The sequence below is a fragment of the Aythya marila genome (assembly GCF_965140915.1).
Source record: "Aythya marila genome assembly, chromosome: 1".
NCBI lineage: Eukaryota > Metazoa > Chordata > Aves > Anseriformes > Anatidae > Aythya > Aythya marila.
Genome location: NC_139042.1, coordinates 80,644,778 through 80,874,559, shown reverse-complemented (window position 1 = coordinate 80,874,559; position 229,782 = coordinate 80,644,778). Strand labels below are relative to the sequence as shown.

The following is a 229,782-nucleotide window of genomic DNA, read 5'->3' as shown; positions in this document are numbered from 1 at the left end:
AGCTTGCCCAATCCAAATTATGTGGTAAGAGACCAGCTCTGGCCCTCCAGCTGTACAGGTCCTAAAAGAGTAGGACCTTTTTCTTAATGCATTCCTGCAGAAATTACCCCTTAATGGCCATCAGAGAGGGAGATACCCACTCCCACCCTGCTCTCTGTCCCAGGGAGACCAACGTGGAGCACTCACTGGTGGGAGTTAAAGCCAGTAGCTGGGGCCAGCAGTTTCCCTGTTTGAGGCGTGAGGGACGCAGCCCAGTGGAGGCCCCAGGCAGCAGTGCGGTCTGAGAGCAGCCGTGGCTATGGCACGAGCCACGCAGTGCCTGTTTCAGGCATCCTTCAACAGACGTCGAGTCCTGGCTGGGAGCAAGCCTCACGCTGGAGCACAGAGGGAAAGCAGGGAGCCCACGCCGTGCTCCTGGCTCCTCAGCTTGCTTCCAGTTACCCTGCCGGACGCAGGGAGCGCGGCAGGAACGCGAGGAGCCAGCGAGCCAGGCCAGTCTTCTAGTGCAAAATCTGCATTTTTATTAAAGACATATTTTGGAAGGCCCATTCAAAAATACATTGTGCTCAGTAAAAATTAACCATTTCCATGCTGATAATTAAGGTTACCACAGGATTTTTTTTTTTCTCTTTTAGAATATTTACAGCAACGATAGAAATTGTACAGAAGTTAAGAATGGAATACATGCCCAAAAAAAATTTGGTAAGGTGTACCAACAACATGATACAAAGGGTTGTATACAAACACTTTACAAATGGTTTATTAACTTGCATGAAGTCATCCTTAAATATTCAACACATTTTAAAATCAATTTGTATTCCAGGATTAAAAGGATTAACACCACACCACGTTCCTTCCACAACAGAAAGCATGATAGATTTAAAAGTTTGTGCGCTTCAGATTTCTAATAAGTTGTTAAAAACATTGGGGAACCTTATCCATGAAATTGGGATATTTGAAAGCAACCTCCCCAGTCTGGTATTGTTCGAATAGTCTGTATTGGCAGATTGTGAAAGAAGATCCCATTTTTTGTGAAAAAAGATCCTATTTTTTTTTTCTTAACCTAGTTCTTCCTTCTTTCTCCCCAGTTAAATAAATTCAGAGTTCAAGATTTTCACAGTGGAGATCTAAGCAGTCCTGGAAGTCCTTGACAGATTAACCAGATTTAAAAATGCCTGCATAGAATTTCCAACAAATTATGGTTTCATGGAAAATTTTAGCTTATTGTTCCATATAAACCAAATGCATATAGATGTCACTCCTTTAGATTACACATATCCTTCAGTAGTATGAGTCTAAGATGTGCACTAGCCAAAAAAAAAAAAAAAAAAAAAAAGTAACAAGAAAAGGAAAGCTGAGACAGTTAGCTACACCTAGTTTTGCCTCACTAAACAGTTAAAAGCTCTGCCATTGGATTTACAAGTCAAGAGTTTACACCAAGAGGTTCATATGCTATAGGAAACTTGAATAACATCTTCCATCTTGCGCTATGAACATGCTTTAACTTTGCTAATGGAAAGCTCTACGGAAGCAGTTACTCCACGAAGCATTTATACGCCTGTACAGTTAAGATGCCACCTTGCATTTCTCGCAGTGGACCCAGAGAAGCAATGCCCTGTAAAACAGAGACCTGGTGGAACAGAAAGCCGGGCAGGCTGTGTGTTTTGGTGGGGGCACGATGAGGTACGGTATCTCACCCAGATGAAATGAAAAATAAAAATGAAGAAACTCCTGAGCAAGTCTAAGGATAGCTGTTTGAATAAAACAGCAAACAGGGTGGAGTAGTAGATAAGGCCTCTAACTCCCTGATAATCTGCACTAGAGAAAGAACAAAGAACAAGGCAACTGCAATATTCGAGAACCACAGGGGGAAGAGCAAGGGAAGACTGCAAAGCAGTGCAAAGGATGGCGTTAGGATTCTAGAAGGAGAGCTAAGATGGCTTGGAGGTTTTAGAAGTGTACCAGATGAAGGCCCATCAAAACTTTATTACTTGGTTGCTGACAGTACCTAGAGGAAGAATCTTTTTATACATCTGTTCAAAATTTGGAGTCAGTAATAAACTCGGAACAAACAAACCAAACCTCGACCACATTCTGCGACAGAGAGGAGGTAGATTGACTGGTAGAGAAGACAAGAGATGTGTAGAGTCACTCTTAGCCTTAGTCGTAAATTCCAAGTTCAGACCCTTGAGCCATGTTTTAAGAGACACATTTACCTGGCGACATATTTTGGGTTATATTCTAGAAGAGCCTGAGAAGCAATCTGACTGGCTCGAACAACAGCATTAAAGAATGGAGGGCTCGTCCTCTCACTTCATGTGCATCTTCCACTTGGTTTGGCAAAAAAGTCAACTTCTGCTCCAAACAGTTGACTGTATGCAATGATATTCCTGGTAACAAATAAGCATCCGAGCACAACTTGGAGCAAGTAAACTTCAAACCTCATCTATCCTGCCTCATGCAGTAGCTATTAAAACAGACTGCTGAGACAACAGGCTATCTACGACAGGTTTTCTCTTCAAATTAAGAGGATCTCCTGTAAAATTTGCGTTGCTTAACCATCATGAACTTTGCTTCACCATTGCAGAGTAAATCTTCAGTTTCATTGCAACACCTGAACCAAGCAATGTGTGCAAGTGTTCACTAGCCTGATGAGCCTGAAGCGATGATGCACTGGTGCTGTTTGACTCTGAGAAAGGAGCCGACATCTAGAACTTCCAAGCAGTGTTATATTGAAAGGGTTTACTCAAATTGCTCCCTTTTTAACAAAGGCCAGAAAGTTAAATGGCTTTTCTCCTCATGCACTACAAACCCAGCTAATGAATGGTTAGTATCATGACACCATTAGAGAGAACTGTTTGGGGAAAGGCACCTGTTCTTATACAGTGTCCTGACTTAAAGGTCATTTAAAGTGATTTAATAGGGCACTTCACCTTTCCAAGCATCTTCGGTGACACTCCTGTCCTATTCCAAGTGGTGGGCCTACGTACACGAACAGCCCAGATGTGTGACTGATGATAAAATCCCACTAATAAATGTATTGTTCATGCTAGCTGGAACGGAAAAAAGGAACATTCATTGCCACCCCACAATTTGCAGTATATTATATATGGCTATCCTTATAATACTCTGTGTGACTGAGATTCAAATACTCTCCCAGTCTCTGACAGTGTTCAGCATATACAGAATTAATTACATGTAGGTATTTCTGAAGCATGTCTCGCTACCAAATTAAGACAACAACAACAAAAGAATAAAAACCCCAAACGCTTCTAGCTCATGGCTCCCCTCGAAAGCGGCTGCTTTCTGTCTTAGCTAAATAGATGACAGCATTGCTTTCAGAGTTCCCTTCGCTACAAGGAATTACAGCACTGAGCTGTTACAAATACATAGCTTTTTCTGGGTGAACACAGTGGTCTACTCAGCTAAGTCAGAGAGGCTTTTGAAGAAAAAACAAAGGTTGGTACGTGGCTTTTTATACTATGACTATTGACCCTTTAGGAGACCCAGCTGCAATGAGCAGCCATGTCCAGAAGCAGGACACTGCTGCTTGGAGAATCACTGCAGCTCCGCTCCCCGAAACAAGTTAGTCCAGCAGAGAGAAAGGCGACAAGCCTGAAGATGATCTGAGGGTGTGTGTTAAGTCTGGAAGTTTGAGGCCTGCTTAAATACTGATCTAAGAGAGCAACTATCTGTACGTAGAGTGGGTGCGCTGAGGTGGGCCTGACCTGGCATCAAACATGAAAGCTTGGTGCAAGGCCCAAGCCCTGTGGGATGGGGAACTTTTTAGAAAGACTGGATCGAACCTGGGGCCGCTGACTTCCTGCCAAGAGCTCGTCCTGGTGCTCAGTGCTGGCGACCTCTCGGAGGAACGAGGGATCCTGGACTGCGGTAACAGAGCAAAACGCGTTAAATAGCCCTAAGGGACTGTTCTCTGTGGTCAGGTCTGTTAAAAAACCCCACGTGTTGTTTCAGGTTAATGCATTTTCATGGCAGTTAAAAGGACAGCTTAACCACATAGCTTCACACAGTTTCAATTAAGATGAGCTTAAGGTGCTTCTTTGTCGATTAACAAGAGCTCAAGAGCTATAGTAAAAACTTATCTACAGGTTTAGGCAGCTTGAGTTCTGCAAAATGACTAATCCATTTCTGAAACTTAGTTTCTTTACTTTTCACATCATTAATGATGCCATAATAAGGCAAAGCAGCTTGCCAAAGAATAAAATGCTGTTTAAATAAGATGCTTTATAGTAAGTAAATCTATAGAACATGTAGCACAAGACTCAAAGACCAGTGAAGAGGAAAGCTCACACTTAGAAAATTGTTTGCTCTGTAATTATCTTCTCCTTTATTGAGACAGCAAATCTCTGCCATATAATAAGACTCCTTTGGAAGCCTCAGCGAAATTACATTAGCAATATTTTAAATATTCGGAAGTTAGACCAGGTTAAAAATACACAATCTATCCCAGCACCAGCTGGCTGAGCTGCTGGAAGTTCTTTCTAACAGAAGGAAGAAAATACTACATACATTCAACACAATTTAGTATTCAACTTAAATCTGTTACTGTTTGTTGAAGTTGAGAAGAAAATGCAGTATGAAGTAGAAACAACTTTCTGTAAATATGGGCCACCAAATAAATACTTGAACATTCCTTAGGTCACTCTTGAAGCTTTGCTAACTACTTTAAATAGCTATATGTACAGTCAGAGATTACCCTGATTTAACTTAATGCATATTGAGGGAAACGAACAAACAAACAAAAATCTTGGGAAACATTTTTCCTTGCTAGAAACCAGAACAGCCATATACAGCCCAGTGGCATCATCTCCAGCAGGAAGCTCTTACTATCAAGATACAAATCTTGTAGAGGCAAAAGGAAATACATCCATAAAGTACAGAAGAGTCTAGTCTGAATGCTCACGCGGAGACATTCTGATAGTACTGCTTAGAGCCCCACTCCCAGGCAATGCTTTTGTGAGGATTTCAGTGGCATCAACCCATTTCAAAGCAGAGAATGGGAGTAGTCTAGTTGTGATGAACTGGTGAATCAAAGAGAGACTTTTAAAATATACTGATATTGATAGTAAGGACTAGTAAATTCACAATAACCTTCCTGGATGCCCACTGAACTTATCAAAAACTGAATATCCTTTCATGTCTACTGTATTTATATATGCTATATAAATACTCTATATGTTATAGCATATACAAATATACTATAAACCATATATATCTATAGAAAATTATATGCACATTTCTTGCAGGCAATTGACAAGGAATTTTCATTTTATAGTTTTTCAAATTCACCAGGCTTAATTTTTGCCCTGGACAAACCTGCTGTAACATCCTTTCATATTGTACTTGACAAAGATTTTCAAAGCGTTTGTGCCGAATGTGTTGTTGTTAGAGCTTTGGTATGATTCAAGAGGTACCGAACGTCACGTCCAGTTTGCATTGTTTTCAAAGTAGGAAGTTCAGCTCTTACTGTCTGGCTACTTCTGTTAACTGTATCTATGGCTAAGTCATCAATTTTACATTCAGGTTAATCTCTTCTCGGAACAAACAACATGTTTGCAGGTACAAGTGTCTTCTGACGACACCAAATAGAAAATGAACTATGCTGCAGCGTAATGAGGGAGCTGAATGAACGTGTTTGAAAAGGAAAGATTGTATTGTTCTGACACTACAGGCCTGACTCTCCTCTTATTGCAGAAAGTTTAGACTGGCATAACTCTTTTGACTCCTACTGACTCACCTTCCATGTATTTTACTGGTAGCAACAGAGGAATCAGGTTATATATTTGCTATACTTGACATTCACCAACGTAAAGGCAGTTTTAACAATGTTGTACAGGAGACTGGAACCCAAGATCTAGTATTTTGCTGAGACTGGTCACTGAACTGCGTATGGGAATATTGGGACAGTAAGGTCTAAGGAGAAATTAAGCTGCACGGCAACCTTCTCCCTCAATATCCAAATATCAGATTTGTAGTTTTAAATACATCCTGAAATATAAGAAAAAGTGCAAGAGTACTTTTAATTTAAATACAGTGTTTATCTTATTAGTTAATAGATTGCTAAAACAAGATGTAAAATACACATATGCATAAAAGCTTATACCATGATCTGCAGTGCCATGCTATGCATTAAGTGTCAAAGTTTGGCATTTCACTTGCAATTCATGCTATGTTTCTTTGGTTTTCACCCCTACAATTAAGTGGAAGAGCACCTGCTTTAGCTTGTAGTCATGGGGCACTTTATCTCTTTAGAGGAAAAAAAAAAAAAATGGTTCTGGGGCTCTAGTCTCTCGATGCAGATGCAGAAATCCTATGATTATTATTAGGAAATCTAAGGACACAGGGGAGAACATACCACATTTAGATTACTGTACAGTTCTGCAGTCTCTTACATTTAGCCAATACTTCCAACAAAATAGCCCATAATAAAGCTTGGAATTGAATGTTGTCTTTTGTTTGTTATCAGTAATTCCTATAATATTGGGCTCTCATAGCTGAGCAAGATTCATACTGTTACAGTCACATTTATATCCACATTCAACTTCCTTTTATTAGAAGTATAATACTGCACTTTATATCACAAATGTATAAAAATATGGCAGATAGTGTCATAACAATACTTTTCTTTTAAATGAGTATATTTAAAAAACAGACAGTTATTTTCCATTTATATATATATATTTATATATAGAATAAAATACTCCTGATGCAATATATAAATGTTACTGTTAGTTTTTTATAGAAACTACTGTAGCTGTTGCACTGCTTCACAATGTTTCAAACAGCTCAAAATAACTTTACATTATAACATAAAAGATATGATTATAACAGTACGATATTAGGTCATCATAAATAAATATTACAAATCCTATCAAATATGGAAGTTTAAAAAACAAATTTAAGACATACAATTTAACTTTAAACCCTTAACGGGGATACACTTTTATCACATAAACCCCACTGTGTTAACTAGGCAGCAAAAAATGTAGTAAGGGCATAGGTCTAGACATGAACGTTTTCACCCTTATAAGTGCCAATACATACCAGAAGTCTCCCAGCTTTCTGACAGAGAGGTGCTCTAAGCTGGAATGTAGATGAGAGAAAATGGCAATACCTTTTTCTCCCTGGACGGCACACTCTGCCTGTCGTCCGGTGACATTTCTGATGACCAGTAATTCGTAATTCGACTTGGTTTACTGTATAATCCCTGACTCTCGCTGTGGCGCCAAACAGCATAGCTCCACATGTACATATTGCACACCTTTATAAAGCTGAAAATACAGTCTTACCATCACCAGAAACCACCACCACTCCCCTACGCTGACCTCCGTGCGAGCTGGCCTACTGCCTGGAGTGCGATTACAAGGCTGTCTCTTTCAGGTCGTTCAGGTTTGGCATCCGTGACCGGTTTGTTCGGCTGTACGCGTGCCCGTTCTGCCCGCTCTTGGCGGGCGGCTGCTCGGCGTAGGGAGGCCCGTCGCTCGCGCTCCTGTTGACGGGGGAGACGTGCCAGGTGGGCTCCAGCTGGCTCGGGATCTGCAGCGTTGGCCTGCCCTTGGCCGGCGCCTCTTGCCGCGCGTTGCTGCTGCCGCTGCTGGAGCTTTGACTCATGGGGTGGATTCGCACCTCGGAGAAAGCGGCTTTGGCCGGCTGGCTTGGCAGGGGCTGGAAGCGAGGCTCGGCAGGGACAGGGTGGTTCGAGGAGGAGAGGTGTAATAGCTTGCGAAGAGATTTTAATGGCTGGCTCTAAAAGACACGGGGAAAGCACTTGACCTTCTGCTCTCGCTGCTATTGTATCGTATCAGACTTCCTATGACAAAACTGTCATATCCTAAATCGAACGTCCTGAACTTTGCAGGACTTCTTTACTTTTAGCATGTACTCATTTGGAGTATTTCCTTCCAAGCTATGACTACACACCTGAGAAAAATGCTTTCTCATTATCATTCAAATCCATCAGCTACCTGAAAAAACGGAATGGCTAGCTCAGAAAGAAAGCTTTTGTTCCCGTTTGTTATTTTAACCTCGTGTCCTATGAAAACAGAGGCACAGACAATTGCATTAGCTCTCCGTCTGTCAGCACTCCTGCTATTAACTTTAGAACCTCAAGCCACATTTTATGAGGTGCAGATATCAGAAATACGAAGTACCTAAAAATTTCCTGAATGTCAACTCAGGGTTAGAGAGAACCTTGAGTAATTATCTGCACTGAAATAAAGGCTGGCAGAGCTCAGCAGTTTGGTATTTTGTTTGCCTGCAGCGGCGTGGTAAGCAGCTCTTGTCCCTCACAGCTTCTTTAGCTGGTAAAGCACACCAAAGGAGAAGAGACACAAGGGGTTACTCAAATGAGTTGCAAGAGCTGGGGTAAGCCTGAGTACATAAATTGGTAGGATAACAGCTCCATTAAATTCCACAGCTCACAGAACAACTTGCTTCCTCAAGCACACCAGCTGCAATTTCAGTGTTTCAAAGTTTTCAACGTTGTAATGGCAAGAGCATGGCAGAGAAGCTGCCTCCCAACCCCTGTTCTAAAACCAACCCAGGCTGGTTTTAGAACTGGAGGACATAAAGCTGCATTCATGCAGTGCGATGCTCCACCAAGCCAGCCTGCAAAACCAGCAGCCTGTGCCAGCTGAGGCACAGCCACGCAGCAGCAGGCCCCCACTTGAGGGCACTGCCACGGTGCTGCAGTGCCTACTGCGGCTGTGCACTGAAATGTTGTTTATCTCCAAAACAAACACACAACCACCATCTCTAAAGGCTCAGCGGCTGACACAAGGACACACAGTCTCACCTCCTTTCCCTGTCACTCGTGTCTAGATTTTCAAAGAATTATGCAGTACCACAGGTACAGGAGTTTTTACATTCAGTGAGGAGGGAATGGGGAGGGTGGGAAATAACATCAAATGCAATTTTTCTATTTACCGGAGAAAAATCTGTCAAGATACCTTCGTGATGTTAAAATACAGGGAACTGATAATGCTACTTACATGAGGCTGGATTTCTGTCATCTTCTCAGGATGCCAATCCTTCTGCCTGCTGCTCTGGTGATTAGTAGAATGAATGGCTTTCTGTAATGCCAAGAGATCCTGACCATCAGTGCTAGGCATCTGCAACAAAACATTAAAAACTGGGCTATTAATGTATTTCTTAAGAATAGCTGTAAATCCTTTTCCCAAGTTAATTACACAACGCAAGTGAAGCCCAATACTGCAGCAGAATTGCAATATCCTTTCATTATTTTTCCCCATAGTAAGAGTAAGTGGCTGCGGAGGTCATGCAGAGTTGCTTTACCCTTAGCCCTTGAAGCATTCGCATGCTGTTAGTGTTATTTGCTGTAAGAGAGAGCAATTAAACAAGGCTTCCAAGAAAAATAAAATAATAATAATAATAAAAAACAACAACAACAACAAAATTGTTGAGTGTCATCTTCATTTAAAAAGCATTCCATACTGCAGTTAAGACCAAGGATCAGTTCTATAAATTTGTTCCTAATTGAAGCAGATCGAAATCATCTCTAAACTGACATCTGGCCGATTTTGCCATCACAAAGGAAGAGATTTTCTTTTCCTCATCTTTCTGCTCCTCCACAAATAACCCAAGCCAAATTAAAAAATAAAAAAAATTCAATGGCACTAAAAAACAAGATATAAATTCATCAAATTTTATGGCAGAATGACAATGTAAAGCTTACAGAGACTTTTATTTCAGGAATTTTAAGCAAAAAAGAACAATTAAATTTAATCTATTTTTAATGCAAGCTGCCTTTTATCATGAACAATCAGCACAAACAAAAATATGTTAGAAACATGAGTGTTTTTTTCAGAGAATGTGTCATTAATATCTAATTGAATTTATATATAAAGGAGCAGTTAGCACACAGAATGTATCTCCAATATAGCTATAAAACAAACCAGGTTAATTTTTTTTCCTGATTGAAACAGAATGAGAAAATTTAAACATTGGTAATTTCACAACTATTTTCTTCCTTTAGCCCTAGTCCCGGGGCTCATTCTCTCTGGAGCTGTGTACATTACATTTTCAGTATAACAAGTGGTCAAGAAACTTTTTTTTTTTTTTTTTTTTTTAAAAAAAGACATAATCTACTTCAATGGAACCACAAACTTTACTTAAATTTATTGAACTGGCCCAAGATACTTAACTGGCATGAAGAGAAAGTGATCCCATGAAAATAAAACACATGCTGCTGTAGTCAGTAAAATAAGTTTACTGGAGCGTTTTACAGAGCTACTGTACTTAAAAATTAATACCATGGGTAGAGTGACTACAGGAAGCTTTTTCAAAGAAGAACTATGCTTTAAATTATTCTTTGAATTAAAAAGAGGGAAGAGGGATTTCTTGATGCTTGGATTCTCCCCGTTGGTTGAGTTTGTCTGTAATATAAGATACAAAATCTAAATGCATAGTATATCAATTCAGGAGATCTGTCCTTACTATATTAACTCATAATTATATTTTTGTAGTTCCAACAATACATGGTATCAATCTGCTTCAGGAAAATATAATAGTGATTGAATGAAGAAAGTGTATGGAACAAATTCAAGAAACTCAATGCATATAGAGCATGGAAAAAGAGATCAGTATTCTTACAGAAAAAGAGATCACCTATTTTTATCTCCCATTAGGAATGTAGAGTACAAAGTCTTTTGAAAACTGCAGGTAGGTCTTGTTGACTTTACTGAGCTTTGGATCAAATCTTGTAATTTTGTTACTTATGATAATGATATAAAATGTTATGGCATTTCTTATTTTTATATAAATAAAATATCAAAGATACACTAGTAATAGCAGCAATCGGTTTTAGAGTGAGTAGCTGATAGTTACCTCTGGAAGAAAGAAAAGTATTTTATTTTTAGCTTTTAAAAAGAGCTAGGGCTCCAAGATGAATGATTTCAGTTCTGACAAAAATATGCCTTCAACAACTTCACGTACAACTGCAAGGGCACTGGCTGTTATATTTTTATTTCTGTAAGACAATCAAAGAGCATACCAATGGATGCACAAACAACAAAGAGAACTGTCAAGTATTAAAATTATGAACAAGATGATTTCTCCTCCTCTCAGGTGCAAACAAGCCCAAGACGCTTGCTGTGCCATTTGCCTACCAAAAGAAAACTTTATCCTGCAATGGTTGTATGACTAAATATAACGATGGGTGCACCACCAGAAGAGAAGGTTTTCAAACAAATTCCCTGCTTCTAGTTTCCATCCACGCTAACAAAAGACAAAGTCATTAATTAGCACCGCTTGCTTAGAAACTCTATGGTCAGAAGAACTTTCTGTTTGAAGTTCAGTAAATTAAAAAGGAATCAAAGCATCAGGAGGAGGAAGGGTCACTTGCAACTGTTTTTTCCAAAGTACATAATCTCTTCAGATCCGTAGCTTGCAATATGTGCCACAATCTGCAAAACTCAGGCTTCTCTGAAGATAGTGCACATTGACACTTTACACAGCCCTCATGGATACCAAAACGCTTAGTGACAGATTGCAGAAAAAAAACGTGATTCTAGCAATCCTCAAAACCTTTTGCTGCATTACTAAAAGATTCCAAAACAAGATAAAAAGGAGAACGGATAAAAACAGCTCTTCAAAAACAATATTGCAAAGAATTCCCATAGCAGACAGTAGTGATTGTTATCCCATAAAGAACTACACCTGGAGAACTCTAGAGAGAATAATCCTCTGCACGAGGAAGTATCAGAAACTGGTATCACTTCTGCACTACTGGAGATTTTGAGAATGACATTATTAAGAAGATATCTTTAGTGCCATTTAAGTCATCTTTTATGACTCTTAACGATGATCACCAGCAACACAAAACTTGCCAAATAACAGTGGATGTAAGTAGTAAGCAATGGATGTGGTATTATCACCCTCTTAACAATGTGTACAATTGTGTACTATTACATGCTTCTCAATACGACTGTTCTCTGGGTCTAGTTCGTTATTTGCTGCAGAAAGCTTTTATCAGGGTACATAGCTGGAATTACATACATCTAGGACTCTAAGAGTTTTAAGCCTCAGAAAAAAACTTGGACAGTCACAAGGTATATGTTAAGATTTTTGATATGAGTCCATTATCGCTGTAGTTGAAGAGCTATTACTGCAGTGCTGTTAAAAGCTTTTACTACTGAAGTCAAACTTGGAGCTAAATAATTTTCAGGTCATAAATTACATTCATGGAGGAAGATCCTCATGAACATCCCAATGTTCATTATGTAGACTTCCTCAACTAACAGACAAAGAAGAACAAAGAACAGTGTCTGAAGCAAACACTTGTACACGCACTGGTGTGCACAGTCTGTCCCTAGACACTGTTCTGTCAAACAACTGCAAGTAGAAACGAGAAGAGGTTTTTCAGTCTCTGGCTGAATGAAGTTGATGCCAGCAAGCTTGTAGATGAGGATGCAACAGTTTCATCACTATCGCATTTCAGAAATTTTATGCATCTCCTGTGAAAGACTAGGTGTAACTAGCCAATGCATTTTTCGTTATGCAAACACTCTCTCCCTCTCCTTAAGTATGAAAAGGAGTAAGGAGCACGTGTAAATCTGTCCTGGCTTGTAATCAGTGACGTTTTCAGTATCTACAGGGCAAGGTGCTTGTCAGTTGATATTTGGGAAAGTGCTGATTTTTGCATTGCAACACAACTCACCTCAGTCTCTAATTCCTTCACTTAGTTTAATTTGGAAGTAGTTGATACCTGATCTATCAGCTGGGCTTTTAATATGTTCCCTTCCACCATGTCTGAATGGCTGAAATCTGAAACAGTGCAAATATAACATCTTTTTTTGGAAAATGCATCACCGAAACCAATGGCTCCAGCGTGCTACCTAAACCAATTAGGCATGCTTACCCTTTCATGGACATTGTGATATCAAAAAATCCCAGAGTTTTAAACTAGATATTCAGTTAAGAACAGGTATCGAGGTGAACAAGTTCAGAAGGAGAGGTAGGAGCCACTGCCCTAAAACCTAGCTAGCAAGGAGACACGGTGCATTTTTGTGTGCTAGTTAACACACGCATGCACGTTCCATGCAGTTCAAAAAAAACTAAACAAACAACGAAAAAAAGCAGACAAACACTCCTCTCCCCCAATTTTCAATATATCAGCCCTCCAACAATACCCAGTCATGCCACCTCACTCTCTGACAGAAGGTATTTTGACTTAGTTACTCCCCTTTGCCCTGCAGTACTGTTAACTTCTTCTGAAGCCTATTTAACTATGATGAGTGAGCACAATTTACTCCATTCCAAGAACCTTCAAAACCATAACTGCCATTTCATTTACAGAAATATTACAACCTAGTTTTTCAATGGCACTGAGTTCTTAAACCCAAACCTGAAATGTGGGGAATTCAAGCAAGCTACTCTGAAAAGGAGAGCATACATTACTGTTGGAGATGATGATCCCACTACTAGATAAAACAGTTTGATTTTCAAATTCCAAGTCAAGACTGAAATTTATCTTTTTTTTTTTGTACACTGAGAACATCTGACATGACACCAAAATCAAAAAAGGAACTAATGTTATTAACAAATTAATAAAGTTACGTTTTAATGAAAAAAATATGTTAAAAAAAAAAAAAAGTTGGGTAGAATTCTTCATTTTACTAATGTAAGAATGAAGCACACTGGAAAGAACCAGTAACATAAAGAGACAAAGGTATATTTTTGACACTATTTTGCACATGAAATTTAGTAATATACTACTATACTAATAAAAAGCCCAGTGGCCTGGTTGAGAATTACAAGAGCACATTTTTACTAGCCATAATTTTAGATAAAGTACCTGCAGTTTTAAAATTTTGTTACAGATATGCAAATGTAATTTGAAGTATTTTACTGTTTCCAGAACTGTAAAACTTTTTGAAATATTAATATGCCACTGCCCTCTGATAAATAATTTTTCTCTCCTGAAAACTAGATGTAAATGTAGAAATACAGAAAAGATAGCAAAGGCATACACAATACAATAAAATACACCTCTTCCCCCAACAAAAAATAAAACATTGAGAATGGCTAAGGCACATCATCCTTATTCCAGTCACAGGATACAGCAAGAAGTTGGAAGCTGTCATCAAGACACTGCCATGAAAAAGTTCTTAAAGAATTCTCTTTTATAGCAGTTTGATTTCCTCCTAATGGGTATCTGAAATTATTCAAGCTCTGAGGACACACAATAATGCATTTGCTACTTTTTGAACAATATCAACATATGCTGCAAAAGGATTTGCTACAACATCTGCTTAAAACTTGCATATAAACTGGATGTTGAAGTATCTTAATGAAAACAGACACAGAAAGTGTATCTGACTGTCATATAGTGAAAACAGAAAAAGAACAAATAGATACATGCAGGTATGATCACAAATAATATAAAGTTACTGTACTAGTCTAGCATTTTAAAGTAGTATCATTCAAAACTGATAAACTTATTTTCTTTTAGAAATAACTGCATACTTACAGTTTGAGATTTCTTCTTTTTCTTTTTTATTGCCCTGAAAAACCCTTGCTTTTCTTTCTCCTTGAGCTGTTCAGAGTGACTGTTAAGATTTTCAGGACTTTTCCTAAACATGAGATAAGGTATTGTAAGACAGAGTTTATTTTGATATGATGCAAATTCTGTGTAATGGTGAGACCTTATGGCAAAGAATGAAAATTATTGATTGAAGCAAAAAGATTCTTAATGTTTAAACATTCATTGGTTCAATGGTTACTATACAAGTAACAGATAGTCTTATTAAATGGGATAGGAGGAACAAAGTGTTAGGGTAAAATGATTAGTCAAACCAGTGAGTTACTTAGGGAAAAGGTTAAAGCATGCATGTTTTTTTTTTAAGCCAGAATTTAATACTCAAACCAAAATATTCACACACAAGTTTTTTTTAGAAAAATGAAAATCGTATCTGAGAGGACATACAACTGGTGAGGAGGTACAAAAGCACTGGTCCAGTTTATCCATTGCTTGCCGGAGAGCCGGGAGTTGCAAAGTTCGCCAGACAGAACCAATTTCAATTGACACTCCTGACCTTTGCTGACATGGTTCCGAATTTATCATCAGGGAGGCTGGGGATCCATTTCAACTTAGAAACTTCAGTTAGTTTGTTATGCATGCGTGAGACAGTGCTGGCAAAAGAAGACGACCCAAAAGTGGAACAGTTGACTTCCCTGCAGACTGAATTTTATTTATTTCTCCCTCGTATCTTGTTTACAGCAGAATTAACTACAGCTGATAACCAACACGTTACTTTAAGTGTACACAGTAAACTAAGGATGTAAAGTACTGATAAAGAGCAAAAAGATGGCTTATGAAGGACACTGGTGAGACATAGCTGTATGCAGTTCTAGTGCCCTTTAAGCTATTTTGAAAATTGGTAGTGCTGATGGGAAGTTTCATGGAGATAAAAAGAATGGTCTACATTAAAAGAGTCAGAGATTTCCATCTCTCTACAATGTCAAAAACACAGCCAAGCCAATCCCAACAATTACAGCTTCCTTGATTGTGGCGTACAGGTACTTAACCAGGAAGAAATTACAGAAATTACAGACCTTTAAAGCAGAGGGCAAAGACATAACAAGTAGGTAGATGATTAGGCCAGAGAAGTCTTGTTAGAAATAGGGCACTGATTTTAACAATGAGAATCATTAACCACCAGAAGAAAGTCTGTAGTGAAGGAGTGGATTTGCCATCTTTGACATTTCAAATCAGGACTATGTACACTTCTGCCAGATGCACTGCTGGGCCTCAACCCCAGAGAATGGATGACAATTACTGGCAACTAATGTATGTGAAGTCATACTGGATGATCTAATTGCCCATTTTTAGCCTTAATTTGTATGAAAATAAAAAAGAAATTATTCTATTGTCTTGCTGGAAAGCCTGAGGGACAGCCACAGTTCCAAGGGCTCTGGATGGCAAAGAGAAGCAGCTTGGCTTGGAGCAACTGTAATGTAGCAACACTTTGCTGCCTGCTATAGTTATCTTTGGGTTCTAAATCTGGCTTAAAATGCTATGCTGTAAACTGGTGATTCAGCTGCTACTACATGCCAAGCTGACGTTTTTTTCCAAGCAAATGTGAAACACATTATCGAGGTGGGAATGACGACAGTTGTCCCCCTTATTAATGAGCATCTTCACTCTGAAATGGGGTTTGGTCAGTTCCTCCGTTTCTACCCAAAACCATCTCAAACTCAGAGTGCTACCTGGTTCTAACGAAATGCATGTAGTATTTAAACATTGTAACAAGGTATAATAATTGAGTAAAAGAAATGGGCTTGGAGGAAAGATTTATAGGCAGAGGGAATTTTCCTAAGTTAAATTTTTTCAACTTAAACCTAGAACCAGAAAACACATTCAGATGTTCAGTGATATAGACAATGTGAAAATTTGAAATCTGAAAGTAGATACAGGAAAAATCTCTAGTTTAGTATAACTATTAGATTCCTACCACATATTTTAAATATACGGGATTGCTAAAGATCCCTGCTTATGTCATGTCCCTGGATTTAGTACCATTGCATAACAGCAGTAAGTCTTGTATAATTCACTTAAAGCATCACAGCAGAGCCCAAAAGTAAACATTACTGACAGCTTTACATACTCCGTCAACTCACAGGAGCGACTTCACACAGACAAAACAACTACTGAGTTATTTACTGAATTATTTTTAGGAGTTTCATCTTCTGTAATTTGTTAGAAAGCTTGGAGAAAGGCGTGCACAACAAGTATCCTGCTTGCACCCTCAAAGTCATGTGAAAAGGGCTGAGAATCTCCCAAATCTTTTCCCAGAGAAGCTACTGCACATCCTCATCTGCAAACGAACCCCCAAAACATGGCCTTAGTGCAAATTACCAACCCAGAGACTGTGCTGCCCACTGAAGAACTAGGCTCAGATCCTAAGTGCCAGCACGGTTTGCCTGCACCATCCTTTAAAATTTGTCAGTGTCTTGCTCTGGCTTTTCTGCTCCAACACCTATTCTTCAACGGAGATGCTGTATTTTTGAAAAGTGAACTTACTCTTTAGAATAAAACTTGGGACAATTTTTGCATGCTTTTAGATAGATTCACTCAAGCGTAACTCTTTTCTTCAGCCCAGTGAACCTAGACAAGAAAACTGCTCCCCACAGCAGGTGAGTGGACAGGCCAGAAGTGAAATTCTGTTCTGTATCTTCCTCTTTGTAACTCCAGTGACCGGAAGAAAAAAATGCAAGGGGCTGAGAACTCTGCTCATTTCCAATTGCCGCCTACCCAAAAGCCAGTGGTTTCACATGGACGGGCTTATGTCATTAACTCGTATGAGTCATATTGCAGTACAGTTGTCTGAAAAAGCACTGACCTTGAAAAGCAACTGCTTCCAAACACATGCTCATTATGTGAAGAGAGCGAACATATATAGCATTATAGCAGGAAGTTTCAACACCAGGATTTTGCGCTGAGTAAAAATAGAGCAGAACATTTTGATCGCCGAGATGAAACACCGGGATATTTTAGGCATCCCGAAAGATGGTTTTCAGACAATGGACAGTACAGGAATAAGTGAGGATTATCAGAAAAAATCTGTATGGTATATCCACACGGTAATTCTTCCAATATAACGGCCAAGTCCTGGTGTTTTGCATAAAGCTTCAGCTTTTGAAAGCAGCAGTTACACCACAGCCTGCGTGTCTTTCACTAGGAAGCAAGACTAGCCCTAGAGAAGAACCCCCCACTGAGAGAACTCACCCTCAAGCAGAAACTAAAGGCAAAATTTCTTCTTCTCCATTATCCCTTTTATCCCTTTTTGTGCCTTTTGCTTGCTTAGGACACGTAATATAGATCATATTGGTTATTCTGGTCAGAGACATTTGGAAAAAGACACAGATACTAGAGAAATGCTTTGACTATCGCTAGCATTTATTGCCCCCGGGGAGGAAAGGTATCCAACTTCATGCAGGTACATCGATGTGTAGCAGCATGTATGGATGGAGGCAAAGAAACTGCTGTGCTTCAGCATTTACTTTAAAAAAAAAAAAAAAAGGGAAATAGGAAGTGTGTTGCACTCATGCTGCCACAGATGCATTCATACTGCACAAGGCTCCTTTTTCGGCAATTCCTTGTGCTCTTCAGTTACTCTTCAGTACCCCTAATTTCAGCAGGTAGCCTGGTTAGAAATCCTCTTTAGCTGCCACCATACTACTTACTCCCTTTACAGCACAGCTCACAATTACATAAGTCAGATTTTGGCCTAAAGGAGAAGTTACTGAAATATCTGAAGTTTTCTTCAAAATATTAACGAATATTTAAAAAGTCCAACCACCTTGGCAGTTATACAGTTACCATAAACAATGGCAAGAAAATGTCTGAAACCAGTGAAGAAACTCAAACACATGGTTTACCTAAGATAAAAATATCAGTCCTGCAAGCTTAGTAAAAACTTCTAGGTGTAATAGACTGGCACTGAAAGCTGAAAAAAACAAGAGATCAACTCAAAACATTGCTAAAAGCTGAAAACCTTCTTTCATGTGAAAAAGTTGGATTTATTAGCTGTAACGAAACCCATGTCTACCATCTTATATACAGAATACCACACAGCAGCCTCTATAACCACAAGATCACTTAAGGCTACGGCTTTACTAAAAAGAAGTATACATACTTGTATGTGTGTGTACATATATATACACCTCCCCTCCCCAGTATAATTCAATATTAGTAAATAACAAATATTTGGAACTAGTTGGCTTCATGACCTTGTACTTCCCTAGGCTTATTTCTTGGACTGAATATTGACAACTACAATTTTTGTAAGGATTCCTTGCAAGTAACATTTTATTTCATTACCAAATTTTAGTACAAAAAAAAAAAAAAAATCACTGATGACTGGTGAAGGGCTGGGGAAGAGGCACTCGCTGTTTACTAGAAGAGAGCCTACATGCATTGGCAGGGAGGCTCAGATGCAGCCATATAGATGAAAAAAGCAAACGTAGATGATAATGCATATGCAAGAGTCTTGGGTAGGAAACGTCAGAGGGAGAGCAATATCATTAGGAAGGTGAACATCTTCAGGCTATGCTGAGCAGATTCCTAAAGGCTCAACCAGTGCAACACACAGCTGATTTTTTAAGCTTGCGAAATACAAATTTGGAATATTGGTATTTTTAGAAAAAAATCTAAAAATCTGTAAATGAACTGGAGCGTACTTGCAATGCAGGAATGGATGGGATACAGACAACTGAACAAGCTTTCAACCACCTTGTTCAGATATTGGCAACCTTCTTGTTCCACGGACTTCAGTGTGACTGCATTGTCACGCTGCCATTGAAACAGCAAAATTAAAGCCAGTCAGGTCATGTTCATAGCATACTGTAACGTTTTGGAGTCCTAAAAACTAACAGCAGATAGATAAAACAGTAAGGGTGGTTTTTTGTTTGTTTGTTTGTTTTCTTGTTGTTTTGTTCTTGAGTTAGAGTGTGTGTGCTTATGTATTTATATATAAAATAATATTGTATGTTTTTCCCCTTATTTTTTCAGGGAGGTATAACATATACTAGCTGTTTGTCATAGAATTAATACGTTTTAATGGACATAAAAGGTCCAAACTTTCCAAAAGTCCCCACATATGTTGTAAGCAACCAACACAAGAAGCACCTCCAGCATGATGGAAGATGAAATGCTGCATATTGGAGTTTATTCCAAGGAGATACTGAGAACTGTAATAATGCAATTATTAGATATAGTAACTCAGGTCAGCATTTTGGTACACTGGCAGAACAAGGTTTACGTATCTTGCCTATTACCTACTAATTTTTCCCAGGTTGAGACAAAAGTTGAGAGAGAATAAAATTCTTGTATCTAAAGATGGAAAATTGAGCAAGTTCAAGGTCACTCGCAGGAAATTAAACTCAAAGATTTTCTAGAAAGATGAAAATTTGCCTTTTTCAAACCAAGTCATCTGAAGTTCTGAAATGATCTAGAAATTTAATAGTAAAACCTGGTAACAAAAGTTGAGTTCATAACATCTTTATTTTAAAGAGGCAGGACAGTGAGGACAGAGTGAAGAAATGCACACAAAGACAAGGGAACATTTGTGACAATTCAGTCTAGCAAACATTCACAAAATCTTTGACAGAAGAAAGGCAACACAGAGCAATAGTATGAGAGGAGCCATATTTTACAGTAGTGGCAAGTCCAGGTGGAATACATGTCACTCATAATTTGAGATGAATTGTCATGTACCAGTCATGTATGTCCATCAGACATCAAATATTTATTTCATCATAAAATTGATGATGTAAGCAGAATCACATTCCATCAGAGCTTTCAACATTTTCATAAGCATTTACACAACTTCTATACAGAAAAATAAGTAGAGGAACAGACTCTACATCACTCAGGAATATGCATTTATGGCACAGAACAATTTTGCAACAACATTAGACCATTGCCAGGACAACTTGCACAGAGTAACATGTAGAGCTGGGCAGGAAACATTTCAGGAAAATAGGGACTTGGAAAAGCAAAGAGAAAGAGGAACACATGCCAAAATAGCAGGTAATTTGATGTGGAGGGCACTGCCATTCTTTCCATTTTACAAGACAAAAAGCTTATTCTTCTGTGGGTTTTTCTCTCAAAGGAGCTGCTCCACTTAATGGAAATATTTGAGTATGGTAAGTGGAGCAAAGACTTAAATCTAACTGTCTCAAAGTTAATCTAGAGCCTTATTCAGTAGGCTATACTCAGCATCTCTTGTGGTCCTTTCATTATTTCAACAAGATGAAACAGCTTCCAGAGAATATATTGAGGGTAAAAACAGAGAATATGCTTCAAAATAACCTCTAACCTCTGGTTCAGGTCTTTCACTTATTAGATCTAAGATCTCTGTTCACATCTCTGGTTTAAATAACGAAGAACAAAAGCTGTGCACTTGAGTTCCTTGTACGAAAAAATATAATGCTGACCCCCAAATATCTGTTATTTTGCGTATCTCTCTGGTTTTGACTGTGAATTCCATCCTGGAGCTGAAGAATCTTTCCAATAAAAGGTGAGTAGATATTAGTCTGTTCCTTTGAAAAGTTTTGGTTTTGGTAATTTAGCATTGTAAGGAAAAATATACTTTGCCAAAAAATTCCCAACCAGCTCTAATAACATATACTATTATTTCAGTTCAGAATTAGAATAACATTACATATTCCTTTGTATTAACCACATTATAACAGGTAATATATTGCCAAATGATATATAAAGCAAAACGAGATTCCAGTTAGCTTCTGTTATATGCCAGATAAAAAGATTCAAATATGAAGGACAGGAAAAGATGTAAGAAGGTCCAACAGCGGAAACAAAGACCTTCTTTAGCCACAAATTACAACATAAGTACCACCTTTTTACATAACTGATGAGATTCCCAAAACTAGCATCCACTGAACTGATGTAGGTGGAGCTACTGAAGGACAGGAAGCAGACTCTAGTGTATCAGAGCAGGAGAGAAGTGTTCTGGAGTAAACATCTTCTGTTGCTGACTTGGGTATATAACCTGAACAAAAGCTGAAATAACTGGTTGTTTGTGTCCCACCCCTTTCTTTTTTAAGCAGGTAATTCATAGGTTGTTCATATGAAATTACATTACGTCAACAAACCACTGAAACAGTTCGTTAAATAGCATAGTTTCATCACTTTCAGAGAGCAGTGTTTCATATAGCGGTATGAAGTACAGTTGAACCATGAGAATGCACACAAGTCCATTCCTCCCAACAATTCTTTGAAACTTCATTTGCTTATTTTTATTCACTGTGCTTTATTGTGATCAAAGTAGAACATTAAGAGTACTTTAGAGCTGTACAGCTCTCACAGCAACAAAATTAAGATATTTCCCCTTTAAGTCCTGCAAAGCTACACGTATGTTGTCGTTCTACTAGTATAATTATAGTTAATTGTTCTATGTTCTATATGGAGTCATGCAATGTTTTTTAAAACCCTTTAAAATCACTATACACCACACCAAGATGTTGCTTCATCCGTTTTCCCATATAATATATTCAACTCCTTCTGTGGTATGTAAGCAAAGAGAGCAGCAGTCCCCATTGTAGGGTGAATATTATATTCTTCATAAATACAGTCATCTTTTATATATGGAAACATGCATTTTGATAACTTTTTACATTTTTCTGACAATTCATGCTTCTGGAATCCACAGATGAAGCTATGGGCTTGCTATATGCACACAAGCACTTCCTATCATCTTTAACCAAAGACTGATAGTAGAAAAAAGAATCAGGGAAGACCGAACAAAAGCGTACAATTTTTAAAGCAATCAATGTGATGGTGTGATGAAGTACTTCTTGTTGCCCAAAAGGGGACTGCAAACATGCAATGCTATGGCAATATAGTCAAAGGAAGCAATTAAGCATGTATAGATAATCAAAATTTTGAAAAAAAAAGAAGTTTTAGTGTTTTTTTTTCTTCTTTAAAATCCACACCCTTTTTTCCTGCCATTCTCTACACATCTGTATAAATAACAACTCACCAGGTATCAAAGGTGGTTTGTCTCTTTGAGTGGTTTGCCACCGTGCTGCTGTCTGCTGGTAATACAGAGGCTCTGTTTGACACATTGTTTTCTATGTATGTACTCTCTGGACGTGGAGATGGAACTGAACAGAGAAATAGCAAACACTGTATACTGAGCTCTGCCAAAATCACATCTTTTGAGTTGTCTGCTTCCTCTCTACCTCTTTTATAGAAACCAAAGAATGAAGAGACCAAAAAAAAAAAAAAAAAAAAAAAAAAGGAAAGTAGTTTGTGCTTTCATACAGCTTGGTAAGCTAATACTTGCAAGATAATATTGTAAAATGATGGCATCCTCAGAACTGGGGTAAGATGCTGTTGGGTATTGAGAACACCTCTATCTATAAGGGCCCACAAGTGCGACTGATAGTTAAGAATCGGAAACAGAATGTAAGGTTGGAATATTGTTATTACAGTAGCGAAATAATACAGTTTACGATTCATCTTCACTCAGGACTTAAAAAAAAATAAATAAGGCTAATACCCACCCTGAAAAAAATTACTGTGCTTTGATGTAACTAAGAGTAATGAATTACTCATTAAAAATAAAAGGATCAAAACCAGATACTGTATGTTTTCAAAAGAATCATACTGGATTTTCAAAATAGGTTCTACATACCTAAATACAGTATGTTATCAGAAGTATGAGTATCACCAGAAATATATGCACTGGATTAAAAATTCATCAGACACTAGCTGCAGCATTATTTCAGGATCACACTAGACTATCAATCAAAATTGAATTGGGAAGTTTTTTTCAAGCTTTAGTACAAAACCACATGCCAATAACATCTGTGTGAAGTCAATACTTAAGAACTGAATATATATGAATTTGCTTTTTCATGGCAACTTTTTCTTTCAACAGCTTTTACATATACTATTATTAATTTATTACTTGAATATAATTATTTCATTGTAAAAGTGGTATTAAGTCTTTGAACTAAAATCAAGTTGTTTCATAGATGTAGTTAAAGAGGAAGAAACCTCTAATTTATAATAAAGTACTGAATACAGCCCCAGACCTACAGTTTCATTAGCACATGAGTTATGCAAGGTCATTCTTCCTTGGTGCCTCTCTTTCACAGTGGCCAGTGTTTTAAGAGTGTTTTAAAGATTAATAAGAGCAATTCAGGATTAAGGATTCTTCAAGGATTCTCTGTTACACTGTAAAACTTTAAACTCAACAGCATTGCTCCAACACTTAAAATTTTAGTGCAATGTTAGAGCTTGCATATTGCAAAGGAACACCTGCGAGGGATGGCAGATTTGAACATGTCTAAATCAGGTCATCAGCCAACTGATCAACCTGAAGAGGATCAGAGGGAGATTGGTGACTCTACTTAAGGTTATTAGGTGACTCGTAATGGAATTTTAGCTGATTGTGACTTCTTAAGGTTCAGGGGAACCCCACAAGCTTCCTAGCACTTGTGGAACAGTAATTAGCTTATCATCCTTGTCCTTTTCAAAAGGATTACCCAGGTTTAGCCATGAGACATCTGCTCACAAATTACCATGTCTTCTGTACCATACTAAAACAGTATCTATTTGTGTATACATATATAAGCATATGCACACATATACGTGTGTATATATATATATATATATACCCATATATACACATATACACACGCACGTACATTCCTGGGATTATATTAGGATATTACTATATATATCCTGGGATATTACTTGTAGGAAACCCTGAACTTTAGTAAACATGGGCAAAAGATAAGAATATAGGGGTGTCACAAGTAAAAATGTTTTTAGATTTAGTATTAGTAAGAATTTAAAATAGGAAATGTTTAGAAACGTCAATAAACTATTTATCCGATAATTTTCATTTATTTTGTTTAACTTTCTCTAATAGATTATCTGCTGGTATATAAGGAACTATATAAAAAAGTTCCAATAAGAAATACTTTTTGCAAAAGTAGAATACAAATACAGTTACTACATACAACTTTACAGGTCAACCTAGTATCTGAAAATGTAGTAAAAACTCTTTTTTTGATTTTTTTTTTAGTTGTTCACATTAGTTCCCTGTACGCTTTTTCACTACCTCATTTATATTCCACGTTAAAATTCTTGTTTAAATTTTAAAGATGCACCATAAAATTACCTCTGTAAAAGCTGCCAACTCTTCTTGGAACAGGGTCATTATACAGAATTCTATTTTCCTTAGTAGATGCTCCATCTTCTGTGTGTGGATCATGATATGCTCCACCCTAAACAAAAGAACAGTCAACTATTTAAAATGAAAGACTATAAAGTGATTTGTAGTGGTTTTAACCAACATAGTCAGCAATAAACTCTCAACTTCACTACACACAATTTCCCTTTCATGTCATTAATAACTGCCAGCCTCAAATCACAGACCCCGTAATCAGTAATTATTTGTTTTAGCTGTTTGTTCATTTTTTCCAAAATGACAAAAATGGCATTAACAAATTTTGCCTCTTAATTGTAATTTTAAATACGTTAGCATGATGCGGACCTCAGATTTTCGCCGTGAATGAAATGCAGCTGTAACATCTCTGGAGGAATCTTTTACTGGAGGTCTTGTTAAATTTGTTTCTGATGGAATCTGGTCACTCTGCTAATGGCAAATTTTAAACAGTAAACAGGACATGCATGTAATTTGTGATTATTGCAACACCAAAGCACTATCTCTTATCAGCTGATATACAGTAGTACCTAGAGGTACCAACAGTCACAAAGTCTACTGTACACAAAATAAGAGGTAGTCCCAGAACTAAGAGATTTATAAACTGAATAGGTAAGTCAGACCTAACAGAAAGAGTTTCATCATTTCTAATTTAGACTGCTTTCCTGAAGAAAATGCTTCCTGGAAGGTACATTAATAAAAACTTAAGTACACCCTCAGCTACATTCATATGCATGGAATTTGCAACCAAATAGAACTTAACACGGTTCTTAAATGAACCAAATGCTGCAATTCTTTCTGCAGAAGGAACCAGATAAAATTCAATATTCTAAGACCCCACAGGAAACTGTACTGAGACCCCTGTATGAATTTAAATCTAGAACGAGAACGATGAGACCTTACAGAGACGACAAACCAGAATTAAAAACTGGAATTTCAATTCAGCGTGAGTGACCTGCAAAATCTATTTCGCTTTTCATTAATAAAGATCTGGTCTCACTGTCAAAAACAAAACAACCCTTGAAACTTTGTCAAGATGAGACGTGCAACTAAAGCAATGCTTTAAAATCAGAGATATTTTTTTTTTTTTTTAAATTTGCAAGAGGTTGATGCTTTTGATTAAGTTACTGCTTGTGTAAGATACCTCGTTTGGCAGCAGTTAAGTTATAAATATCAGGCAGTAAGAGCAACTTGGACTTGATTTCTTTTGCTTACCTCCTTTTGTGTAAATTTAGCTTAAAAATAAAAGAGCCCTTAAATTAACAGTGTTGTAACTTAGACTTGAAAAGAACCCAACCTAACATAGAATGCAAGTCTTTTTTTTCTTTTTTTTCCTTTTTAAAGGAAGATTTAAAACCTGGCAAACAAAGAATGCTTTTCTTTAAAATGACCTAGTGATGGCTAAAGAGAAACTAACAACAGGGAAGTGCAGAAACGTCACAAAATGTGAGCACAGAGATAGAGAACAGTAGTGGAGAGAACCAGAAGAACTGAATGGAAAAATTTAATAGGAAAATAACAGAGATTATTTGAGAGCATTTATATTATTCCTGAATTTTTAAGTTCACTAAGGCTGAAGGAAAAGAATTTTTTTCATTTGTAATACAGATTGTGGCAAAAAAAAAAAAAAAAGAATGACTTTTGTGTAAATTCCTTCATAAGGCATATGAATATTGTTAATTTAATTCTGATTTGTTATTCAAACTACTCAAATGAAAAAATATAGGTGTGAATTTACAGACTTGCCATACATTTCAGAAGAGTATTTTTCCTTTCAGACTTCTGCTGGTTGAAATACCGATTTAAAACAATGAATTAAAGGCTTCAGATTACAAACACTGACCATAAAATATAAAGGTGAATTCTTTACAAATGAGTAGGCATTGCAAAGTAAACCAAAATGAACAAAACCATAAGTATTAGGATGTACATTGATTTTTCTTATCAAAATAAAAGTTTGTCAACCAGCTGTCAAAAGACAAATAATGATCTGATAATATAAAATAAAATTAGTTATTTATCAATTTAATATCCACTACATAATTCAGAAAAAGATGCTGATACTCTGAAGAATACAAGGCAGCATGAGCTTTTATCAGAAAGTCAAATATTGGTTTTACTGCCCTCCTACAGTAATATCTTGAAGAATAAGAATTTAACTTATGTGTAACTTATAACTGAAATAGGAGAGAGAACAAAATGACTACACAAAGAAAAAATAAAATCTCATTTTGAAATGGAGCTGTAATCCTCTCTAAGTAGCTATTGTTCTTTAAATTAGATTGTATTTCTCCTATTCTCATGAGATTTTTCTTCTCTCCTTATAATGAATACACATAATCCTGAATGGAGAAGATGTGGTAAGTACAAAAATAATGTATTATAATTATGTTATAATTATTTAATGTGCTTTTAAATAAATAAATACTAAAAGAAGAAATGTTTTATGTTTTTTTTCTTACTGAAGAGCCACCCAGTACATGAAAACTTTTTATGTGCTGTGCTACTTGCAGACTACATGAAGTCCACTGTGCATATTTCTTACATAGTAGGCAGAGGTTTGTTTAGTCTCTTACAGTAAAGCATATTTCTAGACCTTCAATAATATTTGTAGGTCTCTGACTTCCTTCAATTTGTCGACAAATCTGAACAAGAATTTCTCTCCCTTGAAGTCACTTTATTACACAAATGTGTATTAAAAAACAAATAGTCGTTCTATGTACTTCTCTCCACACCATTTTGCTCCAATGTTGGATCAATGGTAATAGCAATTTAAGGATCTGGGGACAGTCATCTTGTGTAAGACGTTACATAATTCCTAAGTATTATGTAAGTAATACTAAGTAATTCCTAAGTATTATGTAAATCAACACGAGAACTGGCCCTTCCTCTACACTAATGAAATAACATAACATGGTAAGGTAACTATTGGCAGTAATCATTATATCGCTGCTAGGGAGTCAGTTTACTCCAATTTACTGGTGGCTTCTCCAACATCAAATACCCCAACTATTTATCATACTAATCAGGAGAAATACTGCAGGTTTTGATATCCCTCTGGTAGATTACGCCATTTCATCAATAATGTCTTGCTATTAAGCAAGTGAAAAAGCTCACTTCAAAAATTAAGATTAGAATTCACAACAGAAAGACATACAAGAAAAGCTAAATAAAAACAAAAATGTGAAGGTTAATTAAGCAAAAATAATACAATAAAAATGACAGAGAACGTAACAGACTATGAACTAATTAAATTTTAACTTCACAGTTTCTCTGTTCTCACATTTCAGTACCTTGAAAGAACAGTATTCACAGTCCAATTATTGTTTTTAACGTGGTCTCTCATTTTGCACTCCAAATATTTAACCTTCTTTAAAAAGAAAACCAACACCTAACATTCTTTGTCTTACAACACCACAAATGAATAACTAACTATGGAAACAAATAAATAGGAGAGAGAAAGCAGGACACTGTTCCCACACAAAATAAGACGAGGAAGGTAAGTCTTCCGTAACAGGTGATATTTTGAACTAACCCTATTAGTATCTTCTGTACAGTCTTCTCGTGAGGAGCCAACAGACCTTGTGAGTGACTTATGCTGCACCTGTGGAGATAACAGTTGCAGGCTGTTTGCTCTGGCTGCCATCCCTTGCCCTATGTTTAAGCCACCCTCTGAGCCCTTTGACCTCACTCTGTCCCGGCTCACATACATCGAGTGTCTATGAGGGCGCTGCTGTGAAGAAAAAGGGCTGGTATAACCTAGACCATAGGAAAAAGATTCATGTGGAGCAGACAGCGAGTGGGAATGGCTTCCATCCATGTGGTCTGGCAGTTTTAACTCCTCCATTGTTTTGGAGTGCCTGGTCGACGGTCTTCGGGTGTCCAGGGTACCCTCGCTGCGGTTATTCCTGGCGGATGGGCTGAGCAAAGTTCTGTTATCACCGTGTCGGGGAGCGGTCGGACTGGTGGGGGAGTTCAAGTCCATGCAGCTGGATGGAAAATAGCGACTGCTGTTCGGTTCTGCAGCCTGAGCCCTGGCCTCAGACAGGTTGCCCACGGATTTCGAGTCTGTCAGAACCCCATGGCTCTTTGACTTTGTCCGATACGAAGGACTCTTAGAAGACTGTGGAATAGTATCAATGTAGCTGTGGCGACTATGCTTATCACCGGGCTGCAGCGTCCCGGTTTTGCTTTGAGAAGTTTCCATAAACGAGTGCCGGTTCTGCTGAGATCTGGTGTTCGACTTCAGGTACTTTGTGCCTGGACCATCAGAACTTTTGGGGTCCACGTTAAAGTCAAATTCTGTTTTGGCCTTTGTTTCCTTTGGGCTAAGAAGATGTGGCATGTTGTTATTGGCTAGGTCTTTGTTACCCGATCCAGGCTGGTTGCTCGATTTCTTTGTATGCATTGGGCTGTGTGCAGCTCCAGAAAGGTTGCCATTTAAAAAGCTTTCATTTGCTGGAAGACCCTCTTCTCTTGGGCCGCCAACCCCTAGTGTCTGTATGTCCTTGCTGTTTGATCTGTGGTGTGACTGCAAAGCAGAACTTTTGCTGGCTTGATTTCTACATTAAAATGCATAAAGAAACGTTAATATACCAGACTACACATTCATACATTAATAACTTCAACAAAATCATAATCATTTCAGAAGGGAGCTGCCATTTAAAACTGTAACATTTATCTGCAGCAAAATGAACAACTGTGAAGTAGGCATCAGAAGCTCCACTACAGTAACAAATTTGCAAATGTTAGTACATTGTTGTTTTTTACTGGTTATATCCTAACAGACAAACACAGTTTTGGTTAAAGGATTTTGCTAACAAAGAAAAAAGAAAAGATATAAAATCCAATACACATCTGTGAGTAACGTGTGTGTAATCATTACTATAAGCAGTACATTATGAAAATCAGCTGTGTATCCACTGAAAATAAAGTCTTAAACAAATCTGGCATATCAGAGTTAAAGTGGAACAATCAAGCATGTCAGCACTGCCAAAAAGTCCTAGCCAATCAATGCTCCATAAAGTATGTCCGAGGTGGGTGAATGCAGCAGGAAGAACAGAGGATGTTGAACTGGTAAAGACATCCAGATGGATTGAGCCTCAGGTCTGTGCAGCCAAGCAAGCCCTGTAACACCAAACCCCAAACCTGGTCTACCACAGGAACCCTGACTTTTGCAGAATTCAGATTTTCAGAAAAAAAGAAAAACACAAAACCAAACCAAACCAACCAAACAAAAAACAGTTCTGCTTCTGGACCTACGATGGCCCTGCAAAACAGTGCAGCCATGACTGAGCAGTGCTGTGGCTAAGCTTGTTAGCTTTGATGGACCTAGGCTGGCTTAGAACTGAGGGAATGCATGAAGTTCAACAAGGCCAAGTGCCGGGTCCTGCACCTGGGGCGCAATAACCCCAAGCAGAGCTACAGGCTGGGAGAGGAATGGTTGGAGAGCTGCCAGGCAGAGAAGGACCTGGGAGTGATGGTGGATAGTCAGCTGAATATGAGCCAGCAGTGTGCTCAGGTGGCCAAGAAGGCCAACGGCATCCTGGCTTGTATCAGGAACAGTGTGACCAGCAGGGCTAGGGAGGTGATCGTCCCCCTGTACTCAGCTCTGGTGAGGCCGCACCTCGAGTACTGTGTTCAGTTTTGGGCCCCTCGCTACAAGAAGGACATCGAGGTGCTTGAGCGGGTGCAGAGAAGGGCGACGAAGCTGGTGAGGGGCCTGGAGAACAAGTCCTACGAGGAGCGGCTGAGGGAGCTGGGCTTGTTCAGCCTGGAGAAGAGGAGGCTCAGGGGCGACCTTATCGCTCTCTATAGGTACATTAAAGGAGGCTGTAGCGAGGTGGGGGTTGGTCTATTCTCCCAGTGATAGGACGAGGGGGAACGTGCTAAACTTGCACCAGGGGTGTTTTTGGTTGGATATTAGGAAGAACTTCTTTACTGAGAGAGTTGTGAGGCATTGGAATGGGCTGCCCAGGATACTGGTGGAGTCACCATCCCTGGAGGTCTTTAAAAGATGTTTAGATGTTGAACTTAGCGATATGGGTTAGTGGGGACTTGTTAGTGTTAGGTCAGAGGTTGGACTCGATGATCTTAAGGTCTCTTCCAACCTAGACAATTCTGAGATTCTGTGATTCTGTGAATGAACATATTTTTCTATCAACCCTATCATAACCTAACTCATGTATTACTGAGGGATAACAGGGATAAACTGAGAACTGACCGTACAGATGAGTTTGTACTTTTGTAGATCTTGTTAGTAATTATAACTGGATAAAATTAGATACACTTAAGATTTTTTTATTGCTACCCATTTTCAGTCATCTAATTATATACTCTATTACAGTTTCTAGAAATTTAGTAAATTTAATACCAGGCTATTTTATTTTTTTTAAGTTAGAAGTATATAGAGATTTAAAACTTAACAGTATACTTAACAGTATAAGGAACCTAGTAATTTTAAATCAAGCAGGTAGGTAAGCCTTCATATTACATGAAGTTGCCCATGGACCTACCTTTTCTTTTTTGATGCCACAGATCTAATGGTACAACTTCTATCCTGAATATGTACAAGAGCAGCTAAAGTTTTTTGGTATTTGTTTCAGAAAAAGTACAGGTTGTAAGCATCATTGTCCCAAATCTTAAAATGAGGAATATATATATACTTAATGTAACAGGAAGAACTAAAGAAAAACATGGCTAGGATTAAAAGCCACTGTAGCTCTGCATACTTCAGAGGGTGACCTTTAGGAAAGCTTTTGTTCAAAGAATACGGTGAGGTTCTTTGTACTGAAGTATTTCATCCACACATAAACCTGTCTTGTTAATGTATTAAAATCAAGTAGTTTCTCTCTCAAGCTACGTGGGTCCAACAAGGGAGTCACTGAGCAAATACACCCTGCTTTAAGTTGAATTAGACTAGACTGAATTCATAACTGCAATTGCAGACAAAATTCTGTTTATCCCCAATGTGGAGCATGATCAATGCAAACATATTTATTTTTGGTGAATTTTGAACTTCAAATATCATAACTGTGGACAGATTTCCACAGGTATAGAAAAGGCAGCATTCCAAATAGAAAAGCATTCCTTCGGAATTTCAGGACCACCTCCAAACCACAGAATCCCCACTGTTGTTCAGGAAGGAAGCTAACTTTTTTTAAGATGGATAATAAGCCGACTTATTTTACCATTGTCATGTCAGAAAAGGTTTTAATATGTTTTGTTGTTGTTTTCCAAGAAGCATTAAGCCCGATGCAAAATTTAACCAAAATATTCAGCTTGAATAGCTAGAATACAATAAAACTACGTCTACCTTCTTTATTCAGTGAAGCAACATGGAGCAGTAGATACATCACAGTGTGTCTGAACTGTCAAACAACTAGTTCTCTCAAAGATGATATTCCATATAAGCATGATAGCAACTTATTCACTGGCACAGAAAATATCAGTAATGAGGGTCACATAACTACATTTACCTGTTAGATAACGTGTTGCTGTCTACGTGGTAAGGTTTTCTCTTAGCTGACCGTGACGGTGAGCTTCCACAGCGATCCAAGAGTCTTTGTGTTTGAAATGACGGATGGTTCAAACATTGTTCTGTCAAGTATCTGTCTGCTGGATCTAACTTCAGTAAGTTCTTTGGAAAACAAATCCCAAAGTGTATGTGTTAATATCTACATTTGTATCAGCAAAATTGTAACAAAATGAAGAACACTGTGATAGTTTTTTAATCTCCAGAGTACCTGTGATTAGATGCAAATGCCAGAATATATTAATTAAATTAAAATACATATGATACAAAATGAACAGTTTCAAAAATATTATGCTCTGCTTAAAGGATGGAAGGCATTGGACTTGATTATTATTATGTATATATATGCTATATACATTCTACATGTGCATAATATATGTACATATGTACATAATGGATATACATAAGCATACTTATAAACTTCTACATTTGTGCTTAAAATGTTTAAGACAAAAATAGGTTAATGTAAAAGTATGTATGTTTTATCTATAAATGCCTACAGATTTTCAAAATACACTGATTTTAAGCATACTTTTCCGGATATGCTTTACAACATTGTTGTTTAGAATGAAAAATACTAAATTTACTAGTAATATAATGCTACAATGAGACAGGCTTTACAAACAGAACAAGCATATAGGAACCATCTTATAAAGAAAAACTCTTTTAAAGTAAGCATTTTTTAAAATATACAAATATAAGAATTCTGTTAGATCTGCTGTTTCTAAACAAAGAGACCTTCTGACATGTAGAGAACATTTAATCACAAAACCAAATAACATTTGGTTGATTATTTTGATAACTTTGAAAGGTTCCTTGCAGGAATAGGGCTATATGTCACATACCTTGGAATACTTGAACATGCGTGACTGTCAGCAAGGATAAAAGTTTGAATGGCTATTAAAAAGAACTGGTATTTTTTTTAGGTGCTATATAGGTTCACTAGAGAACAACAGTATGTGTATATGCAGAAGGATACATATACACGCACAAAATGCATATCTGTTCACTAATGGTAAAGTACTGATCACAGAAGATAGTCAGAGATGTAGCAATCCTGAGATGTTTATGGTTAGGATGCAAATAAAGGATCACGGACTTCAGCTTCTGTAGGGGATTCCTGGACAGAATAACCTGAAAAACGGCTATTAGAAGAAAAGCGTCTAGGAGAGCCACTTGATTTTCAAAGAAAACTTCCTGAGAGTGCAGGAACAAAGCATCTCATTGTGTGGAAGACCACAAAATTTCACACAAGGTCAGCTTGGCTAAATGGGGAGCTGCTTGAAGAACAAAAACGCAAAATAGGTATATATATAAGAAGTATAAGGCCAAGGACAGGATACAAAGGAGGAATACAAAAGCACTGTTTTAGCACAGAGGATGACATTAGGAATGCCAAAGTCTAGCTATAGATAAATCAAGTAAGAAACATCAAGTGGAATCTCTTGATTTTACAGGATCTCAGCAGCAAATGGAAGCTCAGAAAAGAAAAAAAAAGTCTGCTGATGGATGAGGGAGACAACTGAATGACAGATAATATGAAGAAGCACAAGATAATTCAACTTTTTTTGCCCAAGTCAGCATATGCAAAACCAGCTTCCAATTCCCAAACCTGTGCTTGCAGAACACCATGATTTGTGAAGGAGAGGGGAGGAGAGAAACAGCAAAGCAACAGCATCAAATGGATGACTCTTCATTCACCTAGTCCAGAAATGCTCTGTAAACAGATACATATGTCAGCTTTAGCTGACTTAAGTTGGAGTGTGGGTTATTCAGTAATCTAGCAATCAGACCTGAGGTCCCTGAGAATGCAGATAATGAGGAACACACCAACTGTGGACATGTGCCAGACTGCCCAATGTCTGGAGAAGAGACAGGCATACAGGAAAATATGTAGAGCATTTACAGCATGCAACTTAACCACAGTTTTCTTCTGTTCTCTTGTTGTAGCCTTTTGCTCATTCGTTAACAATGCTCCAGCTTCTGAACTAAGTACTGTGGGTTGAAAATGAAATAGCCCCTCTAGGACATGCCTGGCCTTTCTCACCTTGTGCAGAGAAATATGAAGAGGAAAGTTGAAAGGAATTTCTTAAATAATAATGGAATGGAATTCCTTGTAATTCTATGCTTCCTTAATATTCAATACTTCATTTTGCAACTTTTATCAAAAGAACACAAAAGACATTGGAATATAACATATAACAAATAGGATAAAATGAAAATAAAAGCAACCCCCAGCATGTGTAGCAACAGTCTGAAAAATCATCTTGAATTTGTTGTTCTGTGATATATGCTCCTAGAGCTTGAGTTACAGCTAATATGATGCCAGGAAAAAAAAGGTTTATGTGAACTAGAAAACAGAAAACTGATTCTACGCTTAATTTTTGTCACTATGGCTCGCCCTTTCACCTTACTGTGACTGAAATAATGGGAGGGTTGTACTGCAGCTTACCATTGTGAAGTTTTTGCAGTACAACAATGTGGGTATGTGCTGCGTACCCAGAAATATGGCAGAAATGTATAGCAGAATGTTTTACAATGTTTGGCCATTTTGAGGAAATCCAGCTTCCCCTGATAGCCAGCAAGAAACTGTATCCTAGTTGAGCCATGGGGAACTGAGTTGTTCCAAAACAGGACTGAAGAGCAACTTAACACACATGCTGTGAAGATGTGAGTGGTAGCAAGCAAATTAAGGCCTCAGACAGGTTAAAAAAAAAGTTTACCATGCATGAAGTTTATCTTTAACAACTGTCCATGTCCTCATGCTTATCCATTAACAAATGGATAACTCACAACAACTCAGGTAAGCCTAATCCTCTTTCACTGCGGATTTATCTAAATTTATTACAGGTTGAGAACTCACCCACCAGGATTACTAACATAACCTGTGAATCTGAATGGTTGTCACTGTGAATGCACATTGCCACAAATGATGGTGGTTCTTTTGTCTGGAGTATGTATTGCTTATCAAATCAATCAAATTTGAACAGACTCTCCTGGCATTTGCAGAAGATATTTTCCTGATTCCTAAGAAATATCAGGCCTTCCTATAAGCCATGGTGAGATCAAAATATCTCAAAAGGAAGTTCACAAGTATTTTTAAGATTTAAGCTAAAAATTCACTAACATATTTGCCTATATATTACAGACAGAAAATAAATACATTTGCCTACCTTCATAAGATCAAGCAATACACCACTTAAAATTCCCAAGTATCTTCTCTCTAAAGACTGTGGATGATTGACTGCAGGAAACTGTAAAAAGTAATACAGCATAAATATACTGAGAATGGAAACAAGGTATACATGAACACAATATTTGAAAAAAACCTCCTCAGTGAATAAAAACACGTAACTTAATGGAAATCATATGCATTGAAGAAGTTACAGGTTTCTGAAACGTTACAAAACATTAGGATGAAACAAATAAGTGCTAATGTACAATATGCATCTACTTAACCAAAGAAAGTGTTCTTGATTAGTAGGGCAGTCAAGGAACCATTCTGAAACAAGAAGTCATCAACTTAGATCTATAAATGTGCTCGTGGTACAATGACTGACATGAGGTGGGTGGTTTAAAATAGATTCAGAAATAACATAATTAATATCCCCCTCCCAAATAATTTAAAATAGTTTCGAGAAAAATTATTTTTGCACAAATAGAGTACTAATTAAATACCAAAGATTAAGAGACAATTCTGAAAATGCTTTTTAAGTGGAAAACATCACAAAACCAGAACAGCAACTATGCAGAAGTTTAAGGTTCAGGATTATTCCTGTGATCATGCAGCAGTAAGAACCGGCAACATCATGGGAAGTAGTACACACTGCTAGAGGGCATCTTTTGTCAGCTACAGTCTTGACAAAACCAGATGAAGGCAGTATTTGAAACTAGTCCTAACTGTCTGGAAAGAACAACACAGGCAGGAAAGATTCAAGGAAGAAAACAAAAACAAAAACACAGAATTGATTGACTATGTTTTTTGGTTGTTTGTTTGCCTTGTAAACAAGGCACTAGTCAAATGAAATAAAAACAATCTTTTCTTCTTTTTAATCAAATGGAAGAAAATCCACTCAATATTTGTGTGCTATAACATAATGTCAAGTACAATGAGTTGAAAAGAAACAGACACCAGAGATCCAATTCCAGACTATGGCATGCACTGAACTGACACCAAACAAATAGGTAAACTCCTTTCTGTGAAGTAACTTCCAATTTAAATGCTAAGCACATATATTCCAGTGTTTTCAGAATTAGAAATTAAAGCTGGATATCCAAGATAGGCATTAAAAAATCCTCCTGGATCCAACTTACTCTGAATTTTAGAGTAAACTGCACATTTGAATGCCAGAGAAGCCTCTGGAAAAATGAAACGAAACAAAACAACAGCCAGCCAGCTGATTGGCATTAATCACAGTTTATCCAAAACAACGCAGCTGAGATCCAGATACTTTGTTAGCAGTTCCCAGAGTTGTGGCATTTGCCTAATAGTATGCAAAAGTGCTTCAGTTGCAGCCTGGCTTGATCCCATCCACATCTTAACTGTGTGTTTTCTAAATAGCCCTCTTAAGTTAACGCATCAAAGCAAGAGTACTGACAACAGGGAACATGCGCTGGTCTTGTTTTCTGGCAATCACATACCTGATGCACAAAAAGCCATCACTGGATGTCCCAGTGTGCTCAAGCCATACATAAAATACACCCACATAAAATATTGAGTTATACTTAACACAGCTGAAAATAGAAGGTAACAACAAAATTCACGTCAGTGATTAAGACAGCAACAAAACAACCCAACAAATATGAAAATAAATGAACGTGTTTTCTATAGTATAAACACATATGCAAAATAAATGTTTGGTCTGTCAACAAGCAAGAAGTCTTAAAGACTTTCATATCTTCACTTTCACTTGTGCATTTTTTAACTCTCACATCTAGAGATTGTTACAGCTATATATATACATATACAGGTGCATACATTTACATGCATACCTCCCCTCAGAGTAAATGCTACCTCCAAATCTATGCTTTCAAGAGTAATCCAGCAGTACAACCCTCCCTTTCCAAAAAGGTATTTATATGGAAGCTGAATGGATTGCACACAAACTGCATGTGTGTAAGTGTTAGGTCGCTATGAATTGCAATCCACTGTTTGTACTGGCATTACTTTTCATAAATTTCATTATGTGAGCTTTGAAGGAAAATGAAAGAACATTATTTGAATGTGTTCCTAAATAGTCTCTGCATTTTTCATTTTACTTTGCTTGCTTTTAAAGTGGTTTCCTAATGATTAAGGATTTATTTAGTTATTTAAGTCCAAGGCTATGTTGATCTTAGATAGCACCCTAGATGGACCAAGCCTTTCATACTTCCACTACTGTTTACACAAAGCAAACAGATTTTCAGCAGACACTAACTTGTTTTAAGTAGAATATTCTTCTAAATAAACAGTCTTCATCTTTCTTAACAAGCTCTTCCTCAGTCTATCCAAGAGGATATTCTTGTCTTCATGTAGAATGACCATTCTAAATCAGATTTTACATCTGGAATGGTTAGGGAAACATGAAAACATGCCAAAGAAATGCAAAGCTGTAATATGCAATCGCTATTCACTGTGTTTGCTCAGATTCTCCAGCTTATTTATAATTAATCTGTAGAATAATATTAAAGCCCTACATTAGCATTCATGTTTCCATAAAGGCATGAACCTATTAGTACTTTCTGATCCTGTATTACCTTGGGTCTTCAACATACCGTGGATATTTGCTTTCTCAAAAGGACAGAAGAGAGATCACTAAGTACTCCCTAATCTTCAGGACTGACAAAAACTCTGTGTGTGCATGTGGAGGAAACAAGCAGGAAGGAAACATGAAGTATGCAAATGTGCATCTGTATAAATGCACATGTGTTGCTGTAATGTTTGAATTAGATTTTTTTTTTTTAAATTGTGTGCTACAATAGGGTAGTACTTACGGTAGAGATTCACAAAGCCTAGTGATAATCATATGGATAAACATTTCTACTTCAAGGGCTAGTTTCCAACTTGTGAACAGCCAGTGCCAAATCCAGCTTGTAAATAACAATTTTCATAATCACGGCACAACAATTTGCATGAGCACAGCGTATCTTGTCTGCTATGTAACAGAAAATTTTCCACCATTAAAAGCACTGCTATTCAAAAAAAAAAAATCTGTACTTTTAATGTTGTCTTATAGCATGGAATCATTTTTTCCCCATTAACAGATGGATATCATATTCCAAACCAACATTTTTTAGTATTTTTCATGTTTAAGCCATTTTACAGGCTTCACTTCAGTATTCTACAACTAGTTTCTATTACAAGGCATACGTCAGTGTTGTTATCAACAGTATGACTTCAGAGATGAGGATAAACAGGCAGCAACATGGCTGAGGCCGAGCAATAAACCATTGATCCAGGATGAGAACAGGGACTCGTGACTCTCAACCCTGTGCTAATTACATTACATTAGTCCATGCTGTCTTCTTGAATCGCTGTATTTTAAAGCTACAAAACAAAGATACTTCATTTGCATCCTAAGACACTGCAAAGCATTTATCCAAATAAGATTACACTAGACAGCTATAATATAATAAAAGAATATTTAAGATACAATTATTTATTTTGCTTACAGTTTTTAAAGCTTTCCTGATAAGGGGTATAATATTTTTTAAATAGAAAATCCTGTCCAGCCCGGCTCTAAACAGGATCAAATACATATAGGACCTTGCAAGAAATGCTTGTTCTTTAAAAACTTCTGACATAGGGCCTGCAAGCTTCATCAAAAATTCTTAGGAATTGGCTATCCTTCTAGCTAAAATAACTAACCTTACACCTTAAGCCAAATACTAATCTTCCTGTCATCAGCTAAGCCTAATTTATCGCAAACTTTAACACATTTTAAGACAGTTAGGTGCCCCTCTTTCCATTTCTCATTCACTGTTTTTTCTTTGACAGACTAAAACACAGATCTTCAGTCTTTAGCACAGATCAGGTCTCCTAAAACCTTAGTATGTGTCTTTATAGGATTTTATATTAACAATTTCATACCATTCATCGAGATCATAATTTCACCTAAGCAACATTCACTACTGGAAACAATGACGACAACAAACAAACAAAAAAAAACAAACAAAAACCCCACTGAATTTCAAGAAAAAGCAAGCACAACCACTGACCAGGTGCTATTAAAGGTAACTGAGCTATTTATCATATATTTCATCTGGGGTTTTGCCACATTGCGTGTTCCAACTTGAGCAGTTTCTCTATTCTATTGAGTCTTCGTCAATGCACAGCATTGGCAAGCCCCTGAAAGGGGAACAACAAGCTTTCTGACTCATGCAGCTTCTATCAAATCTCCAGAAATACAAGTAAAAAGGTAAAAAGCTCCCCTATCATCACAGCAGTATCCATGACCCAAATTTTGCCACCACAGTAGCCTTAAGAAAACAGTCACAATTTGTCCACATCCTGAACAGACAGCCGTGCCATTAAACTTCATAGTGCACAGCTTGCACAGCAATGCTAAGTTAGGTATCAATACTAACTTTCATGACAAAAAAAGCCAAATAAACACATTTTTATTTTTTTTTTAAATCAGCTTTTAATAGTAAAATTAACTTACTCGTCCAACTCAATAATGGTATAATTGGAATTTGACTTCGAATTATGAATGCCTCATGATCTAAATATCCTGTACTTGCACAGAAACACTTGAAGCAGATAACACTCTAAATGAAAAGAACCTTTACAGCAACAATGACAATAGTGTAAATACTGTGTGAGTAAATTATAAGAGGAAAAAAAAAGAACAAAGCTTTCTCTTACCCGCAAGCCATGGAAGCGTGGGTTGCTGTAGAAGAGCTTCATCTGTTCAGCTGGCAGTGGGCCTAGCACCTTCTGAATGGTGAAGAGCTGGTCAATCTCGCTTTCCCCAGGGAACAAGGGCTGTCCGTCACTCAGCTCGCCCAGGATGCAGCCCACAGACCACATATCCACAGCCTTTCCATATGGGGCTCTGTAAAGTTAAAGTACAATGTTTTTCACCCACCGGCACCATCCTCTCACTAAGCTGTTTTAGTTTATTTGGCTGTATTTTCCATGCCTTGCTTCCTTACAGCTCAGAAAAATAAACTTTAACATTAAAGAAGCCATCTCATATACCAAGTCCTCTGTTTCCGCACTGGATTGCTTGACATATTGACGTCAATAGACAGGACAGGAATTTTCAAGGACCCCCAGGGATTTGGTTACCTTTGTAAAAAAATAAAAAGCTTACGAGAATAATCTTTTTGACCAAGATGCTGTTACCAAAGTTAAACTAGCACGAACTTCCCTTTTATCCAGAGGTTAATGACCATACAGTATTTCTGCATTATAGAAATTGCCTTTTCTGTTGTGCTTAGCAGGTTGATAGACACACTGGATCTGGTCACTGCGAGGACAGAAACAATAAGCAATCTTTGTTTCAGCCTTCATACAGTCAAATTTTAACTAGAGAGAAAACAGAATGTCCCTGAAGCAATTTCTGAAACTACTCAACAGTTGAAAACCACAGATGAGGACAAAATGAAAGCATCACAAAATAAGTATTCCCTGAAGGAAGCACACAGGTGGGGCTTTGGAGAGAAATTCGGAGGGGCGATCTCTGTGTGCAGGCAACGTTGTGTGGTGGGTGGATGGCACCCACCTGTATTTTAAACAGCTACTGACAAAAGAAGCTAGGTCAGGAATGAAGAGGTGGAGGGAGCTTGCTGGAAACAAGGCTCAGTGGTGTGCATATTACACTGGAAAGGGCTGCAACAGCTTTTCTTGAGACTGCATACAGGGGTATTTAAGGGAAGAACAGGCAATAAGGATGCTATGGTCAGGAAAAATGATAGACTTAAGATACACAGGGCAGAAAATTGTAATACAGAAAATGGATGTTTGTATGAGGAGGAGAGGGTGAGGGACTATTGTAACCTGCAGACTGACGGCAACGAATGCTGAAGAAGCAGAATCCTTTTGGACAGTTTCTGATTCTCCCTCTACGGTTCTGCTCCTTGGTCAGCTTCTTTAGCAGCCCATCTCTATCACGCAACAGCTAATGCGTTACATGCTTTTGGCTTTTAGTGCTCCGAAGCACCTCATTTTCTGTATGCCCATGTTCTTGCTTGACAGATTTAAGCTGTTTTGTAAACACTCAACTTGTGCCAAGAATTTCTTCTGGATGTCAAGGTTTTGGGCAGAATGAGGGGGGGAATTCCTCTCAGGTCAAAAAAAAAGCATATAAAAAGAATAAACAAGAATAAAGACAGGAAGAAACACTAAACTGAAAACATACTTCATTGATTCTCTTCTTTCTGAAACTTGCAATCCGACGACTCAACCTCTGTTTCAGGACATTTTCAAGTTACAGCTGGCTTGCCTATTCCTGGAGTTGCAGCTGATAAATCCTATCCTAAATCTATTCCCTTTATTCCTTCCTTATGCTGATGGATAAAGGTATTTATGGAGAGCATACCCTTAGATTAAAGAAGAAAAGTCAGACTTTTCCCTGCTTGCAACCACTCATGATCAGTTACTTCACTTCATGGGGAGGGCACTTGATCAGAGGACGCTGTAACCCTTGAGATAGTTTAGTTAGGTTAAGGCAAGAGAGCTTTTCTAGCTGGACAGTAGCCTAGGTGAAATCACAGGCCCACTGAGATGCGCACTGCAGGAGTTGAAGGTAGCCAGGAAGGCTGAAATGGGACACCAACATTTCAAGAACTGTTTGCCTTTCTGAATCTGCCATGAGACACTGCAGTCCCCAGACAAACGGAATCGTCACAAATTCAAAGTTTGCCCCCATTGAAATAGACCACTGACAATGAAATGACCATGGACAAACTGAGGATCTGTTAGCAAACCAGTTTGTGAGCATGAGCATCTAACTAAAAAATCCTACCTTTTTATGACAGTAAAACAAGCTATTATTTATTTGCAACCCTTTAAAAGGCACGCTTCTGAGCAGCAAGATTTGAAGTTGGAAAAAGGTATGCTGCTGTTGTAGCCCAGGGCCTTGGAGAATGAGCTAGAGTTTCAACTGAGGAATGGGCTAAAACTCCTTTTAGACAGGGCCATTACCTTTCCATGCTAACACAAATACAGTAACCTGAATCACTGTTTAGGAAGTTTCCATTATTTGCTCCGTAGTCAAACAGAAAACACTAATTTCTTATGAAGAGGCAGAGTAAGACCAAACAATTTCATTTGGAAAGTCAGATTCAAGACTCATGTCAGATTCATGTTCTACTGACTGGCACAATCCATCTTCCAGAGCACAACAGGCGAGCAATGCAAGAATTAGGTGGCTGGAGAAATGAAATAACTCCTGTTACTTCTAATAGAAGTAGTTACTCCTGATAACTACTAATCAGGAGTACTGTAATGTACTGCTGCACAACTTAGACTCTCCAAAACATATTATCATCTAGAAATATGTTATGCTAAAATCCACTAGCTTTTAGCAATGTTTTGTCATCCAGGAGTACAGAGCCCTCCACTAACGGTTACCTGAGGCTCTTCAAAGTGAGCAGATTTTGGATGTTCTGTGAGTAACTAGGCAGCATTTTCTTTCCTCAGGAAATCTAAGTATTTGAACTTTATTACAAAAGAGAAACCTCTCTGGGACACATTAAAACTTGAAAAAAAAAAAGGTAAAATATAAATATTTAATAATGCTGGAAAGACTTTCCACTATTAGATGTTTATAAAGATTTGGTAAAATGGGAGGATGGATGATTGCGAAACAAGAACAGGATTGCCAAGAAAAAGACATCATGCTAAGCCAGAAAAACTTGGCATTAAAAACATACACCAGCAAAGTTGAAGTCATATGCACTGAATACACATACCATACACATACCCCCGTCCCCTTCCTCTACAAGCTAATCAAGTTTAGTCAATTACATGCAGACGTGATTCCTGATAAATTTCCTTGTTAATCAAATAGTTTTGAAAACTGCAGGTCATACTAATATCACGTCTGTCATGTTTTTCATGTCTTTCCTCTTAAACCTTAATTAAGATTATAGACAAAGTGTGAAACACTGTAAAACTGAAAAGGCCACGATTGATGCTTTCTTTCCAAGTTGTGAGAGTGTGTATGTTGTATGTATACACGTACACACTTTGCTGGAAGTTTAGTTACATCTGTCTTCTCCAAAATATGAAAACCTGAGCTTTGAGGTTTTTAACAGCAACTTTTACATACTATTCTGCATATAACAACACAACTGCATACCAATTTGATTAAGATTAGCACAGCTCTGGGAATACTGGTATGACTTTATTGAAAGAATATTTATTATCCAATGCTTTACACATTCAAGAAATGTCTGTTCTTTGGTTCAGTGCTAACTAAAGGTTCCAAGAAAGATCTGTTTCTCAGCAGCATGCAACGTTTTGGTTAAAGAATATAAGTGGCCAGTACTTTCTGTTTGCTCCTGTGGCTGCCAATTCCTTACTTCTAGAATATCCCTATATGTATATGTTATATATTCAGGAATTGCATTTTATCAGTGTTCATGCAGTATAGAAAAACACACTGTAAATTTGATAGCAATGGGAAGACCACAAGAAGTACATTTCCAACTACTTTTGCCCTTTTAGGTCCTGTGAATTTGTCCAAGCAATATTTGAAAATCTGTTAAACACTGTGAAGTAGTAAAATGTTAATTTTACAGATTAATAAAAGAGTGAAATTAAATTATAAGGCGACTCATGCAACTACTGCTTCCACAAACAACGTGAAACTAACTTCTCAATGCTTTAATAAAATGATTCATGTAGTCTGCTTCAACAAATTCTTCCCGACCAGTTGAAAAATCATAGAATCACAGAACATCCTGAGATGGAAGAGACCCACAAGGATCATCAAGTCCAACTCCTGGATTCCCACAGCATCACAGAAAAGAATTGATTTTTATCAAACTCTACGTCTGAGGGCATTGTCCAAACACTCCTTGAACTCTACCAGGCTCGGTGCCGTGACCAGTTCCACAGGGAGCCTGTCCCAGTGCCCGACCACCCTCTGGATGCGGACCCTTTCCCTAACCCCCATCCTGACCCTCCCCTGTCCCAGCTCCATGCCGTTCCCTCGGGTCCTGTCGCTGTCCCCAGAGAGCAGAGCTCAGCGCCTGCCCCTCCGCTCCCCTCCTGAGGGAGCTGCAGGCCGCCATGAGGCCTCCCCTCAGCCTGCTCTGCTCGGGGCTGAGCACACCAAGGGACCTCAGCCACTCCTCATATACCTTGCCTTCTAGACCCCCCACCATCTTTGTAGCCCTCCTTTGGACGCTCTCTGATAGTTTGATGTCCTTTTCATACTGTGGCAGACAGAAAAATCTTGACAAGACTGAGGGATGGTGTGGAAGACCTGAAATGCTGCCCCGTGCCCAGGGCAGATGCATCCTCTGCTGGGAGTTTCTGTGGACAGGGCAGCAGCCTGCGGGCCGTGCCCCAGCCGGATGAGCCCTGGGGTTGCCGTGGCTTCTGCGGGAGTGGGAAACGTGGAGGGGGAGCTCAGGGGAGCAGACGGCTGGGTGAGGATGGCTGGAAAGCCTCTGCGCTCATCCGCTGAGTCACGCCGCGGGTGGGAAGCCTTCACATCCAACACCAGTGTGACAACCAACTGACTTGAGCTGCTCTTCATGTTACCTTCCCCTCTAGACCCTTCACCATCTTTGTGTCCCTACTTTCAACACACTTTCATGGTTTTATGCCTTCCTTATGTTGTGGTGCCCAAAACTGCACACAGTACTTGAGGTGAGGTGAGGTGACACCCCGAGCACGTAGCACAGTGGGACAATCCCTTCCCTTGATGGGCTAGCAATGCTGTCCCTGATGCCCCCAGGGTATGGTTAGCCCTTCTGGCTGCCAGGGCACACTGTTGGCTCATATTCAACTTGCTGTCAACCAGAACCCCTGTCTCCCATCTCACAGGCCTGCTCCCCTGCCTCTCGTTTCCCAGTCTGTCCATACAGACAGGGTTGCCCTGTCACAGATGTAGACCAAAGCACTTGCTAATTAGATTCCATGTAGCTGGTGACTGCCCAGCCCTCTAGGCTGTCAAGATCTCTCTGAAAGCCTCTCTACTCTCAAGAGAGTGAACGGTTCCTCTCATTTTTGTGTAATCTGCAAACTTACTTAGTATGCATTTGAATCCTGAATGCAGATCATTTGCAAAAACATTCAAGAGGAATGTCTCTAAAATGAAGCCCTGCAGAACCCCACTAGTGACTGGCTGCCAGCCTAATGTAACCCTATTCACTACAACCCTTTGAGCCCAGCCTGTCAGCCAATTCTTCATACTGTATTATGTATTTTTCAAGCTGGACTTTTGTAAAGGATACTGCAAGCAGCAGTACAGAAAGCTTTGCTGAAATCCAAAAAGATTCCATCAACTGGTTTCCCTTGGTCAGCTAGGTGGGTGATCTTGTCATAAAAAGAAATTATGTTAAACAGGACCTTCCCCTCTGTGTTGGCTATGACCAATGACTACACTGTCTTTCAAGTGTTTTTCAAAAACTCCTAGAAAAATCTTCTCCATAATTTTACCAGGCACTGAAGGGAGACTGACAGGCCTATAATTACCAGGGTCTTCTTTCTCGCCCTTCTTGAAAACTGGGACAACATTTGCCAGCTTCTGGTCGACTGGGACCTCTCCAGATTCCCAAAACCACTGAAAAATAATTCAGAGAGGTCTCATGATGACATCAGCCAGCTCTCTGAGTACCCTGGGATGAATCCCATCAGGCCCTACAGACTTCTGTGCACCCAGCTGAAGCAACAAATCCTGCACAAGTTCGGAGTTGACTGGGAGTTTATTGTTCCTGCTGTCATGGTCCTCCAACTCAGGGCTCCAGGAGTCCCAGTGCCCATCACTGGTGTTAAAGACAGAGGAGAAGGTGGCATTAAATGTCTGCTTCGTCTACAGTCCTATTTGTGAGGTGACCATCCTCATCAAGTAACAGACCAGTGTTCTCTCTGGTCCTCCTTTTGTTGCTAATGTATTTTTAAAAAAGCCCTTTTTATTGTCCCCCACAGTCCTTGGCCAGCATCAACTTTAATTGAGCTCTGGCCATGACTTATGTCTCTACAACGGGAAATAACATCTTTGTAGTCCTCCCATGTCACCAGACCTTGCTTCCAGTGTCCATACATTTTCCTTTTCCACCTAAGCTCTAGAAGATGATCCCTGCTCATCCAGGCCAGCCCTCTGCTTTGCCTGTTTGATTTCGAAAACTTTCGAATTGCCCACTCTCGTGTTCTTAAGAGGTGGTACTTATAAAAAGTTAAGAAGCTAGTACTCTTCCTCTTACCATTTCAGCAGTGCTGGGAAAGAGCAACTGGGAATGAAAGCCAAACCATAGTTCTGACCTAAAGGATAAAGACAACTAGGAGTGTAACATGGTGAAAGCTGCACTGCCAATACTATACAATATCCAACATGAGGCTAACAAAATGAACACTTCAGAATACAGGACTACCATACAAACATCTTTCGAAGGGAATGTCAGGGGGAGGAGCATCTGAAGTAGGCTTGTGATAATTCAGCTTCATCTTTCAGTCAGTTAAATACCATTCAGTTCAAGACAGGGGAACGTGTCAATGATTCATGCCAACCTACTGGAAATGAACAAGCATAGATGACAATGTGGAAGTCTTTTGAAATCTTCCCTTTAAATCAACTACAGTTCTCCACTGGCAAATTTTACAAAAGGTGCTTGACAAAATGCAAAGTATCAGTCAAGATTTATCATGGTTGCTCTACAAACTGTACTTACCCAAGCAACAGTTCAGGTGAGCGGTACCATCTGGTAGCCACGTATTCTGTATAGTTAGCATTGCTTCCTTCAGATAGATTACGAGCAAAGCCTGTCAAAACAAGTGTAAAAGATTGTATTCAATTTTAAGTAAATATGCATATCCCCAATGACTCTGGAGGTAAGAGGTCACATCTATTTAAACAGAAATAAATTGTTTAGCACAGAATGTCTCCAGGGGCTGCTCACCACTGAAACACAACCTTTTATTGATACAACACTGAAAGTCAGAATGTCGGCTTTAATGACTACTTTACTTGTGTAATGTCCTCAGAAATCTATGGTGTTTTGCCATTATGTTTGGGACTTCACTATAACGGAACAGATTGGTAAAAGTTACAGTCAGTATGCCATGTATGTTATTGAGCGATTGCCACTAAATTTCACTGTGAAATACTGTTTGCAGAAGAGGATTCATAACAATAGAAACTTACCATATATGCAACAAGTAGACATGTTAGTCATTGATCTTAACTACTACAGTCTCACTGCATTCCATTTTCTCATGTGGTCAAGCAGCTATGTGTTATTCTTGGCAAAAAATGGGGCAATCTCTCCCAAACTACAAAAGGCAGGACTCTACCAAAGACCAGAAAAACGGCTTTATTTCTGCATTTAGGTCACTCCACAAGTGTCAGCTTCCCATCTGCTTTAGCATTGTACTGATAACAAGGCTCTCAGTGAATTAGGATCAGAAAGCAAGTCCAAATTAACTTCCTCCTCCACATCATTCTATTAAGAATCAAAAAACTGTCAACTTATTTTCAGTTGTATCAAAACTCAACTTCTGTCTTAACATATAACAATTAACAAGATCAACAGTGAGAAGAGTGCATATACTGAAAAATCCAGTAGTAAGTTGAATTTTGTTTTCGTTTTCCTCCATTTATAAGAAGTGAGCTGAGCAGCACAGTTACAACGTTACTAGATTCTTCATGTAGAAGTACTCTAGGGCAGCTGACAGCACTGTTTTTGGTAAAGTATCAAGCATCTTACTGTTTTTCCAACAATTAATAATAAGGTAAGAGGTCAGACAGATCTCAACAGCAAGTCTCTGCTGTTGAAATTGACTTCAAACTGGAACAAACTTTTGGGACTGAAATGCAGAACCAACGTTTTTTAAATGCTTCCTTACTGGGATGTAGCACTAAAACTTGGTCAAAAACTCACTTCAGTGAAACCACTAGGAGTCCTTCCATTACTGCATGAGCGATGAAAAAAGAATAAAAAGTACAAAGTTTTGCAGAGGTTAAAGCATAATTTCATTTTCAGAATCAATAAGTGCTACTTAAATGCAACAGTCATTTTTCTTTATTCCTGAGTTCTTATGCAGAAGCTGCCAAAAGTGATTTTCCCACACAACTATGCTTGTAAGGCTGTCATTTATTTATTGATTGATTTTTAGTATTCTGAAAGTGTATCTCACTTGGCAGCATTAGTGAAGGACTCCAGCCCCACCTGCTCCCCATGGGTACACTAATTTACTCCAAATTGGAGTAAAGGTTTGGGTACAGAGACTATTTTATTGGACTAGTGGCTTGAGAAAACAATAAATTTGTTTTTGACGTAGGTTACAGCTGTTAATTCTAAGATACCTCTCCCTTCAAGAGTTAGTAAATGGAAAGGACTGTACAATGATGAAAAGGTATTTCAAAGTCACCTCAAAATAAGAATAATTCTCATCCGTTCTCACAGTGCTGCTGAACATTACTGATGCTGCTAGAGAAAAAACTTCAAAGGATTTTTTTTTTTTTAATTACTTAAAACTAACTTAACTTTTGGGTAAATTTCTAAACATTGCTATATTTAGAACTGCTTAGGCAGCCCTCTTTCTGTTTCAAATTACATGGCCCATCTGATTAATCTGGTCAGTGAAAAATCTTTGATTTGTGCTTTTAAAAACGAGAAGGAAAATTACCAAGAGCCATCCTGAGGAAATGGGACAGCCAAAACTGGGAAGCCTCAGCCTGAATGATGGGAGAAAGATAAAAGGGCGACAGGATACAAATGATCACATCACAGCAGCCCATGTGGTAGTGTACAGCACCAGCCCACTAGCACCAGAGCATCAGCAAGTCAGTGGCATCTAGATATTGTCAGGCGTGTAAGAAACCACTTTATGGATGCACTACTGCTCTGACTGTATATCACCATGCTGAAAGATGATGGGCAGAATTGATAGTTCAAGAAAGCATAAAACCTTTCTAACAGGACAATTGCTACTTTCCTGTTGTGGCAGAGCTAGCTTACTGTCCCTACCTCCACACTGTGCTGAGGTATTGGGTACAATTTTTGACACAAAACATAAGAGAAGGTAATTAGGCAGAAGACTAGACCAAATTCTGAACAGCAAGAAGAAACAGATCAGAACATGAACATGGAAAGTGATTTGGGTGAGAGCAACTATGAAAGCAACAGAGCTTGTATCCCAATGCAAGGAAGGCAAACAACGAAAATAAAAATGAGATTTCAAGAAAGGACTTTAAACAACTCTGAGGAGAGGAGGGTAGATGTCAAGGTAAAAGGTGTGAGGGAAAAAGGAGTTCAGAAGACTGGCAGTTTCTTACAGAGAAATAAGGCACATTAAGTTAGACAATGTAAAGAATTCTAACATTAAAGGAATAGAATAATTCAGTTGGAAGGGACCTTCAAAGATTATCTAAGTCCAACCTCCTAATGACATGCAAGGACTTAAATAGGTGCCTAGGAACAGTAAGGAACATGAATTACTGAGATCTTCAAGAATAAGCTAAGCAAAACCTGTCAGGAATGACACAAACAGGCTTAATCATTTCTCTGAGTAGGTGGAAGAACTAGAGAATTTCTTGAGGTCTTTTCCAGCCCTGTTTCATGATTTCTGTGCTCATGTATCATACAGAAATTAAGCCATTTTTAAAACAAGTAATTCTGAAGCCCTGGTGTTGAAACAGCAAGCATACTAAACAGAATGCCTACCAATTTCTAACAAGTCAGATGCATCTGCTGTAATCGGCATTTTGTGCTGTTCTCTTTCCCATTTCCATTGGCAGAAATGACACCCACACAACATGTGTCCAGGCAAGCACCACATTCAACCCCATTTTTCCTGGTACGATATGTACAGAACATGGCACAAGGATTACGAAGAACTATCTTGTTATTTTTTATTATTATTTTTTCTAGTCAAATTGTTCTGTCCACTGGGCTATTCCCGAACACCCAATTACTGCAATGTCTGCATTGGGATTGATGCACAGACCTTTTACTTGCATTTGTTGCTGTCACATGAGGAATGTGGCACTGTATGTGACAAGTACTTGCGTTCCAAGAAATGAAGCTAGGTAGGCAGGTAACATATGTTAAATCATGTTAGAAGGCAAACTCTTACATCCCAATCTGTATGTGTGCAAGGAACATTCTTGTGGATAATATCTCTCTGACAGTAATAATCTTTGATTTTTACAGTAATAACTTAAGCTATTAACAGGAATGTCAATTAGCAACACGGCTAAAAATTAGAATCGATCCCAAATTTTAAGTATTGCTTAGAATTTGAAATGAAGTCCAAGACTATAAGCAAAATCCAGACTAATCCATGCGAACAACAACAACAGAAGTTCCTCCAATTTTCTTCCTTACGGCTCTGCTGAGCACCAGAAGGACTTTTGGGTTGCATTTCTTTTCCAACAGCAGGAGAATCTGCCTTGAGGGTATGACATGAGCAAGCCTATGGACAAGACAGATTGTCTCCACTGACAGAATTCACATTACCTCTATCTGGTGAGAAAACTGCTGTCCATAACATGATTGTACAGCTTGTTTGGCTTTCCATTTTTCTGCAGTGCGAAGCACAAAGGCTGCTGACACACATTCTGGTGCACAAGGACTGCTTAGCTGATGGCACGTGCCAGCTTGAGTGGCGAACCTCGCTCTCAGGAGGACAAAGATGCAGGAAGGAAGGGAGCACTACCATGGGATGCTCCTCCTCATGACACGATTTGTCCTGACTGGAGCACACACTAGTCAAGGGCAAGTGCTGTCTGTCGACTGGATGTGAAGCTCTGCAAGAGGCAGCAATTGTTTCCCCCAGACAACCAAAGCTGAAGCCACGGGGGCAACGGGCACGCCACCAGCCCCTGCCACCCGCCAGAGCACCGGCAACCCTGGGGGACTCGAAGGGCCTAAGCTGGCAGGAGAGGGCGGCTGCGTAGGGGCCGGCAGTAGGTCCCTGGCCAGAGAGAGGGCCAAGGCACCGCAGGCACCGCCAACAGCACCACTGTGTGCTGTCAGATGCCCTCAGTTCAAAGAACTCATGTGGACCAAATATTCTAAGGCTTTTCCTGGAACGCTTGCTGGTGCTGAATGCTTAGGCAAAAATACCCCTAGGATTGAAAGAAATAAGCAACGCTGCAAAAGACAAATGCCTTTTCTGTGTTCCTAAGAACCTACTGCAATTTATTATTTTTTTTTCAGTGGTTCCTCTTTTCATTCAAAATCGCAGAGGTTTGAAACGACAGCTTTCAAAGTGCTCTCATGAAAAGTGCCCTTGGGTAGCAGCAAGGAATTGAATTTTATTTCACCAAGCCAAACTGTAAGCTTTTTAGAGGGAACAATATTTTATTCTGTGTTTATGTAGCATTTAGAATAAAAATAGAGATTGTTGGAACAGTGTATATGCCACCCTGCTGTCTTCTGGGGATTACTCACATGGGCAAAGTTTGTCTTGTACTTGGGTGCTGATTCTTCAAAGACTTAAAGCTGACTATTGATAAGTCAGGAAATACGAAAGTTAACAGTACCAGTACCACTCTGACTCTATCCTTCAGCCATTAATCATATGTTGACACGATTCTTTGATTAATACAACTATAAAAATTGATCTGTAACTGTATACCTAACAGTCCATGAAAGCCAGTGGTTTAAAAAGTATGTAAGAATATATTTTGTCTTTAAAAAACAAGAACCATCTTTTCTTTTAATATGCAGGCCAGATAAATCTATAGTTTTGCTAGCCTTCTCATCAGTTTATCATCTGTGCTGTTCTTTCTTAAGTGCCAGTACCAGTGCTAGTAAAAACCCTATCAAATAAGGCAGAGACAAGTGCAGCATTTCCATTGATATGGCAACACGGTATTTCAAAGGAAGCGAATTAAGCCTATAGATTTTTCAAATTAAAGTAATTTCCACAAACCTCAGTAACGACCACTAAAAGGGTTTTAAACACTAAGGCAAGAAAATCCACTGCAAGAGATTTGCCTTGAAAAGGTAAAAAGAAATCCATCTATTGAACTTACCAAAGTCACACAACTTCAGAACATCATTGTGACTTATTAAGAGATTCTCTGGTTTGATATCTAGAGCATCAAATAACAAAGAAAAAAAAGACAGCTGTTAATTTCTCCTAGTTTTGAACTTTGCCAACAATATTATTCAATAATAATGTATTTCAAGATACTCTTGCAATCATAAACAACGCATTACAAGCTACAGCAATTCTATCTGTGAACAAGCTGAAATCATTTTCTGCCATGTGAAGTCTCTTAAAGTGTTTCCCTACAAAATATTGAAAGGTAAAAGCTGCTTACAGATATTCCTGGAGAGCAAAACAACATGTAGAATATTGCATATTGTAAAACAATACAAAAAATGTCATTGAATTACTCAATCACTAAGCTGTTGTTAATCACTAAGCTGTTGTGTCGTGCTCAACATTTTCAGTTACAATACCCTTCTTAAGCATTTCTTGCCGTTTCTTTAGAGAAAGTGTGTTCTCTGGTTTTAAGTCTGTCTCTTATTCCTATCTACATGTCATAGTATCTGTGTATGTTATACTTGTTCAAAGTGTATTTTACAAAATATTTCAGACTCTTGCCTACATTTTGATCTGTCTTGAATACAAGAAGTAAACTGCATGAGAACTGTAATTTATTGGAAACATTAATTAGAAAGAAAAGTTGTTCCTTCAAAGCCACAAAGCAAAATACAAATGAATTAAATAAACTATATAAAGCTAGACATTATCATACATCAAAATATGGACTGGAAGTGCTTGAAGTTTAGGAGAGAAAGTAAATATACATAGCCTAAGTCACAGGAGCTGGGAGGAACTGCCTTAAGCAGAAGTAAAGCACAGGGGAGTAAGCCTTAAGTTCTGGGTTAATTTTCTACTACCATTCCATTATCAGATTCAGAAGTGAAATGACTGAGTGCCAGAAAATGTTTAAAAATTCCTTTTCCTTTGGCAATGTTTGTACTTCAGTTTTACTTCGTTGTGCATTTAATATAACCTTTACTCATACACCAAAGATACCGGACAGCAAGCTTTTTAAATAGATGGACTTAGTTTTAAAGTAATATGAAGTCAGGTGGCAGGCTTAAAACTCAGCCAAAATTTAGAGATTTTCTCTCTGTTGTTGACATAGAGGAATTGCTTATGTTTATGTTAAATGCAAATTACTTCAAGCTATAATCTCTTTCTTGGTACAAAGTAAATTTCAATCAGGGGCTTATTTCCACGTGGAGAGCTACACACTTACCTCTATGAACAATATCATTCTTATGACACCAATGAATTGCTTTAATTAGCTGGTAGATATAGCTTTTCACTTTTTCTGGTGGAACTCCATTTGGCATTTCTTCTAGCAATTCAAGCATATTCTAAAAGTTTAAAAGACATTATTTCAAGAAGTTATATTGTAGTAGCTAGAACACAACTCATTTTCAGCCATCTGACAACAACATACACCACTGACTCTGACTATGAAAAAAATTATAGCTTAACACTCAGGGAGTGTATTCTAATGATAAGCATAGATAAGCTGTTTTCATTCTACAGAAAGCATTTGTGAAAACAATAAGCCTTGAAGGTGAACCACAAATGTACCACAAGTCTTTAAAAAGCTGTCATCAAACCAATTACCCTAAAGCTTCTAAATAGTCATTTACATACAGAAAGTTGCTTGAATAGAAATACCAGGTCACTGTGGCTGTATGAAAAATTAGTAAAACAGAGCATTTTCTAAATATTAATAAGCTATTTCTATGGCTTTCACATAGCAGAACTATGATTAATCACAAGCCATGCCTGTATGTGAATGGGCACATAAAAGCAACCTAAAGCTACAAAATATCGCTAATGAGGTAACACAAAAATGCCTCACAGGGGCATAAACAATAACCTATAACATATCCTATAGTTATTTATCAGCTATATTGACCCTAGACATCTTTGCATTACAGTAACTATGCCCATACTATTTCACAGATACACCAATGCAAAAATTAAACTGTTTATGATAGTAAGCTTCCCCTTTGAAAAATGACATTCAGATTTCCATTGTATTAGCAAATGTCTCCAATTTTGTACAATTAGAAGTACAATGGAATTTGTACTCTAAATCCTAGTTGAATGAATAATGGGCATCAGCAGCCCACTTGAAGACAGGATAGAGTGTTATTTAGTGAAAACTGAAACGGAAATAAGTATTTTGGCTATATTGCCTTACACAATTCATTTTATTATGAATTTGAGCATTTGTACAAATTTTTCATTTAAAATAAGTTTACCTTAGCTTTGATAAACATTTTCTTTAGCTGTATAAGAAAATGTGATGTTTCCCTTGCAATATATTTTAATAACACGCGTAGAAGAGAAAACAAGTGGGAGACTATTAATATTTGAAAACATTTCTGAATTTTACAGTCTGTGAATAAATACTGCAACTTAGGTGCTGTGTGCAACACTTCATAGCTCAGAAAAGGAATTTTCTGTTAAGGGACCATATTCATTTGTCATATTCTTGTCCACACAGAGACCTATAGTTCTGGACAAGTTATGTTAAAAAGTCAGTGTTACAAATATGAATGAAAATAGTAACAACAACACAGCAAGACATAATCCTATATGAAGACATTAACTAAGGGTAATGGATAAAGAAGATTAGACTAAATGTGAATGTAAGTAATCTGGATTAGAGTATTGCAGCGCTAAGATTCCCTAAAGAACACATGCTGTTCATCACCAGTTAAAACAAGTACTAGCATATTGTACCATGTTTTATTTAATTCCTTCTACTCTTTCTCATTTGAAAATACAGAAATCATCCTGGTCTTTAGATTGGTTTTATAGACATCTATAAGAACCAGTGGAAACTACTCAACACATCTGAAAATGTGAAACATTCATGGAAAGTGAAGTTTAACTGTAAGTAAAGATGGTCATTCATATAGAAACAATTTTAGAACAAAAATGGCATTAGACATGTAATGTCTATCTTTAACATTGTTTGAAATATGCTATTGTTAGAGAAATTGAATGTCTTTTACTGATGCTTGTCTTCCAACCCACTACTAGGGTGAGCTTCGCTAATTCAACTATAATAGAAGATTAAATATATGTTCTGCTTGGTGTGTGTTCAAAGACATTACACAAATCTGGAACAATCACAAGGAATATGAGTGGAACAAGTCAAGCTTCAGACATTACTGATAAGAAAGATCCACCACATTCGGAGTTGCTAACCTGGTGAAAAACAAAAATGACTTCTGCCAAGCCATGGCCTAAAATAGGTCACCTCACATTATGCAATGAAGTTATACCACATAGTAAATTGCAAACTGAGGTAAATGAGACACTATTTAGGGTGGGGAACCTTTACACAAGAAATAACTGACTGAAAAGGACTAGCACCTAGCTGTACCGCAACATCACATTGGCAGGGATTGGCAGGAAATTTTCATTAAATGAAAATTTCAATCAAGGGAACAGTATCTTGTGAAAGCTACATATATTTAAGCTTGCATTTAGTTTTACTGTATCCAAATACCATCTAATTATTTCCATGAAGAAATCCTAAATGGTTAGGATACACAGGTAAGGTCTACCATCATCACAAAGTTTGCAAAAAATAATGGAGAACCAATCTCTTCTAGGTTGTTTCTCCCTAGAAACAGGGCAGAATGTTTGGCAATAGTAGGCCAATCTAAGAAAGTTTTGGAATTGCTTCAAATGAGGTCAGGATTGGAAATAATGACAGTGATCTTTGCCAAATACCTCTAAGCAACGATTAATAGTGGACTTGTTAGAGAAACATTCAAACAAAAATCCTATTTTTATCAGGCAGGGATCGAGAAAGCTGCAACAAATTCCAAGGTCAAAAATCTATGATCTTGTTCTGAAAGACTATGTTAAAAATTCATTACACACATAACATATGACAGCTAATCTACTTTACAATTAAAAATGAAGTATTTGGATGGAAAATTTTCTTCAAATTATATGTATTCCAGTGTACAAAATTTTAACGTTTGTTCATGTATGGAAAAACTGTTGTGGTTTTTGTTTGTTTGTTTGTTTGTTTGTTTTTAAGACCAACACATGATGTAAAAACAGTAACAGAGTTATCAGTGCCATTTTTCTCACAGTAAAGTGCCATTTTTCTCACAGTAATTACAACAATTCAGATTGTATTACAGTTTTTCTGCTGTTCCTCTTCATAGATTGTAAGTGTTTCATTTTTAAATGTGTAAATAATTTTAAAGACTTTTCCATTAAGCTGATGATTTAAGTGTGGCAAGGATAGTATAAACTCAACTCACTTTTTCCACATATTCAAATACTAGGTATAATTTTCCTCTTCTTCTGAAGGCTTCTTTCAGCTCCACTATGTTCTCCTGTTTCAAAGTGCGAAGCATTTTAAGCTCTCGTAAAGTGGTTTCTTTGACTTCTTCATTTTCTAGAATGAAAAAGTGACAAAGTAAAATGTATTTAAAAACTCAGTAAGAAGCGTTATGAATCTTTATTTTGAATCCCTGCTTAAAAAGAGAGGTAGCTGATGGCTGTGCATTCATTACGTAACCTTCACAGTCTTCCCTTCATTACCATCGTGGCTTCCAGTGGCAGAAAATGTTGCTTCATAAGAAGCAATAATTTGCATTTTTATCTTTTCATTATGAAGACCACTAATAGACTTCCAAAAATATGCATGTATCTGTACAGACATCCTCCACCCCACATATAATTATCACATGCACGAAGAACTGACAAAGTTACGTTCTCACCAGAAGCACTAGAATGCAAACATAGACCTTTTTTGTTCAAAACCCAGCAATTTGATTCTAAAGTAATTTAAAAACATGACAAATTAAGGCAGAAGCACAGATTTGTAAGTCCTTTAAGTTTCCACATATGGCTTTTAAATGAAATTCAGAAAAGCAGATCAATGTAGTGGCCTGGCCACAGAGGGCAGTAAAGCCAATACTGATTCAATGAAGCCTTGAATCTGTGATTCTAAGTCAAGATACTCAACTATTGTTTTGACAATTTAGTTGTCTGAAGGTTGTTTAAAAAAACAAAAACAAAAAAACAACGGTGTTTTACTGAAGCTTTGTAGAGTGCTTATTGACGAACAAGCACTTTGCTGAGTTTAGTGACTGAACTGGCTGGGTTCCAGAGGATAGTACCAATGAACCATCAAATAAAACGGAGTATATTAGAATCTATTAATTCAGCAACTTTGCCCATGCACATGTAGAAGACAGGTTCTCAATCTCTTAGTATTGTTATCCACAACCATTGAATGGTGTATGACTGCATGAAATCAAAACTAAATCCCTCTGGCAGGTCATGTACCACAAAGACACAGAAATAAGAGAAAAGGAAGAGAAACTGCTTTTCAAAGCAAGCAAAAAGTAAAAACAGGTCTGTAGAAGAGAGAGAAAAGCACAGGTCATATGAATGCATACAATCATCATCAGTAGATGAAAAAATATTGAAGAGTAGCAGGAGAAGAGAGAAAAATAAAATACTAGCACCACAAATGTTTTGATTAAAAATATACAATTTAAACCCATCTAAATCATTTCATTTTGAAACTGAGTGCTCAGTGTTGGCTTGCGTCAGCCCGATTACATAATTTCTTCTAAAACTAGACACACTCTTTCCAGCTCATTTAGCATGCACATGTCAAGCAGCAAAAATTCAGCAAAACAAAAATGGCAATAGAGACAATTACAGTACATTCAGATTTGTAATGAAGCACCATATTAAAAAGACAGATGTGAAATGGCCTGAATCAAATCTATCAAAAGAACTTCTGTTGTATTTCCAGAAACTTGTAAACAACTAGCTACAACTCCGAAAAGCAGTCATCAGTCATGTAAACTGCTATTACGTAATTCTCATGGAAAGCCAAAACTAAAGGCAAGGATGCATTTTTTGTTTTTGTTTTTTGGTGTACTGTCTAACATCATAATCCTGTTTGGGGCTTAATACTGAGCCTCATTGTCTTTGATGTGTACTCTACAGTTGACACAAAGTAGAAAATGTGATTCTGAAGTAATCTCATGACCTGGTCAAGATGGCCACCACAACTAAATGATCTACTTTCTTTAACAGGGATTTAAAACAGATTTCTTAATAGCAGAAGATTCATCAGCTACACCCTTCAAGCATCTGGCAAAATTACCCGCGCTGTGAGAGTTTGTATTGCAGGAAATGACAGACACCAATCTGAATTTGCTGTGTCTAACCGACTTTGAAAATTACAGTCCTTGTAACCAACCACACCTCCATCCACAATTCCATTACAATACCAAAAAATGGAAGTTTGCTAAAATAAAACGGCTGCTATTTCTTTAAACCACATCATTAGACTGTTGAGCTGTCTGCTAAAGCCTCGGTGCACGGCTGATTATAGCTACATCACCTCTGACTGGGATTACTCCTTTTATTACTTTACACTCAGCTTCTCTTTCTGTTTGTGCTAGGCCAGAAGGGATTAGGGCTAACTTTTGATGCGTGCAAGGTAGCTCTCAGCAGCTGATTGCCAGTTTTGCCTATGACAGCATACTGGGCTTCACTGTCATGAACATGTGCAGGCCCAAAAGCCAGTCTTGTTTCCAAGAAAGGAAGGTAGTTAGGATGACAGAATGGTTGGGGTTGGAAGGGACCTTACAGATCATCTAATTCCAGCCCCCTGCCATGGGCAGGGACACCTCCCACTAAACCAGGTTGCCCAAAGTTTTCTGGTTTGAGTGTATAATACAGTCCCTAGGCAGGTATAAAGGATCAAGTGCCTTGAATATTCACAGAGTTAATAAATCATGATCATTTAAAATCACGTCTTGCTATATTAGACTTCTTATTTGAACTGGAGAGATATTAACAAGGTAATTATTGACATGAAAGATTACACAGCAGAAAAGGTTACCTTCACTGTCTTTGAATTTCTTGATTGCCACAATCTCATGTGTCTCCTGTAAAGCAAAAGCGAACAAAATGAAATGAGCAAGATTTGTTTTTTTTTTGTTGTTTTTGTTTTTTGTTTTTTTTTCCCTGTTGGTTTCATCCTGCTCCCCAAGCATCAGAGGAAAAAAGAATAAAAAAGCATCCAGAGAAATTTGACAATGCCAACCAAAATGAATAAAAACTTGGTAAACATCTCAGCGATCAGGCTAAATGAAATACAAAAACCCATGTACGGACACATCACAATTAGGAACCCCAGCATGAAAAATAAAGTTAAATATCCAAAATTAATCTTTAAATACCTTGTACCAGGTACAAGGTATTACATTTTCAGTGGTTCTTCCTGTGATTCTTGCTGCTTAATTATTCTGAAAGTCAAACAATCTTTTATCTGACCAAAGTATGAGTACGTGTGCTTGTCCTTGTGAACTGAAATGAAAATAATATATGAGGACATGACTAAGGTTTACAATGAGACCTGAAGTAACCTGAATCCAGTATTAGGATGCCAAAAGCTTTTGGGTTCCAAATTTCATGTATCTGCAGAGAATGTGATTTTGGGAAGATAAATTCTCCATACTTTCAAAAAAAAAAAAAAATTGTCTTCTAGTAATTCTCTATTCTCACCAAACATTATCATCATAGGTCACATTTTTCTCTTCAACAGAGACACTTCTCATGTGAACAGGACTGCGTCTGGCCAAACGATTACATCAGTTCATATGATGGTGCAGCACCCAAATTTTAAGTAAGATGATGAGGAAGAAGCTTTAAGGCCACAGCATATGGGGGATGTGAGCAGGTAGGCAGTCAGCTACCAGACTTATTTGAGAAGCTAGAGCTACCTTACACACCTTTTCCAAACTTCACACTTTTCAAAAATATAACTATTTCCCACTATTAACAGCACACAGAGGCTTCATTGGAAAAGAGCAACAAAAAAGTTAATTCCTCCTCAAACATCTGATGACATGTGCATAACTGGTTACTGAACAACACAGACATCTATTCCATTTTTAACTTCAAATTGTCGCAACACCTGTAAAACACCTGATGCCATTTAAAATAAAAAAAATGGAAAGACTACTGTAGATACTGAACAGTCTCTAGATGAAAATCAATACCACTGCAAATTTAAATAAACAAACAAATGAAAACTTCAAAACAATAAGTTTGCATATTCATCTTATAGCTGATGGCTGGGAAGTATTAAAAATAGAGTGAACTTTACCAGGCAGAGAACTGTGTGGTTTGTCCAAAACAAACGTAAGGTTATAATACGTATCCATTATTTGCGTGTTTAAAAATGATCCTTTGACCATCACTCATAACATCTATCAGAAAAACTGGGAAGTACTGTGTTGCATATTGATTTAAGTGGCCAAACTCCATGTAATTCACATTGAAGAAGGGTAGTTCAGTACATGCTACAAGCTTTAGAGAAGACGTGCATTACTCTTTTGCTACCAAAATCTCTTTCATATAGACTGGTCTAATCTGAAGGCCATTACAGGAATTCAGCTGAGATACTATGAAGGTCCAAGAACCACACATTGCTCAACCAACTTACAGAACAGAAAAGAAATGGATGTCAGAACTGAGGCAGTAATATGCATTTCAGGTTTGGAATGACTCTGAAAGGCTTGTCTATAGCTTTTATGTCAAATGCTGTTCCAATATATTTTTGCCTCAGGAAGCTTACAAACTGAATGGTCTAAACTAAACTGAATGGATTACTGTACCTACAAAGTTGCAGTATTGATATATTTATTAACTCCAACTATAATAACAACAGTAGTAGGAGCACTATGAAAGAACACTGCTAAAAGGGTGAGCTTATTTAACTCATTTGACTTCTGGTATCTAACGTTAGGTACTTTGGCTAATTAAGCCTCTGAAAGGTTGTTCAGAAAAGGAGCACTGTAATTGCCCTCAAAAGACTCTACTGACTGTAAGATGTTTAGACAGTGTGCACACACCACTTTGCAGATGAGCCGAATTCATCCACTACCATTTTATTCCTTTTTCTCTTGAAGGAAAATAAAAATTTGTAGATATTTTGGCAGCCATTAAAATGCTGTATTTTCATTCTCAAAGTAATGGCTAAGTCAACTGAAAGAAACATAGGAATTAAAAGTTGTTGCCTCACACAGACAGTAGTTCTGCACCATTCAAAAATATATAGTCCATGTGGCTCTGTGCCACTAGTCTGCTGATCCTGATGTATATAGTGAATGTGATTACTTTGGATGCATTAACAACATGTTTGGAAAAAAAGTCATCCAGACAGTTCAAAATACTAAAACGTTGAAGAAATTTTCATTTGAAAAGCCTTAACAATTGTATTATTCCATACAACTAATTAATATTGTCATAATGAAGTAATCAAGAATTTATATATAACATTAATTCCTTTTGCTTTGGAGTTCCAGGAAATTAAATATCCTATCTTAAAAAAAGAAGAAAAAAAAAAAAAAAAACACAAAAAAAGAGTATTACACTTAAATAACTTGAAATGGAATAAGAACAGAATGAGAGTAGATAATTGGTGCTTTGTGGAGCTACATGAGTAACATCTTCCTCCTCCTTAAGCTGGCACATTCTTGTCTAGGATTCTTGGAGAACCCATCATATCTAAATGGCATCCTCTAGGAATCAGTTAGTGATGAAGCAGTCATGACAAAGCTAAAATGGACCATCACTGAAGACTACTGTACAAAGATCTTTTTAATGTGATGCACCTGCTTGTCAAAAATTCTTTAACTTCCCCAAGACTTGAAGCACCTCCAGAACAGCAGGGTTTGGGAGTGCTGTCAGGCAGAACAGAGAATTGAAGCTCAGTGCAGGTTTCCCATTTCCTGGCTGAGTGCTCTAAACCAATTCAGTAATTTATATGAGGTAATATAAACAATAGGAGCTCCTCACTGATCAGTTTAAACTTATTTCCAAAGGAAAAATGCATCTGAAACATCCTGTTTGCCTGTTTCTCCATTTACCATCACCACTACTAATTCTGAACTGGATGTCAAATTTCAACAGAATTTTACAGAGAAATTCGGGTGTTAAAAAAGACAAGTAAAAACCTGTGAGCTTTGTCAGCTGTACATATAATATCCCTCCTTGGTGGAGGAAAGCAGTAAGAACTCGACCTCCATACATTGTATGATGCTGCAGATGTAGCAACATATATAGACTATGCTATGAACTAATGCTTAGCTGTTGATCCACAATTGTACATATTGTCACACAAACTAAGATTGAAAAAACAGAATACATTTTGGATACGGACCAATTCTGCAGGTATATAGTATGGTGGTAAGAATATGCTTACTGGATTAGGAGACAGATGATGGAGCTGTCAGATGATACGGGCCCTACGTGAAGTTTCAAGCAAGTGACAGACACTAGCAACAAAGCAAACAGACGCCACATTGCTAACCCCTGAGAAGATCGACAGAATCAGGGATACAGAGAAAAGCAGAACTTCGAGCAACGAGGGAACTCCATGGAGAAAACTCAGGCTTCTGTAGGAATCTGATCTTTACAGATCAAACTAATACTTGTGAAATTAACTCTTTACTTTAAAGTTGTTTTGGAAATCTCATCTCTTTTATGGATATGGCTCTCTTCTCCTCAAAAACATGTCAAGTTGCAATTCTACAAAGTAAAACTAATTCTCTAAAAATACCTTTTTGCTTTTCAAGTGTTTTTTTTTTTTTCCCCCTTTTTTCAAGACTTTTTTGAAGCACAGAGAGAAGAGTACAGTTAATATAACATTCAGCCTGTTTGTGCACACCCTCTTCAGACAATAGCTCAGTGTCCAGCTCCTGGCATGGAAAATTCTCATATCCAGTCAACGTACTGTCTAGGTAAAACAAACAAACAAACAAACAAACAAAAAAACTTACAAAATATTACCATCTTAATCAGCACTGATTGATTTATCATAAATGTCACATTTGTCATTAGAAACATTTTTAAGCTTTTGCCAAGCTACCCACAGTGCAAGCTCAGAGATGTAACAAGCATCACCGACTGCACGTAAATCAGGTCCTGAGGACATCTTCAGACACTGCTCTGACTCCACCTGCATTCTGCCTTAAAGCACTGCTACCTCTAGGCAATACATTCAGAGCAGAGGACAGCATCCTGCCTTCTCGAGACTTCTAATAGCAGGAGCTGGCAATTTTGCAGATATTACTTTTAAAATCTTGGTGACTATCTTAGATTCTTCTGTGTAAATTAAAGAGACATGCAAAACGATAAATTCAATTTATTTAAAAAATAAAAAATAAATGCCACTTTTAAGTACAATGAAAGTGCTATGTAGTCTTGGATACCCAAAAGACTTTGGGAATTTCTCTTGAGAAGTGTTTCTCAGTTTTTATCTTACATTTTAATTTACTTACTTTTAAAAACAACAGTTGGTTTATCTATGAAATATCACTCTTAGCATTGAAGGACTTTCAGGAAATTACTTCCTAATCCAAACAGGTTTGTTTATTTATTTATTTATTTATTTATTTATTTATTTATTTAAAGGAAGAAACAGATCTCCTGGTAAATAATGAAGAACAGTATGTCTGAGCTTTCAGAATGCCTTTACTTACTGGAAAATTGATTAGAATTTCTCCAACAGGTACAAGTGAGAATCTACTTGAAAAGAAGCATCTAGAATGAATCAGCACAAATCCATTCACATCTCATGAAAGCAAAGTGTTATTCGCTAACCAGCTAAGTGCTGGAGAAGACCCTTAATGGAACAAGGATTTATATACTTAACGTGCCCATTTTAAAGAAGATGGCCACACCATCTCCCAGGTAAAGAAGAACAAGATGAGGAGCTGAGAACACTGCAGCTGTAGGCCCGAAGGGTGGTGGGGTTGGAAGGCACCTATCAGCCATCCCCAACATCCCCATCCCCAACATCCCCACACCCCTGGAGATATTCCAGATTTCCTTGTTATCCTCCAAATACCCCTCAGAATCCACCCAGGTGGGATCACGAGCAGCCTGCTGTAGCTCTGAGCACTTAGTAGGAGGCACACCCGAATCCTGAGATGGGCACATTACAACATACGCGTTTGATATTCTTTGACAACTTGAAAGCCACCAATTCATGCTTTTTTCCCCTCCTCTGCTTCCCAGCAAGTTACAAAGACTGATCTCAGCCTCGCAGCCTAGTCCCTCCAGCTTTCATCTAAGATCAGCAGAGGTGTACAGGGCGGTTCAGAGCAGGCCTAAAGACACGGTGCATAAATAGAGGATCCCCTTCCCCAGCCTCCAAGGGAAGCCCGGGGGGCTGAGTGCTCTCTCGACTGATGTCAGTCCTGCACAAATTCTCCCTGTGTTCTTGTTCTGCATTATGCTCAATGCTGGGTTTGCATAACCAGCGGGAATTAGCAGTTTCTTGAACCCGAGGTTATCATGTTAAAATTTAAGCAGCCCCACAGCCCTCAAATATTACCCTGAAAAGAACACTGAAGGAAGTGTTTGCTGCTAACTACTATGCTGATGATAGTGGTTAGCACTGAAACTTTTCTTCTTCCAAATGGTTTTTCATATTTATTCACATTTCTCCAAGCAAGAAAATAAGCATGTATTCCCAACGAATCTGTACAACAGTATAATGAAAAGGATCTGGAAGAAAAAGGCAGCTTTTAAATACTATAAATGCAGCTATTTTTTCTTTTCATGGTAAACCAGTATTATTGCAGCAGTTTTTGTTTCAAAATAATCTGGGCTTCATTTTGTCCTATTGTAGCACTACAGTAGCACTAATCCCTATCATTTTACAATTTGACAGCATTGTTTAATCCCAACCATAGATGTAAAACGGAACCCAAATTCAGTACGGAGCTGTAAAGTTTCTCTGATACTGAAAAATCAGTAGTCATTTAAGGTTCAAATCCCAATCTTCTTCCAGTTCTACTTCATTTTTTTTTTCCTGTTAAGTCTAGAAATTGTGAAAAAAATGGGTAATAAAAATAAAGCTATTTATAAATAGGTTAACACTACATTGGGCAACGACTAGGATGTTTAATTACTTTTTATAATGTTATCTTAATACTTGGAATACAAGTGATAATGAAGTAGGGAAAAAAAAACAGTAAGACAAGCTGTACTCTATGGCTTTCTTTAAGGTACTGCTGCTGCCATAAACGCAGAGACCATCAGGATGGATGTAATTACACTATTTTCATAATTATTTGTTCTTAGTAATGTACCAAACCTTCCTTGAGCACCTGATAACTCAGAGTTGGTAAACTTATTGAAAAGTTTTTTGAAACAAACATCAATATGGAAGTCTTATCTTGCTCTTCAGTTTTATTTTTTCAGCTTTGAGCATCGAATCAGTGTGATTGGGTGAACTTATGAAGTTTACTTTGCACAGTTCAAGCTTTAAATCTGAGAACTTTACTTGTGCAAGTGATACAGCCTATTTTCTTCTGCCAAACATTTTTTATCTGGCACTTTCACATTTTAAGTATTTGGCCAGACATTAAGACTATTCTTATCAAGAGTTGGACAGGCATTTTTCTTTTAACCTGTTTAAAAAAAGACCTACTGTGAACCAAGACAGGCTTGTCAAGCAGGTTTCTTAGGCTGAAACTCTTCAGGCAGAATCCAGTTTCAGATTGAGACATCTGAATTCAGGTATGTGCATGGAGCTAGGTGTTCAAACTTCTACTACAAACAGCAGAGCTGGAGAGTCTCTCCAGACAAGATCCTGTAACCCTAAACATCAGCATTTGAGATTTCCTAGGTATCTAGGTATACCTTTCATCTCCCCCAGTAGCATGAATTGAACTCTCTGTTCCTTGATGAGCCATCCACTCACTGCAGCAGGAGTTTAGACACTTGTACAGAACCACACATACATACCTGAATTTCTATCTTAATCATGTCAACTGTCTACATCTACTACCTGTGGGAGCACATTAAAAGAAAATGAAGTCCCATATTCATCTTAAGTATGCACAGGTGTCCTGGTTTTGGCTGGAAGACAGTTTTCTTCATAGTAGTTGGTATGGTGCTATGTTTTGGATTTGTGATGAAAGTAATGGTGATAACACACCGGTATTTTAGCTGCTGCAGAGCAGTGCTTACACTAAGCCAAGGACATTTCAGCTTCTCACACTGCCTTGCAAGCAAGCAGGCTGGGATGCAAAAGAAGCTGGGAGGGGACGCAGCCAGGACAGCTGACCCAAACTGGCCAAAGGGATGTCCCACACCACAGGGTGTCATGCTCAGCTATGGAACTGGGAGGAGTTGGCTAGGGGCGAGCTGCAATTACTTGGGGACAGGCTGGGCATCATTTGGCTGGTGGTGAGTAATTGTGTTGGCACCAACTTTTTCTCCCCTCCCCTCCCTCTTCTTTCTTTCCCATTAAACTGTCTTCATCACAACCCACGAGTTCGCACATTTTACATTTTTCAATTCCCTCCCCTCATCCTACTGGGGAGGGAGGGAGCAGACTGCTTGGTGTTTAGCTGCCTGCTGGGTTAAACCACACTGTGAAATGCAGGGAAAATTGCATTTGGATTTTCCAGTCATAAGTAAAATCAGTTGGAATACTGTTAAAATAATAGTTAAAACAAACTTTCTCTTTTCATCAGACACCTCTCAATCTGCACAGCCTTTCAATGAATCAAGAGATGCCCTGCTGCAAGGACTCAGTACCTTCAAGTGCTGCCCATCTGGTCCCATGGACTTGTTTATCTCAAGTAATTCCTGACTCAGTCCTCACCCACTGCTGATAATTCATCTCCTTCCTCAACCCTTTCACTAAGCATAGAAGCAAAGTTGGCACCAAGCACCTCAGACATATCTGGGTTTGCTGTCACTGAATTGCCAGCCCCGCTTAGTAGTGGGTCCACACTTTCCTTGTTCTGCCAACCTAGCAACAGATGTGCTTCTTGCTGCCCTTGCAAATCTCAGCTTCAGCTGAGCTCTGGCTTTCCTGACACCACCCAGATGCACCCAATCAATGTTGCTATATTCCTCCTTTTCAGCCTGTCCTTGATTCCACCTCCTGTATACTTTTTTTCCCCCCTCTTGGAGCTCCATCATGAACTCCACTCCCTGCTCAGCCAAGTCAGCCTGCTGATCAGTCTACCTATTTTCCTGAGCACTAGGATGGACTGTTCGTATGCTCAGAGGATGCTGTTAAAGGACTGCCAGCTTTCCCTTGCCCTTTAAGTTGCCTTCCATGAGCTCCCCACCAACCAGTTTCTTGAATACTCTGTTCAAGGTCTGTGCTCTGTTACCTTCTGCCTCAGTTCACTCATGAAATTTGAATGAGAAATGCCACCTCTGTTTTCTAACCTCAATTCTTTGGCTACTTCTTCCTCTACACAACTACAGCAAGTTATTTGTTGTTGTTTCCCCCTCCCCAACAATACTGTGGCATTTAGAAAAAGCTATCTTTTTGCTCTTTTCTCTTCCCCTGCCCCAACAAATCATGAGACATAGTTGCTGACTACACTATGCTCTTATCAAAGCCAAGTTCTAGGGCAATCTTATAACAAGAAAGTTCTATAGGTGCAAATTGGTACTATACTTGTCCTCATTTTTTAATTAGTTTTAGTATGATAAGGTAGGATTATTTTTCTTGATATTTCATTTATCATTCCTCCTCACTTCTGACTCTCTCCATGAGCCTGATGGATGTTACCCATAAATCCTAAATCAATGCTCTTTCCTACTTCCCTTTTAATTTAGCTAATTTTATTTTATTTTTTAATTTCCAGTCTACATATCAAAATGGGTTTAAATGGACATCTTCGTTTCTTCTCAGTGTCTACACTCAAGTTCATACAGAAAGAAGGGCTTAAGGGCTTTTTCTTCTCCAGGATCAGACAGACTGCACATTCTTTGGCCAATAAGGGAGAAATTCTTGTCTCTTAACAATATTGCCATTCTGCTCTGCCAAGCATTTAAAACTGCATTCCTTTGAGAAACTGTTTCTTCTTTATAGAACAGTATCTAGGATTCAAATTCAATCCAAATTTCTTTAAAAAGGACAGCAGACAAAATTCATACCTCAAACATACACTAGGTTTACTGATCACTGTCACAGAGGTTGGAGGAACCACAGAGGTGCCAAGGTGTATGGTAATGTAAATGTACGTGAGGAAATAAAGGAAACTGCATCCAAGGAAGACTTCTGTCACTACTAAACATATGAGGAAAAAACTGCAGTTACTTAGACTTCTTCATAAAAATAGCATTTCTTAGATGTGCAGCACAGAGGTAGATTCCGATTTTGGAGCTTAATCGAGAAAGAAGCTTGTAGATTCACTTCAGGTCGTTTCTACAGAGTCCAAGGACTTCTCTCTATATATTTTTTCCTTTTTTATATAAAAAAGGAAAAGTTTAAACATCACACCAGCTCCAGGAACATTTAAAAAATTGTTTTTTGTTTTTTTTTTTTTTTCATCTCTTCTTACAAAAATTACCCCCTACCAGTAAGACTATCTAACACACAACTCTTAGATGTTGCACACGCATACACATGCACTTTTGAGCCAGGAAAAAAAGACTTTATGTTCACGGTGAAAGGTTGCCCCAATATGACAAAAGAATAACTCTTGGCAAAAGGGGAAGGTCTCACCATCTTTATTATGTCTGTCTGAGATAATTTTCTTCTGAGTGGCTGGTATGGTGCTGTGCTTTGGATTTAGGATGAGAATAACGCTGATAACACACTGATGTTTTAGTTGCTGCAGAGCAGAGCTTACTGTAAGGCAAGCACTTTTCGGCTTCTTGTGCTGCCCTGCCAGCGAGGAGGCTGGGGGTGCCCCAGGAGCTGGGAGGGGACACAGCCAGGACAGCTGGCCCCAGTGACCAAAGGGATATCCCGTACCATATGGTGTCATGCTTGCTCAGCAATAAAACTGGGGGGGTTGGCCAGGCTGCTGCTCAGGGACAGACTGGGAATAAGTTGGCAGGTGGTGAGCAATTGCATTGTGCATCACTTGTTTTGTATATATATTTTCCCCTCTTTTTCTGTCCTATTAAACTGTCTTTATCTCATCCCATGAGTTTTACCTTTTTTCCTATTCTCTCCCTAGTCCCACTAGGGGGAAGTGAACAAATGGCTCAGTGCTTAGCTGCCTGCTGTGGTTAAACCACAACATCCCCAAATGTGGAAACAACAGGTGGAGAGGAGGGTAAAAGAAAATGCAGAATGAAGACCTGACAGCCAGGGAACACAGCAACTAAATAGTCTAGGAAGAGCAGGCAGAAAAATGCAGACTGAAAACAGATTAGAAGACAGAGCTGAGAAAAGGAAATGGGACTCAGAAATTAGTATACAAATAAGATAATCAATCTGTGAACATCTACAATTTTACTGGAATCCACCTTTACTGAAAGCAAAGGAATGGGCGAATTCAGAAATAGCTACAAACCCACTGAAACCACAGATGAGTCCCATTCCACAGAGTCCTGGTATGTGCAGAGGATGAAGGCAACAGGCTACCAGCTACACCATATCAAATACTAGAAGCTGACAGCTGTGTGACAATTGCGTGGGTCTCCATATGGTGCTCTATGATGAATTTTGTATTTGAGGAGTCTGGAAAATTATGTGCAAAAAAGTAAGTTTATCACAGCATATATAAGCAAGGCAGTATTTGAGGGGAAAAGGTAACGTTCTTTTATTAGAACTGCTGGTATACACGCGAAAGAAACTGAAGCCCTTCTTCAGGTCCAAAATAGAAAACGCAATCTCCCAAGCTAAATTTAAACGGAGAACAAGTATGCTCTGTGTTTAAAAAGACCCAATACATCTAGAGCAAACCTCAAACATTTCCAAAGTGCAGTCTATCTTGCTAAGAGTTATGTACCCAGTATGTGCTATCAAGGCTTTCCCCACAGCTAGTGAAAGCAGGGGAAGGAGAGAAGATTCGGCCAAAAGGTTGCCAATTTTACCCAGATGGTATGAATTGCTTTTTGGGGGCTGGAGTCTCAATTTACATAACTGATCTCCCTCGTTTACATAAGACCTACGCACTGAAACAGTGGGTGAGATTAATTCCACCCAAGCTACTTGACTTTGCAACCCTTCTGTCTCTGGATGCTTTATTTTTTCCACACACGTACAAACACACACATTTTTACAGTACAGTTAGAAATAAAGTGATTAACCTCAGATATATTACCTCCTCTGTATCAGGAGTTGCTGGGTTTCACTGCTACACACCACAGACCACTGGATTGTATTTGCAATATACAAGCTAGTAATACAAATAAAGTATTCCCAACTGTGCTACTGAAGTAAGAACATCTCCATTGCCAATGCAACCGTACAGCATCAATTCTCACATCCCACAAGGCAATCTGGCACAGCTAGCAGCAAGACCAGAATTTCTGAAGCTCACCCATCTTCTTTAACTTGCATATTGGACAATACAGCACACGTTCTCCAATCAGTATATGCATAAAGCTATAAATATCTCCTCTAGAAGCTTTCTATTTCTTTTTCCCAGTATAATAGAAGGTATTACCTGAGATCAATAAAGCTTTAAATAACAGGCAAAGACAGCCCCATTGGAAGTAGCTATTATTCTTACATTAAGTTTCCAGGAGGATGTTACAGGTTAAGATCCTTGAATAAGACCTCAAATATTTATGTGAAAGGTTGCCATAAAAAAAAAAAAAAAAAGTTTGGATTCAGAATGTATGTTATATATTGATGTCCCAGAGGTGTACTTCTCAGAATACCAAGGCACTGTAAGATTGATCTAAATGGACATGGAAGAACAAGTAACAATTGGAGGAGCTTTGGAAACTTTTACTCCCCAAGGAATTCAAACCTTTCACTTTGTAAAATTACTTGTTAATATTTAAAAACGATACTGTTACTTCATATTTGATTAAGGAGAAACAAAACATTTAAGATTATTAAAAAAAACAAAAGCTAACTAAAGCTGTACAAATAAGCTTGAAGCTGCACTGCATTAGGCTGAACTAGTTGTAGATATATACGACGAAGCTTCTTCAGATAAAGGTTGTCTTCTGTCCTCTGTAAACTGATGTAGCAGCAAGCATTCTGCTCACGTAGAGCGTGAAGAGCAGCTCTAACAGCAGTTTCTGTTTTTTCAGCAGTTTTCATGGCATTCATGCTTGTACTACCTCTGACTTGGTTTTGTTATACCACAGTTCCAGATGTCTAAATTTTAGTTTCTATTTTTTAAAACTACACTACATTAAAAGGTTAAACATCCAAAGCTCTGGGTATGGTAAGTATTATACAAGAATGTTATCAAGGAAATCCATTAATTACTTTAGAACCAAGTAAAACCATCAAAAACAAAGAAGTCTCCTAACATAGATTTCATTCATGTAGTATGGTGTGGACAGACAGCTATTGCCATCTCCTCAAAAAAGAAAAAGCTCTTGCAAATTTGTTAACTGTTAACCTACCCTATACCAAAAATCAAGAGGAAAAAAATCCAAGCACAAAAGATCCATGGACCTAATTATTCCTCTACATTTGCCTTTACAAATTTATTCTATGCAAGATCACATCCCAGTCAGACAATCTCAGAAGGTGGTATTCTCTCTCATTGAAAAATTCTGCATCTTATTGTTTACTGTAGAAACAGAGCTGTCAAAGAATTTAAGTAATTCAAAATTATACACATACCTCATTTTCACTTTTTCTTCTAGCTCAGAACTGCTAAAAAAATGCCTTCCTTCACACAAACATGTTTAGGGAAAAAGCACATGATGCTTTAGCAGAGAGGGTAATTTTTCAGTACTTTCCTGAACCATGACCTTAGGATGAAGACATGAGTGATATCTGAGAAAATATAATCAGAAAACTTCAGTTGTGAAGTATTTTCTTCATCTTTTGAGTTGACACTTGTATGCTCCTGCTGAAAACTTCAATAAAGCAGAATCATTGCCATTTGTACTTCATACTGAGACACAAGCATCCACCTCTGCTCATCCTCATGAGGATAAAAAGGATCAGCATAACTAGTGCATGTAAAATTCTGCTGATGCATCAGAAGGAATGGGCTAGCATTGGTTTTCACAACAGAGCAGAAGAAACCTCTTGATGTAGCTCATTAACTAAAAAATGTGCACGTGTGCTTACAGATGCATTTCTGTATGGCTCTGTACATGTACACATGTGAAATCAAAGGGATGTTGGTCAAGCACCAAAAGAATCTTCAAGCAGTATACATGGAAAAACTGTCAATTTCACTGACATCTGTGATGAACAGAACGTAAGAAATACTATAGACAGGCTGGTCTCCCTTGATTTGCTTCTCTGAAACTGAATTCACCTGGGAGATCTGGTCATCCGAGGAACCTGGATGAAGGATATGGAGGAGGAAGGGGCTACATCCTAGAATTTCTGAACAGAAATATGCCCAAGATTTTTGATTATTATTATTATTATTTATTTATTTATTTAGTCTGCTAGCATTTGTGGAATGGATTTTGTTTGGCCTCCCATAAGCCTTCCTAAAAGTCACTGGTAACGTTCCTGCTGATTCTTGTTAGCTCCCTACTTAGTTCAGATTCCTCCTTGCTACAGCGCTAATAGCATTGGAAGCATGAAAGACTTACAGAGTTCGAGCAGGTTCAGAACCCAGGCCGCAATTCCACCAGATACTATCTTGTATACATTTCTTAACATCATTCTTAGCTAGCTGATGCCTTGGGGGGGGGGGGGGGGGGGGGCGGGGAAAGGTACACAACACCCGGATGAATTTTTCACACAAACAGTCACAGGAAATTTGATCCTGTAGAAGTAGCTAGTCAGTTTTACTCCACAGATGGCATTGCCTGCAACATATTTCTGTGCATAAACATGGCACTACTCCATCTCTGTTGGAAATGTTAATTGATTTCAAGAAGATAGCTTGCCTCCTGGTCAAGATGTGTACTGTCAGAAAAGGAGGTAGGTGTACAACCAGCCAACCAAGTCCTTTCTTGATCCTATATAAATTCATCTTTCTACATCTCTGCACGTGATTACAATTATGACACCTACTCCTGTGATACCTGAAAACCTTGCAATCAAAAAAAGTCTAAAAATTAAAAAAAATACTAGATAAGACAGCACCAACACTAAGCTTTCTCTCTCAAAGCATTTTATGATCAACTGATACTCGGTTGTTCAATAAGGCAACACAAGGCTATGCTGAGAACTGGAAACAGGACACAAAACTTTTCAGAGAACAAACGTTCATGCACCTTGTTTCTGCTGCAGACATGCAGCAGACCAGAATAGGTATAAATAGGATGTTGGGGGTGGCACTGCGAGAGCACGAACATGTGCAAAGAGCAGCATGCAGAAGAAATTGCACAAAACTCATTTTTTTATTGCTGAGGAAAACTGTTCCCAGGATGGTGCTCCAACCGTAAAATTGAGGAAAGCATTATGCCAAGCCCAGAAGGCTGCAGCACAGCTGATTGCAAGCAGACCCTGCAGGCAACAACAGGAGGATGGCAACTAGGTTGCAGCTTACAGCATAAACTTGCCCTTTTCCCCTTGGCCTGAAAGGGAAATGTTACAGACACGTATTTCAAACAAGAAAAAACAGGAAAATGACTTAATATTTATGGAAGCCGAAATACTTAAAGAGTGAGGCTAAGGACCAGTCCATAAGGAGGACAAACATCCAAGTACAGCATGTGCAAAAGATGTAAGAACTAGTTTGTCATCACCATAAAGAGAACTCCAGAGATGCAGCCGTGACTTGACTGCTAGCAAACTTTGCCCTCAATACTTCACACCGGAGATTCCTAAATCCATTGGGAACACACCTCTGCACCTGTATAATGGGGGTATGAGGGGATGAGATCCATGAAAGAACGAGTGGCAGTGGGAATAATTATTCCCCTTATAGATTCTGCAGGTGTTCACCTTCCCCTTCTGTCAAATACGCACTTAGCTTTGTTACACTAGTATCTGCATGCCGTAGTACTCTACACAAATTAGTATTCACATTGAGGACAAAATGGAAGATGCTTTATCAGTTAAGGTACAAACAACTTTAAAACAAAGAGCAGCGTTGGTATCTGCTTCCAGTAACAAGTTACCTGAGCTACTCAAAAACAATCCCTCACTTTGCTGTACATCTTGAAACCTGGATTCCAAAAAGTAGCTGATTTTTTATAAAGGGCAAAGTTAAGGCATTATGTTGTAGGGTGGTAGGATTTCAAATGAACTTATGTGAAGATTGGTCTCACCTAGCAACACAAGCTAAAAACAATCCAGGGATAATATAATAAAAATAGAGACTTTGTAAATCTGAAGTTGTCATATGTTGTGTCCCCCCCCCACCCCCCCCAATTAAACTAAAAGAAGCTTAAATATATACCCTTTAGAATAAGGAATGCTAACATAAAATTGGATTTCTTTATCAAAAGTAAGGAGCAGATGAATTGAGCTTTATTGCCAAGGTGCACCTAAATATAGCAAATCAAAACTATGTGTTCCAGAGAGTTGTAGTCTTATAAAACACATATATTACTTTCTGCTATCTGTACAGACAAGTAGCATAAAGAATGCTTGCAGTTCTGTACAAACCTGTAACATCTGCTGTGAGCTGAAGGAAACCTGCTAAGTCCTTCCAGACAGAAGCACTGAGCACTCTGCAGTCTCAACAGTATCACCTCTGCTCTAGAGCTCAGACTGGCCAGCCGCTGTATCCAAAATGCTTTCATCATCATACTCTGATGCCAGGCTTGTCTAATCCCTTAGGCTTTTAGCTGAGATCTAACACCATACAGGGTACGTGCAAATACTAACTTCTTTTGCAGGTATTTTTACCTACACAAACATTTGAAACAGTTTTAATGTTATAAACCAAAAATACTATCCCTTCTTCCCCGTTTATTGTTATCCCATTTTTGAGTGAGAAATAAACACTGCTATACCTTAAAAGGAGTACTTCTAGTCAAAAACACAACCAATGATTTCTAGTCAAAAAAGAAAAAGAGTTTCCTATATTTTTAAAAGGGCATCCCACCAATTAGAAGTTACACAAAACTATGTAATTATGTAAAATAACTTTAACCAGGCCATTCAGAAGGACAATTTACTATTTAAAAACGTACTGCAATCCTTTCTGATGAAAAATAATTGTACCTAGAAAAGCCTATAGTTTCTAAATAAAGTGAAATACTGGGCAAGCTTCTGCTATTTCTGTCAATGTTTTACCTTCACTGTCAAGTGTTCCTTTTCCAGAACTCCTAGTCCAAAAAAAAAAAAAAAAAGCTTTAAATTCACAAAACAATTAAGGAAATAATGTAATTGGTACATCCAAGATACTTATCTTGTGTGGTAATATTTTAGGTCAACTTGGTTTCTACAAATAATTTTGAAAACCAGCCAGATGATCCAGATCCATCCACCTTTACCATAGTACATTTAATACTGAACTTCTCAAAAACTGAATTGTGCTTTTATTGGCCTTTATTTAAATACAGTGTCCAGAGATCAGTGATTAACCTAGCTTTCTTAGAGCTGCTCGCATGTCCTACAGAAGTTTAAGAAGTCCATAAGAACCCTTCAAAAGACAACTAGACAACTAACCTAAAATTTAAAAATTCAGCTTTTTTGCATCAAGTATGCTACACAGTACTTTGCAATTTGATGACAAGACTAAACTATAATCCAATATTCAAGCAACTTCATACTACTACAGATGTAGTTCTGTAATTAGCCATATGTTGCTGCTTCTCCTATACATTAATTTTCATTATCTATGAATTACCTAGCCTGCATCACCAGTTTCCTAATGATCCAAGTCCCTACATCAGGTCTTAAATCCTCATTTCTTCTTATACAGCTTTTAAGAAATACTGCAGTCAGGTTCATAACTTTATTTTTTCTAGTGTAGTATATTCTTTCTCGCAAAAAAATGAAAAATTTACATGGACAGTTTTGCTTTGTATGTTTATGACATACACTTAAATTTTCACTGACAGTGCATTAGAATGAGATACAGAACTACGAGCTGTTCGCAATTAAAACCATTAGGGGCAGCCACACAACACACTGCTGCAGGTCTGAATATGTTTCCTGTATTAATCCAGGTGTGATGATATGCAACCCATTTGCAGATGGAAGCTACTACTAAGGAGCTTGTCTATTTACTGGCAATCTTCCAAGGAAAAGTGTTATCTGCAATAATAAGCAGCAATCCTTCATTTAAAAAACAGTACCCATAGCAGGAATTCATGCAGCCCATTATGCACAAGTCCATCAGAAAGACACGCCATTCCTCTAAGAAATAAAAGAAAAAGCATCACAGATGTCAGGTTAATCTACAACGGTTAATGTGACAAAGAAGCTGGAAGTGTGACTAAAAATACTGATCTCTTCTCCCTCTCCATGTAACAAATCACTTATCTTTGACTTAAGTCAAGAGCCACCAGCAACACACTTCACATATCCTTGCCAAGGCAAGGTGTACTGCTGCTGCTATTTTTAACTTCGGCTTATATGCCACTCATACCGCAACAACGCGGGTAACTGAAGGACAAGGTGTTAGATTATGTATTTACTCCTGCTCCCTCTTCTTGTTTGGAAAATCTTGTGCAGCATCAGGTCTCCCCGCACTCAGCTTTGCACTGCAGGAATGCCATTACCCAATGTCCCACTTAAGCCATCCCGATCTGTGGCACTGCGAACACCACCCTCACACTGCGCTGCTTTGAATTCAACCCTCCTGAAAACAAGAATCTTAATATCTCCTCCTACACCGAATTAGCTTTCTCTTCTCCGAAAGCTCTCATCTTTCTCCCACACCTCCCATTTCTAAAATAGGCTTTGGGGAGGAAAAAAAGAGGGAATGCCATTTTTGAATACTGCCTACTGCCGAACATCTGAGCAGCATTCATTAACATGACAAGCACCAAGGTGGAGGCAACGGGATGGAGTATCATACAAGGGCCCTTTCTCACAGCTGCCTGGTACCCTGTCATAAAAGACTTAAAGAGGGAAAAAAAAAAAAAAACAACTGCAGACATGATCGCAGCACCGTCCCATTGAAATGACTACAGACAGACTGACAAATGTCAGCACTAAGGCACCTGTCTTCCACTAGTGCCACTAGGGTGTTTATTTCCATGCCTGACAAGTAGCCAGCTGTCCTTTCAAACCAGGTATCTCAGCAATTTGAATTTTATCCTCCATTCTTGACAACTGTCTGATGTTTGAAGCAGTAACAGTACATACATGAATCTTCCATGCAATTAAAAAAAACAAAAACAAAACAGGTTTTCACTGATATCAGCATTTAAAATTTACAATATGATGCTAATTTGATTGTTTTGCCCTGCCATAGGGAACTGAGAAGGACTATGGAAAAAGCTCGGGTTCAGGTATAGACAACGCATCAATGAAAAAATGAAAGCTTTAGAAACTTTCAACACCATATTAGCATCTACCCTGCAAAGCTAAAAGAGTTTATCACATGCCATTTATCTACAGGTACAGAAAAATGGTTCCTGAAGTGAATTACCACTTACCAAATTCGCCTCTCACTGCTGCACTCAAATGCCACGGAAAGTTTCCAAAAGAAATAGTATAGACCTAGCATTTCAAAACAGAGCTCTGTAAGGAATTCAGGAGGTTATTCATTGCCTAATGGTGAAGTTGAAGCAAGTGGTTATCAGAGTGATAAGATCTGCAGCACTACAGCTTGCCTAATAGCTGTATTTTCTTTGCATAAAACTCAAAACAACAGACCTCAACTCTGTTACTAACATTTACTACTGGCATACACCATTTACTTCAAAAGCTTGGCGTAATTTCACCGTATGGATTTCACACAAGTTTCAGCACAAAAAGCATCAGGGAGTTGTGCTTTAGCCTAAGGAACAACATTAAGTGCAATAATCCTCCATATGCACGCTACCATTACTGGAAGAAAACGGTGCACTGTACAGAGGTTTGCCCTTGACCTTGCCACACAGCCAAACCACACTTGATCAGTAGGGAAAAGTCAGCAATGCTGCCTTTGATTTTACTCGTAACTAAAATCAAAGATCAGCAAAATTTTTGAGGATGAAGCAGAGGCAGCAACAAGGTATCACGTTTTCACCATTACTGTTGCCATCTGACGTATAAATCAGTAGGATTTGGCAGTGTACTTTTTACCCGTTTTTAGGTGAAGGATAGCCAACTCTAAATTGATGGCATTTAAAAAAAAATTGCATAAGGACAAAATACTTTATACAGTATACAGAAATACCAGTTAACACTTCAAACACTACACATGGACAAGTAGATGACAAAGGACGGGTTGCTTTAAATATGAGATACAGTTATAAAAAAAAAAAAATCAACACCACTGCTGGCATAATCTGTGCTAGAATATTCTGATGATAATTACTTCCCAGTAGCACCGTAGCAATTAGAGGCTGTGAATACCACAGGGATTATCACAACATGCTTGTCCTGTTGTTACATCCTTCCCTTCAATATCTGTTGTTTACCTCTAACAAAGCCACTTTTTACGATGCTGAGCTGAACTAAACTCATCCAACTCAAAATGATTATTCTTAGGTATATCAGGGTAATAAACAATAAAAGTTTGTGTATTAATCAGCTTTCAGCTTTAGTCTGAAACAGTACGACTGATTGCTTCAAAATGCTCCTGACATAATTCAGATTTCACTGAGAAGTCCTAATCTTGAAAGTCAATTGTATAAGAAAAAAATATTTAAAGCATGCTTTGCATGGAGTCACTTGCCACACAATGCTAAATGCTTTTCAAGGTTATCTTTTATTGCTTACCACTTCAGTGTGTTTTCGATAACTTTTAACAGCAGTAATTTCACATCTACCTTCAGATTATTCATTAAAACGTTGAATAGCCATATGGTACCTACAATCCTTCTCTATCAAGAACAGACAAAAAAAATACCTCTCCTTAGCTCCCTACTAAGAGACCTTAAAGCAACTGTCAATCAGCCAGTTCTTATATCCACACAGCCTTAAAAACCTAGAATTATACAGAAAATTTTATTAAAATCTTGTGCAGTTCTCACTCATAAGTGAACTGTCACATACATACATAGCTTCCTTCAACTCTACATGATTTGAATGAAGAAATCTGGTTCACCTGACAAGACCTACTTCCCACAACTCTATATACTGCTTTTTGTTCTTGATTAAGCAACTTTTCCATAGCTAAGCATTGGAGTAGTGTGAACTCAAGCATCTTTTGCTGTCTAGATACAATTTCTGAATAAGGGCACAGTCCTTTAAAATTATCACAGTATTAGAGAAGTATAGTAAAATAGGAACACCAACAACCAGAAGCTTTTGAATCAGCACAGCTCATCTTCTGGGGCTCAAATACCAGACAATCCTAGTTTCTTCTCTAGCTGAGTAGCTGAAACCTCCTAATACCTCCCTCACATTGAGGATTATAACATTAAGGGGAAAAAAGGAAATGCAGCCATCATTAATTTGCGTTCATTTGGAGAACGTAGATTTTTTTTTTTTTAACTCATTATTTAATTTCTCAATAATCCAAACAGGAAATACTGTCAAAACAGTAAACCAAATTAAAAGACAAAGAGTTGTGTAGAAGATAATACCAAAAAAATAATGTTGACAATAAACCCTAACGAAGACTATTATTCAGCCCAAGTACTTGGCTTAGCACATGCTGGAGAGCTACAGGAGCCTTGCAAGCCACATCCAAAGCAAGAGTTTCAGTAGTGTCAACACACTGCAGATAAACACAACTTCTATGAACACTTACTTTTTAATTCTGTCACTAAAGGGAAACTTGTCAACACAAGAAGAAGGGTCGGCAGTGAGAACAGTAAGAACATCAATAACATCAGCAGACACATGAGTCTGAGAAGGGATTCTAACACCTACCAGTCAAATTCAGAATTTGATGTCTATGATAAATATCAGATGCACTCCAAATTTCCTATGAGCATGACACTCTTTCCCTCTGGGAAAGCAACATGACCAGACCAAACTTCAGATACACAAATGCAAGTGTCAAGGGAAACAGGAGGAACAGGGAGTCAACCCTGATTTCTGCAACTGTGCACTGTTATCCTAGAACTGTTACCCCAGTGAGATCACTCCTTAGGGTTACACATCATGTGGTGGGATAGGCTGCATGACTGGTGCCATGAACAGATGCATTGAATATTTCAGGAAGATGAGCTAAGAAAGCAGGGAGATTCTTGCAAAGGAGAGGCTTGAAGGCAAGGACATTTGCTTTGAAATGTGGAAGAAAGCCAAAAGTTTTTGCCTGAGGGTTAGAGGACTGAACAGCAGAAGTGGCATTAGGGTGGACATCTGTTTCAAAACACTTGTTCAAGAAAGCAAAATAGGTAAAATATTTTTAAATAGAAGCCTTACAAGAAATTCCAGTTTTAACAGGGGACTTTGAGCACTCCGTATCTGCTGAAAGGGCAATACAGGATGCCTATAAGGAGATTTTGGGAAGATGCAGAAAGCAGTTTCTTGGTAACCCATCAGTGAACCAACAGAAACATGAAAGTTTCTGAGGTACATGGCCTCAGAGGCAGTGACAACGTGCAGTCATCCTGACCAGAAGACCGCAGTACATCAAGGAGTTAGTGATCCATGTCACAGCTAACAAGATTTATGCAAAACAGAGACCTGAAGGCCTGTGCTGAGCTATGCTGCAGGTACAGCTTGGCCTCCAGGTCTGTGGTGTTCTGCATAAATCCCTTGGCCACAGGATAAACTCAGCCAGCTCCTCGTACAGAAGGTGCCTGCGGGCAGCTCTGACTCTGTACTTGTGATTATGACACTTGCATGCCCTTGCCTTTATCTAGAAGCACAGCAAGAAGCTCTCACACAAACAGCCATTCTGTTTGACAGCAGAAATTATTAATGGAGTTGTTTTCTTGTAAGAAAGTCCTGTGGTAGCTCAAATTATGACAATGGCATAACCCCTTCTCCAGGCAGTCTGCACAGCGTGCTACAGACCGATCAGAGGCCCCTTTGACACTGCACAACTCCAGGTTCCAGTATCTCATGGGATGTAAGATTGTCTCTATTATTCTCACTTTCTTTACATGGTTAGGCTTAATATATATCATTTTAAATGATACTATACAGAGCATGAGTGCCTTTCTCACTGGGGTTACAAGGGAACAGCATCCCTGATGTCAAATGCCATGATATAGGGGAATTCAAGATGCTGGAAGAACTGAACAAGAAAAACAGCATAATTACAACCTTGGACCTTCAAAAGGTTTTATCCTTATTCAAGATTCAAGACCAAAAATATTTACTCTTATTCAAGGATCTGCTTAGAGACAGCCTTAAACAGTAAAGGAGTCTAGGAGAGCTGGCTGTTCTTCAAGGGAGACTTCCTCAAAGCACAGGAAAAGCCCACTCCAACATGCAAAACACTGGGAAAATTGTATCGAGTTGGCCAGCACTGGTGTACAGGGAATTCCTGGCAGAGCTCCAACACAAAGAAGTAGTGCACACAACATGGAAGCAGAGATGAGCTACCTGGAGGCACAAAGAAACTTTCCTGCAGCGCGTCTGGGTTGTGTTTCAAAAGCCAAAGCTCAGACCAGCTGAAAAACTGTAAATGCAGATGGCAAAGTAAAGGGTTTTAATAGGTAAAGCAAAGGGAAGGCCAAGGAACCTGTGACCCTGCTGTTCAGTAATGCTAGAAGACATGGGAAGAGCTGAGTTACTCAAGTGAGATTTAGTGATTATGTCCCATAAACATATCCATTATATTTTTGAATGACTAGGCTGCAGGTTTCTTAAAAAGCAATATAAATATTTTTCAGATATTCTGAGACACATACAAAATTTGTCTGAAGACAACGACAGTATTAGTGAGGGCTCAAACAGGACAAAATTAAATATCAGGTAAAGATGAAAATGCCTTTATGTATTAAACCTACTGAAAAGGTTATTCGTCATTATTCTTTGAGGCACTGAAGTAGCCAAGTGATTCTATAAACTAAAGTTTATTTTCACTTGTTTTTAATAAGCGAATTCAGTGATGTTTACCTTAAAGAAGGTATAAAAATATCTCAAATACAATAAAGAACAACCAAAACCAGATACGCTTCTAAAATGAAAGACCAGAAAAACATCTTATCAGGCAGGAGATGTTGTACATGCAAGAAGAGCTGGCATTACTTTTCTAAATCATTAAACTGCACCCCCTCAGGCTCCAAAGACTCTGTAAACACACAGCACATAGCAAGGGAATGAACAAGGCTGGGAGACTCAATAAAATTCTAGCAGGCTTTTAGAGAATTCGTGTTACCACATCCCTTCCTGCACACCCTCCTGCCTTGTCCCCAGAGCGCATTGGTTTGGGGGAGGCAAATTCCCCTAGGCATATTTTCAGTGTTTTTCTCCTGCCTTAGAGGGATCAGTTTTAGGGATCTAGGTGTTTTGTGCTTGTCTAGTAAATAAAGAATAGACTGCATCTTAAGAAACAATAATGAAGTCGTGCTCTGAAGACAAAACGTCCATGTTTCTTGCAGAACTGCATCTGGATGAAAATTCAAGTGAACGTTGATAAAACACTGCTTAGATAAAACACTTACGCATGTTCTGCAAATGAGAACTAAAGAAGTCAGAATCAATACTTTCAAGCTAGACATGCCATATTAATATCTCTGAATTGACCCCCAGAAGTTCAAATCCTTCTTCCTCTCCAAGCTGACCCCATGGCAAATTGTCTCACTAATGAAGAACAACGTTATGACCTTGTCTACCTGGACACCATATCCATCCACTTTTCTCAGCGGTCCAAGGATGTATTAACCCCATTTCTACAAACTCCTGCTACTTACAGCTACAGTTTTCAACTTTCTCTCCTACATACACAGTTTATTATCTCCTGGTGTATTTATACATTCCCCTTTCACAACTACATCTAAGCTAACTTTCCTCCCCCCTCAGCATCATTTCTTAGTGTGTTCATCTTTGGGTACCCTATAGCTTTCCTACAGCACTGTCCCATCATTTTATTGATTTTAAGCCAGAGCGTTGTTCTATTAGCTCCATATACTGATATCAGATTTCTCCTAATGCTTTGTGCTTAAGTCCCTAATAAGGATTATTGGGGTGGGCAGGGTATTATTAAGGACAACCCTGCATGAAGCTGCAATTTTGCACTGTAAAGTGAAAAGGGGATGGTGGTTTTATGTAAAAGACAAATACTGACCGATCTTAAACATGAACAAAGACTCTTTTTCTTAGCCATGACCTCTGACACTGCTAAACTGTTCAAATTGTTTTTGTTTTCAGAAAAGACAGATGATATACCGTAAATTAGCCAAGACATAGTATTTTACTATTTTTTCATGAAAATAAAATATATTTCATGTTTTCAAATATATTCCTGTATATTTCTTTATGAAATGTCTTCTCATAAAAAAGCTTCTCAGAACATCAGATCTGCTTTATCATAGCATTAGCATTATTTGTATTAGCTTCATGTCAGGAAAAAAATAGATAAATAACCGCTATGCACAAGTAGCAATAAAGAATTTGTAATAAAAATATGCTATATAATAATGTAAACACAGTCATTCTAGATGAGCTACTCTAGCTTTCCTGATAATGTTCCCTTATCAAAGAAAAAAAGTCATATAATAATGACAAGGTATTTGTTCCTTAGTCCATTCCCTCCAACTTATATCCATTTATTAATGCCACTGAAATGTACGGGTACAAAAAGCTACATATTTATTGAAGCACTACTGTATTATGTTGCAAAATTGATGCAATTAAGGACCAGCTCCTCATTTCATGCAAATTTTACCCTCTCACCAACACAATGGAAATGAGTTGACTTAAAGTCGTTGAAAATCTGCTGCTTGAATATTACCACTGTTTGTAAAGATGAATATAAGTACTTCTGCATTCAAATTCTTAAACGTAATTGTTAGCTTTGTACAAAAAGAAAAGCAGTATATGCTGAGGGAACATGACCAAGGATGGCCTCATATACACAATACAGCTTAAAAAAAAAAAAAAAAAAAAAAGAGATCCAGAAAGCACAAAAACTAGATGACGTTCCAGTGTGGGTTTCTTACGTGGCACTGAAAAGGCACTCAAAATTAATGGTGCTACCTGCAGACATATCACGGGGAAGAACCACTTAAAACAGAACATTATTTTTAAGCAAAGCCGATCAGCAGTGAAACAGTAAAAATAAAACAAAACATACCCTTGCATTTGCAGGTAATTATGTTAAGGCTGCACAAAAGTGAATGCTTACGTACTTTTTAATATAACTTTCCTACTTGTATACAAAAACAGTTCTTGATCAAGGAGAACAATTACATATATCACCCTGCAATACGGTTTTCTTCTTTTATATGCGAGCAATTTTTCATAATGCAGCAGGCATTATGTATTTGTGCTGTACCTTGCAAAATAGCTCAGGACAAGTCCCTCTCAATATTTGCAAATGTATAATAGGAAAAAGTAAAGACGAGCATCAGCCAGAGGAAGTCCAGGGGAAAGAGAGACATATCCAAGTATCCAAGTTTAATTTTCTGATATTCTTTTTCACTAAAACAGATAGCCCCTAGACTCGTCTGCTTTTAGAGACTGGGGGAGGGGCTTGACTTAATTAAGTAAAAATCATAATTCAGTGAGCTTAAAATATTGGAAATCCTTTGTCTTAGCAAACACACTTGCTAGAAATGTTAATAGCTAACAGTCTGTTTTAGAGTATCAATGTTGTTTCAATTAAGTTTGAAGTTGCAGAAAAAATGCTGCAGTAACTACCCAAAAAATTAGATCCTTCAATGAAATTCAGCATTTTTTCACTGGCTGTATGAAGAAGCACCTCCCACTGCTAACAGAAAACCATTCTTCTCTGGTCATCTGGCATACTGTAAGGTATCCATATCCAAGTCAGAACAATGTTTATCAATCATTTTAATCAGGTATTTTTTTAATTTTTATAGCCACTGTTAATATACACTAGGTAAGAATGTAACCACAAAGCTCTACCTTGGTTTTACTGAAGGTAAGAGATGATTATCTTACCATGTACTATTCTAAAAATCTCAGAAGTTAAAAAACAAACAAACAAAAAAACCCTACACTTACTTTCTAAAAATTGTTCTAAAAGGGTAGGTAAACCTTATTGCATAGCAAGGCCCCAGCTCTGTATTCTCAGTACAACAATGTAAGCCACTCCAAATATAACTACATTTCCTGTGCAAAAGAACTTGTTTATGTGATAAAAGCCACTGCAGGAATGTAGGTCCTCTGCAGCGTTAACGTTTTCTAGAACAAGGTACGAATACATAAAAAAAATCCTTTTATGTATTCTTGGGTCGTTACAAATGAATCATTCTATGATTCAGGAATGTTTTGCTTTAGGGAAGTAAAAGGTATTTTATTATGACTACACGGCAGTTCCAAAGACAGCAAACTAGTTCCTTGCTGATGAGTAGAAGGTACAGATATATCCAACTTATACAACACTTCTGATAGCATTGATAATTTGCCAGAATTCCCTTTTCTCTGAAAAAGGTTCTACCCTACCCCCTCCTTTAAAAAACAAACAAACAAAACCCATTTCATTTTCTTCCAGATTAAATTCAATGAGCATAGAAGTAGACTGCTTTCTTACTGCATTTTAATTGTCCAGCAACAGCTGTGGAAATGACTTGTAGATCCCCCTCCTCCCCAAGAGGAGTGCATGCTCATATAGCAGTATTGGAAAATTAATTCAATATTCAAATTGAGACAGAGTAAACTGCACTCCGATTTTATTTTTAAGAAAACTTTCTTAGTTGAGATGAGTGAAACATTACTGACACTTCACAGATTTCAGGCAAATATTAAATGCTAAAAAAAAAATGGGTTTTGGTACTCTATATAGCTGTTTCCTCCGACAGTACTGCAATTAAAAATCTGAATAACTGATTGCAAAAGTCCTGCCCAATTGCAACACATCTGATGCATAGCAACACCTCAGTTCTCATGAGAAGTCATTGTTTCACCCAAACACCAACATTTATCTCTGACTTAAAGCAATTTACTTACCTTGTGTCTGCATTTAAGTACAACGCCATAGGCTCCTGAAACAAAGAAAATAGGAATCAAATCAGAAAATCATCTCAAATCAGAAATAAGCAGGAAAATACAGATCTTCAGTCATCTCCAGGCTGCAGAGATAATAGTGTTCCCAGTACCATCCTAAACTTGCACCTTACCAAATTTTTGTGCACTGAAAATTAAAAAGGTTACAAAGTAAATGGGTTTTAAAACACTAAAATGATTTTTAAATATACTAAGAAGTTGGATAATTTACATCTATCCTGTATCATTTAAGAGATTAATACAAAAAGCTTAAACAAAACTGTCCCATTCCTCCGCCCCTTCTTTTTTTTTTCATCTTCCAAACATTTCCTTCAATCTGAGATGGAAATTAGTAGCTCTACAGAATAAGCGGATGTTTCTTAACATTTGCATAAAAGCAGTATTTTGCAAATGAAAATTTCTTATAATTAAAAGGACTAAATAATTTCTCAATAAAAAACAAATTAGAATTTTTATAAAGATACTACTTACCTTCACCTACAACCCCAAGGATCTCAAATTTATTCATCACATTACCAATGTTAGGAATCTTCATCAAGACAAATTCTTCTTACAGTAAGAGCCACAAAACATGGCACAATGGGGAGCGTCCAAATGTCTTGCAAAAGGCAATTGTGAAAAGACTCTTGGGAAAAAAAATCCACCTTGATCAACTGGACTTCTTACGTGCTTTCCTATTTTCTAGACAGTCAGTATCTTCCTGGAGGGGGAAAAAAGAGGAAATAGTATACTAAGTAACTTGTTTTATTTCAGTAAATATAGCAGTGATTTATATATATCAAAACAATATTGTCCAACATTAATGGTAGCAGACAATTTACTTCCACTTTTCACAGCCAATAGAACTTACACATTTGATCCATGATACACATTGCTGTCTGAGAACAGCTAGCTTTGTAATCCTGCACTGTGACTATTAAAATAATAACTTGTAGGAAGAAATTTTATGTAAGACAGAAGCAAGCCAAGGTGTTGATAGGAACTACCTCAGTGAACAAAAAATACTCCTTTAATTACCTATGTTCTCACTTCATTTTACATTGACAGATAGTTACAAAAACAAGTTGGTTTTTATCACTTTATTATTTGTCCTCTGTAATAGCAAAAAGGATAAGGCACAAAGGACACTAAACAACAGGAAGCATCCTGCTATTATTTCCTATGACTGCTTAAAAAATTCAAGGAAACTGTTTGTTAGACTGACTAGCAATCAGTTCTAGAAAATTATTTCCTCTATCAATTCATTTAATGGAGGTGTAATAAGAAGTAAATAACTTTTTCACAGATTTCCCACCCTCCCCTGGTGTTTTTCAAACATGGAAGGAGCCATAGGTTAGATCAAGCAACTATATACAGGGAAATCAACAAAGTATTTTCTGTCTCTTCGTTTTAGAGTCCAATCGTACCTCCTGTAGAAGTTTAACAAATAGAAGTTTAACAAATGAAACATCTAGGTTTGTTTTTGCCAATTCAAACTGCTTTTTTGCCCCTAATCTTACGGCATATATCCCATGGCCTAAAATAGGGGAAAAAAGCTAATAGTTACACTGTGAAATGGCAATAGCAGATTTTTACACTTCAGTGATCTGAGAACAGGAGTACTCATAAGGAACAAGATGGCAGGATAGAGGTGAATTTACCTAATTAACTTATGTGTAATGAGCAAGCACGGGCTAATGACACTGGGTTTGGCTTAGACGAAGAGGAAGTCTCATTGTTATTTTACGGTAAGCTGTGGGTGCTGGCCAAAAGCCTTGTGTTGACCCAGTCAAGTATAATAAAAAAGGACAACGCAATAGTGGAAAGAAATCAATGATGCTAGCCCGAACAAGACAAAGGGAGGTATTTTGTTGTTGCTGTTAGTATTTCAAAAGCAACTCCAGAGCTAACCAAGCCAGTATTTTGGAAACAAACTTGGGAAAGAAAGCAGTGACATCTCAATCAAAAGGGATGGCTGGTTGGTTGTAAGTTACCCAGTCCCTAATGGATTATTTCAGTGTTTGATTTACTGTTTTAATCAATCATTTTTTTTTTCTAAGCTTGCCTGGTTTATAAAATATCCTCTTCTTTTTCAATGCAGGTTCCTCTCCCCACATTCATCATTTCTGAAATTCTCAGAAATTACTTTAAACTGCATAAGCCTCTAACTAGTGATCCACGCTTATATAAATAAAGATTTCTGCAAGTGTCTTCAGTATGGATCTTTTTGGTATTTTTACTGGGAATAAAGGCTAGATTTGCAAGCAGCTATCCTTTCACCCTGCAACACAGTGCTGCGTGCCTCCCTCTCCTGCCACCACATCCTCTTCCCTTTTCTTTCAGGGGGAATTTGGAGCGGCAGGAAGGCAGCTGGCTCCTTACACCGTTGCTCCTGGATGCATGTTATCTAGGGCAGCATGCCTACGCTTCCTGAAAGGCAGGAGTCTGACAGGCACGTCTCCATGTCCACCCACCAGCCGTGATGCACTCTGACCGTCCCAAGGAAGCACACAAACTGGTTTCTCAGATTCTACCCGAGCAGCACCGTGACAGACCGCTGATATAACTGCCCATACTGGGGAACTCCCAGAAGAAAAGGCCACTTGAGCGGCCTGCCTCTTCTGCACTACTCCCAGTCTCACCACCATGTATTCCCCTGCGGAAAGCACTTTGTGGAAAGCTCATCCTGAAGCGAGCAGGACTGGTCATGAAGAGAAGTGAAACGGCCCACAGCAGCAGCAAGGATCCACAGCCCGGTACTTCGTGCCCCGACTTGGTGACGCAGCTCAAGCCAGGCACTAGCTCAAACTCATCCCTCCCACGACAGTGGTGAATCCAGGCTGGCTGGGCCCACCTCATCCCTTCCTACTCCACTGCTCAAGTGTTATTTAGTGTAACTGAGAGGCATGGAAAGCAGGCCTTATTTGTGTATTGCACACACGAAGCTCGGCTTTGTCCTATAACTAGGCCAGAGAAGAGCCGCCCGTAACGCTCCCCTCATTTTCTCTCAGAGGAACAACCCCAGCTACCTCATGACAGGAGATACACACTTGGTTGAGATCTTTGCCACAAAAAGCTCCCGAAAGACCAAAAATAATCATTATGAATATTTCAGCCTCTGCCTGCTGCTAAAAATACTTGCTCCATGACAGCACCCATTGAACTTTCTGGGATCAGTCTGCTTTCTGAAAGGTGCTGGCCTTGTTAAGACTTAAAAAATCATTATTCTTACAGGAAATCTGGTAATACACGAACCCAAACTCCATGAACCTTGCCAGGAGTCTTCTTATTACAGTTACTCTCTCAAAAATAAAAAATAGAAATTAAGTTTTAACCAAAACAGTAATTTCAAATTTTTTTTTCCATAGCAGGAGTCACTTCATTCTGCGGCTTAGTGAAAACAGACTGGATTCTTTCAAGCAGCTGAACACTGGAAATAGCAAGGAAAACCTTATTAATAGCAACCACAGCTTCATTCTTCGCACGGAGCAGCGCACAGGTCTGTTTTAGGAAGTCTCCTGCTGGCTCCATCACAAGCCTCGCAGCCGGAGACGTGAGGCTGTTCCTCCTCTCTCCAGCAGCGGAGAAGCAGAACTCATCTCCTTGCACCCCTTCCTGAGGTGACTCCTGAGCTAAACAAGAAGGTCTCTGAGATGGTCTCAGTGCTATCACAGTGCTCTACAACACCTACAGCCAAGTCAGCAAACCGAAACACCTTGAAATAAATAAGCACCAGCTGGTTTTACATAATGCAGATTTAAATTAAAGCAACTAAAAAAAAAAAGAAGAAAAAAAAACTAGCTCTTCCCCAATAGATTTTGAACAAGCTTTCAAACAAGCTTCTTGCCGGTACGCAAACACCTTTCTTGCTTTCCTAAAACAAAAAAGTAAACAATATTTTTAATTAAACTCAGAAGACAGAGCTGAGACTTTCTAGAGGGCAAACGTTTCTAGAAACAATTTCCTCTGTTCACTAGCAAAACAGGGGGGTCAAACCCTTGTAAAACAACTTACAGCATGTAAGTATCCGTCTCTGATGGTCACGCATTCATGCAGACCCTGGCATGCCTTCTGTCAGACAGGGTGCACACAAAAGGAAGCTTTACCTGGCTCTATTAGTCATGATGTATCACTACTAACACCAGCTCTTCCTTCTCCTCCCCATTAGAGGTGTAGTTTTATTTCTCAGGATTTTTCTGAATGTATTGATCCACAAGAATGTGCCAGGAGTACTATGACATCTGTTACAGATTACCAAGAATAAATTCAGCATTTTTAAGTAGGAAGCTGGTAGTAATATTCTGATTTCAAGAATGGAGAGAGTAAGCAATACGGCCATACTATTAGTGCAGTGTTGCTGGTCTAACTCCTCCCTTTGGAAGAAAAAGGTTACCACTTGTTTCTCCATTTCATGAAGATACAATAGACCTTCTAATAGGACAAGGTACAGGAGGAAGAGCCATTTCATAACATGGAAAAAAAATACAATGTGAAAGTTTAAAAATAAAAAAATTAAAAGCTGAAGAAAAGATTAAAAGCAACAAGATCCCATAATTAAACAAGTTTGCCATTTTTAATCCTCTAAGCTTCAATCTAGCCTCCTCTGCTTGTAAAAAATTTAAGCACAGCTAGCAAAAATAAATACAAAATTAAGACAACAGTCAAGCTGAACAAATTACGTAAAAGCAAAATACCGAAGTTGCTTACACCAGCTCAGAGGTTTGTAAAGTTCAGCTCCAGCAAGCTTTTATGAACATTGCTAACATCATCATTAGAACTTGACTTCACTGTTGTTGGTGGTGATGTTTTTAAACAGCTGTTGATACAGAGAAAACTGCCAACTCATCTGGATGTGTTACACATCAAGGGATGTCATCTTCCTATCACTGGCTGAAAAAGCAAACACTTCACCTCCATGGCAGGAGACTGGTGAAAAAAAAATAATCAAAAAATAAAAAGAACCTGAACATAGCTATCATCCCAAAGCAAACACTACGCTAGGAAAAGTGTTGAACCAGCTCCAAACTATTAGACATACCTCTGGATAAATCCCTAAAAGAAACATTAGGTTGGAGACCAGGACATCAAATATGATTGTTTTATTGTGTTCTGAGTGCTCTTTCTTGTACTTTTGGGTTTTTGTTCAAAACCAAATTCAGCTTATCTGAACGTATGAACTGAACTCACTTGTGAGAGTTAGAACGCAGGATTTATGAGCTGCTCTAACAGCTGTGGCCAACTCAAGAAGAGTGGGAGCCGAGCAGGATGCTTCTAAGACCACAGTGACAAATAAGCAGATTATAAGAGTATTGAGCACAAAAGCAGCTCCCATGAGTCATAACAGAAGGACAGGAAAGACAATTTTGCTTCCATTTTAGTCTTCTTCCCTTCTCACAAGAGCATCAACAAATATGCCTATTGTGGGTGTGACAGATTCTTACGCACTTTATGCTTGTCCTTACGCATGCCAGGCACTCTTCACCATACCTGCAGCAGTTCTGAATAAAACAGCCGGTGTTCAGGAGATACCACTCACCAGCAAGCCCTTAAATCCGAAGCCTCTGCAGTTTCATCTGGCCCAAGGAGCCTGACACTTACTCATTCACTTCATATGGAAGTGTCCAACAGTTAGGCAAAGGGGGACAATAAAATTATTTGTTTATTTACTAAAAGATCTCATCTCATAAGGAAATATGACGAAATATGTTCCTGTGGAAGAATTTTATTTTAAGTCTAGCACAGTGTTTGTACTGTTCTCATTAGAAGTTGGTTGTTTCATTTCAGTCTTTCCTTCTCTCCTCTCAGAGCACCAGTCTCCACTAATATCCTACACTCATTTGTCATGTTGCTTACCATTCAACTCCATATTATCTTTGACGATCTGCCATAGACTTTAAATCCCCAGGCTATAAAGTAATATTACTGGCACAGCTTTTTCATCTGTAATAATTACCAAAAAAGCTACCCTTTTCAAAGAGTTACATATTAGGACTCACTTTGTGACTCTATTCCCACATTTGTGTTTGAAGTTTGTGCTTAGAAGAAAGAGTGTTGAGCATAAAAATCTTCCTCCGTTACCACAAAACAAAATAAAAAGTTGAGCACATTCAGATACAATCTTGAGCAAAGGGAGCTCCTGCCCAAGAAAAGTACAATGCAGCGTCTGTAAGGGAAGATGTTAGAAGCACTGTGCAGCTCAACTGAAGAAATGACCGTGACTGAGTTCAGCATCACATTGTGGGGAAGAAATGGGCCTCTTGAGCTCCTCCAGCCTGCTCCCCCGTCCCCCTGCTCTCTGGCAGCTGCTGTTAAAACACACACTGCTGGGCTCCGCTCTCCAGTGGCAGCAGTCACTCATTCATCAGACAAAAACAACGCACGTGGAAGAGCAGGCCACCCAAAATAAGCCCCCTGCTGCATTCCTCACTGGACGTGCCACCAAAACTTCCTGATATTACACAGAAAGCACGCTGGTGATTTAAAGAGACTTTCTCCTAACAAAACAAGACTCGAATCCTTTTAATCTTACCAGCTTCCCCCTTCTGGCAGCCCAGTTTTGTATTCATTGTTCTAAAAATAACTCCCATTCCCATTCCGAAAATCAGATGTTCCTCTCTGTGCTGGTTTTGGCTGGGACGGAGTTTTCTCAGAAGAGAACAGAAAAATAAAGGTGAACATAATATACTTATAAATACCAAATGAACGCTGAAACTAAATTCTGTGGGTATTCTAATGCAGATCAAAATAACCACAATGACTGCACTTCCTTATAATTTTCAAACATGTCATTAAATACAGATTACTGGTTCACTATCTGAAGTAAAGAGAAAAACCCTAAAAGATCACTTTTTCCTTTTAAAGGATATGCCAAAAATATAGAAGGGAAAAAAAAAAAAAAGAGGGAGGAAGCCCTCAAAAGTTTAATATTTAATTAATAAGAAAGTACTATACAGGCTTAAGAACAGGATTATGCTCTAATTACTGTAAAATCATTTATTATTTCTTCTTAATGTGTTTTCCATGCAAGTCAGAGGCATTTCATTTAAATAATATCGAGCCATATTTTACAAAAATTAACCTTGCAAAGAATGGCATCAAAAGTTTTCCATAGAAGAACACAAAGAAGCCATACAATACCCGAGTGTCCTACCACCTACACACAGGTCATTTCGTGACTAAAGTCACATTAGTATGTAAGCACATGAGCACGAACCCTTTGAAGAAACAACCCAAAGGCTTTTCACTACAGCCTCCATTTCAGAGAAGTCCTTAGGCGTGATTAAGCCGCACAGTGGGCAAACTGTAAAGCGCCTGCTGGTTGGTTTGGGTTGTTTGCTTTTTCAACCTCAAAACAAGTTGCTTCAGAAAGGAAAAAGCACAACAAACCAAAGCCCACAGAAACATCCCTGTATGAAATCCCCCTGAATTTGCAGATGCTGCCTTTCAAACACACTGAATTAGTAGCTACTTGCAAGAGATTTGCTCTGACTTTGCAGATTTCAGAGGTATCAGTACAATTAATACTGAAAAGATTTGAACGTGGTTAACAGTAGAGAATTTTTATTATGACATCTATTACCAGAGTCACTGAACACAGACCACACTTCTAAAAGAAAAGTGACTTTTTGTGCCACTCAAGTTGAAACAATAAAAGCCTATTTAACACACACAGATGAGGAAATCAATTAAGTGAAACCCAAGCCAAGAGACTGCTTTTCCAAGCGCTTCACACTGCATTAAGACCTTAGTGCAATTGTAACTAGTTCAAAATAAATAAATAAATAAAATAAAAGTGAGCCGTCCTCATGCCTTAAATTGAGATGGTGCAAATCAACTCCAGGCTGGAAGACACACAGTTGGACGAGCAGGTTACAGTGCGTGGGGCAGCTCTCCTAGGTGGAAATAGGGGAAAAACTACACTCAGTAAAGACGAAAGGGAACTGAGGAGCCAGTAACATAATTATAAAGGTCGACTGTCTGCTCTCCTGCACAATTTACCCAGGTGGATCACAGCAAGGCTGAATGCAGACCCAGCAAGTGAGCTTGGAGATGTCTGCTCCTTTAAGAAGAGTGTTTGAGAAAACGACTAAAATTTACAGACTACTACTCCCCATACATCCCTCCCGGGTATTTAAGCTACAGGGAAAAATTATTTGCCATTTCTAAACTTGGTGCCTCTAATTCCACACTAGCACAGACGAGATTCTGGTTATTATTTTATTTCTCAAACTTAAAGGACTCCAAAACCTCTATTATGAAAATCTGATTACAAATCTTTGCATTAAAACGTTTGCCTTTCCTCTCCTGTTTCTTTCAACTCTTGGGTGAATTCTTAGATCTTGTCTTTAATTAGATGTTAAGCTCTGATAAGGAAACCTTTTTTTTGGTACATTGAAGGCCTCCGGGTGTTGTATAAACTAAGTTATAAGCATGCCATCTTTGAAACCCTACCACTGTGCTGCTTCTTTGGATGAACAGAGCTGCTGTGGGAAAATGCAAGTCTTGAGGTGAATGAAATCTCACCAGATGACTCAGGAAAAAACTTCAAACACACTAGAAGGCAATTGGGTTCATCTCTGGAAACAGGATGTGGTAACTTTTTATTATTTTTTTTTTTTAATAAACAATGCTTTTTTGATGCCAGCCTCCACAATGCCTTAAAAAATAAAATCAGGTAATAGCTTCTCTGCAGCTTTCAACTTCAGCGTATTGATTTCCATTTAATAGATTATGTTATCCAAGCCTTTAAGTATCTTTTTATTCTTTTAACTATCCTCATAATTAAAAACATGAGCCATCAAACAAGCTTTCTTAACACAAACGTAGCTTGTACTTGCTCTCTACCCCCACTCACCATCATCTATATACTGGCAAAATATATATATCATGCTTAACAAGTATTTTTGCCAGAAGTTTAGTATTTAAAATCAAAGTCCAATGTGAGAATGCCACAACCATAGATACTGTTCTGGCAAAAATGTCTCCAAAATAAGAGCAGGAATCTTCTACTGAAAGTCATAAGCTACCTGACAAAAAAATAAAGAAAGAAAGAATTAGTATTTACAAGTTAGTCACTATAATCTAAAGTGAAGAATCGTTCAGGTTAGAAGATTAAGCATCAATGGAAAAAATATTTACAGGCAGTCAGGAAGCAGCAGGTGCCCGGCCTTTCTCCCAAGCAGACTGCTTCACAGGCACGAACTGAACTTCTCTCTGCCATGCTGATGGCTTCTTGCATTGGAGATTTCCACGATAGCAAAAGCACGTCTGGATATGCAAGTGACCCAAAAGAGGACCTGAAAAACAGGTCTTGAGAAAAGGGAGCTTCATCTAAACAGTAAACAATGTTGGCAGGCCTACCAAAGGAAAGGAAACAAAAAAAAAAAAAAAAAAAAGCTTGTAATGCTGATCTGCATCCTTGATGCACTTCTCTTTGAGCCTTCTACATTTAATTATGGGGGAGGGAAAAAAAAGAGGGAATATAGTGTCTGTGGCAAAGGGCAAGAAGGGTGGGTGAGGGAGGAAGGGAAGGGAAACTACTCCAGGGAGCCACAGAAGAAGGCAAGGAATGGCTGGCATATGGGGAAGTTCTTGAATGAAAGAAAAGAGGAAAACTAAAATCTCAGGAGAAGATGCTTCAGGCATGAGCAACGAGTTCATCATGAGATGAGATTTACATGATTAGCTTACAAGAAAATGCAGACTTGCAGCGTCCAAAGTCATTATTTGCATAACTGACTTTCATGTTTCTAGCGTACCTAGTTCTTGTACAAATAGCCTTACGGCATTAAGGGAGATGCAGAAATCATTTGGGGGATTTGGACACAAAAGCCTACTCCCAGCAAATTGCTCTTATTTATTTCCTGTAAAAGGAAAGGCAAGTCAAAGAAACCTAAGTAAATCACAGCTGGAGATAGCACAGGGCAAATCACACCTTTCAGAGGATTAGGAAGAGCTTCCCAGGCTCAGCCCGACACAACACAGCAAGACACAACAGCTGTCTCTTTCCTAAAGGTAGCAGCAGGCTGCACAAAGCCACATGCACGTAATGACTATAACACAGGCCTGAGCGTTGGTCATCAGGAAGCTAAAACTGACTGGTAGCGTTATCAACGTATCTCATTCCAGGCAGTAATCACAGCGCATCACAGCACTGACCTGATGCACAGAGCCGAAGAAACCACTGCCCACCACGGAGGAAGACAATGGGCAAAATGACAGTGGAAGGAAATCACATGGCATGTTTAAAACTAACATTGCTCTTCCAACATGAGACGGGCATGGAGAGAATCTCCCGTTTCCTGCGTTACCCACGGTAGAACGGGGGCTGTGATGTTTACTCAGCCCAAAGTCAGAAAGAAACAACTGTGATGTTGTTTGGGTTGTGCCACTTTGTGGCTAAGACCACATACTGACCCAATTTGAATGCAAGTTTAACATCTATGCTTCCTGCAGTGCTGGAGGCTCATTTCCTATTCCCATCTACTTGCATCTCTAAACAAACAAACCAACCCCTCCAAACAGCAACTTACAGAGCTGAACACCTACTGCTAGACAGATATTTTGTCACGTCTAGGAGACAGCCCCATACACACGAATGAACTAAAAGATGGTCGAGCAGTGCAAGAGCCTCCATCCGTGAGCTAGAATATCAAACACGGATGTCAAACACATTTCATGCTCTATTCGCCTCCATTTTTTCAAAACACTTCATAGTTTATAACAACTCACGTGCTCAGACTCTTTACAAAGGCAAAATACACTCAAGAATTTGCACAAGTGTTTTGCAACATATTGTAGCTGAAGTATTTTTTCCACTGCAAGGTATTTACTAGACTACAGTAATTCTCTTAGCACTTTTAAAGCCTCAAACACACCTTCTGTTGAACGCTATGAGTCAGTTTTAATGACAGTGTTATGTTCTATTGCTCTGCAGCTTATGCAAGAGAATGAATTTGCATTAAGTACCCAACTTTAGAAGCCACCCTCTCTTCTCCATTGTTAGCACTGAATAATAGTAAAAAATAGGCTATATTCCCTGCATGCTTTCTTATTGTTTTACAAGAATAAATTTAACGAGCTGCCTGTAATGTAGATTGTACATAAAATTTGTTATTGCCCACCTTATGGATACATATTATTCTTTTTTTCCCCCCTCCAGAAAGACAGTATGCAGTAATATATAAAGAGTAAAGACATTTTTCATACTTCAGAAAATTTCCGAATTTTTATTTAGGCGTTACCCGATCAGTGTCACTCACTCACCCTGCTCACAGGAGAATTTACAAATACCTTAAACTGACTCCATCTGGAAGCACACTAGCAGTGATACACAAAGAGGAGGATGAAATAGTCCAACATACTGATTCATGGCGAGGAAAAAAAAAAAAGAGGGAATAAATAAATAAATAGCTTACAGTTTAACTTTTGAAGACTGTCGCTGCTCTCCTTGTGGGGAGCGTGCAATGTATTAGACTTATTCAAGCAATTCAGCAAGAAAACATGATGTAACATCTCTTGCCATCATTAATCTTTCAGTCCAAACAATGGCCCATTCTAAATACGTTACTGCTTCATTGCCTTTAGCCCCTCATTCAAAGCCCCCAAGCTCCCACCCCTCTACAAGAATACCTTATATTTATGTTGGGGCACTTTCTTGATTGAAAGCATGATTACACTTAGTTCAGCTTGAGAAAACAACGCTTTGGCCTGTTTGTTCCTAGAAATCCGACTGTCAGATTTCATAACTGGTTTGCATGCAGATCAATGGCCAAAATCCCTCACACATATGCCCGTAAGTAGCTGCATAGAGATACGAAGTTAAATCATTTTTTGCCCCCCCCCCTTTTTTTTTTTAATCTGTACATATACACACAGTGTTCATTAAAACTTCAGAACTTTAGCACTTCAGCTCAATGATCACCTTTATTTTCTTCATTGAAAATTGACAAGAATAAATTGGATTATTTGACCTTCTAGATACGAATATCTAGGCCTCCTCAAATCAAAACTTCTTGTTCCCTTTTTAGCCCTTTCAAGCAGATTCCAATTTGCCCAAGGAAGGAAGAGATCATTATTTCTTATATTCAATGAAAGTTCACAAGTTGAACTTACACTGAAATGAAGCTGAGTGAAGAAAGGGTCTGATGGACATCTTCCTCCATGGTTGGAACATCTGCTAAAAAAGGCTAAATCATTAGAGTAATAAGTGATACTTTTTCAGCACAGGAAAAAAAAAATAAAACAACACTGAAACAAAACCCAACAGACTGAGGACTAGAGGAGTGGTGTAGACAACTGCTCCTGAGAAGTGCATATACAAAACATTCGTAAATAAAGTAACAACAATACAGCAACACTTTGGACTGAATGAACCGAGCATTTAGCAACCTTGCATTTGGCCAACAAAGCACCAAAGGACCTCTTCTACCCTCGCACTGATGAAGTGTGCAGTACGCTACTATCTACTGGAAGTTGAGTAGCAGGCAAAAAACCTGTACAGCATATTGGAGAACTATATTCATTTTAATGAAGACAACCATAAAGAAAAGTCAAGTGTCTCCAGCACTAGAAGAGGCAATTTCTCAAAATATGAAGTCTGCCACTAATGCCCTGAGATGTGAAAGCAGGTTACCCTACCATTTTAATTAATTTGCAATTAAAAACTGACTTTTCAGATGCAAAATCGAATACCACTCTCATCTTGTCTGGGGGCGTGAGGAGGAGGTATCATCCCTTTTCCTTTACTCGTGTAAAAGCAAGCCTTCTCCTGTCTTCTTCTTCCCTTAGAACTTGTTACAGTATTTGAATCTGTTCCAACCCCAAGATCTCCAGCCCCTTCAGAAACACATTCTAGCTCTGGAAGTTAAACTGGGAGAGGGTGAGGACATAGAAAACCATCAGCACGCTTCCCAACTATTAGAGACTTGTTTGTTCCCCAAACGAGAGCATAAATAAAACAACTTTGTACCCTTAGCTCCAATGGTGGTACAATGCAGTGATCTTACTTCTAACCCAGCCTATAAGCGAGCAGCAGCTAAGTACCAGTAGAAATAGAGCATGAAACACGGTTCGTTTCAGGCACTCTGAAAGACTCCCTTAGCATACATTAACACATGCATCACACAAGAAAAAGGTTAGCGAATCTATCAAACCCAAGATTGATAGATATTCATACTGCAAACAGAAGCAACTATTGCAAGTCTACAGCAAGAAAAAGTGCTGATGGACTTCTCCTAAATAAGGGGATGTTAATTCATGTCCAGTATATAGTTTTATTAGTAATAGGAAACGTTAAATGTCATTATAGGAAGACAAGTATTTATACCTCAAAACCTGAAGCAGTGCGACCTTGCAATTTTTAATTTCAGGAGCATCAGTGGAAGATTTCTCCTATTTGCTCATCCCTTTTTAAATGCGTGATGCCATCAAATACAGCTGGCATCCCTATCTCCTGCAGAAGACATGGGAAATCCCTTCTCCAGACACACTACACACAGGCAAGCTCTCCTCAAACTGTTTGTAAATTGTTGTTTACTTCCTCAAACATACTGAGATGAATGTTTAGTAAAACAATTTTTTAACAGGAGAGAAATAGTATTTAATTCTGTCTCAAGCATCCAATTAGAGAGGCAAACTATTCAACTTCCAAAGTTCAAGAATTTGAGACAAAAATTATACGCATAACACAACACTTATTTTAGTAATAGAACTGTCAAGTGCCCATTAGGCAAATGTAATTCATACAAAAACCCAGAGCTAATTTAATTGGCGTCCTTTTGGTAGTCCTTCACCCGATTTAAATTTATCCAGCTTAGCTTATGTAAACTGTTTGAACACAGAGCATATCAGCTGGAATTTGGAAAGGAAAACAGGCTTTTAATAGATGAAGCCTGATCATTTCTAAACCTAAATAGTCAAAAATAAGGGATGTGATGGCAGATTTCATGCTAGCCTAAGACAAAGATTTCCCCTCCTCAAGCTCAGATACAATATTTAAAGGTCTGAAGAATACTTTTCAGAAACCCTGCTGCTCCCAAGAGACTGATCTGCCTAGCAACGATGCTATTCCTCACGGTAAGGACACCTTGGGGAAGCCCACCATGCAATGCCGTTGCCTCACGCTGCTCATCATGGGCTGAAGGCGAGGGCAAGGCCCCAGCGGCCCAGGTCACCCTCAGAGTGAAGGACAGAAGAGCACGAGGCTCCAGTCCTCTCCACCGCCTTTTTCCCTGGACACTGGGGTCTCAGCCCTGGGACCCTACCAGAGATCTGACCCCTTATCAAAAAGATCTGCTGCAGTGTGGAAAACCTCCTTCAGAAACCTTGCTCAAGGGAGCTATACAATCATAAGAAACACAAGGTTGGAAAGGGCCTACAAGATCATCTAGTGCAACCACCCTCCTATCACCAATACTACCCACTAAGCTACTACATCATATCTCATAGCACCTTCTCCAGGTGCTTATTGAACACCGTGAGGGATGGTGACTCCACCAGCTCCCTGGACAGGCCGTCCCAGTGCCTGACCACTCTGAAAGAAAATGTTTTTCCTGATATCCAACCTAAATCTCCTCAGGTGCAACTTTTGGCCATTTCCTTGAGTCCGATCGTTAGTTATCTGAGAGAAGAGGCCGACCTCCTCCTCATCACAACCTCCCTTCAGGTAGCTGCAGAGATCAATGAGGTCCCCCCTGAGCCTCCTCTTCTCCAGGCTGAACAACCCCAGTTCCCTCAGCCGCTCCTCATAAGACTTGTGCTCCAAACCCCTCACCAGTTTAAGTCTTAACATCTCCCCAAACAAGTCCTTTAAGATGTGAGACAGAAACACAGGTTTTGGGTGGTGTGAGGTGGGGAGCCAGTTTGTTTACTTTTTGGTTTCATTTTTGTTTCTTTTCCTTTAAAGCCAGGCAGTACTGAGGCACTGCTGTGTAAAGGCAGTCTTTACTCAGTTCCTGCAGCATTAGTGAAGGAGAGATCCCTTTTGAGACAAGGGGCACAAGCATGGCACCTCCACCCCACTGAGGTGCTCCACAGGTAGCGTGGGGAGTACCTGCATCCATCCTCACCATGTGAGGCAGCAGGCAGATCACAGCAGTAGCTTTATACAGCATCTCTGAAGGGGCTATAATCTTATAATATATAATCTTAGAGCCCCTTCAGAGATACTGTATAATCTAACCACATCTCTAGGGTACAATCAGTAACAATTGTCATTGCAGTAATATGGCAATGCACATCTTCCCCACGGCAAACAAGGAGCGTCTTTCTGGTTCTGTGCTCACGTAGATACAAGAAAGAGACTGCCCCAGAGAACCATCAGTTCGCAAGGAGCATTTTCATGAGGAGTAAAACAAGCATCTGTGCTCACACATAACCACAATGCTCAGCTGCAATGGAGAGCCAGGCCTGAAAAATGGTAGATAACTCAAATGAGACTTTTTACATCTGGAAGGAAGGAATCAACGTTTGCCAAAGGCCTGACTTCTTTTGATGAGTAATGTGGAGCAGAATACTATCCAACACTCATAGGTCATTTGGCCTAAGTGTGTAAGCCAGCTACACCCAAACATGCTACCTTAATTGAAAACTATTATCTTTATACATGTACTATCTAATCTAATTCATGGTAGAAGCATTCACCAATTTCCTAACCACCTATAGCTGAAGCTGCAAGTATCAGCTTTCATGTAGTAAACTCCTGACACCACATGAATTGTCAAACAGCAGAACTAAAAAATCTAAGAAGCTCTAAATACATAAACCATGCATCTAGGAACACACCACTTGTCTTTTATATATGCATATGCATGCACACATATACACAAACATTCATAAAAATATATACAGATTATGTAGTGTACATAGTTACATGGAAAATAACAAAAGCAAAAATGTAAGAAGAATTTGTCTTCAAGAACATGCATGACATACCAATTACCACAATCAGCTGGGACACTGATGGATGGACACACGCACAAAACTGTCTTCCAGAAATGAACAGCAGAGCTATGAAGACCGAAGTGCACCAGGCTAGGATTGCAGAATAACTCAGGTTTGAAGGGACCAGAGCAGGTATCTGGTCCACTCTTGCTCAAAGCACAAAGACATTTGACCAGGTTGCTCAAGGCTTTGTTCATGATCCTTGTTAGGATTGCAGAGTGTTTCTAGTAAGACAAGATAGAACGACGCCACCACAGAGTGCTCTGACTAGGATCTGACACAAAAGAAGAATCCCATAAAGATGTAGTTCATTTGATGCTAATGACAACAGGAAAAAAAAAAAAAAAAACACACACAAAGCACATCAACAAATTTAACGGTGCAAGGATAAGCAGATAATTATTCAAGTCTCAAGGGAGACTCTGTATTGAACTCTCTTGTACTCACATATTTACATTTAGCAAAAACATCATTCAACACCCAAAGTTTGTTTATTTATTTAATTTTTAATTATTGGAACTATCTATCTCCCAATATAACACCGACCTATCATAAAATGCCTCTGCCAAGTAAATCAAAGTCTGACAAACTACTGTTAAGTTTCACTCCATCTCCTCCTTTTAAAATCTTCTCTAAGGGTACCCAATTACTCTTGAAAAGTCTCTAAAGGAAAATAAAGGTTTCCTTCTCTGCAGGGAGCTAAATGGAATCCCATCTCTTTCCTTCGGTGTCATGTTGGCTTATTACCTTCCTCTTTGCACTTGGCTAAGGCTTCATTGATAGAGTGGGAAACCTTCCAAGCCTGCGAGCCAAAATGCAGAAAGCAAAGGCACTTGTCAATCCCCCCACTGAATCACCATCTTGAAAAGCCCTCTGCTTACTTGGTTTCTCCTGTTTAAATGAGTTCCATCCATAAACACATTGCAGAAGGAGACACTAGAGCCCAGACAGGTTGAATAATCAAACAGGGCCAAATGAGACTGGTAGAATACCCCACATTGCTACCAAGTTGCCCACACAAGTCTCAGCTCAGTCTGTCAGAGTAAGACACAACAGACATGGGCAGCTGGAAATTCTGCAGTCTAGATTTCATAAAGCCTTTAGAGCTCAAGAAATATAACCTATTGGTATTTTCACATTGTTCACACCAGAAAAATGTAAACCAATTAAGGTAAAAATATTTTTGTCTACTTAAAAGAACAACTAAGAGTTGTGCTGTGAAATAACTTCATCCATAGCTCAAACAGTGACTGTAAAGAGTGAATAGAGGCAGCCAAATCTAGTTGATACCCTAAGCAAAAGGCATTGACAAAGATTCTTTTAAGAGAACAGATTAAATTTTGCAAGACATGTGGTATTTATTTTTAGGTATTAGTCATACAATACTACAATAGATTTTATTTTTCTTGTAATAGAAAGCATTTCATATTGAGGTGCTTCACTGATATTGATTTTGTAGGACTTAACATTTATCCCTATTACAAAACGTTTGACAGTGCTGTTAAAACCATTGACAACTGTATGTGGAAAGAAGCACGCAATAAACACACAGGTATGCAGTGCACCTTTTGAAAAGGAAAAATCTTCCTGAAAAATCAATGCTGAATTAAAATGCAGAAGGGAAAGGCTGACATATGCAAACACATGCCCTGATTTATTTTTCTTTTGAGTATCTATTATCTTTCCAATCAAATCTCTCCAAAACTTCATCATACCTGAAACAACAGCAACAGATAACTGGCCTTGGATTGCTGTGATGGCTGTCAGGCCAATATGGGTTATGCAAAAAAGCACAGATCCCATCTGGACTTCAGTACGCCCTTGCTGATGTCATCTATGCAAAAAGCATTCCAAGGCCGCCTGATTTTTAAGTACTCCAATAATTTTAATGAGAAAATACTGGAAAGAACATAGCCCCTACTGGTTAGTCCCCTCAGAGTTCAATTTATACATTTTTATTCAAATCCACACATAGTTTCTCCAGTCTTTTCAAGGATACCTCCAAGTTTGTTTATTGGATTGAATTAGCATTAATTCCTAGTTAACACAGATTCTTCAGGTGCTTAAGTACTCTTTGCATAAATGTGATACAATTTATTTTAACATCCTCACCTTTGTGGTTTCCTCTCCCTAACATACTACCTAGTTAAAGTATTTCAGGGTTTATTATACGAAAGCCTCTATGTAACATCAAAAGTAACCCGAGGGACTAAATTATCTGTCCTTTACAGGAAAAAAATAAAATAAAATCTCCACCTAAAAAGCTCTTATCCTGATGCAAAGAAGGCTATCTAAGAAAAATTTATGAACCTTACCAACAAAGAAAACTGGGTTTGTTGGTCTGTAAAAGCTGTGCTCAAAGGGGTCTGACCGCTCGATGAGAAGGTAACAGAAGTTGGCCTACACCTCACTGGTAAGCCTTGAATGTATTTGGAAGACTAAAACATCTCACAGTGTTTGAGAAGGGATTTGTTTTTCCTCAGGTATGTGATATAGAAACCTATATAGTACACTAGGTGTTTTTGTGGGAGTTTATAGGTTTACAGAAGGCCATAGAACTGAAAACCAAAACTAGTAAAATAAGCGTCCACAAATATTAAGGAGGTGATCCAAGTGTTTTAGGATGTGATCAGATGCTCAAATCTAGCTACTACTGGTCCCTACCAAATTGTCTGCAAAACCCTTGGTTTTCCATAGCTGACTACAAATCCACAATTCTGTCACATCACATTTAAAGTTTTTATATGTATATATTGATTTATAGAAGTAAATTAGTGTATTTTTCCTCAGTGATGGAAGAAATGCCCAAAGTTACTAGTATCCAATTTTAAAAGATGAAGGCCTATTTTGCCATAAGGCTGCTATGGTTTTTGTTGTCTTTGTAGGTTTGGGGGTTTTGTTTTTGTTTTTAAATGTGTGTGATTTCACACTATTAAGATAGGAAGCAGGTTCCCTCCTGCCCCCACGTTGTGCTCCCCTTTCGGCTGGCATCGCAGCAGAGGATGCCCAGGAACAGCTCCGTCACCCAGACCCCAGGGTGCCAGATCAATAGCGCTCCTTCACACAAGGACTCCCCAGCCCAACAGACCAAAGCTTCCACAGAGCCCTGCTGCTACTTTCTGGTGTTAGATGACCGTCTCATCCTCATGAGGAAAAGCCAGGCCACAGATCAACCCACCCAGAACACGTGACTCTAACACATGTCCTCTTAACTCAGGTCGGGTCAACATGTAATATCGCAACACCACCAATGTTTATTCACTGTTGTCTTGCAACAACTCTCTTGTCTTTCAGGATTGTCTTGCAACTCTGCCTCTACTGTAAGTGACTCTAAGGCTCCACCATGTTGTTACCAGAGCAGCAGCATGGGTAAGTCTGGGTAAATCATTAACCCATACTGTTTAAACACTTCTGGATACCAAACATAGATTATTAAGGTACAATGATAAGGTAACTGGAGCAAGCAAAAAGCGTAACAATCAGCATCACAGTGTACCTATACAATAGTGTATGTCCAACATGTAGCTATCATGAAGAGTCTGTACTCCTCCCTCCTTCCTAAAGTGAGGGACAGCAGTACTCTCGTACATGAGGCAGAATATTCTTATGTCGAGTTCAGTATTGAAAACTTGCTTGAGGATATAAATACTCTGAAGCACTGTGAATCATCCTGCAAAGATAGGTATACATTGTTTTCTTAAAAAATCTACACAATTTAAAAAAAAAAAAAAAAAAAGCTTAGTTTTTTTCCATCCATGGTGGGCTATTAAAAAACCTGTTTTTTAGATATCCCAATACAAACAAGCTATTAAAGAGCAGCCAAATTTCCTGAAATTCAACTAAGAATAATAAGATTATCTTCACCCTCCCACTAATTAGCCATCTCCTCTAATGAACAAAGATAGTCAGCACAAAGAAGCCAGTTACATGGCCAGAAAGTTTCTGGAATTAAACTCAAGAAGTTCTAGCACATGACAAACAAGTCAATAAATTTAATTATTTCCAAATGGACTGCACTGAAGCTCCATAAAACTAGTGTTACATAAAAAAAATAAATCTGCACAGCATGGAAAAATTCCTCTGTCATTCTTCCATGGGTTCCAATTTTGATAGCTTACGCAGGTTTTCCCAAGCACGTACAACATCCATGGCTGCAAGGGATTTCAAGAAGAGTAGAAGTACTAAGGTATTCAACTAAATACTAAAAACTAAGGTATTGAAAATAAGACAACACCAAAAGGCATTTTGAACTTTCTGCTTACTTCAGTCTGGTGAAATGGGAGCACCCACCCTTCTGCGTGTAACGCGAAATCAGAGCACAGTACCGAGTGCTCGTACCACACAGTCATTGAGACAGAGCCCATGAGAAAGTGCAGAACTTGGCTCTCTGATGAGTGTTTGAATACTGTAAATACCTTTTTCTTTACTGTTTTACTCACTCTGCACAATGCTCACTTAATAAGCAGTTATCCAATATTTCTTTTTTTTTTTTTTTTTTAATGAATTCCTGCTGAGTGCAGGTATGTGATCATACAATTATTGAAAAGCAAACAAAGACAACCACAGATTAAGAAAACAGACACCTTGATTTTCTCATTTCTTAACCAAGTACTCTGCCTAGCTACTCTATTTTTTTTTTTAAACAATTTGTCTATCCACACACCTTCGTACTTTACGTAGGTTCTCCAGACTGTGCAGAAACTTGAAGAGCAGATTTAATCATTTCACATGATGCTTGCATACAGTTCAAAAGCTAGTCAGAATCTCAGATTAAACTAGCCATGTGTCCAAGCAATTACTGCTCCCACTGAAATGTGAACTTTTTCAGTGGTGCCAGTGCCGGGACAAGAGGCAGTGGGCACAAACTGGAACACACCAGGCAGCACTTCTGTGCTGTGCGGGTGAGGAGCCCTGGCACAGGCTGCCCAGAGAGGCTGTGGGGTCTTCTCCTTGGAGATCTCCAAAAGCTGCCTGGAAATGGACCGGGGCAGCCTGCTCTGGGTGTCCCTGCTTGGGCAGGGCTTGGATCAGGTGAGCCCAGAGGGCCCTGCCAGCCTCAGCCATGCTGTGGTTCTAAGAAGAAACAGCAGTAAAGAGGGATGAGACAAACCCTGCCACTTGCCAGACTTCACAGAAGGGAGGCTGCTCAGCCTCCCCCAGCCAAACCCCAAATTCTAGCAGGCTCCAATTATTACCCTCGTTTCCCAACTTTGTTCTCTTCTACACTGTCCTTAACAATCCGTCCACTTTGTCATCAAATTTCTCCTCCTCCCATCCTCACTCTGCCATCCTACACTTCAAGCTGTCTCCACATCAAGTCAGATGAGTTCCCTACTCTCCTCCAGCTCTGCTCAAGCTTGGATCCAGTAAGCCACTGAATTGCAAGCAGCAGTAAGGGCGGTGAAGCAGGTGGGTGGCTTTCCTTTTTTCTTCTGAGAGCTGTATGAAGCTTGGCCAAGTTTTTACCATATTTCTGAAAACTTCACCAAATGCTTAACCATGGGAAGGTGAGCCTTCCACTACTTACTCAATATTGTGAAAGTGCTGAAGGTGTTTAAAAGAAACCTTTTAATTTTTTTCTTCTGAAGTAGCTTCTCTCCTTCTCAATTAACTGTCAGGGCTTGAATAAAATAAAAGAGCCAGAACTAAACCACATGCAAATCCATAAAATAATCAGGCTGAGGCAGTCATCCAGGAAGGGTGGAGGAAAAAAAAAAAAAAAAAAAGTCAGCCCAAACACATTTGGCAAAAGTTACAAACAATTTAAAAACTGGGTCTTAAAGGGGAAGCATTGGGAACCTTAATTATAGATGGTAGCTCCAGATTTGTCTACTTTAAAAAAAAAAAAAAGACCTGAAGCTTCAGTATCTTATTTATTTTTGCATTTGGGAAAAAAAAAAAATTAAACAGTATTAGAGATCTCCATACATATCCACACATATTCTAAACTAATATATCTTACATTTTATCTCCAAATCTGTATGTAACACAGGCTATGGTTAGCATTACAGAAGCCAGCTATCATATGTCCAAGTTTCACGTTGACAACCACAATATTGATGAAGGCTTTGCTCCACATCCAGCAGAGATGCAAGACAAAGCAAAAGGGATGGATGTAGGAGAACGTAGAGTTTGGAACTGGTGGGGCCTCTTCTCAGACAGTGTTTTATTTGCCACTAAGATAACATGAGAATGCTTTACATGTATATACTTTGATGTTTAAAGTCAAAGTGATCCTAAGAACTGCAAATCACAAACAGAGTAGCCACCGGGCTAAAGAACAAAAACAAAAAAACACCCTTGTGCAAACTTTGAACCAGCACGCATTTGTTTAGTTGTGTGGGGGGGTTGTTTTCTCAGTTCTTGAAGCTGCCTTCTGTTCTGCCCGAAGTTTAAGACCATATCAAGAAGCCTGTATCAGTTACCCACTGCATTTCTTTCCTGCACAATACTGCTTCTTCAGAAATCTGTTAGCAGAACACAACAAGAAGAGTTAACATGAAGAGAGCAGTTCATGCAACAGCACAGCTACCCTAGGCTTCTGCTTGACCCCATCACGAGAGAGACCTGTGGCCAGAATTGATGAGGTGCTGCTGGGTGAATCAGGAAAGGCTGAAATCAAGAACAGTAACAAACCAAGGGCTCAAAACAGCAGAAAAAAAAGGGAAGATGATAGGTCTTCAGTATGCACGTGGCTGAAGGGAAGGCAATTACCCAGGGAAAGTGGTTCAGATCACACATGGGGGCGGGGGAACCGCTCCCTTCTGAAGTACTGCATACAATTCATTAGGCATCGCATGGGTATCTTTTTTTTAAACCACAAACTTAGATCAGCAAACTGATACGGACTTAAAACAGCTGCGGATGTAATTTAAATTGAACACCGCCAGTTGCTTACTCAGGAGGACGTTTGCAGGATTACCTAGAGAGAGAGTACAAGTTTCATTAGTAGAAGTGGCATTTTCTAGAATAACTGGGATAAAAAGCCCTCAACCCCCTAGCCATTTTATCAATTTGTATCACAGCTTATTATTCGGGATTTCTGAAAGGGCTGACGTGAATGATTTTTTCTATTACAGGAAGAATAATGAACTCTGCAGCCTGAAAAGAAATACTTTAAGTATTTGTTCAGCGCTGTTTTGTACTAACTGGAGACTCAGCCATGCTCTTACCAGTGCCTTCAAAACTCTTATCTGGGTGATGCTATTTTGCCATTTCAATACCATGGAAACAACAGCAAGTTCTGCTGCTTGGATTAACGCTGCAGATTAATATTGATAATTGGATTTACATACCTGCCAAGAAAATCTGGTTCAGTGTTCATTCACCATATTATTTTTATTAAGACTTAGTATCAGTCACTGTATCCATGTGGTCAGAAGGACCACACAGTAATATCATTACAGCATGAACAGCAAATGAACAAATCACAAAGAAATGCTTAATTGTGCCAACATATCTTCCTAATAAAACTCAGAATTTCTACTTGTAATTTTAAACTTAAAGTTATCAGATTCAGTTTTGGAACTACCTTTGTGTTCTTGTGAATAGGAAACGTTACAACTGGTTAAAGAATGGTATTTGGGAGCAGCACACTTAGCAGTTAAATATTGTTTAAATACAGATCATGGAACCTGTTGTGCAGCTGAGTTAAACTGAAGCCTTAAAGAAAAGGAAAAGATGTTTGGTGATCTACACCGATTAACTAGTAGCAATACCATGTGCCATGAACCCAGATTTCACCTAAATCCTGAGGTTTGTGTCTTTAACATCGGTGTTAAGCCTGCCTGTAGACAGCAGCAACAACAGACTACCACACAGCAATTCAGTACAAACACTGCTGTGTCCCATGTGTTTCACAAAAATTGCATCCCCCATAGCAACTCCAACACAGACTCACACAGGTCTAACTCATTGCTTTGATGTACACTAAGGACTTACATGGTATTAAATTCCCTGTGATCCAGTTTCATACACCTTTAACTCTTGCTTTAGGATTACAGAGCAGAACACCGCAATAGATGGACATTTGAACAGACTTACAATGCCATGGTGAAGAATTACGAAGTATTATTACTTACTTCTGTGTCAACAGCAATGCCTCACAAACAAGAGCACTGTTCTGATCCATACTCTCCCGTACCAACAGCGATCTTTGCAGATACACTGCGGTTTGTATTGACAAACACAATGCTTTGCAAGTCAGCCTCAGTAGTAACATGTGAATTGCAACGGCAGCATAAAAGTTGTTGGACAAACTGCTATAGCAAAGGGAGGAGAACACTGGAAAATGTACAGTTAAGTGTGAAGAAGTTTTCTCATGTTACATTCGTGGTACATGGCCTGTGTGCATTTAGGAGGGAAAGGAAAAATGGCTGAGAAGGCTAACTGGCATATATATTATATACATATATAAAATAGGACTAGGTTAGACAGTTCAGGACTCCAGCCATGGATGATAAAAGACAGGACACTAACAGAAATCACGTAGCTGTGGTGCTTATGAACATGGTTTAACAGCACACTTGGCAGCCCTAAGTTAATGGCTGGACCTCATTATCACAGAATGGTTTGGTTTGGAAGGGACCTTAAAGCCCATCCAGTTCCAACCCCCCTGCCATGGGCAGGGACACCTCCCACCAGCCCAGGCTGCCCAAAGCCCCATCCAGCCTGGCCTTGCGCACCTCCAGGGATGGGGCATCCACAGCTTCTCTGGGCAGCCTGTGCCAGTGCCTCACCGCCCTCTTAGGGAAGAATTTCTTCCAAATATCTAACCTAGATCTACCCTATTTTAGCCATTTAAGGCTTTTTAAAACCATTGGGACCCCAGAGTTGAAGGCAGGGCTCCAGGTGGGGTCTCACAAGAGCAGAGCACAGGGAGAGAATCACCTCCCTCGCCCTGCTGGCCACGCTGCTTTTGGTGCGGCCCAGGATATACGGTTGGCTTTCTGGGCTGCAAGCACACATTGCCAGCTCATGTCGAGCTTCTCATGAACCAACACCCCCAGGTCCTTCTCCTCACAACTGCTCTCAATCCATTCATTCTTCCCCAAGCCTGTATTTGTGCTTAGAATTGCCCTGGACAAAAAGCAGGGCCTTGCACTTGGCCTTTTTGAACCTCATGAGGTTCACACAGGCCCACCTCTGGCTGGCATCCCTTCCCTCCAGCATGCCGACTGCACCACACAGCTCGATGTCATCAGCAAGCCTGCTGAGGGTGCACTCGATCCCACTGTCCATGCCACCAACAAATAGTGTTAAATAGTGCCGGTCCCCAAGGACCACCACTTGTTACTGATCTCACCTGGACATTGAGTCGTTGACCTCAACTCTTTCAGTGCGACCATCCAGCCAATTCCTTACCCACCGAGAGGTCCAACCATCACATCCATGTCCTTCCAATTTGGAGACAAGGTCGCCATGTGGGACAGTACCAAATGCTTTGCACAAGCCCAGCTACACGATGTCAGTTGCTCCTTGCGGGGGTTCCCAGAACCTCCTATTCTCCTCAGCTCATAAACTGGAAAAAGGTATTTCACTGTGCTCCACAACCTACTTGATCACCATGGTAATCTCACACACACACAAAAAAAAAAAAAAAAAAAACATTGCCTGTTCATGGTGAGAATCTTCAGAAAACTCACACCTCCGATATTAAAAATACAGATTGCAGAGCATGCTGCCATAAAATAACCCATTTGCTCTCAACATTGTCACCACATCGAGAAGATTGTGATGCTCCTCTTGTCATTTTGTTAATTCAGAAGCTTAACCCACAGACAGAAAATAAGCAGAGTTTACCAATGAATTACAGAGGAACTGCTTAAGAGCTAATTAACCAGCTGCAGGTTGAACATGTATTTGTGAGACTGAAAAGAATATGGTAGTGCCTTGTGATCAGATTATAAGCTGCTGAGCAACCCTGTTTGTAACTGCATAAGCAACATCTGTGAACCACTGACAGCTGAGGAAAAAATGCTCAGACGTTCTCCTTAGTCATTCACTGCACTTCCAGAATACAAGCGAAATAAACAGGGTGCACCTCAAGCTGGAGATCGGGAGATTTTTTCTCTTCAAATTTAAAAACCAAATGAAGTGCAACAACTGGTTCAGTGACATTTAGATTCAGATAACTTTTCAAGGTCATTTGACGACAGGTTATGGGATTTTATGAAGCATTCGTATGCTGTTTTCAGATAGGATTAAATGAATCTTAGACTTTCACTTCTGAAAACACATCTTAGTAAAAATCCGTAACCACAATATTGAGATTTAAAAAAAAAAAAAAAAAGAAAAGCACACAAAATTGGTCCAAGAACCACCACAGAAGTCAAAGTTTTAAATCAAAAATCTAAGAGTCAGTATTAATTGTAATTATTAAATTATTACAAGCCCTCACCTTGCGATAGAGCAACAGGTTCTAGGTGATCACCAGATCTAGGTGATCATCAGATCTAGGTGACCTGGCTTGAGCAGGTCTTGAATTTCCACAGGTGCCTTCCAGTCTCTAATACCACAACACTTCTGGAGTTCTCCGAAGACTATGGTCTATGGTATTACACGGAAAACAGGAAAGCATTTCTCAAATTGGACAGGAGGAGTGCAAAACTCCACGTGTTCACATGACCTCTCCCTACAGCGTCCTGGTTCATGGTTAACTCCTCCATTTTAACGTTCTCGAACTTCTTCGAGGCAGCTATTAGTTTTCTAATCATTGCTACCCTCTGTCCCAACATGCCTAAGCCAAGAGAGTTCTTAAACACAGTATTGCTGATCTTGTCTCTGCTGAAGGTCAATTAGCTGTTCTTTCAACGTAAACAGTCTTCTGAATTTTCAGAGGCTTTCTTTTTATCTTCCTCTACAGGAAAAAATATAAAACAAAAACACAAAAAGAACAAAAAAACACAACAAATAGCTTTGCTTCTTTATTCCCCACGTCTTCTATATTCAAGAAACCAGTTTGTTATGTTGCATAATGTAGTGCAGTTGATGCTTCTGTGCATAGCACAACAGCAAGTAATTTTGGCAAACATTCACAAATGGCTGTGATTTTCCGGGATGGAACAGCAATTACAACTTTTGTCTTGAAATAAAGTTCACGGCCAAAATGCTAAGACAAAGGTAATGATTTCTTTACTTAATGATCCCTCTTAGAGGCCCCCAGGAACGGAATGATTTCGCTGGGCTAGCTTCCTATGCCAGAAAAAGCAACAGGAGCTATGCTATTTTGACTGTGAAAATAAGATGGAGATACAAGATAAAGTTTAACATTCTTTGAAGATGTTGCAGCCCAAAACGACTGCTCAGGACATTCTAGGTTACCAGGGATTGCCTCACCAGTGTATTAGCCCTTGTGACTTTTTCTTTTTTGTAATAGCAGATGACTTATTAGCTGTTCAAGTTTTCTACTTTGCATTATAAAGAGAATACTGTCAAGTCTAAAAAGCAATGACAAAACACTGTGGAATAGAAGTCAGACTACTGTGCCGTAAAAGCCCTCAGACTTACAAGCCGGACACTGATGAAACTGTCAACTAAATGTATGAAAATGCTTCGATGCTTCATGGTCCTCTCAGGACTTTAGGTTTTTAATTTGTCCTGGAAATGAAGAAAATTTACTAGAGTTTACTATTTTGAACATTGAAAGAGAAAAGATTTCAGTGAGAAGTTACTGGAAGGGATCAGAGCGTGTATTTTCATTCCCACAGAAACAACAGCATTTTGCCTTCTCACTGCTTGCCCAACTCCAAGTATATTTATGACTCTTCTGCAGTGTACACTCAAACAGTGTACAGGTGACACTCAAACTACCACCTCTGACCTGCTTATGGCTCTCATCACCATGACTTTACCCCCACCAGAATGGATTATGAGAAGATCTCTCTTTCTCAGGTTCCTAAAGTTTCAGTAGCCTCAAATCCCTCCATCCTGTTCACAATAAAATACGATCCACTTATGACATCCTTTAAATGCTGATGAAAGGACTACTAACGAAGCAATTTTAATACACACAGCTTCTTCCACATTAATACTGAAGATCTGCATCATGTAATGCAATTATTATAGTATGTATATAAAAAAAAGAAAACTAGACAACTTCAGTTAGCAAATTCCTTATCTAGAATTGCTTGAGGAATTTCTGAAGGCAGCTACAGTACTTCTCACCATTAGGAAATGGATGACATCTTGGCAGCTCCCTCAGTATTTATATGCTTGGAAGAGGGACGTGAACAGCCAGACCTTCCCTGTTAAAGCAAAACTCTGATTCACCAGGGATTCACAGAATGAACAGCCAGGCACAGGACTTGCAGCTCGAGCAATGGTAGAACTGGTACTTCCAAAACATCTATGTGAAAACAAAGTAAACACCAACTAATCGCCTACTCTCCCTTTTATGGGCAGGGAAGGATAAGGTTATTTTTCCTCCTCTATTTGCTTCTAGCTCTGGTCCTCCCGCCTTCCTTGAGAATCATCTTAACTTTTTGACTTGGTTAAAACATTTCTCATTACTACAAATTTAGACTTTAAGTGAGGAGAGTAAAAATCTTATTTGTAACCCTCAAAAAAGTATCTGCTAAATACAGAACCAGACTAGAGACCTGAGAGTCAATCACCACATCCAGGTACCCAAATTCTCAGTATCTTTCCGAACTCCCTCCCTCACCAGGCATCTCCAGACACACAGAAAACAGGCAGCATCTTCAAAAAAAAAAAAAAAAAAAAAAAAAAAAAGCATCACGCACTTCTCATAACCATAGGATCTGCTCCTCTACAGGAAGGAGCAAATGCTACTGAAACCTCTCTATGCACCTTCAGATGCTCCTAGGGGTTTGGTTTTTTTTTTTTTTTTTTTTTAACCAAAAGTGGATCCTTAATACTGGTAAGATCTGCTGACTGTAGTTAATTCAAAGATTTGTGGAACCGGTGACATTGCACAAGTCTGCATGAAGCTTTGCCACGTGCCTCAGCCATGGGGCCTTTAAAGACCCAGCCTTCCTACAACACTGACATAGCTACACGTTTATGGCCACAGGTCTACTAAATCCAGCATCTGATTTCCATGTGAAGACAATTCCCCCAAATATTCTCCCACACAGACACCCCCAAACCTCCTAGTGTCCTCCTCGTGCTCAAGTCAAATAACCTCTGCCTCAAATCTAGGCTTCAGCACAGTCCTATTCTGTGCACTCTGAATAAATCAAAGCCATTTCCCAACACAGCCCATAAGCTAAAAAGGCCATCATTTGACAGCAAGACAGTGGTAAGAAGGGCCATTTAATTCAAGGATTATTCACCAAATGCAGATTAAAAATCAGTTTCTTTCAAAATTCAGGTTATCATCCTTTCAACACAAATTGCTGAGTGAAATTTTATAAATTGGCTTGTAGCAGACTAAAGCAGTTGATTACAGTAGTTACTCCCGGGCTTACATGCTATTAGTCTTAGCTCGTGGTAAAATGAGTACAGCTTTAGGGAACAGAACAAGCTGAAAACGAATCTTCCTTCGCTAACCAACAGTTGCGACTGTTAATGCAAAAAGACCAAGCAATGACTCAACTATACATGTTTGGTTTTTTTCCTAAAAATGCTTCATTCATTAATAAGAGGCCACAAAGCCGAGTGATGCTCAAATGTCAGGAGAAAAGGCTCAGATCCCAGAGGAGCCAGCAAAGGGTTATAGGTTACATTTATTTCATTTCCAGCAGCTCACGTGAAGCTGAGCACAATTTGGGTGCTCCAGAGCAACCCAGTTTCAGGTTGCTTTTCCTGAACACCGAGAATTGGCTCAAGTGCTGTCTGAAGGAACATAGGAACCTAGAAATTTCCAAAGTGATTAAATTATAGCTCCAGCCACAGTTTATCCCTGTTCTTCTGACTGCATGTAGTCATGAGTGATTATTCTCATTTTACCATAGGCAGTGCTGGTAAGTGGAGCAATTCAGCTACAGCGCTGAATTAGGACTTTTAGCCCAAAAGGGGAGCTGAGCAAGCGGGGGGTGGGGAGGAAGGAAATGGAAAAATAGCACAATGTTGCACAGGCTTTTTCTACATGAAACAAACTTATAAAAAAGAATTCTCTTTCTTTCCCTTATTGTTCTAAAATTCAACAATTTCAATATTGAGATACTCTCGTTTAAGTTTTGAGAATTAAACTGCACATCTCTAATCTGCTTAAGTCTTTAAAGAAGCCTTTAGCCTCTTTAGTTTTTGCAGATTTGCATTGTCCAAACTACAGTAACCCTTTTTGACTCTCTGCAACAAATTACTGTTACGCTGATCCTTCAGTGTATTGGCATCCAGTAGCACAGACAGGACATGTACAATACAAACCAATATTCACCACCAAATAACTTATCCATGCCTTGTGAGAAGAGACGATCTTAAATAATACATACATTTTCTTTAGTAAGTCAAAGTAAAGATCAATGCATAATCATCCCATCTGAAACAAGGATCAGCTTTTCACGTCAATTTCAGATAGGCTTCCTGTGCAGAAAGCATGATTTGCTTTCTCAAAACCTTGCATCACTCTGTGTTTTCCTGGGCACCTGGCAATAAATAAGCCTTTGGGGAATAGTTCTAGTTCAGTACCGCAATTTATTACTGCACATTATGGATAAACTATCACAGCCACATCTTCAAGCCGAACAAAAAAGCGAGGCTAGAGATTTTTATTCTCTACAATTTCACTGTGTATTGCAAATATCACCTGAAGGTAACAGTCGCAAAAGCAGCAGGAGAAAAAAGACAAGTGGCTCATTAGTTTCAGTCCTTTTTTTTTTTTTTTTTTTTTTTAAATCAACTGATAAAAACATAGCATCTTCTGAAACTTATGGCAATGATCTTCCTTAATACTACAACTGAAGAGGTTCAAAAGAAAGCACATTTGGGGAGAAAAAAATTGGCAACGTAAGAAAAAAACAAAGATGAAAATCTCACACATCATACAAGTCTTCTTCCCTTAAGATCACTTTGCATTTATAAAACATACAGAGTATTTCTGTATCACGAGTGGACTATTTGTCAGAAAGTAACCGTCTAACCTGATACTAGGCATTTCAAAATTCAGTGCAATTTATTTAACAAAGGCAGGCATTCAACTTCACAGAAAAACAGATGAAGTCAAGTTTATACATGTTTTTTTGCCCCATTGACTGTATGTACAGCACAGAGTGACAGTTTTATCTATTCCAACTTGACAGAGCGCACATCTGGCATCTAAGAGCGAAGTTCTTAAATTTTATTGCTAAAATAAACACAGAAGTGTTGAGCTTTATATTTCACCAGGATTTTTCCCAACCAAGATTTTTTTTCTCCCCTCCCTAATTGACATTTGCAAAAGTCACACAAAAAAGCGCAGAACCACAGAAGCCTAAGGAACGGAATAACCCACACTGGAAATTTCAAGAACAGAGATGAAGCTGTCTGTAAAATGGGGTTTAACGGCAGATCTCACTTAAAGAGTTATTTCCCACTGTTGGAAAAGAAAATTAGCCTGCTGTTCCTTAGTATGGTATTTGTAAGATACTTTTATAGCTGTATTACAGGGGAAAAAAATACCGCCTCCGTTCTCATAAGCATGATTCCCCTCTTACACTTCCACATTCTATCATCTCATTAGTTAATTATTGCTTAAACCCAACCATACACCACCTGCATATTTTATAATAAAGAGACATTTTTTTACTTCTTCTAACACAGGAGTATAACTGAGCTACAAAGTGTGAAAGGTAAAGTTTGTGTAAGTATGACTTAGCTACTATTAGACCTTTAACCTTCAGGAAAAAAATATTACGAAGATCATAGAGGGGTTTTGTATCCTAATTAGAATAAAACTGCTGAATGTATGACAAAAAACACGTGTATTTCAGTGTGGTGCTGGGGCTGTTTTTCTCTTTAGCAAACTGGGAGAGGTGAGATGATAAACCACCTAATCTCTCTGCACACAGTGAATTTGGGTACAAAAGAGCCATGAGATCCAACTCCTAATGTCTACTACAGTCACTTATTAATGTCCACTACAAATACAGTTGTTGGAAAAGAACTCAAAGCTCTTTGGTTAATATTCATCAGCATCAAGGACAAAGCCTTAACAAAAAAAAAAAAAAAAAAAAAAAGCAGCATTCCATCCCAGCAATTTCTAGAATCAACGTTTAAGCTACTGAAAAGCATCTGAAAACTCTAACAAACAACGCAGACAGTACCCAACCTTCATCTTCGCATTAAAATAATTATTGGTAATAGGTAAAGCAATCTCTATCCCCATGCACTTCCTAAATTTACACCACTCAACAACCGCCCTTTTGTTGACAGCAATCCTAAAGGAGAAAAGTCACACAAAAAAAACATTTCTATGACCGATTTTTAATCAGACATTCTGGAGGTTCACCAAAAGACGTACTGAGGTCCTACAAATAAGGACACTTATTCCAAGCAAATCTCAGCATAAAACAGCAATCTTTATTAATACAAATTATTAAGAGTTAGCCACTCAAAATTTGAGCAATATTTTCCAACAAGAAATGAGACCCTGCAAGGTTCTGTAAAACTGCAACAGCGAAGCAAAAATGCAAAACAATCGAACTGTTTGTATTTCTAATACAGAAACAAGTCACTTGTCACTAATCACAAGCAAAAATCCAGAGGAACCATCCTCAGCTTTCATCTTTTAAATATAAATGGATGAAAGCACAGCAAAGGATAAATGACTGGAACTTCTAAGGAGAAATAGCAATTAACAGTGAAAAGTGATCCCAGCTTACTTCAGTACTCCAGCTTAACTGTAGCCTACAACCTAGGAAGCCTTTTGTGTTGGTTCCTATTCAGTAATCTCAAACGCTCTGAGTCAAGAAATTGTAATTTAATTAAAAAAAAAAAAAAAAAAACAAAGGCAGCTTCGAACAACTTCCGACGCACAGAGACAGGCACAGTGACTCTCCTGGGGGTCCCCAGAGCACCCCAACTCAGGCCATTGACAAAGCTGCAAAATCTGCCTAAAATGCCTAATCATCCACCAGCAAAACTTGTTTCTACTTAAGTTTTCCTTCCAGGTGTCTTAAGTAGAATAGATGAAGGACTTGTGCTGTTAGCATCTTCCAGCTCAATTAAGTCGTGCCTCATCAGCAAGGAGCACAACGCAGGGATAGCTCACAGCACTGCCATACACTGAGAGGTGAGGAAATCTCATCTGTTTGTTTTGCAAAGGGGCTACTCGAACGAGTACATCCTCAACTAATCATTACCAATAGGTGTCAAAGAAAACACCAGCCATTCCTCTACCTCAAAAGGGTATAAACAGCACTATATGAACAGTGGTATATGAAGAACAAAGGCATCACCCCGACCACAGCAGAAGAGAGGCAAGCAAAGGTGAAAACCACACCATGAGTTCAGATACAGTTCAGGAAGTTTGCAGCTTCTACCAAAAGAGACAGGAAAGCAAGAGATTTTGATTTTCTCAGATTCATAACTCTTACTCATCTGGAATTTAGTCCAGTTGATATCTTGCCTTATATTCCTTTTTTTTTTTTTTTTTTTTTTTTTTCCCAAAATGCTGCAATCACAGCTGTACCCAACATCACTAACACAGGCACAGTATTCTCACCCCACTACTGACAGCTTTCCTCAAAGTCAATTTGTAAATGTATTTTGTGTTTCTCCTTCAAGGAGACAACACTTCTCTCAGTTACTGCAGTGCAATTGCTCCACACCTGCTTTAGACTTTTTTTTTTTTTTTAAAGAGTAATTTAACTATGTCTCTCCTTTCCCAATGATTTGTTTTTGCTATTAATTAAACAGCAGTATTATTTTTCTCAGGTGGAATTATTAGAATTCATTAAGATGCTTTACAACAAGTATAAAGCTGACAAGCCCACCATATATTATTTTGCTTTGTATTGTTGAGGAACAATGCCTGAAAAGAATAACTACTTCATTTAATTAGATAAAAGGTAAGATGACTTATCAAAGCTGAAGAAATTATTTGAAAAAGTAATCTGGTATGATTATATTCCAGCAGAAGACTTCCTTGAAAGTGATTTTAAAAGGTTCCCCTTCGTGTTGCTGTATTCTACACACCATTTGGATCATTCCTCTTCATTTCACATGTTTTGGAGGCACATTTAAAGGATAGAAATTTCGATATAAGCTGTGGCTTTTGTATGAGTGCTTCCAATTTCCTTAAAAAAAAAAAAAAAGGGAGAAAATAAGCTGTTTGCACTACATTGTCATCTCTGTTTCTTAAGTAGCAAAAATAAAAGGCATATAGACAAGGTACACTCCTTGTAATAATTATTTTAAAAACAGCATCAATACATTACCACTGTCAGTCCCACCTGCAGGACCATAAATGACTGTAGAGCTGGCCCACATGAGAATCAGTGGCATGCACTAGTACTGGACACAGCAGCAAGACCTCCCTAAGAGCTGCTTCTCAGCCAAACTAGATTCAGTGCAGTATGAAATAAGGCTTTATGCAACTTAAAATCTATTTTTATAAAAAAAAAAAAAAAAAGTTTGATTTATATTTAAAGCCCTGGTACATTAGCTGTATATTTTGTATATTTTTGTACCCTTTTACTAATTCTTAGAGCAAGCACTAGAGGAATTTCTCTAGCCTACGGATACTTATTTGTCCTGCATCATTTGCTTGCTGTTCCACCACCAGCCCCGCAGAATCCAGACACGATCACACACCATGCTAACAGTAACATATTTCTGCTTTCACTTGCAAAACACAACCAGACAAAAGCATTTTTGTGCAACTGGTATTATATGTCAGAACGAATCTCAGCTTCTGACATTCTGCTTCTGGATTTAAACTCTAAATTAAAGCGTACTATAATGCCACTTCTGCTGTAGTATCATGATGAAAATCTGTTCTGTATAACTACCAGGCACTGGCAGACATTAAGCGATTCACATCGCGTTCAAATTTATTTCTGGTTTTCGGCAGAGAACCTTTACCACCAGTCTGCCATACGAAATGAATATGAAAGCCTCCAATTTCTTTTAATCTGTCCTGCAGTTCCTCAATAAAATGCTGAAGACTATCAGACAAGGAAAAGAAAGTTGGGGAAGATTCACCATCCGTCTCGGAAAAGTAATTGATTCTAGAGGTCCATTTTCATCTTCATCTATCATTTTACCTCAAATGAAACCCAATTACTTCAGCTTCACAGGTGGACTGGATTTTCATTGCAAGAGATACAAGCGAGCTGTGCAAGGATTAACAGAGCCCATAAATTAGCATTGCCCAAATATACATGCTAGATGCAGAGCTGTCAAATCCCACACTGAGCATTAAGCTCAACCTGCAGCTCCCTGGTTCAAAGCTCTATTGCAATGCTTCCCCTCAAGCATTAGGACAGCTCCTGCTGCCCCGTGCATACTTCCATGGGTGGCACACAGCAAGTGCAGGCAATTTTGTCCCCGGCAGGAGGGCTGAATGTGAGCAGGAGCTCTGTGCACAGAGGCAACCTTCAACAGCTTTGTGCTTGATCCTTCCTAGCCACGTAGCCCAACAGAAAGCACACGCTCCTCCCTGGCACACAGTGCCCAGCTCTCCCACATCAGGGCTCCAGAGCAGATGAGAAACCTGTACATGCACCCAGCAAAATCATCCCGCTTCCATCCCTGCTTCTGCTACCAAATTCGCAGTACCGTATTCAAACAGAGCTTTGAAGATAGAAAATAGTGTTTTTCCTTTTTGATTACTTACATTTGCAATAGGTGGAAAAAAATCATAGCAATTTCTTGGTACAGCATTCACCACACAACTATTCCTACAGCAACTTCCATAAGCACTAATTAGGATTGGGGTCCCATCATACAGCCCCGGCCCCAAAGATTTTACAGTACAAACCCACATTCTTATTTTCATGAATTACACAACCCACACCACTGCCTTCGTATATTTTATTAAGTCATTCCATAATTCTGGTGCTATGTTGTATTTATTGGACGGGAAAGGTGCACAGAGCATGGAAGTTCGCATTTTGGCAGCGACTCTTCTTTGTGAAGTGCAGTGGTAGTTACAAAAGTAAAGAGAAATCACAAATAAAACCAACAAGCAAAATTCAAGAACTGAGCAAAAAGTTGTACTAAATCCTAAGCACTGTAAGATAAATCCATGAGAAGTTTGACAGTAACGAAGTGAGAACTGCAACTACTGTTTTCGTAATTCTTTTAAAATCTTACTTATTAAAGTGTTTGTAAGAACTTGTACTTAAAAATCACGTAACTGCTGATGTTAAAGGGAGAAAATAAAGCTTGAGTAAAATAATTGATTCACGTTTCCTATAGTTAAACCACCTTTCTTCACTAGCATTAAAGCTTGATGTAGGCTAATTATTTGAAAGGACAGCACATTTCTTCATTGTCAATTTCTTTGAAGAAGAGCAAGCTAACAAGCTTGATCTGCCATTTCATTTCCAGTGGAACAGCCAACAATAGCTCAAACGTTATTTTAAGTGAATGTAACTGGAACAGTCACACAAAAGGTCACCCATTTTACTGGTGTGGAAAAATACAGGACGGGCTTCCTGGCCTCCCAGGGTTGTTCAGTTCTTTGTATGATCAAAGCCGAGCAAGCTTTGGCCTTAATACAAAAACCTTCCTATCTCCCCTCATCCATGCACATTTGCAACATGCTTTTAGTCGCTGCATATTGTTGTAACTTGTATAGACAAGTTTGACTTACCCCATAAGGGAAGAAAAAAAAGTTTGATTTACCCCATGAGGAAAAAAAATAAATAAATAAATCTCTCAGTGCCCAGACTTAGAGCTAAAATAATCCTAAGTTTCAAACAAATCAACTACAAGCATACATGTGTTGTGTTGTTGTGTGTTTTTTTTTTTCTGAGTCACAATTTGAGTCAGCAGAAGCAACTAAAAAACAACGATGCTGACAAAGTAAGGCCATGTTTTTCAAATACGCTGCTCATTCACAGAGTTTTAGGCAATTAAAACATCAATGTGCACAGCATTTATTGAAGTTTTTAAAGATCTCCAAACAACAGGAACAGCTATGTGGTTAGGAAAAGCAGAGTCAAGGTTCACCTTCTGAGAATCCTGTTTTCTTCTTATTGCTGTGGGTGTCCCACGCTGGCACCTTCACACTGAAATTTGTTTTTAATTTCTAACACAGCTATAAATAGTTTCTAAAGCAAGTCAAGCAACCAATTTGTTGCGTGGAAGTCAACGAATTCTTGAAATCCTGAAGCACACAAGGCATTTCAGCTCTGCAAGTTTTTCAAGACACATTTCAGTGACCTGACACATTCCAGTGACAATTCGTTTTGCTGTGCTATAGGAGCTCTGTCACACACACTGTTTTATACACAAGGTTCCACGTCTGAAGTTCCTCCTGGTTGGCTGCCACTCCTCCTCCTGCATCCAGCTCATGTTTCTGTCCCCAGTTTTGTAGGATATGCACCATCCCTTACTCACATACATCAGACGACGTTTTGCCTGCAGTTCTCTCCTTTTTCCTGTTCTTCGTGACAGGTTTTAACTGAACAACCTCCCCACAATTCCTTTAAAGATGAGAAACTCATTAAACGCTTAAGCTACCCTTCTGCATAACCTATGTCAGGCAGCATCAAACAGGCCTTCCACAACCCCGGGTCCCATTGCCACCCATGAGCACAGCATCCCCAAATCACCCCTATGATATCCTACACACACATATATAACAAAATAATCTGTCACAACAGCTTCACATCTCTCCTGCTTTCCATATGACCTTTACTTTGCTCAGTGGCCTGCAAGCAACGTGCATTGGTAGAGTCTGACCACAGGCATGCACAAACCAAGATGCCCATTTCTTGCCCACTCTCTCTTCCTTGTTTCCTTGAGGCCTGGATGGCTGCATCAGAGTAGGAGAACACCACCCCTCACCCAAAGCTGACTAAAAATTGACCAAGTGGCTCAGAAGTTACGGGTGGGGTGGGAGGACAAGCTAGTGGACAGATGGATGGACAGATGGAGCAACTGCATAAACGCCCTTCCCTCAAACTAAATTAAGACTTTCAAGTCCCACCTGTTCCACAAAGCACGCCGTCAGCCCTAGCCACTCCCTGCATCAAGGTTTTCTGGTTTATAACATGCTATAGAGCATGAAGTAGTAGCTTTAGCCTGTAGACTCACTGGATCAACACAGCACTGACTGTGCATCACGATGCACCGCTACCGTGCTCCATAAATAACTGTCTCAAAACACAAGCTGTACCCAAACAAGATTTCACAGCTAAGTAGAAAAATAATGGTTGCTTAAAAACATCATAATGACATATAATTTTTAAAATCCTTTGTGATAATAATGCCAACAAAAAGGAGAAAAGAAGAAAACCACCCCAAAATCCTGTGTTTTACAAAATATGGAAAGATGTAGGAAAGTAAAGAAAGCCTACCACCAATTAAAGGAACTGCAAAGGCGGCTTGCATTTCAACAGCCTAAGACTGTGTGAAGAGATGGAGGAGAAGCTGTGCTAGATAAACAGATGGATCAGGAATGTGTGAAGAGGTCCATAAGGTAGGCTCAAGTTTTTGAGGCACGAAACTTCTGAAGTGAGCGTAGACTCCGTGTAGGTGTTTTCATACAAGGATTAGTTAAGGTGAAGGTGGATTTTTTTGGTTCGTTTGGTTGTTTTGTTGTTGTTGTTTTTAAAGGTAGACAACAACCTACTACATGAACTTGGCTGGAGTGGTAGATTTGGACATACTGGAACTCCATCCTTTGCTGCCAAGGAAGACTGGAAATATTTTTGCCAAGGTTAAGCAAACAAGCAGATGACAACATTGTTCATGCTGCAGATTAACAGCAGGAAAAGAAAAGAAGGGAGGGAATCTGAGTCAACAAGAAAAAAAAGAAAGATGTTCTTGCACCCAACACATTTGCTTCTTTTTGGCTGCAACTCTCCTCCCAAGTGCTCAAAGGAAGCTAATGCAGCAGTGCCATTAAAGCAAGTATAGCATAGTGAAGGTGTCGTGAAGGGAGAAGAAAGCGTAAATTTCACACAACCTCTCCCTACTGATATTTCAGGAATATATATATAGAAATATTCAGGAATATATATATATCTTTATGAAAACACTGCTCTGAGCAGAAGGCCTAGCCAGACAGCCTCCCGAGCTCCCTTCCAAACAGAACCCAGATTCTGCGTGCACGTGCAATTAGGGAGGTTTTACAGGAGAGCTGCCTTGTAATGCACAAGGCACTGCCAAAAAAGCAGCAAGCCACCAGGAATTCCTCTTGCTGAACAACTAAAAAGCATGAAATAGGCCTCCAACATCTTGATGACAAGTATGACTTCAAGATACCCCACACAATCAGATTAAAAACAGCAGCAAAAAGGCCAAGGAAGGTTTTACTCTATACTTACTAATACATAACCTCGCTTCAGTCAACGTCCACCCAGCAGTCACAAAGGATATCGCTAAGAGAAGTCCACATCCTGAGATTCATCCTGAGTGAAATCTTAACATCTCTCGTCACTGCTAGGACAACTGCTTACTTTCTGATTAATGAACGGCTTTAACCATTGGATGAGGGGTTTTATACATAATTCTTTTTTTTATTATTATTATTAAAATATTTCTATTGGTACCTAACATGAAAAGCAAACTCTAAGTTACCACAAATCTGTACCCATCCCCTACTCCAGCAACCCAGAAAATACTTAAGAGCTGCCAGTACGTCTATCAACTAGCCTGAACAATATGAATTTGACATCCCAGTTAAGATGTGAGATTAAAAACATTTTCACATATTATACGAGATGCTGTATGTTTTGACAGGTCCAAGATCTCTTCACCCCTGGCTTGAGTCATATAAAAACACGAGTCTGACGGGCCCCAATCCCGCACACACTTCTCCATAAGCAATACGACTCAAGTTGAACATATGTTAACTTATGACATGCGCACAAATAGTTGTAGAGCGGGCTTAAGTGACTCCAGGGAGTAAACAAAATGCTGCCAAGTGCTCAAAATAAAAAACAGAAGAGGAAACTTTTCCTGCAATTTGTTTTCAGCTACTGTAAAGTTTTACTGAACACAGCACGTTGGCGGAAATTGGGAACAAGTGTAGTGGCTGACAAGAACAGAAGAGCTGACTGTGACACATGCCTACCTTCCATGCCGTTTGGTTCATTACTATTTCAGATAATTGCCAAAACATAATATATTTTTTAAAAAAATCATCTCAGAAGCCGCTGAATGATCAAACTACATTACATGTACTCATGGAAAACTGCTCCGATGAACTTGCAATTAACATGATATGCTACAAGATGCAAGGCACTCTCACCAGTGGTTGCAAAAGCCAGCATAGAGTAATATCCAATGTCCTTCAGCAAGCTTCTGAAGCTTTTCCACTACAGGGCTCACATCAGAGCACAGCTCCCTCTTCACCACTGTCTTGGAAGTGTTGTCCAGATGAAAGGGAGAGGAGAAAAAGAGAGCCCTGCACACCAGGCACGGCAGGCCTGCAACATTCAGGGCATGCTGGACCTTCTGCTATTCCAATACCAGCACAGTGCTGACGCACACGTAGGCAAATACAGAGAGCTCGTGAGACGTGGATCTCCTCCAGAAAATAAAAGGACCTTTTTCAGATTAGGAAATGTAGCACTAAGCATGGAGCTTATAAACACAGATGTGTTCCCTCAGGTTTCAATTTCATTCCCAAATTTCTGTGCTTGAAAGATAAATAACCAAGCCGACAATCCGGTTGCCAGCAGCCAGCTCACGAAGTTACCCCCGAGCTCACGGATGGAGGAGGCTGGGGCGCCTTCCAGCAGCTGCCCGCCGGCTCCAGCTCAAGCAACTGCTCAGCCAAGCAGCTGCTCTCTGCCTAAGCACTAAGCTCAATGTAAAGCTGGTGCACCGCAGGTGATTCAGAGCCTGATAGGCACCCCTAGAAAATTATCAGCTCCATGGGAACCAAATAAAAATAAACGAACCCGTATCAATACCGCAAAGCCAACTTCCAAGAGTTTGAGAACCACGGGTTCCTGCCTCAAATAAAAGGGCTTTATAAATGGCTGTTAGATGGAGAGAGCAAACAAAGCACAGCTCTAACAAACTAAGCGAAATAAGAACCTTCCACCATAAAACAAAATAATAATAATAAAAAACTTCAAGCATTAACCATTTCTCCGAATTCTCTAGGAACGCACAATTCCTACAACCCAGTAGGACTTTTCAATGTTGACACCTAACCACGAAGAAAAGGCTGGGGGGGGGGTTGTTTTCCTATTCAAGCTCCAAGATTTATTTTTTCTTTTTTTGTACACTGAATAGTTGAATAAATATTTGATTCTACTGAGCCACATCCTCCCTTTCCTTCAGTTGAATGGAGCAGTGTTACCAATAACAGCCGTATTTCCATAGTCATCTGCAAGAAAAGATTAACAGAGGCAGCGATACAATTCAGCAGAATAATGGAGCTCTGTGTGGCTGGCATAACTGTGATTCAGCTAAGAATTGATTCGCGCTTTGTTTTCTCAGAGGCTAAATTTGGTGGGGGGCTTTATTTTTATTTTTAAGTATTGCCAGGCAACCGTTTCTCATGAGTGCCACCTTCCTTCTTCCAAAATAAATGTCAATGTTAAATTAAGCTATGCTATTATTTAAAAGGCATTGGGAAAAGGGTTAATTTTCAAGACGTTAAGGGGCAATTCCAGCACAGGAAGGCTCAACCTGCTCAGATTTGAAGGACAAGCCTGAAGGCAAGCTAGAACACCGACATCTCTTCTGAAATAACAATAGAAAACTGAATCTCATTGCACTAAAGCTAGAATTAAAAGCTTCTGGAGACCTAAACATTCCAGTATCACAGTCAAGCATTATGGAAAGTCATCGTGTATTAACTGTAACTGTTTATTCCATGCACGTTTTCCTCATTTTAAGAAGAATAAAGTCCAACGCAATGGATTATTTTCAACTCCACTGCACCTAGACATAACTTAGGTACCAGCCCTTCGGATGAAGAGAGAAGCAGAGCACAACTCTGACTTGAAAGCCCGTACATTCAGGTGGTTATTCTTGCTGAAAATAACCCAGGGACACAGGCAAGGCAGCTCTTGGCAGGCTAGCTTATTCCTACAGGGTTCTCATGGTTGCCTCAGAGAAGGGAAGAAAAAAGAGAACGTGGGCAGCTGCGCGCACCCACAGTGTTCCTACAGCAGCAAAGTTTAAGGCACGCAGAACCTTTTAAATTTATTTTGGCCCCTCGTGGTGCTTTCAGGATAATTATGAATTATTTCACTATCTTATTTAGCACAGTGATAGGAAAATATACTGAGATTGTCACGTAAACAACAACAACAAAAAGCTTAGGCTTTTTATCTAGGTGGACACACCAGCATTGCGAACATCCACAAGTTCAACATTTCTCCTTCATCGATATTTAATATTATTAGACTGGGCAGACTCAGCAAGAGGGCTGATGGTCTAATAAGTACAGCCAGAAAGCCATTATGTATTGTTTTAATACTCATTTTAATTTATAGCGTGAAATTAATTCTCCCTGCTTCTGATGCAGAAAGCTGTTATTACTATTCACAAACAAATCCCTTTGCACCAAGACACCAAGGTACAACCCTTGAATTGTCTGGTAAAACAAACAGAGGTGGAAGAGAACAAAGAGTGGCCTTCTAGACAGAATACAGCATTCAGAAACAGGAAATAAACTCTATTCCTCATTATATCCCATACATTCTTTAGCTATAGCACATCACTGGTCATTCTCTTGCCATGATCTCCTGATGTGGAAATGAAGATGAAAGCCTAGAGCTGTTCGGCTTAGCTCATGAAAGTAGTGCTAAAATTCTCTAAAATCCTCAAAAATAAGTTATGACAAATGCACACCATTCTTGTTCCGTTCACATGACGAGCACATAGAGCCTTCGCATACCTTCCACATCAGCCCTTTTTCAGAGCAGATCCACATTTGTGCTCTGCTCAGATTAAGCATGGATGCTCCAAAAAAATCTCATAAATATGAGCTCGTACCTCGTCCAGAATTTAAGTAATACCTAGGAAAATTGCTGGTTATTTTCTTCCAGATGTCTACTGCTGAGCATTGTGTGTTCCAGAGAGCACGCTAACGCTTACACGCGCATGGTTTTCGAGAGCGTCCATATATAGGCAGCATTATAAATAGCTATTTTTATAATGGAGGAGAACTGGCTTTTCATATAGGAGAGAGAGCCTCCTGCATATAGAAATTGTTCTCTTTTTCCACCTTGTTCTTGCAGCCTCAGCTCACCTCCCACTCACACAGCCCTGCTGCACATAACAGAAATAGCCACTGCCGGTGTCAAACCACGCTAGTACTACAGCTAACTGGACCAGCTCTCCAATAATAGTTTCCAACAGGCTAACCCAAACCTCTTTATAACAAAGGCATTTTCTTCACAGCGACTGTGCATTTTTTTTCATGTTTTCCTGTGGCTATTTCACTGCAGAAAGACTTATGAAATTGATATTCTCGAGGGCTTTGTTAAGAGCGCAGAGCTACAGTAAACATTTCAATACCTGAACCTCAAAGGGCATTTTCTCCTCATCATTTTGGGGCTAAACTAGAAGGATCCACAAAGAGCGTTAAAACAGAACTGCAAATTCTTTGTTTAAACACCTCGAGCTTTAAGAAACGAGGCAGAACGTACCACCTGCAACGCTAACAGGTTCGATAAAACTGGTTGCAAAGTGAGACAAAAGGCAGGAAGCAAAATGAACTTCTGGGTTTAGATTTGGTTTTGGAGGCTGACACGATAAAAATACCTGACATGGAGCAACACCGTATATCAGATTCGCTGAAGCGGTTGACGTTCCAATAACGCTGGCTGTGAGATGTAACACTTGGAAGTGAGGCGTCATATGTATATATGAAACGTGTGTGGTTTTAAGTGATGCTGGCTGCTCTCAGCCGCAGGTCTCAGCCCTGGCAGCCCTAGGTGCAAGACACGGGTGTAGCACTCGCATCTTGCAGCAAGTGATCGCTGCTGCTTCTAGGCTGCCCCTTTCCTCCTCGCTCTTTCCCCCCCCCCCCCGCATGCAGCGCAGCTCCCCTGCACCTCAGCACCACCCCAAGGCACCTCAGCATCGCCACGACCCCCACGCAACCCTGAGCAAACGCCGCATTTTGGGGGGAAACCCTGACAAATAAGGCTGGGGTGGGCTCCCAGAGGTGCCCTCTGCCCCATACCCGGCCAGAGGCACCCCAATTAAGGGGATTAAGGGGGGGGGGAACCACCATCCCCATCCCCAAATTGTGCCATTTCCCACAGGCTGCCCCCAGCTGCGTGGGCGCGATGGCAGCAGGCGATACACCTCCACCTATTAAAATGGCGCTCCGTGCTCCCACTCCGGGCAGGTATATTTTATATATATATAAAAATAGCCTTTTTTTCCCTTTTTTTTTTCCTCTTTTTTTTTTTTTTTTTTTTTTCTCTTTTTCCCCCCTCCTCTCCTCCCCGCCGCACGCACAAAGGCAGCCCAGCCCCTCCGCCGGCTCTGGCTGAGGCGTTGAGCGGCCGTTTAACGGCCGGGGCGTTACCCCCAACCCCCCCCCAAACGGGGAAAATTTGGGGGAAAAAAAAAATCACCCCCAACGCCCCCCGGGGACGGCGAACGGCAGCGGGCAGCGCCGCTCGCTCCAGCCACGGAGCCACCACCACCCCGGCACCCGGCAGGGCTGGCAGCCGGCGGCTCGCTTCCCCAGCCCGCGCCCCTACCTCGCTCCGGATCGGCTCCGGTTCCGCTCCGGATCGGCGCCGGCTCCGCCGCTCCCCTCACAGCCGCGCCGCCGCCGCCGCCCCTTGGCCGCGCTCCCCCCGCCTCTCAACGCAAGCCGCTAGCCGCCCCGCCCCGCCCCCGCGCCCGGACTGACGCCTCGCCCCACCAATAGCAGGGCGGGGAGCCGGCCCCAAGCCCCGCCCTCTGTAAATTTCCACCAATGGGAGCTGGCCGTCAGCCTGCCACCGCTGCCACCGCCTCTCCCCTCAGCCTTCCCGGCAGGCTCGGGTGGCGGGCGGCTGCCGGGCAACGGCTGCGGGGCCGGGTTGGGGACGGGGACGGGGACGGGGGACAAGGGACAGGGGACAAGGGACAGGGGACAAGGGACAAGGGACAGGGGACAGGGACAGGGGACAGGGACAGGGACAGGGCTGGGGACGTGGACAGGGACAAGTGACAAGTGACAGGAACAAGTGACAGGGGCAGCAGTGATCCCAGCATCCTTGCCCATAATCATAACTCAAAAATTTAAATTGAATTTAAATAAAGATACAACCCCGCTGACTAAACGTAATAAGTGTGCTACCAGTGTTCGCACTCTGTACATCACCAACGCCTTTTGTGGTCCTTAATTACTCCTCTCAGCCTGTGCTGGCTCCAGGACGGGAGGCAGTGGTGCTACCGGTTACAAACGAAGATAAACGACTTAACGCTCAAAAATAACGAACCGAGCTTCCGGTGACATATGCTAGCAATTAGAGCAATTTTATTTTTTTCCCTTCTATCCGTGTGTCTCGTCGTTTTCATGTGAGGCCAGATTGTAAGCGACGTGGTGGTGCGTGTCGAGTTCCCGTGAGAACACGGAGACAGGAGCGTGGCTGTGGCAAAGCCTGAGTGCATTTTTTTGTACAAAACTCCACAAAAACAATTTTATTTTCCTACAGTGCTTCTCACAAGTAACCGTTTTCGCACACTGACATGCTGTAGTTACTATTTTTACTGAGAGCTGCCTGGGTTTGGGTGTTTCTCACAATACGCTGCCTGATAGAGCGGATAAAACGCTTTGTAAGAAACGTTCGTCTTGAGCTCTGCTTTAACAAGGCCAAAGTTTACATGCCAGAAATCAGATATCACAGCCCACTTGTCTTCTGGGTTTCTTCAATATATTCATAATAACATTGTTCTCCCTCGCCTTGTGGTTATGACAGAAATGTCAGAGCACAACAGCTCTTTGTTTACTGCCTCCAAGAGCTCGAGGCTCATTTCACACAGCCAAAAAGTCAGAATTTTCTAAGGTGAACCCTTGCCAATCAGGCATGGGTGTGGAGCTCAAGCCCCTCTCTTCTGACACGTGTCATGGTCTATAATGAAGGTTTTCTTGTGAGAAGCTAGGCTAGACTTCACCAAGTCACTAAAATAGGAAAAAATATGGTTTACCAGGTAAAATAACCATATGTGACTCTGAATACAAATAAGAAGTGGGTCTCATTCATAATAAGATGCTGGTTTTAGGCATTTTTCCTATACAAAGGAGGGGAAAATGCCCAAGTTTGGACCACCTAAGTGTCACTTTTTCAGGGACTCCAGAGTGGGGCATGGAGTGATCCAGGCCAGAGAGAAATGCATGAAGAAGGCAGCCAGATTGCCTCGATTCCTTCCTTGGTCCCACAGGCGCTAGCTGGCTCCTTGTCAGGTTGGCCATCCCACACAGATCGGAGCAGTCTGATCCGTTCTGCTGGAAATGGCATGAAGTGCCAGGCACGTGCCTCCTCGAGGAGCCCGCACGGGTCACTGCACCAGCGGCAGGCGTATGGGATCGATGGCTACACGACATTACACAGCCTCGGCAGCAAGGGGCTGCTCACCCGCTGCATCCCTGCCGCGCCACTGGCACTCACAGCCAGGTGATGGAGGCAAGCATCGATGGGCATACGGGGAGAGGCATGAGGATATCAAGTGGGCAGCACTGGCCGTACAGCCCCGACAGGTGTAAACATAAATGCACGGAGCAAAATGGGAGCAGAGCATTTTAGAAGAGCTTTTACACAGAAAAAAAAAAATAAAAATCAATGGGAGTTTCGCCTTGCTGAAAAGTGGAGAAATTGGCACACAGATAGGAGCAGATTATTCATTATTCTTGCTTGCACTGACATTTCATTACATACAGAAGAAACAAAAACCATGAAGAAGTGAATAGATATTGTTTCTTTCCTAGGGTCTTGAGAGAAAACAATGCAACAAAAGGGAGTGATGCTGCTTTTATTATTACTCTCTACAAACTGGCTGTTGCTTTCCCAGGAACTATGCTCTCAGTTGAGCAAACAGTAATTTAAAAAGTGTTTTGCCACAAATTTCCTATGCAGCATTGCATATTTAATAGGTGCAATAAAGGCTGACAGTCACAATTCTCAGGTGGTAGAGTTTGCTGTAACTGCGCTGACATCCTTTCACAAAGCTTTTCTTGAAATGTGTATTTTAAAATGTGTAATTTGCCAGTATTGCTCTTGAATGGGATCGTTTCATTTGGAACACTGGGCTCACGATCAAAGAGTTATGGCTTTATTCCTCTGCGTGATCGTTTCCACGCAAGTGCTGCAAACTGATTTTTTCCTCCTCCGTTTGGTGGGTGCTGCAACCATCCTCCACCCACCTGGCAAGTGGGGCGCTCCCCAGGATCTGCCTGCTATGCGTGTTTGTGGGGGTTCGGCAGGGATGTAGGTTTTCTGGGCAGCCCCGTGGCAGAATTGCCCAGCACTTCCAAACCCAACAGAGCCCTTTGGTAGGGGGAAAGTCACATAAGCAATGCTGCCAGTCTGTAAGAAATAGTTTTAGTGTCGTGTTCAACAAGGCTTGTTAAGGCTATGAAAAGTACCAGAGATCTAGAACTTACCTAATCTGCCTCTTAGTTTATAAATAGGCTTACAGTGCTTAGCCACCTGCTGTATACTCCTCTTATGCATTACCACTGCCCTTTCTTCTGGCTTCCTAAACGTATGTGGGTAGATTGCGAGATACGCGTTCTGCTTTTGCAGAGCCGGGACTCAGCCTAATTATAACCCGCAAGATCAGGATGTGACTGTTTTGACTTGCAGAAGCAAAGAGGAATAAATGAGCTGTTGACATTTAATTTGTTTGGATATTCTGAACTCGGTCCACTTTTTACCGTAATTTATTGTGTTTATGACAGTGCTGATACCTGATGAAAACCACCCGTGGGTGCAAACCATCATTTGCATTGTATTTGCTGATGAAATAAGATGGCTCTTATCAGACGCTTCTGTTGTTCTTTTATGAGTCTGAAGTCAATGTGTTTTTATAACTTCTCAATGACAAGAAAATAGTACACAGAGCAAAGTTAAATAATGTTTCTTTCCAGCCTACTGTAATTTAGACAATCTGACATTTCAAAGAACCATACATCTTTATTTCCATAATAATGACCAGTTATGGTTAATGGATTTCATTCACCCTAATATGTCTTACCGTGTGTAATAGGCACCTTCAGTGTGCACGTAGGTAGCTTTGCCCACGAGGTGTTTCCTCCCTGAGCATAATGCATGGTTTTATATCAGCATCAAGAAATTGGGAAGATGGCATGACTACAAGGCAGCTTTCTGTTGTAGAGGTCTGCGCCTTGAGTGCTGAGGGCAATTCCTGTATGTCTAGCCCCATCAGTGTTGCAGTCCTTGATTCACCTCCAAATAATGGCACAGACACACATCGTTACAGTCCCACAGATCACGTCTTATTTCACCCCTTTCCCTCCATCATGCTCAGGTGTCCCTAGCAATGGTGTCAGGATGAAAACAGTAGGCTAGATCACACATTTTCCATATTTTCTTATTTTCCAGTGACTGTTTTCTTAAAATCACTTGTTTTCAGAGCTCTCTGAACTCTCCATAAACTGTTTCCCAGAGCATGCCCCCCTCTCATTAAACTTAAATACTCTATTTTCCTTCTCCGCCTTACTTCTCCCTCATTCTTTCTCTCCTGGTTGCATTCAAACATTACTCGGTGACTATCCTACTTGTGTCAGTGAGTCATATGCACCTATACAAGCAGTATCCCTCACTCTTATAACCTGTTTTCTATGAGAATAGGTTTCCATAGGAAAGAAGAATCACCCTTCCTCTCCAGCAGCATTAGAATTTACTATCATCCTAAGCCAAGCCTGACGAAGAGTCCATACTGCTACAGACAGCATTTATAAACAGAATCCTAAAACTTTTTGTATGAAAAAATAATATACAAAGCATTGCATCTAGGCTGACATTGTCCCATTACATGCAATCTTCAATGAAATCAAAGACATAACTAGCTTTTAATGTATTTTTAACAAGAAAAAAAATGTGTATTTTTCCATAGCCTGACATACAGAAGAAAATGTTCTGAAATATGATTGAAATGTAGCGGCAATAGAAGATTGCAGAACAATATCAACACCGTTGAGATGTTGCAGTTTCCACCTATTGTAGTATGTGTTACCACCACCCTTGTACCTAAGAGCCCTACTCTTGGCCTGACTCCTTAGTGGACTGGGTGTCATGGAAACCCAAAATAAGAAGATAATCCTGGCCCACAAAGCCTTATTCTTCAAGAGGTGACAGCTGACAGAGTACCAGAAAAGGATGAGTTAATTCACTTACTGAACTTATCTAAATCTGTAGCATGGTGGCAGAGGTGAATTTCAAACAGAGACTTTTAAGTGAAAAACAAAAAGGTTTTCTTGATCTTTCTGAGAAACTCAGCAAAAGCACTTGGGTGAAGTATGGGAGATAACATGAATGTGCCCGTGTGAAATTTTATCAGTCAGATGGAAAGTATCATCCTGGGTAAGCTGGATGCAAGGGCTTGGGAGATCATATGGTGGGGATAGAACACAAATGGACTTGAAAATGAAGTCCATTCACATACACTGATGCTATGAAGACAGAGACCGAAGAAAGGGTTGTAAAAGAGGATGATTTAGAACTTGGGGTCTCTCTGAATGATAATGCATCATTGTTATGGCAGTGCATGGCAAGGGTAAGGAAACAGATGTTGCAGCAATGATGTTTGGCATAAGGAAAATTTGGGTGAGTTTTCGGTATGTAGATGAATGCAAAAAGCCTTCTACTAGAAATGTTAGTCTTGTTAGGATTATGGCATAGTTTGGTTATGAGAAAAAAGAAGGAGGTGGAAGGTGCAGATAAGTGGCAGGCTAGATAAGATTCGTCACCGTGACTGCAAAGGAGATGCAACCGAAGGTGTTGTTTTAAACATACTGTTCTTGGAGTGATGTCCAGGAAGAGCAAATCTGAGCCAAATTTTCTGAGACTTTCCTTCAAATAAAAACAGGCAGATCTGGAGTGAAGAGATGAATATTCAAAATAATAACTAAATAATCATAGTGGTAAGTCATCATAAATGCTGGAGGTGGGTCTTGAAAGAGCTCCAAGTGGCCTGCAGTGGTAATGGACAGATGCACAGGGGGAAAGCAAAGAAAAGACAGTCACAGAAAGCTAATGAATACAAGGTTCCAATGCTGGATGCTTGTTTTTGAACCTTGGTTCCATTCAAAACTGAGGAGAGACACAGGTAAGAGCACATTATGTCTTGTCTAAGGGGAAAAGCTAGTATACAGGTTGAAAGTGGAGAAGATGTGTGTTCAATTAGCTTGGATATGAAAAAGAGGAGCAGAGCGGTGTTGCGAGGACATTTGTTGTCGACGGAAGGAAGACACAGACGCTCAATATGAGTGATCAGTGAACTTCGATTTATTGGATAGCTCAGTCGTCTTTTATCTAATTCAATATAATTAGCTCATACATATTGCAAAAGCTAAGCTCATGATTGGTTAGTGCATTTCTCTATTCTATCAGCTAGTTTCCCACCAAAATAACACAGTTAGTACTTTCCCAGCATACCAACAGATATCATGTTCTTGTACCTGAAACCTCCCTGAAACCTCCCTAAAACCTCCCAGAAACCTCCCAGATTTTACGTACTTTCTCAGACTCATATGAGCTGCGTTCGATACTTTGTTAGCTCGCGACCTCCTAGTTGCTCAACATTCACATGACCTACTTCACTTAACCATTCCTCCACAGAGCGGTCCATAGCTGGTGAGAAAAGGGGATCAGAAAAAAAATACACATATATTTTTGTGGGAGCATGAGAACTGAAGGAGGAGTGAAGAGCAGTGTGTTCGGGGTGGAAGAACTGAGGCAAACAGAGGAGTTGGAAAAGAGAAGTTCTTAATACGTGGCATGGAAGAAGGAAAGGAGATACAGAAAGGGAAGGGATGGAAAGCAGATGTCTTCTCAAAGAAGATGCTGGTTGAGATCCCAATGAGGAGAGCAAAGAAGATGCAGGAGCAGGATAAGAGGGAGGATGATTCAGGGCAGAAAAAAATCTACTTGAGATGACAGATGTTCTCAAACTGGAGAATGAGAATTACTTAATTAGGAAACTGGAAGAACTGAACATGGGTAAAAAAATGTGTAGTGGGGAAGGACAGCTTGTCTCAGAACTAGCTGTTTGGGAGTGAGAGAGAGGCAAAGGAAAGGATGAGGAGTGAGGAAGGCTGAAAATGAATGTCAGTCCTTGAGGCAGAAGGAGAAAGGAAAGAAGAAATGTGGGGAAAGAGAGGAGAGACAAATACCAATAAATACTCGTGACCTCGAAGTTGTCAAAAGACTGAGTGACAAGGGATGTGGAGATGAAGATGGTTAAGTATGAAGCTGAAGGATACATGATTGCTGTTTAAAAGGGAGGAACATAGCAACAGAGATCTGGGAAAATGGGTGATGAAATCAATGCAAGACAGTAAGCTTTGGCATAGGGTGAACCAAGGGAGGAATGCTGCCTGAATGCAGAAGGGAGACGTGGAGCTACTCGGCAAAGGGATCGGGTGGATCAGCACAGACTTAGTGTAGGATATGATGAAAACAAGAGTGGCTTGAACTAAAATCAAAGAACAAAACCAAACAGAACTGCTGCATGGAGGACAGGCAGCAGGAAAATGGTAGGGGACAGAGGAAAAGGGTCATATGTAATGCTGCTAAAAATGGAGAAAGACGATTTAGATAGGGAGGAGCACAGGCAGGGGGAGAGCAAAAGCTCAATGTGACCACCATGAAATGATGCTGAGGGAAGAAACGCTCGGAAAAGAGAAACCCCTGAGAGAGAGAGAAGAGAGACAAAAGTATCCGGGCCTTGGTGAGGCTGAAGGCAATGACATATGAAGAAGTCATGGATGACAGGTTTTTTTTACAGAGACAAAGAGAGTGGGAGGAAAGAAGGGTGTGGGTGTGAAACTTGAAGCTGCGAAACAAGTCACAGGTAGAAGCAACAAGAAAGGAAGACAAGAAAGCAGAAGGCAAGACAAAATCTTCCAACTTGGATGGTAAAAATAATAGTCCTAAGTTCTGCTTAGCCATCTCAGTAGAAAGTGGCTTTAAAGCATAGCCCCTCGAAACATTTTTCTTCATTTCTTTCCAAAGACCATCTGCAAATAGTTGCTTCGATGTGTGGGCTTTCCTCTGGGGAGGGCGGAGGGAAATGAACTACTGATTCCTCCTCTCTCCTGCTCAGGGTGCTCATTAGGCAGTCGGAGAGGCTGAAAGAAATCACGTTTAATAAAGTGGTAGGTGATTGATTTAGCTGAGAGAAGGCATAGCTGTTAACAGTGCCCTTCCTTAACAAAACCTAATCTCTCTGTTTCATCACACCAGGCAGTTACGGTTGGCTGAAGTACGTACCAGTGCTTCACGTGGGTTTGAACTCCAGTGAAACACAGGTGGCCAAGACAAGGTCACCTGGGGTTTGGATATATACCTGCAGAGAGCATTATGTAAACCTATTTCCAGAGCTCAGAAGGAAGCTTCCCCAGGTGGGATACACGCAGGGCAAAGCTTTGGGAGGGGATCTGTCTCACTTGACTGCACCTCCTGCTCCTCGTGATAAGGCAGCACTGGGGTGCTGCAGCCGCAGGCCTTCTCCTGCTGACCCCAGCCCGAGTGCTCCTGGTGGGCCCCATCTCTTCATTAACACTGCCTGGGGCTGTGCGGCCTGCTTCCAAAATAAGCCTTCCCCTTCCTATTTTGGGGCTTGATTGTTCAGCTGGGAGAAACAGGGAGGGATGTGGTTCTGGTTTGTTTTCTAGGAGTGAGCAAGAGCAGGGGTTTGGCCTCCCGAGCGCGTTCTGGTGCCTCTGCTAGCAGCCGCGTCCCTTTCACAGCATGCAGGCTTGCTGAAGGCATGATTGTCATCTCATAACCCCCCTTAGTTTCCCAGGGTGCTTCTCACACACATCCTGTTATTTTCACTTTCAGGCTTCAGCCCTTCCATGTCTGACATACAGGCTTTTCCGGGAATATCTTTTAAATGGAAATGTTCAACCTGGTAAACATTTCACTTTCAATTATGTTCATTGTTGGCCAACGTCTGAAGATTTCTTCTTTTAAGCAACCTCCCTGCACCCTGCTTAAAAACAACATTTTGTTTTACTATATGAGCAGCCAAGTCATCTTAGAAGCAAAATACATGAAACGAAAAACTAACCTGGTAGACATTTTGCTCTCACATCAGAGCCAAAAACACAGAGAGTTCTTGATGAGAATAATGAATGAGAATAATGTATGCATACGATTAAGGACTTGAGGGGAGGCTGCATCTGAAGGAAGGTGGTTATCTGAGTCCACAGAAGCAAAATGAATGAACTGCATGCAAGCTGGTTCTGGTTCAGGAATGATGGCTGTCCCAGATTAGCTTCCCTGATGCAATTTCAACTGCAAACAGTTCCTTGTGTTTGGTCCCCATCAAGTAACAAAGGCATAAGACAAAAATTGGATGCGAGGGCTGATACTCAGTGCTGCTTGGGAAGGCATAATGCTTCAGTTCTCCATGGTGGGCCACTCCCTAGTGAGGCTAATATTATCCTTTTCTCCCAAACTGTGCTAGAGCTAGCGTGCAGCGCAGCATTATCCTGTGCTGCAGTGACATCTACTGAAGGAAAGCAAAAAAATCCTTCAGGAAAGCAGTGCTGGCCTCAACCACAGTGCAATCATCGAAGCTTGAATGCGTTTTTTGAATGCAAAGGGGGTTCATCTATTGCCCTTTCAATACCACAGAGCTGTTATGATGTGATTGTTACTCAGCACCCCTCGTCAAAATGTTTCCAGACTTTAAACAAGTGCATGCCCAACTAATGCAGCCTGATACCTGGTTTGCAGACATCCAATTCCTGAAAGGCTGTGTATTAGCTTTATTTTGTTCTCCATTTGAAAATGGAAGTGAAGGGATTTTCCTCTCTGAAGGAGGGGAGAGGCTGGTATCTGGAGGCTTGCAAATGCACAAGGTGTTCAGGTAGAGCTGGCCCTGACCTGACTGCCTCTGCTGGTGGGAAGAGATGAAGAGACGAGAAGGACAAGGGCAGTTGTCTCTCTGCTATTCAGATGAACTGCTTGTATTTCTATTGCACTTATGAAGAGCTTGTTTGATCGTGTTCTCTTCATGCTTTCTTCTTGCCAGCAAGCATTGTTTTATGCCAGAAATGAAACTGAACCCAGGTTTTTATTGCCCAATGACTCACTTGTGTTACCTACAGCCGTTTGGAGTGGAAGGTCTGCCTCGTTTGCTGGTGAAGGTTTGTGGTCTGCAGCTGCTTCACCTGGAGGCTTTCATCTCCTTCGATTATGGGCTCTAACCTTCCTGCCAGGCAGCAGTGGGGATAGGTCCCTGCATGGTGACAGGAACAGGGGCTCATGACTGCTCTTCCCCCCCCCCCCATGAATTAAATGGCATCCTGCCCCTCTTGCTGCGAGACCCCACCCTCCCAGGGACAGCTCCAAGCAGGAAAAATCCTGTCAGCACATACACAGCCCAGGCTAGCACTGGGCTAGAAAAAAGCGCAATGGGGCTGCAAAATGTTGGTAGATTGAGAATAAATTTGAAAAAGACCTGAAAATACTGTTGGGAATGTTTTATGGTTCTGCTCTCTTCTGCCTTTTTTTTTTTTTTTTTCTATCCTCCCAGAATGCAACTCTTACAGCCTATAATTAAAACAGCTTGCTGCTATTTGCATTTTCATGAAAGGAGCCTCTCCTAACATACCACTCTTATATCTCCTGTTTGATATCTAGTGAAATTTAATTTCAAGGCTTTCCTCTTTGCAGATCATTTAACTCCTAATGGCTTTTTTAGCCTAAATCCATCTCAGCTTCTGTCTGAGCTGCGTGTCTCTTTCCCTCTCTCCCTGTCTCTCTTTCTCATTATTTGTTCACCTTTAAGCCATTCCAAAGCTATTGGAAAGACAGATTGCAAAGACAGAAGCCTGAATTTTGCTATTACGCTCAACAATTCTGGCATGAGTTCCTCCACATTCCTATTAAAAATATGCCTGTAGCTGAAAATCCAATGAGAGAAAGATGGGCTCTGGTCCGTTAATTAGTTAAATAGTTCTATACGGCACTGCTTCCACACGGGAGTCAGATTTATGGATTTAGATGAACAGTGGCAGCATAGTGCTTGGTGCTGTATTCTGGGAAGTGCTGAATTTGAGGACATATATAAATTAAAATATTGTGCACATGCTAAGTGCTAGGTTCTTTGTGCAATATAACCGAGCAAGGGATCCCTTAGGAAGGTAATAGCTAGCAGCAAAGGATGTCTAGCAAGTGGAATTTTCTGTTGGTTCTCTCATTCCTTTCCCTCTCTTTCCTTTGCCTGACAGAAACAGATGGAATTTTATTTTCTCACAATTACTATGAACTGAGACTAACAGCTCCTAAATTGGCAGTGAGGAGGTGGAAAGGTGCGAAGAAAAAAAAATATAAAAAAAAAAAACAACATGCAAACCCTCTGTAACTGTCTGAACAGTGAAATGTGGAAATAAATCCTGTCATATGAATTAACCGTGACTGATATGTGGCTTGTGGACTATACCTCTTATATAATGACCCAACAGCTCGTCAAACAATGTATGCATGTTGAACAATAACACGGTTTGGTGGCCCTTCTACTAATGGTCAGAACTCCCAAACTGGTATAAAAAGGAGCAGCACTGTCCTATCATTTACCTAGTGTTGAGCTACGCAAAGTTTTTCAGCTTTGAAATTGGTGGTTAAGCACAATCTGTATGGAAGCCACTCAGTTTCTTATAACATCACATCTAGGTTCCTCTCTGCTCTGTTTCCTCTTTTGACAGATTTGACACAACTTTGTGCTTTCTTTTTGTTACCTTTTTTTTTTTTTTTTTTAACTGTATAGTTTAATCAGGGGGAGGGCACAAAGGCAGTAAACTCACTTTAAAATCAACTCCAACTAGCATATGAACATCTTCTGAGAAGGAAGCCACTTGACTTTCTTGTAGGCACATTCTGGAGCTAAGCTGGACGTGCCCCAAGCAGTGTCCGTATTGTGATGGCCTGACACATGCCCCAAGAACCACACGGGGATTTCTGTGCTACAGCTATCGATTGTTTTGAGAGAGAGGACTTTAAAAGTTGAGCATCGTACCTTCAGAGTTTTGGGTACTCCAAATTTTTATCAGTTTCCCCGTGTTTATTCTGTTTGTTCTTCTTCTTAGAGGTCTCCCTGAAGCTAGAGCAAGCCCTCTTCCTTTACTTTTGAGATAATTTCAAATTCCAGTCACTCTGAACAAACCTACTCATGATTTAAGGCTTGGACTCTAAGAACTGCGGAGGCATTTTAAAGTAACTGTTCTCATAAGTACATTTTCTATTGCTTGTGGTAGAAGTAATAGAATTTTAAGAGTTTTTCTTCACAAAACTTAAATTCTGGCCCTTAACTCTCTGGCTGCTTGATATATTCTGAGAACTCGCTCCGGCTTGAAATTTTCCATTCTATTTCAGTGAACTAAAATATTTAAAACAAAGGGGAAAAGAGCAAAAGGGAAGAACATTTCATGTTTAATATCTTATGAGCCACATATTTCTAGCTGTGGGATGGGAGGATATTGAGCCAGTATTCTGCCAAAACCTGTTGAAGTCAACAGAAAGAGCTGCACTGACAAAAGAGCGGTAGGACTGGACACTGAGGTGACTCCAGTGCCATATGCAGGTACATGAGACGGTTTTATAATTAATGCAAGAGGAAACAAACATGAGGGCACCACAGCACGGCGCTCAACATGCACTGATGTACCTGATTACTATGAGAAGTCCAAAGTCCCAACAGATTTCTTCCCTTTCCTGGGTTTCATTTGATCTCCTGTGAAGACTTTTTGGGATACTCCCTAGCATATCTTGAGGTCTCTTCCAACCTAGAAATTCTGTGATTCTGTGATTCTGTGATATCTGCCATAGGGATATTTCCTAGGGATATTTCCTAGCATAGATACCGTGTAATTCCAACCCTTACCTGTTGTTACTGTGCCCATAAAACAAGGCAGTAGAGCTTGTGTCCCTTCCTCTTTGCACCCACACACACATGATCCAGGCTATCCATCACTGAGCTTAGCCTGCAGTGTGAAACACTAACCCCAGTGGTCAGTGATTCCTTCTCACCAATGAAGAACCTGAAATATGGAAACTGCGAATGGTTGCACACCTTGAGCCTAAGCAAAGTTTCTGAGAAGATGATTGTGAAGCACGGGATAAGAGATCTTGAGAACACTAAAAATATTCAGCTACGTATTTTCTGCCAAGCGGACCCTGAAAGTTCTGGGAGAAATGCCAGAGTGATGCTGGTAGATGAACGTTTCTGAGCCATCTTGTCCTTGACTGCAGGAAAACAGAAGTGCTGTTGAATCAGGCTATTTTTCTACAGTGAACCTCCCTTTGTTTCATTTTTCTTCATTTGTGGTCGTGTTTAATACTAGGCCAAAAATCTTAAGAGTCACTGTTGGTCGTGCCCTTCTCATGGTAAACCATATGTTGGACAAAGCTTTTAGCTAAGCAGTTTGCATAAATTACACCTTATTTATTTCATGGTTGCCTCCTGCCAGTGTCATATGCATACTCCTAGGTTTTCTAGGTTTCCATTGTTTTGCTGATTCACTGCATACAGCACACGGAGAATACCAAGTAACCTTGCAAACACAGCCCAATTCACATTACTTGTACTACATCCTCATTTAGTAGAAGATCCAGCTTCAGTCTGCCTTAGTGTGTACAGCTGCAAAATGTTTGGCCCAAGCCATGTATGAAAATAGTTTCTTGAGCACTTGCTCAACAGGATTCTGCACTATATGTTGCCTTAGATTTGGGGCTTTTGCACCTGTGCCTAATGGCAGTGGCTATTGACATTTCTGACCTGTATGCAGAACTGGTCTCTAAAACATGGCTTGTTTGATTCTCACAGTTATTGTTATTTGCCTAAAAAAAAAAAAAAAAAAAAAAAAAAAAAAAAAAAAAAAAAAAAAAGGAAAAGAAAAGAAAAAATTACTGCCAGAGTTGTATTATGATTGTTCAAATTACAATCTTTTTTCCTGGTAGTTTTGATGAAGTTAGAATGCTTCTAGATAATGACACATCTTGGTTAATCCCTTTGCAGCACTGTAAGTTCCTGGTGTTATTGCTGTCATTATTATTATTACAGTTCTACGGCTTTTTTTTTTTTTTCATCTTTTTCATATATTTTTTTTTTCTGTTTAGCATAGCCAATATGAAGAAATTTTCATTTTATACTTGCTATTTTTTTTCCCTGACATTATAACATGAAGATTTCTTGCTGTTTGACTTCAATATCTTGTACTGATTGGTGTTTCTGAGGCTCTCTTTCATGTCTTACTTTTAATAATTGTAACCACAGTTTCAGTGGGACACTCATTTCACATTATCTTCTTGTATTCCAGCAATTTTTTGCAATGATGTGGAAAAATAGTTTAAGTCTTCAAAGAAAGTTTTTCCAAAATGGAAGTGTTTAAGTTCATTTTTGAAGCATTTTCTGATTTTTTCCCCTTGTGAGAACTAAAGTAGCCAAATCAAATATATGTTACAATATTAAATATTTTATTTTAATATTTTAATATTTTTATTTTAAATATTTTTTATTCTGTAACATGGGAATGGAGAGAAGAAAGTTTGTAGGAGGTGCTGAACACATAGAAGTGAGTCGCCCTGTAGTAATAAATGTCCCATTAAATTTGCATAATGTTAGGTTTTAAGCCACTGTTAAGATTCATGGAAACATAGAATCACAGAACAGATTGGATTGGAAATGACCCTAAAGATCACCCAGTTCCAACCCCCCTGCCATGGGCAGGGACACCTCCCACCAGCCCAGGCTGCCCAAAGCCCCATCCAGCCTGGCCTTGAGCACCTCCAGGGATGGGGCATCCACAGCTTCTCTGGGCAACCTCTCCCAGTGCCTCACCTCCCGCTGAGTGAAGAATTTATTCCTTATATTTAATCTAAATCTACTCTCTTTTAGTTTCAAGCCACTCTCCCTTATCCTATCACTGCACTCCCTGACCAAGAGTCCCTCCCCAGCTTTCCTGTAGCCCCCTTTAGGCACTAGAAGGCCACTGTAAGGTCTCCCCAGAGCCTTCTCTTCTTCCAGGCTGAACAACCCCAACTCCCTCAGCCTGTCTTTGTACAAGAGGCACTCCAGCCTTCTGATCATCCTTGCGACCTTCCTCTGGATTTGTTCTAATGCTTCCATGTCCTTCTTGTGCTGAGGGCCAAGGAGCTGAAGGCAGGGCTGCAGGTGGGGTCTCAGGAGAGCAGAGCAGAGGGGGAGAATCACCTCTCTTGCCCTGCTGGCCATGCTGCTTTTGATGCAGCCCAGGATACAGTTGGCCTTCTGGGCTGCAAGCACACATTTCTGGCTCATATTCAGTTTTTCATCCACCAACATCCCCAAGTCCTTCTTGTCAGGGCTGCTCTGAATACACTCATCACCTGGTCTCTGTTCAGGTTTGAGTTTGCTCTGACCCAGGTGCAGTTCCTTGCACTTGACCTTGTTGAACCTCATAAGGTTCACACAGACCCACCTCTCAAGCCTGTCAAGGTCTCTCGTGGATGGCATCCCTTCAATCCAGTGTGTCAACTGCACCACACAGCTTGGTGTCATTGGCAAACTTGCTGAGGGTGCACTCGATCCCACTGTCCATGTCACCAACAAAGGCTCCTGAGGAAAACCACTCGTCACTGGTTTCCATTCTGGACTATATACAACATTAATAAGTCTAAACATGTATATCTTTGTCTGGGGTTTTCAGGCTGCTTTGAATACGTTGGGCATGATGCTCTGAGATGCAAGAAGCCCAGCTGCTTAACAGTAGCTTCAGAAATGCCACCACCGCTGAAGCACGGGGCCAAAAATAGATATGGTCTTCTGCTAAGACTCTGGTCATGGCAACTGGAATGCTGCTGTAGAACTAAGGGACAGCAAAGGAAACTCTGGCAAGCAATACAACCAGGAGTCTTCATCAGGTCACATATGGGATAGACAGGCTTGGAACTGTGGAGGAGACCACTTTCCTCCCGTCTGACTCCTCCTGTGTTCAGGGACACAGGGCTGTGTGAAGAGTCTTTCTTAAGTGCACCACCGAAAAACTCATGTAATTAATGGCTGATGTGTAAATAACTTTTGTTTTGTTTTGTTTTGTCTTGTTTTGTAGTGGAAATACCCAATAAAGCCCCACATACTGGCTAGCTGTGTGATTTAAGGGGCAATAAAATAATTGCTCAATGCTAAGAATGAGTGCAGCACATCATTCTACAGAGAGTATCTCTAGGGAAACCACAAAGTGTCTTGGCAACTATAAAAATGTTGATATATATATATATATATATATATATATATATATATATAGGAATCTACCATGACACATAAAATTAAAATGCAGCTAGAGTAAAAAAATAGTACGTGTAGAAATCTATCTTTTTATGGTTTTATACTTAGACTGATGGTAGACTGAAGGTAGGGTCATTATGACCTGTAGCACTGTGCATGTCAGGACTGATATTATGTGGAAGTTCTTCAGAGCAATGTGGTTCAAATTCAGTGTTACTGGAGGCCATGTTAGCATGGTCCTGACTCACAAGGGAGAGAAAACTATTTGGGGCTGGATCTTATTGTTCTCTCTGTTAATATATCTTTGCTGGAATATATTCACCTTGTTTGATCCAATTCAGGAGCTGATTTTCAGCACAATCCTAGTTAACCTTGGTGTTTTGTTGTTGTTGTTTTAAGATGTGTAAGGCTAGAGTGGCGGCTTTCCAAAGCTATAAAATGAAAACAGCAGCTCCTTTTTCTTCCATTCAGTCAGCCACTTTTTCCTTCTGTTGGAAGGTGCACTATCTCACAGGAGCCTGTAGCCTAGCCTTAAGGTTAAGTGCATGCCTTCCCATTTCCTGCATACCTGCTGTAGCTTTCAGGACTTTTTACCATGCTCCTGCTGTATTATTTCTAGATCATTGCTACCTTAAACTACTGAAGCACTGCAAATGTGCACAAAAGGGTCTTTTATTTCATTAAAGGGAAGTACAGGACTTCAATTACAACAAAAAGAAGAGAAACACTGTGACTTCTTTGTGTTATCTCTTTGCAGAAGTCATTTCTCCAAATGCCCTGGGCATCTTTTGGACATCAGTTTATTAAACTTGGCTCAGATAAGAATTATAGGGCACCTCTTTGCAAAGGATGTTTTATTGCAGAGTTAACATCAAGAAACATTGAAAATAAAGGTTCCTGACTTTGTATATTAAAATAAAACAAGTTTGCAGTTTCTTAGGTAATGAAAACACTCCTGGAGAATTTCTATTTTCAAAAGTAATTTCCTGTGATCAAGACTGGATAGAGTAGTGACATTTGGATTGGGACAACGCGTGGCATAATGTTTTTCCCATCCCATGACCTCAAATGCACTACTTGGGTGTTACAGCCCTTCAACATGCCTCCTTTAGGTAACTGCATTGGATCAGAGGACAAAATTCAACCAGATACATCACAGCTATAGTAGGCTTTCTATCTGGAAGCATAAAGCATCCCACAATGTGGGCTCAGGTCCATGAAAAAAAAATTATCACAGTCCACATGATTTCTATGGGCTAATCTTCACTGCCATTGCATCTTCGAGTTTATACATGTATTTAAGGGACAGCTTCCAACTGGACATTATGAATTAAGAACGTACTGTAACTCAGCTGCTGCTGTGGCATGTCTGCTCAGAGCATCCCCTCACCTAGCTGGCCATGCCTAAAAGAGTGGCAGAGGGCATGGATACAGCAGTGGTGCCGTGAACAGCAATGGTTCACTGTGAGCACAAGCCAGGGGAAGAGAAGGAAATACATGGAAACTTGCCGGATTCTAAATGAGGGGGGAAAATGGGCTTCGAATTATCAAAAATTATTCAAAATTATCTTCCAATGATTTAGGCGACCATACACATTCAGGTGTTTGCCACAGGGCTGATGGCGGGGGAGATAAGGAGGAATGGAGAGTTTTGGAAAACCTTTTGGAAATCCAAAATCACTTATTTACTTATTTATAATTATAACAAAGTAGATGCAAGTAGTACGTTAGTAGTTTGGTATTTGTTCACAAAAGCAGTTTGGAAGAAAGCTAATTTTTAGTGTAAGGGAGAAAAAAAATACTCAAACAAAGTCTGTCTGTGCAATGGTATGGCATTATCTAAGCCATCCGTGTCTTGTCAGTGTGTTAGCACAACTTGTTCTTCACTTGTCACAGTGTGTAGAAAAGATCTTTGTCTTGTGCAAATAAAAAGACATTTGAGTACTTCTAAGTACAACTTTGAAAGAAAAAATATTTGCTTGAGACAAACAACTGTTTTGTGACAGAACTATTTCAGGTGAAAAGAATCTAAAAATCCAAGCAATGTGTCTCTGGTATATAAATAAATGCCCTGTAATTGTCTGTTAAAAGTGGAGGTAATGGTGTTGAAACAATAGGCTCCATTGAAAAATGAAATCCTGTAAAGTGATAAACGTGTAAGGTCAGCTGAACTATTTGAACATAAATCATTTTTCTTTCCTTAGCTTCTGGCACCTCTAATCTTAGAAAGAAGACTTTCAGAAATTAACTCCATGTGTTCCACAGAGGTAGGAAAGGTCCTATGTCAGGTATAGGATCACACCTTCCCCGTCATTTAGCGGGAACCCCTTCAGCACATTGCCTCTTGGCGGGATTAGACAATTCCTAGCACAAAAAATGTCCAAGCTGTGCTCAGACACGCTCAGCTCCAGCTAAGACAGTTTCAAGCAGATGGCTGGCAAGACTGATGAGAGTGACACATTTCTGACCAGCTTGCTGCTAAGGGGCTCATACTTCACATTCCTTTTAAGAGGTTGGGGTCCTTTAAACAGATAACAGGTAAAAATCCTCTCCCGTACACAAAGAAACGTATATGGGTCCAGTGGGCCCAAAACTCAGCTGGAGCTTGCATCTCAAGAGGGAAGTGCTGATCAATAGGCAGTCCCTTACCTCCCAGCCATTCCCAGCTCTGATCTCTCCCAACCTCTGCCAATTCTATATATGCTTTACATATAAATATATATATATGTTATAGAGCATATACATAGATCTAATACATAGCACTGCTGCTGTCCCAGGCAGCAGCAGTATCCTGATGTAGACAGTTTTCCTCCCCAACCACAAAACTCTGTCGAGGAGCTCAGGATCCTCACTGCATGTACAGAAATGCTCCGCTTGTGATAGGAACACGAACTTCTGGGCAATAACAACACGGTGCCAGTGCAGCGGGCTTCATTTGAGAAGGGCTTGGCTCAGTCTCTGTGTTCAGGGCCTCTTTTGCTTTGAAAGCATGAGAATTTTTCCAATAAAGCTTAATTTGTGAAGCTATTTTGATAATAACTTCACACGCAACTGAGCAAGAAGAAAGACCTAGCACAAGATTAAAGACATAGACAGTGGAAGAATAAAGATGAAGCTATTAATACCAAGCGTGTAAGAACTTAAACTCACAAAAAAGAACAGCTAGGAATAAGAATGCTAAGTTCAGATAATTCAGATATTTGATCTCTTACTTCTCATACGACTCATTTTCTTTACATCCCTGGTGTTTCCATTAGAAATATGACTCTCCTTTCCTGCCTCTTGTTCAGCTGGTATTTTGGTCATGACAGTTTTTCATCTTTAGGAACAAAGGAATTTTTGTGCTTTATAAGATCAGAGGTTGATGCAGTCCCATGACTTTTCTCTGACAATGATAACCCAACTGATTGCAAAAAAAAAGTACAAGCAATTGTTGCAAGCAAAAAAAAAGAAGAATTTTCTTTCTTCCTTTTAGCAGCTCTCAACTTCAAAAGAAAAACCTGAAGGGATGCTCACTATTTAAAGTTATCTCTATTATTATCATCATAAAATGGCCAGGCCTATTTTAACCTCTATGGGTCTATTCCTTTATGATGTCCTCTTAACTTTTGATAGCAATGTTATGTTGTGGTAAGGGGCTTATTCTATTTCAGTTCTTCAAATTTTGTGCTATTCAAATTCAGGATATGATCTTATGCTTCGAATAAAAGCCAATATGAACTACATTATCCATGTTTTCTTGTGTGGTGTTTATTTTTGTTGTTGTTTGTTTGTTTTGGTGTTCATGTGTTGTTCCTCATTCATTTCCGTACTACACAGTCCCATGTATAGGGTTTTGCCTTGTATGAGTCTCTAGAGAATGCATATATTTCATCATCTGTCTTTGAAATAATTTCATTTGCACTGTTTTGAGAGGGAGAGAATAAAACTAAACAAAACAGGATATATGCCTCTGATTTATATTGTGCTTGTATATTTTCAGTGTTGTTTTCGATGTTGCTTATAGGCATGATCCTTTGATCCTACAAGGATGCTTATAGGTCATGATCCTTTTACCTATGTAGACACTTGCAAAGTGTAGCAGAATTTGCCTTAGGAACCACTGGCATATTTGACTATTTTTTGGAAAACATTTGGAGACAATACCTTAGGTGAAGAGTGATTTTGCAAAGACGTTCCTGAGAAGGATCTGAAGGATCTCTTTGTTTTGTCTAAGAGTGAGTGCATCTTATTTTAGCAGTTCCACCATTTCTTTCAAAACTCTCTGAGGATATCATTTAGCCCTGAGAACTTGTCCTTTGCTTTATCCTGTTTCAGCACCTCTTCCTCTTAGGCTGGGTCATAATACCACAGATCTGTGGTGTTTCCATTAGGGAGCCAAATGCAAATGCTGCAAGAGATGCATTTGCTGCAGTCTCTTAGGCTGTCCAGGGAAGTGGTTGAGTCACCATCCCCTTACATGTCTTCAAGTAACATGTAGATGTAGAACTTCACAGCATGCTTTAGTGGTGGACTTGTCAGCACTAGGTTACTGGTTGGACTAGATGATCTTAGAGGTCTTCTCCTTCTCCAACCTGAATGATTCTGTGGTTCTGTGAAAGGAAAACCCATTACCTCAATGTATTACAGATCCGGGGCTGTCCATTATTAATGCAAACAGCTGCTTTGGGGAAAATGACCCTCACTTCTGGCTGCTGACAGGGAGGCTGCACCTGGCACTTGGCGGGCTCGGGCCGCAGAAGCTGAGCAGGCCGCACGCTGCCACCAGGCACATGTCTTTTCCTAATGAAGCTGAATAAACTCAGTGCGTAAATAAATAAATACTTGAGAAGCTGAGTAAGTGGAGCATCACTTTCTGTGGTTGATATAAGCTATCCTATTTGCAAATAATAGTCTTTTAGGGAAGCAGAAGGCACTTGCCTTTGTGAGCTTGCCAGCAGATAGCTGCAAGCAAGCTGCTCTGTCATCGAGGTAAAACACAATGCTGACAGATCTCTAACTTGACGCTGGCACTAAACAGGATTAACCGCTTTAGCATCTCAGGTTTCATTGCTTTGACACGTCAATAGGCGCTGCTCACGAGGAGAATGTCATTTGTCATAGTATTCATGTCTGTGGTGGCCTCTCGGAGCATACCTGGCCTGACACATGGCACTAAAGTGTGCGTGGTTTTCAGCCAAGCCTTTGAGAGTGTCTCAATGGTGTTATTAGCAGTTCTTTGGGACTCAGTGTGCGTATTGAACACAGCAACCCAGCTCCAACGCCCTCCAGAGTTTGGGGTGTTCCCTCAGAGGGCACCAGTCAGCAGCTGTCCCCTCACAGCCCTACGCACAGCAGCCTTCAGAGGCCTGGCCCTCCTGATGGAGAACCAGGGACCCTGCAGCCAAACCCAACACGGGTCTCTGTGGTAACTCAGCCTCTCAAATGCCCCACAATATTCTGCTCAAAGAAGTTCACGGGAGCCACTGAAGAGATGGTGACTCCAGCATGTGGAGAAAGCCACTGCCATAAGAGAAAACAGGGGCACGGGATGCCACCTGCCGTGTGGTGATACGCGACGCCTCAGCTGGATGAGGATAACTAACCATAGGTTTCAACTGTCACAAAATAAATCTGAATTTGGGTCAGGCACACGACTAAAATATCCATTGATGCATAAGGACCAGTGACTTAGGAGGTATATTGCAGCATTTGCATTTGGCTCCCTACCACAAACCACTGATCTCTCCAGATTGTGACTCAGACATAAAAGTTTTGGTTTTTTTTGGTGCCACTGCTTTGTTTCAAACTCCATGCTTACATCTGTTCTGCAAAATGTCTTCCCCCATTTTATTCATGAGTTTCGGACTACTTGGAAAGCTTCCTGCAACATTTGTACACTGAAATTGCCTGCAGTAAAGGGATGATTTTGCTGTTGTTCTTAGACCCAAACGAACAAACAAACAACAACAATGGTTGGATATTTTATTTCTCAGAATAGGACATTCTGAATTGAAAGTTCTGAAAACTTTGGGAACTCTGATTCACAACATTTCAATTCAAATGTAATTTATGTAAAAACGTTAAAGAGAGGGTCAGATAAGGGCACTTAGAGCCATTGAAAGAAACCATTTCCATTTACTGAAACGGTTTTACTTGGTCAGCTTATGGACCCAGTGGGGATTTTGATTTTTCAGTGTCAATCAGGATGGAAAAAGTACTTGAAATATGGAAAATTCTTCTGGAAGAAAAACAATTTTCTGCCTAGCCCTATGTATTATTTATTTCACTAAGAGGCAGCCTGAAGCCTCAGAGCATTTGACAGATGTCAGAAGAGCCCCTCATCACCTCAAATTTGATCTTTTTTGGTACTACAAATCTGTTACAGGTTTTTGTCCCCAGTATTTTGGGAGTAAGTGTTTTTTGTTTGGTTGTTTGGTTTGGTTGTTGTTTTTTGCTTGTCAATGTGTGGGAAGCATGCACCTGAAGTAATAAGAAAACAAAGAAAGCAGATTTGTTTTCCCTTGCTGGAGCAATGTTAATCACTATCTGTTTGATGGCAGAAGGTTACTCCTAGCTTAAGTCTATCTTATCTGAAATTGGTTCCTTGCTGCTTATCCTGTCCTCTACAAACCAATATCTAATGAATACCGTAAAATATTTTAAAAAGCATTGTGGCCAAGATTTTGTTCTCACTTATTTCTGAGAGTTTTCTGTATATCAGAAAAGTTATTTTCAGGTGTGCCATGCAAATGAAAATAACACAACTTTCCTTTCAGTGTTGCAGTTCTGGCATGCATATTTAAACACCTAAGCTAAACATCTAAACTGCTTTAGAAGGCTTGATTTAATTTTTTATTTTTATTTTTTTACTTATTATAGTTGCAGTGAGTGTTCTTTACACTTGTCATCTGTCATTATTCCTGTTCTTAATCTACACAGTTCAAAAATTGTGAAGGAGGTGATGGCATTTCCTATAAGCAAGCAGAACAGAAGAAAAAAAATGAAAAAAAAAAAAAAAAAAAGATGTTATTAAAAGAATATGTCATTGTCACCTCTGAAGAACTTCTGAGACTGTTCAGAAAAAGGTAAAATTCATTCTCAGGAAAGAACAAAGTGCCACCTTGCCTTCACATAAAACATCTACAATTTCTACTGAATTCACATAACAAAGAGTGGAAGTCAGACCTGTTTATGTCTAAATTATGTCTCTCTTTAGGGAGCGAAACTGTGCAGCTTCTCATATACCTGTAATATACTCAGTTACATGGGACAACCACACCGTGACAGCTTGAAGGAGGGAGGACTCTGAAAGCACGAAGGCAATTTGTAATTCTCCTTGAAACTATTCTGGCACATGCATGGTTGCTGGAGCAATGAAGCCCCTTCCCTGAGGAAGCAGATCCTCCAGGAAAGCTGCCAGGCTGTGAAGCTCGCTGCTGGCAGGGACCCTGGGGGACACCCGGGGGTGTCTGGGGCTGTGCAGCCCCCCAGCCTGCCTTCTTCCTTCCCTCACCATTTTACAGCCTTGTCTCCTAATCTCTCTTGTAGCACATACCTTTTAGCTATCTGGTCATTCAAACTGATCTTTTCTGCTCTCTTCAAGTCTACACAGTTACCAAAGCCTGACAGACCACTGCTGCTGAGCTTTTCTAGGGCTGTGTAAAGCCGTCTGTTTCACACCGAGTCTGTGCTTCAGTTTTTGCATCCTTGCATGTGGTTTGACATTCTCACTGCAGCACTCTGACATTGTCACCTTGTGTACAGACTGTGATTCACATAGCCACAGATTGTTTTCTTCTTTTCTTTTGCACATAATTGCTGCTTTTTTTTTTTTTTTTTTTTTTTCTGCAGAAAATCCCCATTTCCTATGCATACAGCTGATCCTATATTCCTCAGCCCAGCACCATGCACTTATCCCTGTTGAATAGAACTGTCCTTTTTACAGACTCTTTTGTCAGTGCATGAAAATCCCCCTAAATCCCACAACTGTCCTGCAGCACAATAAACTCTCCTGATTTGGAATAATCCGTGGTTAGATAAACACGTTTTCTAAACCACTGCTGAGTTCATCAACATCCTTCCAATTTGACAGTGAGCCACTTGTAACCACCCCCTAAATACCTCCAACCTACCTTGTTTGCCTTGTTTGCTTAAAGAATATCGTAAGAAACCATGCCAGAAATCTTACTAAAGAGACATCCAATGCGACATCCAATGTTTTTCTGCCACTGAGAATTCCTCTTGCTTTGTTGCAAGAGATGTCAGACGTCTGATGTCTTTTGTCGTTGACCAAGCTGTGTTGTCTGTAACTTGTTGCTTTATAAGTGCTTAAAAATAGCCTGTTTATTTCCTCCAGTATCTTTCCTGGACATTGAATTTAAACAGATTGGTATACAACTTCTATCTCCTCCTTTCCTTTCAATGCTGTGCTTGTCCTTTTCTGTCCTCCAAATATCTGTCCCACTATAAATTCTCAGCGACAGTTTCAGAGATTTCATCAGTTGGTTCTTTCAGTGAAGCTGATTGGAAAGCAGCTAATTTTGTCTGAATAATTTCTCACTTGGTAGTCAAGTCTGAAATCCAGCTGTCTTCTGAGGAATCAATAATGACTTATATTTCTAAAAAAAAATCAATAATAGGTGCAAAAATACTAAGAAGCTTGGCTTTCTTGCTGTCACCTGTCAAAAACTTTCCAGTTCTGCTTGACACTGGAGTAATCGTTTGCTCTATCTTTTCCATTCCTGGTGATGTGCTTGGAATGATTTTGTGTTACTCCTGATGCCCCTTATCAATTGCATCTCACTTTTTTGTCTTCTCCTCTGATTTCATCCCTGCATGATTGGGCTACTGTTGTAGCTCTCCAGAGCAACCCAACAAAGCTTCTCTTTTCTGCACGCTTCACTGCTGCCTGAGCTTCTGGAATTGCCCATGACAGCCAGGTTGGTCATGCACTATGCCTTTATCTTTTCTGTGTGGACTGATGGTTCTCTTACTCACACTCTTAATGTTGTTTCTGTGAGGAACTGCCAGCTCTCTTAAACAACTTTTTTATCAGTGTGAACCTTCCAGCACATCATGTTGAACTGTTGTAGGTGTTCATTGGGGTCTACCTCCATGAAATATTTTTATTTTGATGTCATTGAGTCTTTCTAAAATCGTGGAATCTCCCTGCAAAAACCTGTGAAGCCACATGTACATGTACATGTGTATATGTACATATATATAAAATACGCATGCATGTATATATATATACACATATTCTATCTCTCTTTGTAAAGAACACTGAGGACTTATTTTTTTTTTCTGTCTTTGTGACCCAAATAATTCAGTTTAATACCTATAAAGGGAAATGAAAGATGATGGGTGAGTCATCAGGAAACAAGCTCATCATACTGCTGGAAAATGGGAGCAGGCAGGACTCCTTATTCCTTTTCTAATAATCCTGTATGGAAATTCTTTGTTTTGCATCAGCTGTAGCTAGTAGGTGAGGGACACTTGTGAAGGTGTTATGGACACAATTTGGCTCCTAGATGACAAAGGAACTTTGAAAGTTTTATTTTATATATAAAATATATGTCATCTCGCAGACATTTATTCTTATGTCTGTTGTTTATTCCCAAGTTCCCAACATCTAAAAAGCAGTATTAATGCTGGTCAGAATTGTGATTTCCTCAGCTTCTGGGACACACGATGAGCAGGCAGAGGACTACACCAGCTCATGCTGGACAGCCAGGGCATCAAGAGCTCTGGAAACCATTGGTGTGGTCACCATTTTCTGCCAAAGCTTAGTAAGAGAGAATGGGGAAAAAAAAAAAAAAAACATTTCAAATTAAGCAGCATCAACCTACGTTGGCTATGAGCACGCCACACTTGGCTATAAAGATTTTATGCAACCATATTTTAGTATTCCTTTATCTTTCTTTCGTATATTTTTAGACATTTGTGTTAGTGTGATTTTTCTCATTTCTATCACGTTGTCTAAATACTAAATATTAACATTTACTGCAGGGACTCGTTTGCCTTGTTTCTGAACCACTTGCTGCTTCCCAGGGTGGTTAAAACGAGGTAGCAGTGTGATGTGCGTGTGATACTCGTGTTGGATGGGTGAATTTGACTTTCATACAGCAGGGTTTGAGGGGTTTTTGGTATAGATTTAGATTTATTTATTATTATTGTTAGGAAAACTGCTGGAATCTCGCTCTCAGGCAACAGTTTGGTTTGGGATTTAAGACGCGGCTTTCGCTTGACCCGAGCAGCGAAGACGACAGCCAGGCACGGAAAGCAAGCCCAAAACTCCGGAGACGCCTGTCATACCCCTGCCGGGAACGACCCCCCCAAAAAAAAATACCCGGAGGAAGCGAGCACCCTGCAGCCCGCTGCTTCAGGACGGGCTCTCCGCCAGCCCCGGGGTGCCGCCGGCGGGCGTCAGGCACCACCACACGGTGCGGGCGGGCAGCACCGATGGCTCAGCGCCTGCCAGCCGCGCCCCGGGCGACCCCCGGGAGGTGACCCCCGTGCTCTGAGGCCTCCCGGGCGAGGTCCCGGAGCCCCGGCCCCCGGCTGCGGGCCGAAAGGGGGCGGCGGCGGCCGGCCTTCGCCCCCGGTGCCGCTGGCGGGCATGCGCGGTGCCCCCGCAACATGGCGGCGGCGTGAGGCGGCCGGCGGCGGCGGGAGCCGCTTGAGGGAGGCAGCGGCGCCGCTGCTGCTGCCCCCCCCCTCACCGCAGCCCCGGGCAGAATAAAGCGTAAGTATTATTTATGGGCGATGGGATATTGAATCGGTGTGAAGAATAAACGTGTTAAAGACACTTCGGTGCTTTATTTATGGGACGTTTCACGGTGAGGCAAGCGGGAGCGTGTGTTGAAACTGAAATTTAAATATAGAAGTACTGTAAGGGCTGTTAACTTTAACAAGGTCCAGTTTTGAATATTAAAATAATGTTTTCTGGTTTTGTTTGAGGCTCTTGGGACAGAGTTGTTGTGCTAGTTTTCCAGTTGCTGCAAATAGCGCAGCAGCATGCTTGTAGTATCTTCCAGGTTAGTTGGTGTTAAGTGTTGCATATTCTGCTCATAATTCTGTTCAGATTCTGCAAAAAAGAAATGCTTGCTTCTGATTTCGTGTTATTAACTCCTTGCATAGCAATTAAAAGCCATGCAGGTACGCAAAGGTGACCGGCTCCGATTAAGTCATTCTTAAATTTGGGTCATACGGTAAGTGCTGATCTTGGTGTAGAGGTGTTCAGGGAAGGAGCGGTGACAGCCCTCTGAAAGATGCTTCCTCAGACTTTGCACATTGCTACTTTGAACGTACAGGTGCCTTTTTTTCTTTCTCCTTTCTCTTTTTTTGTTGGGGGTGGCTGCTGGCGCTGCCCTTGCTGCGTGCGGTGCAGCGCTCGGATAAGGTAGAGGCGTTGTTTGCTGCGGTAGCTGCCCGAGTTCAGAAGAGGTGCTGGAGACAGCCGAGTATAATTTTGTCTTCACTAGCGTGAAACTGATGGTACAGAGAATGCATTCGTTCAGATGTCTGCCTAAAAGTTGAGTGTGTGAAACAACGACCCTGCTGGACTTGAGGGGACATGGAAAAGCCCGAAGCAAATGTAGGTGGCGACTTCTGCCCTTTGCACGTTGGGTGTCCTCTTCGCACAATTGTGTCTCGTTGTTTTCTTAGTGCTGACACGGGACTGCGAGCTGGGAGTGAGCCGTGCTCGCCCCCTTTATCTGTTGCAGTCCATACGTGATGGAGTGGGTGTGCGGGGAGGCATGGAGTCCTGGGTAATTATCGCTCGATAATTAATAAGGAGTGTCGCCAACAGGAAATGCCATTTGTCACTAACCGTCCAGGACACTGCCGCCGACCTTATTCGCCTGGCTACCTCTCCCTCCAGCAAGGATGGGTGAAATACACAATTTTTCCCGTATATTTTCAGATAATCTTTGAAAATACTGCAGTGTGCCGTAATATTTTCGGAGTGTAAAAATAAAGCAAATTACAGGTGGGGACTGGGACAGTGCTTCAAAGGGGTCCACACAAGGGAGGCTGTTAACCAACTTCTTGACCTCTGCATCTGCTGGGGCTTTCAAGTTCTGTTTACTCCCATTTGACAGAGGTAGCCTTAGGCACCCAATCTTAGTGCTGATTGCTTCTTCCAGAGATTAAAATCTTAAACGTCGAGGACTGTGCTGTTAGTGTTCTCTAAAATGTAAGACATGTAACGTCAGCGGCTCAGGACTCCGATTTCTCTAGGACATGGGAAACCCTGTCTGAAGTTGCTGGGGCTTAATAGAGCTGTTTTTAAATGTGGAGCAACAGAAATGTTAAAGGTAAAATTGTTTGTGCTTGAATGTTACAGGTGTTTGCGTTGCACGTCATAGCCCTGGTATTCTTGCAAATACTTTTAGTTTGGCTCAACATAATTTGAAATCCCAGAATACTTGTTAATGTTCTGGTGTGGTCTGGTGAATGCTTTCTTTTTTGCTATGACGTGTTTTTTTGGTATAGGAAAGTTTTTTGGTATAGGGAAGTGTTTTGCTAATAACAATTTGTATGATTTCTTTTAAGTTCCAAGTCTTTTCTAATTTGGTGATGTCTTGATGTAATGGTGGGCAGCTTTAATAATATTTATATGCAGTCAAGTTTATTTTTTTTATTAGATACATGCAGTCAAGTTACAGTGGTGGCTGATAATGCTGAGATACAGGCAGCGTGTGCGTGCAAACAGCTTCACCTGCGCTATGTGGAGAAGCAATCTGTTTGCTGCAGATGAAGACCCTCAAAAGTTTTGCTTAAGTCCCTGGAGGTGCTGTAGCTTCTTTTAAGGATATGTTCCTGTGCCAGTCCCATCTTTTGTACAAATATGCTGCGGCTGGCCAGCCTGGGTGGCAGCAGCATCGTGCCAGGACGGCTTGGTGAGCTACCTCATGCTGCCTGAAGCTGGCGTCTCACATCTGCAGTCTTCTTTAAGCTTGCCTCTAGTCCTGCAGGATGGGCAAAGGGGGCTGTGCACCCGCTGCTGCTGGGGCAAGGACTCGTGGCACAGCTGCTGGCAGTGGGGGGCACGCTCCCCTGTTGCTTTCAGCACGTTTACGAGCAGAGTTAACCAGGGCATGAGTGATGGTGGTACAAGAACCCTCAGAGGTACTCCTGTCTCTTCCTTGTTAGTCTTTCTGCTTGGTCGGTGAGGAGATAGGTCTGGAGGAAAGTCAGGAGCTGCAACATGGCTGTTCAGAAATCTGCAGCTATCTTTACAAGGCTCCTTATCTCTGCCTGATGGGCTTGCTCTGATGCTTTCTCTTGTACACAACGGATATGGAGCAGCCAGGTCCCAGTAGAGGGGATATGCTGTCTCCTACCTCCTCGCAGGACTGCTGTCACAGGAACTTGCAGCTTTAGCTTGTGTGTCCTTGGAACAGGACAATAAAAATCAGTAAATATGAATGATGTGAAGAAATATACAGTTCTTCGTTGTGCTGGTGAGATACGTCTGTCTCGTTTCAGCACTGTAGATTGAGAACTGGTTCGTAGTTCTTATCTTTAGCAAAGGTGACTGCTACGTGTGTAGCATTTGATCGTTTTGGATCCAGACTGGTGCACCACTAAGTGTGTGCTGAGTGTGTTCTTCCATGCACACTCTACCTGCTTTGCTGAATTACTGGCAGAGCCATTAAGATGGAAGTATTTCTGAAATCCTCAAACCTCTAACAGAACTATAGTGCTCTTCCACTCGTTTTAGCAGGCAATAGCCTCTCTGCCCCACAGGGAAGGTGCTTTCTAGCTATCTTATGTCCAAACTAATCTTGAAGTGCTTTTTCCTTGTGGTTTGTTAGAATAACGCTGTGTGCAGCTGAAGTATGAGCAGCAGTTTTGGAGTGTTATTTTTCCCCTGTAGGTGATGTATTATCTGTGTGGCTCCCCATTTAGCATGTCGTCATCTAAACCCAAGCAAGGCATCACTTTAAAGGTAGGTGTCCTCCTTTGAATCATTTGGTTCTAGGCCTTCGGCTTCACAAATCGGGTCAAATTCCACTTGAGGCAGCAAGGAAACCTAGGCCTTTCATGAAAGGGTTGAACTTCTTTGATGGAAGTCTCAGTTTGTTGCCTCCTCGGGGTAATACGATAGCCCTTTTAGCGCAGGGCGAAGCCGAGGCTGAGCCTTTCATCATCTCCAGCGTCCATTAGCTCGGGGAGCATCTGAAGTTTACGAAACATGCGGGAGAGCAGCGCCGTTCCGATGAGGTGCGTGCACACAGCAGAGCACCTCCCTTATTTATGTGCTGTGTGGGATCTGCTGCAGATGAAGGGAGGCAGGGGAGGTCGGTGCCACCAGCGCAGCTCCTGGGGCGCCCCTAAAAGCCCCTTTGGAAAGAGCAGTTCGTACAAGCTACTCTGGTACGTGGAGGAATGTGAAAGGGTATCAGGGCTGCTACATTTGGCGGAGCTTGCCGCTGCCGTCTGTCGGGGCTCGGACTAAAAGGGCTGGGGCGTGCATGATGGCACTTCCAGTGCTGAATCTCCTGTACGTGCATGGGAGTCCACGGGAATGCCTTGCGGTACCCAACAGGACTCATGAATGTCCATCCGAATAGGCAGGGGTTGGAGAAGGAAGGTGGCAGCAGGAGCATGTTGCTGCTGGTGTTGAGTGTGAGCAAGGAGAGGCAAACGTCGTGCTTTGAAACAAGCTGACTCCGTGTGGGGTGCTCGCAAGGCTGATCTGTGCAGAAATATCCCAAGGCTGTTCTCTGTCCCTCCACTGGCAAAGAAATTGTGTACTTTCATAGATTTCTGCAGCAGACAAAAGGTGATCGTGTGAAATCGTGATGGATTTCCCAGCTCTGTGATACGTGCGTGGGGCTCTCGGATCCTTTCAGGGCTGAGCCTGAGCAGTCCCTGCAGCGCTTAGTGGCAATGTGGACGGGAGGAAGCCAGAGTTATCTACGAGGTTGTAAAACCCTTTTCCACCAGCCCTCCTCTGCTTGTCTTTCTCCCTGATTCCCCTGAGCACACACACTCTCTCTTACTACTGCTTTTAAAACCGCTGGTATTGCTTGCTGTCTGTCAGAGATGAGCGCAGAAAAGCCCTGTAGGGATCTCTGGCATCCCATTCCGCCCTAGGCTCTGGGCATCTCTTACTATGTTTGCAGTAGCAATTTCTTTTCTCCCTTACCTGCTGCATTTGCACTGTGCTAAAAGTATGCTCGGTGCCTCCCAGAACAAATAGAGAGCTCTCTGCTGTGTCAGGGGAGGCTGAGCTGGAGGCAGAGGAGGTGCATCTGGGCGTACAGGGAATTTCGTGCAGGTATTTAGCTCGTAGCCAGTCTTCATCGTGCAAGACGTGTGTGTGTGTGTGTGTGTATTATTTTTTTTGATGCATAATTTAATTAGTTTGCTTCGTGAAAGAAATCTGAGTTAGGCATTTGAACGAAGCCAGGCTGAATAATGATGATGAATGTTTCAGGAACAGTATTCCAGGCTTGAAGAGGGAAGCAGAAAAGCAGCACAGAGATTTTGGTGAGTTGAATCCACCAAAACATTTAAACAATTTGTTGAGCTCTTCTGCTACTGCAAAAATGCACCGGTAAACTACTAAAACTGACAGTTTTACTTAAGATGGAAATGTAAGTGCTGCGAAATGTATTTTTGATTTATTTGAATATAATGTTAAATACCCTTTCATGTGGGAAGGCTGGTGTTTTAAGAATATTTAAAGCTGTTAATGGCCAGCCAGCCTCTTTGCTGAACTGCTGACTTCACACATACCATTTCCTTTTTCAGGTTTTTACAACCCCATATCTTCCAACTTTTAAAGCAGGATGGGGGGTGTGTGTAGAGGGGAGAAGCTATTTATATTTTCCACTGGTAGCTATAGAGCAGCTCTAAACTTCAATTTTTAAAATAACCATCCAAATAGTAAATATTGAGTGTATGACATGGGATGTTTCTGTTTTCAGTTGATAGCAGCTGTGTTATTTAATCTAATTCTGAGACCTAATTTTTCAGCTGTTCTCATTTACAAGTATTTATTTTTTTGCTTCAGGAATTTTGGGGACAAATCTGTGGTCTAAACCGTGTTAACTCTGCTTTTTAAAACACACAATGCCTTGCTCTGTCCTGAATACCATACACTTAGTGCAGATGGAGAGCTTATGCTTTTGTAGTCTCGAAATGTACGATTCACTGTAATTACAGTTGCTCATGTCCTAAAGCAGATCGTAAACTTACCTGGAAGGAGGACAGAACATTTACAAATGGTGTTTTACTGCTGACAGCTTAAAAGTTTGTGTATGCTGATCACTTCATAAATAGTGAGCAGGGTGCTGTTGGGGACTTTCTGAGGAGTTCCGCTAGCGCAGAAAGTTTCTTCTTGATGTTAAGGCAAACGCTGTTAAAAAAATGATATTTGGAAAGCCATAATTACCTACTCTTGTCTTTTAACAGCTTAAGAAATACTCAGCCATAGTTTTTTATAATAATACATATGGCTAGCTAGCATTTACTCTTCTGAAAGCCCATAAATTCTCCAAGAGCCTAGCTCTGCTTTTATCTGCTAGAGAGGCGTTCTGATCTCTCAGGTCGTTAGAAGTTCTGCCATGTGAAAATATGGAAGTTTAATTTCCTTTCCTGGAATGATTCTCGCTTTTATTTATTTATCTGTGTGTTTATTTATGTACAGAGAATTTGAACTCAAAGGGATTTTAACGCAGATCAAATTTCTTGTCAGAACACTAGCTGGTTATGTATGCATAAATGAAGGAAAACCTCATCTTCAGGTGTTTTTTTTTTATTTATTTATTTTGAACTCATAAATGTGTAATGCTAAATAATACTGATTTTATGACTATGAAGCTTGTGTCACATCTTGTAATCTTATGGTATATTTGTGCAGGTGTAAGGTTTTTTTTTTTTCTTCTCCTAGCCTGTAAGATCTTACCTTTCTATAATGGCACTGCAGTGTGCTCCAGAAGATTAGTTCAGGGACGATTCCTGCTGCAGAAATACAGAGATATGTGCTGTTATGTCCTGAAGTACACGTGAGACTACACACCGGGTGACTTACCTGGAAGGATATTTTCAAGGGGACTTGGAAGTATCGCATGTTACAGGAGTCCTCTTCTTAACCTTATTCTGTGTATTTGCCCTATTTCAGCACCTTAAGGGCTTGTGCACAGGGTGTGAAGTAGTATTTTTATTTAAGAGATGACAGGTGAACAGACGAGCAGGTTAAAAAACAGCATTCCCCTCTCAGGAGCAGTCACTGTGGCGGGACCGCGCTTTCCTGTCAGAGGAGTCGGTGCCTCAGGTACGGGCTGCCCCGTGTGGGAGCTGGGCCGGGGTCTGCAGGGCTGTGGGATGGGCAGGGGGCTGTGAAGGGACGCAGGGGGCTGTGAAGAGACACACGGGACTGCGAAGGGACACAGGGAGCGAGGATGGTGACAGAGGCCAGGGTGGTGGTGCCAGCCCCGTGGCTGGGCCTTCAGAGGGCAGTGGCAGCGGTGTGCTGCTGGCGAAGCGCCCTGTTGGGATGGAGCCTGGAGGACGGCCGTCCGCACTCCTGTGTCCTCTGTCCCTTCGGTGGGCCACCAGGGGTCGGGAACTGCAGCAACACATGGCCTTTGAGTAATTCTTTCAAAATGAGAAGAGCAGTGTTAGACAGGAAAAATGCTTTCCATCCTGTTTGCTGACACCTGGCGCTATGTGGTAGCGACGCGCTAAGGGGGAAGGTTTAGGCTTGTCTAGTAATATATGTCCTTCTGACAAAAGACTTACACAGTGGGAGGTGGCTAGTAGGAGTGATTTGGGCATTAACAATAAAAACTTCAGTAAGGAATTAAAGGCAGATGAATGCTTTCTGTCTGTCTATTTATTTATTTATTTATTTTTAATTTAAAGTAGCTGGTGCAAGGGAAGCTAATCAGAGAAGGAATGAAACTCAGGATGAATTAAGAAATAAATGATGTAAATAATACAGTTGGTGAGTGTGGAGATCTTCCCTATTGCTTTAAATAGGATATATTCCAATGATGAATTTAATGTTACCACAGAATGGTTTGGGTTGGGAGGGACCTTACAGATCATACAGTTCCTTAGGTTCCTGCACTTGTCTGCTTTTTTAATGTACAGCAGATAGTTTTTCATTGTTTTCTGGTATAGATTCTGTACTTCCATTCCTAAATCGGTGGGTTTGGGCCATTTTCTGTATATGACTGTCAGTCACTGTGGTTAGCTTGGTTTTTGAAGCTTTGGTTTTCATTCTCGTGCTTTGTGCATGCTCACTCCATCACGCTTCAGCCTTGCCAGCACATTTCTATGTTTGCTTGCATGTTCCTGGCCTTGTTTTACTTACTTATTTTTGCCTGTGTTTCTTAAAGCTTCTAGATTAATTTCTTAACCTTACGTTTCTGTATTGCTCGCTCTGCTCTCTCACCCTGTTGCACATGCAAGAAAGAAGCCTCAAGCTCTGTCCTCTCTGTGAAATTTTGCCGAAAAGCACCTGGAGGTTTCTCCCGTGGTCTAGCTGGCTGTTTCTGCTGGGGATGGCGAGGCCATAGTGAGAGGTGCCTCAGGTAGCAGGCAACGTGATCAGCCTCGCTCACCCCTCATGCAAGGTGGTGGTGGTGCTGGAAAGCTGTTCCTGGGCCTGCCCTGTCTTCTGGAGGTACCCAGTTTTCATTTTGCTGTCGTCCAGCATCGTGTAGCGGTTGTTAGAGGCCCAGAAACACCGCTCTTGAATGTCTTCTGTGACAAATGTCGCTACCTACCAGCTAATTAATAGAGACTCTACGCTGAGTACTGTAAGTGTGAGCGGGTTTGAAGTAGCACCTCTTCCAAACAGTAGTATATTGTATTCCTGCTCCGCGATTCGCCCTGTTTCACAGAGCTCTCTCAGAGCTTTCCCTTGTCCTATATTTTTAACAGGCCGGTGGGCACGCTGTAAAACCGCCTATCTGGTGGAGCAGAGGCTAATGAAACGCTGGAATCCTTTTTATGTCCTGACAGACGCTCCGGTTGTGCTAAACTTGATGACTATCACTGCAGGGTTGGAATCTTTATTACTGCACCAAGTGCAATCTGGTGCTTGGAACAAAAAGATAAAAACCATGCACTGTTTTAAAGTAATCTGTAAAACAGTTACTTTGACTCTGCATCACCTTTCGCAATTTATTACTCGCAGCGGAAAAGCTTTGAATTTTGGGGGGAGTCTCCCAAAGTATCACGTATTTCAAATTTATTTGATGGCTTAAAAGGGTTTCTCTTCTTAATCCTGATGATCACTTATGCTGTGAATGCTATTGTGTAGGAAAACCTGCTTACTTTATGTCAGTATCCAGTTTTATTTATAACTGCTTTCAAGTCTCAGTCACTTAAGTTTTTTTCTAATAACTATCTGGCATGTCCACACGCTGCAGACACGCACAAAACGCATTCTTCAGTCACTGGCCTTTTTAAAACCATATTTAGTTTGTTTTAGCCATGGGGCTAGCACTGCATAAAGTTTTTGTCATGCAGTCTACCACCATGGCGTACAATTTCCTCTAAATTTCACTGAAATGTCACAATTTCAGGAAAACGCTTGCCTGTATGACACACCTCTTGTTACATGCAATATCTATGTGTAAATTTTTAGCATGTGAGTGTAAGGTTCAAGAAATTCCAAACAGGTATCTTGCTTTTCAACCACTATTCCTTTTTTAAAGCACTGGAAAGGTATAGCTTCCAAAAACGTTGTTCTTGGCAAAATTCATCTTTTGAAAAAGTGTCCATGCATTTAAATAAAAAAAAAAAAATCTTGAACTGTTGATGATATTAACTGTAAGGTCATGGGATTTCCTTGAAAAGAAGTGATGAAAGAAGACAATTCAGAAATTTGAATGTATTTTTATGCATTATTACTTGAATAGTGAATGGGAAAGGATAATAAACTTGCCCGTTTTGTTGCTTTAGGGGTAAGAAGCCTCAGCTGAGTTTCACTTGCTTTGAGTGCAGTCGAAATTGCAAAGAATTGATGCTGGAGTAGAAAATCCCACTAGCACGCACACAGAAATTGTTTTTGCTGTGTTACAATGGTTTAACTAAGTTGTTTCTAAGCTCTGCAAGAGTGTGGGTCACTTCTAGTTATCTGCAGTCAGCCTTCCCGTGGTGGGTTCTCCCTCCTCTGCCGTAAGCGGTAACGGGCAGTGGTAGCAGTGAGCAGTTGTGCCTTTGTGTAGGTTTCTTACATCAGTGTTTCGTTCCTCTTCCTGGTGTGGTTCTGAAAGAGCATTTCATCTAGAGGTGCTTAAAGTTATGTGATGGAAGATAAACTCTGTGTGTGTAAGCCAGGAGGAGCGTGTGATCCATGAGTTTTTCTTCCATTTTTCAGTAGCGTTTATTGGGGAAAACAGGAAAGAAAAAAAAAAGCATGTTTTATATCTTTGAATTAGAAATTCACTGAAAATGCAAATCATTCTACCACAAACTGTTGAAATCAACGAAAAAAAAGTTTGGGTTCTTCTATACCCTTGCAACTTTGACATATCCATTGTTTATGTGCCGCTCTTCTACAAGCAGCTTGTTAAAAGTTTGCAACTTTATACCAGCAAGATAATTGTACAACAATACAAAAAAAAAAAATAAATCCTCCTTTTCCAAAACAAGAAAGCCCAAACCCCAACAACCCCCCCTAACTTGTTGTATTATTACTCCACAGGAAACTGTTGTGCTGAAAGGAAGAATTAACTGGTCTTTCAACTTCAGCCTTTTTATTGTGAGAGAGAAGATCACAGAAGTGTTACCATGGGGAGAACAGCAGCTAAAGGTGAGGCCTGATAGCTTTTATCCAAGAGGAAAGAAAATAGGGAACCTGTTAAACTGTCTCTTCTGTGGTGGTGGTGTATTACTTAACAATTAGGATACTGTGCAATTTGAGAAGTTATGATATATACTGAACAGAGGTAAGTATGAAGTTTACATTGTTTTAGAGTAAGTGTGCTAAATTCAGCTTAGCCTGGAGTTCTATACAAGTTCAGCCAAAGCAATTCTGTCCTGTGACAGCCTTGAAGTCGTTATACTACTCTAAAATTGAACAGTGTGTCTAGATGTGGTATTAAATGAAATGTAGTGCTTTGTTTTGTAACTGCACAGAATTTATCAGGAGGATAACTGAGTAGTGCAAGGAATAAAAGTTTACTGCAGTGAATAGTATTAGCAGCTGTCTTCTACAAGCTCTTGAAGATAAAAATGTACACTTTTAAAGAAATTTGTCCACAAATGCACAGTGTAGTACAAAGGTGTGATACCCACTGTGTCATGTCTGCAGAAGATAATTGTGAATTAAATGCTAAAATAAAGAGCGAGGCTGAAGAAATAACAAGTGTGTTTGGGTTGGTGAAACAAAGAGAATGTAAAGCGAGAAAGACCCGCTCTTTCAAACCAGCTTTCTGCTGCTTTTTAAACCTTTCAGATGAGTGGGCTTCCCTCCTAAAACATTACTAATACTTTTGTGTTTTTCTTGAGCTTTCCACCTTCAGCCCAAGCTGCTTTATGTGCTTGTGTGCTCCCTTGGTAAATAATTGTCTTGCTATAATAGATTTTCTGGAATGGCAGCAGTCATCTATTTAATTGTTGAACCAAGAGTTTATGGAGGAAGTCTACCCCCTTCTCTTGTAGTTTTTCTGCATGGCTGTTGTCTAGATATACTGAAAGAAGCACTCTGTGCTGGGCAGATAAGAATCCCACTGGGAAGCAGAGAAAGAAAGGGAAGGAGGCATTTTAGATTCACTCTGTCTTGATATGCTCAACTGCATGCACTGAAGTTTGGGGAAGGGTAGCTAAAATGTGCTCACAACTCTGTGCGCTAGAAAGCAAAGGCAGCCCCTTCCTGACCTATGGTAAGTCTTGGGCTCGTCTTAGCAAACTTCGTATGAGGGTAAGTAACTGCATGGCATGGGAAGAGCAAATGTTTCTGTCACCCAGACGTGTTTCATGTCTGTCTGGAAGAGACAAAGGATTTCTTTGAGAAAAGCGGTCTCCTGCCAAGTTTTGAACACAAGCTGGAGTTGAAGGCTTTAAGATGGCGAAGAAGTAGCTGCACAGATCTCGAAGGCATGACTCTGAACTTTTTTTCCCCATAATGGACAGCAAGCAAATAGGAAGTCTTAAAAGATGACAAATACATGACGCCTCATGTAACACGCCTCTCTAAAAACTAATGCTGTCAAAAGAGATGATGCTTGCTAGTATACAGGCAAAGAATCCATCTTGTTTGCTGAAAGATCAACTTATCCCAGAAAGAAGTGTTGGGGATTTGTTAAGCGTCTCAGAGAACAAGCTGCAGTTCAACATGAGAGTTTATAAGAGGAAATATAAATTGGTCACTAGGATCATCTTTACCAGACCTTATTATGTTCTAACGGTGCTTTTTTTTTTTTTTTTTTTGCCTTTTTTATTTGCATTCACAAGCCAGTAAAGATAGCTTTGTCTCGTTTCTTCCTTGTCTCTAATTTCTTGCATGATAGATGTGGTTACTCTTGCCTGTCGTCTCTTGAGTAATCTTATCAGCAGAAGAATTCTGTGGTTACAGATAGGGTGAAGTAATGTAAACACGTGGAGTTTTGAATCAGTAAGGAGAAAACACTATGTCAAATAACCTATTCTAATCTTCTTTTGTAACTACTGCTTTAGTTTATGGAGTGTGCTGTTGAAAAACTGCTATTTGGTGAATAGAATGTGCCACTACTTTTTATTTTTTTAATTAATTAAAAATTAATTAATTATTTTTATTAATTTTAATATATGCTGTATTCTTATCTATCTACCTATAAGAAAACATTCTTTTGCAGGGTTTTGAAAGTAGATGTTTAGCCTGTATGCATTATAGGCTACCTATATATGTATTTACACAGTGAATATAAAAGCTTTAAATATATACTTAGATATATTACTGTATTTTTAACACTTTCTTTGAAAATAGGATCCAATTCTTTCTTTTCTTTTTTTTTTTTTTTTTTTTTTTAAGAGAACTGAATAGCATGTAATTAGATCCACAGTAGTATCATTTCATTTTTGTTTGTGTTTTGACAAAGTGATCTAAAACATACTGTATTTTGCACTGGGAAGTACATTCAAGCTTGTGTCTTTATAAATGAACTTTATGAACAGAGAAAGATAATGAATTCACCTGACTTCTTTTTGTCACAATGAACTTCAAGCTTCTAGAACTAATAAGTCTTTTCAAACTCTAATATATAAATAAAGTTCCCATTTTCAAGTCCACTTTTCAGCTTTGAGGGAAGTAAATCATTGAGCAGCTAGCTGAGGGAGATGAAGGGAAAATACTGATTGTACCTGCAGAGCTATTCATGACCTCATTTTTGAGATTAGACGTCAAAGTTTGACCAAACTGAGCCTCATTTGCTGAGGGAGTCGTATTTCTCAGTCCAATTATTTGACATAATACTCTTCCATTTCTTAATTTTGTTTCCAGTGATCTTTTGGAATTAAATTTACCAGAGTATAGGCTATCAAAATATCCTATGTAAACTGGCACACTTAAAGGCACTTAGATTTATAAATTCAGTTTTTAATAAATCTTATTTTCCTTAATGTTTCTTCTAAAAATAATCCATAAATTCTTATCCACCCTGACTAATGGCATTGGAAGAGGCGCGCTGCACCAAAGCATCATAGCCTTTGTAAAGTGCAGACTGAGGGAAACCTTTCCAAGTGGTGGGAGGTAGTAGTAGACCCAGGGTATCTCAAGGAAAAACAGGACAGTAATTCTTACAGTTAATGGCTTTTCATCTGTGCAGACAAAACACTCCAGCTTTGTAGTGGTCTTCCCAACATTGAAATATGGCATGCGTAAAAGCTGGGGGGTATGGGACGGACGGACTTGAAAAACAATCTTGGTTTAATCAGACTTATTTCTTGGATGCCTCTGCATGTGCTGGGTGTGTTTTGCTTGAGCATTTTAAAGAATAGCTTTCTGCTATTCTTACATAAAAACTTGATATATCTATCTATCTTATATATATATATATATATATATATATATATATATATATATATATATATATATGTATATTATATAAAAATAAATGATAGTGCTTTGAGTTTCAATTATCAATTAAGATGCCTCCAGCATTATTATCAATTAAGATGCCTCCAGCTCAAATGAAAGAGGTATCTTAAGGAACTTATATTTCTTTTCATTAATGTCTTCATCTCTTCTTGTTCTCACAGTTTTCTAATTGATGATTGTAAGTAAAATGTGCCACTGAGGGTATTCCATTTCAGCGTTTTTATTTGCTATAGTATTTGTGGAATAGGCGTTAAACCTGATACAGGAAACAATTTGGGTGGGAGATGTCAGCAAAAATTCATCTGGTGTGCAGGCCATGGGTTTCCACATTCTTTCACCTGTTCCTGATTTCTCTTATCATGAAAGGCTGTCATCTCGTTTGAAATCTGGCACTGTTGGGTCGATGTTCTTTCATGGCTGTCCTTTCAAGCTGTGGGTATTCGCAGGAAGCAGTTATTAGTTCTGTCCTTCAATAAGCCTCTTATGTGGGACTCCGCTGCATTTCCTCTTCAGTAATAAGTGGATAGGGAAGTCTTCTGTTCTGCAAGCTATCATGCGACAGTCCCATGACTGTTTCATTTTTTTTTAAATTTTTTTTTTTTGAAAGCCAGAATAACCGAGCACTGACTGGGTTCAGTTCAATCCCAAAGAGGCTGAATGGAATTTATTTTGAACTGCAGGAAGGAGACGGTGACTGTTGTCTTTGTGTCTTGTCATGGTCACTGGTGTAGTTTTAGTGCTGCCCCTTCTTGATTTCTCGCTGATAGTTGTCAAGGTGTAGGGTGTCCACTTGTGCAGGTTAAAGCCCTACTCCTGAGCAAGGACCTGGCTTAGAGCTCTGTGGGCACCACCCAGTAGTATTGCAGCAGGTCCATCTGAAGTCGACCCCCTTAAGGATTTTTCCTTGGACACCTGTCAGCTGCTTTCAAACCTTTGAAGGCAAATTTCCAAAAGAAAGAGCATGCAAGTCAAGAAAGAAGACTAAGTAAAGGAGTAAACATAGCATTTTTTTCCCATACTTTCAAGGATCTGGGGTATTCCATATGTGCCTTGGGAGAAGCAGGTGATATTTTTGCAGCACATTTTGAGCATTTACGTAGTTGCCGGTTTACTCCTATGTAGCCTCTCTCAAGTCAGTGAAATTCTCTTTGTTTTCTACAACTCTGGTGTCTGGGTTATCTTATATGTGGAAGGTGTCTTGGCACTAATAGGCTTAAAAGGTCTTGACCAGCCTCCCCTGGGACCTTTTCTCTATCCTTTCCAGGCCCAAGTCCCCACATCAGCCTTGGGGCAATCAGTCCTTGCCGCAGTGAGGCAAATAGATTCAAGGATTCAACAAAAGAAATACAGAATTACATCTTTAGCTCAGAAATAAACTATTAGGTTTTGTTATTTTGTTGTTTCTCAGCTTGCAGTGGTCTGAACAAGATCTAAAAAGATACCCAGCAATTTTGAGGATCTGAAATTGTGTAGATTGAATATAGGTATTTGGAAAAAAAAAAAAAAAAGGCAGGAATGCTTTTTGTGGAGCTAGTACTACATTTTCTACAACTAGATGTATTCTGATAATGTGATATAATGTAATCAAGCTCTGCTTTTTCATGCTGTACTTTGCAATATATTTTGAAAGAAAAATAGTACAGTGTCTAAACTTGTAATATAATTTACCTTTTGATTATGCACTGAAGTAGATGAAAGAAAGTTTTTGGAACAACACACTCTGTACTGTTTGAAAGCATTCTGTGTTATGCTGGACATCATTATGATGGGAATATTACATTTATTATGTGATGGAATCTTCTCTTTTAGATTCAAAGAATATTAAAAAAGAGAAAGATGGCAAGAATCAGCAGGCAAACAACCCGTCTTTAAACAGTGGTAGGTATTGCAGCTGTCAGGTTATTAGTTAAGGTGTCCTGAAAGGAAACGTATGCATTTGGATTGCAATGTCTCTTGAGGCTTTTTTTTCCTCCTCTAATGTCTTTGAATATTACTGATGATAGTTAAAAACATACCATTGCTTTTGTTTAACTTAAAGCACATTTTGATGTAGCAAATGATGGTTGAAACTGCTTGACTTGAGTCTGATAGTTTTATTAGCTAAGACAAGTACTTGTTATACATATAATCAAAAACTCTCCATAAACACTAACTTTTTAGATCAGTTACTGATCTGTCTGTTGTTCTAATCATCTATTTCCCTGTTTAATGCCTTTTATACCACAGTTACCTTTACTTTCCTTAATGTATTTGCTGGTGCCAAAGAAAGGCTTTTTGGTGTTGCTAACTGGATTCTAATTTTATTTAAAAAAAAAATGTTTTCAAATCAATTTCAAATCAATTGTCTATCAATAACAAACTAAGGGAAACTTCACACTTACCAAAAATGATCCAGCTTCTTGTCAAACTTAGACAACTTCTGGTATATCCTCAGCAGGTGCCATGGGGCATCATATATGTGGGATTGCTGGGATGTGTGTGGGACTGCGGGCAGTTGCACCGTTGTGAGGTTCAGTAAGAGGGCAGCAACATCCCTATATGCTCCTCATATATTTGTGGTAGTTGCTTGAATTTGGGCCAGCAAGAATTGTCACGAGTACTGTTGACTGAAGTGGAAAATCTTTCTGGGAATCCTTAGCTCTTGATAAAGTTTCACTGGGTTACTTAAACTCTCACCCAGCTTGCATTTCCATACCCTCTGACTCCTAGTAAATGGCCTGTTTCAGGGGTTATCCTGGATACCACCTGAAGAGTGGGTTACTGTTGTGTATTCATTGAACGTACTGGTTGACCAGTGCAGTAATAGGGTGGTTGCCTTGATGACCTTCTGCATACGGATGAGATACCCTTCTACCACCAGCCATAGTACAGCTTGGTGCAGTTAAGTTTCTCAGACTTTTTTCTTTCACTTCTTGGGATTCTATCAGTGGTAGTGTTCTGCTCTGTTACAAATGCACTTTGCATGTCTCAGAGCACGTCTCGCTTCCCCTCTACAGCAGTGTAACTCCAGTCAGACTGGACTCAGCATGTCTGTGTTTCAAAATCAGGTTGTCTGACATGACAGATGGAGCCCCATAAGACAGCCCCCACCAGCAAAGTGCTGTTCACATGTGACTAAGATAACCATATTTTGTGAGTCACTATAAAACTTCTTGCCTTCTTCTGCAGTAGGGAACAGCATGTGGAAGATGCTTTGTGTAGGAATCGTGCTAAGCAAGCAGGCTTTACTCTGTCGTCAGTGTTCCTCCACTGGGGGCTAGCTGTTCATCAGCTTTCTGAGCACTGAATTTACTCATCAGATCCAGACTCAGCCCTGTCAAACACCTAGAGAGGAGTGACTTGCTCAATATCGTGCAAGGTATCTGATTTTTGATAGATTAAATGAAAATTTTTGTCCTGTGTTGTTGCTTGTTGGTGGCCAGGAAGAAGAAAGAGCCTCTTTTGGTCGTTGGTTGAAGGAAGTTGCTTTACAGTGCTTTGGGCTACAATCCAGCAAGTCTCCAGATTGTTCAGGGGGATGCGTGATAGGAAAAGTCGAAGAGGATGGGAAATAGAAATGTGAGAAGAGCAGCTGGAAAAAAAAAAATTAGGTAGGGAAAGGCAGGAGTAGAAAAATTCTAGCTGAATGATCCCAACGTGTGGAAGGTTAGAAGGAATAAAAGGAGGATGTGAAATACCTTATACTTTACCTACCGCGTTTGCAGGAGTGTGTAAACAAAAATTAAAAGGAAACATTGTCTTTGGCAAAGAGGGGTAGTAGGATGAAGACTAGAAAAGAGAGATCTCCGTGTCAGAAGTTTTAGGTGTGTGCTAAAGGATCCTTGGGATGAGATGAGAAGGCACGAGGTGCTCCATCTGTACAAACAGAACTTAGACTGTGGTAATACTGTACTAAGCAACAATAAACCAGAACCTTAGACTCTACATATTTACAAGCTACACTTGAATCGTAGTTTAAATCTTCAATTTAAAATTTGTAAAACTTGGATTGGAACTAAACTGAAGCATTGTGTGTGGAAGAGGACGATGGAGTTAGGGAGCACTCCAGCAAACGGGACGTCCACTTGTCCATGGGACCAGATGGGGCCTGTGGGACTTGTCTGATTTGGGGCTTCCCTATCATTTTGGTGACTGGGGAAGCCTGATGATGACTGGAAGAAGGCAAACCACATACCTGGGGTCAAGAAGGGAGTATTTGGGGAACTCCAGGTCGGGCTGGTGGGGGCCCTGTACATCTCAGGGGAAGACACCTGCACCTGGGGCCTGCTGAGGCCAGGCAGGCCGGAGGCGGGCTGCCTCAAAAGGAGCACTGCCAAAAGGGCCTGCGAGGCAGCAGTGTGCTCTTGTGGTGACAAACGTCAACTACACCCCCGGTCAAAGCAGCAAAGATGTAGGCAGAGGGCCGAGAGAAGGGGTTTGCTCCTTCTTCTTGGTGTTTGTGACACCGTGCCTGGAGCACTCTGCTCAGTTTTGAGCTCCCCAGCATGGAGATGACAGTGACATACCAGAGCAAGTCAGCAGGCAGGCCACCACAAGCAAGAAGGTTGTGAGATATAAGCAGAAAATGGATAACAGCACCAGAAGAATGATTTCCTTGGCTGGAAGAAGCAGCAGCTTGTGGGAGATGATCTTGCTGTCTTGAATTGCCTGACAGGTGGCTGTGGAGAAGACCAAGATGGATGCATCTCCAAGGTGCAGTGGAAGGATGTCTTGGCCATGCTTGTTGGGATGTGAAGTGTTCCTGTGTCATGTGAGGGAAAAAAATATTCACGTAGAGGGTGATGAAACCCAGGAATTGGGGTTTAGAGGTTACCCACAGAGATCCTCAGAACTCAGCAGCCTTGCTGTGATGGGACCTGCTTTGAGCAGCCGAGCTAGCAGCCTTGTGGGGTCCCTTCTAGACGAAGTTATTCTGTGATGGGCAGAGCTGGTCAAAAAGAGGCAGGTTTGGGAAGAACAGCAAGTGCCATTGGTGCGTGGGGCATTGACTCTAAGCCTGTGCTATTGTGAGCAACAATGGCATAAACTTATTTCATCCATTTTTTGTTATTGTTTTTTAATTAATCAGGCTGTTGGGCCACGCTGATTTATTTATTTTTTTGTGTGTGTTACTGTTTTAGAATTGCATTCCTGTGCTGGCTACAAACTATTTTTTTATTTTTTTACCAAGTGTCCTAATTACCTTCTGTGATTTTTTTTTTGTTTGTTTCGTTTTCCCTGTTCCCACTATATGCTTATTTGTTCTTCAGCATAAAAACTCCTTTTTTCAATTTTCTCTTTGCTGCTGGGTTGGTAGAGTTGGGCTTGTTGCATAATAGGTTTTTCTTGTGCTGTTTAGTTCAGCCTGCAGGTTCGAGTGGGAAGGAGAATAGAATGCATGTTAAATCATTTAGCAGGAGCTCGTTTTCTTGAATTTTCTTCATTTGTCAGAAGTCGTATGTTTTCAGGGGCTTTAGAGTTAGGAAGATGTAGAAAATAACTGTTTCTTTACCTGTGCATGTTGGATACAAAGAAGCTTTTTTGGTAATTTTTTTTTTTTTTTCCCATGTGGTTGTCTTCCTAGACATGCATCTTCTATGCTACCAACATACTTTCATTTCCCTTTTCTATGATTGCAGTAATTAAATGATAATTACAGGCATCTCTGAGACCTTTAATTTACTACAGTTATCTTCAGAAGTGGAGTGGTTCTAATGTAAGCTTCAGATCATTTTGCTTGATGAAAATGGTTCTAATACCTAGGATTTCACGTCCTGTTATAACAACTAAGGTAGTTTGGGAAATGCAGACGTATGGATGTAATGTTTTCAGAGGGGGTGAAATAGGGTTTCTCCTCTTGAAAGGTGTCCTACCAAAATGTCGTCGTTAGCAGCCTGTACACAGTCCAGTCTGCCAAATTAACAGCTCTTGAAATGTTACTGACTTGTTATATAGTTAGCAATTGCATGCCTTCTGCGGTGTCACAGACAGATCATTCATACCCTTTTGAGTCTGCTGTGACAAAAAATGAGGATCTGAGCAGCCCAGAGGGGTGTTTCTCTTCTGCTTGAAGCCCCATGTAAGTGCCTCACTAAGTGCTGTACTAATGCAGGCAAGCACTAGGTTAAAACCGACAGACATCCTTCAGAGAAGCAGTGTGCAAGAAAACACTGACGTTTTCTGGTTGTTTCTTTGCTTCTGAAAATTGCAGGGAAGTGTTTAGCTGTGCTCAGTAGTGTTTTTACTGATAACCATGATGCAATTTCTCCATTGCTGCTACGGATTATGCTCTGTGAAGTGACTGCTGCTTGGAGCCACTGGGTGGCATCATTGCATTATTTTGGGATGGGTTAAGTGATGATCTGCTCTTCAAGAACACCAGGAAGATGCCAGCTGCCTGAACAAGAAAACTAAACAAACAAGCTCGCCTAGGTGATTTAAGGACAAAAACTGTGGTGTGGTAGTTTTTCTCTTGTGCTTTATATTGATTTAATGCTTGCTTATATCTGTGGCGTTAGTGCTTCGTACTGTTCCAGTTGTTCAAAAAATGGTAACGCTGATTAAATCAAATGCAGGATACACTCAGCTGTGTACATAAGCAATGCCAATATTAACACTGGAAAAAATGATTCTGTTGCTGAACATTACAATAGTATTTACCTTAAAAAGACAGACCTTTATGTGACTTCAGAGGAAAAGACAGAAAGATGCAGTTGGAAGGCCGAGCTAATCCTTTTGATCTATTGGACTGGGGATAGTGGTTCTCAACATATGCTTCATCGGACACAAAACATCTGTGTTTTTTTTTTTCCATGTATTATTTCAGCACTCCTCTGAAGTTGTTATACCAGTGCTGCTGTTCCCATGCACTTGTTAGGGGCACTGAGATGTGGAACCACTGATGGGATTTGTCCGGGGATGCTTGGGAGGTCTTTGTGCAGAGAATTAAGTCTAGATATCCCAACTTGTGTCTTTGTGTGTGGACCACAAAACGAAGAACTCGTGGGAAGTTTATATTGGTATCTGCCAATTGTGTGATTTCTGCTGATGGATATACAGAAAGCTATTTCAAGGGTTGTGTATTTTGCAAAGATGGAGTTTACATTTTATTGTAATCCTCTTCTTGGAAAAAAATGTATTCTATGAGATAGTTGGATGTTTTTTTTTTTTTTTTTTTTTTCCCCTCTCTTTCCCCAACCTCTCTTAATTTGTGTTCCCTTTAAAACTGTCAGTATGATCTTTTTTATCTTATGTCTTCCAGAGCAGTTTAATTGGGATGACTATCTGAAAGAGACTGAATCAGTAGCTGCCCCTCTGCATTGCTTCAGACAGGTATGCCAAATACTTTGCAAGTGTATGTGTGTGTGCTTCCATGTTACAGGGTGATGATGAAGCAACTTTTATGTTCGGACTGCTTGCAAACTTTCTGTTTGACTTCTTTTGATCTCTGTTTATCAGTAGCTTACAGTTTTGGCAGAAGCCAGAGGCTGAGATTTTCCATTCTTGGTTTCTGCCTTAAGCCAAACTTTGAGGGTTTCATTAAAGTTGTAGCTTTGGACTCTTTTTCTTCAAAAGAAGACTAGTTAATGAAAACAGATAGAAGATATTTCTGAACTCTGATAAGCCTATTTTTTTTCCAGTAATCTTGGAGGTTTACTGTGAGAATTAAAATTTGGCTGATAATCAGAGGAGTCTTTCTCCAGCCCCATTTCTGTAAGAGTCCTTTCAATTCTGAGAAGCTACAAGATGTACAAAATACACGTTTGCATGTGCAGGAGAACTTATTCACTGCTTCTTTTCTGGATCTCTCAAATATGTTGCATTTGGGCTCTTTCAGAGCAGGGTGTAATAGATACTGGAGTTCAAAAAATACATTAACAAAAAAAAAAAAAAAAAAAAACGAGGGGAAAGACTTTTTACTAGGGCCTGTAATGACAGGAGAAGTGGCAGTGTTTCTTAACTGAAAGTGGATAGATTTAGATTGGATATAAAGGAGAAATTCTTCACTCAGAGGGTGGTGAGGCCCTGGCACAGGCTGCCCAGAGAAGCTGTGGATGCCCCATCCCTGGAGGTGCGCAAGGCCAGGCTGGATGGGGCTTTGGGCAGCCTGGGCTGGTGGGAGGTGTCCCTGCCCATGGCAGGGGGGCTGGAACTGGGTGGTCTTTAAGGTCCCTTCCAACCCAGACCTTTCTGTGATTCTGTGATAGAATACAAAGGAAATACTAGATTTATCATGAAGAAAACTATTTGCCCCTGAACTTAGTGTAGTTACGGTTGCTGAAGTGGTACTTCTGCTAGGCAAAATATGGAGAGTGGCTAAGGTTAAACGTATCAAAGGTAGGAATTTAAAAGATCAAGTTTACTGAAGTGCTTGCACGTGCTAGCTACAGTCTCAGGTTCTCAGGATTCAGTATTGTTCCTCGTTCAGTAAGAGGTTGTAAGGAGTGCAAGTTCTGTTCACCCCTTGTCCTTTGGTTTTGTATCTATGTGCCGGTGCAGTTTAAATCAACCCATCTTGTGTAAGCTAATGTGCTGGTTTACCAAGCTGGGCAGCTGAGCTCCACCACAACCACGCTCTCACTCCCCCTCCTCAAAGGGAAATGCTCCTGCGTGGGCTCCTCTCCACAAGCAGCAGCTCCGGCCCAGGGCCTGCTCCTGCGGGGGCTCTCCATGGGCCGCAGCCTCCTCCAGGCCACATCCACCTGCTCCACTGGGGGTCCTCCACGGAGGGGATGGAGCGTGGAGATCTGCTCCATGTGGGACCCATGGGCTGCAGGGGGACAGCCTGCTCCACCAGGGGCCTCTCCACAGGCCACAGGGGAACTGCTGCTGCCTGCCTGGAGCACCTCCTGCCCTCCTGCTGCACTCACATGGGGGGCTGCAGGGCTGCTTCTCACTCCTCGCTCTCCCAGCTGCCATTGCCCAGCAGTTTTCTTCCCCTTTCTTATATTTGCTCTCCCAGAGGTGCAAACGGCATAACTTACTGGCTTTTGGCTGTGGGCAGAGGCAGATCCATTTGGAGCTGCCTGGAGCTGGCCCTTATCTAACATGGGGCAGCTGCTGGGCTCTTCTCACAGAAGCCACCCCTGCAGCCCCCACAACCAGAACCTCACCATGTAAACCCACTCCAGCTAATGACCTTCAGCTGGTTAGCCCTCTGGAGACTGTCATCTCTGCAGGGATTTTTCTCTCTGTAGGGGGAGCTGCGGTCCAGTCTGTTCCCAAGTTGAGGAGTGTCTGAGCTGGCTGCATAGAATTACGTAGGAAGAGTTTCAGTGTGTATGCCTTCACGGTACTGGGCAGATGGATGCTGAGGGATCGGGTAGTTGAGGTTGGGAGAACTGTACCAGGTGTGACAAGCTGGGCATGTGTGGTTTGCTGGACTGCATCTGTTCAGAAAGGTATCTTCGAGGGTTCGCTGGCAGTCTGTGATAACTGGCCTCCAGTGGGGACCAAACAAAAAGCAACATGAATGGATAATCCAAGGAGGAGAGGAGCATCACACAGCATATGTGAAATTGCTTGGAGGAACAGAGAACAGGGAGAGGGGAGAGCAGGTGGTAGTGTTTCCTCATACTAGATCTTGAATCCCAGCTTTCTCTTCAGGAGATGAGCATAAATGCCCTTCTCATGCTGCTTTCAGTGAGAGAGGGCTAAAAAATAGCAATGTCCCAATCTCTTTTTGCCTGGAGCACCTAAAATTTATTATCTTCAGAAATTAATTCTACAGTATGTGGTTTTCAGAGTGGATACCAGCTAAGGGCAGAGACCCCAAGCCCTGCCTGGGTAGAGGCAGAGAGCAGCAGTGCCATGTTCACAGCCCATGGGCCACGATGACCAGAGCAGATGCTCTTGAGATGTGTAGCTATGGCAGACAACCATTCAGGAGCCTTTCTGTGTGTCTTTCTTGCATCTTTCTCTTTGCTACTAATGCTCAAGAGGTCTGAACTGAACAGAATAACATCTTAAATAAAGGTGTTTAAGTAATGTGCACTAACTGAGATACATAAATCCGAGTGACTTGGATTGCTTAAGCAGTGTGTGGGTTGGGAAGAAGAGCTTTAATGTCTGTGCTTAGCAAATTTCAAAACAATTTACATATGCAGACTTGCTGTTTCTTCTAGAGGTTGACCTTTAAGTAGAAAGTGATACGCAATGTTAATTATCGCAGTGCTGGCTCCTCTCACTAATTAATGTTTGCATATTTTAGAAACTAAAGCGCTTGAGCTTTGTGTAGGACTAATTTGACTTTTATTGGGTTGCCCATGAATTGTACATGTCATTTTCACTCTGTGTAATGAAAGAAAGACGCTGTTCTGGCCAGCCAAAAAGCAAGCGGAGAGAAGTTTAATTTGACAATTATATCCAAAAACTGTGACTTGTGGGAATTTTACAAAGTTCAAATTTTGTAGTAATTAAAAATGACCTGGGGAGCAGTAGATTAAAGTCTCTACCATAAATTAAGATACAGGCATAGACAGCTAATGGGAATTGATTAGAGCCTTTATCTTAATTCAGCTTGTATTTTATCTGTTGCTCTCGGTTGTTTTTAATTACTACCTACAATTTTGAAGCATTTCACATCCTTTTCTCTCACCCTGCAACTTCTTTTCAAGCAGCTGAAAATTTAAAACGTAAAAGCTCCTTGTGGTTTGAACAGAGGTTAAATCAAGGCTCTTAATCTAGCAGGTTTTATTATTTTGCTGCAAGGAACTGGTATGGAGGAGTCACCTTTTTAGTACAGTGCCTTGAGTTGTTACTATTTAAACAAGCTCACCTTTCCTACAAACAAATAAACCAAGTTCCTAAATTTTCAATCTCAGTTGCCTTTCATGGTTGTAGAAAGTAACAGCTTGACAAGCAATATCCTGAAATTGAATTGCCCTTTAAATTTAATATGCTCAGGCTTCCCTTTCAGACAGCCTGCTGGCTAAATGCAGCACTGGCAGATGCTACCCTCAACTCTCACTGAATATTGCTTGTCTTTGGGTGTGTTTTTGGTTTGTTTTTTTTTTTTTTTTTTTTTTTTGGGGCGGGGGGGGGGGGCTCTGGCTCCTCCAGGGCTCCTCCTGTTGATCTGTGTCTGTTTGGAACACTGCACCTGCACAGCATGGCGAAGGTAGAGCAAGATACGCTTTAAAAAATTGAATGTGGTGGAGACAAAATATTGCTAACACTTGTTCAGGTAGCAAGCTTCTTCAGCCCAGGCATACAGGTGCACCCTGTGTGCCTACTGTGGATCCCAACCCTACCTGACCTGGCCAGACAGGCAGGGGAAGGGGCACAGAAATCTGGTGAGTGTGAATGCCTGTGTTTGTGGTCCTGCTACCTGCCTCCTGTGTTGGGATTTGGGTTGTGTGAGTCTGTATTGGGTAGTTACTGGGTTAAAATGGCACGTGGAAGGCTGCCTGTGGTTCTTGGTGTCTGTGTCCAGGAGCAGCTTCCTCCTGGAGGAGGTGCAGAAAAGGTCTTCCAGGATGCGAGAGTAGCAGTCATCACCTCCTACAACAAACCTCAGTGCTTGGCTTGCTTAACTTGATGAAACATTACTGCAAAATGATCAGGTTGCCCTCTGGAAATACACTGTAGATTTTGTTATTAGGTTCAAAGATGCAGAGAGAATTTAAGGTAAGATATAATATTGGATAAAGTTACCACGAGCAAGTTCAGGCTGGAAGGGAAGAGATAGCTAAAGAGAACAGTGAGATTTGGAGTCATCTTTCTACGTGACTAGGTGAATCATTCAATCCCAGTTAGCGTTGATACAAATTTTTGATTGTAATTAGATGAGCTTATTGCCTACATTACTCCAGTAGGCAAGCAAGCAGACTGCCATCCAGTCAGTCTCTGGCAGCACTGTGTTGTTCCGTGAGCTTTTCTCTTTTCCTGGTAACAGCTCAGTAAGAAAATACTCTCCTTCTCTTTTTAACCTTTAGCTGTGACATAAAGATCAGCTCAAAGACCAAGTTGCATTCATCACATTTCTTTTTCCCCGTGCCATTATCTTTTTCCAAAAATCTCATGGCTGCTAATTAATTGCCATTTCATTGTGTGTTTGTATGAACGTATTCAGTTCTCTGTGAATCAGCACAGGCTGCAGTTCATATCTCACCACAGAAGTCCTGTGTGTCTTTAGGACTGTCTGTTTCCTTTTTCTGTAAACTGCAGTTAGCATTAATTCCTTTTTCTTCTTTCTTTGCATTATAAGCTCTTTTTTTTTTTGATGCAGAACCTTTTTCATGACTTAAGCTTTTTTTAGTGCCTAGTGCTGTAGGGTCCAAATTTTGTTTGAATTTCCAAAACATTACGAAAATGAGAATTACTAGTTTTCAGTTCAAAAGCAATATTTATTCTTGTTTGTTTGGTTTTGTTGATTGTCATGTTTCTTGAGGTCCTAGCTTTCCGTTCACTGCAAGTATTAATCCCCCATCTTTGTATTCCTGTTTTTGTCAGGATTCCCTTGTTACCCTTCCTGGCAGTGCTGATCTTTTTAGCAGGCAGTCGTTTATGAAGCAGAAACACCAAGTGTCTGAGATGGTGCTGGTGGGAGGTTATCCACACTTCTTCTCTGATCTGCTGCTAAATGCTGCAAGTTGAAAAGCTTCTTGATATTTAGCAGTTATTTGTAATGTTTGGGTGAACGAAAGCTGTATAGTGACCTAGCTAGTACATTTAGCAACACTAAAGAAAGTAAGAAAAGGTCTTTTGTCTCTTACTGTAGTCCAGAAGTCCACCTACGAATGATTTCAAAGTCGGCATGAAGCTGGAAGCCCACGATCCTCGCAACGTTACCTCGGTCTGCATAGCCACGGTCATTGGAATCACTGGTGCCAGGCTAAGGTTGCGGCTTGATGGAAGTGACAACAAAAATGATTTCTGGAGGCTCGTGGATTCCTCGGACATACAGCCCATTGGCACCTGTGAGAAGAAAGGGGGCATGCTCCAGCCTCCGCTGGGTAAGAAACAGAGCTTCTGAACCCACGTGTATGGAGTAATGCTCTTGTGTAGTTGATTTTACCTTTTTGGCTTGGCAAATTCAGCGGTACTAACATTTCATCAAACCGTTATTTAACTGGAAAGGAGAGGTGAGCAAACTAATTCAGGGTAAGTGAAATGTGGGGTTTTCTTCTTTTTGGATTCTTTTGACGTAAGAATGAGCAGCGTAATTGCTGTGGGTTCTTTTGTTTGTTTGTTTGCTTGCTTTTAGTTTTTAGTGGAGGTCCTCAGTGTTAGATGGTAGTGTCTGACAGCATTTGTAACAGTGAGACAGTCATGTGCCCCTTCTAAAAACGTTCCCTGGCACACACCCTACCTCCTGAGTAGGTAACATTTTCATCCTAGGTGCTGTCCGTGCTCCTTTTAGTAGACCTTCATAAGAATTGAGAGTGCTGGAGAAGACTGACTCCTGTTTTCCTCTTAAGGAAACCAGAGTGGCCCACTAGAAGGCGCTCCCTGTTAACCAGAGTGTGAAAGGCTCAGCTGGGCTGCAGAAGGTGCATACAGTTCAGAACAACTGGAATGTTTTCTCAGGCACTCTGAGCAAATTGTGATCTGGGAAAGGTGGCACTGGGTTGGTTAATGCAGCATTCTGCTCAGAGGCAGGAAAAAGGCACTCCAGAGCTCTAGCAAGCTGCAAGCTTACTGCATGCAATTCTCAGCTACTCAAGTTGACAGATGTGGGTTGGATCAGTTTGCCATGAGGAGTTTGTGAGCATGACAAACCTCAACGCACAGGATGCAGCTATCCTGGGCTTAGAGGGAGTCTGCAGGATTTCTTTTGCCTTCCATGAGCAGTATGGCCCACGGCATGTCTCCCCAAACTGAGAAATGGTGCTTGGGCTTAGTCAAAGCTTACTGTGAAAGTTTATTAAATGTGGAACTGTACAAAGGAATTCCTTGCTATAAAACAAATGCTCAAAATTAACTGATTAATTACTGTGGGTCATGTAATTGTGGTATCATTTTTGTCTGCTGTGATTAATCAGTATATCTAGATCTACATTCTTGTACCATGTTTGTTATATCTAAAAATTCTAGGTGTGGAAATCTTTAAAGAAACTGATTTTTCACGTTGGTCTGAAAATAGTTCAGCTTTTGAAAAGATGGAAAAATAATAGCCAACATTTACTTTAATTTTCTCCCCACAAAACCAAGCCAAAACACAACAGTAACACTTCTTTTATTCTGCTATTTCTTGTAATGTTTAAAAGATGCAAGAAATAATGTTCTTAATGTAAAAAATGAACTGTAGCCAAGAATTGCTTATTGTTGTCTTCCTGTCTTATGGTTCTGGCTTTGGTGTCTTCTAACTGTGACATGTGGCAAGGCAGAGGTGCAGTGAAGAAGACTGGTATGCTTCCTCTTAGTGGCCTCTCAAGAAACCAGTCAACCATATTTGTTAACAGCTTTTGGATCTTCTGCTAGAAAGGTGAAGCGAAAGGGGTAATTTCATTACAGCATGAAACTTGATTTGCTCCTAAGCAGGCAAACAGATACAGCAGCAGTCCACGTAACCATTAAGATGCTTCATGTAGATTAACAGGGTAGATTTTTGTGCTGTTGTGCTGCTTTAGAAACACAAGAAAGCAGTGCAGCTTGGGCGCCAGTCTGCAGAAGTATTAGTTGAGATAGAGTCTGAACCCAAAAGGGTTTATTTTTTCCTTATTTTATATGGATGTAGACATTTTGAATGGAAACACTGGAAATTTTTGAGATTGGAGGGGAATATTCTGATTTTTTTTTTTTTTTTTTTTTGAGAAGTAACTCAGTGTAGCTTCTCTGAAGTGCTTGGTACAACCTTGTAGAACGAGTACAGTCATACCAGTATGAGCAAGGGTAGTAATAGAGAAGAGGACGTCTGTTCTTACGTGTATGTATGGCATTAAAATTATGGCTTTAGTCCAGGATGACAGTGATTTTTATTTTTTTTTTTAAACTTGTTTCTAAACTATCCTGATGAATAACACAACTCTGGGTTATGTATAATGGGGACAGTCGATCCATTACAAAGAGAAACTTTCCGTGACCATCAGCAGCAGGACTGATGCCGTTACAGAATCACAGAATTTTCTAGGTTGGAAGAGACCTCAAGATCATCGAGTCCAACCTCTGACCTAAATCCACGTTCTCTGGATACTCTTTCTTACTCCTGTTCGGTCAGGCTGCTTGTAGTGCAGCACCAAACAAGCAGATGTTTCCCTGCATCTAGAAACATAAGCTTACCTGCCTTCAGAACAATTGCTGTTATTCAGCAAAGAATGCAAGTGCCATTATTTTTGTCCCTCCTGTCTTAGATTTTTTTTTAGAGATAGGCTGAATTCCAGCAATCAAGCATTCTGGCATACCTAGATAAATTTTTGAAAAAGCTTTCTTGGCAGCTTTACAGCATCCTGTTCCTGGGCAAAGCTGGGAGCTAATTGGGTGTATAATTACCTCCTGTTAGACATTTAAGCAACCGATTTTTTTATTATTTTTTTTTCCCTGAGTAGTAGGGAACCTTCTGGATACTAATGCTCTGGTTATCTCATAATCACAAGTTAAAATAGCCCCTCCTCCCTGATTTTAACATCGGTTTAATTATACGTGTTACCTAAGGTTTTTGAGAAAATGATTAGTGTAGGAAAAGTGTTCTTGTTCCAGCTTCTGGTTTTCAAAGGGGAGCTTTTATGGTTTTGAGAGCTTAATGTTCTCAACAAATTACGGTGAAGATAACGTTTTGTATGGTTTTTACCAGGACAACTTACAGGACAAGTGAAGCTAATTGAAACTGTTGTGTAGTTGTCGTTCCTCTGTCTTTGTGTATGTATCCTGTCTCTGCTAGCTGCTTAGGAATATTGCATTTCAGTAATCACACGTGTTTAGATTGCATAAAGACGCTGGTGTCAAACCAGGGGTGATGATCAGCTCAGCAGTCCTCAAATTATGAGGCCATTCCTCAGGTGTGAGCTTTGTGTTAATTTGGGTGTTGCATAGGCAGTTCCACCATGTAAACTGTTTATCCAACTGAAAATAGCTTGAAGCTGCAAGTTCAAGGACTGCTAAACCATATGATCCATGCAGTCCAACTTTAGATGATGTAATGATTTAACTGATGAAGAATTGCAAATCCATTCCACCTTTCTAGGGACATTTTTTTCCAACAGAATCTTCAAGATTTGGTTGTGAGGAAGTTCCTTAGTTCCTGGCAGGTTTTGGTAATGTTTGCTTTGTGGAGGAATGTCCAATTCTCACTATTACATCACTTTTCCTGTAAAAATCTGCCAGATATACAGGATACTAAAGATGTAGAAAAAATGTCCACTGCATTTGTTACCTTACTCATTACTTTGAAGCATTCATTTGGAAAACACAGAAAGCAAAGGGGGTATTTTTCATTTTGTTTCTTTAACCAGAGAGTAGATTCTGAGGGAAGGTTCTCAGGAACGAGAGTGTTTTCAGCTAAACCTTTGTTCTCCTTGAATAAGGTAGTTCAGCTGAACAAATTTGATTACTGTTTGTGCTTTTTATTCACTTGTTTAATGAAGGATGTTGAAGTAGAAATATCTTCCAGTTTGTTTCTCGATATGATACATGCTTTTATTAAAGTCATTTTATGTTTGTTCTTCTCTGTTGTGTGCTCTTTGTTGAAGAATTTCTATTTATTTATTTTGGGGACGGAAGAGGAGAAACCAGGTGGTCTTTTTCTCGCCTGTGGTCTGGTGAAAGAATTAAAACAGCTTCAAAAATTAGAGGGTCGCTCTTCGATAAATGAGGGAAGCTGGAGCTGAGGAAGTTGAGATTGAGAAGTGGCCCTGAAAGGTCATCTCGGTACATTTCTGTACCAGGGAGGTTCCACTGAGCCAGGGGCTATGTGGGATGACCTGGTAATCTCCTGTGCTAGAACGTGCATGTTGGTAGGTCTCACACACTTAATTGTAAAGTCACAAATCAACAAGTGCTGAAAATGGCCGTGTATTGCACAGCTTTCTGCACCAACACCTGCCCTGTCTGTTCCTTCTTGATCACTTTTATTTTGGCCATGTGCAAAACACAGGGAATTAGGCATTAGTAAAGCCGATTTTATATCATTTTCTTCCCGTTGTATCTCACAAACTGACGGTAGGGATATTGTATACGAGTAATTTATTTGTTACTTAGGATTCCAGATGAATGCATCTTCGTGGCCGATGTTTCTCTTAAGAACTCTAAATGGAGCTGAAATGGCACCCGCAGCATTCTTCAAGAAGGTAAGAGGAAAAGAGCCGCTACTAAATGAGTTTCCATCAGTTGGTCCATGATTGCATTTTTTTAGTGAGGATGCCAAGATAGTGCCTGTTGTCTGCAGCACAGGAAGGCCAGAAGATTATATAAAACTACTTTGAAGTGGATTGTCAAGGTACAAAACCAGACAGAATGTGATCTGCCTGTTGGATAGCATCTCTTTTCGTGAGCTGAGACTTCTAAAGTATGTTGTGTTGTTCAGAAAAATTGCATTAGTTCATTTTCTGTGTCCTGGATTTAAGATACGATGTATCATCTTACACTCCTTGACAGCATCACATTCACGTAGTGATTGTGCACAGGAGTAAAAAAAATTTGTTTAGTGGAGAGCAAGAACCATCAGAGAAAAGTAGTGCTCTGAAAGGTTTTGTTAAGTGTTTTCACTGGGCACATTACTCATCATGTAAAATGTAATCAGAAAGTAGTTGATGGTAGAAGAAGCTGCTTGTTTTTGAACATGACTTGGGTAAACTACTGTGAAACATGAAAAAACAATTTATGAAAACAATAGTAATATTAATGTGGCTTTGTTGTGATGCTGTCGCAATGGATGTCTTCATTTCTGATACTGAGAACGACATTCAGAAGTATGTCAGTAAATCAAGGAGTTGGTTTCAGGCCTGCAGCCACATCGCTTACATGTTAACTTACTGTAATTTGCGGGGCTGTGACGAATCATACTTCCTGTGCTGGCCTATCAGTATGTCTGAGATCATTTTTGGGGAATGAGGTTCCTGAGGCGGTCATTTGGGTTCCCTTGGGTCACAAGCTCGGCAGTGAGGGTACGCTTCTGCTGGTCACGTTGACTTTATTTCTGGTTCTCTTTTGTCCATTTGGAATTGGTCTAAGGCAGGCTTAGTTACCAGAGGCCTATAAATAACGTCCAGTGCTAATGAATTTTTCATGGGCTAATTGAGAGGTGAAGCTTTTACCAGACAGTTATCAGTCCCCAGAAATTCCCATTCCCTGCAAACCTCCTCTTCCTTATTAGCATGTAATGATTTCATCGTGGTGTCTTTGCTGTCTTGCTGCCGAGGCATAATGTATTGGGTGCAACCCATTGCTTATGTAAATACTTCCAGCACAGCCTGGCTGCCATGGGGAATTTTGCTAATTATCCCAACCCTGTTTGTGGGAATAGAATCTAGATTTTTATACCACAGAAGAGAAAAAGCAAATGTGAAGCATCAGTAAGTTTCTTTGGATGTCTACTGTAACTTTTTGAGAGTAGTGAGTATAAGAAATAAAAATGTTGAAGAAAAATGGATTTCCTGTTGCTGTTTTTTTTAATTATTATTATTTGTAAAGGGTCATACAAACGCAAATATTCTACCAATCTTACTTTTGTAGGAACCACCAAAACCTGTGACAAACTGCTTTAAAGTTGGAATGAAACTTGAAGCTATAGATAGAAAGAACCCGTACTTGATTTGCCCAGCAACCATCGGAGATGTGAAAGGAGATGAAGTTTTTGTTACGTTTGATGGCTGGAGAGGAGCATTTGACTATTGGTGCAGATGTGATTCTCGAGATATTTTCCCAGTTGGATGGTGTAGCTTGACAGGAGATGCATTACAACCACCAGGGAACAATGGTAAGATGACTAATAATATTGCTTAATTGTTTTTCCCCTCAATTACAGCAGAATTTTAAAAACCAGCTGGCTGTATGCAGATAAGACTGGATATTTGATTTGCGAGCAGTTGATGAGGACGAAATATTGTTGAATTTTCTTTACGTATTTTAAAGCTAATAGGATAGTTTCTGGGAAACAGGTTTGTCTGTTTGTAGTAACTCTGGAAGCATTTTATTTAATGCTCTACCATTGAAGGGCTTTTGATAATCTTGAATTTTCCTGGGCTTGTGAAAAATCTTGGACTAAACTAGTTTTGCCATTTGTATTGTAGATAGATGCTCCTGTTTAACGATACCAATATATTCTCTGCAGCAGCACTTTACATTAAGCTTACCGCTAAGAAAATAAAGTAAAATAATCTTTTAAAGAAGAGAATATTAGGGCAACTTTGCTTCTGTGAAGGTTGAAGGTTTCAAATATATATTTAGGAGGCTTTTGCTTCACACTCGCAAAATTCTGTCTCGTAGCTGCCTATTCTGAATGCTTTATCATCCTCGTACCTTTATGGATATTTGTGCTTAATGGTTATAGAGTCCTCTTAAGTAATGGCCACCTTGTTTTATAATCTGCAGCCGCCTACCCTAGACAGTCAAAAACAGAATAAAGAGAAATACCCTGAATGTAATCCCTCTCCTACTTCGTCACGTTTCTGTAATGCAAGTTTTTTCTGCCAAACTCTTTGGGCTCTTCTACCCTTGCCCTCTTCCGATTTGAATGAAAGAGGGGTTTTTAAAGAGGGGAACTGTATTTTAGTTAAACACTTCAATACTGTTGACCAGACTGAGCTGTTCTAGCGGTGAGCACTTTCATAGCTGCTGCTAGGTAAGGAACAAGCAAACTGGTATCACAGAGCTCCCACAGGAGGTGCCAAAGAAGGGAAGAAATCAGTCATTCTTGCTGCTTTCTTCCTGCCTGTTATTTTTCTCAGTCCCTTGCCAACCGGTCATGAGCTGTATGGAAGATCTAGCTGAGATGAGTTCAGAGTCCCTTTCTCAGCTGTTTGATTCCTCTGTGTCCTTGTCCTCACCTGCCCCTCTGTAATACTGTCCGCAGTTACTGGGTCACAGTAACTAATTTAGTTTAGTCCATAGCAGCAGATTTCAGCGAGGGAGCAATGGTGTGTGGAGCTGTACGGGCAGATCCAAGATGTGCAGGTACAAATCTGCAGTGAGAAGGCATGGGAAAGGGAGTTGAGGACGGTCTACATTCAACCAAAATGATATAGTGGGTCCCAAACTGACTGCGGCCTGATGTGTGTGTGTTCCCAATCTGTAAAGTGCACAGCTCAGCTTCTTCAGAAGGGTGACTTTGTCTGGAGAAGTCCCGAATGAGGTGTGTTATTATGGTAAGTTAATTATGTCAACTATGGAGAAATAAAATGGCTTTATAGGAAAGGGGCCGTGTAAATAAGTGATGTAAATTTTTTTTAGAAGATATTTTTATGACTGTTTAGTTTGCTGACTCCAGTTGTATCTTTTGGAAAGAAGCGTTATGAAATTGTTTAGTCTACTCCAGTTTCAGTGCTGGAAACCCAGCAGTGTTTTGAGATAACATGTACAACATTCTTCTTGGCCGATTAGTGTTTGGTAGAGATCAAAGGGTTGTATAACAATTAGTTAGTAAATCTGATTAAATATTCCAGTTGTTTGGGTATTAAAATAAACACAATTCCTGAGTGTGTTCAAATTTGGTGCAGGCTGAAATTACCTAGCCATGTCACTTTCTGGATTCTATCCCCTTTTTATGAAAAACAGTGACACTTCAAGCACTGATAAGACCCAAGGCAACGTTCTTGCAGAAGTTTAGTCAAAACTGGAGAACTTCAGAGACGTGATAGAAGTGGGGAGCAGGAAGGTGAAGGCCAAGGATTTTGTTGTTTGCAGTTCTAAAAGCGTCTCCAAGGTTAACTGCAGTTTTATTAAAACTTTGTGTGGTCCTTTTTTTTCCCCATTCAGAGCAGGAAGAGTTTCTTCTTCAAATTTTGCTTCATGTGCTTATTTTTCAGGCGTGCATTTGTCAAGTTTACATAGCTAGATGAAATATTTTTTGCTCTCAGGTTACTTATTTCACTGTTATTTGATTGCTTTTGAGCCATTAAAGTACTGTAATGAGAGTCCTTTATTAAAATGTAAATAATAGCTTCAAGGAGAGTGTAATCAAGTCATTTCAATTCAGAAATTTGATAATGTTGTCAGGATTCTTCATTAAGTCACATTAACATTGACTACTCCTGTTATGGAAGAAAGCATGACAGATAACATATTGTAGGAATTCACTTGAAATATTATGGTATCGTTCTAGCCCAGACTCTTTTCCTGCAGGTTAGTTTAGTATTTCTGTCCTGAATTGCCACAGTAGAGAGTGAAAAAAATTGACGGAGCGTGGCTTAGATTTCAGAGTTGGTATGATGTGAAATATTCCAGGTTTTTTATAGCTACTTTTTTCCTGAAGTCATTTAAATGTGGCAAATCACTAGCGAAGGGCTGAAAACAAAACAAATTTTAGTCACTAAGCAAAAACAATATCCTGTAATCTAAGTATGAAAATGATAAATGATGCTTTAGTTTTCATCCATACCTAAGACAACAATTTCCTGCCATGAGACTTACGTGTTTGTTGTCTGATTTAGCACTTAGCAAGAGAGAGACTGCAGTAACGGAGATGATCTGAAAATTAGAGAACATTTTATTGCAGCTGTTTACTCTCTTAGCCATTTAGGATGCCCAGAGAGAATGTAGGCCCTCTGTCATGGGTTGTTTTTAAGAACAGTTTGTACAAGGCCTTCTTAGATATTGGTGAATTTATTCAAAACAGGATATGTGGTCTCTTCAGCCTTGCGCTCTGTAACTCTCATTGGTTTTAGAAAGATAAGCTCAAGAACTAAGACATGATCAATAGAAGATAAAATGACGAAGGTAGGTACAAACAGTAGTCCAAAACAACTTTCTAATGTTCAGTCCTTAATCTTCTTGCCGATGCTTTGTCTTCGGTCCCTTCCAGCAGATGTGACTTGGTTGGACCTGGCTGGGTGTCAGGGCATGTGTTTAGTGGGATGAGATGTGCTTGTTTAATGTTTATACGAGCAGAAGCTGTACTTAGCTGATTTTGTAGCTGGATTCCTTAGAAATATCTAGGATAGTAGTAATTTACGTAATGTGTGGTTTGACAGCAGTGCTTGATGTTGGGTTGACCTGCTGGCCCAAGGTTAATATTTTAAGGATGCAGTAGCTTGTTTTCTCCGAGTCTCTTGGGCCCTTAAGTGCTTTTACAGATGACTCGTCACACAGGAGCAGCAGCGTGAGCTATGGCTGGTGAAAAAAGTTGGCATGATAATATCTATGCTGGATGAATGTGAAGGACCTGCTCCGGGAGGCTTTTTCCAGCAGAGGCTGAAAGCAGATGTCTGAAGAAAAGCAAAAGCACGCAGGAGAGAGGTTTGCAGATGTGTTCCTAGTATCTGGCACTCTACGGCCCAGCACTGCCCAAGCCCCAAATAATTTATGCTGAGTACCTCCTGGAAGAGTTTGTTTCTGTTCACTTATGTTTTGGAGACGTGAACTTTTAGCTCCCAAAGCATCCTGTAGCAGGGAGGTGTGTGGAAGAGGAGATAGCTTTTTCCTTGCTGCTGGTTTCATGTTTTGCCCTCTAGTTCTTGGACTGAAACAGCTTCCCAGGCTTCCAGTTCTTGTACAGGAGTCAGTAAATGGCCATTCCCGAACAGCTTTCTTGATATCCACCATGGTTTATCATCTTCCCACAACTGTCTCTATTGCAAACTTGTAAAATCCTGTTCTGCTTTACCTTGTTATGTGATCAATTTAATTCGACTGATCACCTTGGCTATTCTGTACAGTTTCCAGCTGAGCTCTGTCATTTTTGAGCCACTGGAACCAGAAGTGCACGAGATATCTAAGACTTGGTGGCATTGTTCTGATTTTTCTTTTGTTTTCCTCTTATTCCTAAATTTGTATTTGGGATTTTGGACTGCTGCTGAGCAATGTATTAATGCTGTCATGGAAATATTTATTTTCATTCCAAGATGACCCTTTTGTGATGCTTCATTAGTCACAGAAACTGGATCATTCTGAATTGCTTGACACTGAATTTCATCTTCTATTTTCTCATCTGCTGAGCAACTGCTTAGTTTGCAATATCTTTCTTTACCAACTATATAATTTTTTAACATTTGTGGCCATCTCATGCTTTGTTCTTGTTCTAGATCATATACGGTTCAAATGGCACAAGCCCAAGCAGAGATCTCATCAGGATTCCTCTAGAGTCCTCTTGATTGTGGAAATGTCCATTTATTCCTGGACACTGCTTGGTATTTTCTAACGATTTCTTCAGAAGGATCATAAGGACCTTCTCTCATATTCACTGTTACTTAAGGGTTTTTATGGCTTTTTTTTGTTATTGCTGTTTTTTGTTGTTTTTTTTTTTTTTGTCCGTGGTGTGAGATCTTGTCAAATGCAAGTTCACAGACTGCATCTGCTGACTTTCAGTCATCTGCTTGTGTGTTGACTCCTTAAAAAGAAGGTACAATGGGTTTGTGAGATGGGACTTTTTCTCTACAAAAGCTGTGTTTGGTTCTCCCCCAACTCATTGTGTTTATCTTTGTGTTCACTCCCTCTGTTCTATGGCTAAAACAATATTTTTTTAGCAACTTGCCCAGTACACACATCAGGTGTCCTGTCCATGCCTTCCTGGCTGGAGTGTTAGCATCATTTTAACATTTTAGGTGCCTTAAGTCTTTGGATTTGAAGCAATTTTAGGGACAAACTTGCACAGTACCATCAGTAACCTGGATGTTTCATCGTTTTTCCTTACTAATCTAAGGGCGGTGTGTCCTGCCAACCCACTATTGTTTGTTTTGTCTCTGATTTCTGACCTCTGCTACTGGTACTTCATGTCATGAACTTGCTTGAAATCCCTGTGAAGAGGGGTTCTGATATGGGAACCAATGTGAGCTTCCTTGGAGGGAACGTGAATGCAAGAAGAACATTGAGTCTCGTTGCTTTAACATTACTGCCTGTGATTGCTTGTTCTGAAATTTGATCATCTCTTGGGTCCATGTAACTTCTGCCTTTGATACGTTTTAAAAAGGCTTTTTAAACGTTGATATCTTTTGGATGTTCTTCTATCAACTCTTTTTCTGGGCCAAACGCCTTATGCTTTTCTATTTAACTGCTGTACATGTTGATTTTTATTTTACTCAGTTGGCTAACAGAGAGCTGTTACTATGCCTAGGAATATTTTTGTATTGCAGTGTAGCTGCTTGTATCTGAGGCTTACGATTAAAATAGAAGGCAGGATGACTGGAGATTCTTGGAGCAATTTTGGTTTGCTGTTTCTGTGAAAATTCGTTTTACTGTTAAGTCATTCCATGTAAATGGCAATTGTTTAGGTAGTCCATCTTCTTATTTGTAATGTAAGTAAAACCTCTTCCACAGAAGAATGAAGAAAAGAACAAGTGGGGACAAGCCATGTAGGAAATAAGTAGTTTCACCTGCAAAGATTGATTTCATTGCAGTTATATCTATCATTTAGGTGTGAACTGCATCTGGAGAGGGACCAGCTTTTGTAGATCCCTGTTATCTGCTCCACCACAGTCTTCTGAAGTTCAATCTCTGGCAGATCGAGGTGATGCAGCAAGTCGTGAAGCAGGAACTGCTCTCTGCACTCTGCAGGAAAGAGTCCTGGTCAACAAGGGAAGATGATGTAGTAATCTAAATAAAAACAGTGAAGCACTCTAGCTTTTATCGTTAGCCCCCTTCCTTCCCTCCTCTCTTTCCCCCTCCACACCGTGCGTCAGCTCATTGCTTTTCTCCCAGTTCCGTGCATTTATTGCCAGAGTGATCATCTTTCACTGTGCTAATCAGCCTGTGATGATGTGGTCTCCTCCTAAAAGCTGTCTGCAGTGATAAGAGTAAGACAGGCCCAAGTAGAGATTAAAAAATATCTTGTCTGTTTTATGGTTTCTTATTTAGTTTTACTTAATCTTCAGACGTGATCTCAGTATTTTGTACAGATCTTGAAGCTAGTTACTAAAAATGCACTTAATGCACTTCTCTGTTGTTGATAATGAAATTGTGTTAGGATTGCTGGATTTTCAGCAGAGTTGTACGCAAATGTACAGCGTCATTGTAAACTTCAGTACTACTCCACAATGTTTGCAGACAAAACAAAAGCAGCATTGAAACTACTTTAGAGAGAGCTACAGTAGAATCTATGAAAAGTCTGCATTGTTCGAAGTAGCAAAAAAAAAATCTGATAAGTACAGTAAATCTTAAGTTTCGTTAGCGAAAGAAACATGCTGAAATTGTGCAATTTCATCCTGCCAGAGATTTCCTTTTGCTTTCAGTGCAGCCAGCTTCTTTTCATGAACAGGTCACAGTAGTTAGGCACACACAGTAAGCAGATTTATGCTGTCTTCGGAGTTGTACATGAAAACTCCTCAGTGCTTCAGGCTACGCTCTGATTTCCTACATTCTCTCACATGTTAAGCTTTTTTTTAATTTGGTATTAATGTTTCTTGGCATCTTGCAGCAAGGCCTGGTTGGTGCCACTACAGGGCAGAAAGCGCTTAGGAAGGAATAAAGGTTTTGCCTTTCCCAAAGCTGAGGCCTTATTTGTAAGCCTGATTGCTTGACTATCTTACCATGCTTATTTAAGGTAATTGTAATTTCCTTTTAAACTCTTAAGTGCTCCAAGCACATGTATTTTTGATTGTTACATGGAAAATATTTTATTTGCTCTTAGAATAGAGGTGGAAGTCTAGTTGGAAGGGCCCTTCAGAGACCATCGAGTCCATCGGCCTGAGCACGTCAGGGCTGCCCAGCAGTTAGGGCACATCACTGAGGGCATTGCCCAAACGCCCCTTGAGCACTGACAGGCACGGGGCAGCACCCAGCTCCCCAGGAAGCCTGTTGCAGTGTGTGCCCACCCTCACAGCACAGAAACATTTCCCGATGCCCAGCCTGAACTCCCTGGTGCAGCTCTGCACCGTGCCCGTGCCCGGCCATCGGGCCCCAGGAGCGGAGGCCGGCGTCTCCCCCTGCGCTTCCCCTCCTCAGGAGGCTGCAGAGAGCAGTGAGGGTGCCTCTGGGCCTCCTCTCGTTGCCAAAGATGCTCACAGTTGGACAACTTGCTCAGAAAGATGCTGTGAGGGCCAGGACTAAAGGCCTCACTAAAATCCAGAAGGATTACATCCGCTGCCTGCCTTTCCCTCACCTGCCGAGTGGGTGACCTTATCGTGGAAGGAGATAAGTGGCTCAGGCAGGACTTTCCCATGGCGAACCCATGTTGACTGTGCCTGGTCATAGCTTTGTTCTTTAAGTGCCTTTCAGTATCCCCCCGGACACTTTTCTGCATAACTTTTCTCAGGACCGGGGTTAGACTAACAGGTCTGTAGTTCCCTGGGCCCTCTCCCATGCCCTTTTTGTGCATGGGTATAACACTGGCCAGCTTCCAGGCGGCAGAGACCTCTCCAGGCTCCCACGACCTTGGCTGAATTGTTGAGAGGGGTCCAGCTTGTAGCATCCACAAACTCCTTCAGCACCCTGGGGTGAATCCCATCTCACCCCGTGGACGTAAGAACATGGAGCTGCTACAACTCTTCCTACAGTTTTGGTGATCACAGATGGAAAGCCATTGTTCCCACAGTCATGGTCCTACAACTCTGAGGACCTGGCAGCCCAAGATCTGTTGTTACTGTTAAATGCTGAGGAAAAAAAAAAAGGCAAAAAATACTTACCCTTTCTTATTAGGTGACTATCTGCTTCAAGCGTCGGTCTCGTGTTTTCCTTTGACCTCCTCCTGCTGTTGGTGTACCTGAAGAAGCCTTTTTTGTTGTCTTAACACCACACTGGCTGGTGTCGACTCAAGGTGAGCTTTGGCTTTTCTCGTTTTCTCCCTGCAGATGTGGGCTGCAGCTCTGTCCTCTCCCTCTGAAGCCAGGCCTTGCTTCTTGAGGTCACGTATTTTCTTTCTCTGCCCCACTTCCAAGAGTTCCCTGTTCAGCCAGGCCCCACTTGCAGCACAAGTCAAGACCTCTTTTGGAGGTCTCCTGGATACTGATATCATGAGGGGTTGTGTTGTCCAACTGGTGGATGGGACTGAGTGAATTTCAATTTACCGTGTTAGTACACGTAAGCTGCCCCCTGAAGCTTGTGGCGTTTTGTCTCACCTGGGGCCCACCTTTCATCTTGGTGATGCTCTGTGGGGAGCAATAATGACAAAAACTGGACAGAATAAGTAGCAGCATCAAGAACCACGATGCTAAAACTTGTACCTGCTGGGTAGAGGTGGGCTTTGCCATGCTTCCTGTGGCAAACTCCCATTAACAAACCTGTGACAGTAAGCTGTTTGGAGAACTTGCTAATCTTTTCCGCTTCCTTTCTCAGTTTGTCAAAACTATCACAATAAATACTTAGTAAATGAAAGGTTAATTTTATAGTTAAAACCCTGGGCTTGAATTCAAGAAGTCAGTTTCCATTGCTTCCACTGTGGGATTCTCACATGGATTTAGGGTAAGTTGCTCAATCTCTTTGCCTCATTTTTTATTTTTTTATTTATTTCTTGTATCTGGTAGATGAGAGAAAGGCCAGGCTTTTATATTCAGCATTCAGCTTCTTCCTCAGTGGGGGCGTATCAACAGTACTGCAGTAGGAACAGAATAATTTCTGTCTTGAAAGAAATGCTGGTTTAAGCACCGAGTTACTGTTTTTACTGTCCTAATTGGCACGTTCACCCGAGGAAGCAACGCTGTGTTCACAGAGTGCATGGCAAAATGGGCCCATACCTTGCTTCATGCGATCTCAATTCAGCTTTCTGAAGACTGTGACACTAACTGAATGGTAGATTTAAAATGTTTAAATACTACAAATCGCTTTTTTTCCTTGTCTTTTTTTCCTTGGCTTCAGCTAAAGAGGTAGAGTGACACCGTCGCTGTGGATTATTAGAGGGAATTTTAATAATTAGAATTGCATGAGGATTCGGAGCCGTCATCTGCCCCATCCCCTTCCCAAGTGCTGGAGCTTCTCAGTAGCTTCAGATTTCAGTTGTCTTCAAGTATCTGACTTATTCTAGCAAGAGATCTTGGGGATAATGTTATGGGGTTAAATTTTGCGTTCCTTCATGTGGCGTTTGGCCCTCATCTGAAGCCTGATACCCTTCTCGTGTAAATAAGCTCAGTTGACTCCAGCGGATCTGCTTGCACGAATGAAGGATGGTGGTAACGCATCTTTAGGGCATGGGTTCCAGGACATTTGGGTTGTGCGTTTCTCTTAAATATGCTGGATACAAAGCTCATAGGTGCTGGATTCTCACATGAGTGATTTTTTTTTTTGGGAAAAAAAAAAAGTTTAGAACAAGCAGTCATTAGCAGTATGAAAGCTCTTGGTGTATTGCATGGGCATCATCATCTATGGCCTTTGCTAGCTCCACAGAGCAACTAGAACTCGGCGGCCTTTGAAAACCCCCTTTAGTTGCTAACATTGCAATGGAAAAGCATGTTTGTGTAGGCTGCTCTCCGGTCTCCCGTCGCTGAGGACAGCAGTAGAGCTTTTTGGATCTAAATAAGAGACTTGGGAAAGAATGCCACGCAGCGCATCGAGCTCCTGAAACTTGAGCGGTCGATATTTTTGTAGAAGAGCAGCATGAAGCAAATGCTTTATTTTGTTTGTGCAAATGAGAAGAGCATTGTGATGCAAAGCAGTATCCTGAAAAGGCAAATGTGCTTTTTTTTTTTTTTTTCCCCGTTGTAAATATCCCAGCTAAATACTGCAGTAATTGCAAGCAGAGCTTGGCATTTTTTCTCTCTATTCTTTTCATCGATATATTTTAACAAGTCCTCATGAGACTATTAAAACGTCTTAGTTTTTGGAACATGTGGTCTAGTGGGGATAACTTTGTCTGCAGATGCAGTGGGCTGGCAGCTAGGTTTTGCATGTCTTTTCATTTCCCTCCAGATCCTCTGACCCGGCGTAACCTTTGGTCTCCCTCTGAAGGCCGGGGTGAAGGAAGTATGAGCAGGTGACTGATGATCACTGTCAATACAGCCTGCAGACAATATGTGAATTACTTTAGCAGTCTCCCTCTGCCCCCCCAGCTCCCCCTCCCCTTCTCCTCTCTTAAATCAACAAATGCAAATAGCTGCCTCCTTATTTGCTGCTATCTTGGAGGCTGCCCGGGCAGCATGGGCTTTGTTGTAGTCCCTGCCTAGTGAAAAAAGCGGCTTCAGCCTTAAGTCAGAAGAAAAAAATACCAAATGGGACCTGAGCCCCCCCCTTAATGGCTAATGCTGCTAGTATTTGGTCCTCTGGCGTGTGCAGGTAGGCGGATGCTGTGCTGAGAATCCTTGCTGTCTGTGTTTCAGGAGGGCTGCCCGCAGCGGTTAAACTCCTTGCTTTGTTGCTCTTTGTCTGTAAATATCCTCCTGGAGAGGAGAAGGGGTTGCCCAGCGGGTCGAAGCTCATACCTGTGCTTGTAGACCCTGCTGCCATTGCACGTAGCTCTGTCTGCAGCACTGGCTTTATTTGCCATGGGAGAATGGATGTGCGTGTGCGAGATTTCAGCAGAGGCACAAGGAGTTTGTCAACCCATGTTTACTTACGAGTTTATGATCCTTTTATTAAACACCTAATTGCGTGGCATGACTAAATAAAAAGAGCTGCATTTTACCGTCGTGTAAGCCTAATGTAGGACATAATATATAGTACTGTTTAGTACAGCATGCAGTTGATATTTGTCTGCTTTTCCAGAAGCATTGCTCAATGCAAGTTGTCACTCAGCAGTTCAGATACATGAGCCTAATGCCTTGCCAGGAGGTGGTTAAAATTCTCCTCGGTTTATTTTAAGCTGTCATTGCCTATGAAAGTAAGTTTGGGTACAGACAAATATAAGGAAAGCGATTGCTTTCCATGTCGAGAAGGTGGTCCTTCTCGGGTACCTAGGGATATAATGTCTGTATTTAATGTCTTAGGATTGCAGCCAGCCGTAATGAAGGAGTTTCTCCTGACCTGCCATTCAGGACTATTAGATTAGTTTGGCTGAACCAGACAAATCAGTGTATGTAAATGCTCCTACAGCTTTAGAAACGTGTGTCGATAGAACCTGTACTTTATAAGAAGTCTGCTTGCAGTGTGTAGTTCGTCTTGCCTTGACATTTTATATTGCAAAAACTTTGTAACAGGTAAATAAAACTTCAGAGTTAAAGTAACAACAGTTGTAAAGCTGGGTAACTGTTCAGGTGGCCATCACTTGTGCAGCGAGATGTTAAAGCTGCTGCTTAATCTCCAGGTATATTCACAAGATCTCTTTTCAAATATATGTTTCATTTGCTTACCAGAAAGTCTCAATGTGCTAATAGTCTGGGGGGGGAGAAATGTTACAAATTCACCAAAATCCAAAAAATTAACTTTTTAGAAGTCACCCATGTTAAAGTTTTAGTCTGCAGTAGTCCTTTATATCAGGTGCTGGTGACTGACACAGTCAAAGCCCACTTGGACCCTCGCTTGTAATACTTGTAGGTCACATCACCTGAAGCTCACAGCGTTTATAGTTCAGGTGGATCATGGGGAGCTTTTCCTGCATCAGGGAGCCACAAAAGGCTGTGGGAAAGACAGTATCATGCTAGAAATCCAGATGATCTTAGTATAAGGGCATGAAATGCTTTCAAAGATGCTGTGTATTCTCTTTTTCCCACACCTCCTGTAACAAGGGTGGTTTGCTGTCACAAAATCTCCCATTTTCATCCTCTACTTCCCTCTCCTTTTCAGCTTCTGCATCTGCCTGCCAGCAACCAGTCCAAGAAACAGCACGTAGCTCTTCCTGGGCTCTTTGGGTCATGGCTTTGTGCTGGCCGCAGGTAGCACGGTGCAGGGCATCTCCCTGATGCTGTGCCCATGCACTTAGGTTCTGTCTGACATCCTCCTGGTGTTTTAATCCATCTGTTGCTAAGAGAAATGTCACAACAAAATCAGCATTATTACTTCAGAGAGGTGAGACGGGTGGAAATGATTGCTAACTAGCACGTGTAGCTCAGAGAAATCTGATTACAGCTTGCAGGTTCGCATCAAATTATAATGCAGTCAGAGCACATTCATGCCGGCTCCATTTCGTACTGCGGTGGGCGATTGGAGAGAACCACTTCAGTGTTACGAACGAATATAGATGTTATTTTATGCTTTAATTTTGGAAGTCCTTCTTCTAAATAAAAATTGAAGTCTGGATGGCTCCTGGCAGAAAAAGCTGGGTACAATTATGTGAACTTAACTTTCTAAAGTAGCATTTCAGACAAATGCCTATTCGTGGTACTTTGCCTAGCACCACTTTCTCCTCTTCAATTGGATGATTTCTTCACTGCTCCAAATCGCTTTGTAGCTTCCTAGAAGTAGTCGGCGTGTCTTGTGGTAGTGGGAAGTGCTGTGAGAGGAGAGGGGATGTATTATGGGCTGTATAACTTGAGAAGCATTTCGAAGGCCTTCTTGATAAATGGCACTCTAGCTTGTTATAATGAAAATTACAGAAAGCATTTATAAGGTGAGTGGATTAATACTTTTTTTTTTTTTTAATTTTTATTTGAATGTGTTTCTTTTTTTCTTAGGCAAATCCCTCTAGACTAATGGGTATAAGAGTTTTCTCTTTGGCTTTAAAGAAGTTGAATAGTTTCGTGCCAACTGCTTGAGTTCAAACTATCCACGTATATTTCTTTTTCGATGTGAATTGTGCACTACACTTTATTTTTTTTTTTTTAAGCCTTTATTAGAAAAGTTGCTTTCCATCATTCATTTTGAGGTTTTTCCCCCCCTTCCCTTTTGTTTTTGTTTTTCCTCAGTTGCCATTACAAAGAGCAGTGCAAAAATCCAATCTTCCCCTTCCAAAGTGACCCGGCGTTCAATGCAGTCTCCACAGAAATCTGCTCCAGTACCAGCGCAGCGAGGCAGGAAGCCAGGTCGGGGCAAACCCCCTGGACAGTCTGCAGTTCCCAAGAAGGGCAGGTCTCCTAAAAATATCCCCCTGACCAAAAGCACCTCTCATACTGAGAATCTTAAAACAAGGAAAAAAAGTTTAAAACCGGGAAAAAAGGTTAGTCCTTATCTACTATTTTACTTTATATTGCGAAATTTTGTAGTGAGAATTTTTTTATTTATTTTTTTTTTAATTTGATTTTCTGGCTTTTCTTCAGCCTTCAGGGCTTTAACTGTCTTCAGAAGTTGATTATAGGAAACAACCTAGAATAGCTATTCTGGAATATTTTAGGATAAGCTTCTGTGGATTATCTTATTCTAGAACAGGAATACCGATTTAGATTGATTTATGGGTGAGTTGTTGCTGTTGAAAATGACTATTCAGAACTAGCCATTTTCAGAAATATTCCAGGGGAATATTTCCAGGGAAACCTTTAGGCTTTCCAGTCTGGATTATTTTGTTACTGAACCATACGTACACAGTTTGCTTACTTTTTGGTCTCATGTTTAGCAACAGAGGGTTAGGAGCATTGAGGGTTTTGGCACAAAACGTAGGCGTCTTAAGTGTACAGGTGGACCTGCCACGTTAATCTCTTGGCTACCCCCTTGTCCTGGGGATCCTGCACGAACCACGAAGCTTCCTCCCAGGCAGTGGGTTTCCCCAGGTGCGAGCCTGAAAGCTGTGGTGCCTTTTTCACCTCAGAGCTGACTCCGAGGGCTGGATGATGCTCGGGCACCACCAGCTGCTATCGGGTCGGCCGTGCTGTCACCCCGTTCCCCTCCACCAGCACTGGCAGGCGAATGATCCCAGGGTGGGCTGGTTCAGCTGCCCACACACCTCTCCCTTCTACTCCCATCTTTATCTGATCCCCACAGAGAAGCACGAATGCTGCTGCTACTGTGAGGAAGGGCAGGATCACAGCCGGGCAGATTCAGACAAGCCCTGAGCTGCTGTGGAAGCACAATCTGTTTCCTGAGGCTCGTTCAGCCCCTGCAGGGTGTCGAGGCCGGGCTCTGAAGCAGCAGCCCTGCAGTGTCTTTCCCTAGACAGTTTGTATCTGCCACCCTGCTACTCCCTGCTTTGCATTAGCACAAGTTGAGGGTGGCAGGCACTGCTTTTTGTTGGGTTTTCTCACCCCCATCCACCCCCAGCTTTACAAAAAGTGGAAGTTTTGCTTTTTTGTTGTTTTTTTCTTTTTTTTTCCTTCAGCCTGGGTCAGTGTGGGCGTACAGGAAGAATTGCAGGTGGTGCAGGTGAAGGGATGGAGGAATGGCACAAGGGGGACCTCTCCCATCAGTGCTGCTCAGTGTGAAGTGCTAGTGAAACACCTTTATTGGAGCACACCTAAAAGATGCTGGCACAGAACTGGAGCCAGTCACTTTGCTGAAGTGATGGCAGCAGGGTAAGGAATGATTCCAAGGACTGGAAAATGAACCCTGAGCAGTCTCTCTGCTGCCTTCCCCTTCCAGTCAGGCAGCCAAACTGGTGCAGGTGGTCTCCAGCTTTCTCTCTTGCTTAGTTTATGAAACTTCCCAGAGAAGAAAGCTGTGCCCACCTGGACAGACTGAGCTGGTGGGCAGGGTGTTCTCTGTAAATCTGAGGGGCTTTAAGGGAGATCACTGAACGCATTTTGTATCTTAAGGAGGTACTCAGGTGGAGCAGGATGTGTGCTTCTGTGTAAGAGTTTTATGTTCCTCTGCCTGTCACGAAAAAGAAATAGAGACTAGTTGGAGGTGTCTCACCTTTAGGAGAGGCTTTCTGGGCTGGGTGATGGGAAATGTCTGCGTGGAGCACTGTGCTTGGTACCTGCTCTGTGTGAGGTCAAATCACTTCTGATTTCCTCCGTGGGACCAGGGAACCGAGAGTTAAGGTTTGTAGGATCTGGGTTTGAGCTATCCATCTAACTCTGCGTATCACTATAGTAACTTCTGCATTAAAAACTTTAAAAATGAGCTCCTTTTGAGAAGCTGTGGAAAGTTTCTATTGCTAAAGTACGTGGTAGGATTGCCAAGACGTTACACACACGTGCAGTCTTTGCAGCGTTACACCTGGTGCTGTATGGGAGAGGAGAGGGAATCACTCTGTGGGAGCTCTGTATCTGTGGGGTGTATTTGACACAGAGGGCCACAGGGCTTACACACTTCACAATGCGTACACAAAGTAGTGTAAGTGATAATGTGCTTAGAGTTTTAAATGCCTTTTTTTTTTTTTTTTTTTTTTTTTAAGACAGATACAAAAAGAAACCACCCACTTTTTCAGACTGCAGTTGTGCTCCAGATGTGAGCTGGCTGTGTGTTTGGGGAGGTTGGTCTATGCCTGATGGAGTATAGATTTGTTCAGCTTCTTAACTCTTACACTGAAGAGGCAGTCTGGGGCTCTGCCTTTTTAAACTCATTATGCTGCTATGTTTATCATCGTGCAGGTATTAATTTGTATTATACAGCTCGGAGCATTAAGCTGTCTTGTCATTTTCTCCTTTATTTAAACGTATTCTAAGCTTCTCCATGAGGATGACATGCGTGGTGGGTTTTATTTCCCATTCCCAACCCACAGCGTGCACTGTATGTTTGTTTTTGTGTTTTTTTTTTTTTTTTTTAATTCTGTCACAATTAAGAAGAAATCTTCTTGCATCTCTTCCATCGCTTTTTAAAGTACACTTTGCAGAACAAAGCCAAGCATTCCTTCCAGACCCACTGATTAACACGTACTTCTAAAGGAAGGGCCTTGGACTGAGTGTGGATCACAGCCCTAAATCTGACCCCACAAGAGCAGCATCCACATCAGGTCTGTGCAGTCAGTGAGGGCTGGATGGCGTGCAGGGCTAGGTGGTAAAACTGGGACCAGGCAAATCTGCTGGGCTCTGCTGGGAGGACATAGCTTTGCTGCTCCTCTGTTTGGGGTTGCAAAATGAGAACCTCAGTTGAACAAGCACGATATGCTGTATTTCCAAAACATGTCTTCCGAAATAAGGAAAGGACAAGGTAAGAAATCACTTAGGTGTTTGTGTGGCTGGTAGGTAGTTCTTCTTAGCTTGGTGTTTGCATTTTGTTTTCATGCCTCATTTCTCCCGTTGCCTCCCTCCACGTCCCTCTCAACTCGACCACTGGTATTTTGCAGCATGACAACAGCCAACTGGTCCCCTGGCGAGTCCCTTCTTCGGAGAGGCTTCAGGAATGTCAGGCTTCAGATCAAAAGCCCAGACTTCCTAACTGCATTTTTGTTCTCTGTGTTAAGGAGGAGATTCTCAGTGCTGAGGATGAGACCTTTCTGCTTCCTGGCGTTAAGATGCATGGGCAGTTTCTGACAAGCCATACATCAATGTTTGGCTCGGTGTTTGACCTGAGCCACTCACTCACAAAGCAGCGCCAAACCTTGGCAGTCTCTCTCTTGTGTTCGTGGTGATTCCCTCCAGTACTGTGTTGTCAAATAGTTTCTACAGCCAAGTGTATTTTCTCTGATCTGTAATGAGCACAGAAATTTTCTTTAATGTGCTGTGGGTTTTGGAAGGAAATCAGTTTATTCTCTGTAGGTGTTCTGCGGAGGTTAAGCACCGTTGCTCTTAGGAAGGTGTGTGTTTTGATTGCTTACTGCGTGATTTTTAATGTATTATTTAGTAAATATCGTGCTTGTAAGAGTGGTTACTGATAGGTGGAAGCTTCTCTTAGGGAACTGACTGGTTTTTCTCTTAACTACAGAACAATGTCAGACCACCAGAGTCAATCCAGAGTAGCCAGGTCTCCGCTGCCTTCAGCAGTGTCGAGACCTTGGGTAACCTCTTCCCTTCCTATTCTTTTGTGGTAGGTAAGAAAATGAGGACATAACCTGTTCTCATGCAAAAATAAATGGTGTAGGAAGAGGTGAAGAACTATTTTCCAGTTAATTGCTTCTGTTATTTCTGTGCATTTTTCATAACACGTCAGAGCACGTTAGAAGTGCCTTTCTTATGTATATCTCTTTCCTAAATCCCAGCCCAAACCAAATTACAACACCATTTGCTTTTCCTCAGTTGGAAGGTAAGGCATGCTGACCAATTTCCAAGTCCTTGGGCTCCGAGCTCTGGTTGTCTGTCATATGATAGGCTGCAAATAAGTTTGGTTTGGGAAAAGAAGAATGTTTTGGCAACCCATGTGACTGGATTATAACTACGGGTTTATTTGATATCTTGCGTAAAACACCCATTCCTGAAAGTGATTAGTTGAGAATTTCAGCCCGTTTGAAACAAGTTGAAGGAAAATGTAGATGCACTGTAAAGCTGACAGCTGAATTTGAATCAGGATTTATATGTGAATATATACATGGCCCAGTTAATTTATTGGAGTTATGATAAACCCAGATGATTGGAAGAATATGGCCAGGAAAGTAATCCAAAACACCTCTTCTGTGATTCGTAAAATGTAGAAGGGTCATGAATGGATACATAAAAACTCATTGTTTTTCTGCTCCTTCTCAGGTAGAGGTGGGTTTCTTTTTAAGTCATTTGTCTTCTGCTACTTCACTCAAGTAGCTGTCAATGCAAATGAGCAATTTCTGGGCTTCCTTTCCTGGATTTCATCGTCTTTGCAGTGTGTGGTACTTCTGTAATAAGGAGCTACACACACTCCTGGTAGTATGATAACTGATAGTAGAAAGGGTTAGTATGCTACTTAAAAAGCATTAAACATTTTGACTTTGTTTTTTTTTTTTTTTTTTTTTTTCTTGAAACAGAAAAAAGTCTTCACAGAACAACTGTCTTCCGCACCACCTTCTCCTCTTTCTTCTCCTGATGGGGACAGTGGCACTACACAGATACTTAAAGATGGAGTTAGTTTATCTGGTGCAACTGCAGCAGTTATATCCACAGGTAAAAGGAAAAAAATAATGACATTTTCAGTGTGAAATTGCTTCCATTTCAAGAAAAATAGTTATGTCATTTTATGGAAAGTACACTATAAACTTATTACAGCAAATAATTACTCGCCTACTCTTTTTTTAAGGTATTTGTAGGTTGCTGTGCACAACTAGTATGTAAATGCCTGCGTTATAGCAAGAAGTGGTGGAACAGAGAGACTTTTGGTAGATCTACTAGACCTGGCTAGTGCTAGACTAGTACAAACGAGACTAGTTTGTTTCTGTCTGAAAGAGAAACTGCGTGGTTCTTCCATGTCTGTCGCAGTCCTCAATATATGAAAAGGGAGCAGATGTAGCTGAAAAACCAATATGATCCTCAAGTATCATTCACACTTGACTATCAAAAAACAAAAGTGAGATTTTGTTTCTCTGTAGCCTTACATTAAAAAAGCAATTCCATTAAAACCAAGTTAAGGCGATCAGGGGAAGTAAGTCCCTCCTCCCCAAACAAGCAAAGTTAAGAGCAATGAAAAGTATCTTAAACAGGGTTGGCAAAACAAAAATAAGCTACTTAATGAGCGAACTCGTTGAGGAACCTGTAACCCTGTAATGAAACAATTTGTATGTTGTCAACTGAAATCTCAGAACTTTCTAAAAAGTCCATAAATTATGATAATTTTGTTTGGGGTACTTTTGACATTTAAAAACTGTTTTTACAATAGAAGTTGTCAGGCCCTTCTCAATCCCCGCTTCAGTGATGGATGAGGGGAAAATACCTATGTGTTTCCTAGGAACATAAACCTTGCAGGATTCAGTTGTTACTGAGATCAGACAGAAGATGTCACAAAAACTCTTTTTGCTGATTTGTATCTTTTTTTTAATTCATACAAGGATGCATCCTCCAATATGAAGACATCAGAGAGTAAGCTGATATGCATGAAGATAGAAGATCATTGAAACACTTCACAGAAATGTTTCATTTTTTAAAGTCAAATGTTTTTAACTAAGCCCAAATAGCACTACAGTTAAGAGAACGTGGCAGCCTTTTGTATAGCGAATGCTTAGGTTGTCTGCTTAATCAGCACAGAAAGACATTTTTTCTTTAAGCTATAATAGTGCCTTGGGTGCATCCTGGCCATATAATAGTCAAAAAGAATGAAAAATAAAAAATCTTCAATTATGTCTTTTCCTCTTATTTTTTACAGTGTTGTTCATTTTGAAAGGTTTTCATAGTCCCTGTAAAAAGTATTTTCGAAAGTCCGGTTTGCTTCTGTGATAAGCTTTAAACCACCTTGCACAGCTTTCAGAGAAGCGTGTTCATTTTATTTAGCAGAGAAGGCCAAGCTGTAGTGTGGAAATCATACACGAGTGGTTTGGGGCTGCTGAGGGTAGGGATGCTGGCCATCATACCTGCATGTGGCAATGCTGCCTGGGTGCTTCTGAACAGGCATCCATGGCAGGCATATGCCTTAGGGTTTGGTTTGTGGCAGCTTCTCAAATATGAGGGGGAAAAAAAGGAAGCAATTTGCTAAGGCCAGCTTTTTAGAATTGATTTTTGGTACTTCAGAGGACTTGCCGGTAGTTTTTACTTTATTGGTACCAGGGTGTGAATAGAGATGAGTCAAAAGAAGAGCACAGATTGTGACGGCTTTGTTTCCTTGGCAGGGTAGAGAAGGGCTGTAGAGATCAGAGGGAAGCGGCTATGGGACTGAGGCAGGAGAACCTCAACAGAATGCAGAGAGAGAACTTGCTGCATGCTCAGAAAGTATGCATGCATGATGGTATGTGTGTTCCACTTTGGGCTGAGCGGTACATCTTGTCAGCAAGACTCAAACTGCAGAAACAGCTTGCAGATCAGGCGTGTGAAACGTGTCTCTATTCTTCTGTGCGCACCAGCTGTGATTAAAGCAGACGTACTCTACAGTTCACACGGCTCCTTCTTTTGCAGTGTGTGTTTATGTCAACAAGCATGGAAATTCTGGGCCTCACCTGGATAAGAAGAAAGTTCAGCAGCTTCCAGATCACTTTGGGCCGGGTCCTGTCAATGTGGTACTTCAGCAGGCTGTACAGGCTTGTGTGGATTGTGCCTACCAATCCAAGACCGTCTTTGGATTTCTGAAATCTGGCCATCACGGAGGGGAGATGATAACTGGTACGTGAAGACGTTTGATTTCTGTTTCTTCGCAACAGGGGAAGGAACTGCAGGGAGTTTGTATCATTTTTGTAACGCATAAGCACAGTCAAGAGTATATACTTGGGAACTCTGTTATTAAGAGAGCACTGGTGGAGTGTAATTTATCTCAGCGTGGGCCGAGGATGTTCTGAACAATTCTTAAATTAGAATTCAGCAATAGAGAAGTTAAATTCCATGTACACTCTGCAGTTAGGTTCCTGTAAGTAGAGCTTGTGCACCTCATTTAACAGCTGCAGCCAAACATTTGTCAAGTAAGCTCAGTGCAAGGGAAATATCAGATTTATTAATTCAAGTCATTCGCATAATCTTATCCATACATAGTATTTGTGTTCTTAATGCCTTAAGCAAGTGGGTGAAAAGTTTCCAACTAATCTGTTTAGCTTCCAGGCAAGTGATTCCACATGTTAAATTTGCTGCTTCTTCCCTTCCCCCGTTCCCCAGTCTCTTAGGTCAGTGTTCATCCACCTATGTCCTCTATTAAGGAATAGGTTTATCTCTGCTACATATTAATGGCAGGTCTACAGATAAATTACCCATATATCTCAAACTGAATAGCTGCTGCTTGACGTTTTTTTTTCTTTCTGGGCTAGGAAATATTCTGCAGAGCAGTTAGCACATCAATTCATAATTCCATCACTGGTAGTAAAAAGACTTTGCATTACTTTAATCTCCTTACATTAACACCAGATGTGAAAGATGATTAGTGGGATACAGGTTTAATTAAATCCTCATAAAAGATGTTGCTGTCTAACGATATTTAAAACATAGTACCCTGACCTGCATGGAGCAGAACTTCAGTAGTCCTTGCCTATGTATCCCCATGAGTTTGTTCACAAAATGGGTGCTTTTTCTCTGCTGTTTAGTTCTTATTTATTTACATTCAAAAATTCTGTAGGAAAAGGAATTGCTGGGTTACACCAGGCTTTGCTACAAGGCCTGGATTCAGTAGCCCTGCTCAGTAGCCCTGGAGTTGAGGAACCTGGCTCTGTAGATTGCTCCCGAAGCTCAGTCCTGCAGCTCACTCAGGTGTTAGAGCCACAAGACTCCAGTGAGTTTCTTGTGTTCTTGAGCTCCTGCCTTCCCATCAGCCTGTCAGGCAGGTCTCTGAAAAGCTGGGTGAACAAACACTTAAAACTCCGTGTCGTTTGATCAGAAATTTTCGTGTGATACATTTTGAGAAGCACAAAATGTGACTTAGGTTAATGTAGCACATTACAGCCGGCTGTGCTTGTGAGCATCATGGAAAAACAGAAAATAAACAGTAGAACAAAATGAGAGAATGAAATTGTTTTCTTGTAGAAATTTGTTTGAAAGTGTTTTTAGTGTAGGCTTTTTTCTTTTTTTTTCTTTTCTTGAGACTAGCAAGATAAATAATTTGTTGCATCAGAGGCTAAGCAAAGAAATCTAAATCTTCTGTGGACTCACGAACTGTAATGGCAAGTATTGTATCTGCCATAGGAGGAAGCTGTATGCTGGGACATGGATAAAATAATCTTTCTGGAATATGTGTGAATAATTAATGGGTTCTTTGGTTCAGCTGCCAGAGAAAATAATTGTTTTGAATGGAGTTGAATTTAGCTTTTTTCCCTCTTTTCTTACTCAAAACAGAAACACAAACCATTTTATTTTTGCTTGATGCATAAGGTTTCAATTCAGGCGAATGCAACTGAAAGGAAATTAGAGGCTTGATTAACAAGCCCACTCATGGTGGTAGTGTCGGCCTCTTTTTTTCCCCTTGTAGCTCTGAGACTGTGGCATTTGGTGGATGAAATAGTCTGAGTTTCAGATAAATCTTCTCAAGCAGAGAATTAAATCAGTCTCTTGGGTGATTTTCTTCACTATCAGACAAACACATTTGTCTGATAGTTTCGCTCTCAGCCTTTCTCCTAGCTTTCTGTTTAAAACATGCCTACACAATGGAAAGTAAAGAAATGCGAATGACTTTTCATCCCATGGGCTGGGATTGCACAAACAAGCTCCATTCCCTCTTTATTTGTCGTTAAATGCCGAGGTTATTGCACCTCGGAAGTACTCCTTTTTATTTTCAGCCCTGGCATTTATCTAGGAAGTAAGAAGCATGTGCTATATCCCCGAGCAGAGCTGTGTGGATCTGGATCCCTCTCCTTTGCCTGGAGTTCCTGTGGTTGCCCTCGGGGGTTTGGAGTAGGAGGGAGCTGTGTTTGCACTGACTGAACCCTTACTTGTGGATTTTTCCCATGGTCTGCCTTGTTGGGGCGGTCAGATGGCTTCGGATGTTTCTTGCTTTATCCTCTTGACAACTCAGAGATAATATTGTTCTTTTCAATGCTTCTTTTCAAAATGAGACGTTGAGATGTGGAGAACAAGTAATTTCCCCAAGGCCATATAAGACTACCTGTAAGGCTATTATAAAGTGTTTTAAATTGTGGTTGGAGCTGACAGCACTACCTCGCAGTAAATACCAGGAGAGCAGCCTGTGCTAGGTCTCACAGCCCATTTGCTCTCCAAACGGGTCGAGCTGCAAGCAGAAATATGCCAGCAGAGACCCCTTCCCCAAGCAGGAGGTAGGGAACCTCGTGGCTGAGCCACATGTGAGTCAGTAGGATTTCATCTCAGCATTGGAGTCTGGAAAAAATGAATGGGCTACGGAAACATGCGGGTCCGGGGCTTGTCCCTGTGGTACTGACTCTTAAATTTTAGGCACTTGTGTTGGGTAGCACACAAGAGGTAGCACGTTATTGTTGATGCTCACCCGTGTTCTCCCATTAATTCTAATCATAAGCTTGCTTACGTTAGCAGTGTAAGTCACACTTGTGATTTCCTAAGGAAGCCTAAAATATGCTAAAGCTTGGGCGTTTTCTTTATTTTTCCCTATGTTATCGCCTCTTCTGTAACACAGTATGGAAATATCCCTTGCCTCAGATCTGTAACTAAAGACTTCCTTGTCATTTCTGTTTTTTTGTGGTTTTCTTTTTTTTTGGTTCATTTTTGAAAATGCATCTGCCACCAACAAAACGTGATCCTCTACAGCTCTGCTTGTCATCGTGCTAAAAACAGAAAGCTGCTTGATAGGCTGAAAACCCAAGAAGACAAATCGATGCATAAACCTGGTGTCCATGCTACTTCTTCGCAACCCTAAGCATAAGTTACAAGTCTGGTCCTGTTTCGCTGTAATGTAATCAGAAATAACTACATCCAGCTAATGTAATGGTGATCGTTTATCTGTGTACCAGTGGTGCTTGCAAGATTCAGTCCTTCCGAATCTTACCAACTGTCACAGAAGAGGCAAATACCATTAACAACATCAGTCTGAATGTTTGGGGGATGAGGAAGGAAGTCAACGAATAAAAGACGCTGGCACATGTCCAATCTCTTCGTAATTGCTCATTCGAGCCTGTTGTTGTGGTGTCTCGGCCACCTTGCTCCTGTTGAAATAAATGGGAGCCTGACCGCTGCAGCGCTGACAGCAGGACAGATTTCTCCAATGGTAAAAGATCAAATGGCAAAACAGCTTCTGCAGTCAGAATTTCAGTGGCAATGGATGCCAGCATAATACCCCAACTAAGCTCAGTTCAGTTAGAAATGTTAAAAAAAAAAAAAAAAAAAAAAAAAAAAAAAAAGGAAAGGAAAAAAAAATTAAAATCTCTTGCTTCCTGCCTTTTTTTTTTTTTTTTTTTTTCCCAGCAAAAAACTGCAATGTGTCTTTTCTATGTTTTCTCCTGCAAATAGGTGGTGCAGAGGTTACTGCTTTATAAAGCAGACAATAGAAATTATCCATAAGGTTTCGTTTTGTTATGCTGGTGTGAATCCAGAGTTATTTTATTAACGTAAGTTCCCATAGAGCAAATTTAAAGTGGCGTGGATCCAACAGAAGGTCGAATCAGTCCTTTGGAGATAAATTTGTTAAATATCAGAACGATTGTTTACTCCTCTCATGTCTTGCATTGTTTAAATCAAAGCTCCTTTCCTTGGTGGTGTTTTGTTATACTTCATGATGCTTGGGGGATGTTTGACATCGTCTTCTTGTTCACAGCTTCCTTTGATGGGGAGAAGCACGCCATCAATCTTCCTTCTGTAAACAGCGCATCGTTTGTCCTACGTTTCTTGGAAAAACTCTGCCACAGTCTGCAGTGTGATAATCTTTTCAGTAGCCAGCCCTTCAGCCCTTACATGGGATGTGCGCATAGCCCTACGGAGTATGACAGGAACAAACCAGGTACTATTAAGCAGCTCTTATTTTCAGGTTCTGTTGTCTTTGAGAAGCGTGGTGACTTTGTGGAATTTAACGTTTTAATCTGCCTTGCTCTAACTTGAATTGTTCAGTTTGTGGTGAATTCGTTCCAGAGTGCACGTGCTTTGACAGGTTGAGATAGCTCATACCACATGTGCAGAAATCATTTTGTTCAGCAAATTCTTCCTTGCAGTCAAACCAGGAAACATATGCATGTTGTATGTATCACTGTGCTGCTACTAAGAGAACAAGCTCAAAACTTCACATTTCATCTGTTCAATTTCTGTTTGAATCATAAAATAAGCTTACAGAAAAACACTCACTGTCTCATAAGAAGGGGCTTGCTCTGACAGGTGATACAGTTCAGCCCATCCCATAACAGGAAGAAGTCCTTTCTTCCATCTTCATTCGTCTTGCTCAGTGGCAGCTCCAAAATTTTAAATTCCTCAACATACTGTCTGGTCTTCTAGCAGAGAAGGTGGGTTTTGCAGGTGGCTGCTTCTGATATTATATATCAGCCCAGTATCTTTCTCTGCTACACCAGGAGTGTAGAGAGAGTGAGAGGGAAATGGCTTGTGCAAGATCTCCCATCAGGTGGTTTGCAGTGCCTGGTATTGCAAATCCCAGCCCGAGGGTTATCAGGAGCTGTAGCTGAGAAAACTTTGACATCAGTGCAATTTCACAAGATTCATATCGGGGATGAAGCTTCCTCACAGCTGTCTGGTAGCTGAGTCTGACTTCTAGGAGCTGCTTTAGAAAAAAAAAATACTTTTTTTTTTTTTTTTTTTTCCTCCAATGGAGAAATTGGATTTGTTTCAGCCTGTCAGATGAAAGCCATTTGTTTTAACACTTGTCAGAAAAGTAGCCAAGGTCAAGGTAGTTTGGATGATGACAACATAAACTAAGCTGTTATTTCATCTTTGAAGGTTTGTATTGAAATGGCTGAGTTTGTGTGACATAAGAAACTGGTCTGTAACCTGGCGAATGCCTGATGTATGTTTTTGCTTTTGTCCTTTTACTTTCCCTGTGAGCGTTTTATGCCAGAATAAATAGGTGGTGACTTTCCTCTTCACAGCAAAAGAAGAAATACCTGAAAACAGAAGTGCGAAACGATACTCTCAGGACTCTCCACCGTACACTGCTCCCCTTTCCCCTAAACTTCCCAGGAATGATGCTCATCCATCTGAAGGTAGTTACGTTGTATTGGTATTATATATGAGGATTACCTGTGATTTCAGTACTTCCAGTCAAAATGGACCGAGTACAACGCATGTGTCTAGTTTGTCTGTAGCCCTTGACAGGCCAGGGTGGAAGTGTGTTAATTATTGACCGGTGGCACAGATTTTGTGCTTATGGAAGACCTACTGCAAGTTCAAGAAGTCCTCCTCTTCAACATGCTTGCATTTTTCATGAAGTCACCCAGGCAAATAGGTGATGTATGAAGCCTCCTGCTTCTTGTATGGCAATTTAGTAGAAAACCAATTGCCTTGAAATGGATTAGGAGATAAATTAGAAGCAACTCTAATAACTCTGGGCTCGAGCCAACAGGTGAGTAAGGGTGCATTTTGATGATACGATTAAGCTCCATTTATGGCTGGCTGCCACGGAAAGCTGTGCTGATCCTGCTTTCCTCACCTCCTTGTCCTTGTAGCGGGCCCCACGTCTCCCTGACTGGGTGGCAAGCTGAGCCCGTGACCCAAAGCACAGAAAACATTTTGGTGAAGCCAAGAGTCTGTGCAGTTTTCTTCTCAGGACTGACTCCGTGTGGATGCAGATGAGCGCAGAGAAGAGTTGGATAAAATGCAGCCATGGCAAGGGGAGCAGAGCAGCCTCCCCGTGGCAGCTAGCTGTTAGGATGCTCTGGCTCCGGGACAAATAGTGCCTTTGCCTGCCCCACAGCAGAGCTGCAGTAACTGAGCATGCACCCACTCTTCGTCTGCCTCAGATGTGAGGTAAAGCATGCTGGTTTTAAACCTCAGTGAGAGATCTATGAGGGAATGGTCTTATTCCCCTTTTGCTACTTAACTAGTTAAGTCATAGTAACTTGTTGATGTGACTCATCCCATCTGATCCATGCTTTCTGTTGCTGCAGTATATTGGGATATTATTGCCAAAGGCTTTTTTGAAGCCAGATAGAGACGAGCTCTTTGCTTTTTCATATTCTTTTTTTCTCTCTTTTTTTTTTTTTTTTTTTTTGGAGGTTCTGGGGTCCTTTTGTAGTTATTAGCCTCAGCGTGGGCAGAAGGATCTCTTTTTCTGTGCAGATTAGAAAGTCATAGGACTTCAGTTAAAGCAGGAAAGGAAATCAAATTAAAATGTTCAAAGTGATAGTTCAATAAGAGTCACCATTTCAAATGTACAGTAACAGCGGCAGTACAGAAATTAACAGTCAATGCAGAACTGTACCTTTCCTGAAGGAATACTGGGTTAGTTGAACAATATCTATGCAATTAAATCAGGCATTTCTGGTAGGTGACTTCAGGAATAAGTGTAGAGCATTTAATTCAACTGAAATAGAGTTGTTTTAATTGGACAAAGCAAGCGTTTTGAGTTAGAGCTGCATTCTCTTGTAAGAAAGCTCCCTCAAAGAAAGCCATCATGCATGTACTGCTTTTTATGCCTCGTGGAGTAGTTCAGTACTGGATCCCTTTTATAGATGAAGTTAATGTATTCCTTAAAATGCATTTTAAAATCAGTAATTCATTACAAAGTGCAGTTACCTGGGGTAAAAACAAAAATAAAGAAAGTTTTGCCATGGTTTCAGAAGTTTGAGTTTGCACTCTGTGTGTTTCAAGAGGCAAAGTATTCTCTAGTGTTGTGTGTTTCCCATTAGGGCAGTGTCCTCTGCTGAAAATCTGGAGGTAATTTCATAGCGGTCAGTCATGGGCTGGTTAGCAAGAAAGATCTGCCCCTGAAAAGTTCTGGCTCTATTGAGACATAGTCGTCTTGAAAGAGCTGTTTTGAAATATCATTTGAACGCAAAATGGAATAATTGTGGGAAAGGGTCTTTCAAACAGCTCGTTTTCCTTCTGATCCGCTCAGGGATATGTTCTGCAGATTTTGCTGTCTTTTCTGCTCACTAACAGTTTCTTCTCAAAGTTTTGAAAGATAAGGGAGAGGAAAGAGAAATAACCCGGTCTCCCTCCCCTTGGAAACAGAGTGTTCCTAGCACTGCAGCCAGTTACATCACGCAGTTATGTATGGCAGAACAACTGACTTCCTATTCCCGGAGGAGCTTCAAGAAAACAAAACGTCCAATTCCTGCTAAGGCCTTCAGTCCTAAACACTCTATTGTCATCCTTACAATTGAAACATAAGGCCATAACGCCTTTTATTAGCTTTTTATTAATTTATCCACAGATCAGGCATTCTGCAGTGGAACCTCCCATGAAACAGGAAAAAAAAATAAAACAGTTTGCTTTCCATACCATTGTTACACACATCTGGTCAAAATGTTGAGGTAGGAAAATTGTCATTCGTTGCTGCGTTGTTGGCAAGGCTCCGTGTGTCAGACAGCAATCCTGAATCAGCTGTCAAGCCAGTTGACCGCTTCTTCAACGAGACTGCAGCTGGGTTTTGTTCGTAGAGAAGCTGGGTGGATGGAGAGGGAGTGGATTGGGTGGCGTAGCTGCCAGGCACAAGCACCTGCTGTAAAAGATGATTGCCCCCTGCAACATGCCAGCATTCCCACCTTCTGAAATCCACGTCTGTGTGTTCTGCTGAACCTTAGACACCTTCGTGTTGCTTTGCTGTAGCTAATTGAAATATCAACTCTGCCTTTTGGTCTTTGACTGAGGTTCCTGTTAGTGTTCTCGTTTCCTACTGATCTAATGTTCTCTTGGTTTCCTCTAATTTTACAGCGCTTATCATTGACTGCATCTGTTATTCTCTTGGAAATTGTATAGGAAGATGGCTTTTGGTTTCATTTTGGCAAGTTGCTGCAGCTACTTCAAGCTGACAAATGTAAAGGGGTTTGTTTTCTTTGAAAACCTCAGTATCCGCTGCTCTGCTTTTCTGATACAGATCTAACAAACTATAAAGTATGCAGTGGTGGTTTTGGGGCTTGGGTACTTAAAGGCTTCTTTATGCCACAACTATCAAGTTTATTGAAAGATGTTACATCATCTTGTAGATCTTGCTGTGCTGAGTTCTCTAAGCAGGGAGCTGATGTTCTCATTATCCTTGCCCCCCTTTGGGATTATGTTGTCTGAACACCATCACTGCAAAACACACTTAATGTTCTTCACTAAACTTCACTTTTAAGCAGGTTTCAGGAGAGAGAACCTAAGGCCTCACGGAGCAAGTTAAACATGCTTGAGAAGCTCAGTCTGGTGTTGTTGGCTTTTGTTGTTTTTTTTTTTTTTTTAATTTTAGTTTGGTTGATTTTTCTTTCTTGTTTGTTTAAGAAAAATGCTCTTCCTTTAGCTTTAATCCTGGTATGTTCCCAACAAATGGTTGAAAGTTGCCATATAAGAAGAGTAATAAGGAGTGTATTTTAGGAACTTGTTTTCGCAGATTGTACCAGTTATCCCAAAGAATATGCTACTCCACTAGCATATGTTTTATAACTTTGCTAAGAGTAATTTTCAAGATGGTATTGCGGGGTTTACACTTCTGTGAACCTGTTAGCTATATTTTCCAGCTCTTAGCTCTCCTGCCAAAGCAGCATTTGTTTCATACAGATTTTTACATCATGCTTCCAACTTCTTTCTCAGGCTAGATGTTGGCCTGGTGCAAATGGAGATGAGTCATACGAGGGCTCGAGAATGGAGTGGTGCTCTCACTGGTTTCTAACTACACACCAATACAGCATCGTGGTCAGGGTGCATTGTGTTAGTGTGTGTGTATCTGGGATTCACTGCCTTCTGTAGCTTTGCGTGTAATTTGTTCAATTTTTATTGATGGCCGGTGTCTCTGGGCATGTTGGGATCTACAGATGATAATTGTCCACTTGTTTATGAAGTTATTGATAGAAGTTTTTGTTTATATTAAAAAAAAAGATCATGGAAATGCTTGCTGAGATTGCACATGTATTAATGCTAACATCAGGCAATTTAAAATTAAAAAACAACCCCTATGTCCCTGCCCTGTTGGTAATATTTAACAAATATATGTGAAATAATTTATGGAAGGTTGTCTCAAACTTTAGATGTTAGATTTATTTATTTATTTATGTAGTAAGGGCCCAGTGATTACTCAAGGAAGAGGTCAACTGGTCAACTATTCTGCAGTAGTGCTTTCCTCACAGGAGATTCATTACCAGGCTTGGAACCTATAGTTATCTTCAGGAGAACATAGCAAGGATTTAAATAACAGAGTTAAAAAGCCCATCATTTTGAACCAATCAATGCTTTTTTTTCCTTTTTTTTTCTTTTCCTGTAGCGGAAACGTTACCCATAGAAGAAAACAGCACTTCCAAAGAGCATCGCTTTTCTGAGGACTCTATGGATTCTGCACTTAATTCAGTAAATCCTTCCAGCCCGACCTGTCGAAATTCCACTGAATATCGTTCTTCAGGGAGCACAGCATATTACAGAAATTCCTTTCAGCCAGTGACTGCTACCTCAAATTCAGCCCCTGTCCTGCGCCGGCTCTCCTTGAGCTCTGCTGGGAACAGCAGTTTCTATGAAGTTAGTAGGAATCGAATACAGAGGAGGATTGAAGGTATGCTCTATGCCTAGGCTTTCCAAAGCATATAGCAGCTTTTATTAACATACAAAGTCCGTGAGTTATGAATAAAGAAGTTCTTTGCCATAGAAAATAGGTTGCGTACGGATTGAGATGTTGTGCTGTTGCCAAGCACGTCAGGCTTGTTAACCTAATGCAGAACCTAAGCCTGTTAGAACTAACACTGTGGTGCAAGCCAGAGGGGTCTTGTCTGCTGCACTTTCCTCAAACTAGACTGGGCAGTGCTAGTTACGTGCAACTCACTTCCTGAGCATTTTTATCAGCCATTGCTGTGTTGCTGAAATATGGAGATAGGGTTTCCTCCTGTCCCTGTCTGCACAGTTCAGCTTGCATTTGCCACGTTCCCAAATACCAGCATCTCAGGACCCAGGAACCAAATATGAGTAAAAGTAATCCCTCTAGGTATGTCATCATGCTAATGTTTGTGCTGCTGTTATGCAGTTGTATAAGGTATTTAAAGACAAATGGAACAATTCAGTATTACTTGGGGGAAAATAAAACATCCTTCATCTTAATATATGGCAAAGAATGAATAATAAAAGCCTGTTTTTAATAGTAAGAATGCCTTATGTGAAATGAAAGGTGTTTTCCCTTTAAAGACTAGTGATACTTCTTCCTTTCACACTATTTTATCCTGAAAGCCGCAAGTTCCACAACTGGACCGGACCTGAATTCGCTAAAAAGGGAACCTTCAAGAATGTTGAATAAGGATCCTTCCACCTGGTCGATAGAGGAAGTGATGCGCTTTGTGAAAGAGGCTGATCCGCAGGCTCTAGCTCCACACGCAGAACTCTTTAGGAGACATGTATGACGCATATCCATTCTGTTCTAGTAGATCTTGTCTATCACACTAATCTCTTACAATACAGCTTTCATTTCTGTCACTGGGTTTGCAAGTGAAGGTAGAACAGACTCAACTCACTTGTGTAACAGAAGGAGGCTGAAAAAATATTTTTCTGCCTGAAACTCCTCATGTAGTGTTTTGGTCTGTTTCGTAGACTGGTTATCCCAAAGTAAGAGAAGCTTTACCTGGTTACCTTTTGCACTTGGTCATTAATACTAAAATTCAGAGGTTGAATTGAAATGTTTAATTTGTCAAGCTTGCTTTGTTTTGCCAAGCAATGCATAGAGTTTCCTAGGATCTAACAAGATGTTGTATTTAGAGAGAGAAACTCTTAAGTGTTGGTTTCTGTTGCTTTTGGTCTCCCCTTTCCCTTCTTCTCCCTGTGCTTTTCTATGGCAGGTAGCCCAGCAAAAAGCTGCTTTATTATTTCATTTTATACGTGGCCCTCCAAAAGGAGGTTGGCTTTCTCGTTAGTGGTATTTCCCCCTTGTTCTGCGCTGGCTCTTACTAACAGATAAATTTCACATTAAGCTGAATTGAAAGGAAAATTCAAAGTCACTTTTTACAGAACTTCCTGTCTTATGTGCTAGTTATTCTTAGTTGTATAGCAAGACCAAATGTCACTTGCTTTGTCGGGTTTATGTTTAAAAAAAAAAAAAAGACAGAGTGGTTTTCTTTATGGTGTTTTAGGGAACTAATTGCCTGTCTACGGTATGTAATGCTACTAAGAGCTTGGGACTGCTATATTTCAGCAGCTTCTCAACCAGGCAGTTGCAATCTGCCTGAGTTGTCCTCGGTCTTGATCCTAACAATCTGTCTGCCTTAACCTGGATGTGGATCTGTCTTATTTCACGGATTCAGATGGTTTGTAACCCCTTCCTCTGCGTGACTATTTGCATGCACCCGCCAGAACCCTCCCACAGCTGTGTTCAAGGTTCAGTGCAAGGCCTCAGTGCTTGGATCATTTAATCTCCAACTGCACAGACCTTCCTTTGCAGCTTTTTTTTCTTTCCTTGACCTATTCTTTTTTTTTTTTCTTCCTCTTTTTCCCAGCTAGTACTTACTTTTGCAGGCTGTTTGGTCAGTTTTTTACTTACTGTAATATTGTTTAGCATCTCACATGCCTTAGTCTTACCGTAAAAATACTGAAACAAATTTCCCTTCGGTGGCCAGGTGTAAATATCAAAGTACTGCACTAAGTTACTGCCTTATAAATGGTAGATACATTTTTACTGCAGTAGAAACAAATGCGATGTACTTTCCGGTGTCACCATGCAGATTGTTAAAGCAGTTGTGTGGTGTTGTGTTTGTTCTCTTCCTTCTGCAGGAAATTGATGGGAAGGCACTACTGTTACTGAGGAGTGATATGATAATGAAATATATGGGACTGAAGCTGGGGCCTGCCCTAAAGTTGTGCTACCACATTGAAAGACTTAAACAAGGAAAGTACTAGCCGATGGGGATACCACAAAGGGTATGTTCACATCACACTAAGCTCTCAGGTTAACAGCCATCACCTTTATTTAAAAGTGTTTTGTTGCAGAAATCATCTGTATTTTTTGAAGGCTCTCTCAAAATGTGAAGACGTCTAGGATAAAGAGGGGAAAAAGAAAATCTGTATTACATTCCAGTATTTTGTGAACTGTTTCAGAAGGTTTGCAGGGAAGGACTGGACTGCTGGTCACACTGGCTGGGGAGCAGGTTGGTAACAGTGCTGAAAAGCACAGTTATTCTCTGTTGCAGACTCCAGCCAATGCATTTGTATTCGGAACCAAAACAGCTGAATCCCAAAGGAAGAAAAAAACAAAAACAGCATCAGGTGTTAATAATTTTTACAGGGGTGGCTGTAAACTTTTACATTGCGAGGAAAATGTAAAAGAGAAGATCTCATCTCAGTAGTAACTGCTGTGCCTGGTCCTCCAGCAGAGTCATACTCAGCTAGGTTTTTCTTCATAGATTTCCATAAAGGGAATAGCCATATGAACAGGTCGGGGGGGAGGGAAGCGTTGTGGAGAAGAGGGTTTAATACAAATATAAGCTTTTATAAAGTGTGATTATCGGTCCTTTGGAAAGTTACAAGGACAAATGGACAGTGTGTTGTCAATCTATGCCGGCAATCATAGTTCTGTTTTATGGAAGATCATATTGGCTGTATAAACAGCCAGTTCTGGGACCGACAGCTTCGACTGGAACAACGCATCCACCTTATAAACATTCCATCTTTTTGCTAAGTTTGGCATGGATGTGTGTGTTCATGCTTTTATATATACACGTGTATGTGTCAGGGAAATGCATACTATATGTATATGAAAATACACATGCACACTGTACATACGTGTTCAGTCTTTAATGTACTTTGCACTGTGCCAGAGAGAACTGTACGATTTCTTGTTTGTTTTTTTACCAGTAATTTCGGTCACGTTCTACTTTCATATTCATTAGCACCTGTTTAATTTGTTGTCCGCTCTTGGAGTCAGAAGGTGACAAACAATCAAAGGGTGGATTTACTCCTGCAGGCAAAATCCCTGTACTATGCAATACTCCTGGTTAGTCATCACTGAACTCTGAGCCACGTATGCTGGTGTATTTCTGAAAACACTTGTTTGGTTCTGATGTTTTGGGCTTATATTTCCTTTCAGGAAGTGCTACTATGTAATTGATAAGCCTGTTTAAGGTAAAATTGATGCTGTTTGTGTAAGCTACAAGAACCAGTGGTGATAATGAACCAGTTTGTTGTCACTGCCGACTGTAATATACATCAGGGATAAGAAAATGTACTTTCTGTGTAGGAAACTGAATGTACTGTATGTAATAGTGCAAGTGATGAAAGCTATTTGCTAAGGAAGATGTAGTCCTAAATTGGTAGGTTTTATTATATTTCTTATTGCCTTTTTATATGAAACTATATAGTAAAAATGTATTTTTTACGAATCCTTTTGCTGAAAATGCCTTGTTGTACCAATACTCTGATACTCCTCAGGTTTCAGCAGAGATACTGCTGCAAAATAACATTTTTTGTAGCTTGTCTGAGAATTTTGTTAGTTTAAGTGACTGCAATGCAATTTTAATTTAGCAAGTCGTTTGGGCTTCCAGGCTTGTTTTTATTATTCCATCATTAGACATTTGACACTAAAGGTTATCTCTATTGATTTGTTTTGCATATCTTTTGTGGTGCGTGTATGCTTAGATGAATAATACAAGCACGCTCTTTGTAGTAAGAAAAGGTCAGAGCATTGATTGGAGAAAGCATATTTTCTCTTTGTGTTCGGAAAATATTGACTTGATCGTTGGTAAAACCCTATGAAAGTTATAGTTACACTGTGAGGAAAACATAATGCCCCACATGTGGAGCATAGCGTTTAAAACTTACTTCTTCTGTGCTTTCTTATGCTGAATTTCAGAGTTCTTTAGCTTAAAAGAAGTACTGCTCATGCAGTTTAACCGAAAACAGTTTTAATTTTTTAACTGCCATTGGCATAGGAGAAAGAAAGATGTTTCAAATTTCCCTCTGGCTTTTATGGAATGAGCTTTTTGTACATGGTACTATGATGGGTATAAATATTTGTTCGAGGCTCTGTGTGCACCCAGGTGCGCAGGGCTTACTGTGAAGTTACAGTACCAGGGTTTCACCCTGCGCTACACTGGGTGAGATTCATGCGTTCAAAATGTTGCAGCAGAATATATATTTTATTCTTTATTTTCCATGGGATGTTCTTCTCTGTAAACAGCAATAAAATAGTTTGTTCATTGTTGCCTGCTTTGTTTTATGTGTAAGCACCATCTGTGTGCAGGGGTAGCTGTCGTACCTGGCAGTTCGTGACAGCATCTGATGGGAGGAAGCTTTAATCAGAAGGATGAAATTATTCCAACATAGTTTATCTGAAGCAATTAATTTGAATTTGGGTTGGTCTGTGCTTTCAAAATAACAATTCAGGAATATATTCAACTATTTAGGTTTGAATATAGTATATGGCTGCTTAGAGTTTACCGAATTCTCATAGAAATCACTAAGGGGAAGAGACTCCTAAAAACGAGTTTGTCCTGTGTTCAGGTGAAGATCCAAACTATTTTTTTTAAAGCAGATAGTACCAGTAGGTTTAAACTTCATATGCTTGAGGATTTATCATTTATGTTATAGAGAAGTCTGTTGTTTTGATGCCTCTCTGCAGTGATCTGCCTGTGTTTAAGAAGTAACGTTAATTGTGTTAATGGTAACCTCAGATACTTCACAGAGAAGTTATGGAACTTGGAGGTAACAACAGTCCAGAGGCATTTTGCATCTGTTTTCCCAAAAGAGAGTGAATATCTTTTTGGTGCATATTCAATATAAAAGACAACATGGTGTATTGTCTTTGTTTTTCTGAGTTGCTTTGCTATCAACAGGGGTTCATCTGCTTATCTGGTTCTGTGTCTTGTAGCCTCTCGCGAGGCAGCACTGTGACACATCAGCACACGGTAAGATCTCTTCCGTGTAAAATCAAACTGCAGCTGCTCCAGGAGGGCTGGCAGCTCTCACAGCCCTTGCTGCAGAAGACCCATGCAGTATGGAAATGGAAGAATACTGCATGGCGGGGCGAGTGCACGTCGCAGTTGACGCTACAGCACTTCTAACACGTTTGGTGTGGCTGTGTACGTGTTGTAGGACTCTTGCAGGAATAGTAATGAAAGACAGCAACGTCACATTGGCTGAAAGGATGGAACATCTTCCCATTTTTTGTCTACACCACTTCAGTGACTTTTATGACGCCAGTTGCTCTAAAACTGTGTGATTTTTAAAGCTCGTTCTCCTGTAGACTTTAAATAGTAACTGGTAAGTAACAATGTGTAGAAAGTTGTAGAGAAAGCAAAGTGAAGTGTTCCTAGGTTTGTCCCCTGTCTGCTGTTCTAAGTAGGAGCTGAGGAGTGTGGTCTGTTTTAACGCAGCGGCGTGTGACTGAAACAGATTTTAGAAGTGGATAGCAGTATTATTTTTTTTTCCTTTGGTCGATTAGCTGTTCACATAACAGAGTTAAATGAATGTTTAGTTCCAGCGTTAGATGTGTGAACCTGGTCTAAAAGTTAAAAGGCACCTTTGTGTTTCTATTGCTGCTTAAGCTGAATTGAAGCTATACAGAGATAGGCTGGCTTAGTTCAAAGGAAAAAAAAAAAAAGGAAAAAAGACCCCTTGAGATCAATTTCGGAGGTCATATATTCCTCCTCTCTTTTTTTTTATTGCATGTAAAACTATTGGAGTGAGTAAAAAGTGCTTGCTTGGAATTGCCTAAGTGATGCAGGGAGGCAGAAACTGATTCACATCCATTTCTCTGCTGAAAGGGCTGCTGCTTTTTTCTCAAGCCTTGGTTGCAATCTTTTGCTCCATGAAGCTTACTGACTAGCCCACAGATCGTGGGATCCCGTTCCCAACCCGTCAGTGTTCCCGTTGTTTCTGAGATCACGCAGAGCCATTTGGGGGCTTTATCTTAAAATCTGAGGTCTGTTGTAAGCTCGCTGTGTTTTGAGTCAGCAACTTTGAGACATCTTATGCTGTGATTTATTTATTTATTCATTTTTACAGCGGAAACCCCAGAGATTATTCATTTTAAAACGGCAAACACATATATCTTAAAAGATTCTCCTCTGTTTTCCCTAAATAAATTCTTACTGCTGTGGCTGTGGAGATGATGGGAGACCTGCATGTGCTTCAAGTATGCCATTACAGTGGTCCAATAGGCTTTTAACTCCCTCCCTTACATGAATCATCCATCCTTGTCCTAGCAGATCATTTTGATTAGCTGTAATTTGTCCCATCTGAATGAGAATCAGCTCCCACCAGCTCCGGAGTGTCCCAGCCCTGCTGTATGATCTAAGGAGTCCTTCCTGAGCTGCTTCTCCCCTTAGCTTTATGGGCTGCTGCTAGTTTTATTCCAGCTTTCATTACCTACCACGGAACTGGTTAGTGCTGATGGCGGAGGCTGCACACCGGCACTTCTGGCCTTGTTAAAATACACGAAGGCATTTTCATCCACCGAGATTCACTTTTTCAGCCTCCGAAGTCAAAGCCCTTCCAGGGCAAATCGTGTGAGCAGACAGATGCCAACGCAGGAGGAAAGGGAGCTCGCATCCCATCTTGTGCGAACAGACAAATGCGAACAGATGTACGGCTGGAAGCTGGCAGGAACACGCTCCTGCCAGTGATTCCTTTCTAGTTATGACAGCTGGAAGGAAATGAATACGCCACAAAACCACCATGGTAATTGCCATTACCCTGCGCTGGCAGTCTCAGCGGTGAGGTCAAGGATGGGAAAGACAAAGACTCATCCACCCTCCCAGGTGGGCGCTGAGGAGGCACTGGGAAGACCTCCGTGAACGGTGGCGCACCTCAGCCTGTTTCACAAGCACAAAAGGCTGGGATTTCACTGGATTTCTCATTTTCTCACACGTGGGTTGTTTTCCCATGAGTTATGGCAGTGCTGTGTTCCTCCAAGCGATTGTGCTAACGCTGCTGAGATCGGAGTGGAGCTCCCAGGCAGGTCTGAACAATTCCTCCCTCAGCTTCCATCTCTGCCGGAGAGCCTCTGTTCTGAGGGAGGCGTCTTGGCACGTGCTTCTCGCTCCTGCACGGTTTGAAAAAATAAGGGAAGGGCCCTGCATCTTGACTGCATGATCCCAGTGTAATGTGCTTTTGCTACCGATTTCTGTCCCAGCCTGGGAATGCTGGTGGTGCTCTGCTAGGAGCAGAGGCCTCTCACCCGAGGCAGTGCTCTGCTACTCAAGGTGTGGCCTGCAAAGAGCTTTCCGTTTGTCAGGCTGCCTCTTAATTGCGTGTGCTTGCATGAACACAGCAGTGGGGAGAGCAGAATTAAATAAATGCTCAGTTCTAGTCTGGCTTTGGCTTAATGCTTGTGCTTTAGGGGTGAGCTACGAGATCGGTCAGAGATCTGAGGTGCGTGTCCCAAGGAGGCCACTTGGATCTCCAAGGCCTAGAAGAAATACAGAGGCCTCCTTGGAGATCCTTGCTTGCTCTACAGAGAGCTGCTTTCCCTTCTCCACGGGGGATCTGTTTTCCTTCTGTTTCAACCACTGCAAGCCCAGAGATGCCTTTGGCCCACCTGAGCAATGCACCAAAACCCTGCCAGTGCTGTGCCTGAGATGGCAGCTTTTGCTTATCAGGCTCAGCGGGCAGCGGTGGCTGCTTTGTGGGTGTGGGTTTTTTGTTTTGCTGTGTTTTAACTTAACGCTGCTTTGTGTGTTTTCAAAGGACCGGAGCAAGGAGTGCTCAGCTCAGCCACAGGGAACGTATTGCTTCCATTTATCTCTGCGCTCACCGTCGTAGTGCATTAATTGTAAACTGCCTTTGGGTTTGTGTGTGGCTACGGGAGATGAACAGGTTGGGGAAAGTTTAAGTGTTTTGAAAGAAAACAAAAATGGAAGGCAGGGGTGAGTGATACGGCTTGTGTGCAATGAACACGGGAAGGAAAATATATGGAGAATGAAGTAATGGAAAATGGGAGGAGAAGGAGGAAGCCAGGTGGAGGTACGAGCTCACACAGTTTCAGGTTTGGATGCAGCAATTGCTGAGTCACAGCTCATGTCTTTTGACTACTTGACCTGGGATTTCAAGGCGGAGAGTTAGAGGTTAACACTCTGAGCCATGGAAGGGGTGTGAAGTATTTCATCTTGTGTCAAAATGGGTGTTTTTCTCCCTTTGGTTTGCTGTTCGCCAGTTGCAAATCATAACGTGTCTCTTTAGCATGAGCGCTGTGGTGTGTGATTAAAGGAGAACCCACGGGCCTGTCCGTAACAGCACATGCCAAGGACTTCTCGAGAAGATCTCATCTGCAAGCATGGGCTGAGTCCTTGGCATGCCCTACGCGATTCCTGGGGCATCCTCTCGTTCTGTCCTTCAGTTGCTTCTCCCTAATGGAACAAGCCACTGCTACCACTCCGCTCTCTATGTGATTTCTTTTCAGGTCACACCCGCAGAGGAGCACAGGATGGGGTTTAATTTCATACAACCTCATGTCTTCATATCCTATTTATGTCTAGACTGTCTCTCACTGTAGTCCCTGTCGGTCTAGTTGACTGGGTTCAGGGTAGGAGCAATCTGACCAGACTCCAACATCTGCTTCACGAGATCCGAGCTCTCCTGACTGCCTGGGTTTTATTGGCACGATTCCTGGCATCTATCACGGGAGCCGCAGTGCCCGTCCTGCTTACCTCCAGCATGCGAACTGGTTTCCCACCAGAAGTGCTGTTGGTTTTAGGTAAAATGGAACAATCCCGTACTCAAACCCTTCGGAAAGACCTACCTGGCGTTCAGAAGGGGCACATTTTACCAAAATCCACTCGATACCTTCACAGCGTGGAGCGCAGGTGGGGTTTCAGTCCTTTCCCTTTTGATGAGGCCTCAACAGACAGCAAGTGACTTCTGCAGCAGCAGCTCCCACCTTTAGTAGCTTTCCCGTGCCTACTGATGGGACTTTTTGGGCTTTTTTTGCACTTTTAGGGGTTTTCTCCCAGCGGGAGGGAGCTCCTCATTCCATGTCCTGCCCTTTGGTAGCTCCGGTCCGTGAGGTGCCAGGCCTGGACAAAACGCTGCCCATCATCTCCGGCTCTTAAGCAGAGAAGGATGGGAGCGCTGTCGGGGAGGATGTGGTGAGAAGGATGATATTAAAACAATGCAGAAAATGCGGCCGTCCTCAGACAGCTGTGGGCTGAGGAGCATTAGTAATCCCGGGAGCCGGGGGGGGGCCGGGCACGGGCTGGCGGGGATGCGGTTTGCATTACCAGCGCTCCCTGCAAACACCGACTTCTTTACAGCGAAAGCTGGTGCTTTACCTGGGAAGCAGAGCTCCCTTCTATTAGCTCGTATCCTGCCATTTGCTCGTTTAATTTTCCCCGCTCTGTTTGGAAGTACCCCCATAACTTCCGTGCTGAGACCTTAACGCTGTTGTTCCAGGAGAGCCTGGGGGACGTGGCCACGAAGCGGCGCTGAATATTTTAGCGGTTAGTAATTTTTCTCCCCAAATGTGTAGAAATGCCTCAGATGGTTCAACAAGGGAACGGATTTTCCTAGCAGGGGTGGGATACCGGGATTTTAACAACTGTGGAAAACATGTTTTCTGCGCTGGAATTAGGGGATTTGTTTGTGTGCGCAGGGCGGCCGCGGGACGCTCTGCATCCAGCACTGGCAAGCTTGTGGCATCGTCTGGGAGAAATGAAACTTTCAGTGAGCATGGGGGGAAGCACTGAAAGAAGGGAAAAGTGAGTGAAAAAGCAAATTTCACAAA

General features: G+C 40.4%; 2 protein-coding genes across 6 annotated transcripts; one reads left to right on the top strand and one right to left on the bottom strand.

The window, feature by feature from the left end:
* Nucleotides 1-546: 546 nt before the first annotated feature.
* On the bottom strand, nucleotides 547-131,195 carry CDKL5 (cyclin dependent kinase like 5). Of its 3 annotated transcripts, XM_082779582.1 has the most exons (19): nucleotides 131,129-131,195; nucleotides 86,937-87,165; nucleotides 86,409-86,443; nucleotides 59,334-59,379; nucleotides 56,722-56,858; nucleotides 53,661-53,781; nucleotides 52,419-52,478; nucleotides 47,107-47,197; nucleotides 40,124-40,313; nucleotides 35,451-35,531; nucleotides 32,222-32,382; nucleotides 28,279-29,305; nucleotides 25,074-25,175; nucleotides 24,699-24,804; nucleotides 22,545-22,668; nucleotides 14,510-14,612; nucleotides 10,293-10,415; nucleotides 9,012-9,131; nucleotides 547-7,767 (listed from the first exon to the last, which is right to left on the bottom strand). In XM_082779582.1, the coding sequence occupies exons 2-19, from the start codon at nucleotides 86,998-87,000 to the stop codon at nucleotides 7,381-7,383; spliced, it is 3,078 nt and encodes a 1,025-aa protein (XP_082635708.1). In that variant the 5' UTR covers nucleotides 87,001-87,165; nucleotides 131,129-131,195; the 3' UTR covers nucleotides 547-7,380. The 3 variants fall into 3 exon arrangements, with proteins under 3 accessions (XP_082635708.1, XP_082635710.1, XP_082635709.1); XM_082779584.1 differs by lacking the exon at nucleotides 10,293-10,415; XM_082779583.1 differs by lacking the exon at nucleotides 25,074-25,175.
* A 26,292-nt stretch (nucleotides 131,196-157,487) lies between these two features.
* Nucleotides 157,488-224,221, top strand: SCML2 (Scm polycomb group protein like 2). Of its 3 annotated transcripts, XM_082761072.1 has the most exons (15): nucleotides 157,488-157,599; nucleotides 167,536-167,643; nucleotides 172,717-172,785; nucleotides 178,148-178,218; nucleotides 183,608-183,842; nucleotides 188,023-188,111; nucleotides 189,496-189,739; nucleotides 202,617-202,867; nucleotides 207,455-207,590; nucleotides 209,526-209,729; nucleotides 213,784-213,966; nucleotides 215,057-215,170; nucleotides 219,364-219,645; nucleotides 220,311-220,474; nucleotides 221,841-224,221. In XM_082761072.1, the coding sequence occupies exons 2-15, from the start codon at nucleotides 167,622-167,624 to the stop codon at nucleotides 221,964-221,966; spliced, it is 2,190 nt and encodes a 729-aa protein (XP_082617198.1). In that variant the 5' UTR covers nucleotides 157,488-157,599; nucleotides 167,536-167,621; the 3' UTR covers nucleotides 221,967-224,221. The 3 variants fall into 3 exon arrangements, with proteins under 3 accessions (XP_082617198.1, XP_082617199.1, XP_082617197.1); XM_082761073.1 differs by lacking the exon at nucleotides 172,717-172,785; XM_082761071.1 differs by lacking the exons at nucleotides 157,488-157,599; nucleotides 167,536-167,643; nucleotides 172,717-172,785 and having other exon boundaries at nucleotides 177,780-178,218.
* The last annotated feature ends 5,561 nt before the right edge of the window (nucleotides 224,222-229,782 follow it).

Coding starts and splice junctions, on each gene's coding strand:
- CDKL5 (XM_082779582.1), bottom strand. CDS start 87,000: ATGAAGATTCCTAACATTGGTAATGTGATGAATAAATTTGAGATCCTT. Junction 29,306..32,221: donor AGCAACACGTTATCTAACAG/GTAAATGTAGTT, acceptor ATTTTAATGTAG/AAATCAAGCCAGCAAAAGTT. Junction 14,613..22,544: donor CAAACCACCTTTGATACCTG/GTGAGTTGTTAT, acceptor TCTCATGTTTAG/GAAAAGTCCTGAAAATCTTA.
- SCML2 (XM_082761071.1), top strand. CDS start 178,042: ATGTTTTTTTTTTTTTTTTTTTTTTCCCCTCTCTTTCCCCAACCTCTC. Junction 178,219..183,607: donor CTCTGCATTGCTTCAGACAG/GTATGCCAAATA, acceptor CTCTTACTGTAG/TCCAGAAGTCCACCTACGAA. Junction 189,740..202,616: donor ACAACCACCAGGGAACAATG/GTAAGATGACTA, acceptor GTTTTTCCTCAG/TTGCCATTACAAAGAGCAGT.